The 288,358-nt window shown below is 41.2% G+C and overlaps 1 protein-coding gene across 2 annotated transcripts; it reads right to left on the bottom strand.

Annotated features, from left to right (window-relative positions):
- Positions 1-52,847: 52,847 nt before the first annotated feature.
- On the bottom strand, positions 52,848-236,015 carry LOC126336639 (spaetzle-processing enzyme-like). Of its 2 annotated transcripts, XM_050000598.1 has the most exons (8): positions 235,939-236,015; positions 231,326-231,524; positions 185,714-185,799; positions 122,477-122,695; positions 103,601-103,706; positions 99,768-99,949; positions 71,018-71,116; positions 52,848-56,400 (listed from the first exon to the last, which is right to left on the bottom strand). In XM_050000598.1, exons 3-8 carry the CDS (start codon positions 185,784-185,786, stop codon positions 56,081-56,083), a joined length of 999 nt encoding a protein of 332 aa, XP_049856555.1. In that variant the 5' UTR covers positions 185,787-185,799; positions 231,326-231,524; positions 235,939-236,015; the 3' UTR covers positions 52,848-56,080. The 2 variants fall into 2 exon arrangements, with proteins under 2 accessions (XP_049856555.1, XP_049856640.1); XM_050000683.1 differs by lacking the exons at positions 103,601-103,706; positions 231,326-231,524; positions 235,939-236,015 and having other exon boundaries at positions 185,714-185,802.
- Positions 236,016-288,358: the final 52,343 nt, after the last annotated feature.

Genomic DNA, 288,358 nt, shown 5'->3' with positions numbered 1-288,358 from the left:
AGTCTTTTACAAATTGTGTCGACCTGAAGAGGGCCTTTTTGTGGCTAGGACATTTGTTTACTTATAGCAGGTGCTAAAAATGGCGACCCTCTGACGCGACACAAGCTTGGTGACATCGAACGGCGGCATTACCCTGATGTGATTGGCGGAATACTAATGCGATCCGTTAATTCCTCTTCGTTTCTAGGTAGTTCGCGTCCGGGTAGGTGAACTAGAACCTTGAAGGACTCCAGTGGCGTGAGGTCTGGAGATCGCGGGGGCATGTCCTACGAGCACCTCTGCCAATTTCCCGGCCGTCGACGAGTTCATTTAAATATCCGCGCACAGCACGACTGTTACGTGCGGGCGCTCTATCATGCTGCAGCCACATATGTCCAAGAGAACATCTTCCAGCAGGAGGGTAGAGTTTCTTGCAAAGAGTGAAGATAATTTGCCCTGGTAATTCGAGGAGGTAAACAGACCTTCCCAATCGGATGGTCATCCACAATGCCTGCCCAAATGTTGAGCGAAAACCGTTCCTGGTGTCCCTGGACGTACGTGACTTGAGGAGACTTCCCCTTGCCCAGAAATCAACGTTTCGAGTGTTGTAAAGGCCATCCCGATGGAAGGTACACGCGTCGGTAAACAACACAATGGCGGGGAAGTCGGGATCTCATGCAACATGTCGCTGAAGCCACCAGCAAAACCATAGTCTGTGTTCACAGTCCGCCAAAGGATTTAGGTTTTGGACAGGGTGGAAACTAAATGGATGCTGGCCGTCGTCCCTTAAAAACGTCCCAGACTAACCGATGAATGACCCCCATGTCGAGTCCAACTTCTCGAGTAGGTGCTTCCTCGAACAGTCTCTTCTCGTCGTATTCAAGGTCTCCCAGCATCACCATGATATCCCGCTAGCGAGCATGTTTCGCCAAGTCGCCGGTGAGTTGCTGTAAACGGTTGCGGGTGTGGGTGGCCTTTTGCTCGGGAGCGTTCATCATACAACCTTTGAGCTTCATGCGCATTACAGTCAGCTAGTCCATAAACAAAAACAATATCTCGTTGTTCTCGGAATGAATACTGTGCCGCTACTCTTACTGTATGACTAAATCGCAAGAGATTTGTGTGTGCTCCGAAGGGAAGCTTACGTGTGAGTGCCTCTGACGTGTGGTGGAGACAAACAGCAAGGCCTATTCGACACGGGCGCGAATCACGTTGGGGAAGTAACGCGGCGCGGGACATTTGTATGTGTGAACCGACAACCATAGCGCTGACCGTCAACCAACGAACGGCAACAGGGCAGTCCCACGGCCAATTGGAGCACGAGGCGCCGACTTCCCGTAGTTCAAAAATGGTGCCTTGTCGACCTACACAACATTAGTAATCCTAGTTCCGTCCGCAGCTCGTCGTCGTGTGGTAGCGTTCTCGCTTCCCGCGCCCGGGTTCCCGGGTTCGATTCCCGGCGGGGTCAGGGATTTTCTCTGCCTCGTGATGACAGGGTGTTGTGTGATGTCCTTAGGTTAGTTAGGTTTAGGTAGTTCTAAGTTCTAGGGGACTGATGACCATAGATGTTAAGTCCCATAGTGCTCAGAGCCATTTGAACCTAGTTCCAACTGGAATCAGCTATCCAGGGTTAAAATTTCGTGACAATTTTTCTCCATCCTGTATCCGAGGACTGTGTTAATTCCACGTGAAGCATGATAAAATCTTTCATTGCTGTGGCTTCAGAATTGTGGATTCGGTGGATCTTTTGAACAGCGTACGTTTTCATGATCGTTCCCCATTACGCGTGTCATTAATACCGTTCCTGGTGAGCGTATTATTGTTTAGTTCCGATCAAAGATAACGGGAAGTTTAGTGTAACTATAAGGTAAATGCCGGGAAAGGAAACGATCCTTCATATTTCCCAAATTGGGATCACCTCTGCTGCACTATCACCCTGACCTTTAGCTCATACCAACTAATCTCTACTAGTGATCGAATCTCGAACTACCCCAAAACCCCCTCTACTTTTCAAAGTAGGAAATGAAAACCGTATCTAAAAAAAGAGAGGGAGATTATAATTGGAGTGACTTGCCGGGTCTGGAGCCCGCTGGGACACGTAAACACGGAACCGGCGCTGGGCTTTCGGTGCACGAAGCGGAACCCGGCGTGTCCTTGGCGCAGCCGCGAGCATACCGGAGCAGCGCAGCGTGAGAGCAGCCGGCGCCCGGGAACGCCGCAGTCCTGGCACGGCGGCCGCCGCCGTGGCCGTGGCCTTGCTGCCCTGGGCTGCGGCTGCGTGTGCGTGCAGAAATGCCGCCACCAACTGTTCCCGTTCCGGGACAGTCGCCAGCCAACGGCGAATCAGTAGGGCGCCTTTGTAGCCAGCTTCTCGTCCTCAACCCTTACATTCATTTCTGTTCTTTGTACACTACTGGCCATTAAAATTGCTACACCAAGGAGAAATGCAGACCATAAACGGGTATTCATTGGACAAATATGTTACACTAGAACTGACATGTGATTACGTTTTCACGCCATTTGGGTGCATAGATGACGAGAAATCAGTACCCAGAACAATCACCTCTGGCTTGAGTCAAACAGAGCTTGGATGGCGTGTACAGGTACAGCTGCCCATGCAGCTTCAACACGATACCACAGTTCTGTAGTGTCGCGGAATAATAAGGAGTTGGTAACGTGGAATATTGTCAAAGTTTCGTTGCCTATGCCGAGAGCCAGAGGCAGTAGGTTAGCCAAGAGGTAAGAGGATTGCACATATATCGGAATGTGTCGTCACGCAGGGGCAATGGCCTAGTTACACACAACAGGCGAGAGAGAATTGCCTAGCACGCGGGTTTGTGTTAGATGGAGACTTTCGTAGAGTGTAAGACAGAGGTACAGCGTCAGCTGTACTGCACTTCACAACTTTGCGTAAGTCTGCCGTATCAACACGTAACTCTGTCGCAAGAACACTTAAGGGGCGAGTACGACAGATGAATCAGCAGTATAAGTGGAACGAATGCATTCATTACAAACGAACATGACGTCAGGACGTCGCTCGTGCTTCCTTTAAATACGCCAGCTTTGATAGCAATAAGGCACTCGCAGTTAGACTTGCAGTTAGATGTGTACTGGCACGCTGCGTAGCGCTCAGCTCGGTGATCGACATGTTAATCTTTATTAAGGAGATGTTGCAGTAAGGACGACCCATCCGGCAGCAGACTTGATGGGACAGTAGCAGCTCAGGTCCTCTCTGCTGCCACTGTCACTCATTAATCCAGGATTAGCAGACATCATGGCAGACTCGCTCACTGCCAATGCTGACCACATCAGTGAGCCTTCGTCGAGATCGTGGGAGGCGTTAGCCCTGTGCATCCGCCGTCACAACCAGGTGAGGCGGTGATGCTGGGGGACTGCAGCTCGTTCCGCCCGTCCACCACGGACGAGCCACCAGGAGGAGCAGGGAAGAAGACGGGGTGGGATAGAGTACACTCCGCACTACGAGAAGGCTTCTCGCACCGACAGTGCCGGGACTCCAACCTGGAGCCTCCTATGCGCAACGGCCTGCTGTCTGCAGCCGAGCTGGCTAGCCAGCCGGGCGCCACCAGCCACACGTGGCCGAAGTACGAGTAAGGACATTCCTCCACTGTGTCACAGCACACGGCGCTGCGCTACCAAGGCTGGTGCTGCCCGGAGCTGGTGTCATCGCTATGAGTCAGCGAGGACTCGGGGAAGCTCGTTGGTATCACCAAGCTCAGCCAGCCTGTGTTACGCAGGCCACATTGTACTCAGCAGGAATAAAGGTGTTATGAATTAATAATGTTTCTTTGGCGTGTCTGACGCGTCCATAGTCATTTCCTAGCATCCTGACAACTGGAGAGGTCACCGCTCTTCCTCCAGTCCACGGTAGACGACCGGGAACACTGGGGCACCTACAGTTCATCAAGAGTAGTGACTGGCATATTGTGACGAGCCAGTTGCTCGGCCACCATTGACCAGACATTTTCAGTTGGTGAGAGATCTGGTGCTGGCCATATCTGTATCCAGAAAGGCCCGTACAGGACCTGCAACATGCGGTTGTGCAATATGCTGCTGAAATGTAGGGTTTTGCAGGGATCAAATGAAGGGTAGGGCCACGGGTCACAACACATATGAAATTTAATGTCCACTGTTCAAAGTGCCGTTAATGCGACCAATAGGTGACCGAGACGTGTAACCAATAGCACCCCATACCATCACACCGGGTGATACGCCAGTATGGCGATGACGAATACACGCTTGCAATGTACGTTCACCGCGATGTGGACAAACACGGATGCGACCATCATGATGCTGTAAACAGAACCTGGATTCATCCGAAAAAATGACGTTTTGCCATTCGCGAGTACACCATCGCAGGCGTTCCTGTCTGTGATGCAGCGTCAAGAGTAACCACAGCCATGGTCTCCGAGCTGATAGTCCATGCTGCTGCAAACGTCGTCGAACTGTTCGTGCAGATGGTTGTTGTCTTGCAAACGTCCCCATCTTTTGACTCAGGGATCGAGACGTGGCTGCACGATCCGTTACAGCCAGCGGATAAGATGCCTGTCATCTCGACTGCTAGTGATACGAGGCCGTTGGGATCCATCACGGTGTTCCGTATTACTATAATGAACCCACCGGTTTCATTTTCTGCTAACAGTCATTGGATCCGACCAACCCGAGCAGCAATGTCGCCATACCATAAACCGCAATTGCGATAAGCTACATTCCCACCTTTATCAAAGTCGGAAGCGTGATAGTACGCATTTCTCCTCGTTACACGAGGCATCACGACAACGCTTAACCAGGCATCGCCGGTTAACTGCTGTTTGTGTATGAGAAATCGGTTGGAAACTTCCCTCATGTCAGCACGTTGTAGGTGTCGCCACCGGCGCCAACCTTGTGTGAATGCTCTGAAAAGTTAATCGTTGCATATCACAGCACCTTCTTCCTGTCGGTTAAATTTCGCGTCTGTAGCACGTCATCTTCGTGGTGTAGCAATTTTAAGGGCCATTAGTGTACATACAGTAATCCACCAACACACCATAACCATTGCCCATCAACTAGCAAGTGATTGGATGCTCTGCACGGAGCAGGGACGAACAGGGAATCGTCATAACGGCGGTAAGTGCCGCAAACGGGTAAATCCTCTGATATGAGCGACTTTTACAAACGGCAGATTTTTGTGGCCTGGCGCCTACGAAAGAGCATCTTGGAAGTGGCTAGCTGATTGACTGTTCGCGTGTTCCTCTCGTGAACATTTACGGAAAGGGGTTGAAGGACGGTGAAACTATGCGTAGACAACAAGATGTTGGACGCCCGCCCTTTATCACAGGACGCAGAGTTCGGACGTCTGCTCGCTCTCTAGATCACGACAGGCGCTGTTCTGTGGCACACGTGATGGCCGAGTACAACGCTGGTCCAGGTACAAGTGTTTTAGAGCGCACTATTCGGCATACACTGTCTCACATAGGGCTCCGCAGTGTACGACTCATACGCCTTCCCTTGTCGACCGAACGACGTCAATTACGACTGCAGCGGCCACAGTATCGTCGATATTGGACAGTGGATCAATGGGAACGTTTCGCCTGGTCGGAGGAACCATTTTTCTTGCTACACCAGGTCGTTGGTCGTTTCCGGATAAGTTGACATCCAGGCGAACGGTTGCTCGAAACTCGCACAGCGCAACAGACGCAGCCCGACAGGGGCAATGCTACGCCATCGGTATGATTCAGCTGGGATTATATGTCCGCCCCGATAGCTGAATGGTCAGCGTGACGGACTACTATCCGAAGGTGCCCGGGTTCGTTTCCCGGCTCGGTCAGGGATTTTCTGCGCTCCGGGACTCGGTGTTGTGTTGTCTTCATCATCACTTCATCCCCACCTGGTTCGCAGGTCGCCCAATGTGGCGTCGAATATAATAAAACCAAGGCGGCCGGACCTGCTTCCTAAGGGGCCTCCTGGTCAATGACGTCAAACGCTCATTTCCATTTTACCTAGGATTATATGGGATCTGTGATAGTAACCGAAGGCAGGTTGACAGCTGTGGACCACTTGATCATTATCGCGGACCACCTGCATCCCTTCGTGCTAGATGTCTCCATCGACGGCGACGGCATTTTCCAACAAGATAACTGTTAGCGTCACAAGGTCAGAGTCATGCTACAGTGCTTTGAGGAGCAAGGCAGTGAACTGACGTCGACACATTTGGCCACCAAATTTGCCTAATCTGATGGTACGCATTTAGGTCGCTACCAGCTTCCAGCTCCGTATCTGCAAACCACTCGTCCGTAATTTACGGGAATTCCGTCACTTGCGAGCAGACGTTTAGTGCCACATACCACCGACTTACAAAACACATAGCATCCAGAATCATAGCTTTACAGTGTTTTTCAGGATGTTAAGCAAGTGATCATAATGTTTTTGCTCATCAGGCGCATTATCTTCTGTAAAACTATTGGTCTGGACGACAGAACTCAAGTGTCACAATTGCTTCGGACGTTTGAAAGTGATGTTTCCCAACAGTTTAGTGGTCTCCAAAATATGGATGCGGTGTACTGTTATATCACTGATACCCTTGATCTACTGCGCGATGTTTGGATTTGTTGTTGTGTTGCCTACAATTATAAATATCATTAAAAAAAGTAATTACAAATTATCAAACAGGAATAGTAACGATTTTTATCTGGATTCCTTCACACAGTGGCATCTTTCACAATGAAACACTGCACAGCTTAGCGAAGCGAGCAATAAACGTAGGCATAATGCTAAAAATTAGACTTCCCAATCAAGAAATATCAAACTTTAATCAATTAAAAGGCAACAAACAACCGGCAAACGCAATGGGATTCGAATAAGATTTAAAAGCAGCGTATTATGGCCACCTGTAGCCTAAAATAGCATTATGCCTCTGGCTTAATGACAGAAATAGAAAGAAACGAGTGATGAAAGCGATTACGTGTATGCGCTTTAACCATGGCTTATTTCCAACCCACCAGTTCCGAACAGGACTGAAGGGATCTCCAGCATGCGATTCATGTAATGATGAAGAAGTTGTGAACCATCTGCTATTTTCGTGTATCAGATACAAAACACAACAAAAATCTTTCATCAGAGCATTGGTTAACGCAGAGGTTCCCCTACCAGCGTGGGCTGTTGTGTTGCTGTCATCGAAAAGAGTGAACTAGTATTAAATGTGATGTTCAATCACTTAAATACGTGTGATTCAAGTAAATACATATACTATGGTCCTTTGTAATGTGGTGCAATTGCTTAATGAGTAAACCCTACACAAAAAAATTGTGAACTTACTGTTGCAACCATGAATAAAGATAGATTATACGATTGATTAAGGTTTTGTGGTGAAGTACGAGTAAAATAATGAAAAATACGTGTAGTAAATATCCACGTAGAATTTACTCATGTACAAAATCATGTGTGTGTAGACTGTTTTTGTTAGACTATCCACGAACCGTGGATATTTCTTTTTCTTGAAAATATAAGTATTCAATATAACAGCCATCAAGCACATGGCTATAAAATGTTAACTGTGTCTTCCAGATCCATGTTTAAAAAAAGCTTTCGCTGATTCAGAACGTCACAGAATTAAAATTATAGATAAATAATGGCAATTTCCTTCTTCAAAACTAATTGAAAGTGTTCCCGGACTTTAAGTACACCCTGTACTATTTCTTCGTTTACAATCCCTTTGTCATTAGTGTCTACCCATTTCAGAACTTTTTGCAGCACGATTTTCTTAAGTGATGGATGGAGATGAAGGGCAGTGTAGACCCACTATGAGGAGAAATGGGGTTCCCGGGTTCGATTCCCGGCGGGGTCAGGGATTTTCTGTGCCTCGTGATGGCTGGGTGTTGTGTGATGTCCTTAGGTAAGTTAGGTTTAAGTAGTTCTAAGTTCTAGGGGACTGATGACCATAGATGTTAAGTCCCATAGTGCTCAGAGCCATTTTCCGGCCGCGGTGATCTAGCGGTTCTAGGCGCTCAGTCCGGAACCGCGCGACTGCTACGGTCGCAGGTTCGAATCCTGCCTCGGGCATGGATGTGTGTGATGTCCTTAGGTTAGTTAGGTTTAAGTAGTTCTAAGTTCTAGGGGACTGATGACCACAGATATTAAGTCCCATAGTGCTCAGAGCCATTTGAACCATTTTTGAAGGTAAGTGTTTGGGAAACGGTAAATACCAGGCACAGGCTGCCTGCCATCGTACAGTACCTTCTTCGTTTTCAGAGACGGACGCATCCACTTGCAGAGTATTGTAGTTGACGACTTCCATGTGGACGGAAAAATCTATACTTAAGGTTGAAACGCTATGTGCAATATTTATTGTAAAATTTGACATGGGTTGTTGCGTAAACTTTTTTAAATTCTAAGCCAAAACAAAGGAATGGAGAATGCCTCTTATATGAGAAGTATGGTTTCGGAAGTAAATGAAAACCTCAGTTACTTACGTTTCTCTCCAAATTTCAACTCAACCGTCTCCTTCAGACAGTTGTCCCTCAGTCAGCACACACGAATACAGAAATGTCTCATATTGGCTTTTCCTTCCTTACACTTTTTTCACAAAATTGAGTAAAAATCTCTCGGTGTACATGCCGCGTCAATTCAGGATAAAACTCCAAGCTTTCGACCACTACCTCCATGGTCGTCGTCAGGGCTAAATCTGACTGTCGTGGGCTAGCGAGGTTCCCACTTTTATATGCAAAGGACGGCTTCTGATTGGCTGGAATAGGTCATAGCAACAGCGATAAGGCTCGTAGTGAAGTTGTGCCCTCTACTTCCATAGATGTACACTCCTGGAAATTGAAATAAGAACACCGTGAATTCATTGTCCCAGGAAGGGGAAACTTTATTGACACATTCCTGGGGTCAGATACATCACATGATCACACTGACAGAACCACAGGCACATAGACACAGGCAACAGAGCATGCACAATGTCGGCACTAGTACAGTGTATATCCACCTTTCGCAGCAATGCAGGCTGCTATTCTCCCATGGAGACGATCGTAGAGATGCTGGATGTAGTCCTGTGGAACGGCTTGACATGCCATTTCCACCTGGCGCCTCAGTTGGACCAGCGTTCATGCTGGACGTGCAGACCGCGTGAGACGACGCTTCATCCAGTCCCAAACATACTCAATGGGGGACAGATCCGGAGATCTTGCTGGCCAGGGTAGTTGACTTACACCTTCTAGAGCACGTTGGGTGGCATGGGATACATGCGGACGTGCATTGTCCTGTTGGAACAGCAAGTTCCCTTGCCGGTGTAGGAATGGTAGAACGATGGGTTCGATGACGGTTTGGATGTACCGTGCACTATTCAGTGTCCCCTCGACGACCACCAGAGGTGTACGGCCAGTGTAGGAGATCGCTCCCCACACCATGATGCCGGGTGTTGGCCCTGTGTGGGTCGTATGCAGTCCTAATTGTGGCGCTCACCTGCACGGCACCAAACACGCATACGACCATCATTGGCACCAAGGCAGAAGCGACTCTCATCGCTGAAGACGACACGTCTCCATTCGTCCCTCCATTCACGCCTGTCGCGACACTACTGGAGGCGGGCTGCACGATGTTGGGGCGTGAGCGGAAGACGGCCTAACGGTGTGCGGGACCGTAGCCCAGCTTCATGGAGACGGTTGCGAATGGTCCTCGCCGATACCCCAGGAGCAACAGTGTCCCTAATTTGCTGGTAAGTGGCGGTGCGGTCCCCTACGGCACTGCGTAGGATCCTACGGTCTTGGCGTGCATCCGTGCGTCGCTGCGGTCCGGTCCCAGGTCGACGGACACGTGCACCTTCCGCCGACCACTGGCGACAACATCGATGTACTGTGGAGACCTCACGCCCCACGTGTTGAGCAATTCGGCGGTACGTCCACCCGGCCTCCCGCATGCTCACTATACGCCCTCGCTCAAAGTCCGTCAACTGCACATACGGTTCACGTCCACGCTGTCGCGGCATGGTACCAGTGTTCAAGACTGCGATGGAGCTCCGTATGCCACGGCAAACTGGCTGACACTGACGGCGGCGGTGCACAAATGCTGCGCAGCTAGCGCCATTCGACGGCCAACACCGCTGTTCCTGGTGTGTCCGCTATGCCGTGCGTGTGATCATTGCTTGTACAGCCCTCTCGCAGTGTCCGAAGCAAGTATGGTGGGTCTGGCACACCGGTGTCAATGTGTTCTTTTTTCCATTTCCAGGAGTGTAGTTTCTATAACGCGTTGCTTGCAGCGCCATCACTTGAGTCGGGAGGTAAAGTGCGGGAACTTTTTCTTTGCGATTTTTCTTTATCCAGTGCACTCTTACAAGTGTTGCTAAGTGCATAGCCGTTGTTTCTGTTAAAGTTATTATCCCTAAGTCTAATTTCGACTGTTTCCCGGACCACAGAGTCCCAGTAATTCGATGCGTGGTTTCTTCAAATAAAATCTTATGCTTGTTAAGCCGGCTGTGTTCAGCCACCGCTGATTTTTCCAAATACCTGTATTTCAGGTGGCGCTGGTGCTCGATGCAGCGGTCGGCAACGGTCCTTACAGGCTGGCCCACGTAGTTCTTGCCGCATTCGCAAGCAACAGTATAAATTCCCGGCACTCTTAAGCCGAGACTATCTTTGACTGGTCTCAACGTTTCCTTAATTTTCCTAGGTGGTCGGAAAACTGATTTTATTCCTTGCCTCTTCAGGACTCGATCTATCTTGCTCGTTGTAGCACCGCAAAAAGGAAGCCGCGCTATGTGTTGGTCCTCTTCTTGTATATGGCCGGCATCGCGTCTTACTTTCTTGGACAATACTGATTTAATTTCACCGGCAGAATAACCATTCCTCTTGAAAACAGTCGTCCTATGGTTAATCTCGGGACCGAGGTGGTCCTTGTCGGAAATAGTCCTGGCTCTGTGTACTAAAGTATTCAGCATAGCTCTCTTCTGAGACGGATGATGGAAACTATGGCTATGCAGATATAAGCCTGTATGGGTTGGCTTCCTGTACACAGAATGGCCCAGTCGTCCATCCGGCTTTCGCTCCACCAACACATCTAAAAAAGGTAACTTCCCTTCCTTCTCTAGCTCCAATGTAAATTTTATGTTTGGATGTATACCATTTAAATGTTCGACGAACTGCTGCAGCGTGTCGCTGCCGTGTGGCCAGATTAAAAAAGTGTCGTCGACGTATTTGCAGAAGCATGATGGGCGGAGGTGAGCACTGCTCAACGCTCGTTCTTCAAAGTTCTCCATGAAAAAATTTGTTGTTGCTGATGACAGTGGCGAACCCATGGCTATTCCATCCGTCATTTCATAATAATTTCCACTGTATAAAAAGTAAGTGGTCGTCAAGGTATGCCGGAACAACTTCAAAATTTCTGAGGCAAAATGAGCAGCCAACAGTTGTAATGTGTCATCCACAGGTACTTTGGTGAACAGAGAAACCACGTCGAGGCTGACCATGATATCAACAAACATTTTTGAATTCTTAATATGATGTGGGCAGCGACCAACTATAGGCGCCAACAATTTAGTTAAGTGCTTTGCAAGCTTGTACGTAGGAGGGACAATAGCGCTAACAACCAGTCTCAACGGGACGTTCTCCTTATGAAACTTTGGCAAACCGTATAGTCTTGGTGGCCTAGGTGCTCTCGGCCGTAAGTTCTTCACCAGTTCGTCGGAGAGGCCAGAGTTTTTTAGTAGCTCCCTTGTCTACCTGCTGAGAGCCGATGTGGGATCCTGTCTGAGAATCCGGTAAGTGCTGTACTCCAGTAATAACACAACTTTCTTGTGGTAATCTGTAGCATTGAGGAGTACCGTGGCGTTCCCCTTGTCAGCAGGTAAAACAACAATTTCAGTCCTTGTCTCTCCTCTCTGCTGATGCTTGACTTAGGCGGCTTGGATCTCGCTAAAATCCGGCTAGTAGCAAGCCTTACGTCATCCGCTGCTTCTTGAGGAAGACGACAAACTGCTTGTTCCACTCCATTAATAATCTCAACCACCGGTAACTTACGTGGAGCTGTTCAATCCTTTACTGAGAGCCGAGATGGTAGCTTCATCGAGTTCCTTGTCAGAGGAGTTGATAACAGTGCGGTGAATGCCGTTGGACCCAGTAGTTCCTTGATCACGGTCAAGCCGCTCAAATTTATCGGCCTGTTTCGCCGTAGTCCTGCTTAAATTGGCTCGTTGGTGTGCCGCCAAAGTCATATCCACCCATTCCCAGTCCAATGGTGAGAGGACTCCGGCCAGAAATAAATGGCAACTAAATACAGGCGAGCGTTCATGTCTAGTTCATACCTGGTATGACGTATCCTCTCTTTCACAATAGCATGGCTGGTCTTTCGTGAAATTCTGTTTACTGCAGCGGTTCTGATGTGGTGTTTGACGACTGCAAACTTCGGTACTACCTCCTTGCACGACAGCGTTGTAAAAAAGCCAGATTGCTCAGCAACTGACTGTTTCAGGCGTGGCTTCTCCAGGTGACGAATTGTTCGCTTTCATTTTTATGGATAACCTTAAATGTAGAGGTAAAAGCACAATAGAAACGACACAACTTCTAAAAGACGTATAAAGGTATTGCGTGGGTACACTTTAGTTTCCGCAAGGCGAACAAAACGAACGCGACCAAACGCGCCTGCCTTGTGAGTGAAATGTGGAGCGGCGCTAAGGGGGTGCACGGCAATGGCCATTGCGGCGCGTCAGCGAAAAGAAAGAGACAGAGTTTGTATCGCACCAATGTTTTAGTTTCGGAACTGTTATAATCCTCGACTGACCCAAAATCAGTACATTTGGCGTCCCGATAGAGGATAATCGCGACGTGTCAACAGACCCCTAAAAATCGAGGTGTTCCGCGGAAATCGGGACATTTGGCAACACTACCTGAGAATCACTCCTCTTCTTCGAAGTATAGTATTTGTGGGAACTAGACACAATACTTTTTATTTTGTTCAAGAGTGCCTTTGTTATTTCTAGTTTTTGAGGAATAGCAGACATTTATTTCCTTTTACTCTGTTGTTATAAACTGCAGAATTACCCAACCGGAAAATAAGAAACGCACGATAACACTATCAAAATCGCATGTATTTCGCATTAGATCGCTGTGCCAAAGTATTACGCAGAGGCGAATTTGAATGCGTGCGGAAACTGAAACTTCAAACAAACCACCAAAAAGAGAGGCGCACGACTGTTGCACACTTCTTTCCTTCAGGGATGGGGAGATTCACACGCTTGCGCATGGTGGTACGTGCGTACAAACCAGAGGTGCGTGCAACGGCCGCATGTACCTAATGAGCACGGCAAATCGCACAGGCGTAAACACATCTTACGGTTAAAGCACAGAAACGATGCGACATCGGATGAGCACTTAAATCCAATACTAATACTTCCACAAACACTATGTCCACCACATGCATTCCGTGTCACGTGGCTGACGGTGTGGTACTTGCCCGTCAATTATTGGAAAGCCGTAAGCATGTATCTTGCTTGATCAATCACCACAAGGCTGACTTTTTGTATTGTATACCCACCGGGCTACAGGTTCATACATGAGTTGTTGAATGACTGCATTATAGCGCAGGCATTTGTCTTCGTGACATCGTACATTTTAAAAAGAATACGTTTTACCCATTCACATTGGAAAAACCAAAATACGGTAGCTCATCAGTAGTTTCATAAAAAACGAATCTTACCTGCAGCTTGCCGACCAACTTTCTTTTTCACCAAAACATTTTCATAAATCGACTACATGTAGCTATTCCTCAGAGTGCTCTCATCCGGTATCGACCTTTATGTGACTTTCTAAAGAAATGATTTTGAATGCAATATTGTTTATCTTGTAGATTGGAATTATTGACTGGATTAATACTATAGCAAAATCCGCACTAAGCTAGTTCAATGACCGCTGGTTTTCAGATACTTAGCGAAGGTGTGTAACAGAGTAATTGCCTTACGTTTCGATTTGCGAACTTCAATGTTTATTGAATGTTTCTTGCTGTGAATATGCTGGTCCATCCTTTCTCCTTGATGCTTGTCGTCGATTACAATATTTACTTCGCAGACGGCACATAGCAAAATGATGCCATCAGTTACGATAAACAGAGTCCTGAATTCCTCTCACAGTTCGCACGACTTTTCCTTGTTAACCGTCAAATGGTTCAAATGGCTCTGAGCACTATGGGACTTAACAGCTGTGGTCATCAGTCCCCTAGAACTTAGAACTACTTAAACCTAACTAACCTAAGGACATCATACACATCCATGCCCGAGGCAGGATTCGAACCTACGACCGTAGCATTCACGCGGTTCCGGACGGCGCGCCTAGAACCGCGCGAACACCGCGGCCGGCTGTAACCCTTCGGCATGATATTGTTGTGAAAAGTTATTTCTGGCAAAACACTGACAAGGCCAACAAGTCAGTACATAATCGATAGATAGGAAACGTAAAATTCATTTCACAGGCGCAGGATGACCATTGTAAATGAGGTTGACTATTGTTGCTGAGGTTGGCCATTGTTGCCGGGGGGTGTGAAAAATTACTGGTGCTTTCCGTAAATTATATTTCAATATTTATTGACTAATATTGACTTCTGGTTGGAGAAAACCTTAAAATCCTGTTAAAGAAGAGGAAAAGTATTCTGTGTAATCTACTAAAAACGCAGATAAAAATGGGGAAAAGGTGCTGAAGCATGGACTAGAAGGGAAAAGATGCAATTGTAGTAATATCACAAAAAGGTGCCGCAAACTGTGTTCCCAGATGAATATGTTGATATCTTTGTGTAGAAAGGTATATTTTAACAAAAGTACTGCACCTTAAATTCCTTTCTTTAATTATGAGTGTGACATGAGAGTGATTAGATTGCAAACTGAGAAATTCGGACATTAACTTTTCTAAGTTCTAGGGGACTGATGACCATAGCTGTTCGGGAGGACGACGGTTCAATCCCGCGTCCGGCCATCCTGATTTCGGTTTTCGTGATTTCCCTAAATCGCTCCAGGCAAATTCCGGGATGGTTCCTTTCAAAGGGCACGGCCGACTTCCTTTCCTGTCTTTCCCTAATCCGATGAGACCGATGACCTCGCTTTCTGGTCTCCTTCCCCAAACAACCCCCCCTCCCTCCCAACCATAGCTGTTAAGTCTCTTAGTGCTCAGAACCATTTGAACCATTAACTTTTCCTTCGCTCCATACGTGAAGGGAACAGAAGAGGAAATCGTAATCTTGGTACGTAGGCGTGCACCGCACAGCGGCTTGTGGTGTATACATTTATATGAAAGGGCACCATGGCAAGCCTTTGTACTCGTACATGAGATGAAGGCAGGTCAAATTCTCTGCACTATCATTCAGATTTAGCTGTCCTGCGGTTTCCAGAAATGGTTTGATCAAATGCCGGGATGATTAGTTTGAAAATGATGCAGCCAATTTCATAGTCTCTTTTCCAAATCCGAACTAATGCTGCGTCATCAACCCGCACGTCGTCGACGAGAAGGAAACCTAATATTGCTTTCCTGTTTCCTCCACTTGTGGCTATGAAACTCATAAAAATTACTGTATTTTGGATAGCTTTTAAGGTCAGCTATCCTACAGTTTCAATAACTGAAGTAAGTTGACCTGCCTCCTTTAGTTGTAGGACTTTGCAATACACGCCTCTGCGTGAGGTAAGTCCCGTTTCCCGTAGACCGTGTTTTTTTACACACTACTTGTACGCAAGTTCTTCACCTGGTAAGTTGCTTCACGAGGTCCGCTAGCGCTCTTTTCCCCCGTTCAGATCGGATGCTCTACATTGCCACAGTTATCGGGCGCAGGTCATCACGATCGGGTGCCGCTGCCCAGGGCCGCGGCTTCGGAACCCGACAGGGCCAGAGCGAAGCGGGCGTTGCAGAGCAGAGCCCGGCATTTCACGTTCTCGGCCGCGCCTGCTGCGCCAAGGACGGCCGGCTCACAACAATTAGAAAGCTCCGCTATCAAAATGCCAGCCAGGCCTGCCGTCGAAAACACAAACACGCCTGCCCGCCGTGCCGTAATTGTGAGCACAACGGGCTGGCGGCGGAACACTCAGTCCATCAGGTTGCTGCAATGCTCGATCGACTGTCATTATCCGAGGCGAGTTTCTCGTCCGATAGACTCAGCAAGCCGTGTGCGGTGAATCTTTGTGAGAAGTACGTGATAGGTCAGCTCTCTGATTTGTGTTGGCTCACCTGATTCTCGTGTTTCGATGCGATGCGCTGATGGTACCAACACAGGCGCCGACTCCATGGAGCCTAAGGCGGCCCGAGCCCCCTCAAAAATTCGTTTGGCGAGGCGGAGCCGCCCGCAATAATTTAAGAAAATTATTCGTTATATTGTGCTTTGTAAAATCACAAAATTATGGTTCAAATGGCTCTGAGCACTATGGGATTTAACATCTATGGTCATCAGTCCCCTGGAACTTAGAACTACTTAAAACTAACGACACCACACAACACCCAGACATCACGAGGTAGAGAAAATCCCTGACCCCGCCATGAATCGAACCCGGGAACCCGGGAGTGGGAAGCGAGTACGTTACCGCACGACCACGAGAAGCGGGCACAAAATTATGTTCGAATTTCTTAGTTTCCTTGTTTGGCGGTAGTTACCTTTTAAAATAACAATTAGAGAGCACGAAGATGTAAACTTAATTTTTTTTCAATTCTTGGAACCCCGAAAGAATGACGTACCTGAGTTTAAAGATTGGTTAGGGCGTTCGGGACGTAAGTGGACGTCCCATAATATTCAAACCGTGATCATTGATCTACTAGTAAAGTCTGTGTTGAGAAAAGTATTGTCTTCAATCAAGAAGACTGAACAGATTTCTATTATGCTTGGCGAAGCAAGTGATTCTTCGAATCACGAACAAGTGTCATTTTGTATTCGTACTGTCGATGATTCCTTAATCATCAACGAAGACTTTATTGGCTTTTACGAGACCCCGAACACTGAATCACAACTCTCTTTAGCATTTTAAAAGACGTCTTTGCTTGTCTTGATTTGTCAATGGATGACTTAAGAGGACAGGGCTATGATGATGCCTCGAATACGATAGGTAAGTTCAAGGGACTAAAGAAGTTAGTTTTGGATATTCAACCAAAATAACGTTATGTGCACTGCACTGCTCATAGTTTAAAATTGACACTTGTAGACAGTCTCCGGTATCTTAAGTCTATGAGGACTTAATAAACACCGTAAGGGAATCCAACAAAAGGATGGGACTTTTCAGAAGCATACCCTATGAGAGCGCCAACGACCAAGCTGGTCTACGACCCCTTTGGCTGACTCGATGGACTATGCGAGCTTCTAGTATCTTGAGAATATTGAAAAACTTTGAAGAGTTTTTTGGACCATTTTGTGCAGAGAACAAAACAGAAGCAGTAGAAATGTGCAGGCTACCTTGAGTCAATGTTATAATTCAAGACATTCCTTTTTACGTCTTTATTGCCTTGCAATGAACCCAGTAGAGGACGTTCATTAAAAAATTCAATGCGCTGATCTGGAAAAAAAATATATGAGGGCTTGATTGGTATATTGAATGGAAGACATGATAGTTTTGAACTCTTTTCAGAACTGTGTTTAAAAGAAAAACCTTCACAAGTTGATCTTTCACTTCCTCGGAATCGAAGTATACCAAAGAAGTATGAAAATAACGAAGCCAGCTCACCGCGCACTTTCAAAACCCCAAAGGAATACTACAAAGTTATTTACATTGAAGTTTGTGAAACGGTGCAATCTTGCTCTACTGAGCGGCTTGTTTCAACTGGACTCACACAGGTCATTGCAGTTGAACAAGAGTGCTTGCTTTTAGTAAACAGAGGTGAAACAAATTTGGAAAAATCAACAAGTTTTTCAAAAATGACCTAGACATTGAGAGACTACTCTTACACTTCACTATGTTAACCGATATTGCCAGTAAAAAACAACTGGTCTTAAAAAACAAGCGTGATGTAAGAAAGTACATTACACAAGAGCTTGCAGTTGGAGAAATGTTATGTAACGTTGTTAAGTGCATTAAGCTTCTCCGAGTAGTTCCAATCACGACAGCAAGTGCAGAACGGTCATTTAGCGGCCTTAAACGTCTGAAGTCATATCTCCCATCAACAATGGGACAGAAGCGACTGAACAACTTGGCTATTCTTCATGTCCACATAGATGATTTGGATAAATTGGATATCCGACCAGTCATCAACGACATCATATTCAGTAATCCAGTCAGACGGTCGACATTTTCACCATACTAAAGATACTCTAGCCCTAATAATGGAATTAGAGCAATATTAAAAATCTTTATAAAATAGAGAATTAAATACATGCATAATGTTAAAATGATAGTTTAGGATTTATTTAAATATAATTTCAGTCTTTTCAGGGCTATATATTCACTGCTCCGTAATAGTCTATAAGCATGATTATTACAATAAATTAAATTAGATTTTTACGAAAATACCATGCGTGTTTATGTTTTGTTTCTTTTTTCAAAGCCAAAAAATTTGTCAGCCTTGTATAGTTTCCCAGAGTGTCGAGTTATCGAGAGTCCAGTTTTCGTGGTTCTAATGTTGATCATATGACACTAAAATGCTTAAAAAACCTTAAAACTCACTATTTTTCAACTAACATTTAGAAAATTTCCAGGGGAAAGACCCTCAGTATGCCCCCCCCCCCTCCCAATATTTTTTATAAGTCGGCGCCCCTGGATACCAGTAACGCTTATGCGCTATACGTGCTATTCCGACTGGGGTACTCTGCTTCGAATAAACTATAAGAAGTTGTTTTAATGGACTCCGGTACTTTCAAGTAATGTTTCAAACTATGAGAATACATCACGAAATGAGTGCGTCCTTGGTTTCTTTGGTAATCACTCGTTAAGGAAGCAAAGTCCCAGCTAACGTCCATAGATGTACTGACGAACCAAGCACTTTGCCTTGTCCCCAGAACGCACTTCCGTTTTACCATTGTAAGAGCATGCCCCATGTATGAATAATCTGTTTAATAACACAGAGATATTTGGTTGACTGTTCAAAATAAACAAATGTAATTTTTGAGATGTGGTCGTATCCAAAGGCATGAGTTTTACTTTTAAGTTAGTTACATCAGCAGTAGTGACATAAGGCTCGTTAACGTTTGCAGGAATGTCCCTGACCCTTATTATACATTACTGTTCTAAGGTATTGCACGTCCCTATAGAATTTTTAGGATTTTGGAACAGAATTTCTAAAGGCACATTCGTCTTCGAAATTTCAAATATTTACTAAACAAGGATAGTCTACAGGTTAAAAGGAACACTATAATGAAGTACAAGATTATTTATAATATTTTAATTCGAGGAATTATGTTAACAGTACGTACATCTCTGCACAATAAAATGCCATGTCACTGATGATATCAAAGTTAAATATTAAATATCTTGATTAATTTAATTGGTAATATTATAAGATACTGTGTTTTTCACGTGTGTATAATTCAGTAGTCATACTTTAAATGATCTTAGTACTTTGCTGGACTCTCTTGACCCATTACAATAGCCTTCACTCTGTCAATCTCATGGTGTCACACTTTCACAATCATCTCCAACAGCTCCTGTTTTGTTGCAGACTTCTTCTTCTGAACCTTTTGCCTAGCTGTTGCCCCATATTCTCATTTGGATTAAAGTCTGCCGAATTTCATGACCACCGAAGTTCTCTGATATCCAACTCAGTAATGACAGAATGAATCTGAAAAGATAGATTTCGACGATGCTTAACAGCAGTAACCTCGGAAACTGTATTGCAATAATATGTGGTATGGAATAAGATATTGTTAGAAGATCCAGTCTGCATCTGGGAAAGCATTGCGTGCAATAACATCACAGGGTGCCGAATCGTAGTTTCTTGTTGATCACTGTTCATTGTTCCCTCAACAAAGGACAGCCTCTCTACACCCTGGTATCTCACTGTTCCCCAAACCATTATCGATGGAGCATGTTTTAAGGTTCGCACAAAGCAGTCAGGATCCATCCTTTCATTGGATTCTCATCTGACGAGCTTTCGTCTGAAAATACAGCGATTCTCTACTGCACTTTTGTCCAGTTTACGTGCTGTCTGGCCCATGGCAGCCTCTTTTTCCTCGTTGCAGCATTTGAAAATGGCTTCTTCTTGGCAACTCTAGCCTTTATTCCCATTACACAGAATCTTTTCCTAACAACTGATGACCTGGAATCAACTGCCCTAATTTTGCATCAATTCAACTGAAGCAGCACTCCTGTTTTTTTCCGGTTTAGTCTACGAAACATTCTGTCCTCCCGGAGCGCAGAAATGCTTGGGCACCCGCTTCTTGGTAAGTTTTCCACATTTCCTTTGACCATCAGCTTCTGCAGATTTCGAATCACAGCTGATCTCGTACAGTTTAATCTCTTCGAAATTTCAGTGTTGTTTAGGTCTTCGTTATGTAAAACCTCGATGCACACTTCCTTCCTAGGGGTTAATTCATGAGTTTTCACCATGACCGTAAATGCTCACACGCACACTAGGAAGAAAATTTTAGAAACCCAACAATACTTTTGACCAGAGATAGCGAACGCCAATCCTCAGTTAAAACAGGGCACTTAATCGGGCAATAATCGGCAGTATGAGATAATGTTGCTGCTAGGCGCTTTCGAAAGACAAGCCCCCCTCCCCCCAAAAAAGCCGTACATTTCTGTGTGAAAATGTGTAACTAACAAAACAATATCATTCGAATCAAGAGTATGCAGGTATGCAGTACATTAGAACAGTAGTAGTAAAAGGACGGGGCTTAACATGTTACAATGACTGTGGTTTATGATGTTAAGTGTGTTGTCAAATTGTATACATTACACAATTCGACATTCATCTTGTGTTGTGGATCGTTTTATGTGGATTAAACGTGAGCCCACTTACATAAGGTTTCTTTGAAAACTTTTCATTTTAAATACATGTGCACTAAATAGTATGATATCCCAGAGTGAGGTCAGTGGAGGCTCATACCCACACAGACAGGTAGTTTGCGGATCTGTACTTACTGAGGTAGTTAATACTTCTGCTGTCATATGCTTCCATCAGTGTAAGTGTTCACGATGAATTGTGATACGCACTGTACGATGGTGAACAGAATCCATATTAGCGAAATTATTTATTATGATTTGATAACAGATGAATCTGGAAGACTCTGTGGGAAAACGTTTACAAGTCTACGAAATCGTTGCTCTTCCTTCTGCGTCGTTTTCCAGTTGGTTAACTGAATTCGACAGGGACAGAAAACTCCTCAAATACACTGTTCAAAAGAATTAGGGGCACATGACTTTGAGCTTCTGCCATACTCCATTGCGCAACAATTGAGGGCTGCGTATGTGACTGAATTATACCTATACCTTTCACAAATTAAGTACACAACAAAACGTTTTTACATCCTCGATAGTTTACATAAAAGGAACTGTACTGTCCGACACGTGTCGAAAACAAAGTGGAAACATTCAGCCAGTCACCCTGGGTGCTATTATTGTATTTTGAGAGCTTCAATAACGTGTATGCCCTCCATGAGAGTTTATCACTGCATTACATCTACGTGGCGCGCTCCGTGTAAGTCTACGGAGGACACCCAGAGTTATCTGCTCTCATTCTTCACTGAGAGCCCATGAGAGTTCTTGGAGAATCCGTGGTGGAACAGATGTTGGGACTGACCGCCGGCCGTTCCATTACTTCAGTTTCCAGGCTTCGGAAAACATCCCTGCTGAGTCCTGCCACACAGATCCTAGCATTAGAAGGCATTCAGGGCCACTACCGTATGCAGCAGCCGTTACATTCTCCAACAAGATCTGTTCCATATACTGCCAGACAGTACGGAGATCATGGACAACTACAAGATCCGAAGTGATGTCAACAATGAAGTCTTCACACACCATCACAGAATCTTGGAATTCTGTCGATTTTCGGAACAACATTTGACAGATACGGCTTACCACGTTTCTCCGTACACGAACACGGTCATCAGCTTGTGTCGGAGGATATCTGGACTCGTCTGTGAATAACACGTTTCGCCAGTGACGAAGTTGCCAGTTGAGAGAACAAGTGAAGGAGAGCTGCAGCATGTTGTCGTATCAAGCGTGGTACCTGAACAGGACGTCTGGGTTGTAAAGCGTTTTCTCGTAACCTGTTCATTACTGTCTGATCGGGCACAGCGGCTCCGGTGGCCCTTCTGAGATCATCTTGCAGTGCTCTGGTTCTATTCGTACGACATCTCAACGAAGAGATGGCCAGATACCGGTCTTCACGTGAGGTTGTAATGCGTCGGCGACTTTGTCCAACAGGCCTTGTGTATTAACTTGTCTCTCTGTGGCGTGTCCGCAACCTTTGGATGACACATGGATAGACAGTGACATCTGCAGCAACACGACTGAAAGTCCATCCTTCTTGGACCAAGCAGACTGCCCTTGCATCTTGCACTGCGTTAAAATGTCACATTGCATGTGCATGGTTGAGAACGACGTTCACAAATATCAACTGTCATCTGTTTATCTCACTAGAAAACATTGGGACACCGGTACTCACTTCCTTCTGAAGGGTCACCTGACACTGTAATGCATAACAGAGCCAGTAGATGAGAATGATTTTAATTGTTCCTAAATTGAAAGCGAAGATCTCAAGTATGCAATAAGATTGCAGGTATCGCCTCTATCAAAACAGATTTATCATAAGGACGTTCGTCTAATTCTTTTGAATGGTGTATAAAGAGTGAAGTAGAAGGCCATCGAGAGCAGTGACCGAAATAAATGCGACTGTACGGAAAATAATACGACCAGATCCCCAAATGGACACTCCAGCAAGCTGAGAGATATCTCAACGTTAGGATGCTGCAAAACTACCGAAAGCATCCATAATGATTAGAAGATTTCGTGTCTTGAATGCAGCGGTGATGAAATTCTTCAGCGCATCGGTAGTGGTACCCTTCACCTTGTTTCTGAGATCTTAACTCCGAGTGAAAGCTGGATTTAAAATTACGAGCCAGAAACAGCAGGTCTTTTTTTGCATCGTTTACAATGCCAGAGCACCTCTCAAAATTAAAAGACTGAATAAATTTCCTGGGAAAAATAGTTATAATATTGTCAATAAATTCTGGAAAAGAAGGAATTTCACTTCGTGTCACACAAAGAGAAGTAGAGTGAGAAGGAGAAAAGAAGTATAAACAATCAAAGTGGCCTAGAAATTAAGTGGAAGCAGGGAAGATTATGGTGTAACATCTTGATTCTTACATAAACACTGCAGCAAGCTGAAATATTCTTCAACGCTAAGATGCTCCAAAACTACCAAATAGCATCATTAATTATTATACTTCGTCTTTTGAATGTAGCATGATGGCAGACCGTTTGCAGGTTCTCTGGCTGTGATGAAACACTTCAGCGCATCGATAATGGTACCCTTCACCTCGGACCGTATGAATAAAGTCAAGCAAACGATTTTCCCTCGAATTTCGGAGCTTAAGATTTGGAATGTATGAATAAAATATGAAGCAAGAACTATAGCTTGTGCAGAAAAAACAGGGAAAAAAGCTTTTCCTTCGCCTTGAGCTCTGACTGCGGCATCAGATAAAATGTGTGAATAAAGAGAAGCTTTTACTTCATTCGGGGAACAATAGTTCATAAAATGTGAAGGCTGGTCAGTAGTAAATTCACGTTTGTAAAGTGCAGATGTTACAGTGGAAGTGGAAGTTCCAGGGAACTGGTGATAGTGTACCTTCACTGGTCCATTTAGTGAACGTGGATTACTGATTCCAGTTCTGTCAAACAATACACATTCACTAGGGATAGCGCGCTGTCACTAGTGAATGTATACCTTCACTGCCAAGTGATAAGGAATGTGAATCATGGCTGTAATAACAAAACAGTCCTACTTCGAAAGTTACCTTTATCACCTGTAGTTTGAAAACGTAGTCACATTATGTAAAAGTCATTTATTGCAGCAAAGACATGCACTACGACATTTTGAGTTGCGCAACACATTTTTGTTTTCACAAAAGCATCTCTGAAATTTTTACTGTCAGCTGCATCTGAGTAATCGCTGGCCGCTTCCCATCGACTGAGACGTCGCAACTGTCCTCAGGGCAACAGCTTTCTCTGCTACAACTTCCTCCTCTGAGATTATTCTTAGAGGATAGTTACTGAACTAGGACCTGAAACAAAGTGTTGTAGCCGCAGTGGCATGCCGCATCGTCCCTTCGATAATTATTTAAAAACAAACAATTTATCACCGTGCGTATAGTTGGTTCAGCACACCATCTCTCGTCCCGATTCGTCAGAAGCCATCGGCCGTTGTCTCGAGGACGACACCCAAGATCGACCCAGCATCTCCTCTTCCTCTATCAAAGTCGGCAACTGAAACTCTCACAGTACAGCCCTTTTCCACTGCTGCAAAGCACCTATCAGAACACTGCCGCATTCTTTGCGCTTGTTCTTATAAGCGCTTTTACGCTTCAATTCTGCGTTTCTTAATAGCATGAGATGACTCGTCTAAATCAGTCAGGCAGTAGTCATTATTGTCAGGAATACTTTCTTTCTCTCTCTTCTCAACCTCTGTTCCTCTTGCAATGACGATTTACTGTGACCATTATCCTGCAACGTTTCAGTCTCTGTTTCACTGCTTGATTAATTATACACTCCTGGAAATTGAAATAAGAACATCGTGAATTCATTGTCCCAGGAAGGGGAAACTTTATTGACACATTCCTGGGGTCAGATACATCACATGATCATACTGACAGAGCCAAAGGCACATAGACACGGGCAACAGAGCATGCACAATGTCGGCACTAGTACAGTGTATATCCGCCTTTCGCAGCAATGCAGGCTACTATTCTCCCATGGAGACGATCGTAGAGGTGCTGGATGTAGTCCTGTGGAACGGCTTGCCGTGCCATTTCCACCTGGCGCCTCAGTTGGACCAGCGTTCATGCTGGACGTGCAGACCGCGTGAGACGACGCTTCATCCAGTCCCAAACATGCTCAATGGGGGACAGATCCGGAGATCTTGCTGGCCAGGGTAGTTGACTTACACCTTCTAGAGCACGTTGGGTGGCACGGGATACATGCGGACGTGCATTGTCCTGTTGGAACAGCAAGTTCCCTTGCCGGTCTAGGAATGGTAGAACGATGGGTTCGATGACGGTTTGGATGTACCGTGCACTATTCAGTGTCCCCTCGACCATCACCAGAGGTGTACGGCTAGTGTAGGAGATCACTCCCCACACTATGATGCCGGGTGTTGGCCCTGTGTGCCTCGGTCGTATGCAGTCCTGATTGTGGCGCTCACCTGCACGGCACCAAACAGGCATACGACCATCATTGGCACCAAGGCAGAAGCGACTCTCATCGCTGAAGACGACACGTCTCCATTCGTCCCTCCATTCACGCCTGTCGCGACACCACTGGAGGCGGGCTGCACGATGTTGGGGCGTGAGCGGAAGACGGCCTAACGGTGTGTGGGACCGTAGCCCAGCTTCATGGAGATGGTTGCGAATGGTCCTCGCCGATACCCCAGGAGCAACAGTGTCCCTAATTTGCTGGGAAGTGGCGGTGCGGTCCCCTACGGCACTGCGTAGGATCCTACGGTCTTGGTGTGCATCCGTGCGTCGCTGCGGTCCGGTCCCAGGTCGATGGGCACGTGCACCTTCCGCCGACCACTGGCGACAACATCGATGTACTGTGGAGACCTCACGCCCCACGTGTTGAGCAATTCGGCGGTACGTCCACCCGGCCTCCCGCATGCCCACTATACGCCCTCGCTCAAAGTCCGTCAACTGCACATACGGTTCACGTCCACACTGTCGCGGCATGCTACCAGTGTTAAAGACTGCGATGGAGCTCCGTATGCCACGGTAAACTGGCTGACACTGACGGCGGCGGTGCACAAATGCTGCGCAGCTAGCGCCATTCGACGGCCAACACCGCGGTTCCTGGTGTGTCCGCTGTGCCTTGCGTGTGATCATTGCTTGTACAGCCCTCTCGCAGTGTCCGGAGCATGTATGGTGGGTCTGACACACCGGTGTCAATGTGTTCTTTTTTCCATTTCCAGGAGTGTATTTTCAAGGTCATCCTTAGAGTGAATGTTCATCAATGCTTCAGGAGGAAAACTTGTTGAAGGCAAACCATATTTAGAAGGGCAGCCAAACATGGCTTCGTAACAAGATCTTTTAATTCTAAAATATACGGCGCTATTCTTCATTAGCTGCACAAATCTTAATGCACGGCTCTACCCCCAGGTGTTGTGCTCCTGCCTCCTTGTAGTTAGCATATTTTCTGTCTTGCTTTGCTCGCTCTACGCTGCCTTGGCTATTACTGTGTCTAGCTTTAGCGTGGACTATAACACTACATGGAAATGCCAGAAATCACTTCTGTTTTACTCTGTGGCTTTCCGTCAATTACTACGCGCTGTGACCTCTCTGACAGGAAATCACGTATCCAGTCACATAACTAAGACGATATTCCATAGGCAAGTAATTTCGCTACAAGCCGCTTGTGTGGTACTGTGTCAAAAGCCTTCCGGAAATCCAGAAATACGGAATCAATCTGATATCCCTTGTCAATAGCACTCACCACTTCATGCGAGTAATGAGCGAGTTGTGTTTCAGAAGAACAATATTTTCTAAATCCATGTTGACTGTATGTCAACTGACCGTTTTCTTCGAGGTAATTCATAATGTTAGAACACAATATATGTTCCAAAATCCTGCTGCACATCGACGTTAGTGATATAGGCCTGTAATTTAGTGGATTACTCCTACTACCTTTCTTGAACATTGGTGTGACCTGTGCAGCTTTGGGTACGGATCTTTTGTCGAGCGAACAGTTGTATATAATTGTTAAATATGGAGTTATTGCATCAGCAAACTCTGAAAGGAACCTAGTTGGTATACAGTCTGGACCAGAAGACTTGCTTTTATTAAATGGTTTATGTTGCTTCACTACTCCGAAGATATTTATTTCTACGTTACTTATGTTGGCGGCTCTTCTTAAAATTGGCCCATAGTTCAATTAAGCTGCTCATATTTTGCTAACGAACTCCCAACCATTGTCAGAGTGCAATACTGAGAGATTGCACAACAACGTAAAAATGTCGATAATGTTACCGCATACCTCTTCAGCTGTTTTGGACTTCAGTGGCCTGAGAAAAACGAATTTAGTAGTGTGGTAGTTATAAACCATTACGAATTTGCCGTCTCCATCTGGTTGCGATTGGAAGTTAACATCTGGAATTTAGCTCATTGAACAGCTTTGGCTTCACTACTATTCCTTTTTTCTGACCTTTTTTCTTCTGTAAAAAGGGCTCACACAAACTAAGATAAATTTGGACATCTCTGTATGTTATATTACAGAACATTGAGGTCAAGCGTTTCATAATTTCGCGTCCACCATGGCCAGCATCATGCAGAATATCATACATTTCTTCGTCATATACATAGTATTTCATCTTACCTTCTTCAGTTACAGGTTGTATTAATTTGATTACCTCATTCACTTCCAGCAATCCATATCTCTTCAAAAACTTGCAGTCGTTGCCATTCCTCTTTCTTCCAGATTTTAATGATTTAGCTTTGCTGATAAGTGACTCGTACTTTGTCCCTGAAGACAGAACTATAACTAAGATTTCCCCATTCCACTCTAAGACATCGTAGAACTTCACTGATTCAACCATAGCTGCACTGATGTGAACTGCAACTGCACTACTGTCAACCATAGCTGCAATACTGTTAACCGTAACTGCACTGCTGTGTAACATAACAATAACGAGCTGACGATAATTACATTCATTTTGATGCGTGGTAGTATTGTTGGACCAATAGTTAATAACATGGAAGCAACGATGGTACACCTTCACTAGTGGATAATATGCTACTGTACTCTTTCCCTAGCTGAGTACAGCGGTGGTTCACCTTCACTAGTGGATGTGTTATTTTCAGTTTATGGTAAGCTCTCACTGAACATTCTAGTGGTGGTGCCATCCGCTAGGGCAAGTTTACCTTCCCTAATCTTCTACTTTCAATATAACACATATATGTCTCAACCATCAGAATGTGTACGTCGTAAAATATTACAGACCACGTCGATGTACCCAGGAAAGTATTATAAAAATCTATATCATTTCAACGAAGAAAATGTTAAATGGAATGAGAATAATTACCCGTCAGACGTAGGGAAAGAAGAAGTGGAGCACTGTCGTCAGAACAGAGGATGAAGATTTTCCTTCGGTATATAGCTGATTCCGGATTCCAGTCCAGCATTATAGAAGAAATGGGAACTCATAAAACTACAGTTACAAAAACAGTGAGAATGTTTTTAAAAGACTCAAATTTTCCATCATCACCGTATGATATGATTTTGGCAAAAAAGGGATTGCTAGAAAAATGCAAATTTTCAAGTGCTGCTCATGTAAAAGACTGTACGCACGTGCGAATTCTGAAACAAATGTAGTCAGGCGACTGTCAATAGAAGAGAGTTGCGCTCATACACTCCTGGAAATGGAAAAAAGAACACATTGACACCGGTGTGTCAGACCCACCATACTTGCTCTGGACACTGCGAGAGGGCTGTACAAGCAATGATCACACGCACGGCACAGCGGACACACCAGGAACCGCGGTGTTGGCCGTCGAATGGCGCTAGCTGCGCAGCATTTGTGCACCGCCGCCGTCAGTGTCAGCCAGTTTACCGTGGCATACGGAGCTCCATCGCAGTCTTTAACACTGGTAGCATGCCGCGACAGCGTGGACGTGAACCGTATGTGCAGTTGACGGACTTTGAGCGAGGGCGTATAGTGGGCATGTGAAAGGCCGGGTGGACGTACCGCCGAATTGCTCAACACGTGAGGCGTGAGGTCTCCACAGTACATCGATGTTTGTCGCCAGTGGTCGGCGGAAGGTGCACGTGCCCGTCGACCTGGGACCGGACCGCAGCGACGCACGGATGCACGCCAAGACCGTATGATCCTACGCCGTGCCGTAGGGGACCGCACCGCCACTTCCCAGCAAATTAGGGACACTGTTGCTCCTGGGGTATCGGCGAGGACCATTCGCAACCGTCTCCATGAAGCTGGGCTACGGTCCCGCACACCGTTAGGCCGTCTTCCGCTCACGCCCCAACATCGTGCAGCCCGCCTCCAGTGGTGTCGCGACAGGCGTGAATGGAGGGACGAATGGAGACGTGTTGTCTTCAGCGATGAGAGTCGCTTCTGCCTTGGTGCCAATGATGGTCGTATGCGTGTTTGGCGCCGTGCAGGTGAGCGTCACAATCAGGACTGCATACGACCGAGGTACACAGGGCCAACACCTGGCATCATGGTGTGGGGAGCGAACTCCTACACTGGCCCTACAACTCTGGTGATCGTCGAGGGGACACTGAATAGTGCACGGTACATCCAAACCGTCATCGAACCCATCGTTCTATCATTCCTAGACCGGCAAGGGAACTTGCTGTTCCAACAGGACAATGCACGTCCACATGTATCCCATGCCACCCAACGTGCTCTAGAAGGTGTAAGTCAACTACCCTGGCCCTGCAAGATCTCCGGATCTGTCCTCCATTGAGCATGTTTGGGACTGGATGAAGCATCGTCTCACGCGGTCTGCACGTCCAGCAGGAACGCTGGTCCAACTGAGGCGCCAGGTGGAAATGGCATGTCAAGCCGTTCCACAGGACTACATCCAGCATCTCTACGATCGTCTCCATGGGAGAATAGCAGCCTGCATTGCTGCGAAAGGTGGATATACACTGTACTAGTGCCGACGTTGTGCATGCTCTGTTGCCTGTGTCTATGTGCCTGTGGTTCTGTCAGTGTGATCATGTGATGTATCTGACCCCAGGAATGTGTCAATAAAGTTTCCCCTTCCTGGGACAATGAATTCACGGTGTTCTTATTTCAATTTCCAGGAGTGTATAAATGTGCAGGCTACATGCAGTGTAAATGAACTGTTCACTAGTGTTGAGGCTATCCGACCCGGGTCAATACATAACAATCAACTTTGGAGAAATTTAAGTGTTCGGGAAGTGCTAAGTGAATTAAAGAACACTGTTCTTTTGAATGATGAAGGGTACAGTCTAGAGCCCTGGTCGATGACCCTCCATCGTAATCCACAAACCATTCAAAAAGCTTTTTAAAAAAGAGAGGGTCGTGACAGCGTGTTGTTCTCGTCTGTTGAGGAGGCGGTTTCCTACTTAACATTATGTGTGCAGAGTTGTCTTATCAGATGATCAACAATTATAGCTTCCTGCTTTGTACTGCATAATGTTGCAAAACGTCTACAGAATGAAGGTTTTGAGATAGCGCACATGATTTCCATGACGATCTTTCATGTTAATCACATGAGGACATCTTTGATCGACGACTTACAAGTGGTCAATTACAATAAATGAACCGAAAGGAATTCTTACAGTGAAAGATAATCTAAATCAGATGCCCACGCTTACTCAAGAAATGTTGTTGACAATGCGGACGAAGCAGATAGCTAGAAGCTGTTGCTTCTGTGTTAGAAGTGAAAGGTCGGATTGAAAGGTAAAATTTATTCATTCAATCTGAAGTACAAGCTTTGTTTCTTTCTTGCTTGAAAGTAAGTGCTCAGACTTCTACCTTTGTCTTCCGAGCTTGTGCTTCAGTTTTAATCATACGACACCTTATTTTTGAGAAAACAGAAACGAAGCACACCTCGATTTTGAGAACAATGGAGAAGTTAATGTTCTTTTCAAAGGAACTACCCCGACATTTGCCTTAAACGATTTCTAGAAACAACAGAAAACTTTAGTCACGACGGTGATTATAATGGTCACCCTCACGAATGTGAGCTCGGCATGATACCTTTGCGACATCTCGCTAAGTAGAAAGTCAGTAACAGAGTAGTTGGATTATGGCTCAAATGGCTTTGAGCACTATGCGACTTAACTTCTGAGGTCATCAGTCGCCTAGAACTTAGAACTACTTAAACCTAACGAACCTAAGGACATCACACACATCCATGCCCGAGGCAAGATTCGAACCTGCGACCGTAGCGGTCGCTCGGCTCCAGACTGTAGCGCCTAGAACCGCACGGCCACTCCGGCCGGCAGCTGGATTATAAACGATGCATCGGTGCGCAAGCTATACAGAACATAACATATAACGCTGCTATCGCTAAAAAGATCAAGAATTAGAAAGGAGCCTTCAGGCATGCTATAGTTTATAGCACGCGAATGATGGTGTAATATTTTAAAATTCTGTTCTCCCATATTTTCCTTCTGTCTAAATGGAGATGAAACTTTTTGTTTTAACTGCAGCCCGCCTTCCTTAAAACGGCATTCGATAACTATAGAAGTGAAATACAATGGTACATTGTTTTGTAAAGATTTTCAGTCAAAATAGGAATGCGTGAAGAATGGATCCGAAAGTTGTGTACAGTGCGAGCTACTCAAACTCTTATGTTGATAATTAAGATGAACTTATGTGACCAGTGGGCTTCGCCTCCATGTTGACTGTATTTCCCAAACTTTACACGTGGAAGCCTCAGCCGAGACTAGTGCCCCTATCATTCTCATTTCGAGATCTCTCGAATGGAATAATAAATTGCGTAGATCTATTAAAAATCATATTAGTTGTAATATGCCAACGGATAAAAAGTGAATTTATACAAACCAGAAAATGACACATTCCTTTACGCGATCTCTAAGTCCGAAAGACATTCCATCTTTTTAAGAGAACTTGAACGCCTGAAAAGAAGCAACAGTGTTTGTGCTCCTGCTTTCTCAAGATGGTGAGGATGACAACAAAGGACAGGCTGGGGGAGCGTATCCTTTGGCGACGTAAGTTCTAGTGTATAGTTATACGTGACATTCGTACAGGATATGAGGAGTCTGTTATCACAGTAGTACTGGTTTATGACTAAAATCTTGAATGGTTTGTCGTGTGGAAGTAGGAAGGAAGAGCTAAAATTCGTACTCAAAATCTTGCAATTTCGCCGACTCATGTATGAATGAATAAATTAAATTGCTATTGTGAGGTTTGCACTGACCGCAACAAGACAACGTAATGTTTTACGGATTGCGCAAAATAGAACTGGGCTGGAAAATATTCCATGCACCCTAAGCGAAACGTATAAGTTGGACTGTCTATCTTAAGGTGCATGGAATATTTTCCAGTTCAATTTTATTTTGGTGATCCTGTAATTTCATCACGACATTTTTAAGGCATAAGTATTTGCCAAGACATTGCTATTCATAGAATAATTGATTAGTTTAAGCACTACAATTCTCCAAGACATTCTTAGTCATAAAATAATTGATTGCACTAGAAGAACTGGTATATTTTCATTTGTTCATATGGGTCAGATTGTTTGTGTGTGAGTGTGAAAGCTCAGATAGAAACATATCAACACTGTCCGGATTTCCTGAAAATCTTCGAATGATGTCGCCAAGTGTTTAGCACAGATAAGAACCAACTGTTAAACAATCTCTATCATTGAAAACAGCATAACGTTGCGAAATATATTCTTTTAACGACATGTTTTTGTTGAATATTGGTTAACAATTACTGTTATCTATTTTTTGAATTTTGCCAGAAGCTGAGTAACTGATTGCTGTCGAGAAATACGATTTTATCATTAGCTGGCTACACTGTCTTGAAACCACAAAGCAACGGTTGCAGTATAGGTAAACAGTTTTATCAATATATTTTGTTTTGTAAAAGTATTATAAGTAATGGTAGGAGATGAACTCGATTCCACTTGTAACGTGAGTGTCTGGGAGTGGTAGCACTGTGTACAGTGAACTGAAAACCGACCTACCTTTGGAAATAATTTAGTGATATCTGAACTAGAGCAATCAGTAGTAGTCAGACTGTATTCACAATAATAATCAAAGAAGTGTTTGTAATCGTTTTCGATTTAGAACGAAAGTAGCACTTGTATTTATATTCATATTTGTTTTGTACTGGAAATTTATTTTTTGTTTGTACATGTGGTTAGAAATAATATTCCATCATGGATTACAGTTTTTAGAGAAATGATAGGAAAACGTTTAGAAAACAGTGGACGATATAAAACAAGAGCAAGTCCAAACCACACAGAATCAGGCTAGGTTGAAGCAGAATCGAAGTACATTCTGGGAGTATATAATGAAAGAAATAGAAACTTATATGTCGGGATTAGAAAGAGGTTTAAGGGACTAAGGCAGAACCATGCTGAATACCGAAGCAGAAAATACTGTAGATTCTAAAAATTTGCGACTGAAACGTGTTTTGGACAAATTTTCTAATATAGAAAAGGACACGTGGGGTCAGGCTACGGGAGAGCGTGCTATAGAAATGTAAGATCTAGTGCCTGGTTGTACATGACATACGAGAGTATGTCATAGCAGTAGTATCGGTTCACGGCTAAATCCACGAATTCTCTGCTGTGTGAAAGTGAGAATGATCCTATGTCTGAAACGGTTGGCAGTGATCCATCACAACGAGATATCGAAGTCCAGCACATGAGCCACGTTTGATATCCAAGCTGATCCCACATTTATTGGCTAAGTGACAGACTAGTTGACCCCGTGGAGCAGCAGACAGTTGAAGTATGACGGATGCGGAAACACGTTACTTGTCGTCTAGTGTTTATATTGGTGTGCAGACTGTGCGGGTGGCCGACTCCCAAATTGCAATGTGCGCGGAAGTTGGCTGTAGAGTTGGGTACCGTATAAGACGATTGAATTCTTTTATCGCCACCCACCGAACACCAGGTATTTCATTTCAGGTTCCCACTAGAGGATTTTTGGAAGCCAAAATGAAATGTTCACACCTAGCATAGTTTGACGCGGCCATTGGCCACACAATGTTTGTGGGCTGCTGATAATGACTAGGATCAGTGATTACCAATCTTTCTGAGAGTGTTGTCCACGAGTGAAATCAGATATTCTCTGGTATTTCTCGCCATTCCCCCACCATCATCAACGTTAGTACAAAGCTAATCCTTAGACTGAAAAAGAATTTTTTTGAGCAGTTATATTTCTTAAATTACGAAAGGTAAATGATATTTAGTTTTGTAGATGTTTTATGAAACCACGAGCTAATGAGCCAATGAGACAATTGGTACTACTTATCTGTAACATTTTTGTATATAATGATTAAGGTCCATTCTCCCCAGTCAGCCTACAGTAAAAGCGATCTTAACAATTCTTTTTTTTCGGGGGGGGGGGGGGGGGGGGGGATTAATGAAGCAATAAACATAAATCTTTTTGCACTTTATTTATTGATTTTTGGACAACAGTTCTAGATTTTTAACGAAATTCAGTTCCCATGGGAGGAGTTGATGTTGCTCTGTCCAAAATAAGGTTTGTCCATGTCCGAAGTCCTATGGGCTGCAAAGCATATCTGAAATCAAAAAACAATTTTATTAATCTATAGGGCACTGTGCACGAAGTGATAGCACAGGTTCTTATTTTAATTTGGCAAATAATAAAATGGCAGGCGTTTTTGGTCACATTTTTTGCAGTAATTAATGAATAAATTAAAATAAAAATTAGCCTATTATTCCTTTTGGACATGATGGCCCAGGACTAATTCAACCATATTTCGGGAACATTCTTTACTACTGTACCCTGTATCCATTCTGTCAGCTTTGGAAACAGTGTATTCCAAGCTGACAGAATGGTTTGCGGGCACACTAATAAAGATATCTTTCTGAAATTTGCCTGAATTACTCCACTGACATATCTGCAAGGAGTAATAAGCTAATATTTTATTTTAATTTATTCATTAGCTATTGCAAATAATGTGACAAAAGAAACACAACAAAACAACATCTTTATTTCAAACGTATGCCATTGTATTATTTTGTCAGATTTCAAAAAACTGTGCTATTAGTGTGCAGTATCCTATAGATTAAGAAAATTGTTAATTTTTAATTTCAGGTTTCCGTCATAGACACACCTCAGTTTGGACAGAACAACTTCAACTCCTCGGATGGGAGTTGAGCTTAATGAGCTTTAAAAATCAGAAACAGCTGTCCATGAATCAATAAATAATGTGCTTTGATTGTTTCATTATTTTTTCAAAAAAAGTCGAAAATATCGCTTATTTTATAGGCTGAGGGAAGAGAATGAACCCTTAAGGAATTATTAGTGCATCACAAGCGCGACCTACAACTGCCCCACGAAAAAGAAAGCCATCTGTCTACTTTGAGGATAGACACTTGATACAAAACAAGCTATTCTTACACCAGTTATCTCACTCCCGACACTTACTTCATCCAGACCCAGGAGCCTCATTTAAAATCAAGATACTTAAAATGCGTGTACTACACGTAATGTTCGTGAATCATGTGGTTGGTGGACCCTTTGTTTCTGAACTGGCACAATTGTAATACTTCAGGCTGGGAATGCTTTTAGTGTGTGAACACTGCCACTCGAAATAACAATAAATAATAATAATAATAATAATAATAATAATAATAATAATAAACCCTGTGGAGGCCCGGGAAAAGAATAGGTCTTCGGTATGTTCTGCTAGTCGTAAAAGGCGACGAAATGAACAAACCACTAATAGGTCTAACACCCTTTTTAGTGTGATTAGTTGGTTCAGGACAGAACTAATGATGCCTTGGACAAGCGCTGTCATGGTCGCGACCGATGCTGGAACCCTATGCCCGCCCACAATGGTAACGACACTGCTAGCCACACGGAAAATGATTTAAATCCAAATATAGGTGTTTTGCAGGAAATACTTCCTGCAACCACTCTAGAAGGAAAACAAAGACAGAGGATGAGATCGTCTGATGAAGTTAACCGACACCTCATGTTCTGTTATTACCAAGCAACAAACTTAGGAACCAACACAACTGGATACAGATCACAAGTATACACAAAATTTATTACCAGATACCCAGAATTAAATTTTTTAACAGAACAACGACTAGCTGATCAGATCCGTGTAATAATCAAAAATAACAGGATACCCCAGTCAGAATTAGAAAACATCAAACAACAAGTACAACAAATACTGGAACAAAGTAATGTGCAATCTGAAGAAGAAGAAAATACAGTAATGGACTCAAGCATCCCAGAGCAAACAAACAAAGAACACCATGCATCAATTAAACAATCAGAGGAAAACGAAATCTTAAGACAGCCACCGGAACAAGCACAAATAGAACATGAAGTGACACACATGTTACATATAGAAGAAAAATTTCAGCTAACATATATAGAATACAGACATTAGACCATTCTTGCACAGACCACCAAATAACCCACAAGTCGAAACAACAATAACAACTATCAACACAATCAAACACAACAAAATAAATGAAAATACAACTATGGAAGAGTTACAACTAGTGGTTTATATAGGAGCACTCACTACACTAAATATACACACTAGGCAGAGATCAGAACAAAGCAACACACAGAAGAAACCCACAAAACCAGCATGGCAACACAGGCTACAGATCAGAATAGAAAAACTGAGAAGAGACATCGGACAGCTAACACAATTTATAAGAAATGAAATATCAGACAAAAAACGAAAACGGTTAGGTAAAATCTCACAACAAGAAGTGATAGAGCAATTAGATGAAAAGAAGCAGAAATTACAAGCACTGGCCAAACGAGTTAGAAGATACAAAGAAAGTGAAAACAGCAGGAAACAAAAGCAAAAATTCAACACAAACCAAAAGAAATTTTATCAGGCAATAGATAACACACACATTAAAATAGACAAACCACCAAACATAACAGACATGGAACACTTCTGGAGCAACATATGGTCAAACCCGGTACAACATAACAGGCACGCACGGTGGATACAAGCAGAAACAGACACGTACAAGATGATACCACAAATGCCTGAAGTGATAATTTTGCAACATGAAGTCACCCGAGCACTTAATTCTACGCACAATTGGAAAGCCCCTGGAAAAGATAAAATTCAAATTTCTGGCTAAAGAAGTTCGTTCACCTCAACACATTCACATCTAACTAAATTATTTAACAGTTACATTGCAGACCCATACATAGTCCCTGATACATTTACACATGGAATAACTTATCTGAAATCTAAAGACCAAGCAGACACAGCAAACCCAGCAAAATATCGCCCCATAACATGCCTACCAACAATATACAAAATATTAAATTCAGTCATTACACAGAAATTAATGACACATACAACACAGAACAAAATTATAAATGAAGAACAAAAAGGCAGATGCAGAGGTAACATATCAAGCTAAAACTAAACAAAGGTCACTACACTACGCATGCATTGATTACTGAAAAGCTTTTGATAGTGTACCCCGCTCATGGTTACTACAAATATTGTAAATATACAAAGTAGATCCTAAATTGATACAATTCCTAAACATAGTAATGAAAAATTGGAAAACCGCACTTAATATCCAAACAAATTCAAATAATATCACATCACAGCCAATACAGGTTAAGCGTGGAATATACTGAGGAGACTCATTAAGTCCTTTCTGGTTCTGCTTTGCTCTGAACCCACTATCCAACATGCAAAATAATACAAATTATGCATACAATATTACTGGAACGTACCAACACAACATCACACATTTGCTATACATGGATGATCTAAAACTGCTGGCAGCAACAAATCAACAACTCAGCCAATTACTAAACATAACAGAAGTATTCAGCAAATGTAAGAAAAATAGCATAGTCAAGAGAAAACACACTAAACGAGAAGATTACATATTGGATAACCACAGCGACTGCATAGAAGCGATGGAAAAAACAGATGCCTATAAATATCTAGGATACAGACAAAAAGTAGGAATAGATAATACAAATATTAAAGAAGAACTAAAAGAAGAATATAGACAAAGACTAACAAAAATACTGAAAACAGAATTGACAGCAAGAAACAAGACAAAAGCTATTAATACCTATGCTACACCAATATTGACCTACTCATTTGGAGTAGCGAAATAGAGTAACACAGAACTAGAAGCACTCAATACACCTACACAATCACAATGCCACAAATATAGAATACATCACATATATTCAGCAACAGAAAGATTCACATTAAGCAGAAAGGAAGGAGGAAGGGGATTTACCGACATAAAAAACCTACATTATGGACAGGTAGACAATTTAAGAAAATTCTTTCTAGAACGAGCAGAAACTAGCAAAATACACAAACCAATCACTCATATAAATACCATCGGCTACACCATTGCAATTTCATAACCACTTCTACAACCCTTTAGATCACGTAACATCAACAGATACGAAGAAGGTAAATGGGAAAAAGAAAACACTACATGGCAAGCACCCGTATCATCTAACACAGTGACACATCAATCAAGGTGCATCCAACACATGGCTAAGAAAAGGCAATATATACAGTGAGATGGAAGGATTCATGATTGCAATACGGGATCAAACAATAAACACCAGATATTACAGCAAGCATATTATTAAAGATCCCAATACCACAACAGACTTTGCAAACAACAAATATAAACAGTAGATCACATCACAAGTAGATGTACAATACTAGCAAATACAGAATACCCCAGAAGACATGACAATGTAGCAAAAGCTTGCCATACAACATAAACTAATAAAACAACACGTTCCCCCACAAGTATGCACCACAAAATGTATTGGAGAATGATGAATACAAATTATATTGGAACAGAACCATTATAACAGATAAAACAACACCACATAACAAACCTGACATCATACTCACCAATAAAAAGAAGAAATTAACTCAACTAATCGAAATATCCGTACCTAATACAACAAATATACAGAAGAAAACAGGAGAAAAAATTGAAAAACACATCCAACTGGCTGAACAAGTCAAAGACATGTGGCATCAGGATAAAGTTGACATCATACCAATTATAGTATCAACTTCAGGAGTCATACCACACAATATCCACCAGTACATCTACACAGCACATCAATACAGCTACATCAAATGTATATATACAACTACAGAAATCTGTAATTATTGATACATGTTTAATTACCCGAAAGTTCCTACATGCAATGTAACATATACCAAACTGTTAAAAGGAAGTCACGCTTGATCAAGATCCGCGTCACTTTCCAATTTAAACCAGACACAACGTCAGAGACAGGAAAGAGAAATAATAATAATAGTGTGTAGTCCCTACAGGGATGTAGTAGGCCTACCCATTACATAGTTACTGTTGTGCTGAGCTCTCAGTTAGTTCGTTTATCAGTTCTGAAGTAAATACTGGAGCAATTTGTCGCCCACTACGGGAAGTGATCAAAATGTTTCGGTCTCAACATCACACTAACCAGTTAACCACATGTCAGTGCTTATATATGCACACCAGAGTCACGCTGGGTTGCATACCTGCTGCAGCAAAACTCAAACGCATACTTTTGATTGCCCCTTATACCTACAACTTGGAGAAGGCATTTTATGAGACATTTCAGCATATGTTAAATGGGTATTAATAGGTGAATGGTTAACTCAAAAGCGATCTGCAAACAGAAACTAGGGAAAGTTAGCTAATGTGAAAATCTGCAGTCTACTCGAGGCTCTGTGTGCTACAAAATTTTGCTGGGTTGTCACCCAGTTAAATTAAAATTGGGAAAATTTAATATAAGAATGGATTTAATCCCTGAATTAGTAATCAGCATTACTAAGGCGCTAACAGTAATAAAGAGATCCTAAGCATATCGGAACAATTTAAGCACACACTTTAAATAATTCAGAGCACAAAGATAATCATATAAGAAATGCATGCCTTTTGCGCTTCTGAAACCCTATGTTAAATGTTTTAAAATAATGTTATAAAAGGGGAGCGTTTTGTTTGAAAACAATCATCACAGTTTAGCATAGTTTATTGAAATAAAACTTGATATTAAAAATTCAAAAAGCAACTTTAAACTACGATTTTTCGTTGTCCGTTATTTAATTATTCAACGTACTTAAATTACTATTATACTGAGAGCTGAGATATATTGCGCCTATAAATAAGAAGGAAACTTGAAGCTCTCATGGGAAGAGTTCGCGTAAATGTACAGTATTCTCTTCGTTGCAAAGTTGACCAATGATTCTGCTGTGTGTGCATACACAAACTTTGGGTCTGAGATATTACTGTCGTGAGTAGCAGCGAGCGAACAGTTGTCGAGAGGAGTAAGTGGTCGGAGGCAACCTTTTGGTGGATAAAAAAAATCCCCGCGACGGCCTGCCGTGATCGTGTTACGAGCGCGGGAGGAGACTTTGATGTTAACTGAGGATGTTCGGTAATAAGCCTCTTTGGTGCATGGAGTTGTTGCCCGATTGTGCACTCGAGGGATTTTGTCAGATTTGTGTACGCATACATTGAGAGTAATACTCATGTCTTTGTCATGGCCAGTGACGTTTTTATTGAATGTAGTCATTTTGGAATAATTAGGGTTTGTGTAAAGGTTGTCAGTGTTTAAATAATCTATTGTACGAATATAGTAAATTCAGTCTTTATTGGTTTCTTCCGTTCATTTTACTCCATTTAAGGCTAGTCGATCAAACCCCACCTGATAATTCTATTTATATATATGATGGCAGTAGTTATTAACATTATTATGACTATAAAGTGTGCTCTGCATGGATCGCAGTATTGCTTTTGAAATGTTTTTATTATTTTGCTTATCACGCAGTTGCAGCGGTAAGACGAGGTAAGTTGTCCTTTGCATGCAGGAACTTTGCAGGACAGTTGTTAGGAGTTATTGGAGAATGTTTTAAAACTTGCATGCAGATACTTGAGAACTGATTTCATTATGATATGTAGGAAGAGTAATTAGTTTCTGTTTCCTTTTGTTCTCAATCAGAACTCTATTATTGTCAGAGATGCAAAGTCACATATTTGCGTTCGTCTTTCAGCAGAACAAACAACAATTACAAATATACAGGAGTCTAAAATAAAATAAGGATCAGTTTCACATGTCGACCTGTCTGTCATGATTTCTTTCCTTTGACGATTTCACAGTCAGAGATGCTTTGGTACTGCATTTGCAAAATTTTATCCTTTAGTACTTGATCAGTATTTGTTGCATAGAATTTTTGTTGCTTGCACGCTGCTTGGCATTAATTCAAAACGTTTTTTCAGGGATTTTTTAGTTTGGAATTTATTTTGTAACAGTGAAGTTAACAGTTTGGTGTAAGATAGTTGTTTGGCATTTTGTATTACTTTCTTTATTGTTATAACTACGATGAAAACAGGCAGGAATGGACAAGACCATAGAAGTAGCTTCAAATAAAGTGTTAGAAAATTTTACACATAATGTAGCAAATTCTTCTCAGCGTAATAAAGTCGGGGAACTCTTGGACAATACTGTGAATAATTAGTTTGCCAGATGTTATTTGCCAGTCATGGGTGAAGAACTGCTGGAACTACGAGCAATTTAGATGGCCAAAGTACCGCAACACAACTCGATTTTCTAATGAAAGATTCAGGTACTGCTTGTACTTGTACAGAGCAAAATAATTTCGTCTTCCCCTCTTTCAATAACAGCTCAACTTGCTTAGATGAGAAAACCCAATAATGAATGGTATAGAAAATTCAGTAATGAAATTAGAGAAGATAATAATGGGATTCAAAAATGTAACGAAGAACTTTGTGGTAAGATCAAAGAATCTAGTAGCAAATAGGAACAAAATTCAAAGCTACAGGAAGAGAACTTCAGATTGTTTCGTGACGAGATAAATGACAAGACAAAGAAACAAGAACATAATTTCAAGCTACAGGAAAAGAAAATCGAATTGTTTCGTGACGAGATAAATGACAAGATCAAGGAATCTAGTAGCAAACAGGAAGAGAACTTCACATTGTTTCGGGATGACAAGAATGATAATTTAAATCGTAAATTCGAGGAAATCTCAGAACGGTTGAAAGCTCAGGTAAGCGAGAAACTCAAGTCTGATATTAATAATCTTGGAGTCCAGACTTGATCATGTGCGTTATGTTGATATTGTTGAGTTGAGACAACAGACGTGACAGCAAGAATTGCAAATAAAGGAACTAGCACACAAGTTCGAGTCATTACAGTTACAGACTAACCCTGAAGTTTCAAAGACGTAATATTAGTTGATGACTTTCGCAAAACATGTCGAATAATTATCCGAGAGAGTGACGCAAACGAACAATGATTCAGACAGAATCTCAGTCTCTGCAACGTTTTATAGAAGAGCATATGACGATTAAGCAGCAAAATAAATGTGACTTAAGAATGGTACAGGAATAACTTGCCAACATTGGAGAAAAGATCGGTCGTGATACCGATACCAGTAGGTTCAATAATTATCACGTTGTAAATCAAACTGAACGCATTAATTTTGGAAATGTTAACCACTTCTCTCGTGAACGTGATATGTTTGCAGGACACAATGGCTGGAATGCGAGTTGCGGTATGAGAGAAAACTCATCAGATCAGAAAAAAGGTGGTTTTGATTACAAACATTTTCTCACAGTAAGGACATTTAAGATTTTTCGCAATGCTAGCAATGAAATTCTCCCTAGGAAGTGATTACAACAATTTGACTATTCTTTACCTTCTAAATATCCGATTAGCCACAAACCTGAATTCATTTTCGGTTGAGTCGAAGGAGAATCTGCGACAAAAATGAGTTCGATTACACATGAATGTCAGACGTATGGTGATTTTATCAAGTATTCTTGTCCGCTAACTGGCCTGAAACAACCGAAGATCGCTTGAAACGTACCATTATCATCATTAAAAATTATAAACAAGCGAATTTTTCAACTCCTGTGCGACGCTTTTAATACATGATGTGCATGAACAGATATTTAAGTAATCCGTACAGTCCGTCGGAATTAATTCGAATTTGTCTTACTAAATTACGGATCAGATTACGCTACATAGTTTGGCCGGACGTTGTAAGGATGACTTGGAAGCTTTTCAAGCTCTTTTGCCAGAACTTGATTTTGACAATAATGATAAAACACAGAGAGACAATAATAATTAGTATTGGGAACATTACCGTCAGCAGAGTAAGCGAAAACGTAGATGGAATTCGCGTAAACAATAAGACGAGAGACGCGACGAAAACAGGCATGATATGAGACATAAGCCCTACAGTACAGATTACAGACGCTCCAGAAATGATTCTCGTGACCATCGGAATTATCAGTAAAGGAACAGAGATCGGGATCGCATGAGCATAGACGTTAAGGCAATGAAGACAGTTTAAGACGTACCGGTACTGCTAATGACAGAGTAAATCGAAATTGGCGTGACCGCATGAATTTTGATTCCGAACATGGTGCTCAGGTTGCAGAAATCAAGGCACCGAGCTCACGTGACAGTAATATTAACAACAATTGTGCAAGACGAAATAATTCTGATAACAACAACTCTAGGCAAAACGAGCCGACACAACAATGACTTTTAACAGCCACACCTGCAAACGAATCGTTTGCAGTTGCCGACAATCTGCCCACAAGCCACATTAATTTTATAGGTTTTGATGATATTAGAGACACTTTCTTATAAGAAATTGACAGCTATGAAAATACACTTGTACATCCTACTATAAATACATCCATATGAAACGTTTCATTTTTTGTTGTACTTGATTCTCGTAGCCCCGTTAATGTGATTAGTGAGACAGTATTCAGTAAATGTGCTCAATCATCGATTTGTTCAACTTCGCCTCTATTAAGAACTGAATTGAAGGGACTGATTCAAATAGACAATATAGATATACGTAATCAATCTTCGTTAGTTTTCATGTGCCTGGACACATGTTTTCTGCGAATTTTCTGGTAGTTCCTCATTTGCCAACCGAAGAAATTTTGGCTGTAGAGTTTTTACGCGAATATAAAGCGACGTTAAATTTTTGCGATTCTGAAGTAATGTTACAAGTAAATCAGGTACCTATAACGCTTAAAGTTCAAGGTTGGTTGACAAAGAAAGATGAAGATGTGGACTGTTTGCGTTTTCTCTTCCCGTGCGAGGCACAACACGCATTAAATTTGTTTGACGATTGCATGCGCGACATAACAACATTTCATTGTGAAGCAGAACAATCTATTACCACAGAGCAGTTAATTAAAAAGAAAGTACTCAGAGATGAAGTAGATTCCAACGCAGACACACATCAATTATTAGAAATTTTACAGTCACATTCTGAAGTTTTTTCTTACAAGACAGTAACTATACGAAATTTCCTTTATGAATTCAAGGTTAACAAACATAACAAAATTTTTGTATTACCTTATGTTATTGCACTGAAATATAGAGAAAAGGTTAAGCAGGAAATACTGTCGAAACTAGATCAGAGAATAGTTGAGCGTGCTGTGAGTTCGCACAACAGCCCATCACATGATGTCAAAAAGAATGACGATTCTGTTAGACTTGTTTTCGATTCCAGACAGATCAGTACTATAAGACAACCAGAAACAGATCGACGACAAGTACTAGACGAATTATTACAGCAATTTCTTGGTGTAAAGGTAATGTCTTCTCTTCATTTACGATAAAGTTTTTGGCAAATAGAATTACATCCCGAATGTAGAAAATATAGGGCTCTTCTCTGTTTAGGAAACTGCTACCAGTTTCGAAAATTACAATTTGGTCTCAATGTTTCAACTGCTGGATTTATCCGAGGCCCGCATACTTTTTTACTAAAGCATTTGAAAGACAGGATCACCACCCACGTTGACGACATTTTGGTTACGAAAAATTCGTCAAAGGAGCACAATTGGGTACTTTCTTGAGCATGTTTTTACAGTAAACTGAGAAAAGTCAGAATTCAGTAAAATACAAATTAAATTTCTTGGCCACATTGACTCTACGAAAGGTATATTACCCAATCAAGAAATACTGAAAGCAATTGAAGAAATGCCTGTACCTATAAAAAGTGACAACTTGGAGGATTCTTAGGTCTTGTGAACTTTTATCTACGTTTCATCAGCTTAGAGAGCTTACCTACTCCTAGAGTACGTCAGATCGCAGGCAAGAATACAGTTTGGGACTAGGATAACGCCGCTTAGACCGAATACTATGATCTGAAAACTGCGTTGCATAATGCACTCATATTATCACATACAGGTTCATATCTTCATTTTTACCTTTCGATAGGCAGTTCAAAATATGGTCTTGGTGTACACTTGTGTCAAGAAATTATAGAAAATTGAATTCTTACACAGAACAGCATAGCTTTTTCCAGTCGACCCTTGAACAAATCTGTCACTGAGCTCGAAGCATTAGCCATAGTTCGGGCATTGATAAATTTCGATACTTTCTACAAGGTAAGCACACTAACGTATATACTGGGCACTTCACATCTTTTTTACGACAGCTGAGATCGTATAAGACGTTGGGCTTTGTTCCTACAGAAACCATTACTGCTGATGCACTTTCAGTGGTTTAGTCCATAGTAATGAGGAACAATGCAAAGAATATAATTTTAGATTGTTAAATATTCAAAAAGTAACCTCTGAAAACTTTAATTCACCTTCGTTGTGTGACATTGTTCATGAACAGAAGAAGGGTCTAATGTGGAAAGATACAAAGGAAAAATGATAAAACAGATCCAATAGTGCGAACAGACAGTTGTACCATGTAGGTAAAAACGTTTCAGTACGATGTAGATGCCCCGACAGTCCTATTTGGGTATTGTGCATCCCAGACGAACTCGTGAGCAAACTCATATGGTACAGACATCTCGGTTATTCACACTTTCGTGCTAAGAAATGATTTCAGAATTTACGAGATACATGTTACTTCAACAATATGGAAAAGCGAATTCGTATAGTCTCAGCTGTGTCAGTAGGCAAAACCATCTACTGTTCCGCACAGGATACAACCATTTCCGGTCATTCCTGTGAAACTTAAAGAATTATCTGAAACTGAGAGAATTAGCTGCTGTTGAAATTGTCGCTTCTGTTACGAGATCTATACATGGCCATTCATTTGTTTTGTAGCTGTTGAGTATACCTCTAAATGTGTGTCGCTCACACCTTTGCGTAAAGCTACTGCAAAATCCATTTCTACAGCATTCGTAAAGAATTTTCTGAAAAAGTAGGGCATGCTGACAAAGTAATTTCTGATAATGGCCGACAATTTTGTTCTAATACTAAGCTAAAAACTTTGAGAAGTAGAAGAATTAAACCAATATTTAGATCACGTTTTATGCCATCTTGTAAATCTTCAGAACGCATTATGAGAGAACTAGGAAAGCTTTGCCACATGTATAGTTATCGTCAACACAGAAATTGGGGTTTACAGCTATCTGATTTTCAACATATCATGAATGAACTACAGACTGATTCTACAGTTTTCTCTCCACTCCTTGTATTAAAGAACAACCCACCACCATGTCGTATAAAGCAGTTAGTGGCCTTCACAACGAAGTTTAAGACACTGTAAAATAATGAATTTAGCATTGGAAAACATCAAGAAAGCAGCAGAGAACAGGAAGTAGCTACAGAATCCATGAGCGAACATCAAGAGTTTACAAGAAGGTCATAAAGTGTTGCTCAAATCACATCGTTTATCTCATAAAGGAAAATCTACAAGTAGCAATTTTTTTTGTTGATGTATGAAAGTCCTTTTTGCATACAGTGAATCGCCCATGCAAATACTGTTGGAATTTGAAATCATATGCACACTGGCACACATAAATCATGAGGTCTTCGTCATGTATCGAACATCAAAGTGTACAAAGAATAATACCCTAGGGGTTTTACTGTATTCTAGTTAACATATGCAATGGCGAGCACAGGTGCTCCAGCGGCTGCAGTGAATTTTCTTACTTTAGCTTTCAGCTCTGTTTCATACTCTCCAACTAATCAGTATGTCTCTTAATGTATCTCTTAATGTTAATCTACTTAATAGGGAATTTTAATGAATATTGATGATCTATGATTTGAGTTGTTTCACGAGAAATAACTTGAATTTGCTAAGCATAGCCCGCCAAGGTGATAATACAGCGGAAGTAGACAATTTTCCTTTGCATCTATATTTGCACTATGACATTACAAGGGGGACCCAAAAGAAACCGGACTTCGTGGGCGCTGCCACTCGTAGATGTAGTGCAGGGTTCTCAGGCTAGATGGTGTTAGTAGAGACTTCATGAAACAGCTGTGCAGACGGCGTCAGTGTAGAGCTTAACGTGCAAGTGTGGTATTGTGTTTCTCTGACTGTTGGCGGGTTACCTCTGCGAAGTCGTTATGGCAACTTTAAAAGAACAAAGCATGTGTGTGAAATATTGTTTCCTGCTTAAAAGAAACTGCAACGGAGACACACCAAATGCTTCAGGAAGCTTTCCAGAACTACGCTACGAGCCGCACATAGGTTTTCGAGTGGTTTGGGCGCTTTAAACGTGGTGAGATGTGTGTTGTAGGCCAAGCTCGTTCTGGACGCTCTTCAACATCGCGAAATGAGGAGAACATTGAAAAGGTCCGCCAAAAGATCAACGAGGATCGTCGCCAAACGATCGACCACATTTCAGCAGAGACTGGAATCAGTTGGATCGTGCCAGCGGATTTTGAGTGAGGATTTCACATGAGACGTGTTGCTGCTAAATTTGTTCCTCGCCTTCTCACACCGGAGCAAAAACCCATCCGCATGAATGTGTGTCAGAACTTGAAAAGAGAGATTGCACGCGATCCAAACTTCTTGAACAAAGTTATTACAGGGTATGGGAGTTGGTGTTACTGGTATGACCCAGAAACCAAGCAAGCGTCAAGCCAGTGGAGGACTCCCAACTCTCCCAGACCAAAAAAAGCAAGGCAAGTGAGGTCAAATGTGAAGACGATGATCATCGTCTTTTTTGATGTTCGTAAAATTGTGCTTCGGGAATTCGTATCCCCTGGTCAGACTGTTAACCAGCACTTTTACTTGAATGTTTTAAGGCGTCTGCGACAGGACGTGAAGAGGAAACGCTCGGAACTTTGGCGATCAGGTGACTGGTTTCTGCACCAGGACAACGCTCCAGCACACACGGCCTTACGAGTGACCCACTATTTGGCATCTCAGAGGTGGTCTGTCGTTCCCCACGCTCCGTATTCGCCGGACCTAGGCCAGTGCGACTTTTTCCTATTTCCACGAATGAAAAAAACGCTAAAAGGTGAGCGTTATGACGATGTGGAGGCGGCAAAAACAGCTTCGCGAAGGGCACTGGACAATACCAAACATGAAGAGTTGCAAACATGCTTCCAACAGTGGGAAAAGAGACTTGACAAGTGCATCACACGTAATGGAGAGTATGTTGAACGTGACAGAAGTAATTTTGTAAAAAGGTTCAACAATAAATTTTTTATGAGAACAATCCGGTTTCTTTTCGCTCCCCCCTCGTATGCGAATGCTAAGCCATCTGTGAACAATTTGCATTCAGCTGGTATTATTCTGAGTTTACTGTTGAAAAATCTGATTGAAATATAATACTGTGAACGTATTTTATGAGTTTGGAACTTTTCTTTTGAGATCTTGGTATGGCAGTGTAGACTTGGTTTTGAGGTTCTAAGATAACCATTTTTTTTCTTGAGGAACATTGTTTGCACATATAATGAAGTTCTTGTGTCTCGTGAAAACTTGTGATGTACATTTTGTGTTCCGTTCACCAGACAGAATACTGTTTTATTTTGTAGGAAAGTGCTTGAGGTGACTTTTTTGTGAATTAGGTCAAGCATTTTAGAAATATAACTGCTGACTTTATATTGAATGAGAGACTGTGTGTGAGTGGCTTTACATTGAGTAACGTATCTCTGATGGGCAGTAGTTTAACTAGGAACATTTTTGACTGATGCGTGTTCTGCTATACGAAGTATTTTGAAAGAGTGATAATTTCAGAATTTTATGCATACACATGATGAGTTTAAGGAATACTGTACGATATACTTATGGAATACGTTTGCTTTAGGATTGACATGTGAGGCTTATGATGTTATTATGAAATATTGTGGTGCAACTATGGTTTATTATATTGCAATTATGGTATTTTATGTAAAGTGCATTGTGATTTGTAGGATATTATGCTGAAGGTTAATGAAAATATGTTGTTCTGAGGAAAACAAACGAGGCATTATACACCATTTAGTGAGGACGCATATTTTTTGCAGCTATTTATGGAGTAAAACAAGGTAAAGAATGTACACTCTATAAACGAAGCAACCCAGAAACATACTAGATACATGGAGGTTTTGTTTGTGCACATTTTATTCGAATGTAGTGAGAGAGGACAAGTTACTCTCTCACCTAATTTTCGTACACGGAAAATTATTAAAGATTTTATTACAACCTTATGCATCTTGAGTAAGACTCTAGAAAGTTAATGGCCTGAGCAGACGTTGATGGAGCGTGGTAGTGTCCTAAAAGCACGAGGTATTTCTATGGTTCTTAGTTCATAGAAACAGCATATTGGAAGTTGAAAGCAATTGGCGGCGAGACCATGCCTCAGTAAATGTTTCCAGACAGGCCAACAGCTGTACATGGAAGACAGACCGTCGTCTCCTTGTCGAGACAGGTCTCCAGCAGAACAATGTTGCTATACTTGCATTGGCGTCAGCCGAAGGCTGTGCTGGGGGTGATGGACTGAAGGGACATATCTACACAGTGGAGTCGTAAACCAGGCATTGTATGCAGAGCCACGCATAATAAAAATTCACGTTTTCGTGCCTGCTAATACTGCAAATAGGCCTGTAAGTCACTTCCATCGGCCGCCTCGGTTGTATAAGAAACTCTGGCGTCTGAGAAACATTTAAAGGTATAATCTTTGTTACACCTCATAGCTAGAACTAACATGCTCCAAGGCACAGGATGGTTCAAATGGCTCTGAGCACTATGGGACTTAACATCTATGGTCATCAGTCCCCTAGAACCTAGAACTACTTAAACCTAACTAACCTAAGGACATCACACAACATCAAGTCATCACGAGGCAGAGAAAATCCCTGACCCCGCCGGGAATCGAACCCGGGAACTCGAGCGGGGGAAGCGAGAACGCTACCGCACGACCACGAGCTGCGGACCAAGGCACAGGAGATTTAGATAAAGATCTTTAAGACTGTATTGGTTCTCTTGTTCCCAAGGGAAGTGACAAAACGTCGGAGAAAAACATCTTCTCCCTCCGCGAAAACTTAAAAAAGCCAGTAACTGGTGGTTTCATTTTTCCCAGAGACACAGGTTTCTCAGCTCTTACGCTGATTCAACATGATTTTGAGCTGGTGTGTAGGAGGGGAGGTTTAGCGCCTCTAAAGCCCTGTGATAGGCTCAAGATGGGATGAAGGCGGTGTCATTCGTGAGATTTGCGAAAAAAACGTTTTTTTTCTTATCTGGAGAGGTGTAAGGCGTTTGGGTTCTGGAATTCGGTCTGGAAGTGATCTTCTGGTCGAAGCTCTGGCATGTGTGGTTGGTGCTTGGGACCTGTCTTGAGATTGATTTCACTTGCAAGTAGACTGGAAGCCTGTGGTGACGTTCTTACTGCACCGACAGTGACTTCAAACGTCTCGGACTACTCATTTGCTGAGGCCACACTTATTCGTTTTTGGTTTACTAGTCTTTACTTTTAGGATCCTTGTGCGTTCTGTCGTATAAGTGAGCCAAGTGTGTCCTTGGTGTAACCTGCGAATGGGTATACCACTCTGAAATCTATCGTGATTTCAGGACTCTAGTAGAGAGCAAATGGCGATCGCTAGGCCGTGATATTTTGCATTTCTTTCGTGGCCGCGATTGATTCACAGGTGCCGCCTCGCCTCCGCCGCACACATCTCGCCAGCTGCAGTTTACATCGCTGCACAAAGCAAACAGGGTAACGTACTGCTGCTCCGGCCTTGTCAGGGTGTACAGTTCTCAATCGTCGCTTCCTCTCAGCTGCACCTACATTAACTTCAGAAGATTTTATCAATCAAAGTCAGGGTCATATCAATTCAGATTGCGCTATCCACATTTTTAGGGCCAGAGTACAAGTAGTCTGGTCATTATTCTCTTAACGCAACTGTTGGTTGTTTACTGTATTCAATCAATAACTATAATCTATGTCTGTTTTTTCTTTTAAAAAATAAATGTTGTTAGTAAATTTTACTACATTCTCAATCATTTTATATAGTCTGCACAACAGGTTAACTTTCACTGTGGCGTCCCATGCCAGGATAACTTTTAATAGAGTCAAAACATATTTTATCATGAAAGGATTTCTGGGACTACAGATCTACTGAAGTTTTGTTGCCAAGATGCATGGTGCATAATTTCGTACACGTAAAATTATTAAAGATTTTGTTACAACCTTATGCATCTTGGCGGCGAGACCATCCCTCAGTAAATATTTCCGGACAGGCCCACAGCTGTGCAGGGAAGACAGAGCAGCTCCTTGTCAAGACATGTCTCCAGCATTATGGCATTAAGAGCTATCGATTAGGGAAAGAACACGAATTACAGTTTGAGATACCAATCATACCTACTATATATATTTAAAGTTCTAGAAAACACGAAACTTTTGGGAGTAAGAAACACCAGCGCTACGAGATGACACATTTTCTTCTCACCTATTCGGAGTTAAGAGTGCATATGTGAATGTATTTGTCAAGTGATGAGCATGGATAGTTTTACAAAGATTTTTTCTCTTTTGCTGAATCACGTGACATTTGTGTGAAATGATTTTTCATCTGGTAAAATGAAATTCTCTCAGCAAATAAATTTGTTTTTCTACTTGTTACTGTTTACGGTTGCTATACTTTAATTTTTGTGTGTGATATGATCATAATTGAATTTTTCTCTGTTGCAGAAGTAATACAAAACAGAGAACTGTATGCATTTGTATGAACTAAACGATTTTTTCAGATTGGAGTCTTGTATAACGTACTTAGAGAGCTAGTTACATTCTAACAATGCGAATGTTGCAGTGATCTGTTACAGAGAACTAGACATTCCAAAAGAACCAAGTCACGTTAAAAACATTGAGCTGAGACATTTATATAAAATATGTTATGCATTTTGACAACTTCTTCTCTTTAGCTGGTAGTATTTTTACTTCTTGATGCAAGTTGATCAGTTACATTTTTATGCATATTGTAATTAACTGCTTAAAATAAGTTACTACAAAACTTAATAGCCTTTCTATTTAAATAATTTTATTTCTGACATTCTCTTATAGTTCCTCTACAGCAGTGATGCAGTGCTGATTCTATTACATTAAGTTAATGATTGTTAGATGATTTTTTCTCTTGTCATTAAGCAACACTGAAGTCAATTGCTTCATTTTCGATTAATAAATCATTTATTTCGGCTAGTACTGAACGGTTCAAGGATAAACCTTTTTCTGTGTTGCATCTTAGAGTACGTTATGTCATTATTAGTTGCTCTATAAAATATGCCCTTTGAATGTTGTATTTATTTTGCTGTTGTGATTATTGTTACATTCCGTTATGACTCCATAAGACTCTGACTCCATTCGATTTGGACTCCAATCAATTCTGACCGCACACACAAGAAAGTTCGACCTTTTGATGCTCTACTTTCTATTTGATGATCGTAATGTAAGCACTACTACGATTTTTAAGAATGAAATAATTATGTTATAATAATAAGGAAGTACTTATGATTATCACAGACCTATTACTCAATGATTGAATGAGTAGTAAGTTAAGAGAACTAGATTGAATATGCAATCATGAGAAATTATGTTCTTCACTAACTTACATTGACTGTAGCTCAAGTCACTTATTCTGTATAAGAAGGAACTACATGCAAAGCTGTATATATTTCTCACTTAAGTATCTAGCACAAAAATTGGGTTATATGAACATATTTGGATTGTTTACCTATAATTTTACTGTGTATGTGAATGTATCTTCAAGCAATGCTAATTTTCCATTGCATGATAATAAAATCACATATAATTACTAAGTATATATCAGCTCTGGAATCTATGATGAATTATAACAATTTAAAAAAAAAAATGTCACTGTTAACATCTTTGGACAAATGCGTACTTCATTCAATGCTGTTACATGTCACACAATTTGCATTTTCTGGATCAAAACATGTATTTTATGGTATTCAGAAAATGAATTTATATATAACAATTTTTCCACTGTGTGACTAGCCTAAACTTATAATTACAATTTCACTTCAAGAAACTAGCCACACTTATGTAATTATCTGTGATCATATATGTTTTGAGTCATTTAATGAGCACTGAGCTTATGTGCCTATTCACATGTTGACATTTATATCCAGGTGTATATAGCTTACAATTATTCACTATGATATGTGTCAGTGATTGTGTCATATATGAGATTTGATATTCTATATCAAAACCTGTTTTGTCAAAGGGATACAAAGTCAATGCTTTTGTGATCTTCATGAATTCTTTGGTTCTTAGCAAGGTGTACTTGAGCCTTATGCTATTACTACTGATACTGTACAGTATCTTTATCTGAATATGAAAAGGAATGACACACTAAAACGTTTTGGTATGCTTGTCAGTGGACATAATCTATGTAATGAATCCTTGAGTCCTGATACTTGTACATTGATTTTCTCACTCTTTGGAATATTTGCAGTTCTGCATAATATTTGCATTTACACAACTGAAAGATATTTACACTCTTGGAGGACTGTAAATAATATTTTGCTATCCTCTTAAATGAAGTACCATCAATGTGAGGAGAAAATGAGATTTTTGTAATATGCCATTTTGTTGCACATAGTTGTTTCTCATGGGATTTTGTCAGGTTTTTTGTATGCATACATTGAAAATAATATTCGTATGTTTGTTGTGACCAGAGATGTGTTTATCAAGTATAGACATTGTGTAATAATTAAGGTTTGTGTAAAGTCTGTCACTGTTTAAATAATCTATTTTCCGAATGTAGTAAATTTAAGTCTTTATTGGTTACTTTCATTTATTTTACACTGTGTAAGGCTCGTTGACCCAACCCCTTCTGATTATTCAATTTCTCTGCGGAAAAAAATGTGGCTGTAGTTATTACAGTTATTATGAGCATGTGTTGCAGTCTGCAGGGATCACAGTTTTGCTTTCGAAATATTTTTAGCATGTTGCTGATCATGCAGTTGCAGCAGCAAAACGTGGTAATTTGTCCACTGCGTACAGGAGTGTTGCAGAACAGTTGTTAGGGGTTGTTAAAGGATATTTTAAAACTCGCAATCAGATACTTGATAACTGATTTCGTCATGATTTGTAGGAAGAGTAAATAATTTCTATTTCCTTTGGTTCTCAATCAGAAATCTATTACTGTCAGAGATGTATTGTCACATATTTCTTTACATTTTTTTAAAACTGATAGTTTCAACAGAGATAAAAGAATTTTGCCCATCACAATAAGTCAAAGGCTAGAGGTTCATCACTATCACTTTGATTGAAATATTGTGAATACGAATACTAAAGAACACTTTCTGACAAAGAGTTTTATCTGCACCGTCTTGGACATGAAAATAAGGTACAATGACGTGAAACATCTTCAAATCCATCGCTATTCAACAAAGATGCAAAATTGGTAAGGCTCATGAACACTTCAAGAACACAAGTTTAATCCATATAGACACAAAGAGCAATGAACTATTTGACGGTATTAAGAATACAACTCACACAAGATGATTCTGAAATGCACACAGTGAAATAACCCCCAGATGGCATGAACAAATCTACAGAAACTTAAAACTGAAACTAAATGAAAATCAGTAGAAATAAAACACATACACACGAGAAAAGTTCACACATACAATTCAATTAAAAGAAAAGTCAGGCAACTGAACTTTAAATCTACACTGGAGTAACCAACTTCATACACCATGTGTTCTGGCTATACCAAGCAAGGATTGGAAAAACTAACTACACACATAACATATACTGGTGAAGAAACTATTAACAATATAAGAAATCGACTACCGAACCTGAAAGTGAACTAGCAAATCAGACATGTACATCAATTAGAATAGCAACACATTAGCACACTCACCAGTGTCAAGTCGCTCTTAAGACAACCATTTTCACTCAGTAAAGGTTCAGTCCTAAGTCCTGAGAGCACTCTCTCCCTGTAACAAACTTCCCTCAGGTAGCTGGAAGAGACGAGGAACCTTTTCTAGCACCAAATACTGTCAAATGACTACAAAAAGGGTACACATCGGTTTGCCTGGACTAAGAAAGCTACGTTGGCTACATTGTTACTACCACAGTAGATAGACAAATGCTGTATAGCTACCACATGAAATTCAAGATACAGACTCACTCATTCATTCATTCAGAGGATAAATAGAGAAAGGAATTTATAGCACAAAATGTAGGTAACATACACTGGGTGCATGCTGTAAAAATCGATACTGTAATGTAGCTCTATGCAACTGAATGGAGATAAACAGGAAGTAAAAAACCAAATCACACATGTGTTAGCGTGCACAGCACGAAATACATCTTAAATAATATGAAACGAATCTAACAGAGGCGTTCCAGAATGTTCCAGTTTTACTGCCATAGGTGCTTAGTACAAAGAATAAAGTATGTGTGCACTGAGTGTACTATGTGAAAAAGAAGGAAGACATTATTCATACATTCGTTTGTAAACTCCACCACATTGTGGCACAGTATTTGAAAAAAGGTAATTATTGATAACTTATGCAATTGGCGTTACAGATTTACGAAATAGTGGTAGTCACAATTATCTTTTAAGAGAAATTTAGTTTCCTGAACCAAACAGAGTTCATCTATTTGGGTCTTATTGCTCAGAAAATTTCATTTTACTCCAAATGTGGTGACTGCTACCAGGTTAGCAACATTTGGATTGGACAATCGAATCCAATGTAACCAACTTTACGGGTATTTACTTAAAGAAAACTGATGGTGAAAAGAGTACTTGTTGGAAGATCACTGTTGTCTCAAGGAAATAGGTAAGGAAAATAAGGTTTAAAATTTCTTTGCTGCTGTGTAAATTTATGTTACAGGTGTATGTTAATAATAATGTTTCACTAATTACAACTGGAGTTTTGATACAGTACAATATCTGATGAGAGAATACGGACTGGAAGAAGTCTCGGCGAGAACAATTAAACTGAGGAGAGCGTAAAGGTGAATGAGACCTTGTAGACTGGTAGAAGGGACGCTGCTGGTGGAAGGAAGAAAGGTCCCAGGAGAGGAGCGGCGGGGACAGTCGTTCACTCGTGCATGTTGTCCAGCACCCAGTGGACGTAGTCGGCCATGCGCGTGTAGACGCCGGGCATGGTGGAGGCGCCGCAGCGCTTGGAGCCGAACGAGACGACGCCGAGCAGGTAGTAGCGCGGCGGGCCGTCCAGCGCCTCGACCTTCATCAGCGGGCCGCCGCTGTCGCCGCCGCACGAGTCCTGCCCCACGACGCCGCCCACGCACATCTGCGTCGGCCCCACCTCCGCGTACATCTCGAAGCGCGGCGCGCACTCCGCGTTCGACACAACGCGCAGCGTGATCGTCTGCAGGATGGGGCTCGGCCGCGGGTCCTCTGTGGACAGCCGAGAGAAGGCAACGGGTCTAGCACGTGGGATTACCTGATACAAACCTAAGTTCATTGCCTATGTGCAGCATTAATCACACAGAAAAAAATTACACGGCGCAACAACATTACACAGAGAAAAAGGGTCTTGCTGAAGTCAGTCGCAGACAGTATCACTTCATATGATGCTGAAATATGGGAGCTAAATGAAAAGGACAAAAATAAATCGATGCGCTTGAGAGCCATTTTTGATGAAGGAGTTGTCGCGCCTCCAAAATAGGTCACATCAGAAACGGCAGAATACGCGAAATATTCTGAGTAAAAGATACTGTTCTCGATGCCATTGACAGAGAAATACACTCCTGGAAATGGAAAAAAGAACACATTGACACCGGTGTGTCAGACCCACCATACTTGCTCCGGACACTGCGAGAGGGCTGTACAAGCAATGATCACACGCACGGCACAGCGGACACACCAGGAACCGCGGTGTTGGCCGTCGAATGGCGCTAGCTGCGCAGCATTTGTGCACCGCCGCCGTCAGTGTCAGCCAGTTTGCCGTGGCATACGGAGCTCCATCGCAGTCTTTAACACTGGTAGCATGCCGCGACAGCGTGGTCGTGAACCGTATGTGCAGTTGACGGACTTTGAGCGAGGGCGTATAGTGGGCATGCGGGAGGCCGGGTGGACGTACCGCCGAATTGCTCAACACGTGGGGCGTGAGGTCTCCACAGTACATCGATGTTGTCCAAACCGTCATCGAACCCATCGTTCTACCATTCCTACACCGGCAAGGGAACTTGCTGTTCCAACAGGACAATCCACGTCCGCATGTATCCCGTGCCACCCAACGTGCTCTAGAAGGTGGAAGTCAACTACCCTGGCCAGCAAGATCTCCGGATCTGTCCCCCATTGAGCATGTTTGGGACTGGATGAAGCGTCGTCTCACGCGGTCTGCACGTCCAGCACGAACGCTGGTCCAACTGAGGCGCCAGGTGGAAATGGCATGGCAAGCCGTTCCACAGGACTACATCCAGCATCTCTACGATCGTCTCCATGGGAGAATAGCAGCCTGTATTGCTGCGAAAGGTGGATATACACTGTACTAGTGCCGACATTGTGCATGCTCTGTTGCCTGTGTCTATGTGCCTGTGGTTCTGTCAGTGTGATCATGTGATGTATCTGACCCCAGGAATGTGTCAATAAAGTTTCCCCTTCCTGGGACAATGAATTCACGATGTTCTTATTTCAATTTCCAGGAGTGTACATTAATGTAGAAAACACCACAGCACCAAGAAGGAGTTCTGCCACCCAAACTAAATTTGGCAGGCGTGTTTGTACATCTGAAAGACGACGTCTATTCAGATTTTGCGCCAGTCGAATAAGAATGGCTCTAGTAGCGCCACTAACAGGATGCAAATCAGGTTTACTTTAAACTCACGCTGTAACGGTCGTGCCGTTAGTTATCTTTGAGACTGGACGTGGTGAGCTGATGTTAGTCAGGAATGCCTTTAAGGCGGCAAAGACGCCATTATCAACGTCCCACTGAGTTTGAACGAGGTCGTTTAATAGGGCTCCGAGAAGCTGCCTGTTTCTTCTACTACACAGCAGAAAGACTAGGCAGAAACGTAGGCACTGTACATGACTGCTGCCACCGGTCGTCATCAGAATGTAAGGTCGCAAGAAGAATGGATTCCTAATGGCCACATAGCGCTACCGAGAGGTAAGACCACCGTGCTCAGCGTACGGCTCTGGCGCCTCGTACTGCGTCTGCAGCAGGCATCTGAGCAGCAGTTGGCACGACGGTGACACAACGAACAGTTGCGAATCAGTTACTTCAAAGAAAGTTTCGAGTCTTACGCCCTGCAGCGTGCATTCCACTGACCCCAAACCACCGCCATTTGCGACTTCAGTGGCTTCAAGTCTGAGCTCATTGGAGAGCAGGATGGAGGACCGTTATATATTTTTTTTTATGAAAGCTGGGTCTGCATCGGTGCAGTGATGTCCCTTTGTTGGTCAGAAGAAGACCAGTTGAGGGCCTGCCACCAAACTGTCCGTTTGCTATACACACTGAACCTAACCCTAGAGTTCTGGTGTGAAGTATGATTTCGTATGACAGCAGGACACTCTCACAGTTATCCCATGCACCCTGATTACAAATTTTTAAGTCAGTCTGTTGAGTCGACCTGTTGTGCCACCATTCGTGAACAGCATTCTAGGAGAGGCGTTCCAACAGCACAATGCTCTCCCACATATCGCTGCTGTAACATCCCCTGCAGAGTGTCAGCATGTTGCCTTGGCCTGCTCGATCACCAGATCTGTCTCCAATCGACATCATCGAACGATATCTCACCGTCTTGCTCATACAACTTCGATTGTTGACCGATCAAGTTCAACAGACATGGAACTCCATCCCACAAACTGACATCTGGCGCCTGTACAACACTATGGATGCACGTTTGTCTGCTTGCGTTCAGCAGCCTCGTGGTTACACCCATTATAACTGTACCAGCATGTCCCATTTTCATTGGCTTATTTCGAGCTACATTAACATGTGATTTTTCAATATAAATCTTTTAAATTATATCCATAATGAGATTTCCACTCTGCAGCGGAATCTATGCAACAGCCAAGTATTTGAAAACTCTGCAGTCTCTGTATTTGGGGAAATGTGTTCACCATTTCCGAAACTGGGAAGACTTCCTGCAATGCCTCAAGCCACTATGCATCATAGATTCGCACATCATGGTTAGTTTTAATGTGGTACTATTGTTCACAAGGGTCCCACTGAGAGACTCACTAGAAATGATTGCAGAAAAAATTGATGGTGCTCTGCTGGACCTGTTCAGGCATACACTGACATCCACGTATTTCCTGTACGGGAACCAATATAACGAGCAAACTGAAGGTGTAGCTATGGGTAGCCCACTGTCTCCTGTGGTTGCCAACATGTCCATGGAGAGATTTGAGGAGAGGGAATTATCCAGATATAAACTGACATGCTTCTTCAGGTATGTGGATGATACCTTCGTAACCTGGCTTCATGGGAAGGACAGGCTCAATGAGTTTCTGGAACATCTTAACTCGTGCCACTCAAATATCAAGTTCATCATAGAACAGGAGAAGAATGGGCAGCTGGAGTACTAGTAAAAAGGAAAGCAGATGGATCAATTGGCCACAGTGTGTATCGAAAACCCACACACACTGATTTATGTCTGCAGACCAGCAGCTGTCACCACCCTGCACAGAAGAACAGTGTTCTTAAGACATTGGTCCACAGAGTACGTGCCTTGTCAGACCAAGAAAATCATCGACAAAAATAGAGCATGTCAAAATAATGTTATGCAAAAATGGATATACACTGAATCAAATTGAGATGGCACTTCAACCAGCCACTACACCACAAGGAAGCAAAGAAGGTGACGTATTTGCCCTATGCTGGCTCTATTTCTGCCAGAATTAGTAGGATCAACCGTAAACACAATATCAAGTGTGTTTTCTCTCCGCCAGCAAGATCGGGGGACTGGTAGGAAATGCCAAGGACGACCTGGGTTTACGGAAACCAGGGATTTATAATATAACTTGCCAATGTGGAATGTCCTACATTGGCCAGACGACAAGAACAGTATATATCAGGCGCAAGGAACATCAGAGGCACGCCCGATAAAGATAGACAACAAAATCAGCCCTTTCTGAACACTGCCTATAAGTAGGTCATGCCCTGAATTATGAAGAAACCAAGTTTCTTGCACAGACGCTCAGGTTTTGGGACAATGTTATAAGGGAGTCAACAGAGATAAAAGTGAGCGATAATCTCATGAACCGTGGTACGGGGTACCAGCCAAGTAGAGCCTGGGATCCTGCTCTGGAATTGCTGAAGAAGCAACGGGGGCAGATGCAGCACTCCACAAATAGAAGAACTGAAGGCGTGGACATGGAGAACGATCCCCATACAGAGTACCAGGAGCACCAGACCGAAGATAGAACGCCCAAGGTCGGGACTGACGGGCGCGGATCGCAGAGGGAACATCTAGAACCGCAGCGGACCGAAAATGGAACGGCAACACCTCAGCAGATCACATTGAGCGGGAGAGAACCACAGGGGGAATGCCTGGTACCACAGACGGGATTCCAAACGCACCACACCGAAGATGGAACACCCAGGAGCGTGTCCGGTGGGCGCGGACCGCAAAGGGAACACCCAGGACTGCAGCGGGCGGAAAAGGGAACGGCAATGCTCCAGAGGATCACAGCGAGCGGGCGCGGACAGCAGAGAGACCGCCTGGTGAAGGGGGAAGGCCACTGGACCAGGTCCACTCGAGGAGTAGTCTCAGGTCGCACATGATGAAGGTAACGAGCTACGCTACCGAAATATCGTGCAAGCACGACGCAGATATCCGGCAGAACACGCGACAACCCAAGATGTCATTAGATCGCTGGGAAAGCCTGAACAATTACAAGGCGCATATTCTAATTCTCAATCAGAATGAATTTTGAAAACATCGATCAGAATGAATTTCGAAAACATCGATCATGCGAAACATATTTTGCGCTTTTCTCATGTGACATTGCTGCTGGTAAGGCTGAGAGGTGCGTCACAATCTTAAGTGTCATTACTTTGTAAGAAACGCACTATCGAGACAAGACCGCCTGTGCGTACATTACGAGTACTCTACATATAAAACGTCATGATTCAAAGGATTCTTAATGTCAGTGGATAGGTTATGGACTTGTTTGCTTCAATGAAAGATGGAAGAAGAAAGGACGTATGTTTCTCGATCATGCACAGATATTAATGGTGTTTCACTCAAATTTAACATGGAAAAAATTGGAATTGCAACTTATGTAAAAGCTAGATGCAAAGTCAGAAGTTTTGGTCCTAATAGTTCTCGTATCGATCAGAACCTAGAAGCGTGTATTGCGAGTAGTTAATGCAGAATACTTCTCCAGTAACTGCAGCAGTCTACAGATACTTTCAGCTATTTATGAGAAATGCAGACACATTTCTGAGCTACCTGTCAGACAAGGAGAAACATTTAGTTGTCTGTGGACGTTTCAGTGTAAATTTCTTAAAAAACAGACAGGAACAATCAACTGGAATCATCTGTTGGGTGTTTCAATCTAATTTCAGTAGTCAGTTTTCCAATTCATATGCAACGAGATAGTAAGATACTGATCAATAACATTTTTATAGACAGTGCTCATACTGAAACACTTATTTATATCTAGTTGTTAATCAACTGTCTGATTGTGAGTGCAATTAATGGAAATAAACAGTATAGCACCTTACAGCCTTGAGGCAGGTTAATGCAAAGCATTGAGGCTTATTAATGAGAACAGGATGCGATATTTTAAGAGTGAAGTAACAGAGGCTGCTAATGCCAAATTCACTTTATTCCATGGTATATACGTGTCAATATTAAAAGTTGCTTTTCTAAAATGTTTTCCAGGAAATCCATTAAAAATAATTAAGCCATCGATAAGTAGGGGAATTAAATTCTCATGTAAGAGAAAAAGGGAAATTTATACAAAGGCCGGAGTGAGTCAACCTCTGACATTACTTTCATAATACAAATAATATTGTAATATGTTAAGGAATGTAGTTAAAAAGTCAAGAAGTACGTACATACCAAGGGAAATTAATAACACAGATTATGAGATTGGAACTATAAGGAACATTGCCAAATGGGAGACAGGACAACCAGTCAGTGTACAAGATACCATAGCAGTTAACGAAAAAGACATGTTGTTATTGATAAATCATAAGTTCGGGTATTTCTAAGAATCACTTTTTAAAAGTAGCAGCAAAAATAGAATTAAATGGTTCAGATGAAGAATCAATATAATATATTAAAAATTGCATTCCACAACATTAAGCAACTAGAAGCAGTAGCAACATCATCCCATGTAGGCTTTCACGGCCGGCGTCTTCATCAGTAAACACTTCCGGGCTAAACTGCCGTGGTCGATCTGTAGAACTTCTTCTCCCTCACGTTTCGTTCTCAACTACGGAGAACATCTTCTCAGGTGAGTCGACGACTGGCTGCTAGGAGCTGGGGCCGCCGCTTATATGGAGATCGTAGAGGGCGCCACCACACGTCACGTGGCGTCGATATGTAGCTATCTCTGGCTATCATCTGTTCTCTCTATTGCAGGCAGTCGAATGTCACGTGATTGATGCAACGTCGATCGCCATATTTTCTCCAATTTTAATCCTTGTTCTTTACGATTAAAATTGTATTGATGTTTGTGGATTTCAATTGCCTCTCTATACATACGTGTATAATAATGCGACGTCCTCGCTAGCACGCTTGTCTCACCGAATTTTATTTCGTGATCTCCATCCTTAAAAACATGTTCCGCTACTGCCGATTTGTCGATATGTCCCAAGCGACAGTTTCTTTTGTGCTCCGTCAAACGTGTATTGATGCTTCTTTTTGTAGTTCCTATGTAAACCCTGCCACAACTACACGTAATTTTATATACCCCTGGGGTGGCTAGGGGGTGACGAGCATCTTTTGTTGATCTTATGCACCCACTAATTTTCTTAGTAGGTCTGAAAATAGTCTCCACCTGAAACTTGGCTAGTACTTTTCCAATGCGATCCGTGACGTTATGGATGAAGGGCACAAATACTTTTCCAGCTGGTGGTAGTTGCTGTCTCCTATTTTTAGGCATTTTTCTACTTGGGTGAAGTGCTCGGTTAATCTCGTTTTTCGTATAACCATTTTTCGTAAATGATTTAGTTCTTCTCGTAAGAACTAAATTGAAATCCACAAACATCAATACAATTTTAATCGTAGAGAAGAAGGATTAAAATTGGAGAAAATATGGCGGTCGACGTTGCATAATCACGTGACAATCGACTGCCTGCAATCGAGAGAACAGACGATAGACAGAGATAGCTACATATCGACGCCACGTGACGTGCGGTGGCGCCCTCTACGATCTCCATATAAGCGGCGACCCCAGTTCCTAGCAGCCAGTCGTCGACTCACCTCGGAAGATGTTCTCCATAGTTGAGAACGAAACGTCAGTGAGAAGAAGTTATACAGATCGACCACGGCAATTTAGCCTGGAAGTGTTTACTGATGAAGTAGCAACATCATTCACTGAAATTAACACACTTATAAAAATTCTAGAAAAACGTAAGCTCATATCGTGTTGATGGAATTTCGATTCTGAGAGGTTGTTATAATTTAATAAGTAATCTCCTTAGCGATACATGTTATGCATCACTGACATATTTAATTTTTCCAGACTGGTTATAACTACAATTGTTATACCTCATCTTAAGTAAGGTGACAAGGAAGCCTTAAATAATTATCGTCCACTTTCCATAATGATGTGTTTTTTTTAAATATTCGAAAAAGCCATGTATTTAAGGATAGTCGCACATTTAAGAAGAAACAGTTACTTAGGATACCACAGTTTGGATTCCAGTAAGGTTGCTCAACTGGGAATGCTATCCGCAAATTCACTAGCCAAATATGGCAGGCCTTGAATAATAAAATATCACACATTGGAATTTTTTATGATTTTCCTATGGTGTTTCATTTCGTAAATCATGTTACACTTGTAGAAAAACTCAAGTTTTGTGAAATACACGGCCTTACACACAGCTGATTTGAATCAAATCTAGCAAACATAATGCAAAAAGTTGTGCTGAATAATTCAAACGATACTGGAAGGATAGAAAATTGTAATGACTAGGGCTGGCCGAGCGGTTCTAGGTGCTACAGTCTGGAACCACGCGACCGCAACGGTCGAAGGTTCGAATCCTGCCTCGGGCACGGATGTGTGTGATGTCCTTAGGTTAGTTAGGTTTAAGCAGTTCTAAGTTCTAGGGGACTGATGACCTCAGAAGTTAAGTCCCACAGTGCTCAGAGCCATTTGAACCAATTTTTGTAATGACTAGGGGGAAGTGATGAAAGGAGTGCTACAGGGTTCAATTTTGGTTCCATTCCTACTCCTTATAGATGTGAAGACCTTCCATCAAAAATTCAACAAACGGAATTGGTACTTTATGTAGGTGATACTAGCGCTATAATAAATTTTATTAGTGATAAAGCAACAAAAGAGAGTATTTATGATGTTGTTCAAAGGATTATTAGGTAGTTATCTGAAAATGAACTCTCCCTAAATTTTGAAACACAGACTATGTTAAGTTCTGAACAGCAAATAGAATCACAACAAAAAGTGATGAAGCACATGAATAGGAGTCAGTAAATAGGGTACCAAGCTCCAAAATTTTGGGTGCTTATTAATGAAAACTTTAACTGCAAGAAGCATATTACTGAGCTTCTTAGGCAATTAAGTTCATCTGCTTGTGCTCTTCGTACAATTGCTAGTCTTGGGACAAAACGAATCAACGTGCTGACATATTTTATACATTTCCACTCAACAATGTCTCATGAAATAGTTTTCTGAGGAAACTGAACGCTCAAAATAAAGGTACTGATCGCACAAAAGAGAGCAGTAAGAATAATATATGGCATTCACCCACAGTCGTCATATAGGTACCTCTTCAAGGAATTAGGCATTTTAAATGCATCGTCGCAACTCATACAATCGCTAATGAACTTTGTCATAAATAACCCATCACAACTTGAGAAGAACAATGATGCCCATACCAGCAACACTGGAGAATATGAAATGGCCAGATGCGAGTAGGACCCATGCGCTGAGGGTTCCGCACAAACATAATTACGCTTAATTATGTATGTAGACAGTTCATCCATTCTGGGAATCGAAGAAACCGACAATGTTTTCCTGTTATCGACATTAATACTGGAAAGATGTTGGTCCCAGCTAGTCCGAGTTTGACGTCGGGTAACAAATGACAAAATAAATATTTTTTTGGTGTGATATAATTACAAATTAACACTTTTCTAACTCTTCTCATTTACGTGTGCTATGAATCATTCCTTCTAGGCAAATTTTGTGATTCTACGTCAAGGGGACATTCCCTACAGGTTTCAAGGAGTGAGTTTGCGAATACGAAAATATGTGACACAAATAGCGAATCTTTTGACTGCATTGACTTAGAAGCTTAACATTTTTGCACTATTAAAGGACTATAGACTGCAGCGTGTGACGTAAATTTCAGCTTGACATGCATACACGTTCTTGAGAAAAGGGGTCTTATCAAACGGAGGGACAGACAGAACATTTGATAAAAAATGACACAATTTTTTTCGTTTAATGGAAGTACAAATTAACAATGTTCGGTTTTTTCCTTTGGTTACAGTGTGAAACTTTGCTTCTTGAGAAATTGCGTAATTCTAGTTCAACGGGAAGCAACTTGTAGGTTTTGATGAGTGAGTTTGCGAGTGTCAAAATATGTGACATAATTGGCCGTATCTTTGGCTGCATTGACTTAGTAGTTTACATTTATTACACCGCCAGGTAACTGTAGACTTAACTCTGTTCGTTTTCTTCCTACTGAGAAAAAGTGCTCTTTACAGACTGACGGGCAGATGGGAAGTCTGATAACAAAAGACAAAAAAATTTAGTATGATGAAATTGCAAATTACCAAATTTTGGATTTTTGTCCTTGGTTGTACTGTGGAACCTTTCTTTCTGCAACATTTCATTATTCTAAGTCAGCGGGATGTACTCTGCAGGTTTTGATGAGTGAGTTTGCGAGTGTAAAATAATGTGACATAAACCTGCCGTATCTTTTAATTTCATCGACTTAGAAGTTTAAATTTTGTACACTGCTATGAGACCGTAGACCATAGTATCTGACATAAATTTCAACTTTTTTCTTCTTCCCGTTCCTGATAAAAACGATTTGCAACAGTCGGAGAGACAGACAGACAGACAGGCAGGCGGGCAACAAACAACAAAGTAACTCTGTGAGTTCCGTTTTTTACCGACTGAGGTATCGAACCCTAAAAAGACCGTTATAACCAATTAATAAAGCTATCGGTAGAAAGGTGTTCAGTACGCAGTGCCAAAAATGTTTGATCATTTTCCGATTATTATAAAATAGCTAACAGGTAGCAAAGCGAGTTTTCAGTCTGACCTAAAATTATTTCTCCTGGACAATTCCTTCTATACCACGGACGGTGCTCTGTTTAAAAACTGGTAGCCTGAAAAAAAATTTTAAGTTTTGTTTGCATGAGTAGAATTAAAAATAATGTGTACATTAATATTAACACTGATCCTCTATATAAACCCAATTAACTTAGTCTGTCCAAATCATTTCGTTAAGAGAATCGTTCAGACCATCTGTGGAACATGTAACTACCTAACCATCTAACTTTGTTTCCTGGACAATCATGCTTTATGTCTGTGTATATCAGTTTGTAAGACAGTTCCCAAACTGACGCCAGATAATACAACTTCTTAGTTTCCTGGACAGACATGCTTTACGTCTATACTTTGTTGCTGTTGATATTAAGTCCCCAGTCAAAAGAATAAAAGAGATTTCATGTCGAAAGAAACTACACTTTACTGTAAGTTGAACGCACAATTACATTAAAAAACTTAGAAATGAAGAACTAAATTGCACTGATATTTGCTACAGCGCTAACACCGATTTCATTTTTCACAGACTTTGGTTCTAACAGTCCCATTTGTTTTGTGCTCCTTAATAATTTTTACAGACTGCTGTGTGTTTAAAGAGTCGTATGGTACCTCCGGGTAATACACATCTGATGTTCTTTGGAAGTTCATTCTTAAGCAGGGCAGATCATAGAGAAATGTAAACATCCGTAAAAGACTGTTAAATGTATTCGCTTTACAAAGACCAACTCTTCTCCCGTTTACTTATCTCTCTTTCACGGCGCTGCTCCAGTTTGCCAGAACCACATGACTGGAAACGGCTCGTCCCAGGTACGGCAGCTGTCCAGACGCCTTCTTATCGTCACATCCTAATTTACTTTAAGATTAGAGAGAAGGTGCTGTACTTAACCTGTACGCAAATCGTATAAATTTCATTGTTGCTCTATAGCACTGAAAACGGTGTACAGCTACGCTCACAAAACACAGCAACCCGTTTCAGCAGCCAATGTTGTCACTTTCAGGCTCCAGAATCTACTAAGATAAGCATGGTAGATGTAATACGATAAATAAGTTGGACAAAAATACTCGTCTTATTTTATTATCATCCGCTTCTGTCTCTTTGGCCGTTTCGTGGCAATTCGCACATGCAGACCAGTTTGGGTTCACATCATGAGCCGTTGACCTTCACAACATTAATATGATAATGCACAAATCCAGTTCCAGTAACTGTACACTGTTGTGCTTGCAGAAATGCTATGTGTGCGGTACATTCGACTGAGCGGAAATGTAATTACCGGTACTTGATCTTTGTCCTTTCCAGAGATTATTGCTGTTATGTATTATACAGGTTAGCCATAAACAGTCAGAAACGCTTATAAGGGTGTGTCAGGACGGGTTGTGCTCAGAAACAACTGTTAAGAAAAAACTTCGATACGTTTCCTGCCGCATCGGTCGCCTGTCGGTATCGAGGCGCCGCACTTCCAAATATACGCGCCGCGCCGCGCCACGCAGCCCCGTTTCCTGCAGCCGCCACCGCGGCGCGAGGGCGCTGCCACGAACGATTACGCTGCTGCCAATGTCATGCAAGCATCGCCTCTCCTTGGCTCCGGTCTCTGGTGTAATTAAGTTCGAACATTCCTGCACCAATCCATTTTGTGGGTTTGCCAGCTGAATAACATTTACAGACATACTGGCTGGGGCTAGTCATCTTCTGAATAGACATTATATTGAAGAGTGACAGAATCGTAAATCTTTTGTACCTGTGTATATTTCTGCGTTCAAAACTGCTGTTAGCAACTGGCACTGTAACTACAGCAACAAAGCTGTATATTATTTTTAATGTTTCATATTATGTAGAATAGATTACTATCTGAATTCTCTGTTCATGAACAGCATCTGTTGCTCGCACCCGTATCCACACAGCGTCCAAGAAACGTATAACATTTCCGAATTTTTCTCACTGAATTTAACCAATAAGGCCGTTGCTCGAGCAAATTCAAGCGGCCCGCCAGAGACGGTGTCGAAAGACATACGCTCCGTTTGGTTTTCAAAAACCGAACAAGAGAGAGATGTAAAAAATGAACATCGGGTATGTAGTAAGGATCGAATCCGAGCCAAAGGCTGAGCAGTCTCGTGCACTGTCTTCTACGCTGTGAGAGAAATTGACATTCCTTGTATCTAGCACGCCCCTTGAATTTCCACACGTAGCCGCCTGGTTGGCCATCTTCAACGATAACTAGGAAACGGTGCAACGCATCGAATTTTTTCTTAACAATTATTTCTCAGCACAGCCTGCCCTGCAGCATTCTTGGAAGCTTTCCAGATTGTTTCTTATCACTGTGCATAATCTGTTAATGTTTATCAAGTATGACAAGGCCATTATTTTACTATGCTCTATTAAAAAAGGTCAGTCTTTAATAAAAGAATCTGAAAGCCAAAATGATTGTTTACACACCTTTTCAAGACATTTTTAGCATTTATTTAAAACAATGGCCCCTTCGTACTCTGTAGGTCTAATTAATCACAACTCCGCATCCGTGGAAAGGTATGATAATATCGAATGAGTAAATTTTTTCTGTGTTTTCGAAGTGGAAATGGGGAAGCAGCCTGGAGCAATTTGGGAAACCGCTTCCGTGGAAATGGATGATAATACTGGATGTGTAAATTTTGTATTATGTGTTTTTGAGATGGAAATGTGGAAGCAGCCTGGAGCAACGTGGGAAATCGGCTGAAAGCTGGAATGGGGGTAGCGTGTGTACCAGATCAACAGTTAGTGAAGCAGCCTGGAGCAATGTGGGTAATCGGCCGAAAGCTGGAATGGGGGTAGCCTATGTACCAGATCAACAGCTGTTAATTTGGTTAGTAAATTTAACCATGGCCTGGTTCACATGCCTGTCTCTAAAATCATGACGAGTCGCATACAGAGCTACATGGAGTGTGTGCTAGAGAACTGGGGAAACGAATTGTGACATAACCATTACAGATCGTTATGCGATATCGATTCATTCTTAAGGTCAGCATATTTTTCCATTCTTAGTTCGTCGTCTGTGGTCCGTGCAATGGAAGAGTAAAGCTTCACATCGAGTCAGGGAATGGGCTAAGCATCCTACTGTAGCGACAGAGAAGTAGGCAAAGGTTACCGCTTCGCTTCCACCATGCCCCCTTGTAGAAAGACTAACTCAGGTAGCGTCATCTGAATGCATCACACTACTTCCTCTTGTGTGTATGCGACAGGCACCGACGGGGAGCAGGGGGGTGTAGGTGTGGCGCCACACGCGTCCCGCGACCCCCTGGTGGAGGTGAATGGTGCGATAACCAGGACTCTGTGTGCTTGCATCTTGAGCAATCAAACCGTTGGAGCCTCCGGTTTTTCGCTTCAAGATATGAATTCAGCTAGTGAAATTGCGTCGGTTCACCCAGACCAGGATGTGGGCGACACGACCTATTGGCGATAACACAGTTTCAGACCGGTACCTACTTCGTAAAGGAAATTGTGCGTGGTGTATTCATAAGAGGGGGAAGCGGAGTTAGCCTTCTTTTCCTAGATTTCCGAAAATTTTGTGCTATTTGTCGGCCACCACGTTAGCAATGGCAACAGATTCAGCCCCTCCACCTATGATTTTTTGGAGGCTGAGGGAAGCGTAGTAGAAAAGAATTTCTTGCGAAATCGGGGATGGAGGTCTGAGTGGCGAGGACGCAGACAGAGAGAGACAGAAGTTCTGGGCCAACAGTGGCAGCTTGCAGCATCCTTCTGTCTTGGAGCAGACGTGAGTTTTCGCCGTCTGCGGTAGCACGGTCCGTAATATCAGCGCGATCGACATTGTGGGCATTATAGCTGGAGTCCCCATCGATCATAAGTGGTGTGGAACGCTAAGTGGTCTTAATGAAGGAATCATTGCAGCATTAAACTGAAGTTAATAACGGTAATTGGAAACCGAAATCAGAATGGCAGCACCGAATTTGAACCCCAAACGTTTCGAATTTTAGTCGAATGAATTGGGGTTGTGTGATTAATTGAGTGAGTGTGTGTGTGTGTGTGTGCGCGCGCGCGAGCGAAAGAAAATAATTCGATGTGTTGCGCCGTTTCCGAGCTCATTACCATTGAAGTAAGCCAATCAGGCCGTTGAGCGAGCAGATCTGGCGCACCGCCAGATACAATTGGTGTCAGTTATCGTCATAGCGTAAATGGCAGCGCACGAGACTGCTCAGCTTTTGGCTCGGGTCCGATCCTTACTACTCTCTCATGACCAATTTTTCTATCGCTCTCTTTTTCTGTTTTAGGTAAACAAACGAATAACTGGTTACGCGACACTTTCTGTGGCGGGCCACTTGAATTTGCACGTGCAACGGCCTGATAAGCTAAGTTCAATGCTAGTAAACTCGGAAATGTGACAACGCATCGAATTTCTTTCTTAACAATTATTCCTCCGCACGACCTACCTTGCAAAACCCTCGAAAGCTTTTCAGACTGTTTCTGACCATCCTGCATATCATGTCGCATCAGCTGAGAAAAGACTAGTGCGGATGTACTTCAGAAATTAGAAAGGCACCGCTGAAACATTTCCATTAAGGCTGTAACAGAACAATGGCAAGAGGCTTGCGCCTGGCTACTTACCGATATCGAAAACTCCCCATCCAGCGACTTCTGTTGGTTCTCCCACGTAGTTCTTTGTTAACAGTTTTCCATGGATCATACATATCGGCATCACAAAATCTGCGAAAAGAAATAAGTATCACCTAGAATGTGAAACATACGTGTTAGTAAATGTCATCGTCGCAGAAAAAATAACGTACCAAATTGTAAATAATGCGCATCATGCAGTTACACTCTTTCGCGGAAACCATAGTGCCTACGTCATCGCCATATCCAAACTACGTGTGCAGGTGAAGTACTAGTATCAATAGTAAATAATCGAATCTGCAACTTCATAAAAAATGTTCAAAAATGAGCTATGATCAAAACAACATTTTTACACATAGCACAGTCAATTTTCCATCGGAACACATGCTGTAAGCACAGTATGACTTAGCCCTTTTGCAAGAAATGCTAGGAGTGTAAGCTCTCGATCGCTGCCTACTTTAAGCGTTGCTGCAATGGGAGGAGAGGTATAAAGCAAACAAGAGCCACCTCATTCTGGCAGTGCAGGCAGCACTCAGGAGTCAATTTGTACTCACGGTGGCTGCTGCAGCTGGTCGTGTTTAGTAGCTAAGATGGGCAACCGATTGAATTATTCCGCACCGTCACGAGGTCATTACGCTTCCATCCATGCCTTCGCTCCCAGAAAAGGGTGAAGTTATAATGCGGGTATAGCAGAGTCAGTGCAGTGCAGTGTCTAGGTCACCCAGAGTCACCACGTGCGTTCCGGATGTTGGTGGGTTGTATATAAGTTAGCTCCGGAGCGATACAGTATAAAAATACGACAGAAGAAGTCTTTTTTAATGCTTTATGGCGCTTATTTAAAGCACGTAGCATTGCGAAACCAAGTCTGCGGGCTACACAATATATTCCAATTTAGTTACAATGCAAGGGACACCACTGTACTTTCGTCATACAAATGTTTCAGAGAAAAAAGTAAGTAAAATCCTGTAGCGCCAATTCTGATGCAAATATTTCGATTTGACATTGCTTTAGAATGTTGTGCCTCTTGGTGCCGTGAGTCGCGTGGGCGTCTTTCCAAACTTCATGCATTGTCTTGATATAGACGTATGTATGTTACTAATGGTTGACAAAAATTTTTTATGCTCACTGTAGTCGTATGTCTGTTATTTCAGAGTGTTATAACACTCTTTTGTTACTTTCATTTATCACACAGCCAAAGTTATGCCGATAAAATTTGAATATTCCAATAACCTATTTATTTTTGCATTTGTTTAATAACTCGTCTTTAAGAATCTGTATTATTAAGAAACTTTTAATAACTCGTCTTTAAGAATTTGTATTATTAAAATACTAGCTGCTACCTGTCGCTGCTCTCGAATATTCTATGATGAGTAATGGTGACTCAGGAAGCAATGACTTCAACAGCCCTCACGTATCTGCCTTTTCAGGTAAGCACAATGAAGTAGCTACGTAGTATAACACAATGCAGACATTATGCAACAAAAATGTGGAACTATGAATTAAACATACTGATGATTGCATAGGCATTGTATCCATTACTCTGAATCGTATCATGTTGCACATATCAACCATTAAACGCATTTTCAAAAATTACGATAAAGATCCAAAGTCAAATAGTAAATAGCTTTGACAGAGGTTAAATATTTTTTCCTAATTCGTGTAATATTCTTCGCATCATTAAGTGCCTTGTACTACATACTTTCTAAAGGAACCTATGTTCTTCTTCAGGATTTAGGCCATGTCCATACCAAATTTTATCGAAATCAGTTCATTGGGTTAATCGTGAAATTGCAAGAGAGCTACTTTAACATCCTTATAATGTTAGTGTTGATAAAACTTTCAGTTAAGATTGCTTTTCTTTCCGTTGTCCGATTTTGATGAAACAAAGCCCCAAGTTGTGTTCATGTTACATATTAGAGAGACAAATAGACATATACGAAAACTTTAAATCACAATATCTATTTTGCATAATCTGACACTGGTGAACTAAAGCTTATACGGTGCCCCAAACTATGCTCAAGTTACCTGTGAATACACCTGAAAATTCGTCTAGTAGTTTTCGAAATTAGTATGTACAAAGTCAAACAGACAGACACTTCAGTTTTAAAGACTTACTGTTAGTATAGATGCGCTCACCATCCTCAGTTTTTCACGTTTTTAAGAACTTGTTGTCTTGTCCATTTGATATAAAGAAATGTTACCACTATTATTTATGTATATATTTAAAACTGTTAAAACTCATATTTGTCACTATAACAAGAGAATAAAAACTTGATTAACATCATTATCTTCACATGGAAATTTTGGCATGTATCATACTAAAGTCAGAAGTAACAAAATTAATTTGAAATTAAATTTACATCAAAATTACCTGACTTTGAATGAATAAATTTATAATTAAGCACAATACGTGAGAATCTGTAAAAAAAGTGTACAGTTAAGAAATATTGAAACACCCAAATACTCAAAAGCGCCATCAAATAGACACACTTCCTGAGGATGTACAATGTAGCATTTGTTTCTAAACAACATATGAAAAGGACGTGTATGTCTTTCAGTCAAATTATGCATCACCTAGTGATACTGCCTAGGTTAGCAGCAGTGTGTCAATATGGACGAAATGATAATCAGAAAAAATCCTAGATGAGCTAAAAGAAACAATATTAATGGTTCATTTATGAATTTAGTTATTTCTACAAAAACTCGTATAATGACAGGAAATAATCATACCATTTGAAAAAAAAAAGTTCAGTGAACTTATGATCCATTTTTAAATGAGTCTTCAGGCTTCTCAGAATCATGCAGGACAAAAGTGTTATTATGCTGCTAGCATGTGAAATTATAAAATCCCGTGGCATTATTTTTATGGAATAAAAGATAAATTCTTGACATGGCGATATATGAAGCCTGCTGCACATCCAAGGAAAATCAAAGATCTTCACTGAAAATCGGACCTTCAATCTACACACCAGTCTCTACCAACAGCAACCACCAGGCCACAATCCTTGTCGTAGAAAAAGACTTAATTTGGATATTGTACAAAGGAAGTTGCGATTTTTTCCTTCATAGCCATCGACAGACGCGTTAAAAGATCGTGGATTACGAAGCTTGAAGAAACTCGAAAATAAACTGTCACAATGGCTGGGAAGTGTGATTATCGAAGCTGTAAGTCATTTTGTGTCGCTGAGCGTGCCAAATACCATTTATTAAACAATTGTCTCATTTTTATCCCATCACAGAGAGTTCACGTAGTTGCCCTTTTCCACTTAAACTTTCTTTCCTACAAGCTGCAGATCTGAAAATAACTGAAGGATAACGATCACCTCGTAGTTTGCCAATACTATTGGTTCCACGTGCTCTCTGACAAGTGTGATGGGTCTTGTCTTGTTCACTGCTGGGCGCCAGTCCAGTAAGATGGAGTTGCGTTATCCACTTTTTAGGCTAACTTCAAGCCCTCTCGAGTCCCATGACCAAGTTGAGACCTATGTCTAACATAATTTTAACTAAACACGACATATCTCTTGAAAATTACATGACGTATTCAGTTAACTAACAGAGAAGCTACAGATGGTCTCAGTGTGTAGAGTACGACCATGAGGCGTTTATTACATGTGAAACAGGACTTACATTTACACTAAGACAGATACAAGTCTAGGTCACAAAACACTTGTGCAATCAATACCGTACCATTGCTCTTCAGCACTGGGCTCTTACCAGGTATGACAGGTACAGGAAACAGCATCTGAGAAACTGTAGGAACAGAAGATAATCGTTGATAAGTGGAAGGAACTAAAAAGCTTTAACGAAGACTGAGAGCTTGTAAAGTTACACTAGTTGTGATTGACAGCCATGAGCCCAGACTCTGGAAACTTCAAGTGGAGTTGCACACTGATGCTGCTGAATGGCCAGTCAAAGGCAGGGTTCTTGGGCGCCCAAGCAGGTAGAAAGATGCCACAGATAGGGGAGCTGCACACGTTCAGTGTTTATTGACAATGGTAGTTCGTCAAACCTTCAATATACTGAAGCGACCTCGCACTGTCAATAACACTGACGAAAACTGTCAATTCACAAAGTGATTTTACAAGGTTAAGATGCTGATGCTATAGTTTGCAAGCAACAGCAAACAACGAAAAAGAGGAAATGGATCCAATGAGATTCGTTGAAAAAAGGAGCCACTGGTCACATATTAATTTACTGGCTGAATCAGAGCCCTGAAAGATTTTATGTATTATTTTCCGATTAGTTCTGCGTGTTGTGATATGTTATTAGTGTTGATATAACACAAAATAGAAACGTAAAATATGTAAACTAAAGAGGCAATCGCATTCCACAAGAGATTAGGAGTATGTCAGAGATGTCTGGTGACAGACAGGTCATTCTAACGCTCTAAGTTTAATTCTGTAAAATCAGCAAATATGGAAACCTAAGAAACAGTTATATCTGTCTGGCAAGGATCTGTTCAGGAAAATAACATCAAACTTTTTTTTACGCTTTGTAATAATTTGGTGAAACTAACACGTATTTCCCAGACCACTTACTAGCCATTGCAAATATATAAGGTAATTTTCGAAATGGGAATTTTCTTCAAAACTGCTATGAAACACAACAAGCTATATTATATTTTCAAATTAATGAAGTAAACAATGTCTTAGAGAATCCTCCTTTAACCATCCTAAAGTGTCATATCCAATTATTACTCTTGTATACGTGTACTAAAATTCTTTCCTGTTAAAAGACTGCTTAAAAATTTAATTTAAGGTGAACTATACACAACGAGGAATTGAAAAAATAAAAATTATGACATAATAATTATATTACATTTATATTTAATTATATTTTAAAAGAATGAATTCAGTCTTATATTTTCACTAAATGTTTCAGGAACAATATAAGGCAATAAATTGATTATATCTCTGTTTCTTTCTTGTGTTATCATACTTAAAGCATTATCAACTGCTTCAAATAAATGGTCTATGTGATCATCTTTAATTTTATTTAAATTTTCTAGGTGTTTTTTCTGATATTTCATTTTATATCCTCCATGTTTTCGAATTGATGGTACAACATCATGAGTTATCAATCATTTACATTTTTGACACTTCTTTTTTTGAGTTTAAAATTAAATAATGTAATCCAAATTCATTAATAAATAACGAAATTTTTCATTACAAAATATATTATGAATGTCTCGTAATAGATATTTTGCTTGAAGCGAAATTGCAATACAGGCAAAGTTCAATTGTGAAAATTAAGCCACAGAATACTAAAACTACAATTATTAAGGAATACGCCCAACTGACTACACAAAATAAGAGGGCACATACATTCGAAAGTCAATGGTTCAAAGTAAAAATTGATGTGATAAAGTAAATGGGTCATAAGTATAGTTACATTGGTACACACCATACTGTTTCTCCTGGGTGGTCTTGCATTTTAAAAAAAAGTGAACTAAACATTGTGATAAACGTTATAAAGAACCGACAAGTTATGTCAAGGAGAAGAGATAGAACTACAATGGATAAGTTATTCCATGGACCCTTGCGCTTCTATGCATGAATTATCTTTCCTTTATCAATCGCTTATATTATGTGCTTGGATTCAGACCTAAGAGGATGTTCTTGTGTGAAGCTCATCTTGCTGTAGCAGCTAATAATGTAAATTGTACTTAAAACTAGAAAAATATAATGGTAATTTTGTCAAAAGAATTAGTGTATACGGTCAATTAATTTGTAATCTGATACCTGGATTGTCACAAGTAGATATGGGCCTTAACAAACAGTTTTTATTGTTAGGCGCTATATTAGAAAGTTTTTACCATTTTTCTTTTATCTCATCTACGAGATGTGTCGTCAGTTAAGACAATTAACTTTCTTTCAGATCATACAAGCCCGGCAGCCACTGATAATAATTTAACAATTTTTACTTACAGCTTTTCTTTATGTAATGAGACAACATCCCAGGCAGAAAAGGTCTGATCAGCGGATCCCAGTTCCATTATAGGATTTCATTTGTAAATGCTACTCTTGTTATCTTATACTGGGGAATCGAGACGAAACCACGATATTCAGTTACTTATTGCAGTAGTTTACATCGAACAGACTTGTGAAATGTTCTCTGGTGCAATGAGCAGACAACTTCTCATAATCCTGGAAGAATATCTGTGGTGTTGGGTAAAGAAGGAAAGGACAATTCATCATTGACGATTACATTACTACCCTGAGAACTGAGCTAGTTTATTAATTACTGATCTGTGTCAGGCTAACTTAAAAGATAACATACTATTAAGAATATTCTTGTGAGTCATTTGCAGAAAAGTGTCTTCAACCGCTACTATTGAGTCATTAAGAATACGATTACATTGACAGGATGCCATATATTTGGTATGTATCACTGTTTTTTATATTTTTACATTCCTACACTCAAATGTATATGAATGTATGATCAGTATAGAGGCACATAAATTCTAACAACTATCATCCTCTGTGGCCTACATAAAAAGAATTGTGGAAAAAATGCATTTATTCATCTAAAAGAGAAAATATTGCATATTTTGAATGTCATGGCAAATATGACATAAATATTGAAATTGATATTGGTGGCTATTAAGGGAAAGAGATGAACACATTCATGTACATCTATTGTTGAGTTGATCTGTCATAAGGATCATTGCCTACATCTAAATTCTCCACACTAAACTAAAATAATAATTATGTTTCAGAGTTACAGAAGCTGGGATCCATGGTATAGTAAGTAAGAAAGTCGCTTCGTTTCAGCAGTTTTTTCATTATTTAGCACAATTTTACTAGTCATTACACAGCATGTCTTATCACTAGGACATAAGAACAACAAAAGGTCACTATTACTAAAACTAATAAGCAAAGAGTGTAACTCTTCTCTTGTCTGTCAGTATTAAATATTTTTCACAATAATCTTTGGTATTAGATCGAATGAATATCTATACATTTATGAAAAAAAATAAAATATTAAGTTTCCTTACAAATAGGAACATTATTTTCATTAATAATCATTAACACTCTCTTACACCCGTGGTCTAGGGGTAGCGTCTTTGATTCATAATCAAAAACGTCTTCGGTCCCGGGCTCGATCCCTGCCACTGCCTAAATTTTGATAAATAATCAGGATTGGTGGCCGAAGACTTCTGACATAAGAAGTCAGCCTCATTCTGCCAACGGCCTTGTCAAAGAGGGCGGAGGAGCGGATAGAGGTTCAGGGCACTCTCTTGTCCTAGGGTGGGAAATTGCCCCTAAAGAGGGAAGAATCAGCAATGATCAACGACATGAGGATGCAGAAGGCAATGGAAACCACTGCATTAAAGACACGTAACGTGTATCCACAGGACATGTGGCCTGTAGTTGAAGAAGTGTCATGATGATCTCTCCATTGGCAAAAGATTCCGGAATAGTCCCCCATTCGGATCTCTGGGAGGGGACTGCCAAGGGGGAGGTTACCATGAGAAAAAGATTGAATAATCAACAGAAAGATAACATTCTACGAGTCGGGGCGTGGAATGTCAGAAGCTTGAACATGGCAGGGAAACTAGACAATCTGAGAAGGGAAATGCAAAGGCTCAATCTAGATATAGTAGCGGTCAGTGAAGTGAAGTGGAAGGAAGACAAGGATTTCTGGTCAGATGATTATGGGGTAACATCAACAGCAGCAGAAAATGGTATAACAGGTGTAGGATTCATTATGAATAGGAAGGTAGGGCAGAGGGTGTGTTACTGTGAACAGTTCAGTGACCGGGTTGTTCTAATCAGAATCGACAGCAGACCAACACCAACAACGGTAGTTCAGGTATACATGCCGACGTCGCAAGCTGAAGATGAACAGATAGAGAAAGTGTATGAGGATATTGAAAGGGTAATGCAGTATGTAAAGGGGGACGAAAATCTAATAGTCATGGGCGACTGGAATGCAGTTGTAGGGGAAGGAGTAGAAGAAAAGGTTACAGGAGAATATGGGCTTGTGACAAGGAATGAAAGAGGAGAAAGACTAATTGAGTTGTGTAACAAGTTTCAGCTAGTAATAGCGAATACCCTGTTCAAGAATCACAAGAGGAGGATGTATACTTGGAAAAGGCCGGGAGATACGGGAAGATTTCAATTAGATTACATCATGGTCAGACAGAGATCCCGAAATCAGATATTGGATTGTAAGGCGTACCCAGGAGCAGATATAGACTCAGATCACAATATAGTAGTGATGAAGAGTAGGCTGAAGTTCAAGACATTAGTCAGGAAGAATCAATACGCAAAGAAGTGGGGTACGGAAGATCTAAGGAATGATGAGATACGTTTGAAGTTCTCTAACTCTATAGATACAGCAATAAGGAATAGCGCAGTATGCAGTACAGTTGAAGAGGAATGGACATCTCTAAAAAGGACCATCGCAGAAGTTGGGAAGGAAAACATAGGTACAAAGAAGGTAGCTTCGAAGAAACCATGGGTAACAGAAGAAATACTTCAGTTGATTGATGAAAGGAGCAAGTACAAATATGTTCCGGGAAAATCAGGAATACAGAAATACAAGTCGCTGAGGAATGAAATAAATAGGAAGTGCAGGGAAGCTAAGACGAAATGGCTGCAGGAAAAATGTGAAGACATCGAAAAAGATATGATTGTCGGAAGGACAGACTCAGCATACAGGAAAGTCAAAACAACCTTTGGTGACATTAAAAGCAACGGTGGTAACATCAAGGGTGCAACGGGAATCCCACTGTTAAATGCAGAGGAGAGAGCAGATAGGTGGAAAGAATACATTGAAAGCCTCTATGAGGGTTAAGATTTGTCTGATGTGATAGAAGAAGAAACAGGAGTCGATTTAGAAGAGATAGGGACACCAGTATTAGAATCGGAATTTAAAAGAGCTTTGGAGGACTTACGGTCAAATAAGGCAGAAGGGATAGATAACATTCCATCAGAATTTCTAAAATCATTGGGAGAAGTGGCAACAAAACGATTATTCATGTTGGTGTGTAGAATATTTGAGTCTGGCGACATACCATCTGACTTTCGGAAAAGCATCATCCACACAATTCCGAAGACGGCAAGAGCTGACAAGTGCGAGAATTATCGCACAATCAGCTTAACAGCTCATGCATCGTAGCTGCTTACAAGAATAATATACAGAAGAATGGAAAAGAAAATTGAGAGTGCGCTAGGTGACGATGAGTTTGGCTTTAGGAAAAATAAAGGCACGAGAGAGTCAATTCTGACGTTACGGCTAATAATGGAAGCAAGGCTAAAGAAAAATCAAGACACGTTCATAGGATTTGTCGATCTGGAAAAAGCGTTCGACAATATAAAATGGTGCAAGCTCTTCAAGATTCTGAAATAGTAGGGGTAAGCTATATGGAGACACAGGTCATATACAATATGTACAACAACCAAGAGGGAATAATAAGAGTGGACGATCAAGAACGAAGTGCTCGTGTTAAGAAGGGAGTAAGAGAAGGCTGTAGCCTGTCGCCCCTACTCTTCAATCTGTACATCGAGGAAGCAATGATGGAAATAAAAGAAAGGTTCAGGAGTGGAATTAAAATACATGGTGAAAGGTTATCATGAAACGATTCACTGATGACATTGCTATCCTGAGTGAAAGTGAAGAAGAATTAAATGATCTGCTGAACGGAATGAACGCTCTAACGAGTACACAGTATGGTTTGAGAGTAAATTGGAGAAAGACGAAGGTAATGAGAAGTAGTAGAAATGAGAACAGCGAGAAACTTAACATCAGGATTGATGGTCACGAAGTCAATGAAGTTAAGGAATTCTGCTACCTAGGCAATAAAATAACCAATGACGGACGGAGCAAGGAGGACATCAAAAGCAGACTCGCTATGGCAAAACAGGCATTTCTGGCCAAGAGAAGTCTACTAATATCAAATACCAGCCTTAATTTGAGGAAGAAATTTCTGAGGATGTCCGTCTGGAGTACAGCATTGTATGGTAGTGAAACATGGACTGTGGGAAAACCGGAACAGAAGAGAATCGAAGCTTTTGAGATGTGGTGCTATCTATAGACGAATGTTGAAAATTAGGTGGACTGATAAGGTAAGGAATGAGGAGGTTCTACGCAGAATCGGAGAGGAAAGGAATATGTGGAAAACACTGATAAGGAGAAGGGACAGGATGATAGGACATCTGCTAAGACATGAGGGAATGACTTCCATGGTACTAGAGGGAGCTGTAGAGGGCAAAAACTGTAGAGGAAGACAGAGATTGGAATACGTCAAGCAAATAATTGAGGACGTAGGTTGCAAGTGCTACTCTGAGATGAAGAGGTTAGCACAGGAAAGGAATTCGTGGCGGGCCGCATCAAACCAGTCAGTAGACTGATGACAATAAAAAAAATTATTATAAGTGTCCTGGTTGTTAATGAGATCAGTGACTGACTCCCTTTATTATCATACCTATTTGTTAGATTTTTATATTTCTTAATAAGAATTATATATAAACCAGATGCCAATGAAGATTTGTTAATATAAAATGTGGATGTTTGATTTTAGATTAATCTTACACTATTTTAAGTGTAAGAAAATGAAGACATTTCTACTTTTGTTACTTATAATATCAATGTCTGCTGAAAAGAATAAAGCTGTAAAATTTTTGTTTGATTCTGAATACTTAAATATTCATGATGATAGAAAACTTACTCAAAAGAGTGACAATGTATTCACAGAGGATTTAATGTTACTTCAGTACAAATACAATCTTGAAACAACTAATGAGTTAAGTGAGGAAACTTCCAAGTTTATGACTATGGTGTGGTGTAAGAGATTCGTTTGGTCATGATATATGCATATATTAATGGAATAAAAGAATAAAAAGTAGCTCTAAACAGGAGCAACTAAAATGTAATAGAAGTAACAGAAAAAACATTTCATTTGAGGGAAAAATATATTGCTATCAGATTTCTTCTTTATAAGAATAACCCTGATATTTTAATTTTCAATAAAAGACGATTATATAAAAGTGAAATATATGCTCACCGTTGCCCAAAGGATCTACATTGGGATGGAAATGTGTTAGGTCCTGCATTTTTTCCAAATATGAATAAAAATCAGTTGAAATACATGTTAATGACAATGAACTGGAATACTTAGAAATTGACAATAACACACTGAAACATAACACAAATTTAGCTGAAGTTTTAGTTTTTGAAATTAGTCAATTATTAGATTTAGATCATTCATATGTTTATGAATCAGCAATAAATCCATACTATAATGTACACATTTAGAAGTTAGAATTTTTGAAGAAGACATCAATGGTACGTCAAGTATGTATTGTAAAAAAAACACAACTAACTATACCAAAATATAACATATAAAATTGTACTACTGGACAATAGAAATAAATCAGTTGAAGCACTATGTGAAATTAATAAATTGGTCACAAATTACTTGTAAATAAAATTTTATTCACTTTTTGTAAGAAGTGAGTGTGGGTATGTTATGATGTGAATACACAATTAATAAGTAATTGATTAACACCATTACCACAAGATTTACAAAACATAGATGGATTTTATCAAAGAGTGAATAGTGATGTTATGTTATTTGTTGACAATATGATATATATGATAAATTTAAAATTAAACTCTAAATATCCAAAGTCAATAACTAGTATGAGATTGTGTATTTTTTTTAATAGTGCAATAGAATATTTTTACTCTCTAAAGAAAATTCATATGTAGAGTTAGATGACTTGTCATGTTAAACATACATCACGAGGAATTATAACTAGACAATTTCCAAGTTTACTTACAGGATTAAATTCTGCACTGAGATGTGATAATGAGCTATTGTATTTTTTGAGGATGTTACTTTTTATGAATATAATGAATTAACTAAAAATTAATTAATGGTGGTACAACTGATTTATCTTTATTTGGTATTGATTGTAATAAATCAGCAGAGATAGATCCTGTTGTTGTTGTTGTGGTCTTCAGTCCTGAGACTGGTTTGATGCAGCTCTCCATTCTAATCTATCTTGTGCAAGCTTCATCTCCCCGTACTTACTACAACCTTCATTCTTCTCAATATGCTTAGTGTATTCATCTCTTGGTCTCCCTCTACGATTTTTACCCTCCACACTGCCCTCCAATGCTAAACTTGCGATCCCTTGAAGCCCCAGAACATGTCCTACCAACTGATCCCTTCTTCCAGTCAAGTTGTGCCACAAATTTCTCTTCTCCCCAATCCTTTTCAATACCTCCTCATTAGTTATATGATCTACCCATCTAATCTTCAGCATTCTTCTGTAGCACCACATTTTGCAAGCTTATATTCTCTTCTTATCCAAACTAGTTATCGTCCATTTTTCACTTCCATACATGGCTACGCTCCATAAAAATACTTTCAGAAACGACTTCCTGAAGCTTAAATCTATACTCTATGTTAACAAATTTCTCTTCTTCAGAAACGCTTTCCTTGCCATTGCCAGTCTACATTTTGTGTCCTCTCTATTTCGACCATCATCAGTTGTTTTGTTCCACAAATAGCAAAACTCCTTTTCTACTTAAGCGTCTCATTTCCTAATCTAATTCCCTCAACACCACCTGACTTAATTCGTCTACATTCCATTATCCTCGTTTTGCATTTGTTGATATTCATCTTATATCCATCTTTCAAGACACTGTCCATTCTGTTCAACTGCTCTTCCAAGTCCTTTGCTGTTTCTGACAGAATTACAATGTCATCGGCGAACTTCAAAGTTTTTTTTAATTCTCCATGGATTTTAATACCTACTCCGAATTTTTCTTTTGTTTCCTCTACTACTTGCTCAATATACTGATTGAATAACATTGGGGATAGGCTACAACCCCATCTCACTCCCTTCCCAATCACTGCTTCCCTTTCATGTCCCTCGAGTCTTATAACTACCATCTGGTGTCTGTACAAATTGTAAATAGCCTTTCACTCTCTGTATTTTACCCCTGCCACCCTCAGAATTTGAAAGAGACTATTCCAGTCAACATTATCAAAAGCTTTCTCTAAGTCTACAAATGCTAGAAACATAGGTTTCCCTATCCTTAATCTAGCTTCTAAGATAAGGTTCCCCGAAGTTGGCTTCTACCAGTTTTTCCATTCGTCTGTAATGAATTCGTGTTAGTTTTTTCATTCATGACTTATTAAACTGATTGTTCGGTAATTTTCACATATGTCAGCACTTGTTTTCTTTGGCATTGGAATTATTATATTCTTCTTGAAGTGTGAGGGTATTTCGCCTGTCTTATACATCTTGTTCACCAGATGGTAGAGTTTTGTCAGGACTGGCTCTCGCAAGGCCGTCAGTAGTTCTAATGGAATGTTATCTACTCTTGGGACCTTGTTTTGACTCAGGTGTTTCAGTGCTCTTTCAAACTCTTCACGCAGTATCGTCACTCCCATCCTCTTCCATTTCCATAATATTGTCCTCAAGTATGTCACCCTTGTATAGACCCTCCTTATACACCTTCCACCTTTCTGCTTTCCCTTATTTGCTTAGAAGTGGGTTTCCATCTGAGCTCCTGATATTCATACAAGTGGTTCTCTTTTCTCCAAAGGTCTCTTTAATTTTCCTGTAGGCAGCATCTATCTTACCCCTAGTGAGATAAGCCTTTATATCTTTATATTTGACCTCTAGCCATCAATGCATAACCATTCTACACTTTCTGTGGATCTCATTTTTGAGATTAGTTCCTAAGACAATAAATATATTGAAAAATACAGTACAAAAATTAGAAATTTTTAAAAAATCTAATAAATTTTTTATAGAAATGGAAGCTCTTAAATTAAACAGTGTAAATACTGTAACACTGAGAAGTCAATTGATAATTTTGATTTACAAAAATAAACCAATGTGGTTTCAGAACGATGGACAGACAATGTGTAAATAAATACCATGTACAAGTGTTCAACAGAAAATGAATTTTTTGTGTATGTGGAAAAAAATTCTAGATATTATTATAAAATCATTTCCATCTAATTCCTAGTGAAGAACATTCGAAAATATTGTCATCGATGAATAATAATGAAAAATGTGAAATTGATACATCGACAAAGAAATGTAGTTCGTCAAGAAATTGAAGATATAAATTGTTTTTACTGAAAACCATCACATAAAGATAACCATAATAATAAATATAAAAAATACTTAACTTTCAAATACCTATTAAATAAAAATTCTTTCTGGTCGAATTTTGAAAGCAATTTCTTTTAGAAATATATTTTATTTTCAATAAATAGAAAACTAAAATTGTGAAATCAACAGCTCTTCAACTTCGTGATTATTGTGAAAAAATAAATTAAGACATGATAGCAAATTAAAGAAATCTGATTTAATCATATTTATAAAGAGACATCAAGACACAGAGTTAAGTCTGCTTCAGCTGATGCAAGATGAAACTCTTTGGAAACGGTTGCCTCGATTTGATGATGAAACTGTCGAAACTAAAGAAGATAAACCATTGAAATATATTTCCATTTTCTAACAATGTCTTTGAGAAACAAACGGAAAAACAGAAAAATAGTTAATGATGGTCCTATTGATGAAGGGCTTGCCTACAGATAACAAACTAAAAATTTTGTAAAGAATATGAAGTACAAAAGGTAGGCAATTAAAAATATTATGAAATTCATTCACAGAAAGTAAAATATAGAATCACAATTGAAATATCGTTAAATAAAAAATTTAACTATGGTAAGCAAAATATTTTAACAAAAATGAATGATTTTCAGGCTGCTGGATCAGGATGTATACTGCATAGAATTATTGATTTATAGCTAGGATGTAACAGATGTGTTTCACACAGGATCTTCTTACAGTGAACTATGAGACAAAATTTTTAAAAAATGCAGGTATTAATGAAAAAAATAATCAAAAATATTATAATTCTCCATAAAATCTGCATTATGTCCTGTAGATAAAAATGCAGTATGAGTTACAAAATACAGAAATATGATGTTGATCTTGAAAATTTTCATTTAATGTAGTGGTTGATAATTGAGACTAAAATTGATATACCTGTCAATGTCTATTCGTCTGGTGAAAAATATCAAGTCTATCCATTAAAAGTTACGAAATATGAGAAGGAGGAACATGTGAATCTCCTAATGTCAATAATGGAAATAATTCACACTATTGTTAAATAAAAAAATTATCTATATCATTTTGAGTCACATTAATAAACATGGAACAGTAAAATTTATTTCTGATTTGTGTTCACTTCATTTCAGTAGGAAAGAAAAATTAAATAATCACACATCAAACTGGTTAGTTAACAAGCCATCAAAAGGAGAAATGCCAGAAAAAGGTTCATATCTACATTTTAAAAATCGTCAACAAACACGAAAGGTGCCATTTGTTATTTATGCAGATTTTGAAAGTTGTCTATTGAAAACTGTTAACTGTCAACCAAAACCAGAAAATTCATTCATAATGAACTATCAAAAGCATGAACCAACGGGATTCTGTTATTATATCAAGTACATTATTGGACTTTATATGATCCAGTTGTATACAGAGGATCAAAAAATCATAAAAAATTTATTGAATGTATAAAACAAGAAGTAGAAGATATTAGTAGAAATTTTCTAAACTTTAACAAATGAAACCACTAACGACTGAAGAGCATTCATAATATGCAGGATAAAAAATTTGTAAAGTGTGTAAAGGTTTTTATTACAGAAAAGTAAAAAGGTTCGCCATAATGATCATTTAACTGGAACATTTATTAATCTGTTATGTAGTAATCGTCATTTAAAATTGACACAACTGAGGTTTGTACCAATTTGTTTACATAACATCCCAAGGAATTTCACTTGCAGTCTAGAATAGTATCTTTGATTAGTAAGCAAAACTTTCCCAGACCTCGGTTCCAAAACTGCCACTGCTTATATTTTGATTAATAATCAACATTGGCTACTGAAGACTTCTGGCACAAGACGTCACCCTCATTCTTTCAATTGGCTTGCCAAACATGGCAGAGGAACCGATAGAGGGGTCAGGGCACTGTCTTGTCCTAGGAGTGAAGAACTCCCCTAAAGGCAGAAGAATCAGTAATGATGAACAGTGTGAGGTTGCAGAAGGCAATGGAGACTACTACATTAAAGGCATGAACATGTATCCACAGTACATGTGACCTGTAACTGATAACGTGTCATGATCTCTCCATTGGCGAAGTATTCCGGAATAGTCTCCCATTCAGGTCTCGGGGAGAGAACTGCCAAGGGGCAGGTGATCATGAGAAAAAGACTGAATATTCAACAAAAGATAAGGTTCTCTGAGTCGAGGCATTGAATATCAGAAGCTTAAACATGGTAGGGAAATTAGAAAATCTGAAAAGGGAAATTGGAAGGTTCAGTCTAGATATACTGGGGTTATTGAAGTGAAATGCAAAGAAGATAAGGATTTTTGGTCACATGATAATAGGGGAATATCAACAGCAATAGAAAATGGAATAACAGGAGTTGGATTCGTTATGAATAGGAAGGTAGGGCACAGGCTGTGTTACTGTCAACAGTTCAGTGATAGGATTCTTCTTATCAGAATCAAAAGCAAACCTACACCGAAAACGATAGTTCAGGTATACATGCCAATGTTGCAAGATGAAGATGAAGATGAAGATAAAGATATAGAGAAAGTATACGAGGATATTGAAAAGATAATACAGTATATAAATGGAGATGGAAATCTAATAGTCATAGGAGACTGGAATGCAGTTGTAGTGGAAGGAATGGAAGAAACGTTTACAGAAGAATATAGACTTGGTACACAGAATGAAAGAGGAGAGAGACTGAGTTCTGCAATAAATTTCAGTTAGTAATAGCAAATACTCTTTTCAAGCATCACAAGATGAGGAGACATACTTGGAAAAGGCAAGGTGATATGAGAAGATTTCAGTCAGATTAGATCCTGGTCACACAGAGATTTCGAAATCAGACACTGGATTGCAAGACATAACCAGAAGCAGATATGGACTCAGATCACAGTATAGTAGTGATGAAGAGTAGGCTGAAGTTTACGACATTAACCAGGAAGAATCAATATGCAAAGAAGTGGGATACAGAAGTACTAAGGAATGACGAGATATGCTTGAAGTTCTCTAAGACTATAGATACAGCAATAAGGAATACCTCAGTGGATAGTACAGTTGAAGAGGAATCGACCTCTCTAAAAAGCGGCATCACAGAAGTTGGAAAGAAAAACATACGTACAAAGAAGGTAACTGCGAAGAAACCATGGGTAACAGAAGAAAAAGAACGTCGGTTGATCGATGAAAGCAGGAAGAACAAAAATGTTCCAGGAAACTGAGGAATGCAGAAATCCGAGTCGCTGAGGAATGAAATAAATAGGAAGTGCCGAGAATATAAAACGAAATGGCTGCACAAAAAATGTGAAGAAATCGAAAAAGAAATGATTGTTGGAAGGACTGACTCAGCCTACAAGAATGTCAAAGGAACCTTTGATGACATTAAAAAGCAAGGGTGGTAACATTCAGAGTGCAACGGGAATTCCACTGTTAAATGCAGAGAAAGAGCAGATAGGTGAAAAGATTACGTTGAAAGCCTCTATGAGGGAGAAGATTTGTCTGACCTGATAGAAGAAGAAACAGGAATCGATTTAGAAGATACGGGGGATCCAAATTTAGAATCAGAATTTAAAAGAGCTTTAGAGGGCTTAAGATCAAATAAGGGAGAAGGAACAGGTAACATTCCAACAGAATTTCTAAAATCATTGGCAGATGTGTCAACAAAACCACTATTCACGTTAGTGTGTAGAAGGTATGAGCCTGGCGACACACTGTTTGACTTTAGAAAAATATCATTCACACAATTCCTAAGACCGAAAGAGCTGACAAGTGCGAGAATTATCACACAATCAGCTTAACAGCTCACACATCCAAGTCGCTTAAAGAATAATATACAGAAGAATGGAGAAAAAAATTTTGGATGTGCGAGATGGTGATCAGTTTGGCTTCAGAAAAGGCAAAGGTAAGGTATGAGAGAGGCAATCCTGATACTGCAGTTGATAATGGAAGCAAGACTAAAGAAAAATCAAGAGACATTCATAGGATTTGTCGGTCTGGAAAAAGAGTTCAACAATGTAAAATGGTGCAGGATGTTCGAAACTATGAGAAAAATAGGGGTAAGCTAAGGGCAGAGACATGTAATATACAATAGGAACATCAGCCAAGAGGGAATAATAAGAGTGGACGACCAAGAACGAATTTTTCAGATTAAAATGGGGATAAGACAGGGATGTAGTCATTCACCCCTACTGTTTAATCAGTACGTCGAAAAAGCAATGATGGAAACAAAAGAAAGGTTCAGGAGTGGAATTAAAATTCAAGGTGAAAGGATGTCAATGCTACGATTCACTGGTGAAATTGCTATCCTGACTGAAAGTGAAGAAGAAATACATGATCTGCTAAATGGAATGCACAATCTAATGAGTACACAATATGAATCGAGAGTAATTCCAAGAAAGACGAAAATAATGAGAAGTAGCAGAAATGAGAACAGTAAGAAACTTTTCATCAGGGCTAATGGTCATGAAGTAAATGATGCTAAGAAGATCTGATACCTAGGCAGTAAAATAACGACTGATGGATGGAGGAAGCAGAGAATTAAAAGCAGACCCATTCTTCATTTTCATGGGCCTTTGTCCCACTTCAAAGTGGGGTCGGCCTTGTTACTATGTATTTGGCAATGCTAATCTTGGAGTGTGGTTGGATGTCCTTCCTGTCGCCACACTGTACCCCTCAGGACAGAATTAGTGTATCTCAACTGTCTGCGTCTAGCGGAAGCCATGAAATAGTGCAGTCATATTAAAATGTCTGCAAGTCGTGTAACTATGGCGGGACATGGGGACTAGCCCAAAATTCACTAATTGGGATATGGAAAACTGCCTAAAAACACATCCAACCTAGCCAGCTCTCGTCATTAATCCATCAGGCGGATTCGATCCAGGGTTGGCGCGCCTACCTGAGTCCAGGAAGAATCATTTAAGTGCCCTCAGATAACCTGGCGTTTCTACCAAAAGAAGACCAACAATGGCAAAAATGACATTTCTGGCCAAGAGATGTCTACTACTCTCAAACATAGGGCTTAATTTACGGAAGAAATTTCTGAGAATGTATGTCTCGAGTACAGCATTGTATGGCAGTGAAACATGGACTTTGGGGAAATTGGAACAGAAGAGAATCGAAGAATTTGAGATGTGATGCACCAGAGGAATGTTGTAAATTAGGTGAACAGATAAGGTAAGAAATGAGAAGATTCTGTACAAAATCAGAGGGAACGTGCAGATAACACTGAGAGGGAGAAGGGACAGGATAGTAGGACGTCAGTTAAGACATGAGTGAATGACTTCAGTGGTACTAGAGGGAGTTGAAGAGGGTAAAAACTGTAGAGGAAGACAGAGATTGGAATACATCCAGCAAAAAATTGGGGACATCGGTTTTAAGTGCTACTCTGGATGAAGAGGTTGGCACAGAAGAAAAATTCGTGGTGGCTCACATCAAACAGTCAGAAGACTCCTGACCGAAAAGCAAAAAAATCTCTCAGGATATGATTCACATCCACTGGCAAAAGATCTTGGTTATAATAAAAAAGAGATAGAGTTAATACCTCATAATTGAGATGTTCAAATGTTAAAATGTGTGTGAATTTCTAAGGGACCATACTGCTGAGGTCATCAGTTCCTAGTCTTACACACTACTTAAACTAACTTATGCTAAGAACAACACACACACCCTTGATCAAATTTAAAGAGAGGTCAAATGGAAAACATTAGAAAATTTTACCCAGAAGAATTATTCAATTTAGTGATCAGAAAAGATGTTTAGCAATATGATTAATTGTATTCTTGGGAGAAATTTGAAGAGACACTATTACAAGCAAAGAAAGAACTTAACAGTAAACTGAATGACTATGAAGTAAGTGATGAAGATTATTTGCATGTACAAATAGTTTTGGAAAAATTTAATATAAAAAATACTAGTGAACATCAAAATCTGAATCTTAAACTTGATGTATTGTTATTGGCTGATGTGTCTAAAAGTTTTATAAAAAGTTACATAAATGCTTATGATTTACATCCATCTTGGTATTTTACTGCACCTGGTTTATTGTGGGGTGCAATGATAAAAATGACTAAAGAACAACTTGATTTATTATGTGATTATGGTATGATTTTAATGGTTAAAAAAGGAATAAGAGGAGGAATATTTTAATGTTGTAAAAGATATACAAAAGTAAATGAAAAATATTCAAAGATTATGATGTTACACAATGAGTCAATATTTACCTTATGGTGGATTTGAATGGGATAATACAGTTTCTTTTGGTTGTACAAAAGTGAGTGAAATTACAGATAAATCTGCATATGGATACATATTTGAAGTAGACCTAGAATATCCAAAAGAATTACATGACATACATAAAGACTTACCACTTGCACACGAAAATTAAATTGTACCTAAACTAAAGAAAGCAAGTTGTTAACTACTCCGGAAAACAAAAATAACTGAGTTATTCACTAGAGAAATCTTGAACAGTACCCGTTCTTAGGAATGAAATTAGCAAAAATACATAGAGTTTTAAAATTTAATCAATCAGAATGGTTAAAAGATAGATAGATTTCAATAATGAAATGAGAACTAAAGGTAAAAATAATTTTGAAAAAGATTTGTATGAGCTAATGACTAATTCACTATTTGGTAAGAGAATAGAAAAAATCAAAAACAGAGTGCATATAAAATTAATGTCAGATGGAGAAGAATGTAATAAACGTGTAACAAAACTGTAATTTAAGGGAAGAACTGTATTCAATGAAAATTTTGTAGCTATTCATGCTAATAAAACTAAAATCACATGTAATAACATTTAATCACGTTTAATCTATGTTGTTGGAGTAGACTTGATTTATCAAAGGAACTGGTTATGATTTCGCTATGAAATAGTGAAATCAAAACATGGAGAAAATGTCGAGTTGTGTTATTAAGATAAGGACAGTTATATGTACAATATACAAACTGAAGTTTTCTATGAAGACATGAAAGCAATGATTGATTATTTTTGTATGAGTGATTACTCAGAGATAATGTTTACAGTCTTCTGCAAATAAATAAGAAAAAATTAGGAAAATGAAATACAAATGAAATGGAAAAGTAAGGGAAGAATTCTGTAGTTTGAGATCAAAAATATATGCTTTTAATATGGTGATAAAATAGAGAGAAATTCAAAGGTGTTGAGAAATGTGTTGTTAAAAATAGAATAAGTTTAGAAGACTATAAAGATTGTTTATTCAACAATAGGGAACAATGCTAAACAATGAAGATGATTCATATTGAAAAATATGAAATCTACACAGTTGAGGCTAACAGAAAAGCATTCAGCCCTCATCATGCCAAAAGACATCATTTGGAAAGAAAAATAGATACATTACTATATGGAAATTACACATTGTAAAAAAATTAATAAAATTTTTTTCTACACAAATGGAAATATTTTTAAGAAAGCTCAACAACATTACCAATACTAAATTGTTTAGAAAGATTAGTGAGTTACAAGTAATAGGTTTGTATGTTATTACCAGTTGTGACTATTTACCTACCGGATATGGAGAAAATATATGTTTGGAACTGGATAATGAATTTAAAATTATTTTGCATAATAGATATTTAAAAATAGTAAGTAATATTTAATTATTTGAAGAATATGATGTTACATTGAGATACAAAGGAATGAAGATACTTAAGAATAATGATAAAGAACGTCATGATTTGGAACTCACTTTTAAAAAATTTTACTTTTTCAAAACATAAAAAGTCAACAATTTATATCAATCTTAGGGCTGCTCAAGTAGAAAGAATCAGAAATATTTTGGGTAACTAACATAACATATAAGAACTGTTTTTAATTATTTTCTTATATTAAAGTTTTTTAATGAAAATAAGTGAGTTGGACCTGAAATTTAAACGATAGTAGCAAACATCAGCAGGTTCTGGGTAAATTTCTTAAAGGAAGCGAGTGAGTGAATGAAACTCGCTCATAAGTGTTCTTTTGAAAAACTAAGCCAGAACCTGCTGATTTTTGCTACTAAGTCAAGATGTTTGTGCAAGTAAACAATTAAAAATTAATAACTACTGTTTTCTCAGTGCCTTGACTGAGGTATCTGCAGTTCTGGTTTGGATGCTGTGGACAAAAATATGGCCAGCCGCTGTGGCCGACCGGTTCTAGGCACTTCAGTCTGGAACCATGCTGCTGGTGCGATAGCAGGTTCGAATCCTGCCTCGGGCATCGATGTGTGTGATGACCTTAGGTTAGTTAGGTTCAAGTAGTTCTACGTCTACGGGACTGATGACCTCAGATGTTAAGTGGCATAGTGCTTAGAGCCATTTTAACCATTTTGAACAAAAATATGAAAAAACCAAAAACATCACACTAACATCCCCAGTACGGTGTAAGAAAACAATTGGCATTCAAAACAGTTTCCAGTCATTTCTAATTGGATAAATATAGATCCTGAATTGTTTACAAACCAATCTTATACCATTCTACCTGCAAAATAATTGCAAGTTCAGGCAACAACGATGGAGACAGATAGCGATCACGCACCGTTCTCTCCCATGTAAATCACAAAAGCTCAATAATGATGAGATCTGGACTTTGTTGGATAGGGAGATGTGGCTATTCATCCTCGCGCTCGCAAGACCAGTTCCGAACAATACAAGATGAACAGTGACCCTGATGTGACAGAACTAAGCATGACCATTGGGAAAAAAACATGGTACCAAGGGATGGCGATGATCAGCCAAAGTGATCACATAATCCTTGACAGTAACACGACTTCACATAGCAACCACGGGACTCATGGAATACCACGATATGTCTGTCCACAACATCCCCAAACCACCTCCATATTTCGGTATTGGGACGTAAACTCGTTCAGAAGTTGGATACAGTGTTCAGCTAGACTCATATGACTAAATGACTCTCTTCCATAGCTACATAATCCAGGTTTTATAGCTGCAGCATCACCTTTTCCTGTTATGGTCATTTGTATGGATAATGCGTTGATTTGGAATTGCAGCTCGCCCTGCACTTCCCTGCTTATGGAGGTTCCTTCATGTTGTTTTGGTGCTGACAAGATTCGCGAGTGCGACATTCAGTTCTGCTGCGACGTTCGCACCTGTCGTCTTCTTACTTTCCGCCACAGTCTTTTTCAATGACCGTTTGTCACGATCACTCTATACGCACTTCCGTTCCGTTGTGACTTAGCGGCTGAAATTCTTTCGTTTTCCCTGTACACGTAGTAAATTTTCGATACTGTGCCTCTTGAAACTCCAAACGCATTGGCTACTCTGGTAACGGAAACACCTATGATACGAGCACTAACTACTGGCCCACGTTAGAATTTACTTAGGTCCTAGATAGTGCACTCATAACTACAGAGAACACTCTTCTGGCCGTGACCAACGCCTGCAACGTGTTGAGGACATTACACTGGTGTCGTTCGTGGCCAAATACAACAGCGCAACCTTCAGACTTGACTAACAGCAGCATCTATGTTCAAGCATGTATTTCTCACAGTGTTTCCATATTTTTGTCAAACCCATATGTGAAGTTCTATGTTTTATTTAGTGATGATATGAGTAATAATTATTCTGACCATTAATAAAGATTCAGGTAATTTGAAATGGGTGCCCATACTGTAAAATATGGTACCATTACCACAGACACACAGGCAGACATTTCAAATCAGTACTCCAACTTTTATGTATCACAGATATTTGAACATGTTTTTCAATACTGTGTAATTCGGTAAGTTTTGTGATTTAATTAATTATTCCTGTACTTTTTCCCATATATTCTCTTCCAAGACTTCAAAAGGAACAACAAAGAGATGTACAACACACAATAACTGCAACAGTGCTATAATTTGTTTTTAATCTGAGTGGTGTTCCATTTTATGAAATAGCTCGTGTAACTGGAAGAGTGCGCGGAGCTAGAGAGAGTAAAGGGTGTGGAAGCTCGGTGCTCATGGTCTTACGTGTATGGTCGTCAGTTCAGAAGAAATTTGTACCAGTAGACGATGCGAATTCTAGGCAACCAGGCCGTATAAGTGAAGTACTTCAACTTTTTGTCGAGCTTATTGCCATTTCGGCGACATTTAAGATACTTAACTTCTACGAGGGGAGCTTTGAACTTAGTCTGTCTACCACTTTCGAGTGATTGGTTGCAGAGAAGGTGTCAGATACTTGAACTTTTACAAGAGCCACACACATCTGCAATTTAGTGTGTATTTGTCATGATACACTCAGTTTCGAGAGCTGTTTGTCCAGTTTACATATTTAATGAGGCTTTATTCCACTTTTGGTCTATGTTTACCGCGCTTCAATGAGTAAGGACACCATCCACTTACACTACTGGCCATTAAAATTGCTGCACCATGAAGAAATGCAGATGATAAAGGGTTATTGATTGGACATATATTATACTAGAACGGACATGTTATTACATTTTCACGCAATTTGGGTGCATAGATTCTGAGAAATCAGTACCCAGAAAAACCACCTCTGGCCGTAATAACGGCCACCATTGACCAGACGTTTTCAATTGGTGATAGATCTGCAGGATGTGATCCCCAGGCCAGAAGTCGAACATTTTCTGTATCCAGAAAGGTCGGTACAGGACCTGCAACATGCGGTCGTGCATTATCCTGCTGAAATGTAGGGTTTCGCAGGAATCGAATGAATGGTCGTAAAACATCTGAAATGTAACGTCCACTGTTCAAAGTGCCGTCAATGCGAACAAGAGGTCACCGAGACGTGTAACCAGTTGCACCCCATACCATCACGCCGGGTGATACGCCAGTATCGCCAATGCGCGTTCGCCGCGATGTCTCAAACACGGATGCGACCATCATGATGCTGTAACCAGAACCTGGATTTATCCGAAAAAAATGACGTTTTGCCATTCGTGCACCCAGATTCGTCGTTGAGTACACCATTGCAGGCGCTCCTGTCTGTGATGCAGCGTCAAGGGTGCCGGCAGCCGTGGTCTCCGAGCTGATAGTCCATGCTCCTGCAAACGTCGTCGAACTGTTCGTGCAGATGGTTGTTGTCTTGCAAACGTCCCCATCTGTTGACTCAGGGATCGAGACGTGACTGCACGATCCGTTGCAGCCAAGCGATTAAGATGCCTGTTATCTCGACTGCTAGTGATACGAGGCCGTTGGGATCCAGCACGGCGTTCCGTATTACCCTCCTGAACCCACCGATTCCATATTTTGCTAACAGTCATTTAATCTCGACCAACGCGAGCAGCAATGTCGCGTTATGATAAACCGCAATCGCGATAGGCTGCAATCCGACCTTTATCAAAGTTGGAAACTTGATGGTACGGAATTCTCCTCCTTACACGAAGCATCACAACGTTTCACCAGGCAACGCCGATCAACTGCTGTTTGTGTATGAGAAATCAGTTGGAAACTATCCTCATGTCAGCACGTTATAGGTGTCCACACCGGCGCCAACCTTGTGTGAATGCTCTGAAAAGCTAATCATTTGCATTTGCATTTCACAGCATCTTCTTCCTGTCGGTTAAATTTCGCATTTGTAGCGCGTCATCTTCGTGATGTAGCAATTTTAATGGCCAGTAGTGTATTCTAATAAACCAGATTTTCTTTAATTTTAATATGCCTACTTCTGTAGTTCCTTGGGATTTATTCCACTCACAGTTCTATAATGATTTTATTTATGTAAGTTCTCATTTCTGCCATACTTACATGTTTGACCGAAAGATCACTTGAATATTTATGAATTTCGACAGTACTTGGTTCAATGGACAGAAAATAAATAAATAAACATAATTGTTTTTCCATCAAAGGATCTGCATAGATGGCTTCTACATAAGCTGAGCGAAGTAACCACTACAACTTAATTGCTGTTTACGACTTGAAGCAGTGACTTGGTCGCTGATTGCTGAAGTCACTGTGTATGGATTCAGGCGTTGTGGGTCCTAGGACTTTTATCCGTCACTTATCACTTCTTTCGTCTTTGGAAATGTTTGTTGATGTGACAAATGCCGAGCTGCACAGTGGTTGGAAATCCACTTTAAACTACAGGTCACCCTGTAACTGACTGGATAGCCGAATTCAAAGTTCGAAGGAAATGTTATATCGTTTCTAGTAAAGTGCTGCAGTGTTCAAACCAGTTTTCAGACTGATGGCAGGTTCACCTTTTTGCAACATGAACAAACCAGAGTTAAATTAACATCCTTCTTGAATCTTCTACTTTTATATATGTGTCGTGTCTGTTCTTCTGGACATGCCAGAAAGAACAGACGGCATTCTCGATCCTGCAGCAATACATACATTACGAAATGAAATAAATTCTGACAACAGCCACAAATTGGAACTAAAATGAATTCAGTTTGCACGAGCGTTGGCCTCATCCACTTCGGCAAACTGAGCATGCTTTCTTCCAACCCCAGTTCCAATACTGTCGCACAGTATTAATGTAGGCCACCATATTTATTGCTCGTCGCATCACTCTGGTTGGTTGATTGATTTTGGAGAGGGGTCCAACCAGCGAGGTCATCGGTCCCATCGGTTTAGGGAAGGATAGGGGAAGGAGGTCAGCCATGCCCTTTCAAAGGGACTTTCCCGGCATTTATCTGAAGCGATTTAGGAAAATCACGGAAAACCTAAATCAGGATGGCACGCCGTTTGAACCGGGGTCCTCCGGAATGCGAGTGCAGTGTGCTGACCACTGCACCATCTCGCTCGGTGCATCTCGCTGGATTTCCACCACAGTTCAGGAGAGAAAGTGCACCCACGTTAATAAGATCTTAACGGCTGTCAAGCCATTTGTACACTGGTGTCCAAAATTAAAGAGCCAACGGAAATTTTGCAAGGCTGCGTTTATTTGGCCCCAAAACAGTAAAAGCAGGTAATAGTAAAGTTGTGGCAATGTAAAGAATAATGTTAGCAACTGGAGGATGCACAATGGTAGCCAAAAATGTTCTTCGTTCTTTCCAAGTTAACGGATTTGCACACACATTCTGACAACTGATTAATGAGCACAATATGGGGTGCGACCACCCCTGGCAGCAATTCAAGCCTCAGACTGTCGCGGCATGCCACGAATGATGTCATCAATCTCTTGTTGCCGAGCTGCTCATAAGTCCTGGAGAGTGACTGGTGGATGCTGACGTGATGCAGCCTGTTTCCCTAGTACATTCTCTTTGCGACTCAATCGGGAGAGCGTGCTCTATGGGGTCCAGCATTATCGTCAGTCAGTACTAAATGTGAACTCGCATCACATCGTAACAACCGTACATGAGGTGGGAAAATCTCGTCACAATACCTGACAGCAGTGAAACCTTCCCCATTTATCTCTACAATTTCATGAAGAGATGTTCGAGTTGTCAAAATAATTCCTACCCACACCATTAGGCATTCTTCTCGATATGGATCTCTTTCCACAATGTCTGGGTCATGAAATCGTATTCCACATTCCCGCCAAATGCGAGTCTGTCAACAGTCTCTCTCCAGACCAAATCAGGACTCATCTGTGGAAAGATCATTAACCTACTGTTCGATCATCCAGGTGCCATGTCAATGAATCCACTCAAGACGTTCCCTTCTGTGAAGACGCATCAGTTACTAATAAAGCATTTCTTCGACAATAAAGACCACTCGGTCGAAGCCGAGCACCGTTTGCCTCGATACAACACGTCCAGTGGACGCTGCGAGGACAGATGCCAGTTGCTGTGCAGTACTAAGGCGGTGCCATCGCGCCCATACATCCAAACAACGGTCCCATGTTTCCGATGTCACATTCCGTTGGCCCTGTCCTTCGGGATACAGTTTTGGTGTCTATAAACTGTCGCCATATCCGAGAAACAATAGAACGATTCACATGTAGCCATCGGGCCACATTAGTTTGCGACTGCCTTGCTTCCATTCTTGCTATGGCTCTCAGCCACAGAGATAGGCGTCTTCTCTGTGCCGTACTCCACCGGCTGTCTGACGTCATCGTTGGTTGTCCGGGATGCCATCTTCTGTGCAGAACACTATCGTACAGAAGTCATTAATTAGACAAAGGACGTGAAAATAACGGTTTGTTGCTTTAATTTTGGGCACCAGTGTATTTGATATTTGTGACTTGATGGCCACTAACATCATTTCAGTGCGGATGCAGTCTCTAAACTTTGGTGTGAATCCAGCGTGATGGTGCGACCAATGAGAATGGTGGATAGGGGGACTACATAAGTAGCGCGCGACAATATGAGAATCTAGATCGAAAGGAAAGCGTGCTCGCATGAACGACCGCTTGCGTAAAGTGGGAAAATTGGCTTCGAATCTCGGTCAGGCACAAATTTTCACTTTTCGCCATTCAATTCATTTCAGTACCCAATTGTGGCCAGTGACAGAGTTAATTCATTTCATCGTGAATCCACTACCTTCAGTGACCTCTAGCACAGCCAACAACCGATGCCACAACAGCTGAACCCGAGTTCGTTGCCGCGTTCTTGCTATCTCGCAGACAGGCGGCGTCAGCGCAGCGAAGTCGAGCGCTGACCATTACAGGGGATTGGGCGCGCAGAAGCAATTCTCAGAAATGAGGTAACAGGACGCTGGGAATAAGAACCGTCCAAGGCGAGAGCTAGTGACGCGTGACCGAAGTGTAGGAAAGGGGAGGCCGTGTGCCGGGCCTGGCCGCTCACCGTGGAACCTGACGGCCCTGTCCAGGCGTATGAGGGAGATGTCGTTCTTGAAGGGTGACTGGTCGTACTCGGCGTGCATGAGCACCTCGGACGGCCGGAAGTCCTGCACGGGTTCGGCGCACACGCCGTCCTCGCAGTCGGGGTCGGTGCGCGTGTTGTGTTCCCCCAGCCGGATCAGGCCCCTGCACCACAAGCAACAAGGGAAGGAAGATTAGAGATTAACGTCCAGGTCGTTAGTGAGTGGCGGGCTGTAGCAAAACAACACACCAGCCGGGCGCACAAGCAGCAAAAGGTACAGCACGCAGCGAGACCACCATTAGCAACTACCTGCACCGCGACTGCGGATCACACGGGAGGCATATCTACACTGATGATCCAAAACATTATGACCACCTGCTTCACTCCCCGTTCATCCATCCGTGGAGCGCTATGCAGCTTCGATTCTGGGTGACATATATTCGACAAGTCTGTGGTAGGTTTCTGGAGCCTTGTGGCACCAGTATGTCTTTGTCATGGTAACACAGTCCCTAGTTACATGTTGATGGTTTTGCGCGCTGAGCTTGCGACCCACAGCATCCATTAAGTGTTCATGGCATTCCATATCAGGCGAAATCGGTGCCAAGTCATCACCCCGAGTTCGCTATCGTGCTCCTCAAAGATTCCATCGCCTTTGCACATTTGATATGTGCAACAAATTTCACGAAGCCTGCAGCTGTAGTGGTGCCTTCGATTATACTAATCGGCTCATGGAAGCCCAGGTGAATGTCTCCTATAGTGTAATAATGCGTCCACCGATCTCTGGCTGGGTAGCAGTTCACATTTTGAACGTGATGGTTCTTCCAGACACGATCGTTGGCATAAAACAGAACTTGATTCCTCCATACCACGCAACACAGTTCCATTGACCCACGGTTCTATCCGGGTGGTCCAGGGCCGCTGCAGTCTTAACTGATGATGGTGTCGGGTCAACCTGGCCCCATGTTAAATAATGAGCGGTGAACAATGTGTTCCGTCTGCCTCCGTAGCCGAGTAGTGATCGCGGCTGACTACCATACAGAGCATCCGGCTTCAATTCTCGGTATTAATACGAACTTTCTCGTTTTTGGGAGACTGTAACGGTGCGCATTATGTCATAGCGAATGAGGAGCTACTCCACCGCTCAGTAACGGCTCCAGGTCACTAAACCCGACTAAACATGACACCGATGTGCTGACCCCACCCCCTTACACACTGCATCCAGTGGCGCCATTGCTAGACGATGACACGGCGGTCGGTCGGAACTGATGGGCCTACCAGCAACTGTCGGTGTTCACGTACTTGTTTTCGATCAGTGCGTTTTTTAACATTTTTGCCTGTGTAAGCATTGCACTCGCTCGTCAGATGTGCCGTACACGCAACCTATCTCGCTTTACAGAGCATACAAGCTTCCGACCTCCATATTCTATGATGAGGGCTTGACGTTTCATAAGTTGTCGCCTACTCGTCGTTTCACCGTCCTACAACCAGTTTCCAAAGATGATTACAACAATAGCACACGAAAGACCGACCAGCTTCCCTTTTCCAAGGCACTCGTACCCACGCTCTGGGCATAACAATTTGCCCTTTGTCAAACTCGAATACGTCTGTGGATTTCCCCAATTGAGGATCTTGTCGTCGGTAGAAGCGTTCCCCATTCATCTCCGCTCCGTTTGTATATTTTTCTCACCAAATCAGATGACCACAACATCACGACGTGGCATACACATTCGCGCTGGGCTGTGGTCATAATGTTTTGGATCAGCAATGTCTATAATCTGTCCGTAAACTGAAGAGCTAACAGTGCTTGTGGTGGGAGAATTGGGGTCTCCAGGGAGAACGTTGCAACTGCCTTGCAGAATGACGAAAACAATTAGTTTTAGACATGGTTGTTCCTCAGCAACCGTATATAATTTTCACACATAGCAATTACACAGCCAACCGGTTGCAAATAACTATTCGGTACATTGACCTAGGTTTCGACACCTGCCATGGGTGTCTTCATCAGAATTAAATTTTGAAAAACTGTAATTGCGAGAAATCAGTGGTCAGAATGTAGAGCAGTTATGCTCAAGCCAAATTAAAAGAAAACACGTTCCAGCCGTGTCACATATGCCAGTTTTGAGTCTGACGTTTTTCGTAGCTAGGCATACCTGACAAGGCTGGAAAGTGTTTTGTTTTACTTTTGATTTGAGCATAGCCGCTCTAAATTCTCAGCACTGGTTTTTGAAAAGTAATTTTACGGTTTCTCAAAATTTCATTCTGATGAAGATTCTCTTAGTAGGTGTCGAAACCAGGGTCAGTGTACCAAATAGCTATTTGCAACCTGTTGGCTGTATAATTCCTATTCAGTCATCTGTCAGTGTAGTGCAGCGAGCTGTGGTTTACAGAGATTCTTTTTCCATTAGTTAGAGTAGTTACTAAGGTATGTATTCCGTATAACATTATCCCATTTAGTAGGAGGCAGAGGGTCCGTGCACTGCTTCGCTACTGACTGGAAATGAACGACGCGGACTGCATAGAACTGCCAGAAATCCTACACGCTCGGACAAAATATTACAGTATATGAGAATCTCGAAGGGTCCTGTGGAAGTTGCAGATTTCGCCAATTTATACCTCGCAAACAAAACAAATGTGGAATGAAGATATGTCTCTTGTAGATTTTCAAATATTTCAGCTGTATTTTTTGTAAATATATGTTGGGTTGCAACAAGAAGGATAATAGCACGTGAGTACTAGACCTTTAGATGCGACTGTGTGAACTTATTTATCAGTCAGGTGTAAATGTGACAGCAGCTAACTGTTTACTAGTTTTGGCTTGGTAGAAAAATTAGGAAGGAAAAAATCTACCTTTTGTTGAGACGATGAAGAGAGACAAGGTTTGAGATATCTCTGGAGTTTGATACCAATAGAGGAATGGCTGTCCATAATTCACTTGTTGGCTTTAAGGAAGACTGCACTATAGTTTTTTATGCTGCTAAAAAGTGGAAGTTTGTGATCCTGGTATCAAGTCTGCATGAGGGTAATTAAATAGATGCTGACACTAGAGCGAACAGAAGTCATTCATTGCAAAATTTTATAATAGCACCGAAAGTGCAGTCGATATTACTGAGAAGCTGACCGCTTTGTAGGCCCACAATGTTGCAATAAATGTGCGCCATTGGCCCTGATTCTAGGAATTTTTCGCAAAAATTAATATGGATGGAATCAATACACGTGTAACTGATTGTGGCTACAATGAGAATCGTATAGGAAGAAAATAATTCCTGAAAGAAGTCTCCCATATGATGGTTCCACCTCACTTGGTTTGATGGAGCTCGGACACCTCAGGAATCCACAGAGACCTTCAACTAACGCCAACCTGTAAAGAAGAAGCAGAAGAAGAGAGCAGACCTGGAGAAAAAAGAACTGGGATCAAAAGGAAAAGATGTAATAATACCAGCAGTGTATAGAAAAGATTGACAAAATATTGTTGCAAAATGTGTCAGAGGCAGTCTGTCTGACGCACATCGAAAGTTTTTACTCTGACTGCCATAAAATTCCTCATTCGTTATATCACAGTTCTAAAGTGACGATGAGAAATATCAGTGAAGACATTCTCCATTTGTAGTCTGTTTTGTAGATGAAAGTTAATACATGATAATGTGAATAAATGATGTGATAAATTTGGTATACTGTGTCCGATCTCGTAGCGAAAACTACTACACCCGACAGACGGTTGTGAGGTCTGAAGTACGCGCTCTACGTTACCTCCGTCCCCGTGCCTACGGGTTAGACAGCCTGATGGGCGCGCCGCGCTGCCGGCTGAGTCTACTCACACCTCGAGCCCTCCCGGCAGGTTGGTGACGCAGTGCGCCGCCGACACGACGTAGTAGCTGCTGATGAGCGCCGCCCCGCACCGGAACACCGCCTTCCTGCGAGTCCCTGTGGGGAAACACCGCTCCGGGTCACACTCCGCTCACCAGCAGACCGCTGAGTCCGCGGAAAATCTTCGCGCACAAATTATCATAACAAATTTTCACTCCTTCCTGTCTCGATGAAATCTGACACTGTCAAACTAGAGCACGTGATCTATTCTAAACACATTCTTTTGTTTATAAATGCGAGTATTTTTATCGCTTTCGGCAGATATGTTACAATTAACCTGTTTCGACTATAATGAGTCATCTGCAGCACAACGAAACGTACATAGAAGTGACGAAACCTCAAGACTGCTATTGAGTATAAACAGCTATAACATTGTTAAAAACTGGAACCTAAAGAGAAAATTAAAAAAGTGCCCATTATCTTGTTGGCAACGGCCTTGCCGCAGTGGATACACCGGTTCCCGTGAGATCACCGAAGTTACGCGCTGTCGGGCGTGGCTGGCACTTGGATGGGTGACTATCCAGCCGCCATGCACTGTTGCCATTTTTCGGGGTGCACTCAACCTCGTGATGCCAATTGAGGAGATACTCGACCGAATGGTAGATGCTCCGGTCAAAGAAAGCCATCATAACGACCGGGAGAGCGGTGTGCTGACAACATGCCCCTCCTATCCGCATCCTTAACTGAGGATGACACGGCGGTCGGATGGCTCCGATGTGCCACTTGTGGCCTGAAAACGGAGTGCATACATACATTATCGTGTTAAGTAAGCACCACTTCAAGTACACATCTATCACTCATCAAGGTTGTTTAAAATCAACTGCTGTGCCTGCTGTTATATCGCACTTTAAAACTGAAACAATTGAGACAATGAGAGCTATAAGGGCCCAAAGCGCACAAACAAAGTTTTGAGAAAAGCAGTTATTAGTGAAACTCAAATTTATGAGGGTCACTCCAAATGAAATCCACACTATTTTTGTGAAAATACAGTTTTCATTCTGCATGTGTGAAAGTTTTACATTGTGTAGATACATCCTTCCCGCTTGTTTTCAAACTTAGTTCAACCTGTTCCCGTGAGTGGCGCTGTCACAGCAGGTCTTCAAGATGGCTGCTACACTTGACGTTCGTCAGATGCAACGTGCTGTCATAGAATTCCTGTGCTGTGAAAATGAGGCACTGGGAAACATCCACAAGAGGTTGAAAAAGGTGTATGGAGATACTGCTGTCGATCGCAGTACAGTTAGTCGGTGGGCAAGCAGGTTACGCGATGAAAGCGAGCATGGGAATATTGAGGATTGTCCTCGCAGCGACAGGCCTTGCACTGCACACACTCCAGATAATGTGCAGAGAGTTAACGAATTGGGGACTGCTGACAGATGGATCACAGTGAACGAATTGTCACTCTACATTGGGATAGGGGAAGGAAGTGTTTTCAGAATACTGAAAGTGTTGGCGTTAAAAAAGGTTTGTGCCAGGTGGGTTCCTAGGATGTTCACAGTGGCTCACAAACAAACAAGAAAAACGGTATGCAGCGAACTTTTGGAACAGTACGAGAATAGTGGAGATGAGTTTCTTGCGAGAATTGTGAAAGGTGATGAAACATGGATCCATAATTTTTCATCAGAGACGAAGAGGCAATCAATGGAGTGGCATCATGCAAATTCACCCAAGGAAAAAAAAAAAAAATCAAAACCACACCTGCTCCTGGAAAAGTTATGGCTATGGTGTTTTTCGATTCAGAAGGACTCTTGCTTGTGGACATCATGCCAAGTGAAACCACCATAAACTCTGATGCATATGTGACAACACTGAAGAAACATCAAGCTCGACTGAGTCATGTTCGACTACATCGGAAAAAGCAGGACTTTTGCTGTTGCACGACAATGCACGGCCACATGTCAGTCAAAATACCATGGAAGCGATCACAAAACTTGGATGGACAACACTGAAACACCCACCTTACTGTCCTGACCTGGCTCCATGTAACTATCATATCTTTGGGAAACTGAAAGACTCTCTTCATGGAACAAGGTTTGAAGCTGATGGCTTACTTGTGTACGCTGCCAAACAGTGGCTCCAACAGGCTGGTCCAGAATTTTACTGTGCTGGTATATGGGCGCTGGTTTCAAGATGGCGTAAGACAGTTGAGAGGGATGGAAATTATGTGGAGAAATGAAAATATTGTTCCTAAAGGATGTATCTACACACTGTAAAACTTTCAAGCATGGAGAATAAAAGATGGCTTTAAAAAATAGTGTGTATTTCTTTTGGAGTGACCCTCTATATGCAAACCATCAGTCGCATAGTTCTGAATCGTTTTTTAACCAAGTCTTGACGTCCTATGTTTCCTACAAAAAATATACACACTTTATACTATAAAATATTAACTAATTTTTAGCATTATTTTTATTATTAATGTTAATTCACAAAAATTCCATGTATAGGCTAGTGACTATAGTGTCTTTTGAGAGTTGTAAAAATTTTTAATTAGTTTGAAATTAGAATCACTACATCAACAATAGATACTAAATTCATCAAACACGCTAATAATACCTATTCAAACACGACATAGTCTTTGTTATCATCGTTTTCATTACGCACAGCCCCGCAGAGTGGCCTTGTGGTTTGAGGCGTCACACAACTGATTACGCGGCCCCTCCCATCGGAAGTTTGAGTCCTCCCTTGGGCATGGGTGCGTGTCTTCTTCTTAGCGTAAGTTAGTTTAAGTTAGATTAAGTAGTGTGTAAGTCTAGGAACCGATGACCTCAGCAGTTTGGTCCCACAAGATATTACCACAAATTTCCATAAACAGCATTTTTCAATCTATCCCAGGCATTTCCGGTAGCCATCATGTCTGGAGGAAATGCAGCCACTCTAGTCGAGCGATGTCCTTATCCTGAAGGAAGTCATTCACAAGATGTGCACGACGGGGCCGCGAATGAAGGCGAATACCTCACCAAGATGCTGCCGATATGGTTACACAATCGGTCGGAGGCTGGCATTCACGTATCGTACGGCTGTTCCGGCGCTTTCCATCACCCCCAGGGGCGTACGCCGGCCCCACATAATGCCACCCCAAAACAGCAGGGAACCTACGCCATGCAGCACTCGATGGACAGTGTGTCTAAGGCATTCAGCCTGACGGGGTTGCCTCCGAACACGTCTCCGACGATTGTCTGGTTGAATGCGTATGCGTCACTCATCAGTGAAGAGAACATGATGCCAATCCTAACTGGTCCATTCGGCATGTTGTTGAGCCCATCTGTACCATGGTGCATGGTATCGTGGTTGCAAAGATGGACCTCACCATAGATGTCAGGAGTGAAGTTGTGCATCATGTAACCTACTCCCCACAGTTTGAGTCGTAGCACGAAAAGCATTATTCAACATGGTGGCGTTGCTGTCAGGGTTCCTCCGAGCCATAATCCGTGGGTAGCGGTCACTCGCTGCATTATTAGCCCTTCGGCAGTCTGAGCGAGGAATGTCATTGACAGTTCTTGCCTCTCTGTATCTCCTCCATGTCCGAACAACATCGCTTTGGTTCACTCCGAGACGCCTGGACACTTCCCTCGTTGAGAGCCCTTCCTCGCACGAAGTAACAATGCGGACGCGATGGAAACGCGGTATTGACCGTCTAGGCATAGTTCAACTACAGACTACACGAGCCGTGTACCTCCTACCTGGTGGAATGACTGGAACTGATCGGCTGTCGGACCCCCTCCGTCTACTAGGCGCTGCTCATGCATGGTTGTTTACATCTTTGGGCAGGTTTAGTGAGATCTCTGAACAGTCAAAGGGACTGTGTCTGTGATACAATATCCAGAGTCAACGTTTTTCTTCAGGTGTTCTGGGAACCGCGATGATGCAAAACTTTTTTGATATGGGTATTACTGCTACATATATGATACACTAAATTATGTTGCCAACCCTAGATAACAAATGAGCAACGCAGAGCAACAAAATTATGTTTTGTGCATTGGGCACTTATAGAACTAAATATCCGAGAAATTGGTGAGACAGCTTTTCGTGATTGCTCATATACACAGTGTAGGGTTAGATATTTAGACAAAACTGGTTCGCCAAAGATCAACAAATTTCAGTAGCATGCATGCATGCTAAAACCTCAAAATTGATGACAATGTGCTTTGGCCCTAATTGTTCTCAGGGTATAAATTGTTTTGAAAGACAGCATATGAACATGCTTGGATTACAAGTGCGAGAAGTACAATGTAACACATTATATTAAGTAATCGATCTTGCAAACAAAGCATTCTCACGTGCCCAGTTGTAAAATACGACTTACGAAACGGCGTGGCAGTTGACTTCAAGTGACCTAAAGCCTGCATCGCGAAATAGTCGGTGTTATATTGTCTTCTGCCACTTGCGAGGAACTTTCCGTCATTCACTTCCTTCAGGCAGAATGAGTCAATATCGTCGAGATTCATTGTTCATTGTATCATGTATACGACGATAGTATATGGTGATTCTTTTGTGAGGGAGTAGTGCAGAAAATTCTAGGCTGATTGCACATACGTATGTGATGAAAGTGATCGAGGAAACATTCGGATATGCTTGATGAGCAATGTGTTGACGAAATTTTGAGTGTTATTGTCTGTTCTCCATTCTCGTGCTTTCTGAAAGTGTACTCCAGATTTCAAGGCCTAGCCTCCCTGTCACGGAGATGTTAGATTACAATAAGTTTAGTGCATGGTGTGTCCCAATATGTCCAACTGACGTTCTCAAAACTGAGTTCGACCTTAAGATTCCTTCAGCGCTACCATGAAGAGGAGGTAGGAATTTCTGAACAGAATCGTGCCTTGGGATGGGACATGTGTACATTACCCGAAATCTGAAACTAAGGAACAGTCTACAACGTAAATGGACACTCATTCCTTCAGAAATCTCAAAAAAAAAAAAAAAAAACTGAAGCAGACACTCTAAAACCGCAAAATGATGGTATTATTACTTCCTATTGCAAGAAAAGTTTGACAACCGATTTCGTGAGAGTAACACGTGAGAAACCTTGAGAGACTTATGAAACTCCGAAGGTCAATCCAAAACAAGCGGCGGGGGATGTTTACCACAGGACTGATTTTCCCTCGCAACGATGCGGTACCCCATACTGCGAAACGAACGAAGGAGAAACTCAAACATTTTGGCGGGGAGATTTTCCAGCATCCTCCCTATATTTTAACAACGAAATCACTCCAGATCACTATAAGCTATTTACGTTTAATTGCGTAACCAGTTTCAGCCTACACGACCATCTTGAGACGAGATGTTCCAGAAGAAGTGTGGAGCCAGTTCACGGAGCTGCTGTGAGTACGAACTGGTAGCTGAGGCAGGTACTCGCATATCAGTTTGTAGGGTACTGGCACAGGTCTACAAGAAGCTCACTCACTCTCATTGACAGACACCTTCACAAATATTCCTGACGTCATACCGAGCAGAAAAGAGGAGTGACTAAGACGTTGGTGGACCGTGCTAAAAGAAAATGTACTAGGACGAAGATTGTTTGAGAATAAATGACTACGCTGACGTGGAGGTAAATAGGGCAATACATCCTAGAAGATTTGAAGTTTCTGGGCAAAATCAACTAGCTAAAGCGTGAATTGTAAGTATTCCCTTTCGTAAAAATTGTCGCAGATTCCGTCAGCAGAGTTCCGAGAAACAGTGTTTAAAGCAACAAGAAAGGTGGGTGAATATTTTAACTCTTCAACAGACTTAACGCCAGTCGCCATTTACGGCAAGAATATACGAAACCTAATGCACGTGCATTCAAGTGTACGTAGCAACTACTGAGAAAAGCATCAACACCTGGCTCAAAAGACACAAGAGCAATTGTCGTCTGGGTAACACAGATAAATCGTGCACTGGGACGTGGCAACCACCAAATTCGATTACCTGACACTATAGTTTTCTCAACGACCGATAATTACTATGCTATGATGTAGAGAAGTGCCACAGAAATTAAAAAATACACAAATGATTTTAACAAAAAAGGAGGAGGACTGAAATCAAACGAATTGTATACGAACTCTTCAGCAGTAAAAATAGTGTATGAACTCTTCATCAGTATAAACTCTGTAAAGGAGTGATTCCAATGCGGCCGCTGTGACGACGCAGGCCGTATGGCGACAATCGTGCTCCTGTCCAATAGGACTTTTTGTCGTCACAAGCTGCCGCACTGGATCGCACCTTTACACATGAGGGCGCGACTCTGCGATCTTCGTCAGCGGCTGGATGCTGCCAGGACACGACCTTTACGCGGTTACGTGTAAAGAGCTTGGTTTTCTGAGCTGTTTTCAGCTACAAAATCAAACAAATACGTCTTCATAGCCTTTGGGGATGTCTCCACCGGTGGCAGACGAGGCGCTAGGCACTAAAAGATGCCTTAGACGACGAACCTGATAAACAAGGTACTTGTTAAAGAGGTTTGCAACACTGCATGCACTTGTTACCAACGTCTCATTTACTTTTAGAGCTAGCTGATCCTCTTCCTTTTTGGCCCCATCTGTCTCTGTCTTCACTATATCACATACAATTTTTATTTTGTTGCTAGATGTAATTATCTTTTTCTCATAGTAATGATGCTTTGATTTCTCGAATACTTATTTCAATATTTTACAGTATTCTTTGTAATGCATTACAATGCTAACATCAGAGCTGTTCCTAGACAGTAGATACATGCTCTTTTTTGTCCCATATGATATCTTTATTCCTTGTGTAATCCTTGGTTTATTTTTAGACTTCTATTTGATTCCAGTTACCTTTAGCGGAAAACAGTTTTCAAAAGAGGAAACAACTTTATTAATCGATGCTTTGTATTTTCTATTTGAGTCATAAGTATTGTAAACATCTATCCAGTTCATGTCTTTGAGCAGTCTCTTAAAATACTCAATTTTTGACTGATTTATTACCTCCTGTACTCAGATTTAATAGAATTTTTATCCACAGGTTTCAGCATTTAACACAAGATGATGCATGTCATGATCAGATTTGGTTTTGTGATATGTATATTTTCCTAGATTTGTCTACAAAGCTGTTATCACTAGCAATCTCAGAACATAGAGCATTTACATACCCTAGTTGCAAAGTTTACGCTAGGAATTAAATGGAATGACAGTACACAGCTCCAACCACATTTGCATTGTTGTCGATTAATGTCTATAGTAGCTAAATATAAATGAATTCGACAAAGAGAACTGCCATCTGTCAGAAACGTATTTCTTTGAAATCAGGGATGCCATGCGAATCTTTCGCACTTCTTTGGTTTTACATAATGGCAGTATTTGGAATAAGTGTAGTTGTTAGGATAAGGGTAGCTGTGAGAATGAAAACATCTTTAAAACTGAACCGAATGAGGTGAACTAGTAATCACGAATTTATGATACATCCATGTATGTACATTTCCACGTGTCCAAAAATGTGTTTCGCATTCGGGGTGTTTCTACCGGAATGTATGACGGGCAGAGTTTAAGGACTGTCAGTAGGGCTACATAGCCTATGACTTACAGTCGACAAATATTTGTAATTACAATAAGCACGTGAGACCGAAACCTCAGTAGGTAAATCGCAGCCCAAGGCGACAACGAAAAATATTTTTGTCGTTTTGGAAAGTATATTCGTTTAGAGAAGTCAGCTTGCACGGCGGCCAGAGATAATGGACTACCGCAGTGGTTGCGACGGCATCTAACGGTTATGTGCTAGTTTAGTTGCTCTTCCGAAACAACATCCCATACGAGCAAACCACCTGCGTCTTTACTTGTGGTTACTCGTATTTTAGGTACTTGGGCTATGCACGGCTTTGTTTAAAAAGAATAGGTCGATGTAGACATGGGGTCGAGCAGCAGCGGGTCTGCTTTCATGCAATGCAGCTAACTGGCTGCAAGCAATAACCTGTAGCTGCGATCATGCAGTCAAACGGTCTATGCATTGGCTAGAATTGCGAGTTAATAAAGTACAGAGAAATACAAAATACGCGTAACGTTACATGGTCACTGTTATCTACGGCATTGTTGTATATAAATTATCCAGTTAATAAGTACTCTGAAACAAATAAAATGGTATTTGTAATAAGATAATACAAAAAATGAGTCTCATATTCGTGATTAATAAATTAGATCCGTAAACTATGAAAAATGAAGCTCGTCATCCATGAGGCACTTTCGCCTATTACAGTTAAAAGTGTTTATCTTGAAATTTTCCATTAATACTAAGTTTTAGTGTAAAATGGATATTTAACGTCAGAAGACAGTTGAAAAACCTCGCTAATGATACTGCATTCAACTCTTTACGGTTAGTATGTGTTAAGAAAAAGGGACGTCCATTTTGGAAATAATACATATGATACTCTCTGACATCCAGCAATTACGCCTCGAAAAATTAGAACTTTTATCGGGTCGTGGGAAGATATTTCATCATATTGATATAAGTAACTTCATATAATATCTATAAATAAGAACAACACATTTTACAACCCAACAAACGATAATGAATGATGCACTCTGCACACTTATGTACGACACAAATACAGTAGAAAAGCACAGAATACTTACTATAGCCAACTAGTCAAGACTGTTTATTGACATGAAGTCAAAGCTATTACTGGCATCAGGACCCACAATATACACTGCTCCTCAGCCGAGATTCTCCGGTATTATTGGCTTAACAATGCTGGCACCAGCCACAGTGTGTCTGAATCGTTATTCTCCCGTATGGAATGTTGCTGCGCTTCTCTATTTTGTATTGAGGATGAAGGAAATTCTAGGTTATAAAGTGCTAGATTTATCACAGTTACTTAGGTGGAATCTTTATGATGTCAACCAAAAATCTGAAAATATTTTGTGACAGTTGTCAGAGTACATGCCTTCCTCTGAGAGAGTCTGAAGGTATAATCACGCCTTTCGATAGCGAAAATCCAATTCTGAAAGTAGCCAAATAGTGTCTATACTTGCATTCTTCTTTATATTCCGTGCCGTGTGTGTTGTTCTTAGCATAAGTTAGCTTAAGCAGCGTGTAAGTCTAGGAACCGACGACCTCAGCAGTTTGGTCCCTTAGGAATTCACACACATTTTAACATTTTTTATATTCCGTCATCCTGGGACGTTCCCCTTCGTGTAATAACAACAGTCGCTGGCTGGCGATGTGCGGATCACAGCTTTGATCCCTACCTTCTTCTGTTTTTTATTGTTAAACATTTGTGATTTGCGGAAGGTTTGGGACCATTTTATTTACGGAATATACGAATTTGCTAGAATATTCTTTTTTATAGTAAAAAGAACACTCAGTGCTGAAGGAAGAAATTCAGTCCCATCTGTTTGATAAATAAACGTGCATTTGAGTGAAGAGTTACTTTTGTAAGTGACTATGTTCGGTAACTGGCACTTGATTCAGGATTCTACATGACGATACTTGTGAGTTCTGTAAAATTGCTGATACATTTTTGACGCTCATATTAATCCGAAAAATCTTTCCGAGAGAGTACGAAAACGTGCAAAATGTACTCCACAGCGGACGCAGTAATTTTACGATTATATTGAAATATAAGTTGTGCTATAATAGCCGCAAGCACTCTCATCTGTTGATAGGTCTGTCCTTACTTGAATGATGACCGATTTTTATCTCTTCTGCTTACGTTCAAGTGTGAAGAAAGTGCATCCTTTTGTTGTAGATCGCAGCCGTGTGATGTAATAAGGCCGGCCGGAGTGGCCATGCGGTTCTAGGCGCTGCAGTCTGGAGCCGAGCGACCGATACGGTCGCAGGTTCGAATCCTGTCTCGGGCATGGATGTGTGTGATGTCCTTAGGTTAGTTAGGTTTAATTAGTTCTAAGTTCTAGGCGACTGATGAAAAAATGGTTCAAATGGCTCTAAGCACTATGGGACTCAACATCTGAGGTCATCAGTCCCCTAGAACTTAGAACTACTTAAACCTAACTACCTAAGTATATCACACACATCCATGCCCGAGGCAGGATTCGAACCTGCGACCGTAGCGGTCGCGTGTTCCAGACTGAAGCGCCTAGAACCGCTCGGGCACACCGGCTGGCGGCGACTGATGACCTCAGAAGTTAAGTCGCATAGTGCTCAGAGCCATTTTAACCACTTCTGATGTAATAATAAAAGTTGCGATACGAACAGCTGGCGTCGGCTCCTCTATGAACGATTACCAGAAACACGTTAAAATTGACTTTAGAATGGGTTCGTTCCAGAGGGTGTTTCGACAGAGATTTTTTGGACAGTAATATTAAGGACAACAGCAGTTACGAGACAGCAAGTACACGTCATTACTCTAACATGCATTGCAGAACACACATAAGCTCGGAGTTATTTGCAGTCAAACATCACATAGGCAAGGACACAGAGTACACAAGGGTAAAGGTTTCAACACCAGGAGCTACCCAAAAGGAACAGAAAACCGCAGCCGATCCAAATTGCTCTCTGCTTACCGACTAGCTGGCAACGCAATTCTGCACACATCGCTACTCAGAACGGACAGAAACTGCAACTGAAGTATGAGAGCTCGGAGAAAATACCTATACATATACTAGGTGTATCCGGCCACACTTTGCTACGGCTCAGCTTCTTAAATGGAAAAGAAAGAAAAGAGAAAGTGCACATTTATAATACGTATGGGAATTAGACGTGCGTCCTGATCTCTTTCTATCCCCTACGTCTGTCCATCTCCCCCTCTCCCTTTCTTTGTATATCTGCTCCTCCTGCTCCCCCTCTCTCTCCATCTACTCCTGCTCCCTCTCTCCTAGTCCATCATCTCCTTCCCCCTTTGTCTGTCTATCTTCCATTTCTCTCTCCTCTCTGTCCATCTCCTACTTCCCGGTTTCCATGTCCATTTTCTCTCCACCTCATTTGTCCATCTCTCTTCCCCTCTGACTTTGAGCCTTGTTTACTGTTACTGCAAAATCGGATTCTGTAGTAGTAGTAGAAGTAGTAGTAGTAGTAGTAGTAGTAGTAGTATTCTAATCATAAACCAATATGCCATTAATACAACTTTTCTATTTGCTAATACCCTTTCACTATTTTATATATGTATTTATATATTAAAAACTGTATATTCTGTATGTGTCGGAACATACAGTACAATAACGTGTAAGAATTTAAGTAAATCGAAAAGGTATATTTTGTGATTTTTGGTAACTATGTTCTCCTTTTACATATTATACAGGGTGTTTCAAAAAGGTACGGCCAAACTTTCAGGAAACATTCCTCACAAACAAATAAAGAAAAGATGATACGTGGACATGTGTCCGGAAACGCTTAATTTCCATGTTAGAGCTCATTTTAGTTTCGTCAGTATGTACTGTACTTCCTCGATTCACCGCCACTTGGCCCAATTGAAGGAAGGTAATGTTGACTTCGGTGCTTGTGTTGACATGCGACTCATTGCTCTACAGTACTAGCATCAAGCACATCAGTACGTATCATCAACAGGTTAGTGTTCATCACGAACGTGGTTTTGCAGTCAGTGCAATGTTTACAAATGCGGAGTTGGCAGATGCCCATTTGATGTATGGATTAGCATGGGGCAATAGCCGTGGCGTGGTACGTGTGTATCGAGACAGATTTCCAGAACGAAGGTGTCCCGACAGAAGACGTTCGAAGCAATTGATCGGCGTCTTAGGGACCACGGAACATTCCAGCCTATTACTCGCGACTGGGGAAGACCTAGAACGACGAGGACACCTGCAATGGACGAGGCAATTCTTCGTGCAGTTGACGATAACCCTAATGTCAGCGTCAGAGAAGTTGCTGCTGTACAAGGTAACGTTGCCCACGTCACTGTATGGAGATTGCTACGGGAGAACCAGTCGTTTCCGTACCATGTACAGCGTGTTGCACCGAGCGAGGTGGCGCAGTGGTTAGCACATTGGACTCGCATTCGGGAGGACGACTGTTCAATCCCGTCTCCGGCCATCCTGATTTAGATTTTCCGTGATTTCCCTAAATCGCTTCAGGCAAATGCCGGGATGGTTCCTTTGAAAGGGTACGGCCGATTTCCTTCGCAATCCTTCCCTAACCCGAGCTTGTGCTCCGTCTCTAATGACCTCGTTGTCGACGGGACGTTAAACACTAACCACCACCACCACAGCGTGTGCAGGCACTGTCAGCAGCTGATTGGCCTCCACGGGTACACTTCTGCAAATGGTTCATCCAACAATGTGTCAATCCTCATTTCAGTGCAAATGTTCTCTTTACGGATGAGACTTCATTTCAACGTGATAAAATTGTAAATTTTCACAATCAACATGTGTGGGCTGACGAGAATCCGCACGCAATTGTGCAATTACGTCATCAACACAGATTTTCTGTGACCGTTTGGGCAGGCATTGTTGGTGATGTCTTGATTGGGCCCCATGTTCTTCCACCTACGCTCAGTGGAGCACGTTATCATGATTTCATACGGGATACTCTACCTGTGCTGCTAGAACATGTGCCTTTACAAGTACAACACAACAAGTGGTTCATGAACGATGGAGCTCCTACATATTTCAGTCGAAGTGTTTTTACGCTTCTCAACAACAGATTCGGTGACCGATGGATTGGTAGAGGCGGACCAATTCCATGGCCTTCACGCTCTCCTGACCTCAATCCTCTTGACTTTCCTTTATGGGGGCATTTGAAAGCTCTTGTCTACGCAACCCCGGTACCAAATGTAGAGATTCTTCGTGCTCGTATTGTGGACGGCTGTGATACAATACGCCATTCTCCAGGGCTGCATCAGAGCATCAGGGATTCCATGCGACGGAGGGTGGATGCATGTATCCTCGGTAACGGAGGACATTTTGAACATTTCCTGTAACAAAGTGTTTGAAGTGACGCTGGTACGTTCTGTTGCTGTGTCTTTCCATTCCATGATTGATGTGATTTGAAGAGAAGTAATAAAATGAGCTCTAACATGGAAAGTAAGCGTTTCCGGACACATGTCCACATAACATATTTTCTTTCTTTGTGTGTGAGGAATGTTTCCTGAAAGTTTGGCCGTACCTTTTTGTAACACCCTGTATATATAAATAAATGTATACTTTTTATTTATGAATTTCGCCAGCTTTGGACCGCATACAACTTAAGACTTATGGTGTTTCTTGTTCTTCTGTTCTTCCCAGTACTTCTTGATTTTCTCTCCAATTGCTCGTCTCTGCTCATCTGTCCACACTCTCTTGGATCGAGGTTTTGGCTCATCTTCTACATAGTTTGCGTTTTCTGTCAGTGGCCTGATGTGATGCCTGTCACGTATTATTTCTTCTGTAACATCTATTTTGTAGGCATCTTTCTTTACCGTTTTTACAGTTTTTTCAGCTTACTAACGTAATTAAAAATTTTCTTTGTAATCCGTGTTTCTTACATTCTTTTTAAATGTCCATAAAATTTTAGCCGTCTCTTCCTCATTGTATCTGTGATCTTTTCTGTATTTTCGTATAAATCTTCATTTCTCCTTTTAATCCACGTATTTTCAGTGTTTTTCTCAGGACTTAAAATTTTTCTTAGTATTTTTCTATCTCTTTTTTTTTTTTTTTGTAGCTCCCTTAATTCGCCTTTCTTATCCAATGTTACGCACTCTAATCCATATGCTGCTTGTGTTCTAATACCTGAATTATAATGTCTAATATTCGCTTGTATGGATATTGAATTCTTATTGTAGTAGTTTTGTGTTAAATTATATGCTTTTTATTCTTTCTTTATTTGTTGTGTTATCCAGTCCATTGGCTTGGATCCACTCCCCAAGGTATTTGAATTTATCAACTCTTTTACTTTTTCAGTACTTTGTTTTCATAAACTTTACAGTATTATGTTTGTGTTCTACATACTCAGTTTTTTCAAGGGTATTTTTAGCACAGTCTTTTCAGCAAATCTCGTATTACACATCAAGCGTAACAAGCGTCTGTTGGTTTCCAGTTATCAATACCACATCATCCGCAAAGGCTGAACATTTCACTTCAAATTTGTTCGTTCCTTGGCCCATGCTTTTACCCTTTGTGCCTCTGCTTTTTAATGTGCTTTCACATGTTTTTACTATTTGATCTAAAACCAAGTTAAAGAGAATTTAGGACAGTCAATCTCTTTGTCGAACTCCTGTTTTGATTTTGAATGGTTAAGAAATTTCGCCTTGAAACTTAATCCTTGATGTTGTACCTGTGAGCATTTGTTCAACAAGTCTTCTGGTATTTTCGTCTATCCCTGATTTCTGGAATAGTGTTTTTCTGTCAACTGAGTCATAGGCCTTCTTGAAGTCTACGAAAGTAACTGCTGTATTTTTATTTTGTATAGCTTTCACTCTCAAAATTGTTTTTAAATTAAGAATCTGTTCTATCCTGCTTGTTCCTCTATTTTATTTAAACGTGCTTTAGACAGTATTTTTTATGTTACTGGTAACAATGACATACCCCTGCAGTTGTTGGTGTCTGTCTTATCTCCTTTTTTGCAGAGAGGATGGATCAATGCTTGTTTCCAGTGACTGGATATGATTCCTTTTGTCCAAATGTCTTTAATTACTTTGTGAATATTCTGCCATGCAGATAAGCCCCCTAGTTTCCACATTTCTGTTTCCATCCCATCCTCTCCTGGTGCTTTCTTATTCTTCAATGCTTTGATAATGTTTTCTGTTTCTTCTACTGTAGGTGATTCCGATGGTAGATTTTCATGTTGTGATTTTTGAAATTGAAATCTGTCACTAGGCTCTTCACAATTTTTGGATTTTCAAAGCATTCAGCTAAAATTTGACAGTTCTCTTTATTGCTTAAAACCATTTTTCCATTTTTATCTTTATCCTGTTAAAACTTCTTTTAAATTCTTAAAGAAGTCTCTAGTGTAGTTCCTTTTAAAGTTTTAATCCATTACTTATAATATGTCTTTGTCACATTTCAAAGCAATCGATCAAGAACTTTCAGAGAGTAAAGACTTTGAACAAAGCAGCATTTACATTTTTATAACGTTTACCATATTACTAATGTATACCAGATGGTGCTCCAGAACAGCTGAGTTTTCGAATCCAATGTTTTTTTAAAATTTCAAAGCAATACATGAAGAATTTTTGGAGATTTGAGATTTTGAAGAAACGAACATCTACGTTTCAGCTTATATAGAAACTGTAATTGTTCCTAATCGCAAATCTTCGAAAGTTTGTGACCGATGCTTTAAAATTTTAGCACAACGTTTCGTTGGAATAAATTGTATGTTTTCTATGCGTATTTTTTAACATATGTGATATGGAATTTTTTTTTTATAAATTTAAGAACAGGGAAATGTTGTTACAAAAATCTCAAAAAGACATATTTTAATAAATGGATATCTACAAGCAGTGACTCCCAATGGACTCGTTGTCAAATCGCGCCACAAACTAGTTCATTTTGAGTAGCTCACTGTGCGAGAGGTTTAAAATTACACTTACAGCTCGTTGACACTTTCGCTACACAGACATTTGCGTTAGAAGCAATCAATGATGCGATCGTGAGTCGCTACAGATTACTATTTGCGTGCTGGGCAGGATGCGGACGAGACGCAATGTGGACACACTGTGGGAGACGTGGACAGCGCGTGCTGGACCAAAGCCTTCTAGATACAAGGCCTACGCACAGCGGCCATATGGGCACGTGACGTCACAAACTGTTGGCCATCTTATCTGTAGTCGGCAGTCCTGTTGGCGTGTATGTTGTGTTGAAAGTGTGTGCCACGCGAAAGAAATATATATTTCATAGAGTATTCGCCTACAATTCTTCGAAGAATAGGATAGAAGTGTTGCTTTCCCTTTTGCCAGGGAAATTATAAATCCCAAAAAGGCATAAAAGTGCACATGTTTCGATTTTCCAAATGTGTAAAGTTGACAAATCGCTGGATCGCAGCTATTTGGAGACAGGAATTTGTGTCTACGCATCATTCAAGGGTAAGTAAATGACAAAAAATTTATAGCATGTTATTTGTTTCCATTGCACTGCATTCGCGAATTGTTTTTAAGTGTATGTTATGTATCATGTACCAGTATAATTTTTTTCTTAATTCTGGACCATTGCTTCGAGGTGAATTCGAAGCAACTACTGTCACACAGAATAGTTGTGTTAATTAGTGTGGCTCGAAAATATTTAGTATTCCTTATCATTCCTACCAGGTTATTGAGTTTCCAGTACTTTTATTTGGAAGAGCTACAGAATGATTTTGTTTACTTTTACATATACACCTATTCGGAAATAATTTCAATTTGAGTAAACTACCTTAGAAAATTGCTTTAATGAATTCAGTGCCTTACATATTAACCAGTATAGAAAGCAGAATTTCGATGTAAGTGCATTGTGATTAAATTAACAGCACTCTGTGACACTAATTTCAGTCAAGGATGTAGGAGAAACAATCTTTTCATGTTTAAGGTTCTAAATTTCTGGAGAAACAGGGATATGAAATCTTTTTTTTGGGTTTTTTGATTTACCGGGTGATCAAAAAGTCAGTATAAATTTGAAAATTTAATAAACCACGGATTAATGTAGATAGAGAGGTAAAAATTGGCACATATGCTTGGAATGACATCGGGTTTCATTAGAACCACAAAAAAACACCCCATATTGCTAGACGTGTGAAAGATCTCTTGCGCGCGTCGTTTGGTGATGATCGTGTCCTCAGTCGCGACTTTCGTTATGCTTGGCCTCCCAGGTCCCCAGACCTCAGTCCGTGCGATTATTGGCTTTGGGGTTACCAGAAGTCGCTAGTGTATCGTGATCGACCGACATCTCTAGATGAAAGACAACATCCGACTGCAATGCCTCACCGTAACTCTGGACGTGCTTTACAGTGCTGTTCACAACATTATTCCTCGGCTACAGCTATTGTTGAGGAATGATGGTGGACATATTGAGCATTTCCTGTAAAGAACATTATCTTTGCTCTGTCTTACGTTGTTATGCTAATTATTGCTATTCTGATCAGATGCAGCGCCATCTGTCGGATATTTTTTGAACGTTTGTATTTTTTGTTTCTAATAAAACTCCATGTCATTCCAAGCATGTGTGTCAATTTGTACCTCTCTATCTACATTATACCGTGATTTATTCAGTTTTCATATTTATACTGACTTTTTGATCATCCGGTATTAAACATTGCGTCAGGAAGTGCTCAGTTTCGTCGAATGACTTGAGTTTCGTGTGAGGTCAGCAAATTTTGAAGTGGAGAGGAAAATTTACGAAACCAGGGAAACAAATTCTTAAATTCTGTAGGAGTTTCTGCTGCTTTATTTAAAACCGAAAACGTCTGCTTGTTATTGCATATTGCCATTTTTTTGCTGCAAGAAAACATAGCTTCTGAGGTAAAAGAATTTAAAATTACAGGCTGTATTCGAGCCTAGAAACGCGTATTTAAAGCAAATCGTCAAAATAATTTTACGTCTTGAAATATCATTGGGCAGTTTTGTTCATTTACTTTACGCAATTATATAAATTTCCATACTTTCATTACGAGGCCGTGTAGAAGAGGAAAGCAGTAGAATCCCTATGCGGTCTGAGCTCTAAAACCCGTAAAGGTGGTATAGCTTAACAGGAGCGTTGGGATACAGACCAACACCGACGGACAGGAAGGCCTCGGCGCTTGTTGGTGACGTCACGTCAGCTAGGCACGGCGAACGCCAGGTCTGTTGCAGGCAGAAACGCCTGGGCGTGCTTATCACTATAAATCTCTTATTTTTGGACAAAATGTTCGGTATTGTTTTGAATTCTGCAGCAAAATAGATGAAAGATTTTCTTAGTATCGTAAAGCTACAAATGAAGAGCACAGTTCAGTATTACTGAATCTTGTCAAAACAAACGTAGATCAATATGAGAAGATGCTTGGACCCATTGCAAGCTTCGGAAATTTTACATTCAAGTGACTATATTTACTTGATCTATTTTGTTATCGAAACTTACCCCAACCCCCTTACAATTAACTCGTTTCTTTTGTTTATTTATTTATTTTCGTTTGACATCGTCACTGGAAATGTGAACTAATTTACATTTGTAAATGTCCAACTGTTGCCTGTCATTAAGTTACAGTCGTTTTCAAAGAAAGGAATTCTAAACAGGAAACAAAATGGCTTCATACATCGAAAATACTGCTGAGCTTAAATGTTAACATGCAAGTTAGAAAAGATAAATATTCCTCTCTTGCAAATGAAAGGAGAAACTTTATAAGATAAAAAAAAAATTATTTGATAAAACAAGTATCTCTCGTTTGCTTCTTCTTCAGTCCCCCACCCCCTCCCCCAATGTGTACAAACGCAAGATATTTCATTAACATTCAGTGCTCCTCACCCCATAGTCAACAAAGATACCTAAAGAAGAGCACCAATACTTTCACAGTTTCTTGTAAAAGCAACCCATTACAAACGTAACTTCCTCAGATTTAAAATAAGGTAAAGAAGTACGAATTCTGTTGCTGCTGGACCATGAAGTTGTTTTTGTATGTCAGTCCTTAAAACAGGTGGAAATTTAAGTTCAGGAGTACTCTATTTGTTAAGAAGTGTAATGAATTGCACAATTAATTGATTGCAGAAATCTTTCAGAACAATGCGTGTTGGTCAACTACCGCCAATAGTGTCACATTTCCCTGTGTCAGAGAGGGAGACACCACCATTATGAGTGTGCCTGCAACAGACCTGGCGTTCGCCGTGCCTAGCTGACGTGACGTCACGAACAAGCGCCGAGGCCTTCCTTTGAGTCGGTGTTGCACAGACCCGGCCATCAGTATGTGACGTCACAAGTGTGCGCGCAGGCCCGTAGTCTAGGTGGTGTCGGCTGGACGCGGCACAGAGGCGAAAGAGGGCCCGTGCTAGGCAACGGGGCACGCTGTTGACTGACCGGGGGCCTGGTATTTGCTGGCGAGCGGGGAGGGCGTACTGACGTATCCGACGCGAGCGATCCACGGGTAGGCGCCGAGCGCGGCGTTCTTGCCGCCGATGATGCGGTCGGCGGCGCTGAGGCCGCAGCGGGCGTGCTCCAGCAGGCGCCACGACGGGTGCTGCTCGGGGTCCGGCGGGCGCTCGCTCGCCGACGCCGCCCGCGCCTCCTTCGCCACCACTGCAACACGCCGGCAACATGCTCAGTCTACGAAAAGAATCACTACTATTATAATGAAACGTCCCCTTCGAAAAATTTATGAATTACTGTGCTGATAAAAACTCTTACGCTATTTGATTTTCAAACAGCTGAGCAAAAGTGAACCTATTCTGATCAACACTAAACTGATACATAATATTTTTAGAATAACGCAATCTGATTTTCAATAATCCCTACAAAAGAATGGCCCTGACTACCATTAACCTATACCATACACGAATCACTTACCTCACAAAAATCTTCGTTACTCGAACTACTGCAATACAGTGAGCGCCAATACTGCCAGCTAAATAAAAAATTCTAACTACTGAAGGCACTAACAACTGATAGGCATAGTTACCAAGCGACAAATTTTGATAGGTAACAAACAATGTATTTACCTTAATAGTGTTCAAAAGTCATAATACATATAGCAGTTCATGACATCCAGTCTTACAAATTTACTGTCTCTGATGGACACACGTCCAGACCATCCGCTCTAAAAACTCCGCCATCTCTCTCCCCACATCCACCACTGCTGGCGGCTCACCTCCAAATGCACAACGCTACGCGCTGTTAACAGCCAACTGCCCAACACTACAATAGCATATACTCCAACAATTCAAGCCAACTACAGCCTTCACACAGCAGTGTCAGTGATTTTCATATAGAGCTCTATGTGGCATTACCAACATAAAAACCTACTTACATTATGAACACAGTCTTGATATGGAACTGAGAGCTGCAATGCCTCGATAATTTGTTCACTCATCCTTGCTCCGCTTTCTAAATATATCTGCGGTGAACTCTTCTTTAAACTCGACACATTTTTCCTCTCCGCTAAAATGTAATCCCTTGAGTGTGAGGCCGCAAGTTCAACCATTAGTAAGGCTGATTCGGAACTTAAACCGAACCTAACTAACCTTAACAACTATGACAGGAAAAGACAAAATCAATACCGAATGAAAAATGGCGCCATAGACATCACAAACGGTTCGCACCATCAAGATCGAAGGAGAACTCCCTGGGATTTACAGACCGCGCAGATTGTTCAGCTAGGTATCTACCCTTAAGGAATGCGTATATAATCTTATTGGTGTAAGACGGCAATGAGAACTGATTAAATGTGATGGCATTCAACCGAAATGAAACAGTCTGTCGTTGAGCTTATCATGACACTGCCTATCCTTTAAGGCGTAGCTGCCGATAATGTGATAATTGTCTTACAGGCGCGGACAAAACAAACATCCAGAGGCTGAATTGCTTACATATTCTGCCCTCACAATCATATTCCGCACATCAAGATGCTTCGTTCTAACCTGAGCTCAATAAGATAAAGTCGATGTTGTTGAATTCATGTAAACGATAGGCAAATAACAAGTGCGCACCGAGTTTGAAATACTCGAGGCTGGCGTGCACACATACATTGCAGAAACGACGGTCACAGGAGCTTTTAGTTCGAGAGAGGCAGACCACACACCGGGAGGCCGGTCCCTTCAGAGGACGAGTCAACCTCGGCTACCCGTGGAGCTTACAGCGTTTGCCCAAGTGAAAGGGAGAACTAACCCGTGTTCAGCTTAAAAGCAAATTCCGTTACATTGTGTGGGAGCGTCCAACATACGCATTCTTTATACATAGCACGCAGTTTCAGAGATTTTCACAGGGAGATAGCAAACGCCAAACGCCAAACCAAAGGTACAAGTTTCTGGATTGGTCGCCTTAAACGAAACGTTAGTCTCCCGTTTTAGAAGAGCAATGCTAATTGACAGACGATATTTCTGACGCCTTGAGCTGAAGGAATAATGGAAGACACCGAGAGATATACCCCTTCACGTCTGGCGTGGAGAGGAGTTGTTCCGTTGTCACTCTTGGAGCGAGAACACGTAACGAGAGTGTGTGTGCTCTTACATGTACTCGAAAGATCACTCAGTACTTCACTGGGAGAGCAACTCTGTCGAGAGCGAATCAAAGGCGACTCTATATTGAGTCCTTGCGATTAAGCATTGTTCACTGTGTTGGCCGACACACTTATTGTGCGGTGTGAATGGACAGAGTTACAGTTAAACGCCTGCGAGCGAATTTTTGAGTGGCATCGCAATGGACTGGTTATCTGACCGGTGTACCACGCCAATAGTTAGACTAGGGGTGAATAGGAATCCTTGACTTAATCAATGCGTAGGGAGAGCTTGATTGGCGAAGGTCAATCCAGACAGAACGAAAGTTATCTTATTTGTCAGCAGCGAGCGGCGCTACAGCTATTGCGAGCCCCATATTTCCTCCACAACAGTACACTTCACTGCATTCCACACGCGACAGCCTCGACTGTACTTAGCAACATTCTAAAGGATAATGATTCAAGTTGAGTAGGCGCGCCTCTCAGCCATTCTGCCAAGTCAACGACAATCTTAAACTCTGTATAGAAATTTCATTAGCGAATCCTATCGTTGAGAGGTAAGTTCACATTCCGAAAAGAACCAGAATATAACTTGTTCAATTCATAACTAAAAGTCCCATTGTGATTTCTCAGAATTTTTGCAAAATAAATAATTATTTTCGCTAGTTCCATGTTTTTCTTACATGTATCCCACTAGTTACGTAAGAAATTTTGTCGGTTTTTGTGTCATTTCCTTACAGCGGACGACTCCAGATGATACAGTATTTATAGCTGAAAGTTTTTCACGCATTTCTCTTTAGAATGTTAGGAGCGTCTGTCTGACTTCTGTAGTAGTGTGGGGGTGGAAATTGCATCTTGCAGGAGCCACAGTGTAAAGGGTACATCTCAGATTAATCCGTTGCGCAGAAAAACAGAATAGCAGATCAACCCCATGCTCACACCATGTATTATGAATTGCAACGCCACACACTTTCCAGGAGCGATAATTTGCCTTAAAGGAATATGATTTTTTTTATACACAGACCAGGAACCAAGCAAAAACAAGTTATTTTTACCAGTTATTGGCCAAAATCAGTGCTCACACCACAGTTGTTTTCTTACGTGCGTTTTCCCACTTTGATTGCAGTGACGCAAATATTCCGTCCTGCCCCTGCAAGATCACCCACACGAGAAAGAGTCATAGGAGCCAGAACACCTCCAACGTCTCGCAGCACAGAAAACAACTTTCCAGCCAGTTTACCATCCATATTAACAATCGACATAATTGTATACGAATGCGGTAAGGCATTAATACGAGGGTGGTTTGGAAAGTTCTCGGAATCACCACGAGAGGTCAGTGCTTACAAGAGTGGTTTGAAAAGTTCTCGGAATCACCATGAGAGGTCAGCGTTAGCAGAAAGAGTTGTTCACGTGATATTCATTGGACTGTTCCTGTAAACACGTGCCACTCGTGGAAGAGAGCTGTGGCGGTGACATGGCTCTGTTGTTGTTCCCGCGTAGTGATTTGCGAAGATGGCAAACATCGAGATTCGAGCAGTGACTAAGTACTTCGTAATGAAAGGTATGAAAACAAAGGACATTTATGGCGATTTCCGGAATACACTGGGGGACTCTGCTCCTTCATGTTCAACTGTTGCCAAGTGGAAAAATGAATTTAAATTTGGTAGGGAGAGCTTAGATGATGGTCCGCGCAGTGATCGGCCAAGACGTGTCTACTCCAGAAATCATTGCAAAAGTGCACAAAATGGTCATGGAGGATCGCCAGTTGCAAGTGCATGAAATTGCTCACACTTGCCACATGCCATCTGAAAGGGTCTATCACATTAGAATTAGAAATGAAGAATAGAAATGAACAAATTAGCTGCAAGATGGGTGCTGTGACGTTTGACTCTGGACCAAAACCATGTGCCGTCGCCATGGCAAAATTACACGAATTATTGCCACACCCGCCTTATTAACCTGATATTGCTCTGTCATACGTCCATCTCTTCCAAAAACTGAAAATTTTTCTTGGTGGACGAAGGTTCACTTCAAACGAAAAATTGATAGACGGAGTTGACAACTATTTTGCAGGCCTGGAGGAAACTCATTTTCGAGATGGGATCAAAGCACTGGAACATCGTTGGACCAAGTGTATTAATCTTCAAGGAGACTACATCGAAAAATAAAAAAGTTTAGTGATGTAAGTACTTTTGTTCTATTCCTTTCTGAGAATTTCTCAAACCACCCTCGTACAACTCTCTTGGTACCTCTGATTGCTCTCATATGTATTTCCTCTTCAAGTCCTGATAGTTCAGAGTTGATCACAAATTCATTACTCATCGATGGGATCAATTTGCTTATCTCATCTACAAGTTTTCGGGCCGATTCCATAGTTTGCAGTGCATATTCAAGTTGACCCTTTATCAGAAATTTCGTTTTCTTACGTCTTCCAATTCTGTAGCACTGTTTGAAATTATGCAAGCATCCACTGCTTTTCTTGAAATCACTGTAATTTATGTCGCATGTGATTTTGCGTGCATAACATCTTGTGAAGTGTATTCTTTGCAAACACCAGTTTTTTTTAACAAGTGTGCCTTGTCCTCCCTTGAATATCCATACTTTTTCTTATGCACTACACGGTCCTATTGCTGTGGACATATTCAAAATCTGTTCACAACAGTTTATGTTTACTATCCTCTTCTTGGCAACCGTTGTCCCTTACTATGCTTCATGGAGACAGGATTTGTTTCTTCCTGTCTGACAATGGAGATGAACTACATGGGTCGACACATGTTTCAATATCACTTCCACTTGTTAACCACCTATCGCCATCATTGTAGTGCTCATGCACACTTTCCACCCAGTGAACTTATACGACACCACACATTCCACTGAATCGTCTTGCAGAAACGCTAATATTTCATCTGCCGTTTCTTTCCCACTCTGCGAAATTCCTTGGGTTCCTTTCTGACGAAATGTTGACTTAAGCAACTGTTGTAGATATAATGTAATGTTTGTTTTCTGTATCGTGCCACTGATCTGCGTTGTATAACACCAGTAGCACTATAGCAATATTGTGAGTTATTCGTCGACTAAACCATTCAACTATGCTCCGTAGCCTAATGCTGAGCTCACCATTGGATACCTCCAGCTCTCCTACCTCTTGGCATTAGCACCCGATATTGTGGTTCCAGTATAGACAATACATAGGGCGTCGAATACCGTTAACATTATTGGGCTTCTGCGTCCTAGCATTTTAGGCATTCCTTATGAGATATAGTTTGAATAGCTATTCGAGTTTTTCAGGTAACACGATTGTCCAGGCCATCAGCAACTTCAGATATACAGTCTCAGTTCCTGGTGCTTTGACATTTTTGATTTGCTTAGCTGTATCAGGTACTTCCACTGTTGTTATCTCCTGTATTTCTGTCTCATGATCGTTGGCTGCAAGGGATCTTCTTTAAAAAGTTTTTCGTGTCATGTCTTTCATCTACTTAGACTTATCAGTGGTAAATTTATACTGTTTCTGTCATTTGTTCTTAGCTGATTTATCATCTTCCATCCCTTTTTGGTCTTTGAATTCCATGTGCAGTTACTAATTTTTTCGCATTTCAAGTCCCACTTAGTATTTTTTTTTTTGCTCTAATTACTGCTTTCTCTGCCTCTCCCCTTGTTAAACTTTGACCATGGTTTCGACAGTTTTAAAACTTATCTTCTTCGGAAAGTATTGCACTTATTAACAAATATTACGACACTGTTTGTAGAAGAGATATGGTATCATTATAATAAACAAAATTACAGGAAATGTTTACAAATGGTTTTAGTGAACCATTTTCACACAGGATCATATATTATCTACATCCGATGTGGGAGACGTTGACTGTGTAGTATACGTACGTGTAATCCACATAATCACCATTTGAAATACGTTATTCAAAAGTGGTAACTCTGTATTGTTGAGCCTTTCCTTAATACTTTTTAAAATAACACACATTTGACAATGGATCTAACAACATGTAGTTTCCAGAATGAGGTTTTCGCTCTGCAGCGGAATGTGCGCTGATATGAAACTTCCTGGCAGATTAAAACTGTATGCGGGACCGAGACTCGAACTCGGGACCTTTGCCTTTCACAGGCAAGTGCTCTACCAAGTGCTCTACCAAGTGGTAGAGCAGTTGCCCGCGAAAGGCAAAGATCCTGAGTTCGAGTCTCGGTCCGGCACTACCAATGGTAGAGCACTTGTCCGCGAAAGGCAAATGTCCCGAGTTCGAGTCTCGGTCTCGCACACAGTTTTAATCTGCCAGGAAGTTTCAACATGTAGTTTGTCCCTTGACAGATTTGAATATATGTGACAATTAAAAACCTAGGGAAAAAGGTGGCATCGGATTCTATGGAGCGTAAGTATGCCACGTACAGAGCTGGTGACATGCGCCGGGTGCTATAAAATGCCCAGTAAAATAATGAATAAACGAAGCCACACTAAGCAGTGTATATACACCTAGAAATCGCGATGTTATAGGCAGAATAAATGTCGCTAAAAATAGTAAAAAGAAGGAGATGGATCTGCAGTGGCTCATTAATAAAATCTTGAATAGCCACTCAACTGTGGATGACGAAGTGCTCATTGAAAAATAAATTAAAAGCCGCATTCTTAATACATAGAATTTTGAGGAATACAAACACCGCGCAGAGGCCAGCATCGAGTGATAAACTTGGCTACTCGGCCAGAAGCAGAGGCTTAAGTCCTTTCAGGAAATGTCAACTTGCGAGCTGAAGTTGATCATTTAGTATGCAGCCACTGTTTTTCTCTCAAATTTCGGGCTCTTCCCATTAATGTGATCTTTCGTTGTGAAAGATTACAGTATCCTTTGACTTCTTCAGAGTATTACCAGCAATAAATAAATGTTCTGCAAACGTGGAATTGTGTACATTACCACCTTTCTTTCGTAACATATGCTCTTTGTAGCCGACCATAATTGTTCTACCAATTCGTCCAATAGAGTAACTGAGACAACTGCTGCAGATCATGTTGTAAATGCCTGAATTTGAGAACTGATCCTCAGCATTTTTGACAGTATGTACAACACGTTCCTTTAGGATGTTATTAGTAGAAAAAATTACCTTGCATTTATGTGTGTTCACCAAAAGGCATTTAATCCTATAGTACACATTGCCTAAAAACGGGAAGGAAATGAATTTCTTTTTGTCCTGTTTAATGTACATGGATCTGTTACTTTGTAGACGTAAAAAAAAATTTAGTAGGGTTTTTTTTAGCTGAGGATACGATCTGTTACATCTTGCTTATATCCGTTATTGGTAACAATTGATTGTATCACATTAAGTTCATTTTGTAGGTTACTAGAAAAAAGAGGCATTGTTGCAGCACGATTAATAGCGGAATGAAAAATAGTAATTTTTGTGCTACTGGATGAGCAGAATCATATGGGATAATACTATATGAATAACTTGGCTTATGGAAAATATTTAGCTTTATGCTGTTATCTGCTACAGATATTTTAGTATCGAGGAAGTAAAGCTCCTCGTTTTTACTCTGCGTTTCTTTTGTAAAGCATTCTTCCACGTAAAAACTATTGAACGTACTGAACAACTGTCGTAATTCTCGGTCATTTCCATGAAAGGCAATAATTATATCTTCTACATAAAGAGCATAAAAGCGTATTTTTCTTTGTAATTCTGAGTTAGACTTGAAGAAAGCAATTCCCAAAGAATTAATGAAAATGTCAGCTAGGATTTCGGAAAGAGGGCTACCCATCGCTAGGCCATATGATTGTACGCAACATTTACCACTGAATGTGAAATAATTATATTTAAGTACCACCTGCAACAAATTAATAAGCTCGGTAATTTGTACATTAGTTAATTTTTTGTACTGTAATAAATTCTTCTCGATAATGCTGAAACTAGTGTAAAGACTTCTATGTCAGAAGAGACCAACCTAATTTCGGGTGTACGATTTATTATTTTTATTTTGCTGGTCAAATCAACACCATTTTTAACTGAGTAGTTATAGTGTACCAGTATCTACAGAAACTGTAACGCTGTTATTTACCCGTCTCTACTTTTAAATTTTGACAATTTCTTTTGATGTTTAGCCAAGATTTCAGATCTATGATTACGAATCCATTCATTTATACCATTCCAGATAGTATGGATTTGATAATTAAACTGTTCTTTAATTTCCTTAGAAAAGGTGTGAAGAGTATGCTTCTATATTTAAAATGTCTTTTTTTTGTTATGGAGTTCCATGGTGCTGTAAGATATGATTTGCTGCACTGATTTCTTCTTACTGGATGGCAATTTGGTCCATTGTTTTATATTGACGTAAGATTTCACATAATTCGACTTATGTTTAGTTTTAAACGTTGTTTCTACTATTTTCAGCTTATTGTCCATATACTTAGATGCAGCTTTGGATACCTGGACGGACAGAGGTTTTAAGATTTTGAACGTGGCTGCGCTTCAGCAACTGTCAATGCAAAAGATTATCAGGTGATCAAAAATCCAGTATAAATTTGAAAACTGAATAAATCACGGTATAATGTAGATAGAGAGGTACAAATTGACAGACATGCTTGGAATGACATGGTGTTTTATTAGAACCAAAAAAATACAAATGTTGAAAATGTACGACAGATGGCGCTTCATCTGATCAGAATAGAAATAATTAGCATAACAAAGTAAGACAAAGCAAAGATGATGTTCTTTAGAGGAAATGCTCAATACGTCCACCATCATTCCTCAACAATAGTTGTAGTCGAGGAATAATGTTGTGAACAGCACTGCAAAGCATGTCCGGAGATATGGTGAGGCATTGGCGTCGGATGTTGTCTTTCAGCATCCCTAGGGATGTCTGGCGATCACAATACACTTGCGACTTCAGCTAACCCCAAAGCCAATAATCGCACGGACTGAGGTCTGGCGACGTGGGAGGCCAAGCAAGACGAAAGTGGCGGCTGAGCACACGATCATCACCAAACGCCGCGCGCAAGAGATCTTTCACGCGTCTAACAATATGGGGTGGAGCGCCATCCTGCATAAACATCGTACGTTCCAGCAGGTGTTTATCAGCCAGACTGGGGATGATGCGATGTCAGTTTTTACCTCTATATCTACATTATTCCGTGGTTTATTAAGTCAACAAATTTATACTGACTTTTAATCCCTTTAAATGTATGCAGTTGCTCCCTCACACTGTGTCCTTTTGCAGAATTCCTTCATGTCAGGAGTAAACTTATTATGTCAAGTATTGGGGTTCTTGTGCACTAATAATAATTCTTTGAAGCGTTTTTGGTTTGACACTGATGCTTGCCGCTGTTGTGTATTCACGCACAAGTGCTTCGCATGCGTGTTTCTGATATTGTAAAACTAAGAAAACTGATTTCCTCTTTGACTGCCTCATAGCTGCCATCATCGCTATACGTTTGGTACAGAATCTAATGACAAGTATCGTCTGTATTCTTGGACATTACATGTTTTTATTCACTGATCAGCCAGAACATTGCCACCAACAACTTACTATCGATATACATCCGCCCAGGCGATAGCAGCTTCACACGGCGAGAAATGGCTGCTAGTCAGACTCACGCACGATGCTCGTAGTATGAGGGAGCGTGCTGTCCATGTGTAGAATGGGGAAGGTGCGCAGTCTGTCTGAGTTCGACAGAGGGCAGACTGTGATGGCCAGGAGGCTCGGATCGGGCATTTCGGAAACTGCACCACTTGTCGGGCGCTCGAGGATTGTCTCGGTGAGTGTCTGCAATACGTGGCGAAACCAAGGTGAAACTGCGTCCAGACGCCGTGGGGTGTACACATGTCGGACGACGTAGGTTGGACAGGCGGCGAACTGTGGCGGAACTAACATCAGACTTTAATGCTGGGCAGGCTACAAAGGTGTCTGAACACTCCTAACGACGGGTCTCCACAGCCGATGACCCATGCTTGTGCCAATGTTAACACCACTACATCAGCAGCTAAGACACGCGACCATCGGCACTAGACGTTCGCACAGCAGCCCAGCATTGCACGGTGTTATAAGTCCCGATACCTTTTTCATCACGCCGATGAAGTTCTATGTACTGACTTGGCAGAAAATCGTAAGAAATTTTGGTCTTATGTCAAAGCGGTTGGTGGATCAAAACAAAATGTCCAGACACTCTATGACCAAAATGGTACTGAAACAGAGGATGACAGACTAAAGGCCGAAATACTAAGCGTCTTTTTCCAAAGCTGTTCCACAGAGGAAGACTGCATTGTAGTTCCTTCTCTAGATTGTCGCACAGATGACAAAATGGTAGATATCGAAATAGACGACAGAGGGATAGAAAAACAATTAAAATCGCTCAAAAGAGGAAAGGCCGCTGGACCTGATAGGATACCAGTTCGATTTTACACAGAGTACGCGAAGGAACTTGAATCCCCGTTTTCAAGAAGGGACGACGAACAGATGTGCAGAACTATAGACCTATATCTCTAACGTCTATCAGTTGCAGAATTTTGGAACATTTATTATGTTTGAGTATAATGACTTTCCTGGAGACTATAAATCTACTCTGTAGGAGGGAGCATGGGTTTCGAAAAAGACGATCGTGTGAAACCCAGCTCGCGCTATTCGTCCACGAGACTTAGAGGGCCATAGACACGGGTTCACAGATAGATGCCGTGTTTCTTGACTTCCGCAAGGCGTTCGATACAGTTCCCCACAGTCGTTTCACGAACAAAGTAACAGCATATGGACTATCAGACCAATTGCGTGATTGGATTGAAGAGTTCCTCGATAACAGAACGCAGCATGTCATTCTCAATGGAGAGAAGTCTTCCAAAGTAAGAATGATTTCAGGTGTGCCGCAGGGGAGTGTCGTAGGACCGTTGCTATTCACTATATACATAAATGATCTTGTGGATGACATCGGAAGTTCACTGAGGCTTTTTGCGGATGATGCTGTGGTGTATCTAGAGGTTGTAACAATGGAAAATTGTACTGAAATGCAGGAGGATCTGCAGCTCGTTTTGTGTTATCACGTAATAGGGGAGAGAGTGTGTGCAGATATGATACGCGAATTGGGATGGAAGTCATTAGAGCAAAGACGTTTTTCGTCTAGGCGAGATCTATTTACGAAATTTCAGTCACCAACTTTCTCTTCCGAATGCGAAAATATTTTGTTGAGCCTAACCTACATAGGTAGGAATGATCACCAAAACAAAATAAGAGAAATCAGAGCTCGAACAGAAAGGTTTAGGTGTTCGTTTTTACCGCGCTCTGTTCGGGAGTGGAATGGTAGAGAGATAGTATGATTGTGGTTCGATGAACCCTCTACCAAGCACTTAAATGTGAATTGCAGAGTAGTAATGTAGATGTAGATGTAGACGCATGGTGCAGGGAATGGCAACTGAATCTGAATGTAGACAAGTGTAATGTGCTGCGAATACATAGAAAGAAAGATCCCTTATCATTTAGCTACAAAATAGCAGGTCAGCAACTGGAAGCAGTTAATTCCATAAATTATCTGGGAGTACGCTTTAGGAGTGATTTAAAATGAAATGATCATATAACGTTGATCGTCGGTAAAACAGATGCCAGACTGGGATTCATTGGAAGAATCCTAAGGAAACGCAATCCGAAAACAAAGGAAGAGGTTACAGTACACTTGTTCGCCCACTGCTTGAATACTGCTCAGCAGTGTGGGATCCGTACCAGATAGGGTTGATAGAAGAGATAGAGAAGCTCCAACGGAGAGCAGCGCGCTTCGTTACAGGATCATTTAGTAATCGCGGAAGCGTTACGGAGACGATAGATAAACTCCAGTGGAAGACTCTGCAGGAGAGACGCTCAGTAGCTCGGTACGGGCTTTTGTTGAAGTTTCCAGAACATACCTTCACCGAGGAGTCAAGCAGTATATTGCTCCCTCCTACGTATATCTCGCGAAGAGATCATGAGAATAAAATCAGTGAGATTAGAGCCCACACAGAGGCATACCGACACTCCTTCTTTCCACGAACAATACGAGACTGGAATAGAAGGGAGAACCGATAGAGGTACTCAAGGTACCCTCCGACACACGCCGTTAGGTGGCTTGCGGAGTATGGATGTAGATGTAGATGTAGATGTAGATGAGAGGACGCGAATCCGTCGTCTTCCAGGCTCCTTGACAACTGTGCTACGGGACGTAGAGAAGCCAGCGGCTGCTCCGTTATACTCCGGCGTATATTCACGTGGGCATCCATGGGTCCAGTAAAGCTCGTGCTAGGTACAATGACGGCCAAGGAGTATCGTATACTCGTTGCAGACCACGTACACCCCTTCATGAAGATCCTGTCTCCCGAAGGCAGTGGCAGTTCTCAAAAAGATAATGTGCCACGTCACAGAGGCCCAAGTGTGATGGAGTGGTTGGAACAACACATAGTTCCAACTGACGTGCTTCTTCTTCTAACTATTTCGTCCTGGTCCAATGATCTCTTCATTCTCTAGTAGGAATTGCCATTGGCTCATTTTTTGTCCCTATGAATTTCTGGTGACAATGTGTTTTAGACAATGTGTGACGGCTTATGAGCCTTTTCTAAATCCTTCTTGATCTGATGGATTCAGCTTATAGTTTTGAATTCTTATACGAATATATATATATATATATATATATATATATATATATATATATATATATATATATATATATATATATATATGTGTGTGTGTGTGTGTGTGTGTGTGTGTGTGTGTGTGTGTGTGTACAATATGTATGTGGATATGAGTCGTATACGGGTGGTCAGCAACAGTCTGGAAAGCTTATAAGGATGTTGCAGGCTAGGTTGTACTGACAATAGCCGGCCGCGGTGGTCTCGCGGTTCTAGGCGCGCAGTCCGGAACCGTGCGACTGCTACGGTCGCAGGTTCGAATCCTGCCTCGGGCATGGATGTGTGTGATGTCCTTAGGTTAGTTAGGTTTAAGTAGTTCTAAGTTCTAGGGGACTGATGACCTCAGATGTTAAGTCTCATAGTGCTCAGAGACATTTGAACCAGTTTTTTGTACTGAGAATAATTATTGTTAAGAGAAAATTCTCTAAGTAGCACGTTTTCTGACAGGGAAACTCCCCAACGCACCCCCGTCAGATTTAGTGGCAATATGGCCCAGTGGCCTAGTGGCTAGTCCATCAAAAACTGAAGACAGATCAAACATAAAAACGGGAAGAAGGTCTAATGAACTGTGAAAAAGGAGAAAAATTGAAACAGTAAACGAGCCATGCTCAATATTTGTAACGTCGAGAAAAGTTGTATAGCTGCGGGGTCGTGGTTCTGTGGTCATAGTGTTGAAGGGCGAACGGGGAGATTCGTGTTCAAATCTCCCTCGTCCGCATACTTTTTTTTTTTTAGCAGAAAATTATGAACTGCCCATCCGGTCATTGACGTATCTTTTCGCTGCATTCATATCTGCGTATGTGTCATGCTTTAACGTCCTTTTGCAACAGCGAGGTGAAAAGAATTAACCTCTAGACGTACGTAACTCCGCCGCGGTGGCATTAGCCGAGCGGTCTCAGGCACTGCAGTCATGGACTGTGCGGCTGGTCCCGGCGGAGGTTCAAGTCCTCCCTCGGGCATGGGTGTGTGTGTTTGTCCTTAGGATAATTTAGGTTAAGTAGTGTGTAAGCTTAGGGACTGATGACCTTAGCAGTTAAGTCCCATAAGGTTTCGCACACATTTGAACATTTTTCGTACGTTCCGTTTTCGAAGTTTTGACTCTTATGTTGTAACGTAGCTCATACCCGTTTGTTTATAGTTTTTTTTTATCTCTGTGAGAGGACTATGCGTCATCTCGCCTGCTCACACTATCCATCACATTTACTTGCGACAGTAATTTATTCTTGCCACATGATTCATGTTCTATAACCGACGTATATTACACAATGACCAAGACTACAGAAGAGGAACAGACACGTCAATGGCCGGACAGAAAATTCATAATTTTGTGAAAAAAAATTGGAAAGAGGGAGATTTAAACCCAGATATCCCGCTTCACGATGCGGGGATGCCGTAGGTCTAAACATTGCGCGATGTTGCATTTGACCTTGAATCGTTTTTTTACTGCTGAGTAAACCGTCTTCCTGTTTTCATGCTTGATCTGTGCACAAGGTACAAGTTTTGACGGGATTTCCACTGGCCCATTTTACCACATTTTTGCCTTGTAAGTTAGTTGACCAAACAGGAGATTCAAGCTTATCGCCAGGTAGAATTAGCTGTTCAGTTGTTCTCGTAGCGTAGATGAGGCTGCACAGACTTTGACTTGCGTTAGATCCTTACTAGCGTCCCGCATCCAATATTTGTATCGCACTCTTGTTTGATTTTAGCAAATCAAATGAAGAACACGCTTGGCGACACCGTCTCTGGCCTGGCGCTTGAATTTGCGCGCAATAACCTAATTGGCTAATTCAACGCTAATTTTCTCACAAACGGCGCAACGTATCGAGATTATTTCTTAACATTTATTTATCAGAACAATCTACCCTGAAACATCTTTAGAAGCTTCTCTGTTTCTGAGCATACTGTATATATGTGTGTACACTACTGGCCATTAAAATTGCTACACCACGAAGGTGACGTGCCGCAGACGCGAAATTTAACCGACAGGAAGAAGATGCTGTGATATGCAAATGATTAGCTTTTCTGAGCATTCACACAAGGTTGGCGCCGGTGGCGACACCTACAACGTGCTGACATGAGGAAAGTTTCCAACCGATTTCTCATACACAAACAGCAGTTGACCGGCGTTGCCTGGTGAAACGTTGCTGTGATGCCTCTTGTAAGGAGGAGAAGTGCGTACCATCAAGTTTCCGACTTTGATAAAGGTCGGATTGTAACCTATCGCGATTGCGGTTTATCGTATCGCGAAGTTGCTGCTCGCGTTGGTCGAGATCCAATGACTGTTAGCAAAGTATGGAATCGGTGGGTTCAGGAGGATCCCAACGGCCTCGTATCACTAGCAGTCGAGATGACAGGCATCTTATCTGCATGGCTGTAACGGATCGTGCAGCCACGCCTCGATCCCTGAGTCAACAGATGGGGATGTTTGCAAGCCAACAACCATCTGCACGAACAGTTCGACGACGTTTGCAGCAGCATGGAGTATCATCTCGGAGACCATGGCTGCGGTTACCCTTGACGCTGCATCACAGGAGCGCGTGCGATGGTGTACTCAACGACAAACCTGGGTGCACGAATGGCAAAACGTCATTTTTTCGGATGAATCCAGGTTCTGTTTACAGCATCGTGATAGTCGCACGCGTGTTTGGTGACATCGCGGTGAACGCACATTGGAAGAGCACATTCGTCATCGCCATACTGGCGTATCACACGGCGTGGTGGTATGGGGTGCCATTGGTTACACTTCTCGGTCACCTCTTGTTCGCATTGACAGCACTTTGAAAAGTGGACGTTACATTTCAGATGTGTTACGACCCGTGGCTCTACCGCTAATGCACGACCGCATGTTGCAGGTCCTGTACGGGCCTTTCTAGATACAGAAAATGTTCGACTGCTGCCCTGGCCAGCACATTCTTCAGATCTCTCAGCAATTGAAAACGTCTGGTCAATGGTGGCCGAGCAACTGGCTCGACACAATACGCCAGTCACTAGTCTTGATGAACTGTGGTATCGTGTTGAAGCTGCATGGGCAGCTCTACCGCACACGCCATCCTAGCTCTGTTTGAGTCTATGCCTAGACGTATCAAGGCCGTTATTACGGTCAGAGGTGGTTGTTCTGGGTACTGATTTCTCAGGATCTATGCACTCAAATTGCGTGAAAATGTAAACACATGTCAGTTCTACTATAATATATTCTTCCAATGAATACCCGTTTATCATCTGCATTTCTTCTTGGTGTAGCAATTTTAATGGCCAGTAGTGTATAAGGGCTGATCAAACATCCCATCGACGCGACAGACTGAAGACACCCGCTTGGGAAAACACTGTGTCCTGCTGCTTGAATAAGTCCCTAACTGTACATCGTCGTCCGACCGAAATCATCGACCCTTCAAAGCGTTTTTCAAGGGACCGTTGTGATAATCGTATGGTGACAGACCAGGACTATAGGGAGTGTGCTCGAATGGCTCCCAGTTGCCCGTTTATGTATGAGGTTGGCCTCTCAGACTGCCCAGCGACTTGTGTCGATGCGCGACCAGCACGGATCTTTGCACACTATTCCACAACGGAGGTTTTCGACAGACGACCCGACATATATTGTTCATCCTCCAATGGATATCTACCGTTGTTTATCCTTCGGCAAACAAAAAAAGAATAAGAGCACGTAGATCCTGTTTGGACGAATTTGATAAAAACGACACCATAGTTTATGTTTCCACATTCACCGCACTCACGTCGGAAAGACACGAATGCCACAGTAACCCCTTTTCTGCATGTCGGTGCTTATACAGACGCTTCGGAATCGTGGTACGTTGCCTACACGCTGCAGCAACGCCCTCAAACTGAAACTTTTGTTTGCCCCATACAGAAGACCTACACTGAAAAATTTTATGTTGGAGATATCTAAGTCTAAACAAAAAGAGTAATGACGAGAGTGGTGGCAATTCACCGAAAAAGTATTGACTTTTCGTGTTTCGAAAGATGTGGAATACGTATTTGAGTTGGCACCACGAAAGTGAAAGTCCATACCTCGCTCATATTACTGCGAGAGTGCTTGCGCAACGAGTTTGTAGCTGTGCGGTAGGGTCTAATGTCACACTGCACTAAAGCCCACTGTCGTTATCTAGACGCTATATTTCGCCTATTGCTGGCATAAACGGTATTTCCAGATAACGGCGAACTCTGAAATGCAATTTTTCCCCATGATGAAAAACGCGTCTTTGGTCCTAATGTGCTGCACTGTACTGTGCTCTCTAATCTATGTTTTCTTCTAGACGTCAAAACACGCTTCAAAACCTTGAGTGAGTTAATAGATGCCAAACTACGCCTCGAGTATTTATAACACGTTTTTTTAGTATATTACTTTCTCAATTCAGTTCAGTAGAATGTAATGACTAGGAACAATTATCCAGAGACCACGTGACGCCTGTAATTTTCCTTGAGGTATTTTTCTTTCTTGTAAATTATTGTCGTGTTTGTGAATTTCTCTGTCTCCCCTGAACAAGGTAGCGTGGTACCTCTTCTTTACACCAAGAAGATCCATGTCGGTGATTTGTTTTGTGTGGACGGTCTCACGCAGCACGCGCTAGGACGCGGCCGATTCCTTTACCTGTCCCAAACTGCAATGCCATTTACGTTCGGCGATCCTGGTATTGATCGTCCCGTCATTGCAACATAGACATTCGCACACGTATGTATATTCCCGGCATTGCGAATGGCCCTTTTTCGTTCTTTGCTAATATGGAACTCGTTTTGGCAGTCTTGGTCGATTTGTAAATAGGTTTGTGATGCGTTTTGCACAATAAACTGCCGGTCCTGTCCTTCGCTCTGGGGATGTATAGCAGATACGAATAACCGACATTAATTCTTCCGACGTTTCACTTTGCCCAATGTTAGGTTTTATGACGTGTTACTGTAGAAGTTCCCATTGCCCCTCAGAACGCATTACAGGCATTGCGTCTCAAGTCCGAGGTGCTGCGGTTCATTTTTATTTTTTTAGAGTCGTCAGTTTTCTAACTGGTTTGATGCACCAACTACGAACTCCTCTCTGTGAGAACCTCTCCATCTCAGAATAGCAACTGCATCTCCTAATTTATCAGTATACCTGATCATAAATTCATCTGTAACACCATATCTCAAACGCTTCGATTCTCTTCTGTTTCGATTTTCCCACTGCCCGTGATTCACTGCGCTCCAAACGCACATTCTCAGAAATTTCTTTTTCAAATTAATGCCTGTTTGATACCAGCAGATTTATATTGGCCGGAAATCCCTCTTTACCTATCTAGTTTCCTTTTAATCTCCTCCTTGCTTAGCCCATCACGAGCTATTTTGCTACCAAGGTAGCAGAGTTCCTTAACTTCGCCTACTTCGTGATCAATGTTATGTTTCTAGCTACACTCATTTCTGCTGTTTCTCATTAATTTCGTCTTTCTTCGATTTACTCTTAGTCCGTATTCTGTATTCATTAGACTGTTCACGCCATTCATCAGATCCTGTAATTCATCTTCAATTTCACTGAAGAGAGCAAAGTCATCAGCGAATCTTATCAGTGATACCCTGTCGTCTTGAATTTTAATCCCACTCCTGAATCTTTCTTTTATTTCCGCCTCTGATTCTATTATGTATAGATCTGACTATATGGGCGAAAGGGTGCATACCTGTCTTACAGCCTTTTGTAATCAGAGCATTCTATATGGGTCTTTCATAGTTCCCCCCTGATTCTTGTACATATTGTTCATTACCCATCTTTTCCTCTCACTTAGTCCTATTTTTCTCAGAATTTCGAACATTTTGCGCCATTTTACGTTATCGAACGTTCTTTATAGGTCGACAGATCCTATGAGCGTGTCCTGATTATTCTTCAGTCTTGCTTCCATTACCAAGCGCAACGACAGAAGCGCCTCTCTAGGGCCTTTACATTGCCAGAGCCAAACTGATCGTCATCTAACAGGTCGTCAGTTTTCTTTTTCATTCTTCTGCGTATTATTATTTTCTGCAAGTCGAGCGAGGTGGCGCAGTGGTTATCACACTGGACTCGCTTTCGGGAGCACGACGGTTCAAACCCGCGTCCGGCGATCCTGATTTAGGTTTTCCATGATTTTCCTAAAACGCTAAATTAAAGGGCACGGCCTACTTCATTCCCCATCCTTCCCTTATCCAATGGGACCGATGACCTCGCTGTTTGGTCCCCTCTTCCAAATCAACCGACAAACCAACCAATCGTTTGGAAGTTGGATGCATAAACAGTTTGATCTGATTGTGCGATAGTTCTCGCAGTTATCTGCCCTTGCTATGTTCGGAATTGTGTGGTTGACATTTATTCCGAAAGTCTGGTGGTATGTCGCCAATCTCATAGATTCTACCCTACTACTTGAATGGTCGTTTGGTTGCCATTTTGCCCAGTGATTTTAGAAATTCCGATGGGATATTGTATTACCCTTCAGCATACTCTTTTCACCGATCCGCTCTCTTCTCTGTTTTAACAGTGGAATTATAATTGCATTCTTAACGTTACCGCCTCCCCCCCCCCCTTTATTTTTACCGAAGGTCGTTTTGGCCGGCCGCAGAGGCCGAGCGGTTCTAGGCGCTTCAGTGTGGAACCGCGCGACCGCTACGGTCGCAGGTTCGAATCCTGCCTCCAGCATGGGTGTGTGTGATGTCCTTAGGTTAGTTAGGTTTAAGTAGTTGTAAGTTCTATGGGACTGATGACCTCAGATGTTAAGTCCCGTAGTGCTAAGAGCCATCTGAACCATTTTTGTAGGTTGTTTTGACTTTTCTACGCACCAAATCAATTCTCGCGACGATCGTTTCTTTTTTGATTTATTCCCTTCTTTTCGCTTTGGCTGCCCTGCACTTGCTATTGATTTCATTCGTAAGGCATTTATATTTAAGTATTCCTGCATTTCCCTGAACAGTTTTGTGCTTCCTTCTCCTTACGCAGTTGTGAGAGTATTAATTATTCCTCTTTTCTGGCTCAGGTGATGACTTGTTTGTGTAATTATCCATCCATGTGTCTCTGTTTTCGATACAAGCTGCACACAGGTTTTCATCATTACTCGTAACTGGCACATACAGAAAGGGTAGCTGTAGGACCACCTTTCCTATCTCGATGGATCATTTCGTGTTGGAATGCAACAGTTCAGGTGCTTTAGGAAGTCACTGAGCTGTTCCTTACCACAGGTCCACAAGATGAAGATGTCGTTGACGTACGATCACTTAGGTTTATAGCTTTCCAAGTCCAGCGTCTGTCTTCCGAAATGCTCCAAGAGAAAATGGCAGCCACTGGGTTAAGTGGCGAGGTCTTCCGACTATATGTACAAATCACCAATTCATATTAAGGAGCTCATAGTAACACACGCATGAAAGAGCTTGGTGATGTACTGCAGGAAAATGGAACTAATGACTCCCTGGAGCATAGCCTTTCACAGTGTCTGCCCCTCATGCTGGCGAAACGTCAATAACGTCGCTAAAAAAATGTCGGACGAAGATACTGAGACAAAAATCAACAAACAGTTCTCCAAATGCTCACAAATGCCTCAACGATTTTGGAATAATAAAAAAAATGGCATGGCATCAATGGGCCTGTTTTTGAACTAGCTATACTTGACTTTTCAGATCAGTGTTTCTGGTAAACGGACTGGTGTACCACATGTAGGACGTGGATATTCTGCTGGTATAGTCGTGGAAAATGCCGTGGCTGCTAGATACACAGTTAGCTGGCAGGGCACAGGTGGGGAGAGCGGTAGTGATGGCGGCCTGGACGGGGGCGCCGTAGGGGAAATTCCGAGCGCTGGAGGGGAAATGCGGCTCTAAACTGAAGCCCACACTCACGTTCTTTGTAAAAGTGAAATGGAGCCCTCACTCCCATACTTGCAGTGTGACCATTCAGAAAGATCTGTCACCCAGCTCTGATTACTATCTACAAAGAATTCCACTGAAAATGCAACGATTTATTTTCCCTTGGCTTGTCAACCATTTGTAACTTTCAGAGAAGCGTCATGAGTGGTGAATTTTGAGTAAAACTTACACATTTCTCTGGTTGCTAAGTTAAAATTTGTTTCTTTTGGCAAGACGCAGCGGAGTATACACAGTATCACCTCTATATAACATGTGCAGCAGCAAATGCAAGATAATGGTTTATTAAGTGAGAAAACTGAGGAAAAGTAAGGTCAGCAGCTTGTAAAAAAAAAGCACATCCTCAGTGCAAAATAATTGTATATTGTCTTTACTTATATTGTTCCAAAATCCATAGCATTCCTTGTTTCCCCAGATATCGATGGCCCCTAAAAACTACATTCTTTCATCGAAAAGGCTGTAATTAGTTGATTAACATGGTAGATAATGAAGTTTTGCATAATAACGACATAGTAAAATACTCTCTTTGTGTGCTAAAAGTTTTCAAAACCTCATTTCGATATGTTAGATCGTTTATAAAATATGACAAATGTTGTGAATAATTCATCGCTGGCATGCCGCGATCACAAATGATTGTGCTACATCAGATCAGTTTTCTCGAAACTGTTGACATACGGAGACCTCCACCCCAGTATAAAGAAAAATTCGATATGTTATCTAAATATCATACCCAACAACATACTATGTAATTTGTAGCAAATGCAATATCATAGGGACCTCCATTTTGCCTTGCCAACGTTTTTTAATTTCGTGCAGTGTGTTACTTCCGTGTAAATATTACAATAACTATTACCATTAACGAAATGATGACTACATTATCATGAACCTGACGTATAAAGCTATAAGTAACGCAAAAATGATTTATTTAAAGAATAGTTTATCTAAAATCTTTTGAGAAAGACTCAAGGTGTTGGCAGACACTTGTCGGCCTCCCCCTCCGAACAAACGAGTGAACCTGCCCATGGCTTTTGATGAAAACTGGTCACTGCGCATCAACCACCTGATCCTGCGCGAGCTGGACGTTGTCAACTGCGAATCGCAGCTAACAGAAACCTCCAGTGGCACTTGGTTATGAATATAGCGAAGGTTGTTTAAGTTTTAACATCTCTTCAACAATGAGATCATCAGAGATAATTTTGGAAGATGTGAACTAAATTGTCCTTGATCTTGGAGGATAATGCTAATTCATGGTGGTCGTACATGGAATTGACCCCAGAGCCTTCGAAAAATGATTCCAGTGTTTAATCGTTGCATAGCCTCATTCAAACGTGGTGGTGAACTGCACAAACTGCACAACTTTACGACGCATATATTTTCTCACCTAGTAGAGTGCACTCTTGGGAACCTCACACTGGCACGTAAACGTAGAAGAGATGCTCTCCAGAGGTGAGGGTGCGGCTTTCAGCGCAGTCCAGCAGTAGAAGGCGGCATCCAGTTCGAAATCATCTACGAGGGGCGTTCGAAAAGTCCGTGAAAAGTCCGAGAGATGGCACCACCGGCGCATATCGAGGTCATGTTTAGCTAGTAACATCTTTGGAAAGGACGCACACCAAGTTTCAGCCATATTGGTCTACCTTGTGTTTGGCATTCCTGTGAATCAAGGAAGTCGTGTGATTATCAAAAAAGGGACGAAGAAGAATTTTGTGTGGTGAAGGCAAAACGCCGCAGGAGGCTAAAGAGAAGCTTGATAAACATTATGGTGACTCTGCACATTCGATTAGAACAGTTTATAAGTGGTTTCAAAATTTTCGGAGTGGTCATTGGGCACTTGTGATACTGTACGTTCTGGACGCCCTGTGGAGGTCAGGACTCCAGAAATCATTGATAAAATCCATGATATGGTGATGAATGACAGAACAGAAGAGTTAAGGTGCGTGTGATTGCTAATGCTGTGGGCAACTCGAACGAACGGGTACATTATATTTTGCATAAACATTTGGACATGAGAAAGCTATCCGCAAGATCGGTTCCGCAATTGCACACGCTTGACCAAAAACGGAATCGTGTGCAGTGTTGCAAGGATAGTTTGCAGCTGTTCAGGAAGAATCCGCACGACTAAGTGTCGTTTCGTCACTGTGGATGAAACATGGATACATTGCTATACTCCTGAGACCAAACAACAATCTAAACAATGGGTTACCGAGGGAGAATCTGCACCAAAAAAGGCGAAGGCTAGTTCTTTGGCCGGAAAGGTTATGGCGACTGTCATTTGGGATTCGCAAGGGATAATCATCGACTATCTGGAAAGGGGTAAAACTATTACAGGTGCATATTAGTCATCGTTATTGAACCGTTTGAAAACCGAGCTGCAAGGAAAACGAAAGCGACTGGACCGCAAAAAAGTCCTTTTCCATCATGACAATGCACCAGCACACACCTCAGCAGTTGTGGTTCCAAAATTAATTGAAACAGGATTCCAACTCGTTTCACATACCGCCTATTCTCCAGATGTGGCTCCTTCAGACTATTGTTTGTTCCCAAATTTGAGGAAATGGCTGGCAGGACAAACATGGGTTTCGCATATCATGCCCGAATCGAAGCAACAGAGCATGGTATGGAGACACACACACTCATCTGTAAAGGGGAAGGCCAAACAGACTCTGTCCCAGCATAAAATCATGGCATCGGTGTTTTGGGATTGGCATGGGGTTTTTTTTTTTTTTTTTTTTTTTTTTTTGGTCCACTTCATGCAACAAAGAACCACTATCAATGCAGAAGCATAGCGCAAAATCCCGAGAAAGCTACGCAGACCGATTCAGGTTCATAGGAAGAATCTTATGGGAACGCAATTCGTCAGCTAAAAATGTGGCTTACAAGGGGCTTGTTCGACCGATTTTTCACCACAATTCATCAGTTTTGGATCCTCACCTGGTAGGACTGGATGAAAAAGAGAAGATCCAACGAAGAGCGTCACAAGATCGCTTAAGCTGCGCGAGAGCGTTGCAGAGACGCTCAACAAATATCAGTGGCAGACGCTACAAGTGAGGCGTCGTGCACCACGGAGAGTTTTACTGTTGAAACCTCGAGAGGGCATTCTCGAGAAGAATTAGGTAACATTTCACTTCCTCTCATATACATTTGTCGAAAGGATCACAGCGAGAAAATTCGAGTAATTAGAGCTAATACAGAGGCTTAGAATTGTTCGTCCCTTGCACCATTCGCAAATGGAACAACCAAAGGGGATCAGTTAGTGGTACCAGAAGTACCCACCGCGACAACGACAGGTGGCCTGCGGGTTATTGATACAGATGTAGCTGTACTGTTTAATGCTGAAGCGCTATTCCTATCAGTAATAGCCAAGTTCCAGTGAATCGTGATTGCAGCAATAAAGACAAGAAATTGATGAGTAAAAAATGAAAAATGTCTAACTAAAACGTCTTCAGCCGTCTACATTTCTGTTTTTATTTGATCTGAGCAACCTGTTTCAATGTTCCTCCGCCACACACCGTCAGGTGGCTTGAGGAGTATGGATGTAGATGTAGAATGTTACATTACGCCATTCGGACCAGAGGTGGGATTCTTCCTACACGTCGGTCAGGGGACCTGAAGCCGGCATTAGGTAGCACTGACAGTGACTGCTCAAATAAAATAACAACTGAAAATTTAGTGGGCTGAAGATGTTTTGATTCGACATTTTATATTGAACAGTCGAGGTCCTGCAACCATCTGTATAAAGATGGACTTACAGAGAGATTGATGTGTAGTTGGCTTACGTGCTTTGGGCCGAAATATATGCAGCTTAAGAGGCAGCGGTAGAGAGTGAGGAGAAGGATGTCAGTCAGTTGATTGCCAGGTGAAAGGTCAGGAAGTTGGTTATCAGCACCTGCTTTATGACAGATAAGCTGACTCGATCGCCGCATTGATGCGCTGAAGGCTGGCGTCGTTGTCTTGATAGGCCACAACTCATCATCCATTCATTTACTCCAACTGAGCTGGTAATTTACGAAACGACAATAACATACCTGTAATGGACTGGCCCGCACAAACTTACCTGAAACCTATAGAACACCTTTGGGATGCCGACCGACAACGATACCTCTCCTCAGTGCAGCACTCCGTGAATAATGGTCTGCCATTCCCCAAGAAACCTTCCAGCACCTGACTGAACGTATGCCTGCGAGAGTAGGAAGCTGTCATCAAGGCTAACGGTGGGCCAACACCATACTGAATTCCAGTATTACCGATGGAGGGCGCCACGAACTTGTAAGTCATTTTCAGCCAGTTGTCCGGATACTTTTGATCACATAGTGTAACTTATCGAATTATTTCGCTTCTGTTTCTGTCTCTTCCTCAGTTTTGATGCTGAGTGAATGTCCATTGCCATTTCCACAATTCCTGAGCACCTACACCACGCCTATGATGCCTACGCCACTCTTAGGTAAACAGGCCATCTATTTTGCTCAACAGCTCTGAATCTCTCTCACTTGAGACCGAAAATGCTGTGTCATCTGTAAACTTCAAAACTGCTAAACCTTTTGCTTTGAGAAGAGTTCACAAGGCTTACAATAATGTTTTAGTAAGAGTAACTCAGCTAACAGCAACTACGCTTTTCTCGAGGTCAGGATTCCACAGTAGCGAGTGCATTGAATTGGAGCACGCGTAGCCGCAACAGCTTTAATGTCACGGACAGATGGTTCACATTACTTGAAAATGTCGGCTGCCAGGCGAGTTCCGATCTACATTCCACGAGCAGAAGGCCGCTGACGTGTCTGCATTGTTCGTCGCGGTCACAGAAATTAAACGCCTTCTTTTAGCGCTGCACAATACAGCCACAACGGCACTGCCTCTGGCATTTGCACATGAGGGTTCTGCTTCTGGTGTTTTAGCTCAGAATGGATTACAGATCGTTGCTACTTGTCAACGACGTCACTGAGTTATTCACAATGGTTCAAATGGCTCTGAGCACTATGGGACTTAACATCTATGGTCATCAGTCCCCTAGGACTTAGAACTACTTAAACCTAACTAACTTAAGGACATCACACAACACCCAGTCATCACGAGACAGAGAAAATCCCTAACCCCGCCGGGTATCGAACCCGGGAACCCGAGCGCGGGAAGCGAGAACGCTACCGCACAACCACGAGCTGCGGACTATTCACAATGTACACTCGATGACACGTTATATGTTAATCTGTTTTCCTTCGTTCCTTACATAATGAAAATGAATTATCGTACCGCCTTGTTTCATATACCAGACGAGGCCACCTTCTGTGTAGTCCTAAACTGGGAAATGCGATTACTATTCTTTTATCAGTGGCCAGTAATAAAGATTATGAGTTGTATTCGAAAATCTAAGACTTGAATCCTATCTAGCAATGCAGACTCTTCAGGAACTCAGGGTATTCATTCGTTAAATTCTGTCCATAAAAAGCATAGAATTTACGGTGAATGTCTGTCACTGTTATGTTTTTTTGCCGAGAAAAATATTTATTCCGCTAAGACTTGACATAAAGCGTGCTTTTCAACTGCAATAATAAGTTTGAATCAGACCTGCAGACGAACACGACAGTTTGCTGCCCTGAAGTACACTTCCAAACGAGCCTACTGAAAAGTAATGTCTTTGTATTTTTTAGATGAAAACTCTTAAAGCCTTTGAAGTAAAACAAACGTTATTAACAATCTATATCATTATTCTTCGTGTCTACATATTTGCAGCTTTCTACCGCTAGAGGGTTGCCAATTGTCCCGTGTAACACGGTTATGTTAACGTAATTATGTCGGCGTGTGAAGAACAGCGTGCCGCAATCGAGTTTCGAATTCGAAATGTTCGTCCGTGCACGGCATATCCTCTCCTTCAACATGACAATACCAGACTACACACGAGCGCTGCGACATCTGCAACAATCCGACGCCTTGGGTTCACTGTCTGCCATCAATCATACTCCATACACTCCCGTCTTGGCCCTGTCCGATTTTCATCTGTTTCCAAAACTTAAAGAATACCTTCGAGGAGTTCACTTTGGTAGTGATGAAGTGGTGCAAACAGAGGTGAGATTGTGGCTCCGTCAACAAAGTCAAACATTCTCCGGTGATGGTATCAATGAACTATCTCTCGTCGGGAGAAGTGTGCTCATCGCCCGGGTGATTTTGTTGAGAAATAATTATATAGACGTGAAGGATAAAAATGTAGAATGTTAATAGTGTTTTTTTACTTTAAAATGTTAAAAGTTTCAACGTACAAAATTCAGAAGCAGTACTTTTCGGTATACCTTCGTATATTTATTACTGCTCTGTGAACTACCATAAATTGCATGGCAGGAGATAGTGCTTGCACCACAGCTTATGTATCTTGTAGTATGACTAGGGAACGATTTAAACTGGACCAATGACATGAAACTAATCGACCCGCCAGGGTAGCCGAGGGCGCTAACGCGCTGCTTCCTGGACTCGGATGCGGCCCCGGCGGATTAACGACGAGGGCCAGTGTGCCGGCCAGCCTGGATGTGGTTTTTAGGCGGTTTCCCACACCCCACTAGGTGAATACCGGGCTGGTCCCCACGTTCCGTCTCAGTTAAACATGTCGCAGACATATGAAACACGTTTGCACTATTTCACGATTTACACTAGATGCAGACAGCTGGGGTACACTGATTCCATCCCTGGGGGTACGGGGTGGCGGCAGGCAGGGCATCCGGCCACCCCTAAAACTAACCTTGCCAAATCCGTTCTAACCGCGCCGAAACTGCGATCGCTGCATGACTACGGAGTAAGCGAAAGAAAGAAAGAAATCACATGAAACTAGTCGCAGAAATAGGGGCGTTGTACATCGCTGTGACATTTCCTATTAAACTCCCGAGACGCTTCGTTCCTGGAAGAATTAACCAATACACAAAACATTACGACCACTGCCCATCCCGATGTTAGTTGCCACCGGGTGGTGCTGCTGGCACGTGACACGGTAGCAAAAGCATGCAAGTGGAACAGACACGGACTGCAAAAGGGAAAATCCTTTGAGATAAGCGACTTTGACAAAGGGTAGATAACTATTACCCAGAGCTTGTGAACGAGTATCTCGGAAATGATGAACCTGGTTGAATGTTCATGTCTACTGTCGTAGGATGGAGGTAGAAGGACAGTGAAACAACCACTAGGTGTCAAAAGGTTGGACGTCCACCACGCTTCACATAACGTGGGGTTCGGAGGCTTGTTTGCTCTGTAAAGTAGGATAGATGGTGATTTGTGGCATCTCTGCCGAAAGAGCACAAGCTAGTGCACGCGCAAGACTTTCGGAGCACATCGTTCATCGTAGATTGTTGAACATGGAGCTCCGCAGCAGACCACCCCTACGGGCTCACATGTTGACCCAACGACATCGTCAGTTACGATTCAAGTGGCCACTGCACCATCGGTAATCTACCGTCGATCAGTAGAAACGTGTGGGCTCTTCGAGTGAATCATATTTTTCCTCACTAGGTCGTCATCCAGGCGAACGGCGACTCGAAGCGTGCAGCACGCCATGGACGCAAGCTGGGGGGAGCGGTATTATGCTGTTTTCTTTTGTTTTGTTTTAGGGCGCAAATACAACAAGGGTCACACGCTCCTATGTCAGAATCGTATAACACTAAGGAAAAAAGGAGTTAAAAAAGACTACAAGTTAAACCCAAGCGATGGAAGGAAAGATAACTAAAAAAAGTGACTTGGAGAGAAGCCCATAAAATACGCCATAGAGAAACGTAGGTCCTGAACTAAAGATTAATTGTCCTTCGCCATATTGTTACGACGGATAAAAAGTAAAACGTGGTCGACAGTCAGTGCGTCGTTCGGTAAAACAGCCAATAACTCAGACGGCAAGCTTAAATGAGAACATATTGTAAGTAGGCTGTTTAGGTTTTTTTATTGGTAACGCCGCCGCCACGTAGCGCTCTGTATGAAAATCACTGGCTGTGCCGTGTGCAGTCTGTGGCTGGTTTGAATTGTTGTCTGCCATTGTAGTGTTGGGCAGCGGCAGGTGGATGCTAACAGCGCGTAGCGTTGCGCAGTTGGAGGTGAGTCGCCAGCAGTGGTGGACGTGTGGAGAGAGATGGCAGAGTTTTGTAATTTGTAAGACTGGATGTCATGAACTACCATATATATTTTGACTATTAAGGTAAATACACTGTTTGTTCTCTATTAAAATCTTTCATTTGCTAACTATACCTATCAGTAGTTAGTGCCTTCCGTAGTTTGAATCTTTTATTTAGCTGGCAGTAGTGGCGCTCGCTGTATTGCAGTAGTTCGAGTAACGAAGATTTTTGTGAGGTAAGTGATTTGTGAAAGGTATAGGTTAATGTTAGTCAGGGCCATTCTTTGGTAGGGATTTTTGAAAGTCAGATTGTGTTGCGCTAAAAAATATTGTGTGTCAGTTTAAGCACAGTCGTGTATAATTTTTCTAAGGGGACTTTTCATATGTCGACCCTTAGCCAAGGATACCTCACTGGAATCTTCTGATTTTTTCCTTGTAGTTTGTGTAATTAGTGTAGTTTTTGGTTATTGCTAGCGCATAATCATAGAGAGAATTTCCTTTGTAGTTGCAGTCTTTCATTGTTGTACAGTAAAATAGTTGTGGCATGCATGTAGTTTTGCACGAAGTATTTTGCAGCTGCGCTTGCAATTAACTAGTTATTATTTTCAGTGCTATGTCAATGTGTTTTCTTATTTTGCTCTTCAAATTGTGCTTTTCTGTGTTGTTGTGTGAAATATTGTGACTATAATGGCGTGTGAAAAACGTACTACTAGGCTCCAAAGTAAACTGAGAAATGACAGTGAAGACGAAAGCAGTGTGTTAGCGCCACCGTGTAATGAATTAACTAATGTTCAAAGTAGTAAGTGCATCAGAACTGGCGGGATTCAAACACAGCAGGGCCCTCTCGACAAGGTGAATTTGCAGAAGTTAGGTGTCCAAATCCCAATAACGACGTGCGCCAACAAAGACACAATAGGCAATGACTCGCACCGCAGGCAGCCACGTGCGCCCGCTGGCTCCGAAAAAAATAACATAGACGCTAACCTTGAGAAAAATTTTTGCATTCTTTACCGACTTATACCACATGATAATTGCTTTGCAGTTTTGTGAGATTAAAGATGACTTTGCATTTGGTTTCTTTGATAGCTACACGATTATATCACGACGCTACTAATGTGTGACACAATTTACATTGTGCTTGTGCGGTGTATCTGTTTTATATCTGCACAGTTTTTCTGAATTATTCTGGAAAGTAAAACATGTTTTAGTAGTAACTTTTGTGGTATAGCTACAATGAGACAGCCTTTATCGTAGCACAACAATACGTTACATTATAGTACTATCTTGATCACGGTAAGGTACGTAATAACTATGATTTCTATATGGAAAGCATTTCACCTTCGTTTATGGTGAAGTAAGTACATTGACAGAACTTTGCTTACAGAGGACGATAACTTCGACAGTTCCACAGAATTATCTTACAGCAAGACGCACAGTTTAGCGCTACAGTACACGTATTTGAGTGATTAATTTTGCACTTAAAACATTTATTTTTAAAGATATTTGAAGTACAATGATACAAAGGTTTTCCGTGATACATTTCATTCCATTGCTGTAATCCTCAGGGGGGTACACGCTTACTTTGTGTATCATGTGTTTGGCAAGCACAAGGAGCCCTAGCTAATATGGTATTTGCTTATACAACTTTACACATCAGTACCATATTTCTCTAACACATAAATTACACAGCTATCTGGTTATTTAACTGAGAGAGACAAAGATTTATTTTACTACATCAGTGACAGATGTTTACGTAATTGCACCGTTGGATAACTTCACACTTATGAAATTGTATTTTGTCTGTACTTTGTGAACAGTTCATATTTTTTCGGAACCATTGTGATACTATAAGAGCTTTGATTGATGTATTTGGTATGGGATCATGATTTTTAAAGTACGTTTGAGGCAGATGACACTTTTGACATGAGCAGAGAATTTTTGTAGGTTTTGAAATTATTGGAGGAAGCTACAACGATTTTGAGAGTTGACTGAGGTGTTATGATATTATTACGATGACTATGTGTATTATGCTCCTGAGGTATGTTTATGATCAATAAGCTGATGCTATATGAGGAATTTGATTATGCTACTTATTTGTTATGATGTAAGATTGAAGAAGTGTCGACGAATATGTATATGTGTAATACGGTAAGGAATAATGAGTAGTGGTTAGGGACTCTGATTTGTGAAAAAGGATGTTGGAAACCGAGAATCGTACTTTAAGTGTTATGAAATGTGTGTATATGCGTGAATGTATCACTATGCTGGTGAAAATTTTTTGGACACTATTATATTTAAAGGATTTTGTTTCAACAGATTTCTAACGCAAATTCTCAACCTGTGAAAATATTTTTATATGAGACTGTCACTGTAGCGGTAACTGCTATCGTAAATTTTTCAGTAAGAAAGGTAAGTGGCCACCTGCACGTAATGCGTCATGGGCACCCAGCTGTGCGACAGTCGCCTGGGAAAAAAGCCATTAGTGTGTGCCTTTCAGAGGCACAGGTAAAAAAAGGGCCATTATCCTCGCTATTGACATTTCTTTGTGGAAAGCGTCGCAAATACGACATGCTCATACTTGAAAACATATGATTACACTTTGGAGTTCTTAATTTATGATATTTACTGAAATGAAATGATGAGAAACATTTCATGTCTATTGTCTTGCTAGTTGGAAGATTGTTTACTGCATTATGAAATGACTTATGGCTAGCGGATGACGTTTCACGCCTTGCTTTGCCTATTTTGTTTAATATCTAGTTTCTTGCTGCACTGCAGCATTGGTTAAAATAAAATTTAATACATGTACTAATATAACTATTTTCTGTCTACAGACCCAGTAAAGGATCATTTTATGATGTACTTTCTTAGAAAAGAGAGCACAAATAGACATTGCCCTTCACAGGAACTGCATACATAATTTTCTTTTCAAGTACTTGGTAATTTATTTCATTGAACAAGTAGTGGTGCACCATTTTAATTACATAGACATTAAGATGTGAATACACATTTCCCTTATCTGCGTTGTTGTCTTCATTGTACTATTTTTTCTGCTTGTGGGTTTTTCCATGTTTAGATATAAGTTATTACATTTACTGCTACTTGCTTTGCAAATCTGCATTTTTTTGGGTCATTGCTGTTTATGTTAGTTTGTTTTGTGCTGCTGCATTGCGTCGTCCCTTAGTTTAGCATCTGAGCTCAGTAGGTTTAAGTTAGCTTAAGAGGGGGTAGACTATATAAGAAACTATGATGAATTGGAAGATAAGCATTGAGAAGCTATATGAAAATGATTTGGCCAAAAAAGTAGTGTACAGTGAAGGAAAACTATTTTTGAAAGAGGATGTGAACAGAATACAGAAAGCATTCTTGGATAGGATTTTTTTGGAGGAAACAAATGTTGAGATACGACGAAAGATCTACAGAATGAAGTTTTGGGTTGAACTGCAGTACCAAATGTTACCCTGAAAACAAACCCTGTCCTTTCCTTTTGTGTATTCCACTATATGTTTGTGTACCCTTGTGTATTTGTTTTCTTCCTGTCTCTGTGTACTGTTTCATAGAATTTTTTCTCTTCTAATATTCAGCTACATTCACTATGATGAGGAATACTGTTATCCTCAAATATAATTTGCATTAGTAATATGTCGTTTTCTTTGTAAATATGTTTAGAAATTATTTATTCTGTTCTGTTTTAATGCTCATGTGTGAAGCTGATGTTTCGAAATTTATTCAGATTTTTTATGTATGTGCTCCTGTCATAATTCCTGTAACACTGATGTATATGTTATTTCGATTCTTTTATAAAGCCTGTATTACTGCAAATGTTATCTGTACTATTATGTTCTTTAATGATATATTTTATACCTTTGTTATTGTATTCTCATGTTATAAAATTGTAATTGACACCTGTTCATCAAATTAAGTAACTTGTAAGTTACATTTCACTGCACACATTTCTGTTGGTCATAGTATATGGACAATATGTGAGAATTAGGGACTGATAGTGTTTGCACGTGTGTTAATAATTCAGTAAGGGACTGGATAACAGCATTGCTGGTTCTAAGGACATTTCAAAAACAATTTTTGTGAGTGCACAAGTGGTTTTTATGGACTTGCTATATTATCCGCAAGACTCTTCAATGGTGATTGTGCGCCTGCACAGTCAAACAGATGGCTGCTGGCCATCTCTACAAGGACTACAGTGGGTCTGCATCTCTGGTGGCCGACCAATACCGTAATCTCTACCAGGACTACAAGGGGTCTACTCTGTGATGACCTACCTACCGAGATTCTTCAAAACTTCGACTGACTCTGCTGTGGGTTAGCTCTGTTGGGGCCCATTACCTGTCTGCATGTCAAGAGTCAGCACTGACTTTCCGTTGGAAGGACAACACTACTTCTTCAGACTGCATGCAAATCCACTACTTCCATGTGCATTTTCTTTTACTACTCAGACTTTGAGAAAAACACTGCAATTTTACTTTGATCAGGACTGTCTTTATAGACTGAGAAAATTTTAGCTTTTGACCAACATTGTATCGATAAGTATGTGCATTTCATTTCTTTGTCATTGTAATTATGAAAAAAAATTTCGAATCTGTATTGGCCACTGCCCAAAACAATTTGTAAATTTCTTTGTGGGGAGCATGGGGGCTATGTAAGTAGGCTGTTTAGGTTTTTTTATTGGTAACGCCGCCGCCACGTAGCGCTCTGTATGAAAATCACTGGCTGTGCCGTGTGCAGTCTGTGGCTGGTTTGAATTGTTGTCTGCCATTGTAGTGTTGGGCAGCGGCAGCTGGATGCTAACAGCGCGTAGCGTTGCGCAGTTGGAGGTGAGCCGCGAGCAGTGGTGGACGTGGGGAGAGAGATGGCGGAGTTTTGTAATTTGTAAGACTGGATGTCATGAACTACCACATATATTTTGACTATTAAGGTAAATACAGTTTGTTCTCTATTAAAATCTTTCATTTGCTAACTATACCTATCAGTAGTTAGTGCCTTCCGTAGCCTCAGGAATTTCGTAGTGTCAACGAACAGAAGAGCAACAGGCCCAAGACATTAAGACGATAGAAGAAACCAACTGCGCCACCAGAAACAAATGTTTTTGTCAGTGGAAAAGTGAAAGTCATTGTCGATGATCCCCGAGTAAAGACGGCCGAAACACCGCTGAAGACGCCGCTCATGGAGACAAGTCCGTGAAGATCTGCAATTCGTGGCAAAATCGTCAAAGAAAAGGGGGCCAGAGGTGCCTGGCAGGAGACAGGCCATAAAAGAGTTAATGGCGATAGTAAAGAGGACGACGCTCAGGATGGAACCCTGTGGCACACCAGCTTCCCGGATAAAGGTGTCCGACAATGCAGAACCCACGCATACCTTGAAAACTCGGCTTTTTAAGAATTCCTTCAGGAAATGGGACATGCGGCCACGGGAGCACCACGTGTAGACAATACAAAGCATACCAGTCCTCCAGCAGATGTTGTAGGCTTTCTCCAAAACGAAAAACATCGCCACAGTCTGGTATTTCCGTAGAAAACCATTCATGACATGGGCTGAGAAAGTGACGAGATGGTTAAACGCAGAATGCGCAGTTAGTAAGTGCGAGACTCGAGCCACAATACCAGCTGGGCATGAATCATATATTCCAGTACGTTGAAAACACAGCTGGTGAGAGAAATGGAGCGATAATTAGAAGGAAGGTGCTTGTCCTTGCTGGGCTGAGAGCGTGATCTAGCTCCCTCATAGTAAAGGCGGCATTATAGCACCCACGATTTTGAGAAGAGAAGGGTATCGCCTGAGCCTCCTCCGCTCGCTTTTGATGGAGGAAGGCAGGATATTAGTGGCTGGAGCTCGAAACCTCCGCAAAATAGCGGTCCAAAGTGTTGAAGATTGCAGTAACGTCCACTATAACATTACCTGCTATTGTCAGGCCGGAAATCGGGTAATGGACCTTGGTGCCTTACAGCCGTCGGAGGTTGGCCCACACGATGGAAGACGAACTGTTAAAAGAACTAGTAAAGGAAATCCAGCTAGCTTTTCTGCTATTCCGAAGAACGCGACACAACTTTGCGTGCAACGGTTTGTAGCGAATGCAGTTGGCCTTTGTAGGATGACAGTTAAAAACGCAAAGAGCACATCTATGCGCGCGAATTGCGTCGCAGCACGCCTCGTCCACCAAGGGACTGGGACGCGGTGCGGCAAAGAGGAAGTGCTAGGAATGGAATGTTTGGTGCTGGTAAGGGTAACGTTTGTAAGATATTCTACGTGGTCATCGCAACTGGGGAAATATTGTTCGTCATAGGTCGCCAGGAAGGAGTAAAGCCTCAAGTCGGCCTTAGAAAGCACCCATTTGGGTATGCACGTAGGTAGGGTAGGAGTCAGCAAGCGGATAGCACAGGGGAAACGGTCGCTCGAGCACGTGTCAGTGAGGTCGGACAACTCGAGATAATGAGCAAATGGTCGCTGGAGTACGTATCAGAGAGAAGAGACTACTAGAGATGATGGGAAAGCTGGACAGAGGAGGAGAGGTCCAAATGGGAATAGATGCGAGGGGAGTCTGAAAGGAATGTGGGTGCTCCCGTATTATGGTGATTGACAAAGTCAGCCAAGAGGGCAACTCTCTGGCAGTTTCTGGGCAAGCACCAAAGGGGATGCTACGCATTAAAGTTACTGAGCAGTTACAAGGGGTGAGGTAGTTGCCCAATAAGATGGAGGATGTTGGTCCTGGCGGCACTGAATGACAGAGGGATGTAAACAGTATGTAAGCAAGGAAAATGCGGACTCCAACAGCTTGAAGCCAGGTAGTCAGGGAGATGGATTGACTGTAAACATAATTCTGGATGAGCAGCATGACACCCCATGAGATGGAATGCCGTCTTCGGGACAGAGGTTAAAGTAGACTGGGAAGAAATGCGAGAGCTCAAAGCAGTCGTGGGAATGTAATTTTGTTTCCTGCAGATAGAGAAAAAGTAGACGTTATGTTTCTAAGAGCAGCCGTAAGTTCTCTTTGTTGGATGGAAGGCTGCAAACGTTTCATTCGAAAAGAGTCATAACGAGGAAAGGGAAGAAGGGAAGGAATAAAGGGGTGTCGCCTTGGCGGCTGCCGAGTGCCAGTCTTCAAAGACTCACTGCTACAGGCTGCAGAGGGTGAAGGATCCTGCTGCACGAGATCTACAGAGGCATCGGCAGTGTGCCTTTGTTGATCTGTGGCGCCTAAGGCAGAAAAACTGTTGGTGGTGCACACCGGCGACACGGAGATCGGCCGGACGAGGGCATCATGTGGTGACAACGCTGAAGTGGATCTGAGTCGACGAAGGAGAAGACCGTTTGCCTTTGTTTGACTTCTTGAAGCCTTTCCGGTTGGCAGAGGAAGACTCAGATGTTTGTTGGCTGTAGGGATGGTGGAAGTCTTCGTGGGAGTATTCCTTCTGTCCTTTCCAGCCGATCGGTTGTGTAGCAGGCGACTTCACTCCTTGAGGCGAAAATTTGGAGGCTTGTTGCACAACTGGAGGAGGAGACGGGAAAGTTACCATGGCGCTGGGCGATTTCACAACAGCAGTGCTGAATTTATGGTCGCATGTGTGTGGGGCCATGTTCTTCGTGGAGCGAGATGTAGGAAGAACAGCACTGTAAGTGCCAGATGATTGAACGCAGAGTTTCTCAAAGCCAACAACTTGTGAGCGACCGGGTAAGGCACTTTTTCCTTTACCCGGATCTCCTGGACATCTCGCTCATCGAGATACATAGGAGAATCTCGGGAGGAGGCGGCATGGTCGCCATTGCAGTTGATGTAGCAGGGGGAAGGAGGTGCACAATTGCCTGCGTCCCTGCTACAGGTCACACATTTGGCTGGGTGTCGATACGAAATTCGATTGTGGTGTAACGATGACACTGGTAGCAGCACATCAGGTTCGGAAAGTACGGTGGGACTGTGAGAACGTCATAACCTGCATTGATCTTTGACAGAAGCATTACTCTATCAAAAATGAGAAAAAGAATGCATGTTGGCACTAAAGATGCATCTATGTTTTTCATCACACGATGGAATGCGATGACAACCTGATCAGAGAAATACTTTTGGATTTTTGCCTCGATCAGATCATTGAGTAGCCTAGTGTAAATAACACCATGGGAAGAATTCAGCGTTCGATATGGCTCGATGTGAACAGGATAGCCGTGGAGGAGGGAAGCTGCAAGTAGTTGTTGCGCTTGAGAATCAAATGTAGTCTCCAAAAGCTAAGTGCCCTTTTGTAAAGGGTAGCAGGATTTCACAACTCCAGCAATTGCGTCAACACCTTTCTGAATAATACAAGGGTTTACTGTAGCAAAGGACTGGCCATCTTCAGTATGTGAAACCATGAGGAACTGTGGTGCAGCTGGGAGTCTTTGAGTCGTTAACCTCATCCCGTGCATGTTTGGTAGACCTTGACTGTGAAGAAGATGATTGGCGCATTGCAAGAAAATCCTCCATGATTTCCAGTGTCTCTAATGGTACGTTTCTTCCAACTCAGGACCTCTCGAAAGGGGGTAAACCCTCCTAAGGTGATTGTTCAGACCTCAGGTCACACATCCTGAACACCTGACAGAGGAACCAATAGGTAATTTGGGAAGGTAGCAGCTTAGGCAATGAGCCCCTCCCTGGGCCTGACCTGTACAAGGGGGTATGTGGAAAACCTACCTAACTGTTATGCGTCAGACGCGTTGGCTGACATCTAGGAGGGCACAGGAAGGAAGAAGAAAGAGAGGAACCTCAAGCGCCAAAGCAGAAGAAGGACAGGAGAAGGGAAACGAAGAAAAAAAATGATAAACACTAGAGACTATTCTGTTATCGGCTGGTGAGTATGCAGAACACATTTCCAAAAATATACCTGAGGGATGGAAAAAAATAGTATGAGGATAGACACGCACCACGGAAGGGAAAAGATGCTGCAAAGGCTGGGGCCCCGTGGTTGCCAAGCAAGAACCCACCAAAGAGCGGCGAGCCCCCTGTAGGTGATATTATCCTATGGAAGGCATTCTCCAGTGCTTGCATGTGACCTGTGGTAGTAATCAAAGACACGCTGACAGCTGAGAACCACCTGAATCCCTTCATACTTGATATCTTCCCCGACGGCGATGTCATCTTTCAGCAGTGTAGTTGCCCGTCTCTCGGTGCCAGAACCATGCTACAGCGGTTTGAGGAGCATTGTAGTGCACTCACGTTCAAATCTCTGCGACGAAATTCGCCTGATGTAAATCCTATGGAACCCATCTGGGTCGGTAACGGGTGCCATCGCCGCGTACGCAAATTAACGGTCCTTTATTTACTCGAGTCATATGACCTGTGCGTAGAAATCTAATGCCACATACCTCCACAAACCTGTAAGCAAACTGTCGGATCCCTGATATGCAGAATCAGTGATTATTTCGTTCCAAAGACGGAAAAACAAGCTAATAAGCAGGTTGTCATAATGTTTTGGCTCATCAGTGTACATTACTTCCTCCTATGTGTCTCTCGCGAGATACAGAGGATAGACCGAGGCCTGCCAACAGAGTTCTTCCCGAGCACCACTTGCATGTGGAACAGGAAAAGGAAGAAGCAACTGTGTTATACGAAGTACCCTCCCCAGAGTGCGGAGTAATGGGTATGGATGTACGCATCATATTGCGCTGTGGCAGTTTTAATTTTGGCGGGCACGCCACTCCACTGGCGACCACCTGTACAATCGATTTGATCCTCCACAGATGCCAGGGCTAGGGTCTTTGGTCGACGAGTGTGTTGCTGGGTTTGGCGGGCAGAGGTACCGGAAGTTGGCGGGAGGTCACGTGACTTACAAGTTGGTTTTTGCGGCAATCCTGTTGCCTGGGCGTGGAGCACGTGCAACCGCGAGTTGTAAAGTTGGTCGCAGCCAAAGTTTTCCGCATGGATTAAGCACTGATAGCGGCGAGTTGTGGGAAGGGCAGCTGACGCCGTGCGCAACGTGGTCAGCAAGCACCGGGGCAACTCTGGAGGCTTAAATATTAGGGCACTTCTAGCTCACTGGAGGCAGTAACACCCCTGCTTGGAATACTGGAAGTCATGGCTCCTTCACCCCTGAGCGGAATCAAGTGTTGGTCTTTCATTGGTACTTGTTATGGTAAGCCCACATCTGTGTTTCTGTTGATCAGACTTGTCATGTTCATTACGCCTCCAAGTGACTGTGTGGGTGGTCACCGATCTTTGCAACTGATTTTAATCTCTGTGTTGCAGATCATATTCATTGAAAGTGTATGAATACTCTCTGCTGTAAACTGAGTTGATGTAATTGGGCTGAAATATTGTTTGTTTCGAAGGCAATGCACTCTTAAGGGGGGGCGTTGATGAAAAACACACACTATTTAAAAAATGTACCAAATCCACAGTTTTGGAGATATGGCAATGAAATTTTGTACCACGCTTTACATGAAAGTAACACATTTACATATAAAATCCTATATATATAGGGGGAGGTTACCATGAGAAAAATATTGAATAATCAACGAAAGGATAATGCTCTACGAGTCTCTTTATATGTTGGAACCGTGGTCTTGGGGTAGCGTCTTTGATTCATAATCACATCGTCTTCAGTCCCAGGTTCTATCCCCGCCACTGCTTAAATTTTGATAAATAGTCAGCTTTGGCGGCCGAAGACTTCCGGCATAAGAAGTCAGCCTCATTCTGCCAACGGCCTTGTCAAAGAGGGCGGAGGAGCAGATAGAGGTTCAGGGCACTCTCTTGTCCTAGGGGTGGGAAATTGCCCCTAAAGGCGGAAGAATCAGCAATGATCAACGACATGAGGATGCAGAAGGCAATGGAAACCACTGCATTAAAGACACGTAACGTGTATCCACAGGACATGTGGCCTGTAGTTGAAGAAGTGTCATGATGATCTCTCCATTGGCAAAAGATTCCGGAATAGTCCCCCATTCGGATCTCCAGGAGGGGACTGCCAAGGGGGAGGTTACCATGAGAAAAAGATTGAATAATCAACAAAAGGATAATGATCTACGAGTCGGGGCGTGGAATGTCAGAAGCTTGAATGTGGTAGGAAAACTAGAAAATCTGAAAAGGGAAATGCAAAGGCTCCATCTAGATATAGTAGGGGTCAGTGAAGTGAAGTGGAAGGAAGACAAGGATTTCTGGTCAGATGAGTATCGGGTAATATCAACAGCAGCAGAAAATGGTATAACAGGTGTAGGATTCGTTATGAATAGGAAAGTAGGGCAGAGGGTCTGTTACTGTGAACAGTTCAGTGACCGGGTTGTTCTAATCAGAATCGACAGCAGACCAACACCGACAACGATAGTTCAGGTATACATGCCGACGTCTCAAGCTGAAGATGAACAGATAGAGAAAGTGTATGAGGATATTGAAAGGGTAATGCAGTATGTAAAGGGGGACGAAAATCTAATAGTCATGGGCGACTGGAATGCAGTTGTAGGGGAAGGAGTAGAAGAAAAGGTTACAGGAGAATATGGGTTTGGGACAAGGAATGAAAGAGGAGAAAGACTAATTGAGTTCTATAACAAGTTTCAGCTGGTAATAGTGAATACCCTGTTCAAGAATCACAAGAGGAGGATGTATACTTGGAAAAGGCCGGGAGATACGGGAAGATTTCAATTAGATTACATCAGGGTCAGACAGAGATTCCGAAATGAGATACTGGATTGTAAGGCGTACCCAGGAGCAGAAATAGACTCAGATCACAATATAGTAGTGATGAAGAGTAGGCTGAAGTTCAAGACATTAGTTCAGGAAGAATCAATACGCTAAGAAGTGGGATACGGAAGTTCTAAGGAATGACAAGATACGTTTGAAGTTCTCTAAAGCTATAGATACAGCAATAAGGAATAGCGGAGTAGGCAACACAGTTGAAGAAGAATGGACATCTCTAAAAAGGGCCATCACAGAAGTTGGGAAGGAAAACATAGGTACAAAGAAGGTAGCTGCCAAGAAACCATGGGTAACAGAAGAAATACTTCAGTTGATTGATGAAAGGAGTAAGTACAAATATGTTCCGGGAAAATCAGGAATACAGAAATACAAGTCGCTGAGGAATGAAATAAATAGGAAGTGCAGGGAAGCTAAGACGAAATGGCTGCAGGAAAAATGTGAAGACATCGAAAAAGATATGATTGTCGGAAGGACAGACTCAGCATACAGGAAAGTCAAAACAACCTTTGGTGACATTAAAAGCAACGGTGGTAACATTAAGAGTGCAACGGGGACTCCACTGTTAAATGCAGAACAGAGAGCAGATAGGTGGAAAGAATACATTGAAAGCCTCTATGAGGGTGAAGATTTGTCTGATGTGATGGAAGAAGAAACAGGAGTCGATTTAGAAGAGATAGGGGATCCAGTATTAGAATCGGAATTTAAAAGAGCTTTGGAGGACTTACGGTCAAATAAGGCAGAAGGGATAGATCACATTCCATCAGAATTTCTAAAATGATTAGGGAAAGTGGCAACAAAACGACTATTCACGTTGGTGTGTAGAATATATGAGTCTGGCGACATACCATCTGACTTTCGGAAAAGCATCATCCACACAATTCCGAAGACGGCAAGTGCTGACAAGTGCGAGAATTATCGCACAATCAGCCTAACAGCTCATGCATCGAAGCTGCTTACAAGAATAATATACAGAAGAATGGAAAAGAAAATTGATAATGCGCTAGATGACGATCAGTTTGGCTTTAGGAACAATAAAGGCACGAGAGAGTCAATTCTGACGTTACGGCTAATAATGGAAGCAAGGCTAAAGAAAAATCAAGACACGTTCATAGGATTTGTCGACCTGGAAAAGCATTCGACAATTTAAAATGGTGCAAGCTGTTCAAGATTCTGAAAAAGTAGGGGTAAGCTATAGGGAGAGACGGGTCATATACAATATGTACAACAACCAAGAGGGAATAATAAGAGTGGACGATCAAGAACGAAGTGCTCGTGTTAAGAAGGGAGTAAGAGAAGGCTGTAGACTTTCGCCCCTACTCTTCAATCTGTACATCGAGAAAGCAATGATGGAAATAAAAGAAAGGTTCAGGAGTGGAATTACAATACAAGGTGAAAGGATATCAATGATACGATTCGCTGATGACATTGCTATCCTGAGAGAAAGTGAAGAAGAATTAAATGATCTGCTGAACGGAATGAACAGTCTAATGAGTACACATTACGGTCTGAGAGTAAATCGGAGAAAGACGAAGGTAATGAGAAGTAGTAGAAATGAGAACAGCGAGAAACTTAACATCAGGATTGATGGTCACGAAGTCAATGAAGTTAAGGAATTCTGCTACCTAGGCAGTAAAATAACCAATGACGGACGGAGCAAGGAGGACATCAAAAGCAGACTCGCTATGGCAAAAAGGCATTTCTGGCCAAGAGAAGTCTACTAATATCAAATACCGGCCTTAATTTGAGGAAGAAATTTCTGAGGATGTACGTCTGGAGTACAGCATTGTATGGTAGTGAAACATGGACTGTGGGAAAACCGGAACAGAAGAGAATCGAAGCATTTGAGATGTGGTGCTATAGACGAATGTTGAAAATTAGGTGGACTGATAAGATAAGGAATGAGGAGGTTCTACGCAGAATCGGAGAGGAAAGGAATATGTGGAAAACACTGATAAGGAGAAGGGACAGGGTGATAGGACATCTGCTAAGACATGAGGGAATGACTTCCATGGTACTAGAGGGAGCTGTAGAGGGCAAAAACTGTAGAGGAAGACAGAGATTGGAATACGTCAAGCAAATAATTGAGGACGTAGGTTGCAAGTGCTACGCTGAGATGAAGAGGTTAGCAATGGAAAGGAATTCGTGGCGGGCCGCATCAAACCAGTCAGTAGACTGATGACCAAAAAAAAAAAAAAAAGTATGTTGCAAGCTTCTCTCATGAGGTTTTTGGAATAGGTCAAATAGGAGAATTTTCATAATTTTTTAATTATAATTCCACAAGTACTATTTTAAATTCATGCAAAATTCCAAGCACTTTGCCCCGTATCTCAGCTAGCCATTAGAATTTCATAATTTACTCTTGAGACAACGTTTATTAGGTTTACAGAAATATGTGCACAAAATTTCATAATTTTAGCATTCATAGAATCTGAGAAAAAGGTACATATACTTTAAAAAACAAACTTTTCAAGAAACTCAGTTTAAAGTTCAACCTAACTTTTTTCCTTATGTCATTTCTTCAGAAGGCACCACTTTTGTACTCTGGGTCATTTGTCCCTTCAAGGCTTCTCTTATGGTTTCTTGTTGTCTGTCTTCTTTCCTTTACCAGGTCTTCAACTGACTTTTCTGCTGCAGAGACGCGCTGTAAATCTATTTTCGTCAGGATGTCTTGAGCAAAATTTCCTATCTTGAAGCACATTCTTTCTAATACCTTCATCTTCCCGACGTTTCCATCATTAAATACAATAACTGCATCATAAGTTGCAATTCTGACAACAGTAGCAAATGCAAATGTGTTTTTAGGGCATCGTTTCCATATGAGTGAATTTAGAGACTCATTTGGATTTTGGGATTTGCCATGAACACACTTTTCGAGAAGTGCAGGATCGGCCAGAAATCTGTAAATGGGTTTGCCAAGATCCAGGATACAATTTGGAAGCCTCTCCTTGTGAATGTAGGGGTTGTTATACCTCTGAGCTTGAAGTGGCGGTGAGGCCGCGTCACACTTTTAATTAATTTTCAGGCACTTCGGATTTGATTTCAACATTGAAACTTTGGGAACTTATTGTCCATGAGTTGTACTAACAAATAAAAACTAAATCGAAATTTGACATTTTTCGTCAATTTCATCAACGTCCCCCCTTAAGAGAGGGTGAACCCTAGTATTTGGATTTGCAGGCGGTTGTAGTTCACGTTGCCAATTTTCATGTAGTATTTAGGAGTGTGAAGCTTGTGACTTGTACTCGTGTGTGTAGCCACTTCTGCAACAAGTTAATATTTGCTACATCTTAGGTATTGTCGTTTGGGCAGATTACTGCTTCCTTTCTGATGCATGTTGGCAAGGTAGTTCTGGCAGCGGACGACGCATTCCTGTTTCCTGGGCCTGGAGCAGAGACGTGTTTTCTTCCTGCTGCGGCGACACTTCCGTCATCGCACGACGTCTGGGTTTGCCCACAGCCAGGCACCTCTAACAGCTGCTTCGTGTTAGCTCAAGTTAAGTAAATATGATCGCTTTGGTACATGCCACGGTGGAGTGTTGCCAAATTAATTTCAGAACACTACATCTGCTCAAACGTTGAGAGTTGAGCAAGCACACAAGCCTTAAGCTATGTCTTGCATGTCCGTAATTCTTTGTGAGCATATTTGCCTTTTTAAATCTTGCAGTACCCTATTTTCTAGTTCTGGATCGTGTTAAGTTTTAAAAGTTTTTACTTATGAGTACGAACTGTTGAGCTTTTTTATCCGCAGTCAGTAGCTAACTCCTTTCTTGGTCAAACTTGTGTGGTTGCTGCCATTTTGGTGCGATAAGTGGTTGGTGTAACTTGTCACCTTTCTTGCATTTTGAGGGATTGCGTATTTATTTAAGGGTCATTATTAATGTTTCTGCTGGTGTGTACCAACTGGGAGTCACAATTAAATTGTGTGCCTTTCCACCTTTTCTTGTATTTTGGGGGATTGTGTATCTTATTGATTAAGGGATTTTATTAAATTTTATAAATTGTTAAGGGATATCCAACAGTGGTGTGACTCGTTATTCCTTCTGTATTTTGGCTGGGCGTTGTCTATTTGTTTAAAGTTTTATTCATGCTTCCGAACTGTCAGTTCTTTTAGTGGCAGTCATTTGTAATTCATTTTATTTGTAAAATGCAGTTTGCTGAACTAGCTTGCAGACACACCTAGTTCGTGTGATTTCTTAGTTGTATTTGGCCACTTATGTGTATTCGTGGTTTTAAGACCTGTTCTTAATAGTATAAATTATTGAATTTTCTTATTAATGAATTGATCCTGTTCAAGTTCCTTAAATTATTGTGAGCGTTGTTATTCATTTTTGACAAGGTTTTTAATTTGTAATCATAATTTTTGTTAAGCTATAACGAAAGATGTGGGTCCATCTTCCCTGTGTTTTCCCTTAAAATTATCCCAACGCTTGATGTGAAGTATCACATAAGGTAAGATTTACTCCTACTTCATTTGCAGTTTAATCGTGGGACTAAGGAAATCGTGGTCGGAAACTGAAATATAGATTTTTCCTGCTAAAAACAAGTCACACCATATATCAACAACATAAGCTCGTAGCCACTGTTGAACTAGCCGACAACTAGACTCAGACAATGCATTACAGCATTGTCCATTGACAGATTTCAACTGTGAGTACAAAACTAGTTGACACATACATTTCTTACGGTAATGGTGTATATTATTATTGGAGGTCCGAGGGGCGTTCAGTAAGTAATGCAATACATTTTTTCCTCGGCCGATTACGGTTGAAAAAATTCAAAATTTTTTGTGGTACATTGTGGAATATTCCCGCTTCAGCCCATATTATTTCATGAAGTTACGATAAGTGGCGGCATTCCAAGCAGAGAGCTGTCATTGAGTTTATTTTGGCGGAATACCAGAGCATGGCAGATATCCATAGGAGCTTATAGAATGTCTACCGAGACCTGGCATTGAACAGAAGTACGAGGCGTCTCTCATCATCGCAACAAGGTCGTGCAAACCTGGACAGCCGGCCGCACCCAGCTGTGACTGAAACGTGCGGACACACCCATTCGACATGGATCACAACCAAACACCTCGCTGTTCAATATGACGTCTCCGTTGGCAATACTGACACACTCGTCGTACGGTAGGGTTCTCAAAGGCGTGTACCCTCTTGGTTCCTCGCTGCCTAATAAAAGAGCAGTCCGACCCGATAGCTGAGTAGTCAGTGTGACGGATTGTCGTACTACGGGCCCGGATTCGATTCCCGGCTGGGCCGGGGACGTTCTCCGCTCAGGGACTGGGTGTTGTGTTGTCTTCATTATCATTTCATCCCCATCCGGCGCGCAGCTCGCCCAATGTGCCGTCGAATGTAATAAAGCCTGCACCAAGGCGGCCGGACCTTTCCCGCAAGGGACCTCCCGGCCAATGACGCCAAACGCTAATTTCCAACAGAAGAGCACAAAGAGCTAGAAAGGACCATCTACACAGAATTGCTTGCGTATGTTTTACATTATTGTAACGCTCGTAGTTTAGTTCTCGAAATACTGCTCAGACTATTGTAAACCTCGCACCCATTATGCAAATGTCCGCCGCAGAGACGAAACCGAACTGCCTTGTGTTCCCACCCTCCTCGGAAAGTGTTAAATAAAGTGTAAATGTTGCCTTACTTTCTACCCTAGAAGCACAGACCGCAGTCAGCGGTCAGCCTTCAGAAAATAAATAAATAAATGGTTACGCTTAACGAGGCTGATCGTGACAATTTTTTGGTCGAAGATCGTCACAACCGATGAAACATGGGTTCATCACTTCGAACCGAAAACAAAACAGCAACATTTGGAGTGGTATAACACTACCTCTCCTCCGAAAATAAAGTTCAAAGCTGCACCCTCAGCCGGTAAAGTCATGGCGGCGAACTTCTGGAACTCTAGACGGGTTATTCTGCTGGCTGTCCTCCCTCGTGGTGCAATGATCAACTCGGAAGTGTATTGTGCTGTGGTCAGGAAACTGAAGAAATGACTTCAGTGTGTTCTTCGCCTCATAAATGCAAACTAACTTCTCCTTCTCTACGAGAGCTCAAGGCCTTACACAAATCTGCGCATCCTCGGACTGTTCTTCTTCATCCACCCTACAACCCGGATCTCGCACCTTCTGACTTCCATCTGTTTATCTCAATGAAGGATGAACTGCGCAGGAAGCAACACGTGGATGATGGGTAGGCTATTGATGTAGCAAGGCGTTGGCTACGACGTCCACCAGTAGAGTGGTGCCGTGCGGGCGGACAGGCCCTTCCAGTAAGGTGCGGTAAGGCCGTCGTACTGAGCAGAGACTATGTTGAAAGATAGGGTTTTGTAGCCAAAAAAGTGGGGAAGGCGGACTGTGATTCTGAATTAAATGAACCTGCTTTCATAAAAACAGTGTTGTGTTACTTATTGAATGACCTCGTAATTTCACCACCAAGTTGACTTTCTCACACATTATCCAACACAATCTTCTCAAATTCAATTGTGCTTACAACTCTTATCTACAACCTTGCCCGTATTCTCTGTGACTTGAATGATCAGTTTCTATCTACATCGGCAAAACTTCTACTATTTCGGATCACTCTAATTAGAAAACATTCGTTCTGAGTGCTACACTATTGGCCATTAAAATTGCTACACCAAGAAGAAATGCAGATGGTAAACGGGAATTCGTTGGACAAATATATTATACTAGAACTGACATGTGATTACATTTTCACGCAATTTGGGTGCATAGATCCTGCACAATCAGTACCCAGAACAACCACTTCTGGCCCTAATAACGGCCTTTATACGCCTAGGCATTGAGTCAAACAGAGCTTGGATGGCGTGTACAGGGACAGCTGCCCATGCAGCTTCAACACGATACCACAGTTCATCAAGAGTAGTGACTGGCGTATTGTGACGAGCCAGTTGCTCGGCCACCATTGACCAGACGTTTTCAGTTGGTGAGACATCTGGAGAATGTGCTGGCAAGGGTAGCAGTCGAACATTTTCTGTATCCAGAAAGGCCCGTACAGGACCTGCAACATGCGGTCCTGCACTATCCTGCTGAAATGTATGGTTTCGCAGGGATCGATTGAAGGGTAGAGCCATGGGTCGTAAGACGTCTGAAATGTAACGTCCACTGTGCAAAGTGCCGTCAGTGCGAACAAGAGGGGACCGAGACGTGTAAACAATGGCACCTCATACAATCACGCCAGGTGGTACGCTAGTATGGTGATGACGAATACACGCTTCCATGGTGCGTTCGCCACGATGTCGCCAAACACGGATGTGACCATCATGATGCTGTAACCTCGACCTGGATTTATCTCAAAAAATGACGTTTTGCCATTCGTGCACCCAGGTACGTCGTTGAGTACACCATCGCAGGCGCTCCTGTCTGTGATGCAGCGTCAAGAACCGCAGCCATGGTCTCCGAACTGACAGTCCATGCTGCTGCAAACGTCGTCGAACTGTTCGTGCAGATGGTTGTTGTCTTGCAAACGTCCCCATCTGTTTACTCAGGGATCGAGACGTGGCTGCCCGAACCGTTACAGCCATGCCGATAAGATGCCTGTCATCTCCACTGCTAGTGATACGAGGCTGTTGGGATCCAGCACTGCGTTCCGTATTACCCCCCTGAACCCACCGATTCCACATTCTGCTAACAGTCATTGGATCTCGACCAACGCGAGCAGCAATGTCGCGATACGATACACCGCAATCGCGATACGCTACAATTCGACCTTTATCAAAGTCGGAAACGTGATGGTACGCATTTCTCCTCCTTACACGAGTCATCACAACAACGTTTCACCAGGCAACGCCGCTCAACTGCTGTTTGTGTATGAGAAATCGGTTGGAAACTTTCCTCGTGTCAGCACGTTTGTAAGGTGTCAGCCGAATCCAACACCTTCCATGAAAACCCTGACATGATAAGCAAATCCAGTAGTATGTCACATAGCTCCGAATAAATCGTGACATTAAATTAACCAAAGTAATACGAGTAACGAGTGAGCAAATGCAATACCACAGACTAACACAAGAATGCCTAAATGCATGTCATACCTTCCCACCGTGAGACAGACGCAGTTCCAAGGGGAGAAACGAGAACAGAACCCGAGAGCAGAACCGTGTTAAGCTAGAAGGTCCTACGATAAGGGACGGACTGGACACCCACGTCGCCAGCTAACCACTAGGACAACGCCAGCTGCAAGTTTTAGCGTGAGACTTTTTCGCGTCTCTGTTGCGTTAGGACTACCCCCAGCCCTCCAGAAGAACAGTATATATCTTACGATAACGCTAAATGGACCACACCAGCTGCAAGTTTTAGCGTGAGACCTTTTCGCGTCTCTGTTACGTTGCAAACTTTAAAAACATTGCCCCACCACGGAAAGTATAACGTTTCTCATTGGATAGACAGAATTTTTGTAAGCGGAGCTTAAGGTTAACATTGAGACCCTGATTGGTCAGATGAAAACACAGCGAGATAGTTTTTTTAAACCAACTTCGGTAAATGGTAGTAAGGAGAAGTTAGTTCCGAGACGCCGAGCTGGATGGCTGCTGCGCCGGTCGCCGCCCCATGACGAACACCAACAAGGTAATGAACGCACGCGATGCCGCATAACAGCGCATAAAGCTTCACTCAGAACTGTAGAAGTCTCATCTGTTACACCCCCTTTTTGCGTAATACTAGTGTCGATCGTCAATTAAAGCTCATGGTGTTCACATTTGCCACTTGAAGCAAAAATCTGAAACGCGATGATTTTTCTGTTATATAGTTATTGAGAAGCTACATCAGCCACTGTAATTTACGACAAGTTAGATAAGTAATTAAAGATAATTGAGGGTCACTGTAGACCATTTTGATAGTTTTGTCTTTTGTGAAACTTAATTTAAACCTAGATTATAGACGTGATATGGCATAGGTCATCCTTCGATCCATTGTAGAACTTGGAAACCCATTCAGGGAATATTCGTTCACATTTTTGTTGAACGCAGTTGGTTTTTTCCATCCTGTATTAAAACACTTCCTTTTATCAATAGCGCAATTTATAAACAATGTTTTGCGAGTAGAATAAAATTTCCAATGGAAAGTAGAGAGACAGTCGATGAGGATTCTAACTTGCGTCTTGAATACGTAGAACCCATAGTACAAGTAATCAGAGCTCCCTTACCACAGAGTACAAGGAATGCGAGCAGAAACGTGTCACAGCACAGTTCAATGGAATCGGTTGCAAACCAACAATTGGGCGAAAACACAGAGCGTAGGAAGTCGGAAGAAAACGCAATAGGACCGACTACTCTGGCAGAATTATTACAATTAATGGCGGAAACTATGACAAGACAAAATAAAGAAATTGCGAACCAAATTTAAATTCAGAATGCAGAAATGACGAAACAAAATGCAGAAACCACGAGACAAATGCGTGCGATTAAAGAACAAATCAAAAAAATTCATTTACACCTAAGTCATATTGAAGACGAGGCAAAAGAATCTCGAGAAGTGATAGGACACTTAATAACAGGTCACAATCAATTGAGAAGAGACATTGACAAGGTACAAGCGGACGTACAAACATTGCGTAATGACGTTCAGGACGAGATCACAACATTACATAACAACACCCACGGAGAAGTCAAGAAAGTAGGGAAACAGATAAATGAAATTACTAGACAAGCAGCAGGTACAGCGCGTGAAATTGTTGAAAACAGTGTGTTACACAAACTATCACAAAAAGCACCGCTGAAAAGATATGATAACCGCATAGTCAAAATAGAAACGCAGACGAAGCGACAATTTCAGAAATTGCGAACAGAGTTGTTGCAAACCATTGAAGAGCGTAGTGAACAGGATCGAACAAGCACAGAGTCTGCAACCACATCCGTATCTGTAACAACACCGGAAAAACAAGCAATTAACGAAGATATTACGCATTTGCGATTCCAATCACAGGCGGAAAGTAACATAAATGAAATCAGACAGCCTGCACAGCAACAAACACGTTTCGAAATTCTTGATAAACAAACGTCATCACAAACACATGCGGAACCACAAATATATGTTTCAAGACAGTTTGGATCGTGCAATGAAGTAGCAAGGTTAGCCACACAAGATACCCAACCAATATGCGACAATGGAAAGCCAGGTCGCGAAGAGTACAGTGCAATGCATTCAGCTACATGTTCACAACCAATGGAATAAAATTATTGCGTATCACTCCGACGATACTACGCAAGGGTAGGCGAAAGTTACAGTGGACAATATCCAATGGATCTACCACAACCGGAAAGAACGACGGGAGAAATGATCAGAAACAAAAGTGGCGAAGAATCGCGAATTTCATATGGAACTATGACGAAGTACGACAACGATCATTTCCCCATAGTCAGAAAATTTCAACACTTTCGAGAAGGAAACTCATTACATCCACTAACTTTAATTGATCCATTCCGAGTAGGATTATCAGAACACTGGACGCTAGCACACAAATTATACTTTATATGTGCACACATGTCAGGAACAGTCGCAGAAACCATGCAGAATGTTGCAGCGACATGCCGATCGTACGAAGATTTCAGAGAGAAGTTTCTCTCACGATATTGGTCCAGCGAAGCACAGAACAGAGTGAAGTACGAATTATTACAGAACCCATATTTTGAAAATTCAGGAGAGAAGAGTCCCTTGAAATTTTTCGAATTAATGGCAAAGAAAAATCCATGCTTAGATGTACCATACAGTGACGGAGAGTTGATTAAATTATACGCGATGAAGCTACCATTGAAATACCAGCAATCACTAGTAGGTCGCGGAGGCAATAACGTCGAAGCATTTAGAGGTATTCTAAGGGAACTAGAGTTCATATTTTCGGAAGATAACGCAAGAAAAAGACGAAGCGCACGTGAAAACGAAAGCAAAAAGCAGTGGAATCCACAAGACACAGTACGAAGAAACAATAATTACGAACCACGTGATAACTTCGCACCAAGAAACGACAATAGATTTCAACAAAGAACCGGTTATAGATTTAGAAGAGAATATGGCAATAACTATAATTCACCCAGGAACGGCAACAACTATTACAGGGGGAATAACGACAACTGGAACGGGTACTGAAGAACCAATAGACCGACAAATTATCAACAAAGAAACCACTATCAACAAGATGAACAAGAAAAGCGAATACAGATAGAAGAGGTGGAGGTAAGACCACCAAACCCCGATAAACGTTCGAATTGACAGCTAAGCGCCCATGCCAAAGAGAATGACGCACGGACCCAGGACAATTGCAGCACCTTCAACAGAGAAGTAAAAATCTTATCATAAGAAGAGAAGGAAGAAACAAATCCGCAGGGACCAGATGAAAACGAAGACAAGAAAATAACAATATTGTGTTGGGACGAAATTAATTGGGAGAATACTGACGAGGAAGATGAATTACCAGAGGCATGCACAACGAATGTAGGAGGAAAGGACGAAGTAATGAGTATTGCTGAGCTATTTGAGATGGAAACCAGGGACAGCGAATTCTATGAGGATAATGCGCAGTCGACAGAAGTTGAAAATAAGTTACAAGTGGGCACACAACCCAACGTATATAATGAAGAAAGTTATGAAGCGATAATTAGAGCATTTAGATGCGATTATGTGGAAGTAGCGACGAAGAAGGAGAAGATAGACGAGGATGAGGAAAAAGTAGAGGATGTAGAAGAAAGTGTAAATGAAGGAAGAAATAGAGAAGAGGAAATAAAAGAGAGAGAAGTAGCAGTCGAAGCTTATCCTACAGAAACTTCGAAATCACAAGGGAAATTCCTAAAAAGACTCATGTATGATTCAGTGGAGGATTCGTTGATGCAAGAAGAAGAAGAACAGAACCAACCCCTTCAAATTCAACCAATTGTGAAGGCCATGGTAAAGCATATCCCAGTCAATATTGTAATTGATAGCGGAAGTGAACTGACTGCGATCTCAGAAAATTTATTCATGCAGTGTAATGCCAATGAGGAATTGCCAGTTCTGAAAACACGTAAGATTAAAGTAAGAGGTCCTATTAGAAAAAATGCTGCGGAAGTTACGAGACAAACAAGGTTAACTCTTTCGTGCCAAGGTCAAAAGCTCGAAGCCAACTTCGTGATTATACCTAACTAACTGTAGATTTGATTATAGGTGCAGATTTTTTAAATGAGAGACGAGCGAAAATAGATATGGGGAAAGGTAGCGTAACATTCGGGAATGTCACACTTCTTTTTGAGCAACAGATAAAATTAGAAGAAATACCAGTTATAAACAAACAATTAAGAATGACGCGAGATAAAGAGGATGAAGAATTAGAATGGTATGCACAAAAGGGGGAATCGCCTCAACTCATGTTCATAAAGAAATCGACGAAAAATTGCAAGAAGTTCAAGGTATTTCGGAACACAGTAAAAGAGAATTAGAGCATATTTTACGAGATAAAGCAAAGGTATTTTTACCTAAGACTGGCAGTATGAAACACTTTCAGTACAAGTTTGAAGTAAAACAGCACAAACCATTTAGAGTGCCACCCTATACAGTCCCATTAAGCTACAGGAATAAAGTATTCCAGGAGATATCTAAAATGTTAGATGACGATATTATTAAATCAGCTACCTCCACATATAACAGCCCGCTCCATATTGTACAAAAACGAGATGGGAGCATCAGGTTAGTTCTTGATTCCAGACAGATCAACACAATCATAATCACTGAGACAGATCGCCCAGAAAAATTAGAGGAATTGATACAAAACTTCTACGATGCTAAGATATTTTCATCAATTGATTTACGGAGTAGTTTCTGGCAAATAGAATTGGCCCCAGAATGTAGAAAATTTACAGCATTTATCGTATTTGGTAGATGTTACCAGTTTAAACGATTGCCATTTGGTTTAAACATATCATCAGCAGCGTTTATTAGGGGATTTTATACTATACTCAGTCCTGAAATTTTACAAAAAATTACTTGTTATGTTGATGATGTGATTATAGCAGAACCCTCTTGTGAACATCACAACGACACATTAAATCAGATTTTACAGATCATGAAAGAGCATGGGGTCACAGTAAATATAACAAAATCCAAATTTGGAAGGCGAGAGCTCAGATTTCTAGGACACATAATTTCCGAGAAAGGGGTAATGTTCGACCCAGAAAAACTAACCGCAATCAAAGAATTCTGTACTCCATATAATAAGAAAACCCTCAGAGAATTTCTAGGTCTCACCGGATCCTATAAAAAATTTATTTGGATCGACTCTCTCGCAACACCACGCCTATGTGCATTGACTGGAAAAAACACGCCATGGGTATGGGATCAACAAGCCAATGAAGAATTTTTAAAAGTGAAAAACGCACTAACAACAGCACCGATTTTAGTGCATCCTCATCTAACACAAAATTTTTGTATGGCCACTGATAACGCGAAAACAGGTTTAGGAGTTGTTTTATTCCAAGAATACGAACAGGCAGGGCTAAGATCATACAGAACAATTGCATTTGCCAGTCGGGTACTCACAAAAAGCGAGAAAAACTATTCAGTCACGGAGCTGGAAGCATTGGCCATTGTATGGGGCTTCCAACGTTTTCGATACTTCCTATTCGGAAGAAAAACGAAAGTATACACAGACCACAAAGCATTAGAATTTCTGTTACCCGCCAAACTAACTCATGGGAGGTTAGCCAGATGGATGTTAATACTACAAGAATTTGACTTCACTATTACACACATGTATTAGCACATGCTTTATCACGATGTCCACAGGGTGCATCCAATAACATAGGTTTGGAAGCAGCAGAAGACCAGTTTACAATGTACTATATGAAACAAGTACCTTTCGAAAACTACATTACGACAGCACTGAAAAAAATAGGCAAAGAACAGGACAAAAATCTCGAAATACAGGGAATCAAACACAAGTGGAGAAGTGAGGATTTTCCAGACATTCGACAGCACTATCTCGTTAAAAACAATGTTTTACTTTTATACGAAATGTTGCAACGAATGAATGGTTAATTTATATCCCAGATGAACTAATTGTTGTTGTTGTTGTGGTCTTCAGTCCTGAGACTGGTTTGATGCAGCTCTCCATGCTAATCTATCCTGTGCAAGCTTCTTCATCCCCCAGTACCTACTGCAACCTACATCCTTCTGAATCTGCTTAGTGTATTCATCTCTTGGTCTCCCTCTACGATTTTATCCCTCCACGCTGCCCTCCAATTATAAATTTGTGATCCCTTGATGCCTCAGGACATGTCCTACAGCCGATCCCTTCTTCTAGTCAAGTTGTTCCACAAACTTCTCTTCTCCCCAATACTATTCAGTACCTCCTCATTAGTTACGTGATCTATCCACGTAATCTTCAACATTCTTCTGTAGCACCACATTTCGAAAGCTTCTATTCTCTTCTTGTCCAAACTATTTATCGTCCATGTATCACTTCCGACATGGCTACACTCAATACAAATACTTTCAGAAACGACTTCCTGACACTTAAATCTATACTCGATGTTAACAAATTTCTCTTCTTCAGAAACGCTTTCATTGTCATTGCCAGTCCGCATTTTATATCCTCTCTACTTCGACCATCATCAGTTAATTTGCTCCCCAAATAGCAAAACTCCTTTACTACTTTAAGTGTCTCATTTCATAATCTAATTCCCTCAGCATCACCCGACTTAATTCGACTACAATCCATTATCCTTGTTTTGCTTTTGTTGATGTTCATCTTATATCCTCCTTTCAAGACACCGTCCATTCCATTTAACTGCTCTTCCAAGTCCTTTGCTGTCTCTGACAGAATTTCAATGTCATCGGCGAACCTCAAAGTTTTTATTTCTTCTCCCTGGATATTAATACCTAATCCGAATTTTTCTTTTGTTTCCTTTACTGCTTCCCCAATATACAGATTGAATAACATCGGGGAGAGGCTACAAACCTGTCTCACTCCCTTCCCAACAACTGCTTCCCTTTCATGCCCCTCGATTCTTATAACTGCCATCTGGTTTCTGTACAAATTGTAAATAGCCTTTCGCTCCCTGTATTTTACCCCTGCCACCTTTAGAATTCGAAAGAGAGTATTACAGTCAACACTGTCAAAAGCTTTCTCTAAGTCTACAAATGCTAGAAACGTAGGTTTGCCTTTCCTTAATCTTTCTTCTAAGATAAGTCGTAAGGACAGTACTGCCTCACGTGTTCCAACATTTCTACGGAATCCAAACTGATCCTCTCCGAGGTCGGCTTCTATCAGTTTTTCCATTCGTCCGTAAATAATTCGTGTTAGTAGTTTGGAGCTGTGACTTATTAAAATAATAGTTCGGTAATTTTCACATCTGTCAACACCTGCTTTCTTTGGGATTGGAATTATTATATTCTTCTTTAAGTCTGAGGGTACTTCGCCTGTCTCGTACATCTTGCTCACCAGATGGAAGAGTTTTGTCAGGACTGGCTCTCCCAAGGCCGTCAGTAGTTCTAATGGAATGTTGTCTACTCCCAGGGCCTTGTTTCGACTCAGGTCTTTAAGTGCTCTGTCAAACTCTTCACTCAGTATCGTATCTCCCATTTCATCTTCATCTACATCCTCATCCATTTCCATAATATTGTGCTGAAGTACATCGCCCTTGTATAGACCCTCTATATACACCTTCCACATTTCCGCTTCTCCCTCTTTGCTTAGAACTGGGTTTCCATCTGAGCTCTTGATATTCATACAAGTGGCTCTCTTTTCTCCAAAGGTCTCTTTAATTTTCCTGTAGGCTGTATCTATCTTACCCCTAGTGAGATAAGCCTCTACATCGGTACATTTGTCCTCTAGCCATCCCTGCTTAGCCATTTTACACTTACTGTCGATCTCATTTTTGAGACGTTTGTATTCCTTTTTTCCTGCTTCATTTACTGCATTTTTATACTTTCTTCTTTCATCAATTAAATTCAATATTTGTTCTGTTACCCAAGGATTTCTACTAGCCCTCGTCTTTTTACCTACTTGATCCTCTGCTGCCTTCACTACTTCAGCCCTCAGAGCTACCCATTCATCTTCTACTGTATTTCTTTCCCCCATTCCTGTCAGTTGTTCCCTTATGCTCTCCCTGAAACTCTGTACAACCTCTGGTTTAGTCAGTTTATCCAGGTCTCATATCCTTAAATTCCCACCTTTTTGCAATTTCTTCAGTTTTAATCTACAGTTCATAACCAATAGATTGTGGTCAGAGTCCACATCTGCCCCTGGAAATGTCCTACAATTTAAAACCTGGTTCTTAAATCTCTGTCTTACCATTATATAATCTATCTGATGCCTTTTAGTATCTCCAGGATTCTTCCATGTATACAATCTTCTTTCATGATTCTTAAACCAAGTGTTAGCTATGATTAAGGTATGCTCTGTGCAAAATTCTACCAGACGGCTTCCTCTTTCATTTCTTAGCCCCAATCCATAATCACCTACTATGTTTCCTTCTCTCCCTTTTCCTACTGATGAATTCCAGTCACCCATGACTACTAAATTTTCGTCTCCCTTCACTACCTGAATAACTTCTTTTACCTCATCATACATTTCTTCAATTTCTTCGTCATCTGCAGAGCTAGTTGGCATATAAACTTGTACTACTGTAGTAGGCATGGGCTTTGTGTCTGTCTTGGCCACAATAATACGTTCACTATGCTGTTTGTAGTAGCTTACCCGCACTCCTGTTTTTTTATTCATTATTAAACCTACTCCTCCATTACCCCTATTTTGTGTTTATAACCCTGTAGTTACCTGACCAGAAGTCTTGTTCCTCTTGCCACCGCACTTCACTAATTCCCACTATATCTAACTTTAACCTATCCATTTCCCTTTTAAAATTTTCTAACCTACCTGCCCTATTAAGGGATCTGACATTCCACGCTCCGATCCATAGAACGCCAGTTTTCTTTCTCCTGATAACAACGTCCTCTTGAGTAGTCCCCGCCCAGAGATCCGAATGGGGGACTATTTTACCTCCGGAATATTTTACCCAAGAGGACGCCATCATCATTTAACCATACAGTAATGCTGCATGCCCTCAGGAAAAATTACGGCTGTAGTTTCCCCTTGCTTTCAGCCGTTCGCAGTTCCAGCTCGGCAAGGCCGTTTTGTTTATTGTTACAAGGCCAGTCAGTCAATCATCCAGACTGTTGCCCCTGTAACTACTTAAAAGGCTGCTGCCCCTCTTCAGGAACCACACATTTGTCTGGCCTCTCAACAGATACCCCTCCATTGTGGTTGTACTTACGGTACAGTTATCTGTATCGTTGAGGCACACAAGCCTCCCCACCAACGGCAAGGCCCATGGTTCATGGGGGGGGGGGGATGAACTAATTAATAAGTACATATGGTATACACATTTAAGTAGTGGCCACTTTGGACCAAAGAAATGCTTTTAAAAATAAAACAAACAAGTCATTTTCCTAATATGGAAAGATGAATTAGAACAGTGTTAGTCAAATGCAAAAAATGTATGAGGGCTAACACGTCCCTTTCTAAACCAAACCACCTATGTTTCCAGTAATCCCTAAAAGATTAAAACAAATAGCTGCAACAGATTTGATGGGGCCTCTCCCACGCACAAAAAATGGATATATTTTCATATTTGTCGTTTTGGAACTTACTTCTAAATGTGTTACCTTGACACCATTAAAATAGGCAACAGGTCTTACTATAAGTAAAGCATTTAGACAAGATTTTCTCAGACAAATAGGTCGAGTGGAACGAATAATTTCTGATAATGGCCCACAATACAAATCAGTGCAATGACAGAACACGTTAAACAACACAAAATAAAATCCATCTACATATCTAAGTACAAACCTAGAGTAAATCCAGCAGAACGATCTATGAAGGACATAGGCACTTTATGCCGATTATATGCAGGCAAAAGACACAACACTTGGGATATATACCTTAAAGATTTTCAAGAAGTAATAAATGAAATGCCACATAGCACTACACTACTTCCTCCAGTTACTGTACTTAAAAATATTGAACCCCCCAAACATAACCAGACAAAATGTTAGATTTCCTATTGTAGTATGTAGACAGCACAAACAAGTCATAGCAACAGCACTCTCCAACATCAGAAAGGCAGCCATTAAAAGAAAAGAAAGAGGAGATAGAACAGCAATTAAAATAACATTCTCAGTAGGCCAGAAAGTATTTGTAAAAACACACCATCTCTCCAGCAAACAGAAACACAAAATACATAAGTTTTACGCTGCATACAACGGACCTGTCATAATTAGCCGAATTGCTCATGAAAATGCTGTGGAAATAATGAACCCAAAAACTGGCAAAACCTTAGGACTTCACCATGTGAGCCATATCAAAAAGTTTGAAGATTAATTTTATTACTGGTAAATAATCGCACAATATTTCAAGATAATTTTATAGTTCGTCAGGAGAAAGAAGAGTGAAGAGAGAGGAAGGTGGGAAAAAGAAAGTAGTTTCAATATTAACACCAATAGTACCATAGATTAAGGTGAAGGGATAAAGCGTAGATAGTCTAACAGCATGAAATACTAAAATGCTATATACCATGACACTACACAAAAATAAAAAAAGAATTTGAGGATTCTTGAGTAGGCGTTAAGACTCCAAATATCTTAGAATTGTAACATGGAAAGGGCGCCGAAATTTGTAAAGCTTTTTAAAAAGGCGTAAAACAAGTAGGTACTAGACATATGTTAGATGATTATACGTAAAACTTTTTGTAAGAACCATTGTAAAAACTCCAGCAAGGAAGAGACGCAACGACCCACAAGTTTCAACGTGAGAAGTATCAAGAAAGAAAAGGACGTAATTAGCAAGACACGATTCCTACAAGGCACAAGCGTCGAGAGAAGGGAAAGGACAGCGAGATCAACAGAGGGCTCTAGTAGAGTGGGCAGTAAATCACCCCGCAGAGACACGAGAGGACACCGAATGCCAGAGGATCTCCGAACGCCCCCACTCAGCGGAGCGAGCAAAAAACAGCCCGACGAGAAGACCACTTGGGCAAGCCACCACTGGCAAAAAATATGTGTAAAAGTCACACTACTGCTATTAAACAGCATGCTGCTGCACAAAACTGAAGAAAACTTCCACAAAGTAAAAATGACACACCCAAACAATTTATCAAACTGTTACTAGGAGGAGAACTTCAAAGCGACTAGTTATCAATAAATATTTCCATATCCTGCCCAGAGAAGAACCAAGAAGCAAGTAAGAAGCAGAGAAAAATCAGGAAGAACAGAAGTTGAAGATTCGCAATATTGAGACCAAGAAAGTATATAGGTGAAGAATAGACGACGTAGCTTCCCAAATCCCTATCCTATTGTAAACTAGTCGTCTGTGAAGTATTACAACGAAAAACGACCGCTTTCAGCGACACATAACGATGACTTTCAAGTATAAAAAGCCAGTAAACCATGAGATTCTGCACTCACAGCTCCATTCCATTATGGGACCTCCACAACAGCAACACACACTTGCAAAGCTAACAAGGAACGATTAACGAAACTGTACATCAAATAATTGCTCACATCCATCTCGCTCAAGTAGATCACCTTCGTGCAAAAACATTCGCCATCCTAATGCTTAAACATTCATATGGTCGTGTGAATGTGTGAAATCAAATTATGTGATGTAGGAATTGTGCAAAAGAAATGTGTGAAAAACTAAATAATTTAAGCACACCAGACAGCTAATAAACTACAAAATAACAGTCATTGACTATGGACTTAAGTAAAAAATAAACTATCGATAAAAATAAGTCATTAGTTCTGAAATGGTCAGTATATAAAGAACAACAGTAAGGCATAATAAACAATAAAACAATATGCCACTTACTTTCTCCTCATAAAAATAAAAGAATAACTATATTTTATTTATTTTCTCCTTATAAAAACAAAGTTAAAAAATTATCTTATTGGATGTTTTCCCTTTTTTTAACATTTGTAGCATTTGTTAGGATAATATCTCAATACTTGTGTATGTATATTTCTTTTTCAAAACAATTCTTGGAATTAATTCTTATTTGTTAGTGTAACAAAGTTGAAATGAGTGACTAGAAACAAAAACATTTTACTTGTACATGATGTTTAGAAAATTTGTTAGGAATGGATTTTACTTAATTACCACATTTATAAAAACAATATTTCTAAGAAAATCGATGTGAAAGACTCCTCACTTTCTACAACAAACTTCTTAAAAAAAAAACTTCACACTTACATAAAGAAAGAAAATGATTAAAAATTAATAATAACATAAAAATATTCTTCTCTTGTCATTTTTAATTATAATGTGGAAGAATATAAAAATATAAATTAGTAATACAAACTAGCATAGGACAGAATAACGTGGCTGAACAGTAGGAAACAAAATTTAGACACCAGAATAATTTTTGACTGACTTAGACAACGATTCAATCAGTGCAAAAATTAAGTTCGAAGGGTGGTGATATGTAAGGTGTCAAGCAAGTCCAACAACTTCCATGAAAACCCTGACATGATAAGCAAATCCAGTAGTATTTCACATAGCTCCGAATAAATCGTGACATTAAATTAACCAAAGTAATACAAGTACGAGTGAGCAAATGGAATACCACAGACTAACACAAAAATGCCTAAATGCATGTCATACCTTCCCACCGTGAGACAGACGCAGTTCCAAGGGGAGAAACGAGAACAGAACCCGAGAGCAGAACCGTGTTAAGCTAGAAGGTCCTACGATAAGGGACGGACTGGACACCCACGTCGCCAGCTAACCACTAGGACAACGCCAGCTGCAAGTTTTAGCGTGAGACTTTTTCGCGTCTCTGTTACGTTAGGACTACCCCCAGCCCTCCAGAAGAACAGTATAGATCTTACGATAACGCTAAATGGACCACACCAGCTGCAAGTTTTAGCGTGAGACTTTTTCGCGTCTCTGTTACGTTGCAAACTTTAAAAACATTGCCCCACCACGGAAAGTATAACGTTTCTCATTGGATAGACAGAATTTTTGTAAGCGGAGCTTAAGGTTAACATTGAGACCCTGATTGGTCAGATGAAAACACAGCGAGATAGTTTTTTTAAACCAACTTCGGTAAATGGTAGTAAGGAGAAGTTAGTTAGTTCCGAGACGCCGAGCTGGATGGCTGCTGCGCCGGCCGCCGCCCACTGACGAACACCAACAAGGTAATGAACGCGCGCGATGCCGCATAACAGCGCATAAAGTTTCACTCAGAACTATAGAAGTCTCATCTGTTACACCCCCTTTTTGCGTAATACTAGTGTCGATCGTCAATTAAAGCTCATGGTGTTCACATTTGCCACTTGAAGCAAAAATCTGAAACGCGATGATTTTTCTGTTACATAGTTATTGAGAAGCCACATCAGCCACTGTAATTTACGACAAGTTAGATAAGTTATTAAAGATAATTGAGGGTCACTGTAGACCATTTTGATAGTTTTGTCTTTTGTGAAACTTAATTTAAACCTAGATTATAGACGTGACATGGCATAAGTCATCCTTCGATCCATTGTAGAACTTGGAAACCCATTCAGGGAATATTCGTTCACATTTTTGCTGAACGCAGTTGGTCTTTACCATCCTATATTAAAACACTTCCTTTTATCAATAGCGCAATTTATAAACAATGTTTTGAGAGTAGAATAAAATTTCCAATGGTAAACTTAACTGCTTTTTCGACGTTATTTTACCAGCTAACTAAAAATAGGAAAGCCTTGAACCCCTTCCACTAAATTTAGTTAGTATTAAGATTCTTTTACAGGGATTGCAGTGGAGCTGACGCTGAAATCATTAAGTATTTGGTTATATCATCGCTAGTCTCACTGAACTCTTCTGAATTTTACATGTTATGTGTGGTCTGGTGTCCCCTTACCAGCAACAGGTCCCAGGTTCAAACTATTCAATTCCCTAAAAAACACGCTTAGAACGTCGTTGCGCGAAAGTGGTAGGGAGACACGATATAGAACAAACAGACACCACCCAGAATGTTAGACGTTGTATGTGTCGCCACCGGCGTCAATCTTGTGTGAATGCTCTGAAAAGCTAATATTTGCATGTCACAGCATCTTCTCACTGTCGGTTAAAATTCGCGTCTGTAGCACGTCATCTTCGTGGTGTAGCAATTTTAATGGCCCGTAGTGCACATCCTGATTCACCAAGCATTAAATGCAAGTCTGCAGGTTTATCTAACGAATTACGCTCCTTCTTCCTTATATCAAAATGGTTATGCAGATTAGAATCCTCTATCATACAAATAATTTTGCCTCTAAAGGTTTGGTTAACCTGTAAATCTAAAATTACGCTGTGGTTATACTTAATATCTTCACACGTTACCCCGACGTATCATATCAGCTAATTAGCCATTAATCCTATATTGAAACGTATTTTCACTTTGCGTCAAGTGCTCAATTTTAATTTTTTTAGATTAAGACATAACTACATGAATTTAGATAATGTTAAAAAAAAATGGTTCAAATGGCTCTGAGCACTATGGGACTCAACTTCTGTGGTCATCAGTCCCCTAGAACTTAGAACTACTTGAACCTAACTAACCTAAGGACATCACACACATTCATGCCCGAGGCAGGATTCGAACCTGCGACCGTAGCAGTCGCACGGTTCCGGACTGCGCGCCTAGAACCGCGAGACCACCGCGGCCGGCAGATAATGTTAATACTTTTCCCAGGCACAACAGGATTTATAGGTTTTACTGATAAATACTTTCTCATAAGTAACCGCGTCATCTGCAAAAACTGTAAGTTTACTCGTGCGCAATATCAACAACATTACAATCTTTCATTTTTAATGACAAATCAAACTTCAACCAGCAATACTCCAAATAAGCCATGGTGCAATATTAAGGAGGAACTAAAACTTACTGGCACATCCTGGGTCAGCTTTCAGGATGAGTAGTGTTACCAGCAAGTATGGCGAAATTAACGTCGTCACCATCGCATACCAAGTCCTAAAAAGGAAAAATGTGGATTAGGCATAGTTATTTTTTACAATTTAATGTGCAGTCAGCTGTTCTTAAATGTACACTTACATTGAAGACAAAATGTTATTGGTCAAACGCCTCACAGTAACGTATACTATGTCAATCGTACGTGATAATGTAAGACACATATCAGAGCTGAATTCATACCCCGTTACGGTGGTTTCGCGGACAATATTCCGTATCGAATTATCACTATCTGGAATTACTTGAATAACAGAAGGTGCGAGTCTTAGAAGCATTAAGGTCACTGGAAGAATGTGCCAGTATCAAATTAGTTCCAATTATATTTCAAAACTTTTCCATCAAATTCCGCACACCTCTGTGGTCTTTGAAGCGTACACTATATGGGGATGAGGTCACTGATCGTATCGCTATCATAAGCTGTTCTCCGTAACAACTTCACGTGAGAGGTTCACGATTTTACGACATGGCATAAAATGAGGCAGGAAATGAACAGGAGATGATTGCAGACTTTAACTAAACACATCGCCTGATAAAAGGTGAAGCACCCAGAAGGGACAGAGGAAACGAAGTGAAACTTCACCGGTTGAGAGGGTCTGAGATTAAAAACTGGACTCAAATTTATATAGAACTTGACAGTATGACACAACTTATTAGTATGACGTTGCACCCACTGTGACATGATGCGTGCTCTGATTCGGTTGGGAAAGGTGCGTGGAAGCCTTTGTATCCTCTCCTCAGGAACTCACAACTGTTGCCACTGGTCTTTGATAACCTTGATACTGATACTGGGAGGGAGATGACGTCCGAATTGTTCTGAAACACTTTTTACTATCTGGGACAGATTTGGGGATCCTCCTGGCCTGCACGAACAGTTCGACGACGTTAGCAGCAGCATTGACTATCAGTTCGGAGACAATGGCCGCGGGTACCATCGACGCTGCATCACAGACAGGAGCGCCTGCGATGGTGTATTCAACGACGAACCTGGGTGCACGAAAGGCAAAACGTCATTTTTTCGGATGACTCCAAGTTCTGTTTACAGCATCATGATGGTCGCATGCGCATTTGGCGACATCGTGGCGAACGCACATTGGAAGCGTGTATTCCTCATCGCCATACTGGCGTATCACCCGTCGTGATGGTATGGGTGCCATTGGTTACAGTTCTCGGTCACCTCTTGTTGGCATTGACGGCACTTTGAACAGTGGACGTTACATTTCAGACGTGTTACGACCCGTGGCTCTGCCCTTCATTCGATCCGTGCGAAACCATACATTTCAGCAGGATAATGCACGACCACATGTTGCAGGTCCTGTATGGGCCTTTCTGGATACAGAAAATGTTCGACTGCTGCGTTCGCCAGCACATTCTCCAGATCTCTCACCACCTGAAAACGTCTGGTCAATGGTGGCCGAGCAACTGGCTTGTCACAATATGCCAGTCACTATTCTTGATGAACTGTGGTATTGTGTTGAAGCTGCATGGGCAGCTGTACCTGTACACACCATCCAAGATCTGTTTGACTCAATGCCCGCGTATCAAGGCCGTTATTACGGCAAGAGGTGGTTGTTATGGGTACTGATTTCACAGGATCTGTGCACCCAAACTGCGTGAAAATGTAATCACATGTCAGTACTAGTATAATATATTGGTCCAATGAATACCCGTTTATCATCTGCATTTCTTCTTGGTGTAGCAATTTTAATGGCCAGTAGTGTATTAGACGGAAATGTGTGTCATTATTAAAACACATCATCAATATTACGGCCACGCTATTGCTATCACACAGTTTAGTAACATTATAAACCTGAACGGAGAAATGGCAACAAAGCCGTCGTCAGTGTTGTAACATTCAGATCACAGCGGCTCCCACAGTTTGTTTGTATAAATGGAATTCGCTGTCCAGTTGATGTGTATACACCCTCCGTTTTACAGTGCTATAATTGTGGCCTATAAAATCATTCAGTGACACACAAGAATGCTCAAGGAAGGCGAAGACAGCTTTCGACGTTTTCGGCTCAGAATTAATGTAGACGTTTGTGCCGTCACCGAAACACAGTTAAAACGGAACAAACCGTTCGTTCTTCCGGGCAACTCAGTTCGAAATGGTTCAAATGGCTCTGAGCACTATGGGACTAACATCTGAGGTCATCAGTACCGTAAAACTTAGAACTACTTAAACCTAACTAACGTAAGGACATCACACACATCTGTACCAGAGGCAGGATTCGAACCTGCGACCGTAGCGGTCGCGTGGTTCCAGACTGAAGCGCCTAGAACCGCTCGGCCACAGTGGCCGGCGGCTACTCTGTCATTAGATAAGACATATATAATGGGTACGGCGGTTGTTGGACGAAGTATTCACTTTCCTGTTGTTTATAACGGCACTTGGCATCACACATTACAAATAGTGGGTATCCGCCTGTGGATCAAGGACCTCCACCTGAATTTAGTCTCAGCATAGAAAGTGTCTAATGACAGTTCTTCCAAACAACAGTTAACAATAATGAAACTTCCTGGCAGATTAAAACTGTGTGCCCGACCGAGACTGTGGCTAAGCCATGTCTCCGCAATATCCTTTCTTTCAGGAGTGCTAGTTCTGCAAGGTTCGCAGGAGAGATTCTGTAAAGTTTGGAAGGTAGGAGACGGACACTGTCAGAAGTAAAGCTGTGAGTACCGGGCGTGAGTCGTGCTTCGGTAGCTCAGATGGTAGAGCACTTGCCTGCGAAAGGCAAAGGTCCCGAGTTCGAGTCTCGGTCGGGCACACAGTTTTAATCTGCCAGGAAGTTTCATATCAGCGCACACTCAGCTGCAGAGTGAAAATCTCATTCAGTTAGCGACAATGATTGACTCTATCGGGAAACCACTTCTGCTAATAATTTCACGACCATCGTACACTGTGGGGCTACAGAGTTTCAGAAAACTTCATAATAATAAACGATGGCTCAGCAACACGAATAGCCAGACCAAATGAAGTTCCGACACCAGCAGACTTGAGCACACCAACCCTTGCACAGTCTACCTGAACAACATGGAAAGTGATACCGGATACTTTAGATTCCGATCACTTGCCAATTCAAATCATAATAAACGCACAACTAGGGAGAATGTCAGATACGCAGCCAGACGAAAATTGGACACAAATAAAGCCAATGGGGCCTATAGGAAACATAGCTGAAAGAAAACTGAAATCATCCACCGAAACTGAGGATCCCAAATAGACTACGGGGCCTTGGTTTCGTTTATCAATGAAGCAGTCTCAATACCTCAAAAAGGACAGAAGCGGACTACTCGTAAACCATCCCGCTGATGGTGGGTTACAGAATGTGACGCAGTCCTCAAGAAACGAAGGGAGGCATTACGGACATAGAAAGCTCACTTTAATGATACACACTTTGTTGCTCTTAATGAAGCACAAGTTAAAGCTAAGAAAATGTTCAAGCAGAAAAAATATTCTGCACTGCACTTTGCAAAAATACACAATGAACGAGGATTCGTAATGTCATAAGGAACGTAGAAAACGGTTTGACAATCAACATGTAAACATCTCCACCATCCGACCAACTTTTAGAATCATTCTTGCGTATCATAGCACCACCCGACGCAATAGACAAGGAAGACGAGGCGGAATGCGAAGAGGTTCAAATGGCTCTGAGCACTATGGGACTTAACATCTGAGGTCATCAGTCCCCTAGACTTTGAACTACTTAAACCTAACCAACCTAAGGGCATCATACACATCCATGACGGAGGCAAGATTCGAACGGTTCGAGACTGAGGCGCCTAGAACCGCTCGGCTACAGCGGACGGCGGAGTGCAAAGAGGATAACTGTGTAATTACATAATTCCTTTCGCTGAAAAACTCCAGATTGCGCTCTGCCAGAGAAAGGGTACTTATCGTGGCCTGCATTATATTGACAACCCAATGGTGCAACACCCCCATGAAGGGGAACTGCCGCTGCTCAAAATTTACAATAGCGAATGGGCACAAAAGATCAAAATCATCCCGGTGAGAAGATGTGTTGTCCCCCTCCACAAATCGGGAAAAAGACATGGTAAGCCCGAGTCGTATCGGCCTGAAACATTGCTGCTATGTTCGGAGCAGGAAATGGAAAGGATTGTTAAGAGGCGCTTAGAATTGTGGTGTAAAAACAAGAAAATATTACCGGAAAAACAACTTGGGTTTCACAAAGAAAAAGATACAACTGAAATCTTCTACAGTTATTTACTGACATACAGATAAATTTCTCTCAGAATAATTATGTAATAAATGCATTCATAGACTTGACTACAGCATACGACAACGTCGTGTTATCAGTTTCAGGAAAAAAAACTGGAGAAACTTCAGATTCTAAAACTACTCGTGCGTAAGATTGTAAGCTGCCGGAGCAGTAGGAAGACAGTCGTTTGCTACACGGAACCACACTGGGACCCAGGGAAATTAGCAGAGGACTATAGCAGGAATCTGACTAGGCTTCATTATTGTACTATGTCTATACTGCAAGCCTTTATGAGATCTTTGTGGGTGAAATCAAAATATTACAGTACGTAGTCAACGTATGCACCTAAACCGAAGACAGTACTCTTCAGCCACCTCATCTGAAAATACGCACCACCCTCTCATATGCCTGCATGAATGATGCGCAGAGAGTGGACCCGAAATATCAGACAGAAAATCAACTATAACAATATTTTATCTCCACAGGACTGCACTAGCCCAAACAATGCAACTGGGACAGCATAATTTTGCAGTTACGAAAACAACACAATATCTTGGGATGATAAACCATGATAAACCAAGATGAACTCATAATATCTGACATATCTTGACTTGTTGTGGAAAAGCATTCACAGCAGGAGTATGGCTCTGACTGGCGCACAACTTTTTTTTATACCGGTCCCTACTAAGGACTCACTCTGATTATGGACACGGGTGCTACGGATCAGCGTAAGACAGCAGGCTCCAAAACTCGATACTATGCAGTACAAAGCCTTGCGTATAGTTACTGGCACCTTCATGTCAACCCCAACTAACGCATTGCTGGTTGAAGCGAATGAAGCATCGTTAAAGATGCGACGAATTTTTCTGTACAGAAATCCTCCTATCCCCCTTTCTCGACGAATAAGGGCACCTTGACTCAAAAAACTGGGAATTAACATCGTACTGCGTGAGTGGGCGATACTGAGTAAATAAGTAACTTCCACTCGTCGCCACTGACCTTTTGGAGACACAAGCATTAAGTACCAAGGTACAGATAAGTCCTCTTATACCACATTACAACAGGCTATTGGAAAGTTGACCTACAGATTGATGCTAGAATGAGTTTAAAGTTGCAAAACCAGGATCCAACTAGCGCAACGTGAATGGAATTCCTGTCTCGCTATCAGATGGTGTATACAGATGTGCCCAAGTGTATTGATGTCGCTGGTAGCGCCTATTGGGTACCCCTACGCAAACGATGAGGCCTGTACAAGCTGGATCCTCACTCCACTATTATGACAATCGAGGCGACAGCCATGTTGGACGCCCTGCTCTTCGCACAGACGACCACAGTAGATACAGTAGCCGTAGTCTCGATAGTACACCATCACTACAAATGATTAGACACCATCGTAATAGTTGTACCAATCCTTTAGTCGTAGCAGTTGTTGACGTGTTTCGAGTGCAACAGAACTATCGCATCTTAGTGATGGTATGGATGAAAGGCCACTCTAGGATATCTGGAAATGAAGATGAAAATGTCCTAGCAAAGCTAGTTTCTCTACATGGAGCTCCTAAATATGATAAACTTCCCCTCACAGATGTGATACCGCTGCTCAGAGCCGCGCGGGATTAGCCGAGCGGTCTCAGGCGCTGTAGTCGTGGACTGTGTGGCTGGTCCCGAAGGAGGTTCGAATCCTCCCTCGGGCATGGGTGTGTGTGTTTGTCCTTAGGATAATTTAGGTTAAGTAGTGTGTAAGTTTAGGGACTGATGACCTTAGCAGTTAAGTCCCATGAGATTTCACACACATTTGAACATTTTGGATTTTTGAACCTCTGCTCAGAAACCGGTTGTCCTCGACTCTCAAGAGGTCTGTTCGAAGACATCTAAAATCAAAGGCGATCAGTACGCACTAATCCGTGCAATGATTACAAGAGTACCATGGTACTGAAAGACTCATCAAGGAGCTTCACGACAGTTATAGCACAGCTGAAATTTAATCACTGGAAGTTCAACGAACACATCTATCAGCTCAACTGAAGCGCCACCACTCCAAGTGTCTGCGGAGAGGAGGAGGATCGAAACCATGTATTCCTACAATGTCTTCGAAACGTGTGCCACATAAGCGTACTTGCAAGTAATCTTAAAGTTCTTGGTGATCAGTTCTCCAACAGCCTCCAAACCTTTTTAGTATCCGACAACATAACAACATATAAACTACTGTACGAATTCATCATCGTGGCAACATCAAGATGTAGTTCCCAGTGATGCTGGCCTAATGCTCTTCGTAATTAGAATGCCAGGGGACGGGCAATGCTCAATTAATTGACTATGTTCCCACATGCTGTTCAGCGGGATATGGAATACTCAGGCTTTAAATGTATGTCAGTATACTTCATGTATATATTTGTCTTAATATGGTGTATGTAAAACTCAAATCTAGTTCTTGTATACTGTTGTCATGTTCTGTCTAGATTGTACTTACCGCCCTGCAGAGGCATTCAATTCTCTATCCACAGCTTTTGAAACAATGTTACTTGTCATGCATAATATTTTATTGTTAATTTAGATAGATAGTCATTAACATGGATTGTATTGACTATATCCCAAATATGTACTAATGGTGATATATCATTTCTTATTTTGTTACCAGTAGGATTTTTGTAGCATACAACCTCTGCGTATCCTGTGTCGCATTTTCGTCTTATTTACTCGTTTCAGTATGCTGTGGTTGTAAGACTTGTTATATGTCGGAACCAGTCCCTTGTTAAGCCAATATAACTTAGTTAATTTGCCGGATATAGACTGGGAGACTCAAACGTTCATAACGGGTGGCAGGGACAAAGAATCCAGTGAAATATTTTTAAGTGCTTTATCTGAAAACTACCTTGAACAGTTAAACAGAAAACCGACTCGTGGCGATAACATATTAGACCTTCTGGTGACAAACAGACCCGAACTATTTGAATCGGTTAATGCAGAACAGGGAATCAGCGACCATAAAGCGGTTACTGCATCGATGATTTCAGCCGTAAATAGAAATATTAAAAAAGGTAGGAAGATTTTTCTGTTTAGCAAAAGTGACAAAAAGCAGATTACAGAGTACCTGACGGCTCAACACAAAAGTTTTGTCTCAAGTGCAGATAGTGTTGAGGATCAGTGGACAAAGTTCAGAACCATGGTACAATATGCGTTAGATGAGTATGTGCCAAGCAAGATCGTAAGAGATGGAAAAGAGCCACCGTGGTACAACAACCGAGTTAGAAAACTGCTGCGGAAGCAAAGGGAACTTCACAGCAAACATAAACATAGCCAAAGCCTTGCAGACAAACAAAAATTACGCGAAGCGAAATGTAGTGTGAGGAGGGCTATGCGAGAGGCTTTCAATGAATTCGAAAGTAAAGTTCTATGTACTGACTTGGCAGAAAATCCTAAGAAATTTTGGTCCTATGTCAAAGCGGTAGGTGGATCAAAACAAAATGTCCAGACACTCTGTGACCAAAATGGTACTGAAACAGAGGATGATAGACTAAAGGCCGAATTACTAAATGTCTTCTTCCAAAGCTGTTTCACAGAGGAAGACTGCACTGTGCTTCCTTCTCTAGATTGTCGCACAGTTGACAAAATGGTAGATATCGAAGTAGACGACAGAGGGATAGAGAAACAATTAAAATCGCTCAAAAGAGGAAAGGCCGCTGGTCCTGATGGGATACCAGTTCGACTTTACACAGAGTACGCGAAGGAACTTGCCCCCCTTCTTGCAGCGGTGTACCGTAGGTCTCTAGAAGAGCGAAGCGTTCCAAAGGATTGGAAAAGGGCACAGGTCATCCCCGTTCTCAAGAAGGGACGTCGAACAGATGTGCAGAACTATAGACCTATATCTCTAACGTCGATCAGTTGTAGAATTTTGGAACACGTATTATGTTCGAGTATAATGTCTTTTCTGGAGACTAGAAATCTACTCTGTAGGAATCAGCATGGGTTTCGAAAAAGACGATCGTGTGAAACCCAGCTCGCGCTATTCGTCCACGAGACTCAGAGGGCCTTAGACACGGGTTCACAGGTAGATGCCGTGTTTCTTGACTTCCGCAAGGCGTTTGACACAGTTCCCCACAGTCGTTTAATGAACAAAGTAAGAGCATACGGACTATCAGATCAATTGTGTGATTGGATTGAGGAGTTCCTAGATAACAGAACGCAGCACGTCATTCTCAATGGAGAGAAGTCTTCCGGAGTAAGAGTGATTTCAGGTGTGCCGCAGGGGAGTGTCATAGGACCGTTGCTATTCACAATATACATAAATGACCTGGTGGATGACATCGGAAGTTCACTGAGGCTTTTTGCAGATGATGCTGTGGTGTATCGAGAGGTTGCAACAATGGAAAATTGTACTGAAATGCAGGAGGATCTGCAGCGAATTGACGCATGGTGAACGGAATGGCAATTGAATCTCAATGTAGCGAAGTGTAATGTGATGCGAATACATAGAAAGATAGGTCCCTTATCATTTAGCTACAAAATAGCAGGTCAGCAACTGGAAGCAGTTAATTCCATAAATTATCTGGGAGTACGCATTAGGAGTGATTTAAAATGGAATGATCATATGAAGTTGATCGTCGGTAAAGCAGATGCCAGACTGAGATTCATTGGAAGAATCCTAAGGAAATGCAATCCGACAACAAAGGAAGTAGGTTACAGTACGCTTGTTCGCCCAATGCTTGAATACTGCTCAGCAGTGTGGGATCCGCACCAGGTAGGGTTGATAGAAGAGATAGAGAAGATCCAACGGAGAGCAGCGCGCTTCGTTACAGGATCATTTAGTAATTGCGAAATCGTTACGGAGATGATAGATAAACTCCAGTGGAAGACTCTGCAGGAGAGACGCTCAGTAGCTCGGTACGGGCTTTTGTTAAAGTTTCGAGAACATACCTTCACCGAAGAGTCAAGCAGTATATTGCTCCCTCCTACGTATATCTCGCGAAGAGACCATGAGGATAAAATCAGAGAGATTAGAGCCCACACAGAAGCATACCGACAATCCTTCTTTCCACGTACAATACGAGACTGGAATAGAAGGGAGAACCGATAGAGGTACTCAGGGTACCCTCCGCCACACACCGTCAGGTGGCTTGCGGAGTACGGATGTAGATGTAGATGTAGATACTAGGATACGGCATTAACTAATATCTACTCTGAATTGTCAGAACAATAAAAAGATTATGGTTTAACATCCCGTTGGCGACAAGATCATTAGTACAACCTCGCATTGGAAAGAATCTGTATCCGTTTTCGAGGAAAACATCACACCATTGCCTTAAAGGGCTCAGGAAAACCAAAGAAAACCTTAATCTTGATGGACAGAATACTGGATTCTCGAATGAGATTTCAGTGCTCAGCAACAGAGCTCTTGGAGTTATATTTGGAATAAGTTGACTTTACCTATTACGCATGTTCAACACAATAAGAATATAACCTCCATTGGAAACTGCTCTCTGGCTTTCCAGACAATATTAACCGAACCAAGCTGCACAACACTTGACACATCGTCTTTTAAATTAAGATTTGCTCCAGCCCACCTCATTGTACTCATGATGTTGTCGTTGCTCATTTTTTATTGCCATTTCATGTATCCAGTGCACCATGGTTACAAGCATGTGAATGCAATATATTTGTGCTGACGCAAATGTGCCTATCTTTCTCCATAATCATTATGTTTTTTTTTTCTGAGATGTTGCTGCGTCGTCTGCAAATCGAAGTGCGAACTATCATTGTAAATACTTCTGCTCTCTGAATATTGCTTCAGTGAGATCTGACTATAGTTTCTTTATGTTTATTTTCGTGCTACGTATTTTGGAGGAGATATTTTTGTGTGTTTTTTGTATCTTGTAGAGTGATGAAGACGCAATCAGTCCTAATAATTGTTAATTGCCAGCAGCTTCACAGAGGGGAAGAAAAATTTATCGCTCTATTGCAGGTAGTATGTTGTCGACGCACCAGTGGCTCCAGTGATTCCTGACGTCACTGTTAAGGCAGTTTTTCGTGACATTATTGAGCCCGTTCGTTTGTTACGTGAACTGTAAATAAAAGTCTTTTTTGGCCAAACATCCAGTCATATCAGAAAAGTGTATGTACACTGATGGAAAACATCGTCACACCAACAAGGAGTTGCGCCGTATATACGAAAGTTTGTAGGCGTGCTTCTACAGCTGAAAGTTGAGGTCTATTCAAATTTCGTGCCAGTCGCATGACAGTGATGTAAGTAGCGCCGCTATGAGGATGCAAATCAGGTTTCCTTTAAATACACGCTCTAACCGTTATGAGATTGGACGTGGTCAGTTAATGTTACTTAAGAATGCCTTTAAGGCGACAATCGAGAGGGAGACGATCCTGTTAGGAGTATGGCTCCGGCGCACCTTACTGGAATTTGTGCAGCAGTGACCAATCAGATGACATGTCTGACTGGGCTGATCTAACTTGTCCCCACTCTCGCACAATTTGGTGGCCCATGGAGACGGTGAAATTCCTCTTTGTGGGCAGTTCTCAATTGCAGTTACTTACAAATACGTTACTTAGCTTTTGACGTCCTTCGTTTGTCGACCATCCATCGGACACCAACATTTTTGGCTTCGACACCTTCATAGCATTTGAATTTTCTATCTCCGATGAAGTCAAGATGGTTTTGAATGCGATCCCTCTCCATGAACAGAACACCTCTGTATGGCGTTTTTGCCTCTCTTCCAACCGGATTTGGGCGCACATCACCCTTCGGCCAGATGCCACGCCCCGTTTCAACGCACCAGACCGACTGCGGTAGCCTTATGGGCTGCCATAAAGCAGGAAGATCGTTTGAAGACAGATAGGGTTATCGAGCCTGTCAACTGTAGTGCATAGGCCACGCCCCTGGTCATCATAAGAAAGCCGAATCTCTTCGCTTGTGTGGGGATTTCAAGGCTACCATCAGCCCTCATTCCCAGGTAGAAAGCTATCCTTCTCTCTGGCAAAAAGATCTCCTCACCAAACTGGTTTTGTGAGGAATATTTTTCCAAAATTGACCTCGCTGACCTGTACTGCCAACTATCCTTAGATGAGACGTCTCAGGAAATTGTCTTCCTTAACACGCCATTTGGGTTATATATGTATAAGCGGCTACCTTTTAGCATTTCCTCAGCCCCTGAAGTATTCCAGCGATTTCTGGAACAGTTGATACAGCACATTCCAGCTTTCATCAATTACTTGGGTGACCTTGTCACAGGATCCTCTCACCAGGAGCATTTGGAAAACCTCCGGGACGTAGAGAAGTCCCAATTATTTCAGCCAAATGTGGAGTACTCGGAGCATTGGCACTCTAAAGAAGAAAACTGGCTTATTAATCGTAACACCGCCGCCATCACTTCTTTACCATGCTCGATGACCTTACCTGACTTACAAGCGTTTATGGGCAAGCTCAAATATTATACTTAATTCTTACCCCAGGCGGGGTAAGTTGCATAAAAAGCGGTGCCTTATCCTGGACCTCTGCCTGTGACCATGGTTACGTAGAAATGAAAGCCATGCTGATATCCAAACTTTGCCTCAAGCCCTTTTCTCCCAGTCGCCTCCTGGTTGTGGCAGCTGATGTGTCTGCCTAAATTATTACTGAAGCGGTTTTGGCACACAGGAATGGGAATGGTTCCAGACAGTCTATAGCATATGCTTCCAAAACTCTGATCCAGAAGCAGTGCAGCTATTCCCAGATCGAAAAGGAAACCCTAGCAATAGTATTCACAGCCAAGAAATTTCGTGTCTGTCTTTTTGGGATGTAGTTCTCTCTAATTATAGATCACTAGCCATGTGGTGGCATTATTCAGGACACTTTCCAACCTCTCAGAACGAACAGCCCAAAGCCTCCAGCGCTGGGCGTTGTTACTCAGTGCCTACAATTTTACTATGTGGTACATGCCACCAAGAGGTCTTCTGCTTCCACATTGATGCCGAATGACAACATACGTTGGACGGTTTTCCCTTATGGCCTTGGGTATTGCCACTGCAATGGCCGGAACCCCAACCTGAAGGATATCCTTCACTATGTAATACATGACTGGCACCATTACCTCACTCATTGATTGACGACAGAGATTCGCCCTTGGAAACAGCTTTCCACCAACTCTTTGTTGTGGATGATGTCATCCTTTTGGGTACTGAGACAGATATACATTGAGTGGTTATTCCAGTGGGACTGCATCATCAGGCTTTGATTTTGTTCTGCTGGGGTGATTGGGACATGCCCCTCAAGAAGACATTGGCATGCCACCACATGTACTGGCCTGGGATCAACAGCAACACCAAAAAGATTGTCTGTAGTTGTACAACATGTGCCTGGAACCAAGTGGCACTCCCTCAGTCATTTGCCCTCTGGCCTATTCCTCATCTCCCTTGGGACCGCTTCCATCTCGATTTTGCAAGCCCATTCTTGGGTTCAATGTGGTTACTCATTGCCGATGCTTCTTCAAAGTACCCCTCTAGTGTATACATGGTGTCCACCATGGCCAAGGCCACGCTTACTGCCTTAGCCCATGTTTTGGCCACTGAAGTGTAGCCTTGCACATTGGTTTCTGACAATGGCTCACATTTCACAGCCTCTGCTTTCAAAGACTTCTGTGCCACCAATGGCACCAAACACATCTGCAGCCCTCTGGTCCACACTTCCTCCAGTGGTGAAGATGCATGTCTAGTTCTGGACTTTTAAGCCTTTACTACATCTGCTGACACTACCACCATCAGAACCTCGCAATGTTCACCTGTGACACAGCAGTGTGGGCACGATCCTACAGGAGTTCTGAAGCTTGGACGTCATCAACGGTAATGTCCACTGCTGGCAATGAGTTACACCAGTCCAAATGCAAAAGGGCACAAGTATCCCCTGCGCAGCCCCTTCTTCCACCACCTTCTGGTGCCAAAGTGACAAAATGGCCAGAACTCCGTGTGGCTACCGCAGATGTCCCGTTGTTGCCCTGGCCCTCCCCTCAAGCTTCCTGTGGATCACTGGTTCCCTCTGGCACGCCCATCTCTAGCACTGTCCCGTTGGACAGCACCGTCTGGGGCTTTTGCACCCATTGCACCGGTTTCACTGGGAAGGGATCTGTTATCTGGTTGCATGGAAGCTGTATGCCCGCCAGAGCAAACGAATCTCGATGGATAATAGAGTGCGGTGTCGCCGCAGCGTTGCACTCGCCTCTTGAGTACACCAGCATCTCGTCACATGAATAAACCGGCCAGTAGTGTCCCTCGCGGCCAGCATGAATACTGGCGCACGTCGACTGCTCAGTTAGCCACGTACCTCATCTGAAAGCGTTCGTTACTATCTCCACTGTACTGCTGAGTACTCGTCGACCACTTCGCTTTAGTATTGGTTTTTCTCTTAGGTCACGATGTGGATTGTGGCTCGTACTTCACCTATTGACAGCGTTGTGTCGAAAGTTACTTGCACTTCGTATCTGCATAGGCTCCTATTGACTTGTTCTTGTTGCATCACGTCTGCCGTTCGGTCAGCCGCGTTGGTCGACTCCGACGGGGGCTTGAGTCCCATCTGTAGGCGGTCTTCCTGCGTTGCGTCGTCATCGGTTTTCTCCCGTTTTTCTGACGTGTGCGTCGGTATCCAGCTTCTCGCCGATATAGCACTGCATAATATCTCAAGTTACTTAAGAAGCTGGTTCGTTACTAATGGCAATCCTACCACGACTAACATTATAAGATCACTGCCAGTACACTTAATAATTGCACTACACTAATGCTGAACGAACAGTGGTTCTAAATTCCTGAATATGCAGTTTTGGCAACAAATTTGCAAAACACCAGGGAACTTTTCAAGCAGAATTTCTGCCACTAAACTGTCAGAATTGGCAATAAAAACTGAAATAAAGCAGGGAAAAGACAATAGCTTTCAGGCTTTCAGTGTAGAAATGTCAGAAACTAAATCTTTAGTGCAAAATATTGAAAATGGAATGAAATGGATGAATTTCAACACATTTAGTTATTCAGTTGTTGTGCGGTTATACTGAGTTTCTGTGAACATTTTAACATTTAAGACGACCTTACAAGAAAAAAACCGAAGCAGGGCCAAGTGATTTTACACAAAAAAGAGAAACAGCGCAAAATAATCTTAAAAATAACTCATTTTGGGAAAAAGTTCACAATGACGTTGTAGGCTACTTAAAGTTACTCAAGAAGCTGTTCCACTAAAAGCTGAAATAGCTAACACACACTTGTTCAATGGTTCTCCAACTAAGGGTAACAGATTCAAAGCCTCTATCAAGAGGCGTCTTGATAGTGGAAGGTAAGGCCTGTAGGTAAGTTCCGGCGGTGATGAAAAGTGCATGAACCCAAGCCATACACCATCCTATTGATCTATCCATTAAATCAAATTAAATTGATACGAAGTGTACTACATCACTGGCTACGCAGATCACTTGCGTCGCAGCGCAGGAGCTGATAGTGACACTATCTACATCCACACAAACTCTATTACGAAAATGTACGTACGTATGTCCCACAGCTCCTCATAAACCACTGTACCGATTTCAACCGCACTTGATAGTCATGTCAGTTACTCTCAAGAAAAAATCGCTATGAGGCTAAGAACCACTTACCTATGAATGTGGTAGGGGAAGGGATTGGAAAGAAGTAAAGCCATAGACGCGCGAATACTCAAATTTTATTCATCCATAATTTTAGCATGAAATCACTTAATGGGTTGCAATAAACTTCAAACAAATTTCAAACCATTATGGAACTTTTCTCCCTGATAACTCGCACAAAATGATGAAAATAAAAACCTTTATTGCTTATTATATTTTCGTTGTTCACGCAGTAAAACTGCTGCATCAGGCACGACGTTTTTATGTATTTCTTATTTCGCGAAACATTTCGCACACAGTGTACACATACACCACAGAATGTACCTGTAAAATTATACCACTGCTTAACACACAGGTCCCCATGAGCCAAGGACCTTGCCGTCGGTGGGGAGGCTTGCGTGTCTCATCGATACACATAGCCATACAGTAGGTGCAACTTCAGCGGAGAGGTATCTGTTGAGAAACCAAACAAACTTATGGGTCTTGCAGAAGGGTAGCAGCCTTTTAAGTAATTGCTGGGCAAAATTCTGGATAGCTGACTGATTTGGGCTTGTAATGTCAACCAAAACGGCCTTGCTATGTTCTCGTCATTTTTTTCTGAGGGGATTTATGATGACGGCGTTCTCTCCGGTAAAATATTCCAGAGGTAAAATAGTCCCTCATTCGATCTCTGGGCAGGGACTACTCAGGAGGATGTCGTCATCAGGAGAAACAAAACTGGCATTCTACGGATCGGAGCGGGGAATGTTCGATCCCTTAATCGTGCAGGTAAGTTAGAAAATTTGAAAAGGGGAAATGGATAGGATGAAATTGGATATAGTCGGAATTAGTGAAGTTCGCTGGCAGGAGCAACAGGACTTCTGGTCAGGTGAACTCAGGATTATAAATACTAAGTCAAATACAGATAACGTAGGAGTGAGTTTAATAACGAACAGCAAAATAGGATTGGAGGTAAGCCAATGTGAACAGCACTGTGAATGCATTATTGTAGCCAAGACAGACATAAGCCAGCACCAACTCTAATAGTACAAGCATATATGTTAACTAGCTCCGCTGATTATGAAAAGATTGAAGAAATATATGATGAGATAAAAGAAATTATTCAGATAGTTAATGGAGACAAAATTTTAATTGTAATAGAGGACTCGTATTCGGTAAGACACAGAGAAGGAAAACTAGTAGGTGAATATGGACTGGGGGAAAGGAATGAGGAAGCCGTCTAGTGGAATTTTGCACAGAACATAATTTAATAGTCTCCTACGCTTGGTTTAAAAATCATGAAAGAAGGTTGTATATGTGGAAGAGACCTTGAGACACCGGAAGGTTTCAGATTGAACTTATAATGGTAAGACAGAGATTTCGGAACCAGATTTTAAATTGTAAGACAGATGTGAACTCTGACCACAATTTAATGATTATGGACTGTAGATTAAAACTGAAGAAATTACAAACAGGTAGGAAATTAAGGAGATGGGACCTGGATAAGTTGAATGAAGCAGACGCTGTTGAGAGTTTCAAAGGAGCATTAGGCAACGGTTGACAAGAGCGGAGGAAAAAAATACAGTAGAAGATGAATGGGTAATTTTAAGAGAAGAGATGGTAGCGACATCACAAAGTCGAAGAGGTAAAAAAGACAAGGCCTAGTAGAACAAAGGAGATGTAGAGTTTAATTGACAAAAGGAGAAAATATAAAAATTCTGCAAATGAAGCAGGCAAAATGGAATACAAACGTCCAAAAAATGAGACTGGCAGGAAGTACAAAATGGCTAAAAAGGAGTGTCTAGAGGAGAAATGTAAGGATTGAGAAACATATTCCACAAGGAAAATGACAGATATCACCTACATGAAAATTAAAGAGGCCTTTAGAGAAAAGACAAGCAGCTGCGTGAATATCAAGAACTCAGAAGGAAATCCAGTCCTAAGCATAGAAGGGGAAACTGAAAACTGGAGGGAGTATATAGAGGGTCTATACAAGGGAGATGAACTTGAAGGCAATATTATAGAAATGAAAGATGACGTAGATAGAGATGAGATGGGAGATGTGATATTGAGAGAAAGATCTAACTACTGAAACATCTATGTCTAAACAAAGTCCCAGGAATAGTTGACATTCCATCAGATCTACTGATAGCCTTGGGAGAGTCAGCCACGACAAAACTCTTCAATCTGAAGATAAATGAGACAGGCAAAATACCCTCAGACTTCAAGAAGAATGTAATGATTCCAATTACAAAGAAATCAGATGCTGACACACGTGAAAATTACCTAATAGTACGTGGCTGCAAAATACTAAAACGAATTATTTACAGAAGAATGGAAAAACTGATAGAAGCTGTCCACGGGGAATATCAGTTTGGATTTCGTAGATATATAGGAACATGCAAGGCAGTGCTAAACCTACGACATATCCTAGAAGGTACGTCTAGGAAAGACAAACCTACGTTTTTTGTAGACTTAGAAAAAGCTTTTGATCACTTTGAAATTCTGAAGGTATCAGGGATAAAATAGAGGGACCGAAAGGCTATTTAAAACTTGTACAGCAATCAATTGAGGGACATGAAAAGGAGGCAGTGATTGAGAAGGGAGTGAGACAGGGTTGTAGCCTATCCCTGACGTTATTCAGTTTGCAAATTGAGCAAGAAATAATGGAAATGAAAAATAAATTTGGAGTAGGGGTTAAGGTCAAAGGAGAACATATGAAAACTTTGAGGTTTGCCTATGACATTGAAATTTTGTCTGAGACAACAACGGGTTTCCGAGAACAGTTGACAGGATGGTTACCCTAAGTAAAAGAAGGATAATGGAGCAGATTAAATCGTTTGATGATGAGGAAATTAGACTGGGTAACGAAGCACTTAAATTAGTAGATGAGATCTGCTATTTAGGCAGAAAAATAACTGATGATGACCGAAGTAGAGAGGATGTAAAATGTAAACTGGCAATGGTAAGAAAGGCGTTTTTTAAGAAGAGAAATTTGTTAACATCGAGTATAGATTTAAATGTCAGGAAGTCCTTTCTGAAACTACACTCCTGGAAATTGAAATAAGAACACCGTGAATTCATTGTCCGAGGAAGGGGAAACTTTATTGACACATTCCTGGGGTCAGATACATCACATGATCACACTGACAGAACCACAGGCACATAGACACAGGCAACAGAGCATGCACAATGTCGGCACTAGTACAGTGTATATCCACCTTTCGCAGCAATGCAGGCTGCTATTCTCCCATGGAGACGATCGTAGAGATGCTGGATTTAGTCGTGTGGAACGGCTTGCGATGCCATTTCCACCTGGCGCCTCAGTTGGACCAGCGTTCGTGCTGGACGTGCAGACCGCGTGAGACGACGCTTCATCCAGTCCCAAACATGCTCAATGGGGGACAGATCCGGAGATCTTGCTGGCTAGAGTAGTTGACTTACACCTTCTAGAGCACTTTGGGTGGCACGGGATACATTCGGACGTGCATTGTCCTGTTGGAACAGCAAGTTCTCTTGCCGGTCTAGGAATGGTAGAACGATGGGTTCGATGACGGTTTGGATGTGCCGTGCACTATTCAGTGTCCCCTCGACGATCACCAGAGGTGTACGGCCAGTGTAGGAGATCGCTCCCCACACCATGATGCCAGGTGTTGGTCCTGTGTGCATCGGTCGTATGCAGTCCTGATTGTGGCACTCACCTGCACGGCGCCAAACACGCATACGACCATCATTGGCACCAAGGCAGAAGCGACTCTCATCGCTGAAGACGACACGTCTCCATTCGTCCCTCCATTCACGCCTGTCGCGACACCACTGGAGGCGGGCTGCACGATGTTTGGGCGTGAGCGGAAGACGGCCTAACGGTGTGCGGGACCGTAGCCCAGCTTCATGGAGACGGTTGCGAATGGTCCTCGCCGATACCCCAGGAACAACAGTGTCCCTAATTTGCTGGGAAGTGGCGGTGCGGTCCCCTACGGCACTGCGTAGGATCCTACGGTCTTGGCGTGCATCCGTGCGTCGCTGCGGTCCGGTCCCATGTCGACGGGCACTAGAACCTTCCGCCGACCACTGGCGACAACATCGATGTACTGTGGAGACCTCACGCCCCACGTGTTGAGCAATTCGGCGGTACATCCACCCGGCCTCCCGCATGCCCACTATACGCCCTCGCTCAAAGTCCGTCAACTGCACATACCGTTCACGTCCACGCTGTCGCGGCATGCTACCAGTGTTAAAGACTGCGATGGAGCTCCGTATGCCACGGCAAACTGGCTGACACTGACGGCGGCGGTGCACAAATGCTGCGCAGCTAGCGCCATTCGACGGCCAACACCGCGGTTCCTGGTGTGTCCGCTGTGCCGTGCGTGTGATCATTGCTTGTACAGCCCTCTCGCAGTGTCCGGAGCAAGTATGGTGGGTCTGACACACCGGTGTCAATGTGTTCTTTTTTCCATTTCCAGGAGTGTATTTTTGTGGAGCGTAGCCATGTATGGAAGTGGAACATGGACGTTAAATAGTTTAGATAAGGAGAGAATAGAAGCTTTTGAAATGTGGTTCTACAGAAGAGTGCTGAAGATTAAATGGATAGGTCACGTAACTAATGAGGAGGTACTGCATAGAATTGGGGAAAAAGAACTATATGGCTCGGTTGACAGGACTCATTCTGTGACATCAGAGGACCCCCAATTTAGTATTAGAGGAAAGTGTGTGTGGGGCTAAAATCGTAGAGGGACACCAAGAGGTGAATACAGCAAGCAGATCCAGAAGGATGTAGGTTGCATCAGTTATTGGGAGATGAAGAGGCTTGCACAGAATGGAGTAACATTGAGAGCTGCATCAAACCAGTCTTCGGACTGAAGACCACAACAACAAACATGACACATAGTTCAGAATATACGACATCATATACTGAGGTGCATCAAAAACTGCCATAGCAGGCATGACTTAAAATTTATTACCTCTTTGCTACTGCCTCTGTTCACAATACGTTTTATGGACAGTATTCACAAATGCCACTGAATGTACTACAAATTATATCATTGTATGACACATTGTTCAGAAGATGGGATGTCATAAACATTTGAGCTAAATGTACTAGTATGTGCAAAATATGTTTAATATATCTGAAACGTATGTGACATATGAGTACATGGACATGGCAACGGATGAAAACCTCCTCCGAAATCCCTGGACCGATTTCAATAAAATTTGGTAACACACTCAACCTACTATCTGGAAAGGAATACTGTGGGGGTAAGAACCAGCAAACTCCTATTAGTGTAGGGATAGTATAGCAAGGGAAGGAGGGCTGAGGAAGAGATGGACAGACAAAGAGCAGGAAAGAGGATATGGACACAGATATGGGGAGGAGGAGATGTACAGAGAGAAGAGAGGAGATGGACTGAGAAATAAAAGAGGAGGAAATAGACAGAGAGGAAAAGTATTATACGGTCAGAGAGAGGGCGAGGGAGATATGGACAGAGAGAGAGAGGGAGAGGAGGAAATGGACAGTGAGAGGAGGAAGATGGAGGAGACTGAAAGAGGGAAAAGGAGCAGGTGGACAGAGGGGAAGGAGCAGGTGGACAGAGAAGGGAAAGAGGAGGTGTCGGATAGAGACAGGGGAGAAAGGGGTGGATAGAGGGAAGGAGAGAACGAGATGGATAGAGAGAGGGAGTAGTGGAAATCGACAGGACGAGGGAAAAGGAAGATTTTGACTGAGAGAGAGAAGGGAACGAGATGAATGAAGAAAAGAGCAGGAGATGGAAAGAGATGGTAGGAAGAGGAGTAGATAAACAACGAGAAGGGGAAGATGGACAGAGAGATGGGAGAGGGAGTTGGACAGAGAGAGGGGGAGGAGATGGTTAGAGAGAGGGGAGAGGATATGGATAAAGAGAGAGATAGGAGGAGATTGACTTAGAAGGGGAAGGGGAGATGGAAAGAGCGGGAAGAAGTAGGTGGACAGAAGTGGGAGGTGTAGATGGACTGAGAGAGAGGGAAGAGGCGATGGATAGAGAAGGGGATAGGAGAAGACGGACAGAGAGTGTAAGTAGGAGGAGATGGACCAATAGAAATATCGAATAATACATATGCACACAACACTGGGTATTCAGCTTGTTTCGTATATTGTAAACGGGACCATTATGCAGCGGGTTTCTCATTCAGAAATCGCATTTGAATTTTGGCTCTTTGCGAGTAGCTTATGTTATGCCTCACGTAACAAGGTGAAATGTCTACCAGCTCGTGTTGGAATTCGTCTGTGGCTGGATTGTGGGCTTTCGAGACTACGGTTTATCGTTCGGCAATACTGCTTTCGTGCTGGTCAGTATCCAGACTCTCATGCGACTGTTGAACAGATAAGTTCACGAGACCTGTATTTAGTGACCTTCAGGATGTCAAAGGCCAAACGCAAATAGGGCCAGAAAGTAGTGTTCGCTCAGCTGGGCAGGATCATACAGTCGAGTCACGTACCTTGAGTCAAAAAATTGGTTTCCTTACAACAAAACAGGCATCCACACGAACAGTGCGAAGATGAGAGAAGCACCACTGAGTGTCTGCTCGGTGACCATCGTCTTGCGGCTCCCCTTGACGCAGTTGACGCACTGACAGAGTTGCGCCCCATAACACTGGACGCAGAAGTGACACCAAGTTGGTTTTTTAGACGATGGACGTAAGAGATGTGTGGAGACTCGAAAGAGTACGAAAGTCGCCAGATTTCATTCGTCATCGTTACACTGGCCCAGCAGGTGGGATGATGGTATTGGGTGCCACCATGTACGCAACACATTTAACTGTGTTTATCACAGCCAGTAATCTGTATAACAAGTGTTAAGACTGCTCCCTATGTTCTTCTATGCGAGATCCTGACCGACTTCGATATAGAAGATGCTAGGCTGTTTCCTGACCAATAAGTTCTCCAGTTCTCTCATTCACTGAAGACATCTGGTCATGCTTTACAAAAAGATTGTCACACTACAACTCTTCAGCCATTCTCTCTCTCTCTCTCTCTTCCCTTAGTGTTCAACCCTGAGGATGGTTTGCACCAGTACCCGTTCCCTTCTTCTGTCTGCCTTCCTCTTCATTCCCGTGTATGTAACGCATCCCACATCACTCATAATCTGCTTTATGTACGACATTTTTGGCCGTCCCGAGAGATTCTTTCCCTCAGTAGTTCCTTCTGCTCTAATTTTAATTATGTTATTGTGTCTCAGAATGTGTCCAAATTTCTCTCTTCTTATTTCGAAGCTTCTCCATAAAAATCTGGTTTCCTGTACTCCTCTCGTCACCTCTTCATTGGTGACTCTGTCTTTCTGACTGATATTCATCATGGTTGTGTAACACCAAATCTCCAGGGCTTCTAGCCGTCTTATCAATTGTCTTCCTCTTGTCAAAGTTTCACACTCATATAGCGTCACACTGCAAACAAATGCTTTCATGCCTGTTTCCTTATTTCCAGACTATTATTCTTGATGGTGAGTAAGTTCTTTCTCAAATTAAATGCATCTTTAGCCACTATCAATAATGAACTCTGGCACATAACTGAATCAGCATAGAATGACGTACCACTATCTGCCATGGAAGCTGAACTCGAGTAGATGCCTAGCCGGTTTCAACTCAGTTTCGCTGTCTCAGATAGCGTATTTGTCTATCAAATTCCGCAGACGTATCCCAAACAAAATCTTGCTCATGTGCAGACCCTGAACATTATTCAATCTCCTGTACCCGGCACTGTAGGCCCAGAACCTAGACACAAGCCCCCTAATATCATGGGGGCTCTCGCATCTGGGGTGACGCCTTCATCTGTAATCCAAGGTAGACACAAGGCTCCAGGGGAACCAACGTTTTGAAGTTGCAGCTGTATAGGATCAGCTGATCTGGCACTAAAACCAGCTTCGGCTGCGACTACTGTCACAACTTCAGCCTCCAACAGGATCTTAGTAGTCCTATGACCTAAGACGACACGATTTAGTTAGTTTCATGTTCCGTGGATCATTTTGCACGATAAATTGTAATGATTTGGCTAGACTCATTTCACATATACATCGGAAATTAATTTATAAATAACTCTACATGCGTAATATTTATGTTTTTTTATTTATATATACACAGAGATTCGAGTTAGTAATTCCTACCCACAGCCTTTAACACATAATAACAGAAATTCTCCTGCGGAATAGAAGGAGTTCTCAAGGAGAAACTTCTCAGTTTTCAATTTTTACTTTGCTGTTTCTCAGATATTTTTTTGTCATGTAAGTGATCAAAATTTTTTGTTGCAGCATAGTGCACCCCTTTTATGCTAAGGGCAAGCGTAAGTGGTGTAATGAGTATTACTTTCCTTCTGGTACTATAGTTACGTGCATCATTGCTCCATTTGAACTGCAGTGGATTATTTACAACAATAGTGAGGGATAAATATACAGTGAAGCAGTAGCCAGAATGCCCAACTCGTTAAACACACGTCTATGATTGTGGGTGAGCATAACATATTATTTTTAAAGCAATGAAGAATTTCTTTCGTAAAGATTGGTTTCCCCAGAATGTTATCCCATGTGACATTGTTGTTGTTGTGGTCTTCAGTCCTGAGACTGGTTTGATGCAGCTCTCCATGCTATTCTATCCTGTGCAAGCTTCTTCATCTCCCAGTACCTACTGCAACCTAAATCCTTCTGAATCTGCTTAGTGTATTCATCTCTTGGTCTCCCTCTACGATTTTTACCCTCCACGCTGCCCTCCAATGCTAAATTTGTGATCCCTTGATGCCTCAGCACATGTCCTACCAAACGATCCCTTCTTCTGCTCAAGTTGTGCCACAAACTTCTCTTCTCCCCAATCCTATTCAAGACTTCCTCATCAGTTATGTGATCCACCCATCTAATCTTCAGCATTCTTCTGTAGCACCACATTTCGAAAGCTTCTATTCTCTTCTTGTCTAAACTATTTATCGTCCATGTTTCACTTCCATACATGGCTACACTCCATACAAATACTTTCAGAAACGACCTCCTGACACTTAAATCTATACTCGATGTTAACAAATTTCTCTTCTTCAGAAACGCTTTCCTTGTCATTGCCAGTCTACATTTTATATCCTCTCTACTTCGACCATCATCAGTTATTTTGATCCCCAATTAGCAAAACTCCTTTACTACTTTAAGTGTCTCATTTCCTAATCTAATTCCCTCAGCATCACCAGATTTAATTCGACTACATTCCATTATTCTTGTTTTGTTTTTGTTGATGTTCATCTTATACCCTCCTTTCAAGACACTGTCCATTCCATTCAACTGCTCTTCCAAGTCCTGCGGTGTCTCCGACAGAATTACGATGTCATCGGCAAACCTCAAAGTTTTTATTTCTTCTCCATGTATTTTAATACCTACTCCGAATTTTTCTTTCGTTTCCTTCACTGCTTGCTCAATATACAGATTGAATAACATCAGGGAGAGACTACAACCCTGTCTCACTCCCTTCCCAACCACTGCTTCCCTTTCATGTCCCTCTACTCTTATAACTGCCATCTGGTTTCTGTACAAATTGTAAATAGCCTTTCGCTCCCTGTTTTTTACCCCTGCCACCTTTAGAATTTGAAAGAGAGTATTCCAGTCAACGTTGTCAAAAGCTTTCTCTAAGTCTACAAATGCTATAAACGTAGGTTTGCCCTTCCTTAATCTAGCTTCTAAGATAAGTCGTAGGGTCAGTATTGCCTCACGGGTTCCAACTTTTCTACGGAATCCAAACTGATCTTCCCCGAGGTCGGCTTCTACTAGTTTTTCCATTCGTCTGTAAAGAATTTGCTTTAGTATTTTGCAGCTGTGACTTATTAAACTGATAGTTCGGTAATTTTCACATCTGTCAACACCAGTTTCCTTTGGGATTGGAATTATTATATTCTTCTTGAAGTCTGTGGGAATTTCTCCTGTCTCATACATCTTGCTCACCAGATGGTAGAGTTTTGTCAGGACTGTGCATTATTGAATGAAAATACGCAAATTATTTGAGCTTACTAATGTGTGTCCCCCAGGATCTGCTATGATTCTAAGTCTAAAAACGTGTAAACTAAGCTTTTTAGGAGTTCCAAAATGTAGTTTATCCAGATTAAATTCTCATCATTATCGACACACAGTAATTTTGAAGTTTTCACATTATTTATTATTCCTCTGCCCCTCCCCCTCCCAACGTTACACATTATCATTGGTGTAGCACCCCTAGATATACAGAACTGAATATGTTGTCTCTTCTTAGAACTGAGAGTGAGACCATTCGCAGAAAACCAGTCAATTATACCTTTAACGACATTGTTAGCATCTCTCCTGTTTCTGTTATTTATGCTTTGGTTGTTAACAATATTAGGGTATTTAGCAAAAAGAGCTAATTCTGCCTGTTGTATATTACACTGAGGGTCGTTTACTTGTATGAGGAGCAATAGCAGATCTAAGATTAATCCTTGGGGAATCCCATACGTGATTTCTCCGCAGTCAGAATAATGTCCCCGGACTACATTGACTGAATTACTAAGTATAACTTTCAGCAATGTGGGAAAAAAATAGGTTGCTACTTACCATAAAGATGACACGTTAAGTTGCAGATAGGCATATTTAAAGGACACGTACACTTAAGCTTTCAGTCACAGCCTTCATCAGAAAACAAAGACAAATACACATCATTCATTCACACAAGCAAGCACGCCTTATATTTGGCAGTCACGTGTGCGTGAGTTATGTTTGATTGAGTGAATGAATGGTGTCTGTTTATTTTTCTTTTCTGACGAAGGCTGTGGCCGAAACCTTATGTTCAAATCTGCAATTTAACATGTCATCTTTACGATATGCAGAAATCTATCTTTTCCTACATTGTTGATACTCCAACCTGGAATTTCCATTTTCGAATATAACTTTCTGTATTCTTTTTTAAGATATAACATTATCCATTGGTTGACTACACCTTCTGTCCCACAGAGCTTCAATTTATCTACGACAATACTGTGTTTCACACAATCACAAGACATAGACAGTGCGCAGAAAATATCAACCAGCGCTATTTTAATATTTAAGGCTTAAAAATTTTGGTGCAGCAGTTTTCTACGATCTTCATGGCGTACAACGTCTCGGCACCCATACTGCTACAGATCATCCAAGCAATGTTCCGCAGTATGTAGACCGACTGCTTTTGTCTTCACCAACATTGCTGCAACCTGCAAGTCCATTCGTGGAAACGCCCCCGCCGATAGATCCGGGGGGAGGGGGGGGTGCTAGTTGTATGAGGGACATTCATCCACTGAATCTTAATTTTTATACAGAACACGACATCCTTGTTCATCTGATCGCGGGTTAGTTCTATGTGCCGCTCTGTTTCAGAACCTGTACTTTCCACAGCTATCCTTCCAGGAGTATACAGTTACTGTATTCGGGTGAAACGGTCGCTGCTCTAAATTAACACTGGGGAAAGAATGGGGAGTAAATTCGGCCATGTCATTTTCAAGGAACCTTCCCGGTATTCGTATTAAGTAACGTAGAGAAATCATGCAGAACGTAAACTGGATGACTGAAAGGCATGGATTCGTTCATTGACAATACGTATTATGGGAACTTCATATAATTATCGAACAAAGTCTTCGCCAGGAACGGTTTGCAAAACTTGTTATAGGCTTCAAGCATTGTCCTTTGTATGGATTCACGGTACGCTGCTAATTTTTCTTTGACAATTCCCCTACGATCTTTACAGCAAGGGGATAGATGTCTGTGTTTTCATAGCATTCCTCGAATGGTAGTATTATGAAAAAGTTGTATTGTTACATGTTTCTTATTTCTTTATGATGCGATTTATGGTGTTTTTCAACTTCTGCTACAACTCTTCTACAAATATCAGATTGGAACTTTATATCATTTTTACTGAACCTAGATTATCCGTTTGCTTCATTGACTAACAATTTGTTTTGGTGAACAATTCTCTCGTAAAGGCCTTATGATCACTACCCCCCTTCTCTTTGTTGACTCGAAAACATTGGTGTGTTTGTACTTGTACAAGAGAGGCCTAAAATATTATTCATGCGTGCGAGCTGTAGAAATAGTTATAAGAGGCAGTTGCAAGACTGTTTACGCTCGCCAGTTGTAACTTTCACTTACTTTACCCTATCGATGCTAAGCAAATTAAAGTCCACTCCCAAATAAGAGTTCGTGGTCCAGTTATCTAGGGCTCTTGGGAATGTACGATAAATTATGTTCAGTTTAAACTTCAAGTGACACACACTATAGGGTGGGCTACTATTGTGTGGTCGTAACAGCATGTGTTTAACACAACTATTCACTCTAAGGTAAATACGGCGTGTTGAAGTAATTGCTGCGAGATCTCACGCTGCCATAAAGCGCTGGCTGTTCTTCGGTACTGAATGGTGAAACTTGAATCTTTCTGCAGTTTTTGTACTTCTCATGACAAAAACCCTGTTGGCATTAAGAGTTTTGTCCCAAAATTGACTTCTTCTCAGCCACATTTACATGTAAGTTACAATACTACACTAATGAGCTCATGTTCGTTAAATCAGTAAGATGGGCTTATTGTGCTGTAAAGTTATCATCGCATAGTGACTGATTACAGCTCCCTTTCATTTCCATGAACAGGGCAATTTCTTTCAGACTGCGTAGAACACACTGAGAAGATTGCCCTACTAACACTTGCATTATGCAAGGTGTGTCACCATATTCTGTTTGGCATCATCCCAGTTCCGAGAGTTCCGGAACCTGTACAGAAAATTGGAATATATCACCATTTCCGCCCTTTTTATTGCTCGTAAAAACCACACAATGCATGTTGTACCACCATATATCGAGATCTTCAGACGTGGTGGTCCAGATTTCTATACACACCGGTACCTCTAATACCCAGTAGCACGTCCTCTTACACTGATGCATGCCTGTATTCGTCGTGGTATACTATTCACAAATTCATCACCGCATAGTTGGTCTAGATTTTCCCACTCCTCAACGATGATTCGGCATGGTGGTCACGTCCTCCATAAAGAGCCCTTTTCAATCTATCCCAGGCATGTTCGATAGGGTTCATGTCTGGAGAACATGCTGGCCACTCTAGTCGAGCGATGTAGTTAACATGAAGGAAGTCATTCACAAGATGTGTACGATGGGGCTGCGAATGATCGTCCATGAAGACGAATACCACGACAATATGCTGCCGATATGGTTGCACTATCGGTCGGAGGATGGCGTTCACGTATCGCACAGCCGTTACGGCGCCTTTCATGACCACCAGCGGCGTACGTCGGCCCCACATAATGCCATCCCAAAACAGCAGGGAACCTCTACCTTGCTGCACTCGCTGGCGTTCAGCCCAACCGGGTTGCCTCCAAACATGTCTCCGAAGATTGTCTGGTTGAAGGCATATATGACATTCATCGGTGAAGAGAACGTGAGGCCAATCCGGAGCAGTCCATTCGGCCAGTTGTTGGGCCCATCTGTACCGCGCTGCATGGTATCGTGGTTGCAAAGATGGACCTCGCCATGGACGTCGGGAGAGAAGTTGCGCATCATACAGCCTATTGCGCATCGTTTGAGTCGTAACACGACGTCCTGTGGCTGCACGAAAAGCGTTATTCAACATGGTGACGTTGCTGTCAGGATTCCTCCTAGCCATAATTTGTAGGTAGCGGTCATCTGCTGCATTTGTAGCCCTTGGGCGGCCTGAACGAGGCATGTCATCGACAGTTCCTGTCTGTCTGTATGTCCTGCATGTCCGAACAACATCGCTTTGGTTCCCTCCCAGACGCCTGGCCACTTCCCTTGTTGAGAGACCTTCCTGTCACAAAGTAACAACGCGATCGAATCGCGGTTCTGACCGTCTAGGCATGGTTAAACTACAGACAACACGAGCGTCCTGGTGGGGTGACTGGAACTGATCGGCTGTCGGACCCCTTCCGTGCAATAGGCGCTGCTCATGCATGGTTGTTTACATCTTTGGACGGGTTTAGTGATATCTCTGAACAGTCAAAGGGACTGTGTCTGTGATACAATATCTACAGTGAATGTCCATCTTCAGGAGTTCTAGGAATTGGGGTGATGCAAAAGTTTTTTGATGTGTGTAAATGGTTTTTAGATTGACGGTGAATGATATCGTAGCGATGCATAAAATTCACCCTTTGTATCACAATGTCGTGCCCACGACTAATTGTAAAATGCTTGGTGGGCAGCCTGTTCCATACATCTGCCCAGTGCACACGTTGTGAACTACCACGAAAGCTCGTACCCCATTAAGTAACGTCGGAAGGGCGATGGCAATCCTGTTGTCGGTTATGTGCTGTTAGCATACCGATACGCAGTTTTTATTTATTTATTTATTATTTATTTATTTATTTTTTGTAGTAGACTCGCACAGTTGTATACATGGACCGCTATTAGTCAGTTACGTATTTCACAGAACATCTGAACGACTGTTTTATGGAAATGATGTCTGTTAACATTATTTATTTTATTGTACAGTCTAGCAGCTCTTAAAGAGAAAACCAGTCCATGGAATAAAAGGAGATCAGGAGAAAAGATTTTAGATTAGATTTAAAAACAGCTTTGCTACCTATCAGACATTTTATTTTATTAGGAAAATGATCAAAATTTTTTTGTGCTGCATATTAAATTCCTTTCTGAGCCAATGACCACTCTAATAATAGGTAATAAAGGTCATTTTTTTGTAGTCTTGTAGGTGTGGGCATCAGTATTCTTCTCAAATTGTTATGGATTATTTGTGACGAGTTTCGTTAGCGAATATATGTATTTTAACGATGCAAGTAAATTGCGTAAGTCCTTGAAGAGATACTTGCATGACGACCACACGCGAAGACGACATATTGTTTTTACTTCTCGATTTTGTATGATCAATATTTTCTTTCTGACTGATGAGCTACCCTAGAAAATTATTCCGTAAGATGTTATTCAGTGGGAATATGCAAAGTATGTCGGGATGTTGACTGGTTTGTCCCTAAGTCTAGCAATTATAAAAAAAGAACAAACTTAGCTGAAAATTGTTTGGAATCTCAGTAATATGCGTCTTCAGGTCAAGTTTTCATCAGTAGATGCGCCTAGAAATCCAGAGCATTCTACCCTTTTTGCTGACCTACGTTCATTTGATACACCAACTGTTTGAATGGTTCCATTTGTCGCACAGAATTAATATAGCATGTTTGCTCAAAAGTAAGAGAGGCTCATTTTCAGAGAACCACTTAATAATTCTTTCGAAAACAGCAACAACAGCCACTTCTGTTTCTTTCTCAGTAAAGAGATTTATTGTAGCACTAGTATCATCTGCAAAAAGTTTCCATTCACTTATTGCACGTCAAGAGGAAGGTCATTACAATAATTAGAAATAGGTGTGGACCCAAAATTCAATCCTCTAGGATTCCCTTTGTGATTTCTAACCAGTCACTAAAATTTTCTACCTTTCCACACCTATTGTTTCTTGGGATTTCTATAATTCTATTAATTCCTATGAAGAACGTTGGTGTTATTTCGAGCTACTTGAAGTTTTTGGAATGAAGTTTATAATAGACTTTCTTGCTTCTTCAACTGAACTATTTAATTCTATCTTTGCTGATACATTTAGAAAGTCATTGTTAAAAGTACTTGCAATTTGTGTCTTATCATTCACAATATTGTCATTTAGTGTAATTGTTATGGTAACTTGAGGACCGGCTGGCTGCCCTGTCTCCCATTTAACAATACCCTATATAGTTTGTCTTATTATCTGCATTGGTTATTTCTGTCAGGATGTGTATACTTCTGGACATTTTAATCACTTTCACTAAAATATTATAGAATTTTTATGGTAACAAGTAACAATGGATTTTGATTTGTTCTGGCATTTGTATAAATTTCCCTTTGCCTCTTACATGAGATTTTAATTCCCTTGTTTATCCATGGCTAACTTACTTGTTTTTAATGAATTTTCTGGATTAAGTTTCAGGAAAGCGACTTTCAAATATTGACACAAATTCACTGTGTAATAAATTGAATTTGATATTAACATCCCTTTCTATATATACCTCATTGCATACCACCTCTATTAACATACTCTTAAAACACTGCATTCTGTTCTCATTAATAAGCCTCACTGTTTTGAATGACTGCCTCATGTCTGTAAGGTTCTATACCCATATTGTTTATTTCCATTACCTGTGCATCATTATCAGCTAGACCATCAACAATTGGGTACAGATTAATTGTTGTAGCCCAAACACTGCCTTTAAAAATGTTATTAGTGTCCTTCTATCATACTAGTCATGAGTTGGAAAACTGACTTGAAAATAGGTCCAAACACTCAGATGGTAATTCCAGTTCATTTTTCCTATCTTTGTCGTTAAAGAATTTTTTATTGAAATATCCACAAACTATTAATTGTTTTTTCTTGTCTGAAAGGCAGCTCAATCGAGCATCTAGAGCTGGAAATATTCCATGGTTGTAAGTGGCAATGGTTTTTCTCCTGTCATCAGAACAGCATGATCAGTGTACATCTAGTGATTGGCTTTGCATTGATATCCAGTGCTACCCACAACGACAATAAACTAAAACTGAAACTAAATTCTTAATGTGGTACCTGTGTCATCAGAGAAGAGTAAATAGAAACAAACATATGCAAGGTATATTTTGTGATGTGAATAACAGAGTTAACTTTTTTAAATTTATTTTCCATTTCAGGTAGTGAACACATCTCACTAATGTATCAAATGGAAAAAAGTCAAAGACTAAGTGAGTAAGTAGCTGGATATTTCTTTTAGATTCATAAACGCTAGAGATTCATGCATATCCTGGAAATGCATTTCCCTCATGTCCAAACAAGGTAAAATCAGAATCACAATTGAAGTCTAGTCATGCTTTCATGGAGTCTCAACTAAGTCACGAAGTGAGTCACCTAACACTTCATATGAACAATATAAACAGTTTATATGAGTTTATCAAACAATGAAAGATTATACAGTGTTGATGCAAAACCACTTTACAGCTGCTTGAAATGAGTACAAACATGTGAGATACAGGAGACGCAAAACTAGGTAGAAACAGAATCATTAAGCAAGAAGTCAGGAGTACACATTACAAGAAATTGCGAACAGGAAGAAGGTATATCAGAAAATGTTAACCAGCAAGTTCCATATCTTGGATAATTGTAGCCAATTGCAGTTGATTATGGTGAGTGCTATACAGTGGACTACAGTGTTTGTTTCTTTGTTTGTTAGTGTTACTTTGTAATGATGGAGCATGAGGGAAAAATCGAAAATAATGCAGGTCTAAAAGTAAGTTTTAAATTCCAGGTTTCACTACATATGTATGAAGAACTAGTAGTAATTACTGATATTGTACTATTACACCAAATAACAGAATACATAGCAATTTAAATTATAGTAAGAATTACAATAAAATAAATGCAAGATATGTGCGCTAGAATACCTGTAGAACAACTTTGTGAATTCATTTCATTACTAAATATTCGCTATTAGCTGTAACTGTTTTAGTGCACTATTGCATTCATGCCTTTTGTGTAGTTCTCAGGCATCTGCAGAGGTGTAATGCAATATACTAAGAAAGGCATAAAACGAGAATATCCTCATGTACAATATATTTGTGGCTTGTTAACATGCATATAGGCTTCTTATAATATTTGATGTCACATTGCAGAAACAGGTTAAAAATAATGTTCTTCTAGAATTGTTGGACATACTATTATGCTTTTGTAGATGTTAAAAAATACCATAAAGGCCAAAAGCGCAATAAAACAGGTACAGCTAAAAGTGCACATGGCCTCATTTCAGGAATTTTTAATGGTCGTTGATATATATTACAAGAAATTAACTTCTAAATAGATATTACATGCTGAGAAAAGTAATTTTTGATAGCTGAACATGGTTGGAAATGAGTAAGGTAAAGTGTAAGTATGAAAAGTTATACTTTGTTGCAGGGATGTATGTGAATTAAAACAATAGAATACATAGCAATTTGGAATACATTGAAGTTCATAATAAAATAATTACAAGGCAAACTGTATGAACATAATAGAATAGACAGTGTGGGAAGAATAGAGAAATTAAGGGCTGAAGTGAAGTGTAGGAGAGGCAAAGACTGAAGGTGACTTTTGCAATTTTATAGTAAATGAAAGGTGTGTATGAGATCCTCCTGGGCTTCCAGCAGTTTCTGGGTTCTTCCTATTTTGCTGGCGTTAAATCACAGCACTGTAGCTTGTAGTTGTGACATTCACTCAGAACATAATGAGAAAATGCTAAGTCAGAACACTGCAACCTTCAGCCACGTTCAAGTACACCAATTCTAGTTGCCATGTTTCTTCTTGATTTATCTGTGTAAAACGTATTACAGGAAAGAGAAGTTTTATATATGCTACACTGTTGCTGAGATTTACGTCCTATCTTTTCTGCTGTAAACGTACTGTGTTGTAGTGTTCCTCACATAGTACCAACTTTTATTATGGCAGAATTTTAGTATTTTAGTTGTACTCTGTAATATTTGTCAGAAGAACTATTGTAAACATTGGAAGAAATCACCCGACCATGATGCACACATATACACACACACACACACACACACACACACACACACACACACACTAACACACACACACACACACACACACACACACACACAAATTTGTTCAATGTTAAGTTTTAATGCTTCCTGATGCATTCCATTTTCATTTATGCACTGGTAAGCTAGTTTAGTTTCAAATGTGTTACAACTGCACTCTTAAGGATAAATTTACTCTGTTTACATAATTATTACACTCTCCATGCATAATATCTTTCTCGCTGTTGTTCTGTAGCATTCCATTCTTTTTGATAACGACAGTCAGTTACTGTCTGCAGATGGCCATGTAAACTAGAAATAAATTATCATCGTAGACCACTTACAGTATGTGTTTTACATTACATACACTGCACAAAAGAATTACAGAAACTCTTCAACACCCATTGGATTCCGCATGACCACAAGCATACACTATAGCAATACCACTCTGCCTAGGGTTGTCTACATGTTTCCTCCCTGCCGGCACCTACGAATCAATGAAGGATAGTCTCTATACAGTTACATTTTTGAAGTGCTCAACAAATGTGTGTACAGGGTGACACAAAGGGAGTTTCCAAACTGGGGAGTTTTAGAGGGACCATTTGATTTTTTTATTCACATGCATGTCAATGTCATACCCCCTATCAACTAGCCACAAGAAGGCATGAAATAGGAGGTTTAAGAAAGCAGAAACAACCTTTGCTGCTTCGGATCACATTCAAATTTCGTCCAGTGGTTTTGAACAGTCCCTAGTGGTTCCATCCCGTTTATCAGAGGAAAAAATTGCTGTCGCACTACTGTACAGTCGAAAGTGGTCAGATCATGTTCAGTGGGAATGGAACCCCACGATGTCATTAGAAAAGGAATGACAATTTCACAGGTGCCAGAAGTGCCGAAATTTTGTTAAGAATATCGTTCTGTTGTACATCAAACCGTAAACTGTCGTTTTCGAGCGCTAAATGTGTGTAGAAAACACGTGATTGCAACCCTGGCCGCCGCAGTTCTAACCTCCGTTGCAGAGGCGTCAATAGAAGGGGTGTGACGTCGGTAAGGAGGGTTGTCACGACCTTCCCATTACGCCATTACGTGGCATGTCCACGGTGGCAATGGGCAGAATTATGGTGCCATTTGGTGCCATTACGACATCATTAATCCACCTTACACGTCAAATGAACTTCTAAGTCTTGCCCAGACTTTTGTTCTAGGAGTATCGTGAGAAATGCTATTGCTCCAACCGTTTATCGCTCGTAGTAACCACGACAATTAGATAAGAGAGATTATAGCTCGCAGAGTGCTATATAGACACTCACTTTTTCGCAGGTGGGTAACGAATGGAACAGGTAAGAAAGTTATTGATACTGCTAAGGAAGTGTAATGCACCACCTGCTGTAGTAACTTGTGCAACGTTTCAGTTAATAACTCTTCGTAAGTTCTTTCACAACCGGTTTCCATCATGGACAATTTTCACAGTGAAAAATATCTACTGTGACAGTTTCACATGGCAATCATGCTGTTTAACCAGAAATGTAAGAAAATGATACTTAACGCCATAATACAGGCTCTCAACAAAGCAGAAAAAACATTGAAAACAGGAAAACATGTAACAGCAGTAAGTGCACAGTACTATTGCTCAGCCACAACATAGACTGTTACTCCATCACCCCTAATAACGGTCACACTCCCTCTCATATTTCACAATTTCTCGATGTGTCGTCCGTCAATCATATCTGGTAAGGATACCATACTGCACTGCAGTACTTCGTAAGTTCATTAGAGAGTTATGTTTTATGAGTTATAGCGAATTACTTAGACATTCATTATTTACTTCTAGATTTTCTGGTGGTGTTTGTAGTAGTTTCTCAGAAGCAGGTACTAATTAAACTGCCGGTCTACGTAGTATCGTCTCAATTGTGCAACTCGATTCATAATTTTATGTCAGAAAGGTCACAGTACGTAGTAATTGACCAGAAGTGATCTAGTGAAAGTGGAATTATATATGGGATTCCCCAAGGTAGTGTTATAGGCCTTGTCATGCTACAGGCCTTGTCATAATCTGTATGAACGACTTAGGAGGCAATCTGAGCTGTCACCTTATATTTTTTGCAGATGATATTGTCTTTTATCGATTAGTAAAGTCATCAAGAAGATCCAATCGAGTTGCAAAACTATTTATATAAGATTTCTCTATCATACAGAAAGTGGCAGTTCAAACAATTAAAAGTGCGAGGTTCGCCATATGAGTTATAAAAAATTCCATCAAATGTCGGTTACACAATAAATCCCACAAATTTAAATGTTGCCATTTCGACTAAAAATGCTTAAGGATTACAATTACTAACAACTTAAATTGTAACCATAAAATAGAAAATGTTGTTTTACAGGTAAAATGCTTCAAAGATGTACATACTTTAAAACTACATTACACTTCCCCACCAAATTCTAGAGTACTGCAGTACAGAATGGTGAAATGTAACGATAGTATGACATTGATTGCTAGGAATTCCCACCTGAGAAAGTTCGGCTGCCAAGTTGCAAGTCTTTTCAGCTGATGCCACACTTGGCGAGTTGCTTGTCGATGATGATAAATGACGATGGGGACAACAGAACACCCAGACTCTGACCTGCACCCACTGCATGGTAGATGCGGTGGTCACTCAGCTAAGAGGGTGGACGCCACAAACTGGTATACTTACCAGACGGGATTGACAGACGACATATCGAAAAACTTCAGAGGGTTAATCGTTATGTATGTATTATCGTGAGATAGGGAGATACTGTCACAGTTATGATAATGAAGCTCACGTAGCAGTCAGTAACATAAAAGCTGTTTTCGTTGCGGTAGAGCTTTTCACATAATTTTAATCACCAACTTAATTCTCGAATGGCAAAAAAATTTGTTAACTGCCACCTACATAGTGAGATACGACCATCACAATAAAATAGGACAGATCAGAGCTCAGACAGAAAAAGGTATTTGTTCTTTTTTCCCACACGCTATTCGAAAGTGGACATGTAGAGAAAATACTCTGAAACTGATTCTACAAACCCTCTGCAAAACACTTAGGTGTGAATTGCCAAGTAATCATCTAGATGGATGTGAAAATATTCATTCACTGTTTGTTGTATTTTCTTCGTACTTTGCAGCTACATTGTGTGGCTCATGTTATCATAGTCATGTTCCTTAAGCATGAACAAAGATTTGCATTTTTATGAGAATACGTAATGCTGAATATAAAAGTGAGAAACAACTGTCCATAGTCCTATCATCTCTCTCTATGTACAACATTTTTTATGATTCTAGCAAAATAAAGTTATAAATAAATCTAAGATGTTTATCAAAACTTCTTTCTTTTACCAAACGCTCCTAGGTACTTCAGAATAATTAATAGAGGTAATGAAGATGTTAAGAGAGAGGTTCATGTACCCCTCTTGACTAAGCAGTGACGCTGATGTGGGGCACAATCGCATTCAATAGTGTAAGAAAGCTGACACAGAGCATATAGTGTTAGAAAGGTAACACAACTGCACTTTTCTATCAATAGTGTAAATAACATAAGCAGTAAGTGAGTCTCTTGAGTGCACTAGGAGATGATTTAATGAGCAAATGCAACCCACCTACAATATTAAATATAAAGAATTCAATCAATAAAAATTAATATAAAAGTTTACTCACATAATAATCCACAAAAACAAATATAAAAATTAAATCAATAGAAATAAATATAAAAATGTACTCATATAATGAACTCCAGATCATGAAATTCTTTATTATTATTTTTATTTCTGCTCATTCCTTTATATATTAGCTTAATATTAACTTCTTCAAAAAAATTAAAATCCCTGTTATATTTTCAATCTATATAAACATGACTAATGCGTGGGATCTCGAATATTTTAGTGGTTTAAAGTGATGCCCTTTACCTTTACAACTGTACTTTTACCATTTTTCTCATTATAATAATTTTTGGGCCAGTTGATGCCCAATTTGTTGACCATTTATTATCTCCTAACTCATCAGTCCATTAAATCACTATATAACCTTTTTCTAAATTGACTTTGCCATCATGACTGAGTACTACAGAATCGGTATCAAAATATATAACATTCTTTCCTAGTTTATGTGGCCCATCATACTATCTAAGCCTTGCATTTGATGTAGTGAACACAGCTAGAAAAATATTTATAACTGTATTATTTTCTACATAATAATCCTTGAAACTGCACTTCATCTGAACCACATTGTCATTAATGAAATTTATATCTATATTATCTAATTGATCATTCAGTAATATCTCATAAAATTGCTCTAAATTTGTTACATATTGTGTTTGACTCATATTTTGCCTTTGCCCAAGTTTCCTCTATAATGGACTAAGACACATCTTAGCAATAGGTCGTTTTCTAGGATTTTCCATTATTCTATCAGGATCTAAATTAATATCTAATTTCTCTTTAATGTTTTGATACACTCCTCACCAGTTTCAAAATCATGTGGACTGGTATCTAATTTTATTTTAATAAAATCTTTCAAATAATTTTCAAACAACATGTTGCTTTTATTTCTAAAGTCCCATAATTCATAAACATCTGAAATTTTATATCCCATTTCTACAGCTTTCTTCACTTTGTAAGTCATTCAAGTTCCAATAAAACTTCTTTGATTATCGTTTTGATTATATTTCTTACTCTTGACACACAAAGAAAACTATGATTTTTCATTTATTCTTACATTCAAAACTGGATGATACGATCCCAACACTTTACATTTTATAAATCCATACCAATTTTCTATATATTTTTGTTTAATGTCATTTGGGATAATAATCATAATATTGTACAGTTGGATGAAGACAGGCACATATCATGAAATCTCATTTTTGTGCTTATACCTTCTGATTTGACTCTTAATTTTGTTGCATTTGTTTTGTAACCATAAAAAGCATTTCTTGGATTCAATGGTTCAACAATTTCAGGTAACTGTTTTAATTTCTTAATAGTCTCTTAAGCTTTTTGGACTTGGCTGAGTTAAGTCAGTCGCATTCCCCCATCTCCACTAAATTACATCCCACATTTCGTTTTTCTGCACTTCTTGTTAAAGGCTTTTGATAAAGGTCATCCATTGTTCCTTCATTTTATTGTTAATTATCTCACTTTCAAAACATTTTTACAACAATGCCGAAAACAACCATGGTATTGATGAACAATACTGCATAGTTTCTTCATCAAATCCATTTACTTTTACTCCGGCTATCTTTACTTCTCCACCATTAAGAGCACGAGAAATAATATGATCATTTAAGCTCCTGAAAGACATCATGTTTATGCCAGTGACTGTTAAACTTTTTATTTTGACTATTGCAATTTCGGCCTTGGGAAATAGTGGAAATAAAAAGTTTAACAGTCGCTGGCATAACATGATGTCTTTCAAGAAATTTCACATGACTGTCAATCCCAGATATGAAAAATTAATTGCTTCAACTATTTAACCAGCCTATGGATTCATTACTAAAATTTTCTTTTTGTTCTTTATCTAACACAGCGATTGTATTTTCAGGTCAATATTTAGATCTGTACATGGCCATAAAGACACCTGGAATTGTTAAATAACAGAATGGATCAATATTAGCTATCTTTAGAAATTTTCTTAATACCAAACAACCTCTTCACAAAATATCTAAATCAGAATTACAGTACTCATTAATTTCTTACTTCATATTGAACACATAATTTTCTTTAACTCTGGAACTATGCTATTTGCGAAATTCTTCTGTATTTTTCGGTTTCATAGTGTCAACATAATAATATCGAGTATCTGGAATTCGTCCTAGGTAATTTTAAATTTTCTGTGTATTGAACAAATATGGCAAATGTCTTTTCTTCAGTTCTTTCAAACCTATGGTTTTGCAAATCTACTAAGTGAACCTTGTACAAAATTTTGCTGCCTATAATTTTTAGACCTAAATGTTTGATCTCCAATAACATTAATTTAGTTCCTGCGTAGACAGTATATGGTTTAATTGTACTTGCAACATAATACTTCAAAATGAATTGTGAATAGTATCCTTTAGTATAGTGAGCTATGAATATATAATACTTGCTTTTTGCAGATATCATCCACCTACAGAATTCTTCAGTTGTCTTAAATTTATAAACAATATATCTTTTATAGGCTTTTGAAATGTGGTGCTACAGAAGATTGTTGACTATTATATGGATGTATCATGTAACTAATGAGGAGGTACTGAGTAGAACTGGGGAGAAGAGAAGTTTGTGGCACGACTTGACTAGAAGAAGGTATTGGTTGGTAGGTCATGTTCTGAGGCATTAAGGCAACACCAATTTACTACTGGAGGGCAGCATGGAGGGTAAAAATAGTAGAAGGAGACAAAGAGATGAATACACTAAGCAGATTCAGAAGGCTGTAGATTGCAGTACATACTTCGAGCTGAAGAAGTTTGCACAGGATAGCATGGAGAGCTGCATCAAACCAGTCTCGGGACTGAAGACCACCATAACAACATCTCCTTTAAAATTGTGAATTATTGTGAGTTTCGGAAAATGTATACCAGTTTCTTGTTGAGTTTCATTATTAAACGACATGAATCTTTCAGTATAGATACAATTTACTCTCTTAAGGAATCCATCTTCACAACACTCAAATTGTTTACCAGCAACTATTTTGTCACTTTTCAGCATTGGTAAACATAAAAAACTTTGAATGAACCATTAATAAAGCAACCACTTCTATTACAGTTTCGACAACCTTGTACTATAAAATTCTCACGAAATTTTCTATCACAGATACCACCTTTCTGCAGTCTGTATTGCATGTAACATTCATGGTTTTCAATTTTTACTTCTTGATTACAGTTCCTGCAAAGAACAAATCGACATCTGTGTTCTTTAGATTTAAAAAAATCTTTTTACTTAATTAATATTTACAAGCTGTATTAAATACTTCTTGGTGGTTTTTAAGCATTCTTTATTATAACAGCTTTTTATTGCAATTTTCACAGTATGTCTTGTTTTCCACAGGTTTGTGTTCTGGATCGCTGCATAGTATACAGATTTTTCTCTCTATTTTGCAATTAAGTTTATCGTTGTTTTTATATGGTTTGTTACATTTCTTACAGAAATACAATGATCCTAAGAAATCTGCCATAATGTTAATCACATCATACTCTTTCTGATCTTTATACAGATATATCTTTATTGCTTTCTCAGGACAATGATAGATAACTGAATTAAAATTCTCAGCACATACAATATTTATTTGAATATCTAACAGTTTTTCAACATTTTTAATGTGATTTACAGTAAATCCTTCTTCACTTCCTTCTTCTAATTGGTTGAATAACATTCCAGTTACCTATTTTTGTAACTTGTATCTATCTCCTTTTCTAATTTTCTTAATTTCGCCTGTAATTAGTCCCATACCTAAAATAATATTTGTATGGTATGCTAATGCAACTATTATTGCTCTAGGACAACAGAGACTATCATAATTTTCAATAGTCTGCCCCCAGTAGCTGAGTGGTCAGCATGAAGAATGTCAATCCTCAGTAACTGGGTTCGATTCCCTACGGGGTCAGAGATTTTCTCTGCTCATGGACTGGGTGATCTGTTGTCCTAACCATCATCATTTCGTCCCCTTCGACACTCAAGTTGCCAAAGTGGCATCAAATCGAAAGACTTGCACTCGGCGGGTGGTCTACCCAATGGGAGGCCCTACTCACATGACATTTACGTTTTATCATTTTTAATTCTTGTGATACTTCTCTTAGTGTTTTTGTCCTCAGCTAAATTTATTAATTTTCAATGCCTACTACCTCAAGGAATTGCTATCATTTGAAAATTAAATGAGGTATCTGCTATATCAATAGTTCCATCAGAAGTTAATATATTTCTGATTTTATTACACAAATCTTGAATAGCTTCTCTAGTAGTATTTGATGCTTTATATTCTGTAGAAACTGGATAAAACATTTTTGGAGTTTTTTGATGTTATATTCCACTTATTTCCTTATCTAAAATTAGTTCTTTTATATGCTACTTCAACCACAGAATTGAGTGTTTTCGTTCTATAATCTCACTAACAGTGCCAAGTATTACAATATTAGTATCATTAAAGATAATTTTATAGTCAACAAATGTAACTTGAAATTTTTCATGAAGCCTCTATCTTATTTCTTTAATCTCAAATAAATCCATTCTAGATGGCTCAGTCTCTTTTTCTTGAAAAATAGTTTGCTAGTGAATGGATAAATTTGTTCTACTCTCATTATTTTTTCTTCTCTAGGTGGTCGAGTGTTTTTAATAACATCATCAAATGTACTTATGTACCTATATAAAAATAGGAGACCTTACTTTTGGGATTACCCTCGTATATTAGGTACACACTTTGGTCTTGGTCTAGAATCTAGTTTTTTGAATAATTCTAAATGAAAATGAAACAACTGTAATCCAATAGCAGTAATTAACTATAATTTCTTTAATTTACTGTTTCCTCTAATAACATGGTTTTTAGCTCTAGCTTTGAGCTCCCTTAATTTCAAATCATCAAGAGTTCTTGTACGAGAAGGTAAATTGTTTGAAATGATTAAATTTAAAACATCTCTTCTAAATCTCCTATATACTTCCAAATCATTCCTTATGAAATAATTACAAAGTTGAGCAACTGTAAACTCTCTTAACAAAGTTTCCATTTTATTCTTTTTCATTGGAAAAATTCTTTCATTAGTCTTTTGAAAAATGAGATGAGGTAAATTATTTAAACAATAAAATTAACTAAATCATCTTTGCTAAATCTGTAATACCCTTTTAAATTGTCCCTTCTGCAATAATAATAAAGTTGAGTGACTGTTTAATAGAGACAAAATATTAGGTTTTCAAAAAATGAGAAGTGAAAAAAATAAGATTAAATTTTACCTTCATTTAATTTTATATGTTTGACCATTTATAAATGTTTTTTGAGATCGCTTGTAATTATTTCTTTCTCACATTTACACACTATTTTTCTTTTTAGCTTATTTTCTAGTTGGCAGATCTTAAATTCAATTAGGAGTTTGTTCCTAGTCGAACAGTTAACGTAAAAAAACTAAAATCTTTAATTTCTTTTCAGCCTACACATTTTTACAGTCTGTTCGTCGTTCATCATCGTCATCACTCAAAATTAAATTATTTTTATTTTGTTGTTATAAAATTCGAATTACAAATCTTACATCTACTAGACAGTTTGCTTTGAGATGTGGGAATAAAGTAAAAACAATCAAAATTGTTAAATTCCTGACACCTTATACATTTCTTGGTTGAATTATCATATATACACCTTTCTATAGATAAAATAGTTTAAAATGTTCATAGTTGGAAACTCGTTTTTAGATACTTCTTGTAATAGTTGGCTGAAACATATATTCCACATAAACAAAGAACTCGTTTGTTAGCATACTTCTGTACATATTTGTATACCAAATATAACAATTTTAGATCTCTATAGCATATAGGTTGTTCAGAAATAAAACAACATGATGTTTAAAAATTATTTGAAAGATTTCATGAATATAAAATTAGATATCAGTCCACATGATTTTGAAACTGATGAACAGTGTATCAAAATATTATAGAGAAATTAGACATTGACTTAGATCCTGATAGAATATTGGAAAATCACAGAAAACGAGCTGTTGCTAAGATGAGTCATAATTCACTAGGGGGGGGGGGAAATTTGGCCAAAGCCAAATTTGAGTCAAACAGAATATCTAAGAAATTTACAGCAATTTTATGAGATACTACTGAATGATCACTTAGATAATATAGATATAAATTTTCTTAATGACAATATGGTTAAGAAGAAGTACAATTTCATGGATTATTATGTGGAAAATAATTCAACTACAAATATATTTATAGATGCATTCACTACATCAAATGCAAGGCTTAGATTCTATGACAGGCTAAATAAACTAGGAAAAAATGTTATGCATTTTGACACCGATTCTGTAGTATGTACTGACGATATCAAAGTCAACTTTAGGTCAAGGGTGTATGTAGGGTTAATGAAAAGATGAGTTATGATGTAATAAACTGATAACAAACTGGGCTTCAAGTGGCCCAAAAAATTATTATTATGTGAAAAATGATAAAAGGTAAATGGCTTCACTTTAAACTATTAAAATATTCAAAAGCTGAATGGCAAATTACGATCAGATTAATTGAGAGTGAAGTGAAGGAAAAGATACAATTTGAATACAACCAAATAACTAGAGATGTTCATACTAAAAATCTGGATAACAAACTGGCTAAGAAAGAATTCTCATTTCAGTATGATAAGAGTAGCTCAAGAAAATTACAATACAGTGCCTTATGGCTATTAAAATAATGAACAGGCTTAAATATATTTTTGTAATATTTTTGGTAAATTATATATTGGCAGATCATAATTCGCTATTTGTTCTACAGTCAAACTTAAATTTATTCCACACATCATCCATATTTATGTACATTAAAAATTAAAAAGGATTTTAAATTTTTTGAAGAAGATAATATCAAACTAAGATATCAAGGAATAAAGAGAAATAATGATAAATAATTTCATGACCTTAAGTTCACTATATATGAGTAAATTTTTATATTTATTTTTATTACAATTTGTTTCAGGATATAAAAGCAAAGAATCATTCCTGTTTAAGTTTTATATTTGTTTTGTAGATCATTATATGAGTAATATTTTATATTTGTTTTTATTGATGGAATTTCTGTATTTTAGGTGGCTCATTATATGACTAAATTTTTATATTTATTTGTATTGATTTAACTTTTATATTTATTTTGGCTGGTGGGTTTGGGATGCTCATTAAATTATCTCCTAGTGTACTCAAGAGACCCACTCACTACTAACTTACACGACAAAAAAGATTGATTTAATTTATTACAGTTGACACCAAACAACCAAATAAGTGTGGCTATTGTGCCCCTTTCTCTAGTTCTCACAGTAAAACAAATTTAAGAACAGATAGAATTTCTGTACAGAAAAATAATATTTAGTGTGGTGACTGGATCTATAAGGAACAAAACAAAAACGACACACAGTCTTGTAAAACGACGATATCCAATTGGTTACGATCACACAAAAAATATATTCCTTAAAAACTGTTAATTCATGTGAGTTCGACTGGTACCAAGTGGGCTACACAGACACTTTACCACTCTGTAAACTTATGCAAAAGACGCTTTGGTAGTCCTTCTTTCAGGAAATGATGAATTTCTTGCAGCTGTTTTGATTAATGTTGCCATTCTGGAGACCCAAACTGCTGACTAACTGACCAGGTAAGCGTTGTTGTCTTCCGGTATTCTTTCTTAAAGACAGTGCATTCATTTGGAAACTAATGATATCATCCTAACTGAAATCTTTTACTGAAGACTTAATGCATTTAAAAAACTTCAAGCAGGGAGCAAGGTCTGTTTGCTTCAGCAGACACGCTCCTTGTTTTAGGTAAACACAGTCCTGCACATTTTGCATCCTCAAATGAAATACCACTGATCTGTTGCTGAAGCTATCCGTGTTTCTGCAGTCGAAGACAATTATTGTCTGGCGTGAGTGCGTTCTGTTAAGATTCGTCCATTTCTCACATCTCTGATAACGTATCTAGGAATGCTACTAGATCAGCATACACAAACTTCCTTTAGGGCTCTGCACTAACACTTGATTTCGTGGTATATTTTGTTTTATTCATATAGGAATTTCAAGTGGGTGTCCCATTCATAATGACTTCCATACAACAAACAAATATAAAGGATTATAAAACTGAATCATGACTTCCATTGTTTGATTTGGTAAATATTGCAGTTATGCCTTCTTTCTTGTATGTATCATCTCGCTACAGGAGCTAGCTTTGCTGATGTATATTACGTCCTGAGGGGTGGAGTTTTAAGGTAGTAAAATACTCAGATGCCTGTGGACTTAGAGAAATTGTACTGCTTACTCGACTAACTGGAAATCATTACCTGTAATCTAGCAGAAAAACTGTAGTTAGTCACACTCCGAAAAAGAAGATCTGCACAGAATGCTGTCACCACATGTACTCTTGCAAATTTCAGCTAGTACCAAGTATAGTACGGATATTTTTACCTCACTGTATGCTACTTGCTGATGGTTTAACTGGAGAGCCGTACTTACAGTATCGTAGGTCCGTCAATGGCCACATACACCGTTCACACCCCAGTAATGAGCCGCCACGGGTCTTGGAAAGTGACTCGTTTGCTGGACTTGAAATTAGGCGCCTTTTATTCCCCGGCCCACACAATGTACGACCTTTCTTATTGTTTCTTCCCAGGCATCAATCCAGTGCGACGGTTATTCCATCATTTGGTCGTATCTGCTAAAATAAATAACATAGCCAATATTATTACCTGGAATGATAGTTCAGTGCAGGAGGCGATCTATAATTTTGTATTGTAGTCTTATTCTGAAAACCTGTTTATTTACCAGTATCGCTATGTTAATGCAATTACTGGATTTTCGGCAATATGTGTGTGCGTCGTCACAACTACAAAAAGACAATATGTTGAGGTTTACAGTTAAAAAATAAAAAAGTAGTAGGGTAGATACAACAACCCGGTGACAAAAATTACACACCCATAAAACAGGGCATTGATAGTTACATCACACAATGCTTACACCACTTTGACACATGGGCACAGCATATTGCCGAAATTATAGCTGTGGTCAGGCGTACAGGCGGGTGCGTGCAAGAGCGTTGCCGCACTTGTGCCTAGTCTCGCGCAGTGCTCTCTCTCCAGCACTGAAAAATGGCAACGCTGAGGGTCCGTAGCAGCCTAGCTGAGCGCAAGTAGTGTCAGTAGCGACACGGTGTGTAGATTTTCCCCCAGTTTTTGTGTTCCATTAATTTGACTCGAAGAAAAAAAGTCTTTTACGTTATTATTTGTGCAATTTATTTACTGAGTGGAAGTGTTTGTGTACGTTGAAATTTATGGAAAAGCGGGACGATTTTTTTTCCTCTGTGCCATGTATATCGCGTTTACAAACAAAGCAAGCCCGTAATCTTTAAAACGTGTTACAGTATCTACACGTATGCTCGTTAGGAAATATTTGCAGAAGGTAGACATAAAAAGTAGTGATTATATCGATCAGTGGCAGTGATATGCTACCTACAACAACCGTTGTAAAAAAATAAAAAAAGGGAGCCTGCTATACAGGCTACATGCACCGCAGCTTGTGGTGTCGGTTTAAGAACTATCCAGAGCGTGCGTCGTGATGAAAAATCCCCAACGTTCGATTATGCGAGGAAAATTACTAAACAACACAACTCTTTAACCAAACTAAACGACTATCACAAAGACTCTGTCGGTCGGACAGTCTGTTAATTCTACGACACTGGTGAATACACATGAAAAAAATTGGAAAACAGTTAACTGAAAAAATGAATTTTACTGTATCTACTAAATCTGTGAGGCGCATATTAAGTGATGTAGGATTTGAATACAGGCGTCACAATGATGGTACGCAATGTTTCCTTAAATGAAACGACGTAGTGGTCTCTAGAATTAAATTCCTGCAGACGAAGAATTCGCTGCGTACTTCAGGTGGCATGCGGGGATATTCTACATGGATGAAACTTGGGTTAGTCGGAAACCTTCGCTAAAGTACACCTGCCACAACTCAGACCAAAATGAGAATTTCACGGTACCTGCTGGGAAAGGGACCTGGCTCATTGTCGTGTATGTGCGGTCAGCAAAGACTTGTTTTCTTAATAAAAGTAAATTAGTTTACCGATGTAGGAAAACAAACAAATCAGATTTTTTCATTCCGAAATGAACACAGCTAGGTTTAAAAATCGGTTTGAGGCCGTTTCTTTTGGGTTTATTGGAGGAAGGTCATCGTCATGGGCAACGCCAAGTACCATTCGGTAATCATGAACCGAGATCCAACAGCAAAAACACAGACGGCTGACACTGCTTTCTCACGTTCAGACACAAGAGCGGATATGTTGTACAAGGTTCGTACGAACAAGGAAGAACCTGTTTAAGAGCTAGATGTACTGGCAAATCAAAGGGGGCACCATATAGTGCGCTTACCTCCTTATCATTGCCAGTACAACCCGATTGTCTCATTCGGGCCCAAGTCAAGAGAGACGTAACCGCGAAAGGCAACAAGTTTAAAATCGCATGTGTTTAGAGCTTACTTCACGAGACCTTGGAAAAGTCACAATCGATAAAAGGCAGAACTGTGTTCAGCATGCAGAAAATCTACAGAAAGAAGTCATCCGAGACACCGTAATCGAATCTGTAATCATCAACTACGATCATGACTCAACAACCACAGACAATGAGAGCAGCGAAGAAGAAGACGAATAAAGGAAATGCGATGAAGAGGATGACATGAGTGAAGATAGTTAAGATGAAATTGCTGTGACATTTTACGCTTTTCCCTCAATTTACGGTGCAGTTGTAACAACAACATTTAATAAGTAATAACTTTATAATACACTGTATTATAAACAAATTGTATTGTTAGTGTTTTGTTTTCATTCGCAATCGAAATCCATTTATACGAGATTGGATTTCATAGAGGGATTGGTGAGCTCAGGGACTAAACTATGATTTGGGAAAAAAAGGTAGATACTTACAGCTATTAGTCGCTTAGTAATCTAGTTTTACTGCAGATCTAGATTTCAGTTACCTTATACCTAACATCAGTGCGTTTACAATGTGTCATATTGACTAATTATGCATTTTGTTTAGCATGAAAGCTTGCTTGAAATTCCAGTAATTATATTTTTAACCCTAATAAGCGTTTTTGTCTCTGATTTATGTCCATTTCCAGTTCATATAAACATATAATACCTGAAGTTGTCTACAATAATTTGACACACTGTAGACTGCAAATAAGAAATTGAGAGGCAAAGTTTTTAAAATAGCTTTAAAATCAAATAATATACGCTTCCTTTCCATTCATAACGATATGACTGACATTACCTAAATCAATATTTCCCGGCAGAAACATGATTATACTGATTTTTACAAATGCGGAAACTATTCGAACGAGTGATTGAGGTGTATGTGACTACCAAGCACATGTGACTCAAGGTCCGATGGCAGTGCACCTAAAGCCACCTGGCAGTATGCCTGGTCAGAGCTTTAGTAATCTAGTAATTGTGTTAGCGTAGCGATCTCGGCAAATAAATTAATTTTCAAAAGAAGACTACAGTGCAAAACAGCCAATTTCATTCTATGAAATAACTCTAGTACTGTTCTAGGACTTGTTTATTTGTGAGGGAGTGAATTTTTTTCTTTAAATCAGCACTGCGATCATTTCCATGCATGATGGTGCTTTACCACTTCACATAACACTACATGAATTCAAATGAAACGAAATGAAACACGTAAGACATTTTATAGTGAACGTGATCTTTTTCCAATGTAGAGTACCTGGTAACTACAGCTCTGCTGTAGCTCGTAGCACGCTGTATGTATCTGTCTTAGGTGATCTTTGTTGTTCGCAAAAAGCAGATCAACGACTTCTTTGTTGCATTAGTGACAATATAATTTAAATGTCTCTGATCAACACACATGGACGTTCTCATTAGAATGGCTGTTTTACTAAATTGTAGACAAGGCACCCCCAAAATTTCGACTTTTTGGCAAAAATAACTGTTTAGATAGTACGTGAACTGTATGACTGTAATTAAGATATTTCGTATCAGGAAAAATTTTACAGAAATATTCTTTGAAAGACTGCTCTAAAAAAATGCGGCCTACTCTGTGACCGAATTCGCTAGCTGACTATAGCGCCAATCTGGAGAAAGCTGCTTCTAAACCTGGAGATGTAAGACAATTCCTTTCTCGCTAATGCACCACCAGCAAGGCTTCGGCATTACCAAATTTTTGTTAAATGTTGTGGACCAAATACAAAATCTGTTTCATGTTGTTGGTGATTCGCTCATTCGACAGCAACTTAAAGCTTTTCAACTCCATTACTGTTACTCGTTAGAAATAGGTTACCGTGTTTCAGTCTCTTCCACTTCCCTGTCGTCGTCATGAACAAAACTGTGAAGACACTAAGCTCGCTTAAGACACAAAGCTGAACGTTTGTAAAGTGAAAGTGTCAGTACAGACAGCGGTAGGGGGGATTCCTGATCTGATTGCTGCACTTTCTTTTCTGGGTCTCTCATCCAGTTATGGCTCTGAAATTCACTTTGTAAGCTCAAACAAAATAATGTTATACCATTCTAGTTGAGAAACTCGGAGTCGGGATAAGGCATGACTACCATTCTATGTATAAGATGCGCATTATTAAGAGTATTATGAATGAAGTTATCCTGTTAGTAAGGTAGTTTTGTCGCGGTGTTTGGGAGTGTATGAGTGTGGTAGGCAAAATTTCGTGAAATAGGGAACAATAATACTCTTAGATAAAGCTAAATATTATATGACTTACGAACTTTACCGTATATGTGAAAATGTTTTTATTGTTTCATTTATGATGTAATGTATTTGTGGTAGAGTCCTCATCGGGTTTCCTCCATATTTCCGTATTATTGAATACACTCGCTTATACAGTCTTCACCCTGTTCCATCCGTACTGGCATTAACATTACGTTACGCACACATTTTTGAATGAAACGCCACGAGGTAAATGCTAGTTTAGCAATATTGTCTTAGCATAATAGTATTTAAATGAAGGTGGAAAGGAATGGAAATCACTTTATTTCATTAGGTATTAGCGAAGTGATTGACAAAAACACGTTAAATTATGAAAAAGATTATACTCACGAAGAATAAGTGAAATGTTTATCCGAAATCCTTGTAGTGTATGGTTACTCATTTATAAGTGACAAATATCTTTGTATGATTATTATTAGTATTAGTGGTAGTAGTAGTAGTAGTAGTTACAATATCTTTGAGTCTATCTGGATTTTTTTCTTTGTGAATCTGTCGATCGTTAGTAAAATGTGATTGACGAAAACGCGACGAGAGATTAAAAATTATGTATTTCATATTAAAACTCGTTATTAAAGTTTGAATGACAAAACGGCGCAAGCAGGTTATTATGTCTGGCTATTGAAACAGTAAAGGCGTTTTCACGTGTACGGTACAGTTCGTAAATCATAGAGGGTACAGATTTTCCTAAGAGTATTTATTCCTCCATATTTCAGGGATTTTTGCTCTCCACACTCGCCCATTGCCACGTACCGCGACCAAATTCCCTTACTAACAGCATTTGACCAAGGGCTATCTATCACTACATCCACGAGTGGGCTGTAGTGAGTAGTCATGGAGAAAAGTATGTCAGTACATACACACAAGATTTTGATATATATAGATATAGATCCATACGTTCTGGTTTATTATTATCTAACTGTACCAATACACACGTGAAGAGAGTTTCCATGTTGCTCAAAACCATGTGCTTTAATCCTTCCAACTTAAAAAACGCTTAACAACCTCCAAGGGGAGACGATACAAGAAACGCGTGGTCCAACAGGGATGTTTGCTCTCAATATACTTAAACCGCACATCCAAAGACGAGTTGCAGAATGACATACTTCCTCCCTCCACACACCTCTCCTTTTCCAACATGCACGATGGACAATTTTTTCGAAAATAGTCTTAATGGAGATGCATACATATAATCCTTTTCCCAAGCACCATCACTAAAGGAACGTCAAGTTGGAAAAATATAAGTACTTGGGGGGTAAAGTACCATGCGCCGTGCCCTGTGAAGTGCCGCAGTATGTGTACATGGCCTTGAGCGAAAGAAGGACTCTTGGAGGGCAGCAGTGCGGGTACTCACCCTGCGATCAGCGGCGATGGGCTCGGACTGGCTGCCTTCATAATGCCAAGAGCCACGGCGTGGTGTAACTCTGCGCAGATAAGCCGCACTGTGCTCGTTAAATCCAGAGCCGCTGAGCAACCGTCTCCGCTGCTTGCTATAAAGGCAACACCTAATGGCAGGCGTGCCCACAGCCGGACGTGTTCTGCAGTAGCGACAGCAAAGCTAGCGTTGCTGGTCACACTGTTGTCCCTCCGTGATGGTAAAATTCGAATAACTGACGCTGCGCGCTCACAATACTCGACAACCGCTGCCCCTGTCTGTGAAGAGACAGGGTCTCAAATACTTGTTGTTCCAGCTGCCGACCAGGGCATACCATATAACACGGAACTGCGGCGCATAGCCGGCCGCTGTGGTAGAGCGGTTCTATGCGCTTCATTCCGGAACAGCGCGACTGCTACGGTCGCAGGTTCGCATCCTGCCTCCGACATGGAAGCGTGTGATGTCCTTAGGTCAGTTAGGTTTATGTAGTTCTAAGTACCAGGGGACTGATGACGTTAGAACTTAGGTCCCATAGTGCTCAGAGCCATTTGAACCATTTTTCTAAGTCTAGGGGACTGATGACCTCAGATGTTAAGTCCCACAGTGCTTAGAGCCATTTCAACCATTTGTAGCGCATAGTTTTTCAGTGCTCTTTCTTACTTCTGCGATGAAATATGTCATACGGAAAAATTTTTGAAAGCGCTCTTGTCACGTAACACAGGTACGCTGAATCAAATATTACCATAGACAGTAGCGGAGAAACTGCTGATTAGTTTCGCACCATACTATTTGATTTATGGTGCAATTCGTACACAAACTGCAATCTAATGATCCCTGAAAGACGTAGAAGTTTCTTGAGAATTTTGTGGCCTTCACTGTGTGATGCAATGTTAATGTCATCTACGACAGTCCTACTAAAGCGCTTTTCTAAACACGTTTCTACGAAATTCTTTCACCGAAGATGCTGCAGTAAATATTTCATAATTATAGAATCATATCACCGGCATTAATTTGTAGTAGCATTCTGCAACATACTCAGCATTCGAATGTAACAAAATGCCTATTGACACATAGCCATCAAGGATTCATGAAATATCGTTCTTGTGAAAGATGGCTGGGTCAGTATTTCTATTAGGTCTACAACTCTCCATCCTCTGTTTTTTCTAGAAGTTCTAGCTTTTACAGTGAATATCATACAAAATAAAAAGACTATTGGCCATCGCTGGCTACTACTTTCTCTCATCTTTCGGGCAGCATACGAATCCCGTGGCGGAAGAACAGGGCATATTTTGAGGAGATTCATTTGAATCGATCCAATTTTGTACTTATTCATATGACCGGAGGTGCTGGTCAAATGTGGAATGTCTGTAGAATACGGCAGTTGGGATAGGACTTCCCATGTCGACGTTTCCCAGTATATTTTGACGGATTATGCGACACGAGGACGAGCAGTTTTGTGCTGCAAAATCATGTTTTCGTGTCTATCGCTGTATTCACTCTTAGTGCCCGTCTCAGACGCATCAATGGCATTCGATAACGATCTTTCGTGATTGTTTCCGTCGGCTTCAGTAGATGCTAATGCCTATTTCTTCCGCCGCCAAGCCGGTCTTCGACGACAAAATCGTCGTTCTTAACGCATTGAAACCATTCTGTGCACGTTCTTTCACTAATAGTGTAAAGGTTCTCATATGTTGTCTGCTATTGTAAATAATTCGCCTTTACTGTGCTGAGACAAAGATGAATGTCCGTACTGCATGAGTAGTGAGTAAGATCTTTGACTATGTGTTTAGTTTCGTCTGCGAAAGTCAGTCAGTTGTGCAGCGTTAAGACATTCTTATTTCAGGCATAGTTGCGAGCAGTTGAGTTCTTCAGAGAATAAGGCTCTTATTTGTGAATCTGGGAGAATCTATCTGGAATACTTTATTATGGAGATGAAACCTGATTTATAATACTTTCTAGTTCTTCAAACTGATGGAGAAGATTTCTCTGGAGGAACTTTAAGGGTAACAAAGGCATGCGCACCGCTGAAATGTGTGTTTGTCGAAACTATTAATTGAAGGAAATATTCGTCGCTTAGATAACTACTAACTTTTATGATTAGTCTTAATTTGAGCTCTTTCGTTTCAAAATGTCACCAATTCGCAACTGATTGAGCTGTCCGTAATTTTTGTAGTGTGAAAAATTCGCAGTTGTTAGAGTCTTCTTATGCTGCACAGCACTTTTTGTCCATAACCAGAGTTAAATTTCTTACGAAACGATTTTTCTTCAAACCCTTGAGTTATACTAAACTTTTGAATGTTTTGTAATGTGTGCGTTTCGCCATACGCCACACGAAGTCACATATTGTTTCTGACAAGCAAAAAGAAAGAAATTATTAGTGAGTAGTTTATTTTCCTTTAGCTGCTGCATCTGCTCATTTGCATTTCCTTTCACGAACGTCTGTACTCCAGACACAAAAACAGCATGCTGAGCAAGAGATAAGTCACTTTCATTTCAGGGAAGATCTCACCTTGCGTTCTTGAGCAAACAGTCTGTAGTCAGGATTGTTATATGTCGTGCTAGCAAGCAGATGAATTTTCAGTGAACATTATCGTAATTTCAAACAGTTATTTTCTTCCAAATAGAGCAGTAACTGATTTTTGTGCACATATCAAGTCAAACATTGCACATCATATCATGTAACGTTCATTTCATTACATAGATTTTATTCAGCACACAGTTAGTTTCTTTTGGCATTTAATTATATTCACGTTCTTTATTTCAAATTTTGCATTTCATGAAGTTTAAAGTTGTATTCCACATCACTGTTCACATGTACAACACAGGCCCAACCGACAGTCAGTTTTGCTGAGCAATTGTATGCGATACCTAAAGTACACGTTGCACGAGGACAAAGTTTTTGAAATAAATATATTCAATTTTCTAACATACAGACATTTTTTTCCAAAAGTTACTCGTGTTGATCGTTCTTGCCTAGGATAGTTCTCTGGTTCTTCTGTGACTACGTAGTTAAATTGCAATACAGATTCTTGAAAGCAAATCGGCGCCACGCATATATGTACTAACATTTGTATTTTCTCTTTTAGCTACTGTAATTTCATTGTCATTTCTGTGCTTGATTTCTCTTTTTGCAAAAAATATTGAGTGTCAAGATCTTTGATATGTGGGCAGACCGTGTGAAACAGTTCTGTGTTTCTTTGATTTTTCACAGATATTTCTGTTGGATAAAATGATTTATTACTTTCTCTTATTTAACTACAGTTTTTAACTTTCAACATTATGGCTAGCAATACAGTATTTCTTCGAACTACTAGTTCGATCGCAAACCACTAAGTAATGACTAAGTTATTAATGAAACCGAACAAGCACGTCAGTTGTTACAGGTAAATAATTTACTGGAGATTTGAAAGAATGCAAATAACTTTCCAACACTGATGAGTTCGTTATTAGGAAACGCAACAGAACAGATATACAATGGTGAACAAAGAATTTCAGAAGACAAATCGGGAGCGAAAAGTCATCTCAGCAAAGAAAAATTTCGCAACAACCACTTACTGAGACCGTCGATTCGGATTCTGCTTCCATTTCTTTCAATCAAATAGCCTACATCTATTATTAACAATATGCACTCAGTTGTAGCAAATCCAGTAAACCTCAATGCAGACTTCAATAATATTCAACTTCATCAGAGTCGCTACTAAAGATTAATAAAACATTTGATCAAAAACACGGAACAGAATGCAAGACCACGAGTAGAAATAAATAATGATATCAAAAATACGAAAGATTAACTCACATCACACATTCGAAAATTTGAGAAAAAAATAGAAATACTCTTATGCAGAAACGCTACAAGCGATTAGAAATAACTTACAACCAATTACCATGAGGCTAGATGATAGGCTACACAGCCTTGAAACTGAACAACATAATTTAAAAACTACACAAAGAAGAGTTACTTGCAAAAATATATACCACTGTACCGACTGCAGGAGTCTCGAAAATCACAAAACGGCACTATCACTTTAATATCATTGTTGAAACAATTAGTGACCAGGTAAACGCATTAAAACTGAAGTCTGACGAACAACAAGAACAACTTTGTGTACGTCAACAATGAATGTCGAAAATTTGAGAACGAAGATGGCAAATTTGCCTACAAATATCGAAAGTGATGCTGAGAGGACAGGTCCTGTACCATTTTCAGAGACAACAGAATATTAGCGACTTAAGAATCTTAAAGAAATTCAGATTAAAGTCAGTCAACAACAGAAAAAAGACATAAACAACATGCGAGAATAGTTAGCACATATCAAACGCAAACTAAATACTAGTGGGGACACCTATTACACATTCACACTTAAATCCACGATCTGAAACTTGTGATGAAACTAACAATTTGTGACGTCTGTGTGACTTTCCCAGGGAACAATACATTTCAGGAAGACACGATAGTGAGTCGCCCGTCTGGTACAATGGAGAACATTCTAGCCCAAACCAAAACGACAATATCAGTTACAAACACTTTCTCACTAAAGTACTTGTTTTGAAAATACAATTGGAAATTTGTGGTAAGTTCCTATGGGAACAAACTGAGAAGGTCCCTAGGCTTACACACTACTTAATCTAACTTAAACTGACTTACACTGCCGCGCCGGTAGCCGCGTGGTCTTGGGCATCTTGTCACGGTCCGCGCGGCTGCCCCCCCCCCCCCCCCCCCCCCCCGTCGGAGGTTCGAGTCCTCCCTCGGACATGGGTGTGTGTGTTGTCCATAGCGCAAGTTAGTTTAAGTTAGATTAAGTAGTGTGTAAGCTTAGAGTTACAATGTTATAACCAAAACTCAAAGTTTTTATTTCTTCTTCCTACACTTTTAATTCCTTCTCCAAATTTTTGTTTCATTTGCTTTACTTCTTGTACTATGTACAGGTTGAGTAACATTAGTGATAAGCTACACCCGTTGTCAGTCCCGTCTCGAGCACTGATTCTCTGTTATGGCCCCACGACTCTTATAACTGCCGTCTCGTTTTTGTATGAATTCTGAATAACCTTTTGCTCCATGTGTCTCACCCCCCTACATTCAGAATTTCGTGGAATGTATTCCAGTCAACATCGTCAAACGATTGTAAGTCTACAAATGCTATAAACGTAAGTTTCCCTTTCTTAACTTATCTTATTGGTCGTAGAGTTAGTATTGCCTCATGTATTCCTTCATTTCTCTGGAATCCAAACTGATTTCCCCCAGATCGACTTCTGCCAGTTTTTTTCCAATCTTCTGCAAATAATTCGTGTTAGTATTTTGCAACCATGACTTAACAAACTGATGGTTCGGTTATAATGCTCCCTCTCAAAGTCGAAACAATCTCTGGTTCTTTCAAATCATCCAGGACGAATCTCCTTATATTTAGGGTTCCCAAAGGAAGTGTAATAGGTCCTTTTCTGTTCTTAATGTATATAAACTACTTAGGAGACAATTGAGTAGTGGGCTTACATTGTTTTTCAATAGCGCTAACGTTTACCGTCTAATAAAGTCATGAGAAGGTCAAAACCAGCTACAAGATACCTGCATAATATTAAAAGTCGTAATTGATCCTCAACAAAAACGTGCAAGATCCAAATCTTTGGTTACATGTTGCAATACCCTATTTAAGGGATGTCGATTCGGTTAAATATCTTGGGATTGCAATTACAATCAACTTAAGTTGGGACCATCTCACAGAAAATGTAGTCGATAAGGAAAACCGAAGACGGCCTATGTTCCAACAAATATACTAAAGTGTCTGCCTACACTACGCATGTCCGCCGTCCTCCTGAGTGTTTCTATGAGCTGTTAGGTCCGTACTAGGTAGCCTTGATGTACAGCCATAAAGTTCAAAGAAGGGCAGCTCGTTTTGTATTCTCGTAAATAGGAGAGAGCGTGCGACGAATATGATAGGGGAGTTGGGGTAACAATCAATACAGCAAAGGCTTATTCGTTACCATTTCATGAAATTTCAATCACCAACCTTCTTCTCCTAATGTCAAAATTCACTAACGAAAAAAACGGCAGCACCAAGAAGTAGTTGTGCTACATAATCGAAAGTTGGTAGGCGTGTTGCTACATCTGGAAGATGATGTCTGTTCAAATTTATCGCCAGTCGCATAAAAGCGGCGCTATTGCCACCAATATGTGGATGAAAATCAGGTTTACTTTAAATATATGCGGTAACGGTCGTAGGCGTTAATTACCTTTGAGACTGGAAGTGACGAGTTGATGCTAGACAAGAATGCATTTAAGGTGGCAAAGGCATCATTATTGATACCTCGCTGAGTTTCAACGAGGTCATATAATAGGACTAAGAGAATCTGGATGTTCCTTCTGAGATACTGCACCAAGACTTGGCAGGAATGATTACTGGCAGCGGTGGTCACGAGAATGTACAGTCAGAAGAAGACGGGGCTCCAGATGGCCCCGTGGCACTACCGAGAGAGAAGACATCGCGTTTGGTGTATGGCCTTGGCGCATCGTATTGCATCTGCAGCAACAATTTTGGCAGCAGGTGGCACCACAATGACACAACGAACTGTTATAAATCGACTACTTCAGCAGCACCTTCGAGCCAGACGCCCTGCAGCATGCATTCCAATGGCCCCAAACAATCGACATTTGCGACTTCAGTGGTGTCACGCCAGAGCTCATTGGAGGGCAGGGTGGAGGTCTGTTTTCTGATCAAAGCTGCTTCCGTCTTGTTTTGGTTAGGAGGAAGCCAGTTGAGGACCTGCAACCACCCTGTCTGTGTGCTAGACACAATGGACCTATATCTGATGTCTGAGGTGTGATTTCGTACAACATGAGCACTCTCATGGTTACCCATGCACCCTGACTGCAAATTCATACGTTAATCTGGTGATTCGACCTGCCCTGTGATTTCGAAGAGGACAACCCTCATACTGCTGTTGAAACCTAACATTCTCTACGACTGTCGATATGTTGCCCTGGCCTGATCACCTGATTAGTCTCCAATCGAGCACATATGGGACATCAGTGGATGACAAGTCCGGAGTCATTCTGAAACAGCATTAATCGTACCTGTATTGCCCGAGAAATTGCAAAAGGCATGGAACTCTATCCCGCAAACTGGCATCCGGTTCGTGCTTGCATTCAACATTCTGGCGGTTACATCAGTTATTAATGTATCAGCTTTTCACATTTGCAATGGCTCATCTCAGGCTTAGATTAACCTGCGATCTTGCAATGTTAGTCTCTTAAATATGCTATCTAGAGGAGTGTATTCCAGAAATTTCCCTACACTGCATTAATTATTTTTGGTGCTGCGATTTGTTTCCTTCAGCGTATTTTGTTGATTTCCACCTATATGGTGGGTAATGACAATAGTAATAATGTAAGAGAAATCGGAGCTCGCATGGTAAGATCTAGGTATTCATTTTACCCCTGTGGTATTCGAGGGTGGAACACTTGAGAAACGGCCGCTGTGGTCGAGCGGTTCTAGGCGCTTCAGTCTGGAACCACGCGGCAGCTACGGTCGCAGGTTCGAATCCTGCCTCGGGCATGGATGTGTGTAATGTCCTTAGGTTAGTTATGTTGACGTAGTTCTAAGTCTAGGGAACTGATCACCTCAGATGTTAAGTCCCATAGTGCTTAGAGCCATTTGAGCACTTGAGGAACAGTCTGAAGATGGTTTCATGAACTCTCTACCATACCAGAGTTGAGAGACGTAAAGGTATGTGGTGGCTGGAACGGCTAATATGAAACATGAAGAGGTATTTTGTTTATCTGTAAAAGCCACGAGGCACTATGTCCATGTGTAATAATCTGAAAAACAGTACGCTGCCATTGAGATTGAACTTGATGTCCCCAAAGTAACGACTGTTGAGTGACGTGTGAAGAGACTGATGAAGGCGTACGTGTACCTAGAAGTTCTGGAGTATTAGTTAAGCCTGCATTTCACAGAGTCCCACAAGTCTGACATACGAACTTAATGGTTTACTGAAATTGACACCTAACTTTTCGACGAAATGGTTGCTCTTTGTTGGTGCACAGCATCTTCTGAGTACCCCCCTCCATTGCCGAGTTGAAGTACCAGCGTCCGTAGTTGAGGTACTCGAGCAGTGAAGCTCGATTTGAGTGTAGCCGGTTCGAATCCTAGAAATGAACGATATTTTCATCGTTAACATATAGCGAAGAAGGAGGGGAGAGCTGTTGGTGTAGAATTCTTGGTCGCCAGATTTTGCTGCTATGGCTTGAGTAATATTTTAATCTCTCTACAGTGTTTTATGGAGTGCACGCATGACACTATTAATGGTGATCCGTCGGATGGGGACGTTAATTCGACGACCTCCTTCGTGCTGTATTGGAGGAAAGTTGGGCTATGTGCCGGGAATAGGATTCACTCTTTTTCTTCTATGTCTCCTTGTTTTCGTCAACATAATCGTAACAGTAAACTCTACACTCATTGTACAAGACAGAACACACACATGACGATGAAAGGAAAATGTACGCAATTAAGCATCTGAACACAACCTTACCTATTCAGTTTATGCGACCTACTCTGGTGACAACAAATGCCGAAACTCCGGGTGTGGTTCCTTGCTGTGACGTTTCGTCGGACTCAGTATTAAGACAGTTTCACTTCCAGCGGTAGGACAGTCTATACTTACATCTACCTCAGTACCCTGCAAACCGTGTAAAGTGAATTTAGGGGGCACTTCCCGTTGTACTAGTTATTAGGGCTTACTCGCGTGCCATTCACTTATGGAATGTGGAAATAACGATTGCTTAAACGCCCTTTCAACGATAAAATTAGCCTACTCTAGGTTTCGTGATCCCTACAGAGACCACACGTAGGGGATTGTAGTGTACTGCTAGATTCGTCACTGGAAGTTGGTTCCTGAAACTTTTAAGATGGTTTTCACGGGATGGTATGCGTCTGTCTTCAAGCGTTTACCATTTCAGTTTGTTCTCCTGTATGTCAATCCTGTGACCATTCGTGCTGTCCTCCTTTGTACACGCTCAGTATCCCTTGTTAGTCCCGTATTCATATACTGGGACTGAGAGCGACGTGTCAGCCAGGCTCGCTTCACTGCCTGGGCGGCAAATGCGCAAGCCAGCCATTCTGCAATCTTTCTCAAACGATTTCAAAGAAACAGGTTTTACTTGTCAGTACTACATTTACTTGTAAGTTACTTGATGAACTGCCTATCATTTCGCTAATGGACGGTTACTGTGATATTTCAAAATCAAGTAACCTACTGCAAGAATTTCGAAAATTTTGCGTTGAATAATAGGGGGCGCTATGAATTTGCGTTTGTTAGGTCATACATTTCTGTTAAGAAATGTTACTAACATACTGAATTATTCTTTATACTTCGAAGTATACCATCTCATAATATACTACCTCATAAACGGTTTCGGGTATCGAAATAAGATTTTGGCGAATGATAATACACAAAGAGAATATTTTGTCATATGATGAAAAGGGAAACTTTCATTTCTAACCGATATGGTTGGGACTTAACATCTGAGGTTATCAGTCCCCTAGAACTTAGAACTAGTTAAACGTAACTACCCTGAGGACATCACACACATCCAAGCCCGCGGCAGGATTCGAACCCACCACCGTAGCAGCAGCACGATGTTGACAGAAAACACGTCCATCGAAAATGCCCAGAAAATTCTAGTAAAATGTTTCATAGGTATAAAAATTTTCACTCAATAGTACTATAAGCAGTGGCAGATCCTCAGGGGAATAGTTGTAATCGATGTTGGGGAATATGGGAAGGAAAGGGAAGGTGGTAGATTTTATTTTTATAGTGTATTTCGCTAGATGCAAGAAGGGAACTTTAATATACTGCTAAACTCTCCATTACTAAATACATCAGTTGGATTGCCTTTTGTATTCATTCGAGATTACGGATGCCCATTGCTGGGGCACTTTATCAAATATTGCAGTCAAAATGTTTTATACCTATGAAATGAATATTACAGCTAACGCTCTTCCAGACGAGAACGACTAAGTGCGCTATGTGCAGCACATTTTGGAAAACAATAGAAACTTCACCAGAATTTGCTGACGGTATTGTGAAATGTGTAAGTCCTCAAAGCGAGGACGTCGTGGTTGTGTGGTCGCAGTGTCGAACGGCGGAGCCAGAGACCCGTGTTCAAGCCTTTCAAGTGACTTTTTTTTTCACAAACGTATTAATTCTCCTTCCGGTCACTGACGTGTCTGTTTTCCTTGCAATTGTTATGCTACACATTGCTAATACAATATGAGTCATGCGGTAAGAATATATTACCATCGCAAATAAATACGATGTAACGTGAGAGCAGACGAGATGGCGCATAGACTTCGTTACGACAAAGGAATTCAAGAGTCAAAACTTGCAAAAGGAAATGCAAGAGTCATAAGATGTGATACCTGAGCAGAAAAAATAGGAGATACGTACGTCTGGAGGTCCCTTCGCTACACCTCGCCCTTGCACACGGACATTACAGCACGACACGGACACAAATTTGAATACAGCAAACAGACACGTCAATTACTGGCCGGACATTTCGTAATTTTGAGAAAAAAATGAGACACTTGGGAAGTTGGAACCCCACACCTCCTCCTTCACAATCCAACACCGTGTCCACAAAACCACCACGGCATAACTATTCAAATGCATTAGTTACTGTGCATCTTGAACTTGGACCGTTCATTGTTTTTTCACAGTTCAAAACACCCTCTTCCAGTTTTCATGCTTGATCTGTATTCATTTTTTGACGCGCTATCCACTGGGCCATCTTACCACGAAATCTGAAGGAGATTCTACGGGGATTTCCCTTGTAAGCAGCACTGGTTTGTTTCGTCATCGGCTGCTCTGTACCCCGTAGCTGATAGTGCCGCGGCGCTCCGCTATAACCACAGCCTAAGTTACATTTGGTACAGACCCCACATACCTCAGCAATGCCATAGGATAGATCGCACAAGTGTTCTGTAAGCAGCCCCCTTTGAAGACATTGCATTTCCCTAGTATTTTATCAATGCACCGACGTTTGCCACCTGCTTTACCTACGACTGAGCCTGTGCGAGCGTTCCATTTCAGCTCCCTACAAATGGTTACACCCTGTTATTTCCATTAGTTGACCGATTCCAGCTGTGGCTCATTGAATCTGTAGACGTAGGATATTACTTTTATTGTTTTGTGAAGTGCAAAGGCGTGTTATCACGTCACTTTAATCATTACGCGAGATCTGCCTGACACGGATTGACAAGAATGGATTTAGAAGACAGGAAATTTTCCAAGTTAATTTATGTTTCCAAAGTGGTCCTAGTGGCCTTATTTTTAACAAAAGAATGTTTCGCTTCTCCCCGTAGGTTGATAATTACGCCCTGTCACTTTGATGGTATAACTAATAATGAATTTAAAACTGGCTCATTAGTGAGCATGGTAAGTTTTCATTACTTCTGTTTGTGTGATTCCCTAAAGTTTTGGAGCAGTTCATTCTTCGCATTGGTCTGACAGGTATTCTCCATTTATTTACATAGTTCCGGTATATACTATCAGACGACGGCGTTCTAGCCTACAACGCGCGTTGACACAGTCGCTACCATGTGTCGTATGTTATCACTATTTAACATTCATTACTTTGAAATAATGTTGTTCTTCAAGATTATTAAAATAAATTTAACTTAAGGTAATTTTATGTTTCCTGTTCCTTCGCAGATTGCTAGTTGTTTAGCAGCCGAAACCAGTTATCATTTCTAACGTAATGTATTTTTGCAATGAAAACCATTACAAAATTGTACTTTTTTTTTTTAAGTTTTAGAAGGAATAGGTTTACTACCTGTCCTATTACACATGGACTTACTTCGAGTGAATCCCAAGCCAGTGTACAAGCTTTAGAATTTCCTTTCAGGCCTTTTGACTCTAGTTCTAGTTCCACTACTACCTCTTGAATGTTTCCACAGATTGTAATAATCCACAATACCCACCATCGGAACAAAGATGGAAGATGATGATTTAACGTCCCGTTGACGACGCACTGGTTAAAGATGGGGAACAAGCTTGGACAAGAACGTATAAGTGTAATTTATAATTTTCCTGGTTTATATACAAAGGTGTCCAAAAAGTTTAGACACTCTTTGATAATTGATGTCTTTGGAACAAATGACATATTATTGTACTTTTGAGCGGTAGCGTAGTCTATCGTTTTCTCAACAGATCTTGGCATGCGTTTCCCAGCAGATGACAGTGCAGCGACCAATGCAGCAAGTTTGTCGTTTAAGCAACGTAATGGCGTACTGAAGTAGTACTGGACGCACGAAAACATGATGGAGGTACAACAGCAATGGCGTAATCTGTACGGAACTCAGCAACCAACACGTACAACAATTTATCGTTTTCAGGACGAATTCGAAGTAGACAGCACTGTTTAAAATGTGCTCAAGGAAAGGTCTGGCCGACCAAGAGCATCAACAAGTCCAGGTGCGATTATGTTGCGATATTTTACTAAGTCAGCTCAAAAATCTGTGAAGCAAGGTGCACATGAAAGCAGGGTAAGCCGATCAAGTGAACGACGAATTATGAAAGCTGCACGCGATAAAGGACGACTCAGATTGGAGGATGGAGTACAGAGTGGTTTGACCATATGCTTGGCGAGGATGAACGGACTTGCACATGGTTATCTGGTCTAACGAAGCGCAATTCAGATTGAACGGTATTATAAACCGCCACAACTGCCACTACTGGGCTCCTGAGAAGCCTCACGTTCACGTGGACGAACATGTTAATCTACAGAGTGTTAATGTGGGGCGTGGTTGTCATGGTCCAAGATCTCCAGACGTTACACCTCTTCACTTCTACCTGTGGGGGATTTTGAAAAATGAAGTTTATCAGCAGAAGCTAGCTACACTGAACGAGCTACGAGAGACCATCAAGGGGCCCTGTGCGCCTATCACACAGACACTGAAGCCGTAGTTTGGTCAACAGTTCGGCGGCATCGACATTGTTTAGAAGTTGAGAGGGCTCACTTTGAACATATAAAACAACCTTCCCCCGTGCAAGAATTGTAAAGCTATATCATTTCGTCCCATTAATATTGACTATGAAAGAGTATCTACATTATTCTGGATCCCTCTGCATTGTTCTGTGAAATTTGGGGTCAACTGCCGAACGTCTGTAACTTGCTGTCTCGATATTTCAGTGCAGAGTCATCTGGCCGTCTTAAGGTAAATACTCGAAAAAATACACTCATATCCGATATTTAAGACCCTACTGGCACATGTGTGGTATTCCCAGTTGTAACTAGCGATGCACATGCGCTCAAGCAATGCATGTGCAGTGACAACTGGGTACACTATGCATTTGCCAGCGGGGTCTTAAGTAGGAGCGCTGAGTGTATTTTCGCCAGTACTCATCTGAAGATCGCCAGGAGATTCTGAGTAGAAATATCGTCACGGGAAGTTACAGACTTCTGGCAATTCACCCCAAATTTCATGGAACAGGGATAGAGAAGTCATGCATGGACTGGGACAGTATGAGGAGGAAAAATATCTACCCCGTTCGATAGAAACACCCAATATTCACCTCAACGGATTTATGGAAATCTCTATTGCGAACTAGCTCCCTTTATATACTATGTCTCTTTCAATTTATGACTCTAGTGAGACAGTGGTTAACACACAAAGTAACAGCAGCCCGCTTCTCAAACCGCGTTATGTCGCAAAAGTAAGTCCTAACCGCGGTCCACGTGATTCAGATTCTGTGACAAATGCGGTTCCGCTACTCTATGTAATAGCGTCATCCTTAGTGAAGGAACTTTGATAGGCAGACATTGATGAACGCAGTGTAACTATGTTTGGCTTGTTTTTCGTCTATTAGTATACTAATTGGTTCATATTTCTGTACAGCTAATAACAACATTGGAGTCTTTATCAAATGTAGCAAACTAATGCTCATAATAATTCTCATGGCTTCAAGAGAAATATCCTGCATACACCGCGCATTCAAACCGTTAATGAGTGCCAAGTCATGGTCGGAATAAATTGCAAAAATTCCTTACATCGCTCTCAGTTTTCTGACAAGGATCCCATGCACTTCAGATTCCCTTCTGAAAATCTCACAGAATGTCGTGCCAATTTAAACTACAGTAGATTGCTCCATCCAGCTAAATAACGTAAAATTACTCTCCTGACTAAAATGTGGATTGAATAATTTCTCCTTCGCCAAGCCATTTTTGTCGAAATGGAAAAGGTATGATACAACTCACGAGGCGATCTGTTGTTACTAATTCGCTTCTAGCTATCCAATTTTAGATTACCCCCGACTTCCCAAATTCCTTTGCTGAATGCTTGAATTATTCGTTCAGTGAGGCCCCTTCGATTTAGTTGACAGTCTTTGTGCATGGCTAGTATACGATACGGCGCAGATGAGACATTCATCTCCCTCTTCCTTGCTTGCTTCTGTAGTTGGCGCAAGAACATGAATACTTCACAAATTTTTAATTAGGATTCTTCCAAGTACGTATGACATCTACATCATACAGATCTGCTCTTGTCATACAATGAAGGCTTTCACAACCGGATGGTACTGTTGTTGATAATTCTTCCGGGTTATATGGTCGTGGTCCATGGAATACTTCTATTCCTAACATTTCGTCCAATACTACGTTGGACATCCTCAGAGGTATGGCTGGTCCTGTTGAGTCCTGCCGACAGGACCAGCCATACCTCTGAGGATGTCCAACGTAGTATTGGACGAAATGTTAGGAATAGAAGTATTCCATGGACCACGGCCATATAAGCCGGAAGAATTATCAACAACAGATCTGCTCTTGCTTTGTGTATACCTCAACTTGGCATCGCTACAAACCCAGTATCACACACACAAAAAATTACGAACTAAACTGAAATTACTGCATCAGTAATTTTCGTCAATAGCAACCGATAGCGAGCGATCAGTAGCGCACTGGACAATCCGTAACGAGTGCTAGAGTCGTGGTACGACAAAATAGACGCTCGGCGGCCCGAAGGACGTTTACCAAGATTGAATGCTCAGAATATTAAACCTGTTTGATATTTATTTTCCCAGATAACTTAGAACAATAATCCATAAAGGCTCAGCTATAAAGAAGTAGTAAAAGAGGCTGAATGATAACCTTGAGGCTTTGAGGACAAATATTACCTGATCTGCATACAGATTTATGCAGCCTACGTAACTGATCCTATACAGGGTGTTACAAAAAGGTACGGCCAAACGTTCAGGAAACATTCCTCACACACAAAGAAAGAAAATATGTTATGTGGACATGTGTCCGGAAACGCTTACTTTCCATGTTAGAGCTCATTTTATTACTTCTCTTCAAATGACATTAATCGTGGAATGGAAACACACAGCAACAGAACGTATCAGCGTGACTTCAAACACTTTGTTACAGGAAATGTTCAAAATGTCCTCCGTTAGCGAGGATACATGCATCCATCCTCCGTCGCATAGAATCCCTTATGCGTTGATGCAGCCCTGGAGAATAGCGTATTGTATCACAGCCGTCCACAATACGAGCACGAAGAGTCTCTACATTTGGTACCGGGATTGCGTAGACAAGAGCTTTCAAATGCCCCGATAAATGAAAGTCAAGAGGGTTGAGGTAAGGAGAGCGTGGAGGCCATGGAATTGGTCCTCCTCTACGAATCTGTTGTTGAGAAGCGTACGAACACTTCGACTGAAATGTGCAGGAGCTCCATCGTGCATGAACCACATGTTCTGTCGTACTTGTAAAGGCACATGTTCTAGCAGCACAGGTAGAGTATCCCGCATGAAATCATGGCGGTGAATCGAGGAAGTACAGTACATACTGACGAAACTAAAATGACCTCTAACATGGAAATTAAGCGTTTCCGAACACATGTCCACATAACATCTTTTCTTTATTTGTGTATGAGGAATGTTTCCTGAAAGTTTGGCCGTACCTTTTGGTAACACCCTGTATAAAGTTATTAGATTTGAAATGGAGCTGCAGCAAAGCTTAATGCTTGTAAAAGCTCCGACATGCTCGCAAATTAAGCAGTGATCCAGAAATTACAGAATTTTCTTTCTGTTGTTCTACTCAATGTTCATCAACAAATTGTCGTAAGACTACCTATTTAGGACCATTATGAACATCTTCAGACCTGTCAGGAAAATAATAAATTGTAAGACATCGAAAGTGTACTAATTCACATCTATATAAAACATGAGCTTGAAGATGTGATGAAATACACGTGCTTGAAAGAAAAAGCCTTATACTATCTTGATATAATATGTTCCTTTTGATTCTTTTTTTATTTATTTTTAACAGTTTTGTAGTAACAAGAAACACGGTTTATCAAATTATGCGACGCAAGTTCATTGTTCTATAACCTAATCTCGATGACTGCATATCCACTGCAATCGTACTTGACGATGTCGTCGGGTCAACATTGGAGCGTCCGCTGCGTACCTCCGTGTACAATGACGTAACACTTATGCCTGTACAAGCACGGTGCTTTGTCATGTGGTCTATCATAGATAGTGCCGACCGGAGGCGCTACAGTCTGGAACCGCGCCACTGCTGCGGTCGCAGGTTCGAATCCTGCCTCCGGCATGGATGTGTGTGATGTCCTTAGGTTAGATAGGTTTAAGTAGTTCTAAGTTCTAGGGGACTAATGACCTCAGAAGTTAAGTCCCATGGTGCTCAGAGCCATTTGAACCATTTTATCACAGATGGTCATTTTTCCTGCTCCACACAGAGGGCAACAGCTGATCTGCTTCATGAGCTACAGATGTTCGTTCCCAATAGGACGGCCATAAGAAAAATCTGCAAAATCTGCCACCCCAGTAGACTTCCCCACTTGCGCCCGTATTGTTCCTCGAGTTATTCCCTGTTTCTCTGTGCTACGCTTATACTACATAAAGCGACCGATTCTGTGAGGTATGCCAGCCCGTATCGAATCCGCCCAGCGGCTTAACAACGAAATGTCGATGTGTCTGCCAGCCAGGGTATGGTTTTAGTCGGATTCCCACATCCCTCTAGGTGAATACTGGGATGGTTCTCACGTTCCGCCTCAGATACATGCCATGCAATCAATTAATACTCTCCATCAGGTTACCTTCCATTAGGAAAGTTGCTGCACTCGGCGACAATGATATTATTTGTAAACTACACCTCTGGAAATTGAAATAAGAACACCGTGAATTCATTGTCCCAGGAAGGGGAAACTTTATTGACACATTCCTGGGGTCAGATACATCACATGATCACACTGACAGAAACACAGGCACATAGACACAGGCAACAGAGCATGTACAATGTCGGCACTAGTACAGTGTATATCCACCTTTCGCGGCAATGCATGCTGCTATTCTCCCATGGAGACGATCGTAGAGATGCTGGATGTAGTCCTGTGGAACGGCTTGCCATGCCATTTCCACCTGGCGCCTCAGTTGGACCAGCGTTCGTGCTGGACGTGCAGACCGCGTGAGACGACGCTTCATCCAGTCCCAAACATGCTCAATGGGGGACAGATTCGGAGATCTTGCTGGCCAGGGTAGTTGACTTACACCTTCTAGAGCACGTTGGGTGGCACGGGATACATGTGAACGTGCATTGTCCTGTTGGAACAGCAAGTTCCCTTGCCGGTCTAGGAATGGTAGAACGATGGGTTCGATGACGGTTTGGATGTACCGTGCACTACTCAGTGTCCTCTCGACGATCACCAGAGGTGTACGGCCAGTGTAGGAGATCGCTCCCCACACCATGATGCCGGGTGTTGGTCCTGTGTGCCTCGGTCGTATGCAGTCCTGATTGTGGCGCTCACCTGCACGGCGCCAAACACGCATACGACCATCATTGGCACCAAGGCAGAAGCGACTCTCATCGCTGAAGACGACACGTCTCCATTCGTCCCTCCATTCACGCCTGTCGCGACACCACTGGTGGCGGGCTGCATGATGTTGGGGCGTGAGCGGAAGACGGCCTAACGGTGTGCGGGACCGTAGTCCAGCTTCATGGAGACGGTTGCGAATTGTCCTCGCCGATACCCCAGGAGCAACAGTGTCCCTAATTTGCTGGGAAGTGGCGGTGCGGTCCCCTACGGCACTGCGTAGAATCCTACGGTCTTGGCGTGCATCCGTGCGTCGCTGCGGTCCGGTCCCAGGTCGACGGGCACGTGCACCTTCCGCCGACCACTGGCGACAACATCGATGTACTGTGGAGACCTCACGCCCAACGTGTTGAGCAATTCGGCGGTACGTTCACCCGGCCTCCCGCATGCCCACTATACGCCCTCGTTCAAAGTCCGTCAACTGCATATACGGTTCACGTCCACGCTGTCGCGGCATGCTACCAGTGTTAAAGACTGCGATGGAGCTCCGTATGCCACGGCAAACTGGCTGACACTGACGGCGGCGGTGCACAAATGCTGCGCAGCTAGCGCCATTCGACGGCCAACACCGCGGTTCCTGGTGTGTCCGCTGTGCCGTACAGCCCTCTCGCAGTGTCCGGAGCAAGTATGGTGGGTCTGACACACCGGTGTCAATGTCTTCTTTTTTCCATTTCCAGGAGTGTATATAGAGCGTAGCAATCTGTCGTCATTTTTTTTGTAGGTTTTATTTGGCAAATCCAGATTTCGGTTAATGCCCAGCCATTATCAATGCATTATTTTGTGGTCTCGATACAAGTCAGTTCCCTGTTGTTCGAGTGTCAGTCACAGTTCCTTGTATTCTACGATACAAGTCAGTTCCCTGTTGTTCGGGTGTCAGTCACAGTTCTTTGAATACTACTAGTATACAAGGAACTGTGACTGACACCCGAACGACAAGGAACTGACTTGTATCGAGACTAGACAATAGTACATTGACAATGGCTAGGAACTAGCCGAAATCTGGATTTGCCATATAAAACCTACAAAAAGAGGGCAACTGATTGCTGCGCTCTGTAATTTATAAGTTTATAAATTAGTACTCTTTCTCAGACTTGCAAGCAGCATTTATTCGACACGCAGACAGATTGCGTGTACTGCTTCTATCCTGCGACATGAATAGGAGACTGACGGCCTTAGTTCGTTGGTCTCCTCATGCACTTACTCAGCATCAACATATACTTTCGTTACACAACTGCCCGCAATGCCACCAGGCGACATTCATTGTCAGTTGTCCATGAAAGGAATGTTTTCCTACGCCTTTTCGTACAGAGTATAGATGAAAATGTAGATTTTCTTGCGACAGCACCTTTCGGATTCCGTGTAGGTTCCTACAAAGATGCTTATAAAAGCACGACTCATAGGCGCGAGCACTGAAGATTATCCATATTTCTTCAACAAATCGAAGTCTGTGACAGATCATAGAGTGAGAGATCGTCGGAGTGAGCATAGCGAACAGTCCATGTTCTTAACATTTCAACGAGATTGCCATGTGACTTCCGCATAACGCTGTTTGTTTACATTTTGCGCTAAAACCGAAGTTTTAATACTACAGTAAAACTTGATATAAGCAGAAAGTGTATAATTCGGAAATTGCCCAAGCTGTACAAGTACTTCAGCCCCAAGGCACTGAGTACACTTTTATATGCTAATCTGCTGTATAACGCGGAAACGGAGTGCAAATTTTAAGAGATTATAAGTCATTGTCTTCTTCTTCTTCTTCTTCTTCTTCTGTGACTCATGATGAGTCTTGGCCTGTTCTTATATCTCCTTCCTTTATCCCGGTCCCTTGCTAGAATTTTCCAGCCCATCTTCCGAAGGTCTTTTACGACTCCGTCCTCCCATCTAGTTTTCGGTCGACCACGTCCTCTCTGTCCACCTGCCTTTCCTTGCAAAATCTTATTACGTATTTCCGTATCAGTCATTTATGCCACGTGTCCGGTCCACCTGAGCCTAGATGACACCACATTTCTTCTACTCGCTGCCTAATAATGTGTAGGGCCCCGGCGAGCACGCAGAAGTGCCACAAACGACGTGGCTTGGACTCGACTAATGCCTGAAGTAATGGTGGAGGGAATTGACACCATGAATACTGCAGAGCTGTTCATAAATCCATAAGAGTGCGAAGGAATGGTGATCTATTCTGAACAGCACGTTACAAGGCATCCCAGATATGCTAAATAATCTTCACGTCTGAAGGGTTCGGTGTCCAGCGGAATTGTTTAAACTCAGGAGAGTGTTCCTGGGGCCACTCTGTAGCAATTAAGGACGTGTGGAGTGTCGCATTGTCCTGCTGGAATTGTCCAAGTCCATCGGAATACACAATGGACATGAATGGATGCAGGTGATCAGACAGAATGCTTACATACATGTCACCTGTCAGAGGTTTATCTATTTGTATGAGGGATTTCATATCACTTCAAATGCACACGCCCTCCATCAGCTTGAACAGTCCACTGCTGACGTGCAGGGTCTGCAGATTCATGAGGTTGTCTCCATATCCGTACTTGTCGATCCGCTTGAAACAATTTGAAACGAGACTCGTCCAACCGGGCAACAGGTTTCCAATCATCGACAGTCCAATGCCGGTGTTGACGGGGTCAGGCTAGGCTTAAAGCTTTGTGTTGAGCAGTCATGAAGGGTACACGAGTGGGCCTTCAGTACTGAAATAACATATCGATGATGTTTCGTGCAATGGTTCGCACGCTGACACTTGTTGACGGCCAGCATTGCAATCTGCAGCGGTTTGCCGAAGAGTTGCACTTCCGTCATGTTTAACGATTCTCTTCAGTCGTTGTTGGCCCGTTTTTGCAGGATTTTTTCCCGGCTACAGCGATGTCGAAGATTTCAAGTTTTACTGGATTCCTGATATTCACGGTACACTCGTGAAATGATCGTGCGGGAAAATTCGCACTTTATCGCTACCTCAGAGATGCTGTGACCCAGCGTTCGTGCGCCGACTATAACACCACGTGCAAACTCACTTAAATCTTGATAAACTGCCGTTTTAGTAGCAGTAACCGGTCTAACGACTGCGCCGGACACTTGTTGTCTTTAGACTTCTCAAACGATTTTACAGAAACTATTCAGTAAAAATATTTGATTTTTCCCCTGCTTGTAGCGTTATATGTAGCTTCCTAGTGAAGTACCCACCTTCTCGATAATGGTCATACTTCGTGTAATATACCCATTTTAGTAAAACACTATGCAAAATTAGAAAATTTTGCAATTAAAAACAGTGGTCGCTATGATTTTGCGTTTGGTGCGTATTCAAAATGGTTCAAATAGCTCTGGGTACTACGGGACTTAATATCTGAGGTCATCAGTCCCCTAGAACTTAGAACTACAAAACCTAACTAACCACACACATCCATGCCCGAGGGGGGATTTGAACCTGCGACCGTAGCGGTCGCGCCTAGATCCGCTCGGCCACTCCGGCCGGCGGTACGTATTACACCATATATTGCTGCATATGACATTTAAATAACCTCTTGCATTTTCCTTTAGACTTGGAAGGAGGTCTCAATGTGTCTCCTATCTCCAGAAATTGAATCCTTTGCGGCGCGCTCACTCCCGATTTCACGCCCGCGAGGATGAAATGTTCACGACATGCCTCATACCTCGTAATCCACTCGACACATCGAAACGAGTTTTTGGCGAATGATAGTACACAAGGAGGAAAGTATTTTGCCAGTCCGTAAACACACTGAACGTTCTTACCTATGGCGATATATCAAAAGTTATACTTCCTATTTGATTTTTTTCACACCAATGACTAATTTTTGAAGAGTAATCGACAGCTAGTGAAACAAGAGCTTCCTAGTATGAAAATAAACATGAAATTTTTTCCTTTATGTTGCTGCAAACCAACACAATGAGGTTTTTCGTAAGCTGTTGAATATTCTAGTCGCCAGTTACTTCTTAATGAGACTCTCTGGGTCAAAATTCTGTTGTAATAGCTCCTGCAAGACGAGTTTGTGCAAATTATGCTGTGTTTTGGCAAAAGAAGTACAATTAAACGTGTCAACAAGAGAAATGTGTCCGTTACACATAAATGGTGATGCTTCTTCGAATGAGAAAAAGTTAACAATCCACACAAAAATAAACTGCCTGTTCTGTTCGAATTTCGGTTGAATCCCGGTAACCCACAGTATTTTTAACACTGGAAAAGAAACTAGCAAAGGATTTTACCTTTTCTTCATCTGAGCGGTATTATGATAATGACGAGCGTTCCCTTGAGGCGGAATGACAGGCACACGCCAGATGCTGGTTACTCACTTACGAGGTGCCAAACTGACAATATGAGATTCGCCAACAAAATAGTTGTTATTGAGAAAAATAAACAATTGATCCGTTGCACAACTCAATGGTCAGTGTATTGTCGGCTGCTGAGAACAATGCGCGCGACAGAAATGTGGAAGCTAGCCAGGTGTGCCTTGTGATGGAAGAGTTCACGTTCTCGAAAAACATTGTCATGACAGTAGATCTCTCTTTGTCAGCAATACATTTTAGCAAATTGAATATATCAAACATCAAACTATTTCATGATTTTCGGAATAATACCGACCATTTCTTCATTTGTGTAGGCTGCTACATAATTAGTTTATTATTAATGATAATGTGTACGCTACCACTAAAATACTTTTTCTCGCCTCGACAAGCCAATTAAAACCTTGTTATTCGTGAAGGCATCTCGACTGCTTCTAGCTTTCAGTGGAAATGTGATGTCTACATATATCTAGTATGATGTCTCTTATTATTTCCATACCCAAGTAATGATAGTAAAATTTATGTACTTCATATCTTGGACATTTTTTACCAGAAGTACAAAGAGATCCTACCTGTGGAAATTATGCCTTTTCGACTTATTCAACAGATTGTAAGATAACAGGCAGCAAGTAGATAACCTTGTTTTACTTTCCTGCCTTGCTCCTAGATCACATGATTTTATAATATTCCGTACTTCCTTATTCACTACTCTCAGAATGAATCGTTTGTCCCTTCTTACAATATGAAAATATTTTGGAGGCAGAAGATATAATCACAATGCCTAATGGCTCAACAGTTATTGAAAATGACATTTTTCTTGACAAAGGAATAAACAAAACAACTGTACAGATATGTTGCTGTTGTGGTTTTCAGTCCAGAGAGTGGTCTGATGTAGCTCTCCGCGCTACTCTATCCTGTGCAAGCTTCTTCATCTCCCAGCAGCTACTGCAACCCACATCCTTCTGAATCTGCTTAGTGTATTCATCTCTTGGTCTCCCTTTACGATTTTTACCCTCCACGATGCCCTCCAATACTAAATTAGTGATCCTTTGATGCCTCAGAACATATCCTACCAACCGATCCCTTCTTCTAGTCTAGTTGTGCCACAAATTTCTCTTCTCCTCAATTCTATTCAATACCTCCTCATTAGTGATGTGATCTACCCATCTAATTTTCAGCATTCTTCTGTAGCACCATATTTCGAAAGCTTCTATTCTCTTCTTGTTCAAACTATTTATCGTCTATGTTTCACTTCCATACATGGCTACACTCCATACAAATACTTTCAGAAACGACTTCCTGATACTTAAATCTATACTTGATGTTAACAAATTCTCTTCTTCAAAAATGTTTTCCTTGTCATTGCCAGTCTACATTTTATATCGTCTCTACTTCGAGCATCATCTGTTATTTTGCTCCCCAAATAGCAAAACTCATTTACTACTTTAAGTGTCTCATTTCCTAATCTAATTCCCCCAGCATCACCTGATTTAATTTGATTACATTCCATTATCCTCATTTTGCTTTTGTTGATGTTCATTTTAACATCCTCTGTTCAAGACACTGTCCATTCCGTTAGCTGCTCTTCCAAGTCCTTTGCTGTCTCTGACACAATTACCTCAAAGTTTTTATTTCTTAGTCGCGCGGGTTTAGCCCAACGGTCTCAGGTGCTGCAGTCATGTATTAGAATAGATTAGATTAATACTAGTTCCATGGATCATGAATACGATATTTCGTAATGATGTGGAACGAGTCAAATTTTCCAATACATGACATAATTAAGTTAATTTAACAACAAAATGAAGTTAATATAACAACTGTTTTTTTTAATTTATAATTTTTTTGTTTTTTTCTTTTTTTCTTTATATCTAAAAATTCCTATATGGAGTAGAAGGAGTTGTTATTTAGATATTTTTAAAATTTCTTCTTAAATACTTGTTGGTTATCTGTCAAACTTTTGATACTATTTGGTAAGTGACCAAAGACTTTAGTGGCAGTATAATTCACGCCTTTCTGTGCCAAAGTTAGATTCAACCTTGAATAGTGAAGCTCATCCTTTCTCCTAGTATTGTACTTATGCACACTATTACTTTTGAATTGGGTTTTGGTTGTTAATAACAAATATCATAAGAGAGTATATATACTGAGAAGCTACTGTGAATATCCCTTGATCCTTAAATAAATGACTGCGTGATGATCTTGGCTGGACTCCAGCTATTATTCTGATTACACGCTTTTGTGCAATAAATACTTTATTCCTCAGTGATGAATTACCCCAAAATATGATGCCATATGCAAGCAATGAGTGAAAATAGGCGTAGTAAGCTAATTTACTAAGATGTTTATCAGCAAAATTATGGACTGTGCGGCTGGTCCCGGCGGAGGTTCAAGTCCTCCCTCGGGCACGGGTGTGTGTGTTTGTTCTTAGGATAGTTTAGGTTAAGTAGTGTGTAAGCTTAGGAACTGATGATCTTAGCAATTAAGTCCCATAAGATTTCACACACATTTGAACTTTTTTTAAATTTCTTCCCCGTGGGTTTTAATACCTACTCCGAATTTTTCTTTTGTTTCCTTTACTGCTTGCTCAAGGTATATGTAGCTGAAAACTATTATGTATTAACGAAAAGAGATGGAGCGCTTAAACGTTGAAAAACGAAGCACTGCTCAGTGCCTATAAAATTCGGTATACTGTAAGGGGCAGCAGCCTTTTCAGTAGTTGCAGGGGCAACAGTCTGGATGATTGACTGATCTGGCCTTGCAACATTAACCAAAACGGCCTTGCTGTGCTGGTACTGCGAACGGCTGAAAGCAAGGGGAAACTACAGCCGTAATTTTTCCCGAGGACATGCAGATTTACTGTATGATTAAATGATGATGGTATCCTCTTGGGTAAAATATTCCGGAGGTAAAATAGTCCCCCATTCGGATCTCCGGGCGGGGACTACTCAGGAGGATGTCGTTATCAGGAGAAAGAAAACTGGCGTTCTACGGATCGGAGCGTGGAATGTCAGATCCCTTAATCGGGCAGGTAGGTTAGAAAATTTAAAAAGGGAAATGGATAGGTTAAAGTTAGATATAGTGGGAATTAGTGAAGATCGGTGGCAGGAGGAACAAGACTTCTGGTCAGGTGACTACAGGGTTATAAACACAAAATCAAATAGGGGTAATGCAGGAGTAGGTTTAATAATGAATAGGAAAATAGGAATGCGGGTAAGGTACTACAAACAGCATAGTGAACGCATTATTGTGGCCAAGATAGATACGAAGCCCACACCTACTACAGTAGTACAAGTTTATATGCCAACTAGCACTGCAGATGATGAAGAAATTGAAGAAATGTATGATGAGGTAAAAGAAATTATTCAGGTAGTGAAGGGAGACGAAAATTTAATAGTAATGGGTGACTGGAATTCGAGGGTAGGAAAAGGGAGAGAAGGAAACATAGTAGGTCAATATGGATTGGGGCTAAGAAATGAAAGAGGAAGCCGCCTAGTAGAATTTTGCACAGAGCACAACTTAATCATAGCTAACACTTGGTTTAAGTATCATGAAAGAAGGTTGTATACGTGGAAGAACCCTGGAGATACTAAAAGGTATCAGATAGATTATATAATGGTAAGACAGAGATTTAGGAACCAGGTTTTAAGTTGTAAGACATTTCCAGGGGCAGATGTGGACTCTGACCACAATCTATTGGTTATGACCTGTAGATTAAAACTGAAGAAACTGCAAAAATGTGGGAAATTAAGGAGATGGGACCTGGATAAACTGAAAGAACCAGAGGTTGTACAGAGTTTCAGAGAGAGCATAAGGGAACAATTGACAGGAATAGGGGAAAGAAATACAGTAGAAGAAGAATGGGTAGCTCTGAGGGATGTAGTAGTGAAGGCAGCAGAGGATAAAGTAGGTACAAAGACGAGGGCTGCTAGAAATCCTTGGGTAACAGAAGAAATATTGAATTTAATTGATGAAAGGAGAAAATATAAAAATGCAGTAAATGAAGGAGGCAAAAAGGAATACAAACGTCTCAAAAATGAGATCGACAGGAAGTGCAAAATGGCTAAACAGGAATGGCTAGAGGACAAATGTAAGGATGTAGAAGCTTATCTCACTAGGGGTAAGATAGATACTGCCTACAGGAAAATTAAAGAGACCTTTGGAGAGAAGAGAACCACGTGTATGAATATCAAGAGCTCAGATGGCAGCCCAGTTCTAAGCAAAGAAGGGAAGGCAGAAAGGTGGAAGGAGTATATAGAAGGTTTATACAAGGGCGATGTACTTGAGGACAATATTATGGAAATAGTAGAGGATGTAGATGAAGACGAAATGGGAGATACGATACTGCGTGAAGAGTTTGACAGAGCACTGAAAGACCTGAGTCGAAACAAGGCCCCCGGAGTAGACAACATTCCATTAGAACTACTGACGGCCTTGGGAGAGGCAGTCATGACAAAACTCTACCAGCTGGTGAGCAAGATGTATGAGACAGGCGAAATACCCTCAGACTTCAAGAAGAATATAATAATTCCAATCCCAAAGAAAGCAGGTGCTGACAGATGTGAAAATTACCGAACTATCAGTTTAATAAGCCACGGCTGCAAAATACTAACGCGAATTCTTTACAGACGAATGGAAAAACTGGTAGATGCAGACCTCGGGGAGGATCAGTTTGGATTCCGTCGAAATGTTGGAACACGTGAGGCAATACTGACCTTACGACTTATCTTAGAAGAAAGATTAAGAAAAGGCAAACCTACGTTTCTAGCATTTGTAGACTTAGAGAAAGCTTTTGACAATGTTGACTGGAATACTCTTTTTCAAATTCTAAAGGTGGTAGGGGTAAAATACAGGGAGCGAAAGGCTATTTATAATTTGTACAGAAACCAGATGGCAGTAATAAGAGTCGAGGGGCATGAAAGGGAAGCAGTGGTTGGGAAAGGAGTGAAACAGGGTTGTAGCCTCTCCCCGATGTTGTTCAATCTGTATATTGAGCAAGCAGTAAAGGAAACAAAAGAAAAATTTGGAGTAGGTATTAAAATTCATGGAGAAGAAATAAAAACTTTGAGGTTTGCCGATGACATCGTAATTCTGTCGGAGACACCGCAGGACTTGGAAGAGCAGTTGAATGGAATGGACAGTGTCTTGAAAGGAGGGTATAAGATGAACATCAACAAAAACAAAACAAGAATAATGGAATGTAGTCGAATTAAATCGGGTGATGCTGAGGGAATTAGATTAGGAAATGAGACACTTAAAGTAGTAAAGGAGTTTTGCTATTTAGGAAGTAAAATAACTGATGATGGTCGAAGTAGAGAGGATATAAAATGTAGACTGGCAATGGCAAGGAAAGCGTTTCTGAAGAAGAGAGATTTGTTAACATCGAATATAGATTTATGTATCAGGAAGTCGTTTCTGAAAGTATTTGTTTGGAGTGTAGCCATGTATGGAAGTGAAACATGGACGATAACTAGTTTGGACAAGAAGAGAATAGAAGCTTTCGAAATGTGGTGCTACAGAAGAATACTGAAGATAAGGTGGATAGATCACGTAACTAATGAGGAGGTATTGAATAGGATTGGGGAGAAGAGAAGTTTGTGGCACAACTTGACTAGAAGAAGGGATGGGTTGGTAGGACATGTTTTGAGGCATCAAGGGATCACAAATTTAGCATTGGAGGGCAGCGTGGAGGGTAAAAATCGTAGAGGGAGACCGAGAGATGAGTACACTAAGCAGATTCAGAAGGATGTCGGTTGCAGTAGGTACTGGGAGATGAAGCAGCTTGCACAGGATAGATTAGCATGGAGAGCTGCATCAAACCAGTCTCAGGACTGAAGGCAACAACAACAACAACAACTGTAAGGCTGTATTTTTCGGATGGTCAGTACTTCCACTGACACTATGCGCCATCCCGAAGTGCCATGTGGCAGGTTCCCGCTCCTCGTCTCATCCCTCCCGCAGTTCTCACGTGACGCGCGGCGCGAGAAACTGTGCCACAACCGCGTCACGCGACCTGGCGCAGGTGCGTGTCGCGTCCGTGTAGCATCGCGTCCCAGTTTGCGTGGTCTCATTTGAACCTGTGAAGTTACAAAAATGCGCACTGCGCTGCATCGCACCACATGCGCTATACGCGTGTCAATGTGCGCCTAGCATTTACATATCTCTGTATTTGAATACGCATGCCTATACCAGTTTCTTTGGTGCTCATTGTTGTACGCCATCCGCCCCTTTAGGAAACTGGGCCGATGATTCTCCTGAGTATCCTCTCGATTGCATTCAGTGATTCAGCATTCTTTTGCTGTCAGTGCCCAGCTTTCAGAGGTGTATGTGAGCACTGGTCTAATCAGTGTTTTATAGATGGTTATAGGGCGTTTAAAATAAGTTGCGACTTTTGACAGTTCAGTACGGAGCGAGTGGAGGGAACCGTAGTTGCCAGAGTGTGCGGGCCGCGTCAACAGATGACCACAGATATGTGTAACGCCAGTCCTACTCGGCACGGAACTTGGCAGTCGCTTGACTGCGTGAGCAGCAAGCCGACGGATCTGCGATTTTTCTAAAACGCCTTTAAAGAAACTATTCTGTAAGAAACTCTGATTCTTGCATATCTTATAGTTTAATTCGACAGCTTCATGATGAACCCCCTATCATTTGATTAATGGTCATAGTTATTGGGATATATCCATAGTAGGTAAACTCCTGCAAGAAATCCTTAGTTTACAGTGGAAAGTACGTGTCGCAGAATTTGTGTTTTGTGCCTGTTAGGTTGTATGTTGCTGCGTATTAAATGTAAACAATATATTCAATTATTCCTTAAATTTTAAAGGATAGCTGTCTGGAAATGCAATGTATATAAAGCGTTCCGTCACGAACTGGTGCGTCGCTGAAAAAAAGTAGAATGAAAAATTCACAAATTCTTCATATCTTATAAGTGGTTTGAGATATCGAAACGAGATTTTGGCAAATGATAGAGCGCAAAGACAAGAGTGTTTCGCCATATGATTAATATGCGCGATATTCAAGCGACTACAGATTTTTTTCAGTCATTTAATGTAATGTAAGGGCCTTCGACAGCTGGTGAAACGAGAATTGGTGTGGGTTTTGCAACGGTATAAGAGAAGAATTTACGCGTTTATTTTTATACTGAGAATGAGCTGCTTCATAAACTACTAAGCTGACTTGCACACATTTGTTAGTTTAATAATACACTATTTCAGGATTCTGTCGCAATTGCAACTCCATTAGAAAGTTAGTGACATGAATATTTCTAAACTCTGCTGTGTTTTCACAAAAGAAGCAGATTTTTACAGGGCAACAAGAGAAGTTAGGTGTTCCTCAAAGTTCGTCACAGTCCTTCATGAATCAATGTCTCCTCAACTACTTCCTTGATGTGGTTGACAACTCAAGACCAGTCCCGTCGTGTAACATTTCCAATGGCTTCTTTTGTCAGCATTTCAATCTCAAGGAGCGTAAACTTCTTGTTGCTTTTTGTCACATTACTTTTCACTTAGCCCCATATACTCTTGTCGGATTTAAATGAGCATGATACGGAGGATTCCTGATTAAACTGTGCCCTTCACGTTTAGCCAATTCGTCGATCTGGTAGCGTGAAGTTTTGGCTTATACGCCACTAAAAGTTCCATTTACTTCGCTTTATGCATGTTAGGTTCAACTTTATCCCAAGCAACATTTCTTTGTACACAGAGCAAAACATCCCTTTCCTCCAATGCATTGTTGGAGATTTATGCATCACAGTGTGGTATGGCGCTCTGTCCATTACTATTGTCAAATTCCGAGGAATGTTTTGTAGCACAGTGTTATCTTCCCAGTCGGTGAACGATGACCCTGCATGACACTTTTATTGCTAATCTCTTACCCAGATTGCACAGCGCTGTAGCTATTAATGCAACACAAACACAGAACACATCTTCACAATACATGACGACTACAGAACATTTCAATGCCATAAAATACGATGTTAAAACGAGAGCTGATGGACGTTGACGCCACATGGTACCGTTTACTCGTGGTTTGGCAACAGGGGCGCTTTACCAGCCCGACCGCTGGCGGCGTGGCAGGGAAAGCAGTCTCGCCATTGGTGTTGCCTGGACAACGGCCTCATGTCCCCCTCTGGCCAGCCAAACGCCAAAAGTCGCTACTAATCTTAGACGCACTGTAGTTTTCTGGTTCTAGTGAGAAGCCTTTGTTCAAAAAGAAAAGCTTTATTCGCTGTAGCTAGATTCTGCTTTATTTCACAAGAGTTATCAAGTAGACTGGTTACAATCGAACCCACCTACTTGAAATGATCGACTCCTTCTGTTGGCATGTTGTCCTTAACCGCTCTCCCAGCAGCTAAGTATTTTGTTTTCTCCTTATTGATATTTTCCCACTGGCTTGTTCAAGTGCAGTGAATCTCTCTTCCAGCCGGCCGGAGTGGCCATGAGGTTCTAGGCGCTACAGTCTGGCACCGAGCGACCGCTACGGTCGCAGGTTCGAATCTTGCCTAGGGCATGGATGTGTGTGATGTCCTTAGGTTAGTTAGGTTTAATTAGTTCTGAGTTATAGGCCACTGATGACCTCAGAAGTTAAGTCGCATAGTACTCAGAGCCATTTGAACCATTTGTCTCTTCCATCGCCATCAGAGTTCTCGCTGCTAACTCGATACTGGCCAATACCTCCACAGATTCATCAAAAATCTTTCATCTGTTAAGATTTTGCTTCTCTCATCCTCTTCTCCAAGGCGGTGTTGAATAGGGGGCATGCCAGCACATCACCTTGCCATATACCATTTTTAATTTCCAGAGTACTGGACAACATCCCTCCAGTTTTTATGATATCTTGCATTCCTCTCATTGTCATTCTTACAATCAGTTTTTGTGGAATACCCAATTCATCTAGCGCTTAATATAGTTGTTCTCTGTCTAAACTATCGTACTGCTTTAAAATCAGTAAAAAAGATGATACATTCCTACCCAGTATTCCTTTATTTTTTCCATAATTTGTCTTAAGGGTAACGTCTAGTCGATAGTTGACTTACTGGGGATAAATTCACATTGGTATTGTATTGGAAGAAGTCGGTCGTACAGTATGTTAGAGAGGATTTTATATCCCAGATTAAGCATTGTGATCCCTCTGTAGTTAAAGCATTCCGTCTGGGCTCCTTTCTTACATATAGGGCATACAGTTCCTAAGATGTGTCTTCCTGCAGAGGTCTTAGCAGGACAGTTTCTCTGTCTAAGTTACGCGCATTGCACCATCCTGGTTGGCTAGCGCCCTCTACGAGTACGACGACAGCTGTGGCTCACGAGGTGAGACTCAGTTGGGGGTGGTGGCAGAGACTCGGTCGGCGGCAGAGACGGAGACTCAGTCGGGGCAGTGACAGAGACTGGGTCAAGGGCCCTATTCAGTATCGTTCATAGCGATCGCTGCAGTAGGTTAGCCTCAGTTGTGACGTCATTTTCTCTATCTGAAGTTCCTACTCAATAAGCTTCCAAGACCTGTTATCGACCGGTCCTCCTGCCGATTTTTCGACAACAATACAGAGAGGTTTTGGATTTCAGTATGGCCCTCTCGTTTGCCTCAGTGTGGTTTATTTACGCCTAGAATTTGTTATTTTAAGCATATTGAGCGGTTTTAGCTTCGGATTTAGTAATTGTGTTACTGAAGAATTACCAGTATGCATTCAGGTGGAAAGTGAATTTATAATAAACAATTTTCCTTTGTTAGAAATATGGTTTGTATGGTTGTTACTATGAATGATTATAACATAAAAAACCAGTTTCGGTCAATATTCTCGTAAAATATGTGTTATTTTTACGTAATTAAGAGCTTAAAAAATCATTAAATTTCAAAAGGTCGGCTCTGCTTACGTACATCACATGAGTGTTAGCTGAAATTACTAGTGACTTAACGTACTTTTTTTCGCAAATGGTTTTCTTATTAATTATTGAAACACATTTAAAACTTTTAAGTGAGAATGTAAAGGAATTTTGTGAAGCCTGATAGAGTAAACCTTCCAAAATTTAATGCATTTATGGCTTATGCCCGCATTGTTTTGCAACAAAGTCAGCCTGAGTCTCCCTCAACTGGAATTACATGGAATAAACCGCTACAGACAAGCAAATTGCGATAGTAAAGTGGGTATGGCAACGAACTGCTGTGATAAAGGTTATAGGTTTGTATACCACTGAGTAATAACATATTTTCTCTCCTCTTCGTGTTTGTAACACATTCTGAGACTTCATTAATCGTCAAATTTAAGTATTTTTCTCATATATTCGTTGTTACTTACACGTAAGAGCGCGCTTCTTCAGTAACGAGTATCTTCGATTTCGTGACTTCCATATGTTTAACCAATGAAAGATGTAAGTGCTGTGCATGAAACAACTGACAATGACATTTATAGTTTTTCTTGTCACAAATAACTCACCATTTTTTTCTGAATATGTAGCGATTCCCGAGTGTGTGGTCAGATAGGAATCTAAGAGCACAACTTAAATTACTGCTTGTCACAAGTATTTATCTGTTGCTGCGCTCGTGTCAGTCCTAGTCGAGGGAAAGGGGAATTTTATCAAATTCAACTAAGGCGTGGGTGGACAACGAAATCTGGGGCCGCTGGCAGAGTGTGATAACAGACAACAGCCAGCAGGCCAGGCAAGGTAAACATGGCCAACGTGGCTGCACTGGAGTACAAATACGCATTCCAACCATCTATTGCCAGCTGACTCCCAATTGATGGTTGGAGTGCTGACACCGTGGTTTACAGATAGCTGATGCGGTGTATGTATGGGTGGTGTTAACCCTTCAGCATCAACTACGGCTTGAAGATGGTGCACTGGTAACTACAGTATAAATAAGATCATAAACACGTCTGGAAACCGACCAAACATGGCAAAATGTGACTTCATCATTTTCGGGAAGAAGACATAGACCGAATATCAGTTTCGTCAATCCGTATCAAGGAAAATACTGAATAACCAAAGTAGCCGTTTCATTTCATATTTTTTCTTGGTTACACAAAACTTTAAACAATAAGAAAGTTATGTTAATGAGATCAAATGCATCGTATTACTGGATCAAATATGCATTTAAGGTCAAAAAGCACTGTAACATACATTATCTACGACTGTTAAGTGCACACGACAGAAATTACGGAGAAGATGCAATCATAAACAGTCTGCTTCTGTTTTGAGGCGTCTAATATGGCGGCGTCGGCTTCAAAGCAACGTACAGCGGAAGTCTATAGCGCCATCTCCCCTATTTTACGAGGATCTCCATGGATGCCCTCGATAAAGCCCGGGATAAAGAAGGTACTACCAACTCAGCGACGGTCGACGTTTCGGACCCAAGCGGCTACAGCAGTGCTGTGGACAGAACTGTTAAATTCTCATTTACGAGGAAGTGAACGAACTATATTTGTGCGTGATATGCTAGTAAGTAAAGCAAATAATGAATTACAGTTTCACTGGAAATATAAAGCGAATAAAATGACAGACTTTCGGAAATCTGTCATGGAAATCATGGAATTTTATTTTTCTCATTATATGTATAAAACTTTCTCGGGCTTACTTTGATATTAAGTAATATATACTGTATATATGTTCTAGATGTGATAATACATGCTCTAGATTATATATAATGCGCCACACAATTTGAGAGAGAAATTTGGGATTGCATACTATTGAAAGACAAATTCATACTTCTGTTCACTTGTTAACATCTTTAATGTTTCTCTTATTTTTCCAGATAACGTCTCTTTTTACATTCGAATAACATAACTAGCGAGAAAGTACTGGAAATTATCGTATATTATCTGCCTGTTGACAGCCTCATGAAACAACCTTACCGTATTTCTAACACCAATACTTTTTACTGCAACATTTTTCAGTTGCGTCTATCTGTGCCTGGAGCTATATTTTCTCAAGAGGATATACAGTCTTTTGTCAAAAATATATGTACACTTTTCTCAGTGACAGTGTAACGAGACGAAATATTACTGGGAAGTTTTTTCACTGCTTTATACCTGTATGCATTTGCCTCCAGTACTCGAAACAACTTAGATTCGAAAATACATTTTTCATTGAGACGAAAATTTTTTCTTCCATTTGAGTAATATTTAACCCTCCTTCCGATACACCCTGTAAGCTGTCGTCGGTCGTGTAATTTTGATTTCGATTAATCAATGAACACTCTCATTCGGACTGTTCACTTGCTGAAAGTGGTACATGGTACACATCACGTAACAAGTTTGCATACTTAATGTGTTTTAGCAATTTGCCAGTTAGATAATTAAGCCACTGTTACTGCTTGTGTGGAACCTCATCTACGTCGCTTGTGTCTAGATTTGGGGTTACAGGCATTGTTGGCCCGCATCTCGTGGTCGTGCGGTAGCGCTCGCTTCCCGCGCCCGCATTCCCGGGTTCGATTCCCGGCGGGGTCAGGGATTTTCTCTGCCTCGTGATGACTGGGTGTTGTGTGTTGTCCTTAGGTTAGTTAGGTTTAAGTAGCTCTAAGTTCTAGGGGACTGATGACCATAGATGTTAAGTCCCACAGTGATCAGAGCCATTTGAACAGGCATTGTTGTTGCATTGTGGTTCATCATTAGTACACATGTATTCTAAGTAGTCGATGAGGAACTAAGCATTTTCTGTCTGATAATTGCCATGTCGACTGAGACGAAAATACTGTAGCACAGCAATAAACCTCAGAGTTATCATAAAACTGAAGGAATCTGGAACTGGATTATGTGCGCAAATCACGCCGAAAGGTTTTTTTCTAGAGCATCTTATGCAAGCCTGTATAACAAAAAACAATCCAAACCCCTTTCACCCAAAAGTTAATTTCGATTGTTGATTGGTATGGTTGTTGCCAGAACTAATACAGTACTGTTTTCGAGGTACCTCTTTCCGAAAATTTTAGTTCTCGAACAGCATAATAACACCGATGGGGAACTGCAGAGTAGCATCGTGTTTGCCTTTAACAGCTGTACATATAGCAGATTTTCTATTTCTCCAGGATATTAATTTAAACCACCGGAAAACTATGCCTATAATGTATGCAGTTGAGATGGCGGAACCTAGAAGTACCTGTTGTTCCTCTGCATAATTAAACTGTTGCTGAAGCACTGTGATTTAAAATAACTTAAGTAGCACCAGTGTTCATGTGCTGGCATACGCTGTCACCAGCACACTGGTCGGCGTATATGTAGCAAGAAGATCAATAGTAGGCACTGCGTCAAGCACGCCTATCAGGAAAGAGGCCATAGACACACTGACAAGCAACACGCCGCCAACGCCCTCTTGACCACAAGTATTTAGATCTCCCCCGCTGACCAGAAGGTTCTGTCTCAGTTACTAGCCCAGTGTCAGTCAGTCCCAGTCACCAGCACAGCCGCTCAGCCACTAGCTCAGTCACTGATGCACCAACTCAAACTCCGGTTTGGCGTCTGTCATTCACCGCGTAGCGGGACTTGTGCTCCAGCAGCAGTGAGGCTAATGTGGACTGCTATGAAAGAGCTTGTACCATAACACATGGACTCTACCAAAGATAAGTAGCTTCCTGATCATGTAAATAAAGAACGCTATTAATCCATGTGTGCAGCTGTGTTGAAGAAAGAGGATACCGGCCACCAAACAACATCCTCTCCCTTGATTCCTTTGGTACAAGACTCTACAGTGGCGACGAGAACATTACAGATCATTTTATCGCAAAGCGCTGATCTTGTTACATTTCCTCGTAGATTCCAAGAACTGCCTTTTTTTTCTCTTTGTCAAAAGCATACAGATTTACAACAGGCTCAATGGAGACAATTGTAAGTGCTAATTATTGTCATCAACGGCTTGTTTGCGAAGCATAATATGGTTGGAAATTGTTAAATGGTTACCCAGATTCTTCAGCGTTAGGGCTAGAACAAAATACATCACCATCCTTACTATTCATCTCAAACGGATCAGGTGTAAAATGAAAGTAAGAAATAAAAATATATTAAAATGTAATATGATGCAGAAAAGAAAAACTTAAGAAGACAGTATCTGATGCCACCTCCTGTGGCTGTTTCCTTGTGCAGCCCTTATCGGCATACAGTGTCCTAATTTTACTGGCAGTACAAACTTTATGTCAATTCCAATGTGTAATTTTATAGTGTTTAAATATTATCTTCTTATGGAGTATTTTGCTCTTAAATCTGTTCATCTGTTCAAAAAATGGTTCAAATGGCTCTAATAATTATGGGACTTAACAGCTAAGGTCAGCCGGCCGCGGTGGTCTCGCGGTTCTGGGCGCGCAGTCCAGAACCGTGCGACTGCTACGGTCGCAGGTTCGAATCCTGCCTCGGGCATGGATGTGTGTGATGTCCTTAGGTTAGTTAGGTTTAAGTAGTTCTAAGCTCTAGGGGACTGATGACCACAGCAGTTGAGTCCCATAGAACTCAGAGCCATTTGAACCATTTTGAAGCTAAGGTCATCTGCCCCTAAACTTAGAACTGCTTAAACCTAGCTAACCTGAGGACACCACACACATCCATGCCCCAGGCAGAATTCGAACCTGCACCGTAGCAGCCGCGTGATTCCGAACTGAAGTGCCTAGAACCGCTCGGCCACCGCTGTTCATCTGTTACTACATGTTGTTATTTAGATTTTCTAATGAAGACACCCACAGTCAGTATCAAAACTAGGTTAAAGTAAAATCATGTTGCTACCGGTTGGCTGTGTTACACACGTCGCAGACAGTGGGATTAAGAGAAGAGAATAGGAAGGAAAAGAAATGGTTTGATTGGGGATAGCACTTGCGAACCTTACATTTTCTGTCCAGCACACTATCAACTACACTAAAACTGCTGACACGTTGTAAGTGCTATGCAATGGAATAAAAAAAATTCACTGTTAAGTAATCCACAATGAGAGAAATATTTCTTTATGTCGCATGGTCCAGCAGGCTAGTATGGAAATATATGTTTCCTTTCAATTCCATGTACTCATATTTTAAATCTTACCACAGTACTTTCACCTTGTGGAATTCGAAAAACCTGCTGCCATCCTCTGCCTTCGAACGGCAGTTTATTGCACAGCACTGCGTCGTTTTCGGTCACAGAAATGTTGACACGTTTTTTTAGGCTCTTAATTTAAGATAAGGCTATGTGTTTCACACACCCCTATATACTAAGATAACTGCTAATTGGATCAATTCTTCCACTTACTCCCATGTACTACTTGGGTCCAAAATGGCTGACGTTCATTTGATTAATGGCAGCGGTCAGTTGTCGGCAATCCGTACATAAAAGTTAGTCGCTACTTTTTTTGGCTTTATTCAGGGCTTTGGCTCGTCACTGTCTTTACACAGAGACTTTGCCTTTTGATGCGTTACCGTGCTCTGGGTCGTGGCAACAAACAACACATCTCGCGCGTCGGCGCAATCAGCATTTAAGTTGGGTTGATGGGATAGATGCTGCAACATCATATGTTTCTGTGATCGAAATAGACTGATTACATAAAAGTGATTTTGTTGATCGATGGATCATCTCCAGTGTATTTTCAGTATACAGTTGTACTAACCGAGTATGTAACTGTCGTATTTACCAAATTTTTGTAGTCCACAGGTTTACTTTACTCTTGTTGGCTTTAGAACGAAAATATTAGACGGCGAGCAGGTATTTATTGTTTAACAAATTGCACTATTACAATAAACAATTTTTAATTGCAATAAAACGATTCTTGGAAGTCTGAGACTGCAAAAAAAAAAAGATTTTGCTTGTTACACAGCAAAATTTGCTTTTGGTCAGTGAGAGTAGCAGGTATTCGTCATATTCGTGGTGTCTTGCAGGATCCTGAATCATGCAGCAGGCCACACAAATGCATGAATATTGCAGCTACTTGAATCAATTTTAGACTTTCTAGTAATTGCTGTTTTCTGAGAAACAAAAACCTTAACTCAGTACAATGGCGTACCGGTACCGTTTGGAGGGGAGGGGAGAGGGCGGGCAGATGCCACGAGCACAAAACTTACGGGGCGCAAAATGCTGTTGAGATACAATTTTTATCATAAAATAAAATATTTCAGGACTTGCAGATAGTCTGTAACATAATTTACGTCCTATGTTAGTGCTTTTTCAACAATTATTAGTTGACATGTTCGGTCGTGGAGGCAAGGTTCGTCCCCACCATCGAAGAGACAATTCGTGACATTTCCGATTGGTAAGAGTGGCCCGCTTTCGCTCGCAGCGCGTGTGCGAAACAAACTACACCACTGACCATTAAAATTGCTACACCAAGGAGAAATGCAGATGATAAACGAGTATTCATTGGACAAATATATTATACTAGAACTGACATGTGATTTCATTTTCAAGCAATTTGGGTGCATAGGTCCTGAGAAATCAGTATCCACAACAACCACCTCTGGCCGTAATAACGGCCTTTATAAGTCTGGGCATTGAGTCAAACGGAGCTTGGATGGCGCGTACAGGTACAGCTGCCCATGTAGCTTCAACACGATACCATCGTTCATCAAGAGTAGTGACTGGCGTATTGCGACGAAGCAGTTGCTCGGCCACCATTGACCAGACATTTTCAGTTGATGCGAGATCTGGAGAATGTGCTGACCAGGGCAGCAGTCGAAAATTTTCTGTATCCAGAAAGGCCCGTACAGGACTTGCAACATGCGGTTGTACATTATCCTACTGAAATGTAGGGTTTCGAAGGGATCGAATGAAGGGTAGACCCACGGGCCGTAACACATCTGAAATATAGCGTCCACTGTTCAAAGTGCCGTCAACGCGGACAAGAGGTGACCGAGACGTGTAACCAATGGCACCCCATACCATCACGCCGGGTGATACGCCAGTATGGCGATGACGAATACACGCTTCCAATGTGCGTTCACCGCGATGTCATCAGACACGGATGCGACCGTCATGATGCTGTAAACAGAACCTGGATTCATCCGAAAAAATGACGTTTTGCTTTAGCGAGTTTCCCACAGGAAACGTTATTACTGAGGTTGGTCTTAACCCTTGCATGCATAATGGTTTTTTTAATTATAATTTATTAGTTTTTGCAACTAATGTAAAACACTTTTTTCCATTGACCATTTCAACATCTGTTAAGGGACAAATAATATTTTTTGGAATTCAACGTAGAATAGACAATCTGAAGAACTAAGGTCTTTTAATAACTTCGCTTATGTCTTGATCACACTTATTTTTCATGAACCTTACGCGTTTCGACTTTCCGCAATTTTGGAAGGCTACAAAAATACAACATAAAGCGTATCAGACGATATGAAAATATGATACATTTTACCAATGATAAGAGACATATTACAACTGGAATGTGGTTTCCTAGCTTACTTTTGCTATGTCTGTTATATAAAGGCATTAGGTATATTGTATCCCGTCAAAATTCTCGAGGACGGAACAAGTGCAAATTGCTACCAAGAGAAAATTTTGGAAACCAATTGAACTAGACCGCCAGGCGGCGCAGGTACGTAGCACACGCTGGAATTTTTGTTTCTGTTTGCAGTCACAGTTTTCATCGTTAAAACGTATAAAAAATTTTATTACTCAATATGACAGTTAATTACAACGTTTTACGAAAGATATTACTTTACAAAACTGATGAAATTATTTTTATATATTACTGACATAGCAATGGTAAGATACAATGTATCTATTTTTTTATATGACTGACACAGGAATGGTAAGTTCGGAAACCACATTCTAGTTGTAACATTTCTCTTATCACTGGTGAAATATATCATACTTTGATATTGTCTTATACCATTTTATGTTGTGTTTTTGTAGCCTTTGAAAATTACGGAAAGTCGAAAAGTGTAAGCTTGATGAAAAATAAAGGTGTGCTGAAGACACAAGCAAAGTTAGTAAAAGTGCATCCAGATAACCGCGTCACCTCATAGCATTTCATGTAAATTGCAGAAATAAGCTCTGTTAGTGGGAATTCAGTGTTCCTCCTAACAATTATTACTACACTCCTGGAAATGGAAAAAAGAACACATTGACACCGGTGTGTCAGACCCACCATACTTGCTCCGGAAACTGCGAGAGGGCTGTACAAGCAATGATCACACGCACGGCACAGCGGACACACCAGGAACCGCGTTGTTGGCCGTCGAATGGCGCTAGCTGCGCAGCATTTGTGCACCGCCGCCGTCAGTGTCAGCCAGTTTGCCGTGGCATACGGAGCTCCATCGCAGTCTTTAACACTGGTAGCATGCCGCGACAGCGTGGACGTGAACCGTATGTGCAGTTGACGGACTTTGAGCGAGGGCGTATAGTGGGCATGCGGGAGGCCGGGTGGACGTTCCGCCGAATTGCTCAACACGTGGGGCGTGAGGTCTCCACAGTACATCGATGTTGTCGCCTGTGGTCGGCGGAAGGTGCACGTGCCCGTCGACCTGGGACCGGATCGCAGCGACGCACGGATGCACGCCAAGACCGTAGGATCCTACGCAGTGCCGTAGGGGACCGCACCGCCACTTCCCAGCAAATTAGGGACACTGTTGCTCCTGGGGTATCGGCGAGGACCATTCGCAACCGTCTCCATGAAGCTGGGCTACGGTCCCGCACACCGTTAGGCCGTCTTCCGCTCACGCCCCAACATCGTGCAGCCCGCCTCCAGTGGTGTCGCGACAGGCGTGAATGGAGGGACGAATGGAGACGTGTCGTCTTCAGCGATGAGAGTCGCTTCTGCCTTGGTGCCAATGATGGTCGTATGCGTGTTTGGCGCCGTGCAGGTGAGCGCCACAATCAGGACTGCATACGACCGAGGCACACAGGGCCAACACCCGGCATCATGGTGTGGGGAGCGATCTCCTACACTGGCCGTACACCTCTGGTGATCGTCGAGGGGACACTGAATAGTGCACGGTACATCCAAACCGTCATCGAACCAATCGTTCTACCATTCCTAGACTGGCAAGGGAACTTGCTGTTCCAACAGGACAATGCACGTCCGCATGTATCCCGTGCCACCCAACGTGCTCTAGAAGGTGTAAGTCAACTACCCTGGCCAGCAAGATCTCCGGATCTGTCCACCATTGAGATTGTTTGGGGCTGGATGAAGCGTCGTCTCACGCGGTCTGCACGTCCAGCACGAAGGCTGGTCCAACTGAGGCGCCAGGTGGAAATGGCATGGCAAGCCGTGCCACAGGACTACATCCAGCATCTCTACGATCGTCTCCATGGGAGAATAGCAGCCTGCATTGCTGCGAAAGGTGGATATACACTGTACTAGTGCCGACATTGTGCATGCTCTGTTGCCTGTGTCTATGTGCCTGTGGTTCTGTCAGTGTGATCATGTGATGTATCTGACCCCAGGAATGTGTCAATAAAGTTTCCACTTCCTGGGATAATGAATTCACGGTGTTCTTATTTCAATTTCCAGGAGTGTAGCTATATACAGGACCCGTTTGCCGTTCCTGTCCTGACTTGTACATTTATTTGTACCGCCACTTGTAGCCTTGTTTGAAGTCTTGCCTTCAGTTGTGCCGCTATGTTGACTAAATTATTCTACAGTGGTTACCTGTTAGTTGCGCTTAATTGTTAACTGTGTGCCATAACCGGAACAGACGAAGAACACGAGAGGAACAGCTTGCCAAACTAGCAGGAATTGTTGATGGACTTACTGTCAACTCTGCTAATAGCACCAGCTCTGTAAATACACCAGAATTTACATATTCATATAATCCCGGATCCTCAAGCTGTATACTCTCTACAGAGAAACAGAGACAACTCAGCCTGAAAATGCTTCAACGTCTGCGCAGAAGATCACTTACTAAGAGCAGACTGATCCGAAATATTCCACTGATGTTGCGTTATTATTGGGCAGAAAATGTAACCGAGACCGTGAAAAAAGAATTTTGTAAGAGATGGACGTCTTTAGCACAGTTACAGGATACTAAAACGTGGAAAGAGCTTAATCCCAGAGTATTAGATCTTGAAAAAAGTTGTTTAAGCTTTTGAAAACTGAAAAGAGCTTGAAATAAGACTATGAAATGTGAAACAGACTGTAACGCCTAGAACCGCACGGCCACTCAAGCGGGCAGTGTATATTTCCTTGAAACTTTCAAGCGGCTTACCAAATAGGATTGTTGGAAAAATATCGATGACGGTATATCGATACGAAAACGGCAATATCGAAAGCCGACATTTTTATTTTATATTACCTTTTTTTCTCAATTTTCACTTAACATTTGAAACTGTTCTTTTGAAATTGTAGTAGAACATAAGTTTACTTTCCCTGTGTGAAGGAGTGTTACTGCCTTTTGAGCTTTCATCACGTCCAGCCTTTCTCTTTGACTGTTTCAAGGAAGTATAAGTGGCAAAAAGAAGTTCAATTGCATTGAGAAGGAGCGGTGAGGGGTGGGGGGGGGGGAGGAGGCGGATGGGTTGCGATGGGAGTGGAATAACAAGATTCCCGATGTGAAGAAATAGCACACCCATTGCGTTAAAAAATAGCGGAATTAGTGTGTTATTTGTTCACATCAGCCATTTTAAGAAACAGGTGCTGAAAACGATGAACAAAAATGTAAATGTCGAGATTGGTCTCCGATTTCGGAGGAGACGAGTGACGGGAAATACTCACGTAAAATGCGCTCAGCGTTACCAACGGAAACTGCAACGTTTATCTTCACCACGCAGTTTTGATACTACAACTGCTATGTTGCTGGCGATGGCAGAAATGAAAAGACGGGGAAGTCATCTATAGTGTTCCGGAAACAAATCCTATATGTGACACGCAGTTGCCATTGTTAGCAAAGTAGTTATCGCCAAGCGAGAATGTGCATCGTTTTCCTTTAAGTTCTTGCTCAAACGGGGGGGGGGGGGGGGGGGGGGGGGGGAGCAGGCTGCTATCAGTTTAGGTCATTTTGCGTCTTTCGCTAATGATAAAAAAGTAGCTATACAAACGTATATATGCTTTTTTAAATGTGGTTGTGCTACAGCATTGGATACAAAAGTCTCGATTAAAAATTATGTACATAAATTTATTTTACTTCTGTTTTAAAAAGTAGTAATGGGCTCCTCTTAAATACAGATACATGCATACTTCAATTATTATATTAATTACTTACGTATAAAAAGATCACAACAGATCATTGACATGTATTGGTCTGCAAATATGAAAAGACGTCTGTACTCATCACCATCACCAGCCATGGAAAAATGACTTTCTTATGTTACAATACGGATGCCTTAAGTAAAACTGATACTATGATAAAAACATTATTTAAAAACTTATATGCCATGGAGTGGGGTGAGACGAGGAGACCATGCTAGGCAGTTTGTTTCCATCTCCCTCTCCTTCCCTGGAATCTGAAACACAGTGTTTTTATTCACTATGTATTCTCTTACACCATAGACAAACGCCAGTTCTCTGGGATATAATATGATTTTTGTGTTTCCTATAAAATTTAGTTCTTGTGGTATGACACGTCTTGAGAGAGAGCAACTTACTTATTGGACTATTATAGTGTTTCAGTGTCGCCCCTCCCTGGATAAATTCCTGCGGACGATCATGTGCAGCAGTACGCGGCAGTTAGCGAGTCACCCATCAATAATTGTATCTTTGGGCACAGTTTTCACAGATCGAGTTATATTGCCCCAAGTAGTTTATCCGAGAAGAAATTTCAAACAGAACACCAGTGTTAAACATATTACCCACAGTACTCTATCTTTAAATTGGAGCCGAAGTCATCCACATTTTTATCTCCGTAGCTGAATTTCTAGAGTCAGAAATAAAGTAACCAGAAATTAACTTCTTGACGCATAAGCAGAAGAAAAGTTTCGTATTTTTTCTTTGTGAAGATGTAATGCGACCATTAGTGTTGTCACTGACTTAATGCCACTGTTATCTTTCTCTAGACTAATTTATTCAGTGTAAACTTGTCTCGACAGAAGATCTGTCGCTCCATCATTCAATGTCTAAGGTGGGACCAGTTGCTACGATAATCGTGGGTGAGAGGGCTCTTGCCCGTCACACGTGTGACGCCGTGTATTCTAGCGCCATCTCGTAAGAATATCAGGAACCAATACCGCCAACGGTGGAGCAGGGGGCACTAGCTGCCGGGAAAGTGTGTGCTTGAGCTGCGAGTGTGGTCGATGGCTAACATCGATCAACATCGCACAGGACATTAAAATGTTGCTCAATATCGACAAACTCATTGTGAAAGGAAATACGGTGTAGTTGATTGACGAAGTTAATGGAACTGGCCTGCTGAGGTGCCTTCACATTTGAGTAGCCGCAAGCGCTGTTGCTTTGATTTTCATTTTTGTCGTAAGTGTACCGGTACCGGAACTGCAGCGGTAAAATCCCTTTCACCTATCGCGCAGTGGTTCGTTCGCACACAGGACTCGCATTCGGGAGGACGACGGTTCAAACTCGCATCCTGATTTGGGTTTTCCGTGATTTCCCTAAGTCGCTTTAGGCAAATGCCGGGATGGTTCCTTTGAAATGGCACGGCCGATTTCCCTCCACATCCTTCCCTAATCCGAGCGTGTGCTCCGTCTCTAATGACCTCATTGTCGACGGGACGTTAAACACTAATCTCCTCCTCGTCCTCTTTCACCTATCATGTTTTACTGAAGCAGGTTACGCAGTGGTATTCACTCCAGTCTCTCCTGACCACGGAAGGGAAAGCGTTTGTATCAGAACTTATCAAAAGGGACAAAACAGCTTAAATAAATACGGAAAATGTGTCAGTCCTGGACAAAACTCTTTGTAAATCATTAATAATCTTAAAAACGAAGTAATTATGTACTCGTATTGATCACATTGTTGGCTCTGAGGATGCCTGAAAAGTCAAATACGTCTGGCAAAAAAAGAACTTCATCGTTTAATGGAAAAAACAAATAATAACTGATGGTGCGTGTGATGATCATCCAAAAAATGGATTATCTTAGAAGTGTTATTTCTGAAGGAAAGATTTAGTTTCTAATTCCGTAAAAGCGATTTATGTTTCCTTATAATTTGCACAACAGTGAACTAGATTTTGAGATGTTATTTCGCAACATTGGAACCAAAATCGTTGCAGTAAAATAAAAGGCGAAATACTATCAATTACCACAGCGACATACTATTAGCATCTACTTATTGGACTACGTATGTAAAATATGTTCAGGAGCACCACTGTATTTCATACGAAAGGCAGGCCTGGGTCTATGCAGTGAAGGGGGGGGGGGGGGGGGCGGGGGGCAGACTGCGGTATCTTTCGCGGCAGAAATTTCAGTGGGCGTCAAATTCATATTCTAGAAGACCAAGAGCTTGTTTCGTATATGCAGGCTACCAGAGTGGAAGTAAACGACTACCAGGAATAGCAGGTAAGAAAGATTACACAAACTGTCTTCTCAGTGTATCCAAAAAAATTATTGCCAGATCGTTACACTACTAAGGGCCAATTGTACAGACGCCAGTTGACAGCCGTTGTTAATAACGCCTAACCAGAGAATAAACGCGGGATAATTAAACCGGTGGTTCTTGAAATATTAGTGAAGTTAACTGGAGAATATGTTTTGACAAAGCTAGGAATAATTACGGAAAATTCGCCTCGATTGCGCAAACTACCTGGTTTTTACCTAGGTTTCAGCATGGGTAACCACGCCTTCTTCAGAACAAATATAAAACAGATAGCCTAAATAGACATAGTGAAAGGCTAAAATCAACACCTACAGCGGCAAGACCCCATAAATTTTTTTTTACAAATGGTGCGAGGCAGCACACACAGGGCTGAGATAAGTAATATTATTGACTTGGTACATATGTACCGCATATTTGTAAAAAAAAAAATTATGGGGTCTTGCCGCTGTAGGTGTTGATTTTAGCCTTTGGCTATGCGTATTTAGGCAACCTGTTTTATATTTCTTCTGAAGAAGGCGTGGTTACCCACGCTGAAACCTAGGTAAACACCAGGTAGTTCGTGCAGTCGAGGCGGATTTTGCATAATTATTTCGATACTTACGATTGCTGACGCTCTGCAATGCTGAAAGGCCGGCCTGGATGGCCGAGCGGTTCTAGGCTCTACAGTCTGGAACCGCGCGACCGCTACGGTCGCAGGTTCGAATGCTGCCTCGGGCATGGATGTGTGTGATGTCCTTAGGTTAGATAGGTTTAAGTAGTTCTAAGTTCTAGCGGACTGATGACCTCAGAAGTTAAGTCCCATAGTCCTCGGAGCCTTTTTTTTTTTTTTTTTTTTTTTTTTTTTTTTTTTTTTTTTTTTTTTTTTTGCTGAAAGTTCTTAAAGTCAGGAATGGTTATAGAATTAGTGGTGACAACTTGTTTGTTAGAACGAGGAAAGAAAAAAATGGGGATATCAAACAAATTACATGGAAGAATACGACGATTCCAAATATATATAAAAAAATTTCGTACGACTACTACTTTTCGATCTCATGCTTGAGAAACTGGAACATATAAATGAAATGTGAAACTACTTCCTAAGATGAAATTTTTGCTGGTAGTAGGCCTATTAGGCATTTGATACTGGAACTTCGTGAATTAAATTCTGCCGTGTTATTTATGTAAATGAAATAAATAAAAATGACTATTTGTCACAAAAAAGTCTCGCTTTTCTGGCGTGTGTGACAATTGCTACTATATTAGAAAGGCCTATTTCGTTTTATCTAGCAGACAGTGACAAAATAGATGTAATCAAATCGAGAAACCACACCAGTCTTGGGTACTTCTCGTATTAACAGCGTCTTAAATATTAGACAATGACTTTTGATCTTTCCTGCAGCAAAAGGTTTGACGAACTTTGATGAGGTAATAAATTCTTTCGCAGGAAGAAAATCACGCCGCGGAAAGCAGTAGCAAGGAACAGGACTTCTGGTCAGGTGAATACAGGGTTAAAGCTACAAAATCAAGTTGGGGTAATGCAGGCGTAGGTTTGATAATGACTAAAAAAATAGGATCACGGTTAAGTTACTATGAACAGCATAATGAACGCATTATTGTAGCCAAGACAGACACGAAGCCCTGGCATACCACAGCAGTATAAGTTTATATGCCATCTATCTCCGCAGATGAGGAGGAGATTGAGGACATGTATGATGAGGTACAAGAAATTATTCAGATAGTTAAGGGAGCCGAAAATTTAATAGTCATGAAGGACTGGAATTTGATAGCATGAAAAGGAAGCGACGGAAAAGTAGCGGGTGAATATGGACTTGGGGAAAGGAACGAAAGAGAAAGCCACCTTTCGCACAGACTATAATTTAATCATACCATATCTAACACTTGGTTTAAGAATCATAAGAGAAGGTTGTATACGTGGAAGAGACGTGGAGAGACCAGACGGTTTCAAATTGACTGTATAATGGTTGGACAGAGATTTAGGAACCAGATTTTAAATTGTAAGACATTTCCGGAGGCAGATATGGACCTCTGACCACAATTTACTGGTTATGAACTGCATATTACAACCAAAGAAACTGCAAAAACGCAGGAATTTAAGGAGATGGGACCTGGATAAACTGAAAGATCCAGAGGTTATAGAGGGTTTCAGAGGGAGCATTAGAGAACGATTGACAAGAACGGGGGAAAGGAATACAGTAGAAGAAGAATGGGTACCTTTGAGATATGAAATAGTGAAGGCAGCAGAGGATCAAGTAGGTAAAAAGACGAGGGCTAGCAGGAATCCTTGGGTAACACTAGAGATACTAAGTTTAATTGATGAAAGGAGAAAATATAAGATGTAATAAAAGAAGCAGGAGAAAGGCATACAAACGTCTAAAAAAGGCGGTCGACAGGATGTGCAAAACGTCTAAGCAGGAATGGCTAGAGGACAAAAGTATGGATGCAAAAGCATATTTCACCAGGGATAAGATAGATACTGCCTCCAAGAAAACTAAAGAGACCTTTAGAGAAGAGAGAACCACATGTAAGAATATCAAGAGCTGAGATGGAAAACCCGTCCTAAGCGAATAAGGGAAAGCAGAAAAGTAGGAGTATATAGAGGGTCTATACAAGGGAGATGTACTTGAGGGCAATGTTAAGGAAATAGAAGAGGATATAGAGGAAGATGAGAAGGTAGATATGATACTGCGAGAAGAATTTGACGAAGCACTGAAAGACTTAAATTCAAACAAGGCCCTAGGAATAGGCAACATTCCGTTAGAGCTACTGATAGCCTTGGGGGTGCCAGCCAAGACAAAACTCTTCCATCTAGCGAGCAAGACGTATGAGACAGGATAAATGCCTTCAGACTTCAAGAAGAATATAATAATCCCAATTCCAAAGAAAGCAGTTGCTGACAGGCGTGAACACTTCCGAACTATCAGCTTAATAAGTCACTACTGCAAAATACTAACACGAATCCTCCACAGCAGAATGGAGAACCTGGTAGAAGCCGACTTCGGGGAAGATCAGTTTGGATTCCGGAGAAATGTAGGAACACGCGAGGCAATATCGACCTTATGACTTCTCATAGATGATAGGTTAAGGAAAGGCAAATCTACGTTTATAGCATTCGTAGATTTATAGAAGCTTTTGACAATGTTGGCTTGAATACTCTCTTCCAAATTCTACAAGAGGCAGGGATAAAATAAAGGGAGCGAAAGACCAGTTACTGTTTGTACTGAAACCAGATGGCAGTTTTACGAGTCGAGGGACACAAAAGGAACACAGTAGTTGTGAAGGTAAAAATCGTAGCGATGAATACAGTAAACAGATTAAGAGGGATATGTAAGTTGCAGTAATAACTCGGAGAAGAAGCGGCTTGCACAGAATAGAGTAACATGAAGAACTGCAACAAACCAGTCTTTGGACTGAAGACCACAACAACAGGATGTAAACTGGCCGATTGGGAGCAAGAGAGGCACCACAGGAAATTTAATTTCCACTGTCCTGAATATAGGTTTGACGGCTTCCATCACAAAATATACACGTTTGAATTCCACAGTGCGAAATACAGTGACGTGCCATGGTGGAATGCTCCGTGAAGAGACGTAGCACTGCCCTTGGGTACACTTACGACCAAATAATGCCTTACATTTCCTCGAAAATATATGTTTTACTTATCAGCCTCTTCAGAAAGAATTGCGCTAGAAAATGAATGATTTTTTTGAAAAATCGATTTCTTTTTAAATTTTTTACGTCCTATCTCAAACTCTCGCATGGGAGGGGGGAGGGGGGGGGGGACGCTACCATCAAGTTTTTGCCCCAGTTCGAAAATATCGTACATTCGAGACTCATAAAATGCTAACGGGCTCTCACAGGTTCAATATTTATTACACAATAATATTGTGTTGATATATTGCGCGAAAGTACGAGGCCAAGAATGGCACAATATTCATGCCGAGGCGCATCAGATAGAAATCTGCTTTCGTAGTGAACATATCAGCGTTCGATAATGTAGAAATCGCCATGCATTGCGACTGCAATCGCTATGTGCTGCAAAAATAAAATAAGAGGAGGCGGCGATGGGCGGAACTTTGGCTTGGAAGGCGTTTTACGCACTGCCATACCAACATGATAAGAGAACTTACAGTAGAGCCAGACAATTGTCGCAATATATTGAGGATGAATCTGTCAACGAATTGGTGAACTTCGTTACTCCATATAAATACTCGGATTTCACTTTCCACAAAGCTGGAAGGGTCTAGGCTATAAACCTAAAAAGAATAGGATACAGTAATGTAAATGTCTCAGTTTTCAGGAATAACCTCCTTGATTTTACTTCTGAATTGTTTTAAAGTACATAACCCTACATCAAGCTTTGTGATAAACCAATAATAATACTGCCGGCGGAAGTGGCCGAGCGGTTCTATGCGCTACAGTCTGATACCGCGCGACCGCTACGGTCGCAGGTTCGAATCCTGCCTCGGGCATGGATGTGTGTGATGTCCTTAGGTTAGTTAGGTTTAAGTAGTTCTAAGTTCTAGGGGACTGATGACCACAGCAGTTGAGTCCCATAGTGCTCAGAGCCATTTTTTTTTCCTTTGATTGACAGGTACTTAACCTATTGTTCTGCTAAAAGGGTCCTTCCTTTTGACTGACAGGTCCTTAACCTATTGTTCCCCTCCCTCTCCCTTCCCTCCCCCCCCCCACCCCTGTGGGAACTACCGCCCCCCTCGCTGTTACATGTACACTTACAAGTCTGAGTTATTGGAATAGCCCCTCTCACTCTTATCAATTTGATTGACTACTTAATTAAATCGATCAATTAATTAATCTCCCCCCTGGTAAATCCCCCTCCCCTCCCACCCTCCCGACCAGAAATTGGCAGGAGAAAGACTCAGTTGATCGGTCATTTGGAGGGAATTAGGTTGCAGTGTGTGGAATATTGTTTAAACACTTTAGACAATGTATGGAATATTATTTATTTATTTATGGCAGTCTATGGAATGTAGTTTATTTATTTAGTTAAAAAATTTGTTTGGAAATCGATTGCTTTTTATGGAATATTGTTTAAGCAATTTAGACAATGTGTGGAATGTTGTTTATTTAAACAATTTAGGGGATTCAAGGCAGTGTATGGAATATATGGAAATTGGTGGTTCTGTGGTGGAAAGGAAGGATCTCATAACAGGAAATTCTAGGGTATATTGTTCATTTATAAGAAAGTCAGTTTGTGACGTTTGGATTTCACTTGCTCATCATTCTGTGCTGTTTGGAAACGTGTAGGTCTTGTAAGAAGCAATTATATGGGGTAAAGATGTTGCATAACCTAATGTTCGGCACTGTACTCTGGGTGTCTTTATTTAAGGTTCAGCTACTTGTTGGCACTTAACATATTGCTCTGTTAAGTGGTTTTCCATGTCACCCCCATTTACTTAAACTATTGTACTGCCTTTGACACCAAATTAAGTAATTAGTTATGTTCTCCCACCATCTTCTGGTACACTTTTCGTAATTCACATGCTTTTGAACGCCATTACTGGCACATTCTTCTTTGTCACCCACCCCCTTAAACTATTGTACTGCATTTTACATAAAAATTATGGAAATTAACATTGTGTTCTGCACCTAACCTGCTGTTCTGCTTCATGTCACCCACACACACGTACCGTCCCATTAACTATTGCACTGCTAACACCACGTTGATATTAAAAGTTTATACAAATTAATTAAATCGATATTCTTCATATCTATGGGGTAGTTTTTTTTAATTTGCAGCATCCTGTTGGTTGGTGAAATCGATGGAATATAGTTTAAACAAAAGATCACTAGTAAAAAAAGACATCCCGCCACCCGAC

The sequence above is a fragment of the Schistocerca gregaria genome, chromosome 1 (genome assembly GCF_023897955.1).
Source record: "Schistocerca gregaria isolate iqSchGreg1 chromosome 1, iqSchGreg1.2, whole genome shotgun sequence".
In the NCBI taxonomy this organism is placed as follows: Eukaryota; Metazoa; Arthropoda; class Insecta; order Orthoptera; family Acrididae; genus Schistocerca; species Schistocerca gregaria.
This window is presented reverse-complemented; position numbering and strand designations above follow the sequence as displayed.

Excerpts from the sequence above, each read along its gene's own strand:
- LOC126336639 (XM_050000598.1), bottom strand. The coding sequence starts at position 185,786 with ATGGTGACGACGTTAATTTCGCCATACTTGCTGGTAACACTACTCATC. Across the intron at positions 71,117-99,767 it reads CAGGGCCGTCAGGTTCCACG|ATTTTGTGATGCCGATATGT; the intron begins GTGAGCGGCCAG and ends TTCTTTTCGCAG. Across the intron at positions 56,401-71,017 it reads ATGGGGAGTTTTCGATATCG|AGGACCCGCGGCCGAGCCCC; the intron begins GTAAGTAGCCAG and ends GGCTGTCCACAG.